The sequence below is a fragment of the Zeus faber genome (assembly GCF_960531495.2).
Source record: "Zeus faber genome assembly, chromosome: 2".
Taxonomy (NCBI): domain Eukaryota; kingdom Metazoa; phylum Chordata; class Actinopteri; order Zeiformes; family Zeidae; genus Zeus; species Zeus faber.
In genome coordinates, this window is record NC_137189.1 from 20,129,609 (window position 1) to 20,409,914 (window position 280,306).

General features: G+C 43.5%; 8 protein-coding genes and 1 long non-coding RNA gene across 10 annotated transcripts; 3 read left to right on the plus strand and 6 right to left on the minus strand.

Annotated features, from left to right (window-relative positions):
• Positions 1-12,865: 12,865 nt before the first annotated feature.
• On the minus strand, positions 12,866-49,117 carry sipa1l1 (signal-induced proliferation-associated 1 like 1; the record flags this gene model as incomplete). Its single annotated transcript, XM_080023469.1, has 23 exons — positions 12,866-13,009; positions 14,814-14,892; positions 15,064-15,175; positions 15,795-15,944; positions 17,736-17,964; positions 18,656-18,827; positions 19,259-19,456; positions 21,048-21,270; positions 21,313-21,661; positions 22,086-22,183; positions 25,927-26,057; positions 28,101-28,250; positions 29,270-29,557; positions 30,125-30,300; positions 30,909-31,007; positions 33,754-34,333; positions 42,556-42,713; positions 43,118-43,221; positions 44,582-44,756; positions 45,614-45,805; positions 47,067-47,197; positions 47,362-47,581; positions 47,726-49,117. 23 exons carry the CDS (start codon positions 49,115-49,117, stop codon positions 12,866-12,868), a joined length of 5,550 nt encoding a protein of 1,849 aa, XP_079879595.1.
• Positions 49,118-49,435: 318 nt separating this feature from the next.
• On the minus strand, positions 49,436-101,300 carry LOC307227406. Its single transcript, XR_013844054.1, has 3 exons — positions 101,189-101,300; positions 71,241-71,285; positions 49,436-49,576 (listed from the first exon to the last, which is right to left on the minus strand). It is a non-coding gene; the product is annotated as an uncharacterized lncRNA (long non-coding RNA).
• Positions 101,301-109,606: 8,306 nt separating this feature from the next.
• On the minus strand, positions 109,607-120,611 carry rab15 (RAB15, member RAS oncogene family; the record flags this gene model as incomplete). Its single annotated transcript, XM_080022332.1, has 7 exons — positions 109,607-109,879; positions 110,061-110,126; positions 110,799-110,888; positions 112,690-112,767; positions 113,903-113,963; positions 114,100-114,160; positions 120,488-120,611. The coding sequence occupies 7 exons, from the start codon at positions 120,609-120,611 to the stop codon at positions 109,715-109,717; spliced, it is 645 nt and encodes a 214-aa protein (XP_079878458.1). The 3' UTR covers positions 109,607-109,714.
• Positions 120,612-121,657: 1,046 nt separating this feature from the next.
• fntb (farnesyltransferase, CAAX box, subunit beta) lies at positions 121,658-145,769 on the plus strand. The gene is made up of 12 exons (XM_080020499.1): positions 121,658-121,847; positions 123,030-123,094; positions 124,652-124,724; positions 125,186-125,277; positions 135,136-135,282; positions 136,121-136,204; positions 136,730-136,816; positions 137,522-137,651; positions 140,349-140,481; positions 142,705-142,816; positions 144,703-144,817; positions 145,462-145,769. Exons 1-12 carry the CDS (start codon positions 121,749-121,751, stop codon positions 145,618-145,620), a joined length of 1,296 nt encoding a protein of 431 aa, XP_079876625.1. The 5' UTR covers positions 121,658-121,748; the 3' UTR covers positions 145,621-145,769.
• A 661-nt stretch (positions 145,770-146,430) lies between these two features.
• Positions 146,431-161,095, minus strand: max (myc associated factor X). 2 transcript variants are annotated; one of them, XM_080019357.1, is made up of 5 exons: positions 160,964-161,078; positions 160,687-160,713; positions 149,073-149,180; positions 147,967-148,105; positions 146,431-147,865 (listed from the first exon to the last, which is right to left on the minus strand). In XM_080019357.1, the coding sequence occupies exons 1-5, from the start codon at positions 160,997-160,999 to the stop codon at positions 147,678-147,680; spliced, it is 498 nt and encodes a 165-aa protein (XP_079875483.1). In that variant the 5' UTR covers positions 161,000-161,078; the 3' UTR covers positions 146,431-147,677. The 2 variants fall into 2 exon arrangements, with proteins under 2 accessions (XP_079875483.1, XP_079875484.1); XM_080019358.1 differs by lacking the exon at positions 160,687-160,713 and having other exon boundaries at positions 160,964-161,095.
• Positions 161,096-170,713: 9,618 nt separating this feature from the next.
• slc10a1 (solute carrier family 10 member 1) lies at positions 170,714-185,630 on the plus strand (the record flags this gene model as incomplete). The annotated part of the gene is made up of 7 exons (XM_080023481.1): positions 170,714-170,755; positions 170,867-170,953; positions 179,361-179,473; positions 181,735-181,939; positions 182,510-182,688; positions 182,806-183,005; positions 185,560-185,630. The coding sequence occupies 7 exons, from the start codon at positions 170,714-170,716 to the stop codon at positions 185,628-185,630; spliced, it is 897 nt and encodes a 298-aa protein (XP_079879607.1).
• A 2,371-nt stretch (positions 185,631-188,001) lies between these two features.
• On the minus strand, positions 188,002-202,982 carry srsf5b (serine and arginine rich splicing factor 5b). The gene is made up of 8 exons (XM_080024395.1): positions 202,903-202,982; positions 202,568-202,694; positions 202,397-202,467; positions 200,098-200,250; positions 191,698-191,770; positions 190,045-190,118; positions 189,601-189,708; positions 188,002-189,403 (listed from the first exon to the last, which is right to left on the minus strand). Exons 2-8 carry the CDS (start codon positions 202,691-202,693, stop codon positions 188,887-188,889), a joined length of 1,122 nt encoding a protein of 373 aa, XP_079880521.1. The 5' UTR covers position 202,694; positions 202,903-202,982; the 3' UTR covers positions 188,002-188,886.
• A 1,199-nt stretch (positions 202,983-204,181) lies between these two features.
• susd6 (sushi domain containing 6) lies at positions 204,182-243,258 on the minus strand. Its single transcript, XM_080022238.1, has 7 exons — positions 242,993-243,258; positions 232,965-233,112; positions 210,918-211,112; positions 210,148-210,342; positions 208,943-209,081; positions 207,780-208,360; positions 204,182-206,559 (listed from the first exon to the last, which is right to left on the minus strand). Exons 2-7 carry the CDS (start codon positions 233,065-233,067, stop codon positions 206,534-206,536), a joined length of 1,239 nt encoding a protein of 412 aa, XP_079878364.1. The 5' UTR covers positions 233,068-233,112; positions 242,993-243,258; the 3' UTR covers positions 204,182-206,533.
• Positions 243,259-255,920: 12,662 nt separating this feature from the next.
• On the plus strand, positions 255,921-272,578 carry gpr176 (G protein-coupled receptor 176; the record flags this gene model as incomplete). Its single annotated transcript, XM_080023492.1, has 3 exons — positions 255,921-256,110; positions 260,661-260,913; positions 271,339-272,578. 3 exons carry the CDS (start codon positions 255,921-255,923, stop codon positions 272,576-272,578), a joined length of 1,683 nt encoding a protein of 560 aa, XP_079879618.1.
• Between the last annotated feature and the right edge of the window lie 7,728 nt (positions 272,579-280,306).

The following is a 280,306-nucleotide window of genomic DNA, read 5'->3' on the forward strand; positions in this document are numbered from 1 at the left end:
CGATGGAGACTGCTCCAAACTTTTCTTTCCTCTGGAGGCGCTTTCGATGTCATGAACTAGCCGGGTCACTTGATCTGTTGTTGATCGACCTTTATGGAAACCAGCTCTAGTGTGGGGAAGATTCTCTTCAATGATGTTGTTTATTCTTGATAGAATGACCCTCTCAAGTAGTTTGTAAAGATGTGACAGGAGGGATATTGGGCGGTAGTTCTTTGGTTCATCTGGTGTTTTATTTGGCTTGAGTATGGCCAGCACCTTAGCCTGCTTCCATTTGGATGGTATGGTCAGGTTTTCTAGGCAGTTGGAGAAGAAAAGCTGGACCCAGGTCAGTGACTCATGGCTCATGTTCTTCAGGAGCTCAGTATGGATGTTATCGTTTCCAGGAGCCTTATTTTCCTTGAGGGATTTCAGAGCTGCAAGGATTTATTCCGACGAAATAGGCTGGGAAAGGGGGCTAGATTGAGGAACTGTCCTGATGAGTTTCCTGATGTCCGCGACTACTTCTCTGGTGAAGGCTTTTGCCTCAGATGAGCGGTCTTTCCATCTGCCGCTATGGGGCATGGTCTAGCTGGGCAACTTCGCCCAGTTAGCCGGTTGATCGTATTCCAGGCCCGACTAGAATGTGTGAAGTTGATGTTGTTTACTTCCTCCTCCCATCTGACCTTTCTCTTCTGCCCGAGAAGGTCCAGCAGTTGGTCACCACGGAGAGAGCGTTGGTCAGTGTCGGTGGCATTCAGGTACTCCTTGTACAGTTTCTCACAGTCTTTATCCCAGCAAGGTACATGTGGGTCCCTGCGGCCTCTTGGGATGGAGAGCTTAGCAGCCTTGTTGAGCAGGATGCAGAAGGCGTTATAAGCTCCATTCACATTGGATGATGGGTCAGGTAGGCTTGCTGTTAATTTCCTGGTGAGTTCTGAAAACTTTTGCCAGTTAGCCTTCCTGAAATTCCATCTTCTTCTGTTGAGGCTAGAGATGGCTAGCTTGATGTCACTGGAGATGATGATGGGTGAGTGACCAGATCTAGGGAACTTCTGTAGAACCATTCTGTTGCAGCATCTGCTGATGTTGTTGGAGACAGATGAGATGAAAGGACAGATCAGGGCATGTCCAGGTGCCGTGTCTGCCAGGGTAAAAGGTTCTGGGGTCCTTGTTATCGAAGAGCAGATGAAGGTTGTTACTTTCTGCCCAGTCGCTAGCAACAGAGCCATTTCTGTCAGTGTTTGAGTACCCCCATTTGATGTTCCTACAGTTAAAATCACCGCAGACAAAAGCTGATGAGGTCGAAACCAATCAATGAGTAGCTTGTCTTCAGTGACACAGTGGGTCTCTTGTAGCAGCAGTATGTTCGCCTGATGTTGGTTGGCAATGTGCTGGATGAGATCACGCTTCGACCGTGTCAGGCCCTCTGCGTTCAGTTGCAGTAGACGCACTTCGGTGTTAGCCATAAGGCTCGTCTTGACAGACGCGTAGTGGGTACTGTACTGTTGAAGACGGAGGGCTGCTGATGTAGAATCTGTGTAGTACTAATATGACTGGTTTTGTCGGATTCTTCAATATCTTCAGATCGGGATCGTCAGGGTTGTCGGAATCCGTAGCAGGGCCACCACATACAGGTACCAGTCTTGACCCATCTTTGAGCGATAGATAAACAATTATGGTTGGACCGAGGGGCCACTCAAAATTCTACTGGTCTGTGGAGAAATCATGAAGGACTGATGGTAGCACCCCCGACCTACTAGTTCTGATGATTCAGGAAGCACATGGGTTAGCCCCTGTGGCAAGGGGGGAAGTAAGGAGAAAAATCATGAAAGAGTATGGTTTTTGGGCACCATACTTGCTTGAGCAAATTGATTATGTCATAGGCAGATGTACAATCTGTCTTAAAAACAATGTTCAGAGGGGTGTGAAGGGTCCACCCGGTCACATTCCAACTCCGACAGGTCCTATGCGTGAGTTGGTTGTGGATTTTGTTGACATGATAAGACCAGTAGGAGGTACAAGATACATGTTAGTTGTCGTGGATAGATTTTCACGGTGGCCTGAGGCATGTCCAACCAAGCGTAAAGATGCTCAGTCAGTTGCCAAGTTTTTGTGTCGTGAGGTCATAAGCAGGTGGGGACTTCCAGATCGCATATCCTCAGATAATGGGAAAGAGTTCGTGGATAGAACAGTAAAATTAATCATGCAAAAATTGTGAATTAAACAACCTCTAGGAGCTGTTTATCATCCGCAAAGCCAAGGTGTTTGTGAAAAAATGAATGGGGTGCTGAAAAATCACATTGTTAAAATCTGTCAGCACACAGGTCTTAATTGGGTAGAGGTGCTTCTGTTGGCATTAATGGTGTGTCGTTCAAGTGGGCTCCGTGATTTGCGCATGACACCCCATGAGTTGGCTACGGGTAGACGGATGCCAACACCTTGTTTGCGCACAAGTGGAAAGGGTCCAAGCTTAGCCCTTTTAGAAGATGAAATGCAAGTGTATGTTAACTATATGGCTGCACTGCATAAGAGAATACACACACATGTCTCTGACAGGAAAAAACAAGAGGAGAAGCTAGCACTAGTAGAGAAATTCTGAATCTGATTCAGTCATAGACTCAATATTTGTTTTGACTGGGAAAATGTATGGACAAAGGGGGGAAATGGAAAATGTTAATCATATATTCAAGATTCAAGATTCAAGAGGTTTATTCATCACATACATATACATATATATATATATACATAAACATACATATATATTGGAATAATGTTAAAGTATAATGCAAAAGTGAAATTATTATACTGTATTTGATGTTTGTGCAAGATACTGGCTGGTGACTTTTTTCTTTCAGGACCAGTCACAGGGTGGCTGTGTCCAGAGAGCCTAACAGCCTAATGGACTTGAACACTCAAACATGGACATTCAAAAATAGGATGAAAATGGATGGCGGACCCTGAATGAGGACATCGTGATCAGGGGTGTCGAGTGAAATATCATTAAAAGCTGATGGTGTTAAAAAGCAACAGTTCAATACATCCATATGTGCCATGTGTGTTTTTATAATATTGGAGTTTGTTTATTACAATGTAACCTGTATTACTGATGAATTCTCTGTACTCTACACTAGATATTTTTAGCATGACATATTACTTTAATCTAGTATTGTTTTCTTTGGAGGTTTCTGTAACAGGGTGAAGTGAATACATTTTTTTTTGCGGTCTTGAGGGACATTGGTGTTAGGTAGGGAAAGGTCCACTGGAAGGTCCGATGGGTCGACCAGCCCGACTTTGGACACATTTTTTGATTTATTTCTGAGGTTCTAAATGTATGCATTTATATGTACCATCCTATACAGTTTTCTAAATTCTTCTTCATTTTCTGTTAATTGTAAACCTTGGCCATTTTTTCTTTCAACATCTGGTTTGCCCTTCCCACTAGGCCTTGTGACTGGGGGTGATAGACTGAACCATATCTATGGGAGATACCTAATGCCTGTTCTACCTGCCTGAGTTTGTCGCTGGTAAAATGAGATCCATTGTCTGAGCAGATGACTGTGGGGTAACCCCACGAGGAATGAGTTTTTTCCTAAGCCATTTAATCACTGATTCTGCGTCCTCTCTTTTGCAAGGGACTGCCTCTACCCATTTGGAGAATCGATCTACGATCACGAGTAGGTATCTGTACCCTTGCACTTTGTTATCCCGGCCCATGTCTGTGTAATCTATGCATATTTCTCTGAAGGGGTAGAGGGGCACTGGGAATGTTCCCAAAGGTCTTTGGTAGACTATCTTCTTATTTACCCCGTGACGGACTATGCATTCTGCAATATGGTTGGCCACCATTTCCTCCAGGTAGGGATGCCACCAGTCCTGTTTGAGCCTGTTGGTGGTTCTTTTGGGGCCTTCATGAGTCTGTCGATGTGCGTCCATGAGGTAGACCAGGAGTGCGGCTGGTGCTACTGGGCGCCCATCGTGGCTTCTCCCTAGGCCGCTGGTGCATGTGGCTCCTTTCTTCTGCCACTGCGAATGTTCATACCATTTCAGATGTTCCTCTGACAAAGTGAGGGCATTGTCTTCAGTTAATAAAATCATCATTGCTGCGCTTTCTTTGAGGTACCCTCCTGCTTCTTTTGCTGCTGTGTCGGCTGCGTTGTTGCCAGCGGTGACGTTTGAATTTCCTTTGGAGTGTCCTTTGCATTTGATGATCTAGATTTTTCGGGGGAGATGTATGGCTTCCAGGAGGGCGAGTGTGAGGTCTTTGTGTTTTACCGGGGCTCCTGCTGACGTTTGGAGTCCTCTCTTCATCCATATGGCTGCATCCACGTGGGCTGCAGCGTGTGCGTATCCTGAGTCGGTGAATATGTTTGCGTTTTTGTTTTTTTGCGATTTTTAATGCTTCCACCAGGGCGTGGAGTTCTGCTTTTTGTGCTGATGCTGGTTGTTCTATCATCAGACTTCTTAGGGTGACGTGGTGTCCATTCATTTGTTGAACGACTGTGTATGATGCTCTATTTCCCTCTTCTCCTTTGAAACAACAATCATCTATAAACAGGACAATTTCTGCATCAGGGTCAGGTGTTCCATCCAAGTCTAGGCGGCACTTTGCGTTACAGTTTCATGAGTTGTACGCAGTCATAGGTGCCATCTGCATACTGTAGTCCGTCGGCCATGTTGATTCCGTCGGCTGTGTACGAGACATTGTCTTTTTCCAGGGTGTCATGCAAGCGCATCTCGCGTTTTGGTGTGGTTAAGGGGAAATCCGTTAGATCGAGGTAGGATTTGACTCCATGAGTGGTATGCATGATGGTGGGGTGGTGGAAAGTAATGTGGTCGGTTTTCCGTAGGGCGTGTGCAATGGCAGACATGTGTCGTCCACATCCGGAGTCCATCTTCCACTGTGTCGAGTTTGCAACTGTGGTGAGCCAGGAGGGGGCGGGTTCGGTGTGTATCTTCATTGGCCAGCAGGGAGGGGTAGAGGGACGGGGTGCTGTGTGGTTGGAGTGGGGTGTGACCTTGGTGGATGGGTACGGGGAGAGGCGGTAACTTGTCTTCTTGTGGGGACTAGGGTTCTTTCTGGGCTTCTACCACTGCCATGATTGCGGCATTTCTGATTTTATTGTGACGTTTGACAATCATTTCCGGTCGACTCCATGCCGTCATTATGAGCTGAACCAGCGCCCATCGTGCACGCTGCTTGTTGAACTTCCGCTTTCCAGCCCACATTAATCCAGGGTTGTTTTTTGCACTTGCAGGAGAACAAAAACATGGGAAGAAGGGGGGAGGGGGAAAACCTCAGATGTTCGGATCTGGTTGTATAGGTTATCACAGGTCAACTTTTTTTTTTTTATAATTTATTTTTATTTTTTTATAATCCTCCCCTTTTATCTAAAGCAATTTGTGGAGGTTTTCATACACATACACAATCTCTATCACACACGCACAGACTCTCTCAAACACACACACTCTCTCTGAAACACACACACGCTGCGGTCTCACATACACACACGCACGGTACCTCTCTTCACATACACAGATTTTATGCTTAGTCACCTGAATTGGGCCTTTTACCCTTTAATATTTGGTTTCTCTAAGAACCGGGCCTCCCACACTTAAATGCTTGGTTCTCTTTACTAAAAAAAATAAATCCGGGCCTCTTACCCTTAAATGCTTGGTTTTGTTTACTAAAAAAGGAATACGGGCCTCTCACCCTTAAATACTTGGTTTTCTTTACAAAAAAAAAAATCCGGGCCTCTCACCCTTAAATGAAATTACTGACTATTGACTACCCTTCTGAAGCCTGAGTTTAACATTCATTGCCAGACATCGCTCAGTTTAGGTTCACTGGAGGTCTTTCAACAAACGGGCCTAAACGGGATTCAGCATTACTTCACGAGTTAAACACTGTTCACAAAACGTCGCTTAGTTTGGGCATACTGGATGTATTCTCAACAAAACGGTACGTGGAATGACTACTCAAGTTAACACACAGATGTTTCGAAGGGGGGGTTCCTGACCCGTTCTCTTAACTTCCTTTACTACCGTTCTCATCCAACAATCCAATTTCTCGTCTCCACAATATTGAACAATTATTATTCATGCATCATTCAACAATAGATCCCCCAAAACCACAAAGTTGTTCATCCAGCCTTAAACAGTACAACACTTCCACCTAAAATATTCCTATCTAATCTATGCAGACTTCATGAAATGGCTCTACTCACCTTTGAGCGGGTACCCATAGAAGGCTTTGGGAACTCCTCTGCAGTCTTGTAATGGGATCACGTCGGAGTCACCAATTTGTCGTGTTCAAAATTTCCAAATCCGGAATGATGCGATGAAACTGGAACTTTGAGCTATGGAGAGTTTATTGGACGGTTTGAGAATCTACCAAAAAAAAAACAAAAAAAAACTTTATACGTCGACGTAGTGAGTCCTATTCTGCGTGTCTCGTCTAGCAGACATTTCATTCAGGAGTCTGCTAAAACTTTCCCCTGCTCATCCCTTTGTCACAAACGACACACCCCGCTTTGCGAGGCAGTCCACATTTGCTATTTCCCATCCCCCGAGCATCTAGTCTCAGACTCCCCACTGTGTGTGCTCCAGATTAACCGTTTCAGTGCCGGTTTCTAACTGGTTGCGTAGTTACACCCAGTGTCTTTATACATGTTTTAATTTTGGCTCTGACTGATCAATGAAACTGTATTTCATAATCACCCACAATATGAATGATAGTAATGTATATAAATACATTCATGTAGTGTATACTATGGTATACACACAGTTTTGCTATCGAGGATTAGTTCAATCTGTAATGTTATAGTGATATAGTTATATGTAGTATGTAATAGTTATAATATATATACAGTATATACATATATATATATATATATATATATATATATATATATATATATAGATATATATATATATATATATATATATATATATATTTTTTTTTTAATCATTATTATTTTTTTCTTTCCCTCACAGTCAACATACAGTATCTGTTAAGTAGCTTGGAGTCAGACCCAGACTTGCTTTAAAAGTGATCAGTAAATTCTTAAAATCGATTCTGAACCCAACAGGGAGCCAATGGAGAGAAGCCAGGATTGGGGTGATGTGATGTCGTCTTTTGGAACTGGTAAAAAGCCAAGCTGCTGCGTGTAGAACTAGTTGGTAGTGAGAGAGTTACTTTTGGTTGATTCCCAAAAGGAGGAAGTTACAGCAGTCTAGTTGTGAGGAAAATTAGGGCATGGATTACTTTTTCCAGGTGGCTGTGTGATAGTATTGGTTTGATTCTTGAAATGGTTCTCAGTTGAAGGAAGTAGGAGTGGACAATTCTTTTCATTCGTTGTTCAAAGTTTAGGTCAGAGTCAAACAATACTTCCAAGTTTCTGGCAACAGACTTAATATTTGTGGAGTGCCAAGGCCACTCTCAATATGACTGGTAGAATTTGGTGGAGTGAACAGTATGATTTCTGATTTTGAATTATTGAGTTTAGTTGAGATCATTGAGACAATCTACAACAGCAGCTAGGCTGTTTGGGTCACCAGGTCTCAGAGGAAGGTATATCTGTGTGGCGCCTGCGAAGCAATGAAAAGAGACATTATGTAGTTGTCGTGTGTTCATATAATTGGGCCAAGAGGCAGCACATAGATTGAAAATAAAATTGGACCTAAAATGGAACCTCGCAGTACACCACAGGTAGTTTGAGCTGTAAAGGATGAGTCATTACCTATGGAGACTGCGAAGGTTCTTTCTAAAAGGTAGGAATTAAAATAGGCAAGTGCAGTGTCCTTGATGCCAACCCAGGTGTGACGATCCATTAAAACGGCGTTATCTACAGTGTCAAAGGCTGCACTTAGATCTGAAATATTTCAAATTGCACTATCGCCCCTATCGGCTGCTAAAAGGATATTGTGACTAAATATATATAACTATAACTATATATATATAGTATAGTATATAACTATACTACTATAACTATAACATTACAGATTGAACTAATCCTCGATAGGAAAACTATGTGTGTGTGTGTATACTACAGTATACATTACATGAATGTATTTATATACATTCTATCATTCATATTGTGGGTAATTATGAAATATAGCTTCACTGATCAGTCAGAGCCAAAATTAAAACATGTATAAAGACACTGGGTGTAACTAGGCAACCAGTTAGAAACCAGCACTGAAACAATTAATTTGATACGACCTTCTCTAAAACCTTTGAAAGAAATGGAAGTTTGGAAATGGGCCTAAAATTGTTAAGAACAGATGGATCAATGTTTGGTTTCTTTAAAAGAGGATGGACCACAGCATGTTTAAAAGCAGAAGGAAATATGCCTTTTCCAGCTAGCTATTTATAATAGATAAACTGGATCCGATTGCGTCAATCACCTCTTTAAGAAATGTGGTGGGGATAATATCAAGGCTGCATGTGGTTGATTTCATGTGGGATAGAGTGTCACGTAAAAATGTTGACACAGATTCAAAATTGCTGACCCTACTAGCATGTATAGCTTGGTCAGGGGGTGTCATTTGCTGTCTTATATTCTCAGCTTTTTTCGCAAAAAAGTTGAAAAAATCCTCACACATATTTGGTGAGGCCTGAGTAAGATGGCAGGGGGAGTGGAGGATGACAGTCTATTATCCTAAATAAAATCCTGAGGTTGGAATGGTTTGCAACAATCAGGTAAGATAAGACAGCTGCTCTTGCTTCTTTGACTGCCCTTCGATTATTGTGCATAGCGTCTTTCCAGATCTCATAAAATACATTTAAACCACTTTTTCCATTTCTGTTATCCTGCAGTCTCTCTTTAGATCCTGGGTGGATTCATTTAGCCAGGGCTGAAAAGTTTTTTTTTGACTTTTTGTCTTTTCCACAATCCTACAGAATACAACTTTGAGAATCAAAATCAGATGGTAAGTTGTAAAGCGTGGTTTAAGTCTAAAACAGGAGAGCTACCGAGTTTCCTGATTATTTTCAGGAAACGCGCACACACACACACTCACACACGATCAAAGGTCAGCTCCGCCCCGCAGCTCTCCTCTCCTCTGACAGAATAATACACGATTGTCAATACAGCATTTATTTTTATGTCATAAACTTTTAACACTGCTATCACTGCAAATGTCACCTTTTTTTTCTCGTTTGTTAACTTTACACTTAAAAAAATGACATGAATCGCAATGTAAATTATATATTTTTTTTTTCTTCTGTTGAAACCAATTGTCCGGCTTTATGTCCTTTAACATGTTGTGTGCCACCACGCCTCCCACTCAACTCTTTTCTTCTAAATTTTCTGTAAATTACCAACACACACACACACACACACACACACACACACACACACACACACACACACACACACAGTCTGGTCCGACTGGCGAGGGGGCATTCGCCCCATCTAGCGGTTTCGGACAAAATCCCTTTTTTAGTATTCCACAACAATCAACACTGGCAGGGAGGAAAAGGAAAATAGAGTGGATAAGAAAATGAAATAATGCATGTAGTCATGTAGTCTACAGTTTAGACAACAGGAACAGGAATGGATCAGTTCATCCTTCTCATCCACAGCCTGTTGGGAGGCAATCAAAAAAAAAATTAAAACTGTGCAGATTCTTTAATAAAAAACAACAACAAAGAAACAAAGAAAAAAATATATTGTTTAAGATACAATCTGGCAAAATCTGAACATTTTGAACACCTGAACATTCACATTTTACCCAAATCCTGTCCGTCTGAGAAGTGTACGTGAGCAAGGTGACGCAAATCGGAAAAAGCGAAGGAATCGAACGAGTCAATGGGATATGAGAACATTTGCAACGATAGCTTTATTCACAATAAAAGCAAAATGTCATTTTGGCCAGACTTCCTTTGAGAGAAAATAACTTGAGAACTTTTCCGTCTACTGGAAAATCAGCATCATTCATCGCCCACATAGTGGCCTATCGTACGTACTGGGACAAGTCAATCAAGGAAGTGTTTTTTATGTGGGCAGTTGACTTTGAAGAAGTTATCGGGGTTGAAAAAGGGACCATTATTGCCTAAGAGTCCTAATTCCCGCAAAATATTAATTCTGGTGTGAATTACATTTACTGTCATCCATCCGTGGAATGGGTGTTTTTCTTCCATCCATCCAGTCGGACAATCTGACGCGCTGAGATTCCTAGAACAGAACCAACTTCATTTTTGCTGTTTTATATTTTGCGTTGCCTTCTTCTCTCATTTATATAAACACTTAACTTTAAATAATCTTTTATCTTCCATTCTAGACGCATCCCTTTCTCTCCTCTCCCCCAAAATGGGTGGCTGGGCTTTACTATGGTTTTACCTCCTTCAAAGTAAGAGCGTGGGTTTATTTTCGCATCGTATCTCAAGAGAATCTGTGAAGTTTTCACACACACACACACACACACACACACACACACACACACACACACACACACACACACACACACACACACACACACACACACACACACACACACACCAGTGACGTTAGGCACCTTGATGAGCGATGGCTATATTTCATGGCTTTGCTTTGACACCTGGTGAGAAGCATTTTGATTAAGAGCGTTTTATTCTCCCAGCGATACTTGACATGGAGCCATGTGCATTCACACACACACACACACACACACACACACACACACACGCACACACACCTTGTATGTGGGCTTTACCTGGACACTGGCAAATGGCTTTTTAAGTCACACAGACGTGCAAGAGTGCGTCAGCGTGTGCAGCTGTGTGACCGTGGCACCAGCGAATCATGTATGATGTTTAATGCGCTTAATGTGTCATAGCAGGTGCTTCTTTGACTTCCGAGAAGAAGAGCTCGCCCCCCCCCCTCCCCCCTTTCATCCGCTCCACAGGTGCGGTTTTCAAAGGCACGACCGAGCCTGACCCACTGCTAACTGACCAACCCGCGCGCACACCCACCCACCCACCCACCCACCCACCCACCCACCCACCCACCCACACACACACACACACACACACACACACACACACACACACACACACACACACACACACACACACACACACACAAGGCACAAAAGGAACTTGCAAGACACACAATCGCACACATGTATTTTTCCCTTACAGGAGACTCCAAATATGCTTATTTGATAAAAAGTATATGTTTTGAATATATTTATATCTATATATTCATGACTGACATTAAAGAAGTTGTATCATGAAGGGCTTAAGTGCTTTAAGAGGTCAACCCCCTTGACTGAAACCCAGTGAACAGGGCCGGGATGTAGTGGTTTGATATGTACAGAATCAAAACGCACACGCACACCTGTGATACATCCACTTTTTCAAAGAAAAACAAAAACACTCATTCAGGTTATCTCATTAAGCTGCACTCTGATCTCCTTCCTTTTGAGGGTTCATGGTGGATGTTTTGGTTGAGACATTGCATCGAAGGAAAGAATGACAGTTCCACGTGTCACCACTAGAGGGCACTGAAAGCAACACGACAGCAGGCTTGGGCACGACAAGAACACGAGATAATATGGAAGAAAAACCAGAGGCAGGCAGGATCCCGAACGAGGAAAAGGAAAGGAAAAAACTAAGTTAAGCTATTTAAATAATAATAATATAGCTAGTGACCATATATGCATATATATATACATATATATATACATACACATATATATATATACATATATACATACACACACACACACACACACACACACACACACACACACATACATATACATATATATGTGTGTGTGTGTGTGTATATATATAAATATATAAACACTGATGTAAGTTGTACTGTACGAATAAGAACAAGTTATTTATTGGAGTTATAATACAAGGAAATAAATAAATCTGAAAAAAATAAAAAATTCCCCCTCCCAAAAAAAAGTCTCTGCGGTTGCTAATCGGGAGTATTTCCCAGTTGGTAGAAAGATGCGTGTGCACTTCTATCCCGTCCTTTTCTGTTGGCACATCTGCCAGAAAGTCCAGGTCAAGGTCATGGGTCTTTTCTGTGGCGAAAGGACTCCGTTCCTCAGAGTTTTCAGCCCGGCTAGACGCATTCTTTTCCCGAGAAATCTTCCCTATTGCTTTTGTTTTCTGAAGGATGAACCCAAAGTGCTCCCAATCTCAGTTCGGTTCAAGTGGCACCGCTGACGATGACATTTTCAATACACTGAAGTTTCGACAACGCTCCTCAAGCATCCTCCCGCAGCCTGGTGGTGAGACAAGTGGCGGTCGAAGATTGGAAATATGAGGGCGGACCGCCAAACGACACCCCAGACTGTGAGCCTGGGAGGCATCTGGCTCCGATTGGCAGAGAGGAGAGAGAGAGAGGCAAATCAGACAAGGTCCTGCACTTGTTCTCTGGCGAGTTGCCTTGGATGAAAAACGTAAATGCTGAGGCTCCACCAAGCTTTCAAAAGTAAGCAAGCTTTCAAAAACTCCTTGTTTGATGCCGCACAGGGGGTCTAAACCTCTGAATCTCAAACAGATGAGCTTCTGGGGACAACCACAAAGGCCAAACCTGTAGGGTTGTCGTAATAAAAAGTAGGTGAAGGAGTGAGTGAGGGACTGAGGGAGGGAGGAAGGAAGAGAGAACGATCTCGAACAATCGGGAAACAGGTTGACGTCAAAAAAGAGAAAGGCGTCCATCGGCAATTTGGAGAGAAAGTCCAAAGTGGAAGTTGGTCCGTCAATAACTGATCAATGGAATTGTGAAAAAGAAAATCTCAACTAGACTGACATCCTGAGTAGTTTGATCGGGAATTGTGAGGACTGTGCGGATAGTGGGGACTGGGGTAGGATAAAAATCGGAATGCATCCTTTTCTGTGAAGATAGGTGGAGGATTGGTATTGTTCTTGTTATCATGGCGATCAGTTCATGTCGATGGTGTTGAAGACCCACTCAGTGAACTTCTTGAGCTTGGTGGCTGAGGTCTGCGACTCCTCCTGCAGCCGCTGGTTGTCCTCCCAGAGCCGCTTGATCTGGGACTGAAGACGCTGCTTCTCCTCCCGCTCCTGGGGGGGGCAGGGACAGGGGGAAGTCGGAAAACAGCAGAGACATTGGCTACTTTAGGTTGACGATAAATAAGACATTACAACAGCTACATTGGTTCTATTAAAAGCTGCAAAATTTGTAACCATGGAAATCTGTCATCATTTCAGAGAAAAAAGAGGTCTAAAAAATTCAACTAGTGCCCGACAGACCCGGTGCCGGGTTCACGGCGCGGTATTAACGAAACTAGACCTCCAGATGAACCTGTAGCTGTAAACGTGTCATGCTAGCTCGAAGCGGATGTAACATAGCTCCTAATTCGGCAATCTTTTTTGACAAAAATATATATGATATATGTTATTTTCGCCTTTTATTCTTTTCCCTATTTTTGCATACTTTGGTACCTCAACAGTCATGGAATTGTAGAAATGGGGATGGCTACAAAGCTGAGACTCTCGTGGATCCAAAGACCCCAATTGCATCCATGTGTGATAAAATATGGCCTCACAGTAACTATTTCTATATGATAATATTTTTTTTTTAAACTTGACCTTACTGTATGAAATGACTGATCGTGACCTCTATAATCACCTCATGAAACTCTAGACCCGGAATCCTGACACCCAGAACATTCAGAAAATGTATGGGATGTCCAGGTACTTTGAAGATAAGCGGGTTTTTCCGAGCCATTTTCAGAAAATTGTACTGGTCATTCAATTATCAAAGTCGTCAAAATAGCACGAATATCCAATTTTCAAAAGTTATTGATACTGCATCATAGCATTAAGTTTTCTTAAGTGTTTTTCAGGGTCATGAGGTCTTTTGCAGGGACACCTATCGGTGTCAACCCACAACTTGGTGCAGTAAAAACTAACACACAATTGAGCATTGGAATGGCCATCACTGGGCATGAGTATAACTGTTCAAAACCCCTTTACACTCAAAATATTAATCATTTTATCAGGCACAATTAAAAATACAATGTTTATTATCTTTTAATTGATAGAAAACATTGACATAGTGTCAAGCTGCATCTCAAATGATTCCTTAGGGTGTCAGCATTCTGATGGTGTAAGACACTTGTATGTGGCACCAACTGTTGACCCACCCCCCAGCAGATGAACAACATGTTATGACAAGGGCTCCTCTCCTGTGTGGGTGTGGGGATGAGGTTTTCACCTGTTGCTCATTGATTGATCGTCTAACGAGCAACAGGCGTACAGCCACCCTGATCAAACTACACCACCCCCACAATGTTGTAACACAATGATAAACAAGTAATGATTGATCATGTTCATAAAAAAGAATACCCTTTAAGGGGAATACCACCCATTTTTAGCACAAAAACGGCTGAAATGATACCTCCAAACAAACTATACTCAGAATAAGGACACATACAGTATGTCACAGCCAGGGAAGGTGGAACTCCAAATAAGGACATTTACGTCACAGCCAGGGTGAAGCTCTGCCCGACTTTATTAGCGGATGTGAAAAAGTACCAAGTGGAAAGTACTGTAAAGTATTAACTTTTTCAAGTTAATCTTGTTAAAGTTGTGCTGTTTCAAATGGAATTGAGATTCACCATTCATCCCAATGAGGAATGAATGGAGCACTCTTTCTCAGGTTGCCTGATTGCCATGTTCTCAGATACAGAGGAGTGAAGGAACTATGGTACTATGGACCACATTACAACTGAGGGGTATAGATTTGGCCATTTTTAATTCTGAAAATAGTAGTAGGGTCGTAGTCCTAAAACACAGACAGATAAGGAGACAACTATATGTGTGGATGGGAGAGATACATTTTCTTGCGTGTGTGTGCTCGTACCTTTTTCAGGTCCTCCTGCAGCATCTTGACCATGGCTTCCAGTTTGGTGACCTTCCTCTCCAGACCAATGTGGCCTTCACTGTGGGAAGAGAATGGTGTGAGTCATGACGAGGACGTTCGGATTGAGCGACTCTTTAAGATTGAAGATACCTAAAATGCATTCCAACATTGTATTTCATAGCTGTCTGTGTGTGTGTCTGTCTGTCTGTCTGTCTGTCTGTCTGTCTGTCTGTGTGTGTGTGTATGTCACCTGGAGGAGGGCCGGGACAGTGGGACGGGCTGCAGCTCGATGTGGGGCTGTTGGGGGCTGGAGGCACCGCTGCCCCGGTGGTTTGAGTCCGAGAACACAAAACCTCTCTGGACTGGAGAAAGGAGGAGACGAGAGAACGGGAGGAACGTCAGTAAAAAGTAAAAATGTCCAAATAAAATGTTCTTCTAGAGAGGTTTACCAATCTACGTCAGCAATCTCAAACCAGTAGATAGTGCTGTTGAGCCACCCTTACTTATCTGCAACGGCAATTTGATCACATTTGTAAAAATAACGAATATTACAAATAGATTGTTGTGTTTGATTAGAAAACAGTAACATATTTCTGTTTACAGCTTAAAAAAAAATAATAAAAAAACATTTGAGAGGACATTTTCACACCAGGAAATAGTCCTAGGTTTGGTTTGCATCAAAGGTCACAGTGGACAGGAATTAAGCCACTTTGAATGTATAAAATATAAAATTGTGATCATTTTTTTACCTCTTCAGTGAACATGCTTCTTTCTCCTCTTGTTTCCAAAGTGTTTGTGTAACCACTCTGTGTCCACAGTGTAAAAGACACTGTGTACCCTCAAAACAATGGTGGCAGGTTGCGCTGGTAATGGCGGTATGTAGGTAAGTAAAAAAAAGCACAGCAATGCGAACCCACAGCTCAAAGAGCGTAATGGGGCGGAAAGGGTGCAGATAAAGAAGGGAGTGTGTACTTTTCTCACTCTCAAAGGTGTTGGCAACGTCCACCAGGTGTGTCCAGTCCAGGGGGCTCTCCCTGTCCGACGGGGGTAGGGGCATCAGCTCCCGGGGGAGGGGCCCGCGGTGACGCTCCACCAGTTCCACCAACGACGTGTCGGACGCGGAGAGGTCGCCTACCAACAGGGTTAGTCACTTTCAAGGGTTCCACCACGTCTTGTGTACCTTTCTTACATTTATGTTAAGAAGCCCCTTGTGAAAATACCAGCCCCCTTATTTCCCATTTTGCATTAATAATATTTCAAAATTATATATTTTTTGCATCAATTCAATTCCAACAATGCTGGATTCACAGGCCCAGCTGTGTCAGATCCGGCGTTGGCAGAGGTGGCATTGGCTCTGGGTGGCTGTCAGCAAGAGCATCACCAGCCCACGTACGGCAGCTAAATGACGGGTTCTGGACAAAGATTGGAGTGTGCGAAATAGACGCTTTTAAGGATGAGGTGAGCCTTGTGCAGCCTTCCCAGATGTATAATTTATGATGATGTTTCAAGAAACACTTGGGACAAAGCCCTTTGTAAATCGTAGGCAGGCAATTTTCTGCAAATCTCAAGTTGTTAAAAAATTATAACTTGGACACATTATTGAGATGCAAAAATGAAAAATTATTTATTATTATTAATTTTATAAATTGGAGTTAGTTTACATTATTATTACTACATAATGTAAAAATATATAATAAGAATAATTATTATTATATAATGATAATTATGATGATGATAATAAGAATATTTATTATTGATATGATGATGATAATAATAATAATTATGATTATTATGATTATTATAATAATAATCATAATAATAATAACAACAAATATTGCGCTGGTGCCGTTTTAAAACGTAGATTGTTTTGTACATTTTTGGTAGTGCAAGAGTTCACGAGTGTGTGCGTGCGCACGTGTGTGTGTGAAACTGGGTCATTATCATCTGCCTAGCGCCAAAATGCCATTGAGAGAATGGGGCCTCTTGAGGGTAATTGCCACAAATTCAAAGCGTTACACAACTGAACTCATTGTCTCTCAACTCAAAATCTGACTTGGTTATTTTTTCCCATTACAAGGGAGCATCTGCTTTAAATGCCGATCCATATTGATTTGGGGCGGTTTAATAACTATGTAAAGAAAATGACCAAAGTTAACAAAGTGGGACAAGAAGCTTGGTCAAGTGGATATTTTTGGAACTATGCAACCTTCTAGAATGGAATCTTTTTACAGTTTTATCAATGAGGCCACAAACCTTTAGATACTTATGTATATAAATATTTGCTGTACCTAGAGCAGTGGTTCCCAACTGGTGGATCCCAGTCTAAATCTGAGTCGCGGGTCCATTTCTCGTGGACCGCGGGTGTATATGTCCACCTCTTCAAAAATCGACCGTATATTGTAGATTGTAAGGTCCTCTGATCAGGGTTTGCTGATTGTTCCACGACCAAGACTTAAAACTAAGAGAGACCGTGCTTTAAGATTAGATTAGATTCAACTAATTGTCATTGCACAGAGTACTGAGGCAACGAAAGAGGTTGTGGCTCCTAAACTTTGTAACTCTCTCTCTTTAGAATTTAGATCTGTGGACACTGTGAACACTTTTAAAAAGGCGTTAAGACCCATTTGTTTAAACTTGCCTTTGTGTAATTTTCTATTTCTATTTTATTTCCGTTGCGATTGTTTTAGTATGTATATATGTTTATCTACCTCTGAGAAGTACTTTGTGACGTCCCTGCTCTTGAAAGGTGCTATACAAACAAAGTTACTTGCTTACCATATAAACACCGTATATTTATTTATTTATTTGTAACAAATTTCCAATGCAAAGCCATTATTTTGAAACCTGTAACACCGTTCCCCAACTGCGGCGTTTAGCTGTCATGATAACCTCACACACATGGTAAGCCCCCATGACGCCTACCATGGAGTTTGACGCCCAGCTTGTAGGAGGGCCGGCGGAGAGGCACGCCCCGGGTGGTGGGCGAGCGCGGCACCGTGGAGCAGCTGAAGAGCACGTCGGTGCCGAGCGCCTGCTCCATCACCACCGAGTCTCTGACGGAGGGCAGCCGCTGGCCGCGGTAGATGCTCTCATCCGACAGTGTCCGGTGCAGCGAGCGCCGGTGGCTGGGGGGCTGAGCGGAGGGTGAGGGCTGGGGGTAATATGGGCAAAAGCATTGTTTTTGTAAACACTTACAAATCATAGAAGGTACGTGTGTGGTGAGGTTAAAGGACCAATGCTGACGATGACAATGCATTCGACTTTCAGACCAAAAGGTCTAAAAGTATGGAAAAAGTGTCCCGTCTAGTAAAAACTAGATGGGACACTTTTTCCATTACCCTTGATAAGCTTTCATTTTTAGATTGTCTCCATTTACCTTTTTTTTTTTTTTTTTTTTTTTTTTAAATCTGAACAATATGATGGCAAACCTACCTAAAAATGATCTCCTGGTCTCACTGACAAGGTGTATTTGTTCATTCCATGTGAACAAGCAGAAGCACCATTGCTTTAAATTTACATGAACACAAACACTTGATTTGACCTTTATCCTTTGAGTTTAGCTGCTGATTCTTAACGTCTGGACATAGGAGACTTCATGAATGGAGATATTAGTTTGGTGCTTTTGTGAATTTTGCAGTCCAATTTGACAATTTCTTTAAATTCTTGACTGTAAAAAGGGGAACGATTTTTTTATTGCAATGGTGCAAAATCTGCTATAGATTATGGATTTGTGGAATTAACTTGTGATGATCATGATACTTTGATTATGAACCGTATCTTCCATCGGATCCTTATTTCTATCTTCTAACTTTCAAGACTCACCAAACAGTAAAGAGACGTACCTTGTCCTTGTGTCGGCGCGGTGGGGATGGCGGACTGTCAGGGGTGCTGTGCCTCTTCAGGTCCTCCTCTATGGTGGACTTGGCGTGGGGCTGCGGGGAGTGCATGTCCCTCAGGGAGGGCCTGGCCGCCGGGATGGGCAAAACCTCCACTCCGCCCTCGCCTGGGGACTTCCTAGTGTGCGCGCACACACACACACACACACACACACACACACACACACACACACACACACACACACACACACACACACACACACACACACACACACACACACACACACACACACACACACACACACACACACACAGACAGAGAGAACAGGGTCATTCAGTTGCATGGAAAAGTTTCACCGTCGGTGCAGCTGTGTATCTACATAGTGTAGTACTTCAGACAGCCACTGGATGGCTACAAAGTATTATGATTATTATGCTCACCAAAAACAAATACACTGGAGATGGTGGCAGTTTTTAAGACATGGAACTATGTGCCCACTAACCTAACCCCCCTGCATTAAATACACACTTGCCAGGCGATCTGTCTTTTAAAGCCGCCTTCCCATTATCCACCCCAACTCTCTCTCATTTATCTCCCTCCATCCTTACTTGCGTGCATCTCCGAAGTCCACAGAGTTTATGGTGGAGCCAGGCTTCCGCCAGCCTATCAGGTACTTGGACTGTGCCCCCTGCCGCGGGTAGAAGCTCTTGGGCCCCGGGGACACGGAGGACTGGGAGGAAGGCGAGGTGGCAGAGGACGAGGAGGAGCTCTCGTCCCGGGGGGAGCTGTGGCCTGAGTGGCGCGAACTGCGAGGAGAGACGGGAGATGCTACATTTTGTGAATTTAGTGTCTATAATCTTTACTTCATGTTCCCCACTGAGCTGCTGCAATACCGAATCCCCCCCCACAGGATTTATCTTATCGCATCTTAACTTATCCATAATTCCCCAGACACTTGCAGCGGGGAAGGCAAAATTACCTTAAAAAAAAAAAAAACGGTAAAGTTCATTAAGTACAAATACCCACACACAAAATGACCCCTGAAAGTTAAAGTAATACACTGATCTTTCAACTGAAGTAAAAGTATGTCAGTAGTTGATCTCAAATGTACTGAAAGTACTAAAAGTAAAAGTTCCTTGATATAACAGAGACAGTATAAAGGATCAGGATCATGCATATTTTGATTACAAGTTACAAGAAATGCTTACTTACATAAACATTACGTTTTTATAGTAACTTATGTACTTACTAAATAAAAATAACAAAATTGATTTATTGTATACATAAATTGCTGATTAAAAGGAACTGTTAGAAATGCAGTAGAATAAAAAGGTATACATATACATATAAAATGGCCACATAATTGAACTCTGTCCAGCTGATATTAATTACTGTATTTTACACTCATTCTTTGGTGCAGCGCATTGTGCCAAAAGGAACCAACAGCTACAAGGTTCCCAGGATGCAACAGAAGACGTACACGTTCTATGATTTATGATCAAAAGGAAAGTTTACATATGTGCTTAATTCTCTCTCTCTCCCTCTCTCTCTCCCTCTACCTCCCCACGTGTTTCAGATTTCCTGTGTAACGTGGAAAGATAAGCCTGTGGGGTGGGAGGAGATAAGTTCTGTTGTGTGTGTTATCTACGTTGCTGGGGAGGTGGTCTTGGCCTCGGAGGAGAAAGGGTTGAGTAATGAGATAAGGAAACTTCTCAATGGGCGGCGAAAACACACTACGTGCACGAGGTCAGATAAAAAAAACAAAAAAAACACAAGACAGCGGGGATTCGATTTGGAGGGATTCGCTATCGCAATGATCAGAGGGAAATTTGGGTTATGGGGTTATAAATTTAGAATCACAATGTTTCTCAAACATGATTCAAATATTGCAGACCTCATGATAAGAGACATTGGGGCGGTTTCTCATACATGGTTTAATCTAAATCAGTACTAAACTAATCCTATTTAAATTAATCCAGAATTGGAAAATGCCTTCCTGAGACGTTGCTTAATTGAATTAGTTTGAGACTGGGAAGTCCTAGACTAAGGTCATTTAAGTCCCTGTAAAGTGAATTCAGTGAGGGTAATTGCTGAAAACATGTGAATAAGACTGAAAACAATGAAGTACTGAATTGTGGAGTTTAGACCGTTAAACTGTTTCTCACCATTTTTGTGGTCTGGATTTCTTGGGCTCGCCCTCAACACTACATAAACACCAGGTCAGACCGTCGGAAACAAAGCATTTGTGGTGAAATAAGCTAAGCTAACAGTCTGGGGTCTGAGATAAAACGCTGTTTTGGGAATAAAAACGATGAGTAAAAGGCGTCTTCAGGGAGACCGTTAACTCATGCCAAGTCTTTCTGCCCCGCACCCGCACCCGCACCCACACACACACACCTGGGGTGTGAGCCCAGGTCGCTCAGGCTGTAGGTGCTGCTGTCCCGGACCAGGAGGTGAGTTGGGGGGCTCGGCCGTGTCCGGTCCATGCTGCCCTCCCCTGGGGGTCCGGGGGCCTCCGCAGCAGCAGGGGACCTCTCCAGCATCCTGCGGGCCCCCTCGGTTGGGCTGTGCCAGGGGGAGGGCGTCCGCTCGCGGCACTCCCTCCCGCCACTGCCCCCTCCTCCACCCCCACCACCACCACCGCCGCCTCCTCCTCCGCTGCTGCTGCTGCCGCCGGGGGCCAGAAGGGAGCTGGAGCTGCCATGGTGGGAGTGCGAGTGGGAGTGGGAGTGGGGGTGGTGTTGGGGCGCCCCGCCACCGCTACCAACGCCGTAGGAGCTGGTGTCGATGCCGCTGTCTGCCGACGCCCCCTGGAGGTAACTGCCACCACCCAGGCCGTTGGGCTCCATGTCAGCTGAGTCGCCGCCACCACCACCACTGCCGCCGCCGCCGCCGCCGCCACCACCACCGCCCCCCAGCTCGTACCACTTGTCGCTGTCACTGTGGCCTCCACTGGACGCCGTGCTGGACAGGGTGTTGCTGCTGGACTGGCCGGAGTAGGGGCCGTCTGACTGCAGAGGGAGAAGACAAAACCGTTATGAAGAGACAATGACTGAATTTGTTGAAATGGAAGATGATCTCCAGGTTTATCTGAAGCCTAAGGGTGCTATGGTGCTTTTTGAGATTGTTTAAATGTAGTCCTGCTCCATCACGGAACACACTGCATGTCTGACCAACTCCGCAGAATCAGATCAAGCAGATCAACTCCGGAGAATGAAAGCAAACAACAAGCTGATCAAAACTAATATTTCATAAATTTACCAAAACATAAATATTCCTTGAAGTTACTAAACTGAGGTCGACCAGAACGCAATGGTAATGGTTTAGGAAATATTAATAAATAAATATAATATCTGCTATGATCATTGAGAAACAGGGGGTTAAGAAAATAAGACAAGTGTAGGATTGATTGGAAGAAAAAAATGAATGACTGACCTGGATGCTCTTCTTGGGGGACAAGTGGATGACTTGCTCCTGCCTCTGGATACGGGGGGCTCCGGAGTAGCCCGAGCTGGATTTGGAGACTGGGACTTCTGACACACACACACACACACACACACACACACACACACACACACACACACACACACACACACACACACACACACACACACACACACACACACACACACACACACACACACACACACACACACACACAATGGGGAAATGAGCTTGGCTGTTATCACTAATAGATATAATTCTGCTGTTAAAACATATTTATTTAAAGCATGTGTTGGAAATGTTGGTTCCAACATAGCACAAACGCGCTGAAAGCTTTACTATTGAGAAACATAGCACTCTGCTGCAGCTTCTCTCTATTGTTAAACTTAAAAGACTTTTACACTTTCATAAGGCCCTTTTTTATCCAATATTTTAAATCTTCTCAATAAAAATAATATCACATTTCATTTTAGTTAGTTTACTGCTGATTTGTGGAAGTGCAAAAAGGCCGGAATGGGGAAAAAAAGCCTATCCTTTAAGGTGGCTTTCACATATGCAGTATTTGAATGGAACCCTGGTGCGTTTAACCCCTTGAGGCGCAGATATCGCACTGGGGCACAGACCAAAACAACCGGTCCGAGACCGCATGCGAGAGGCGTCTCGGGCCGCTTCCAAGCGAACCCCAGTGCAGTTAGATTGCGGTGGGAACACAATTTCACCCTGATTCAACCCAATTGTGGGAAGTGAACCAAACATGCTTTGTTTAACAGGCTGTGGGCATTTGTTTACATTACCAGCCCTGCTCTGTCGCACACGGCCCTCAGAAAAAAAAAACTTTTTTCCTCGTCTCTTTGTGCAGTTGTTACCAGAGACGCCTGTAGCTCGGAACCGTAGTTGGGAGCAGCTGCTAAATGTCACCTGCCGTCCGCTGATTTGCAGCGGTGACTCCCAACAGTTTGATTTCCTTCTACAGAGACAATGTGCGGCAGGACGCTTTCGATCCCAGGTAGTAGACGGGCACGTTGTGACTTTTAGAATAAAATAATGGGGAGGAGTACACACTAACATGCAACATGCGTGTGTGTACTCCTCCCCACTCCTCCTCTATCTAAGATAATAACGTAGAGCCATGTGCGAACAGGACTCCCGCATTCCCCACAACACAACCTGTTTAAATCGGACCAAAATAGAAAACAAACCAATAGTATCAATTTCACTCTGATTTGGACCAGGCCAACGGACTATTAGGTGAGAAAGCGACCTAAGAAGCCATGATGGCTTTTAGGTTCCTACCAAATCCTCAAAAAAACAGCACGTAATCTTAAATGTATCCCTATCCGTGCTGCTCGGCTTCTTTACTCCCACCCGCCCACCAGTTCGATTGATTAGAAAAACATTCCTCAAAACAGAAGTGGTTCATATGGCGCTATTAAAAGATAGGAAGGGCGCCGGCGGCCCCAGTGGTGGCAAGCGTTTTGTGTCGCTGCTTATGCTTAAAACAAAGCACGTGGGAACGAAGCACTGGAGAGATAGAGAGGAATAAGGTGGTGTTGAGAGGAACATGTATGGCGGAGTTAATCGAGAAAGAATTCTGAGAGATACACAAAAGAGGGAGAGAGAGATGACAAAGCCAGTGGCCTTGTCACTTGTGACTCAACGCCATTGGGATAAATGCGTCAATAGTGATCGTGCTCTACACATTTTGACACATGTTTGCCATATATACGATTTATTTTTCCCCCATTTTTACCGCATCCCTTCCTGCGCTAATGCTGCGGGATCCTATCTCCTGAGTCAGAGATTTTTCAGTAAACTGATTATTGTGCGTAGAAGAGAGACACCCGGTCTGTCAAAAAAAGAGAGAGATGGATAGAGAGAGGGAGTAGAAAGAGAGGGATTTGTTTTTACACACAGACACACACACACACACACACACACACACACACACACACACACACACACACACACACACACACACACACACACACACACACACACACACACACACATCCATACATATACATATATAGAATACATGCATATATATATAGTATACATATGTACACATATAGTATAAATGTATAGTATACATATGTACATATATAGTATACTTATATAGTGTACACACACACACACACACACACTTTTTTGAATTCATTAATAAATATTTATTTTAAACATTTTGCTTGATGCTCATGCCATGTTTTATGTTATTATGCTTGCACGCTTTGTATTTTACCAGATTTTTCATTTTTATTTCATTTTTAGCTCTCTGTGAAGCACTTTGAGTTGCATCTCCTGTATGAATTGTGCTCTACAAATAAAGTATATTATTATTAGGGGTCCAGCTCGAACTGATATTGTTCCAGGAAAATTCTCTGAATTGTCAAATTCCTCAGAATTTTGAAATCTAAAACTATTCAAAAAGAACGGGAGAAGCGTAAGTTATAAAAATGACAAGATTTGGTTTAAAATAAAAAATGAAAAAAAAAATAATGTTTTTTTTTTAAGAAACGTCTTGTATAAACACTTTCCTACAGCTAAAGTAGCAGATTTAAATAAAAAGACAGAAAGTGTTCAGTACTGACAAGTTCTTCCATAATAATTTCCATACTAAATGAATGTTCAAGTTTCAAAAATGTTGTCAGCATTACAATACAGACAAGTCATCTATTCAACTAATTTTTCCAATTGTAGATTAACAGAAAAAATACAATGAAGTAGTAATTACAACTAACACGTTTTTATTATATTTATAGAATAACATGTATTTATTATTATTGTTATGCAAAGTAATTAGAAACTTTGTTTTTGTTATTGTTCACGATGCCAAAAAATAGCTGAAAATATAAGACAATAAAGATCCATTGTCCAAAAATCAAATCCTCAAGGTCAGTCACAATATTCTAAAACACATAAATTCTTAAAACATAGTTTTTCGAGAATATTTAAACTGAACGGCAGAAACATAGACGTAACTCCACGATGTTTGTAAATTTAGTAAATTGTGATGCATTTCACAGAAACCAAAAAACTGTAACACGTACCAAAAAAAATAAACTGGACCCTTTGTATTGCTGCCTGCAGCTATATTCATTATATATATATATTTTTTTTTTTCTACTATAGTATCATAACTTCATTATTATTTCATGTCAATAAAGCCTCACCAAATTTAATTGTGAGTGTGTGTGTGTGTGGCAATTCTGAGCGAGAGAGAGAGGTAAAAAAAAGAGAGCGAGAGTGAGAGAGGGGGCCAACTGTCCTCTGTGCGACTCCTGATATTTCTGGACGGAGGAAGGCCACATCACCACTGCAGAGGAAGACCACGGGGTCAAAGGGGGAGTCAAAAAAAAACTAAATGAGGGTAAAGAGAAAGGAGAGAGAGGAGGGGAGAAAGAAAGAGAGAGAGAGAGAGAGAGCGAGAGAGAGAGAGAGACCGCACGGACCTGCACCCTGCTGAGGGGAAGCGGGTTCGGCTGAGGTCGGATGTCGGTCTCTTCCCCCCGACGACAGACGAGTTGGGACAGAACCACAAAATGAGAGGGCAGGGGAGCATTCCCTAGTTTCCGACTCTCCCTCGGGACATTCGATATATTTTTAAATTTGAAAAAAAAGAAAGGAAGAACGAAAGAAAGACCCTGCAGCCTTGGAAAAAGACACCACGCTTAGTGCTTTTTAAGGAACTGAATGAAAGTGTCTGAATGAGATGAGAGAAAGAGACACGTGGGGTGTGGGCGGATGTACTCCCCCGACCTTGAGGTGAATCTGAATCAGAAAAAAAGTATTAAAAACAAAAAGAAAAAAAAAAAAAAAAAAAAAAGGTGTTTACCTCCAGACCCTCGTTCAACTCCGCCCCCTTCCTCCATTCTGGACCAGTTGGGAGTGGACTTGCCGCTTGAGCCGCCTTCTCCCACCACCTGCCGCTCTGAGGACATGGGCGAGTGACGGCTGCCTGCAAATCTGGAACACACACACACACACACACACACACACACACACACACACACACACACACACACACACACACACACACACACACACACACACACACACACACACACACACACACACACACACACACACACACACACATAGACAGACAGACAGACACATTGCATCATATGTATGCTCTTTATTAAAGTGTGGAGAGACACACAGAGTGTGTTTTTATTTTAAATTTAGATTCATTTCAAAGTTTTGCACTTAAATGAAACGTGAAACATGAACATCTGCTCTGTAAACATCCACTCCATCATACGAGGAGGGCAGAACCCCGTCTATCCGGAGAGAGAGCATCTCTAGCGTCTATAATAAAATTTCTATGCGTCTCTCCGCGAGAGATGCTCTGTCCTCGGATATATATAATATCTTACAAAATTCCCCATGATGTCCATTCAACCAGCATAAGACATAAGACATTTTATTTGTCATTGCAGGCATACAACAAAAATATGCTGGGTAACTCTCAAGAGACCAGCAGCAATAGAAATCAAGATAAAAACAAGATAAATATGATGAGGCAGCATCCCTTATCTATATATTATAAATAAAGGCACTTGGATGAGGCAGGTAAGCAGTGACAGTGCGAACAGTGCAGTATACAAAATGTATTGCACAACAAATTAGGTAGTTAAAAACAATACAGTCCTCAGTCCTCAACAGCTATGGGAGGGTGGGTGGTGATGGAGGCTACAACTCTGGGGAAGAAGCTGTTATTCAGTCTGTTAGTTCGGGCTTTGATGGCTGTACATCTCTTCCCCGATGGAAAGGGGATAAACAGACTGTGAGCTGGGTGGGTTGGGCTCTTACTGATTGATAGCTGATGGTCTTCTTGTGTAGACAGCGAGCATACACCGTGTCCAGGTTTGGGAGCACAGTTCCCACAATGATCTGGGCCGTTTTCAGCACCCGGACCAAGTCCTTCCAGCTCGGCAGTGCAGCTGGCATACCACACCGTGGCACAGGGGCAGAGGAAACTCTCTATGGTGCTTCTGTAAAAGTTTACGAGGAGCTGAGAGGGAAGTTTGGCCTATTTGAGTTTTCTAAAGGAAGAAAAGGCTCTGTTGAGCTTTCTTCGCCGGGTGGGAGGTGTTATGACAGATCTTTTTTTGTTATATGGATTCCCAGGAATTTGATATCACTGACACTCTCCACCTCCTCATCATTTATGTGGAGAGGGGGATGTGTGGTCCTTCGTGGATCTCCTAAAGTCCACAATGATCTCCTTGGTTTTTGTGGTGTTGAGGAGCAGATTATTGCCTGAACACTACTTGACCAGATGTTGGACATCCTCTCTGTAGTGTGTCTCCTCATTTTCGGATATAAGTCCCACTATAGTGGAGCTGTCAGCAAATTCACTATGGTGTTAGAGGGGTGCAGTCATGGGTGAGGAGAGTGAAGAGGGCTGGACTTAGCACACAGCTCTGCAGTCCACCTGTGCTCAGGATGAGGGTCGAAGATGTGTGGTTGCTCATTCTGACATTATGGGGTCTCTTATTGAGGATGTCCATAATCCATAAGCAGAGTGAAGTGGCATATACCAGGTTGCTGAGTTTGTCTACTTGTTAATGGGGGATTATAGTATTTAAAGCGGCGCCAAAGTCAACAAATAGCATCCTGACACTTGTGCTTGGATGCTCCAGCTGGGACAGGGCTGTATGAAGTGAGACTGCATCCTCCGTAGATCTGTTTCCTCGATAAGCGAAGAGGTGGCTGTCCAGATCACTGGGGGTGATGGTCTTGATGTGAGGTAGTACAAACCTCTCGAAGCACTTCATAACAACTGGTGTTTGGGCAACTGGGAGATAGTCATTAAGGCTTTTAACTGATGTGGTTTTGGGCACTGGGACGATGGTGGTGGATTTAAGACAGGTGGGGACTGCAGCCTGTTGTAGGGAGAGGTTAAAGATGCTGGTGAACATTCCTGCATCTAGTGAAACACGTACATACATGTACACACATACACACCCCCCCCCACACACACACACACACAGTGTTGCTTACTGCTCAGGCATGGACTTCTGTCTCCAGTGGGCGGAGCCTGCAGAGGTGTCGCTGGAGCAGGAGAGGTTGCTGGGAGAGCTGCGGTTGTGTGGGGAGCGACCCAGCGCCAGGGAGGAGGCCAGGCTGTAGCTCTCGCTGCCGGGGGACACCCTGTCGAGCACATGAAAAAGGATGAAGGAAGCGGGAAAAACAAGTGAGAACTTGGGGAGAGGGACTTAACCCAGATGAGGTTAAACATAAACAAAACAAACTGAAGCGCCGCAGTAAAACAAAAAAAGATGCTTTTGTTGATCCTGCAGAGGAAATTCCACTGATCCCTCCGCTGTGCCTCCCAATTCACACGGAATACAGATGAAAAAGGAACATCATAGACCAACGCCTACTTGAAGGTTTGAGCTCCAAGTTGCTTTCTGCTAAACAGAACAATACAAAACAAAACACAAAAGAGCCATGTAGGTTTGAAATGACGGCCTTGTTGCTGTTAAACTGAACGAAGTGTAACGGCGACTTTGTGTTTTCTGCTGTAGTGTACTGGAAGTACGGTAGGTACTGGGATAACCAAGGGTCTAAAAAGTCTCAAATAAATGACTCGCCAAAGTGGTAGAGATGACGACCCCAGAAAGTATCATTGGTGCTTGAAGGGCGATTTGGACGTATCCTCTGGTAAACCCCTTTGAGACGATAACTTGGATTATGAGCAAAAGACACTAACTTAATTTAAAACTCTTTGTTTTTACAAAATGCATTCAAGTGTGACTGCACATAAATATTTTGACTGTTCTCTAACAAAATACATCAATTCAGGGCACAATGTTAATGTTTCTTTACAAATTTGATCAAATCAGCATTGCAGATAGTAAGTGTGACTCACCACCGTCAGTTGGTTGGAATCTGCACAAAGCGTGCAGGGGTGATGCTGATGTCGATTAGTATTTCCAAATATATGTATTGCTTCAGTGCCGGCAAGACAAAAAAAACTGTTTGTTCAATAAGGAGTGGATGTGACACGTACAATCCATTGGCAGAAAGGGACTTTTTAAGGAGTTAAGCACCGATTTTATAGTGTTACACTGCCTTTAAAGGTCTGGGTATTTGGCACCGGTACTGTAAGGTCAGGTGGTATTGAATAGTTAAAAAAAAAAAAGAAAGTCCGTGGGAGGACCCGTTACCTCTTGGGATCCAGGGGCCGCCCGTCACTGCTGACGCTGCGCGGGATGACGGCGCCCCGCTCCAGCCGCTCAGCCGATAGCGTCTTGCCCACTGAGCTGCCCAGGCTGACGGCCCGGTTGGGCGTGTGTGGCTGCGGGGAGGCGGTCAGCGACTGCTGGGGACTGCTGGACGTCCGCTGCCACTTGTTGTTGTTGCTGCGGAAGGGGAACTTGTACTCGAAGGAGCCGCCGTCGCTGCCACTGCCCTTGTACTCCACCACGGGCATGCGGTAGAGCTCCGAACAGCCCCTGTGGCCAGACGGGGCAGCACAAGTCGCATCAGACATTCGTCCTTCGCTACAGAAGTTCTCTGACATATCTCCTATAACAACAACTTAACAGCAGAGCTGCTGACTTGTTACTTAACAATGCAGATGATAATTGCCTTACTGTTATTTTACTGCACGCTTTTAAGACATTTTCCTGTTGAATTCCCTGCATCGATCATTCCTTTCTTTAACGACTGACAATCATGTTCCCCATAAAAAACAGTCATATTCATCCCACTGTAATTACGTCGCTCCCATGTGGATAATTAGATTAAGTGCAGGAGTCAAGCAACGATACAAATGTCGGTGAACAAAGGCAAAATTGGTATTAATACAATTTAAAAAGGGTTTTGTATTATTCAGGATTGGAATAAAAAATTGCATCACAATGATGTTTCTCGTATGGCTTGACGAGAAAAAGACAGATGGAAATAGGTCTTCACCTACTAATACGCATAATGTCCATTCTAATTTGACCAAGACCAAAAAACTTTTACAAACCCGTCCGGTTTTTCTCACTAATTCCCGCAGAACTCCCACCACCCACCTGCGCGGCGTGGCGTCGTCGTGCGGCGGGATGATGACCACACGCACTGTCACCGAGGTCCTCAGCAGGTCGATCATCTGCTCGTGAGTGAGCGTCGCCACAGCCACCTTGCAGATCTCCACCAGCCGGCTGCCCTGCCGCAGCCCAGCCTGCCAGGCGTAGCCGTAGGGCTCCACCTGTTGGTGCACACGTGTCATTGCATGGTAGAAACCTCGTGGATTTTGATGTTATCGGGACTTCTTCACCAAACTATGGTCGTCTATCCATGACGAGATGTTGCGGTTTGGCTTGCCATGATGGTGATGAACGAAACCTTAGTTGCCTTGACGAATGCCAAAATACACTTTCAATGGTGAATTCAACACCCTGTCCACTAACTTGTAATACTGTATTGTACTTTAATAGTTAGGTACTTGTGTGTGCTGTTGCATTCCCTCTTAATGGATGGAATGCAACATGGTGGTGGTAATCAGCAAGATTATGATTCTCTATTTGACACTTCTTTTTAGCTGGCATTCAATGTGTTTGCGTTTTGCATGTATTTCACAATATGCCGTTTCCAATGTTGGTGGAGGGATCTGCCTTTGCCGGCAATTTCTTTGTCAATGACAAAGAATTTTTATTTTTTTATTTTTTAAATCAATTACCCAGAAGAAAGTCTCCACTTAAAATTAAGTAAAACAATTTGTTATGCAAAAGCTTTTCATTCTGGTTTATTTCTGTTTAGAGAAGTTCCCTAACCCTAACACCATACAATAAATGATAGAATAAACTAGCCAGTCACCTCGGCCACGATGCCCTCGTAGTTGACGTGGAAGCCCAGCTGACCGAGGCCGTTACGCCGCAGAGTCATCTCCGAAGTCTCACAACCCTTTGTCAGGAACTGGGGGGAAGAGGGGTGGTGGGATGGAGGGGGGGAGGCAGGAAGAGAGATAAGGGGAGAAAGGAGGAAGATTTGGGGGGGAACCGTAAAGGAGGGACGTAAGAAAGGAGAGAAGTTTCCGAACATCTCAAGCCAAACAGTCCCCAGAAATGTAAACAAACAAGACAAGAGGCCGCTTGAAGGGGGAAGTTAAGGTCTGATGCTCTCCCGTGGCTGGTTTCAGAACAATTCTTAAAACACTCAATTCCCATGTTAATTTTAGTGTGCAAATCCAGTGTCACTTACCTCCTTGGATGTTTACCCCAAGGATTGTGTATAGCATGTAGGTTATTTGATGACATCTAAAAGCGTGTTGGGGTGAATTGGGTGAGAAGCAGTACACTGTCTCTCATTTCTACCGTGTAGCAACCAGAGGTGGAGTTGAACAAAATATCATATATTAATATTTCTCTACATTTTAGAATCAGAATGAGTTCATTCCGCCAGGGACATTTACATACACTAGGAATTTGTCATGGTAACGCTTGTTTTGTTTCATGACAGACGATCAGCATGAAAAAAAAAGCTCAACAGTCTGAAAAAAATAGAGAATAAAAAATATTTTTTAATAGAATAAAGAAGAAGAAAGAATAAAAAATAAAAATAATAATAACAATAACAGCCAATTAAATACAAATAGTCGGAAAACACAAAAAATACAAAACAAAAATCGTCAGATCTATAAATATATACAGATATATCCAAATATACATTTGCTTATTTAACACTTTATGTATTATTATTTATCTAATTTAATTTTATATATCAGTGACATCATAATATCATTACAAAAACAGTAAATATTTTTTAATTTTCTATATTGCTATTTGCATAGTTTATATATATACACACAGTACACAAACACACACACACACACACACACACACACACACACACACACACACACACACACACACACACACACACACACACACACACAATTTTTTTCCGCTCTTCGTTAAATATTACATTACAAAAGCAAACCAATACTAAAATTTTATGTCAGTCGGTATCGTAAAATTTAGCATGTGTGAATCTTGTAAAGCGCGCGCGTGTGTGTGTGTACACTGGGCACATACTGATTTCTTTTTGAAGGAGACAGGAGAAAACATCCCTTAAGCAAAAATGATCCCTGAGAGACCCAGAACTATAAATAAAGCCAAATAAGGGCCCTCAGCTTAAGTGCTATACCCCTCACTGGAATAGCAACACACACACACACACACACACACACACACACACACACACACACACACACACACCAAAAGGGGGAAAACTCCTCTAGTGGTGCCACTTTAGCTGAACCTCTATTGAAGCTAATTCTCACAAGGGAGCCTAAATAAGTCATGGCGGGGTGTAGGAACACCACCTGGGGTAGGAAAAAAAGCCTTTTGCGAAACACAGTACAAAGTGTGCGGAGACATTCGTGGTGCTTTTCAGATGCGTGTCTGTGCGTTTTTATTTTTAATTTTATTCCTACATGTGGGTGAGACAGTGGGGAGGAATAACGCAATCAGAAGAAAAGGGGAGTTAGAGAGAGAGAGAGAGAGAGAGAGAGAGCGCAAGGGAGCGTGAGAGAGAAAGAGAGAGAAAGAAAGAAAGAGAGAGCGCGCGCACGTCTTGAGTTCTGAAAGAGCGAGCTCCCCTCTCCTCCTCTCCCTGGCACAGAGGTAGTCCTGAGGCCGCCAAAATGATTGAAGATTAATGCCAGATGCATAAAATGAAACATGAAAGTAATGTCTTCCTGAGCTCTTCAAATAACAGCCTGTGTGTGCGTGCGTGCGTGCACGTGTGTGTGTGTGTGTGTGTGTGTGTGTGTGTGTGTGTGTGTGTGTGTGTGTGTGTGTGTCTGCAAAATCAAAGCAGGTGGTGGATTTAGCCATGTTTAATTTCTGCCAGATTAAATGTATATGGGATAGGAAACACGCACGCACGCACGCACAGAGTTTGGAGGTGGAGAGCCACTTGGCAAAGTGATGCATTCAAAAGCACTGATGATTACATAAGGAAACGGCTCGGCTGGCTCGGCTGGGCTCGCGCCCCCCCCCCCCTTTAGCCAGTTCCCATGGAAACAGGTGAGGAAGAGCTTGGAACAATTACAGTGTGTGTGTGTGTGTGAGTCAAAGCGTAGGTGTGTGTGTATGCGTGCAATTAGAAGAAGGCTGACCGAAGGTGTCTTTTGTGGAGCGTTCAGAAGCTATAACACACACACACGCACGCACACACGCACACACGCACGCAAGCACACACCTGTTTGAGTGTGTACACCAGCCTCCCTCCGTAAATGAAGGTTCAATATATAATCTTTGTTCAAAACGTTGGGGAATGAGTCACTTTGTCTTGTCGACCAAAAAACATAAAATTTCTTCATATCATTTGTTTAGGTCAGAGTTAGGTTGCTAAATTTGTGGTTCTGAGCAGAGAGACAGGACAAGATACCCATAGTGTACACTCAGCTCAAGGTCCGGTACGATGCACGGTACAGGGTTCATGGTTTGATACAGTCAGGATATTTTTAACAAAGTTCAAATGGAAATGCTGATTGTGAGATTTGTAACATGGTTACCTCAAAATCTGTCACAACAGGTCTAAATATACAACCCCATTAGGATACTCCTTTCATTTTTTTAATTCATAAGCAGACATCATGATACATGAAATTGCAAAATTCTGGATGATTATTGCGTGAGTGTGTTTATCCTCTCACCTCCAGGCGCTTCACCACCTCCTTGAAGTCCTCGGTGTTGTTGCCGACGCTCCGGAGCGACACACTCTCTCCGCGCTCGTAGAAGATGCGCATGGAGGCCGGGCTGCCCAACGTCCAGCCTATCACATCCTTGGTGGCGCAGTTGTGCACCACGGCCTTGGCCTCCTGGTCTAGCAGGATCAGGAAGTCGTTGGAGACGGCCAGCAGGGCCTCCAGCTCGCCGCCGGAGCTGTGGTCCTCAGCGTGCACCGCCCAGACCACGGCTCCCAGGCTCCGCAGCTCAGCGCCGCCGTACGGCCGACTGCGCTCCTTCTTCTTATGTGCCAGCGAGATGAAGGGGAACTTGCCCGATGGGTCGATGGGCGTGCTGGTGGTGTGGCGCTCGGCCAGGTCACGGAGGTACTCCTGACGGGTGCGGGTGGCCATGGCGCGGAACTTGTGGGACTTGTGCGCGGCGTTCTCGGCGTTGATGACCTTGGCCAGCAGGAAATCCCGGAACACCGAGGACTTGGGGAAGGTCACGCCATCGGGGATTGAGGGCCCGAAGGATGGCATGTCTTTGGAGCGGGTGACGGCCACACTAAAGGGGGAGAGGAGGGTAATTGAGGGAGGTTAGAAGGGGGGAATCTATGATCAATAGCAGAAGTCGAAGAATGACTTTATTCATCTCTGTGGGGAAAATGGTGCTCTGTATTTAACCCATCCTTGGAGCCAGCTAGGTATTGGACAGCCATAGGACAATGCCCGGGAACCAGGAATGCATCCGTCAAAGGCATCCTTGACCAAGGCATTGGCAGCAAACAATGGCAGCCAACTGGACCAGCAATGCTTTGATCAAAGGGTCACCGCAAGGATTGTCTAACCCCAACATGCATGTCTTTAGGGCAGGAGGAAACTGGAACATGTGGAGGAAACCCACGTGGAAAAATGGAGAGAACATGCAAATATCACACAGAAAAGCCCCATTTGGGTTGGCACCAAGAACCTTCTCGCTGTAAAGAAACAGTGTTGATGACTGAGCCAACATGCCAATGAATCTAGTGAGCTGGTATTATACAAGGTAGATGGCTTTGAGAAGCATTTGTCTCCCTTTCTGTGGTGCATGACTTAATTTGAAGACTGAACTTTGGCTAGCTCTTGAAGTACAAAGAAAATAAAGAAAATCTGGTTTGATGCCAGACAGTCATTTCCTCTGCCTTGGTTGTATCAAATGTCTTAAAACTGAGAAAAAGGTTTTTTTGTTTGTTTTTTTACTGTACTGGCACATCAGAGTTACATGAAACCTCAGCTTTGTCCCTTCTCTGGTTCACATCGCCAGCATTCCTACTACTATGGTCAGGGTAACACCGACAAAGGAACTTGCTCAAAGGTCTAATGAAGTGCTAAAATGTTGAATCTATAAACGTGTGTGTGCATCACAGACACACGTAGACATTGTAGAGCACGGTGGCACTTGTTTGGCCAACGGCTCCTCCTCTCCCTCCGTCCCTCCATCACTCATTACTCCTCCTTTCTCATTTTCTTTCCCTTTCATTAAGAGTCCCTGGAAAGGCAATCGGAGGCTGTCTGCTCCTCTTGGTATGTGAGGAACTCAGCAGGGCGGCCAGCGAGAGAGAGAGAGAGAGAGAGAGAGAGAGAGAGAGAGAGAGAGAGAGAGAGAGAGAGAGAGAGAGAGAGAGAGAGAGAGAGAGAGAGAGAGAGAGAGAGAGAGAGCGAAGAAAAGAAATGGGGAGAAAGGGGACGAGGATCCCATTTCTATTCTGCAGACCTCAGAAAAACAGCAGAGAAGGAGAGGAAATGACAAGAGAGGGAGAGAGCGAAGAGAAGAGAACAAAATATGGCAAAGAAAACAGTGTGTGGGAGACTATAAGGGAAGGTAGAGAGACATGGGAGGACAGCATTGAAATGGGAGTTCTGGGAGGAATCCAGTAGAAAGAATAGGTGTAGTGTTTCTCTCTCGCTGTGTGTGTGTGTGCGCGTGTGTGTGTGTGTGTGCACACACACAAAGGAGAAGAAGGGTGTTAATTTCTATATTTTGGAGCTCGGAGAGTACTGAGATATAACCCCTGTCACAAAAATACAGCAGTCCACATCAAAATAACCCCAAAACTTCAAAACTCTGAAGTAGAAATCCACGTGTTTGCCTGTGTTGGGTGCATTACACACCAGTCCCAGAATTCCATTGGAAATGGCGACGTTTTTTCAACATCCAACACATTCTTCTGATCGATTGATTTGGGGGGATTTTCAGAGCAATTTTTATCTTCTTTATCCTCTTTTATTCACCACCCAACAACCGGAACCAGCATACAGAGGAGCACATGAATATTGCAAATACACGAAAATTGCAAATACATACAAACATGGATTACCGCTTTAAAAAAAAACAACAACAAAGCAACAGGAAAAAATAGCTCAAAATGTGATATTCAGCCACAATTCTGTAGGGGGGGGGGGGTAAATTCATGAAGCAGCTGAATGGGTGATTAAAACCCTTCTTTCATAATCAACGCCATGGTGCGCCATCAGAAGCTCTTCAATGCATGTGTGTTTTTTGCCGAAAAGGCCAAGTCACAGAGACATCGCCTGTGTAATTCACGGAGGGAGGCCAGCGAAGGTCAATTGGGGTGTGGGGCAGGAAAGCAGACACAGAGAGGGAATGACAATGTATTATGTGATAGAGGGAGAGGGAGAGAGGGAGAGAGAGAGGGCCGCGGGAGGGAAGGAGCTCGCTTCCCCGCGGTTCTAGTGATTTGCGCTCTTTTATAAAATATCCAGTGCGTGGGCAGCGGCAGCGGCTCCGCTAGTGTGCACGACCCTCTGCCCACCGGGCCAGGCAGAGAAAGGGAACATTTCAATACCTATGGAGTAGGCGGCTGGACGAGTAGGTGTGTGTGTGTGTGTGTGTGTGTGTGTGTGTGTGTGTGTGTGTGTGTGTGTGTGAGAGAGAGAGACAGAAGGAGAGTGTGAGGGGTATCTACAAGACTGAACACAATCGGTGACACCCAGAGGTCCTCACACATTATGATTAACGTTTTGACAGCTTCTACAGCTCATGCTTGGTTGCTCATGCTACAGCTCAAGGTTGGTTCTCCAAAAGGCTCGGAGTACACACACACACACACACACACACACACACACACACACACCACCTTCGACAACTAAAGTACAATCAAATACAACTTCCCCAACACAAATGACCTGTAAACGCAGTCACATTTGAAATAAAGAGCATCTATCTGTGTGGATATCAAGGAATAGTGCCTGCTCGGGACCTGGGTACAGTCAGACATTTGCCTTCGGATGAGATGAGGAGGCTCTGCTCAAGAAGTCTCGAAATAACACATTGACATGACATTGCTTTCAGAAATAGAAAATGGCACCTTACTGCTTTAGAGAAGAAACAATTACTTTAGACCGTACACCCATTACAATTTGTATTTGAAAGTTGCACACAAATATCCGCTCATACCGTGTCCACTTTTTTTTTTTTTTTTCCCTTCTTCACCGGGGGGGGGGGGGGGGGGCGAGCAGTGCTAAGACGTACTGTTGTCATGACAACAGTTATTTAGGAGGCAGCTATTGGGCGTTTATTTGAAGTCAGATTTGCATAACAAGGAATTCATGAACATGATTACTGAACGGCAGCCGTTTAAAAACCCAGAGCGAATCTTTAGGCTAGCGCACGTGGACACACACACACACACACACACACACACACACACACACACACACACACACACACACACACACACACACACACACACACACACACACACACACACACACACACACACACACACACACACACCTCCACCTGTTCACGCACATGAATTTTCATATTTATCGATTGACATCAAAAAAACAAATTCCTATGGAATAAAAATACAAAAAAATATATTAAACTTCCACTGTCTATAATAGCTTATTCCCTGGGGAAAAAAAAAAAAAAAAAAACACATTTAGAATTTATTTTATAAAAAAATACATTTGGAAAACACAGCGCTGCTTACACAGATAAACAATTTATTTCGCATCGAGCGTAACTCATGCGTGGTGTACAAAAGCCAGAGAGATAAGTATGATTTCCCTCCTCATGGCCGCAATCACTTTGTTTGTTTTGTGGGGAAAAAGAACAATCAAAAAGAGACTCATTCTTCGGCTAAATTGGTAACATTTATACAGTGTTTGAGTAAGCCATCTATGCTATCGTGATGGGACAAACTAAAATTTAGCACTGAAACTAGTAGCTACGCCAGATGCTTCCAGTTAATAAGACCCTCCCTGACCACGATTCAAAGGGGGCTAACGGCTAAACCGGCCGGCATGAGAGGTCAAGATTTCATAGCATGAAGATTTTAAAGCTTGTTACAACACCGAGCAGCTGGTGTTGACTGTATCGCGGAGGTTAGGGTTTGGAACGGAAGAGTCCACTCATTAGCAGAAGTAAGAGATGAGAAGAACCACTCTCTGACTTGGCAAAGACTTGGGTTTGTGTCTGAATAACTGTTTGTTTGGTGTGTGTGTGTGTGTGTGTGTGTGTGTGTGTGTGTGTGTGTGTGTGTGTGATTTGTGCTTTTACTCTGCAACAATTGGCCCCACAGGAGACAATTAAGACCTTGCACACAATGCACTCGTACAGCAATTAAAACAGCCATTAGAATGGAGAGAGAGAGAGAGAGAGAGAGAGAGAGAGAGAGAGAGAGAGAGAGAGAGAGAGAGAGAGAGAGAGAGAGAGAGAGGAGAGAGAGAGAGAGAGAGAGGAGAGAGAGAGAGAGAGAGAGAGAGAGAGAGAGAGAGAGAGAGAGAGAGAGAGAGAGAGAGTGTGTGTGTGTGTGTGTGTGTGTGTGTGTGTGTGTGTGTGTGTGTGTGTGTGTGTGTGTGTGTGTGTACGAGATGAAAGGAGCCACAGATAAAGATGGAAAGCAGCCCGGGAGACATGAGCAGAGAGTGAAAAGTCCTTGAGCGATAACAACCGCATTCTTTGAAAATGGTAAATCGCACAACGACCACACAGAGAAGAGGTGAACATATCGGCGAGTCCCATGCGAGAGGCGAGCGGACACCAAGTGCAGCCGCCGTCGGAAGGGGGGAACGCCATGTGCAGCCCTGGACAGAGAAGAGTTTAGAATGAGGTCGAAGAGGAAGAAGAGCGCTGCGAAGCGATGAAGCTAAATGACACAACGTTCTACAGGGGGGAACGCCTAAAACTCATTAGTTGGTGTGTGTGTGTGTGTGTGTGTGTGTGTGTGTGTGTGTGTGTGTGTGTGTGTGTGTGTGTGTGTGTGTGTGTGTGTGTCAGAAAGTGAAATGTTTCCTTTTTGAGACAAATTGTTATGAAATTCCTATTCAGTGAAGTATTGCAGGTAAGTGCTGTATATTTAGTACAAGGCAGAGGGAAGAGTTAGGTAGAAACAGGGTTATGAACAGTTTTCTTTAGGTCAGATCAGAAGGTAAGTGATCAGGAACTGGAATAACTGTTACTACTTGCCCCCACACAAATTAGGCATGTACAAGGATTGTTTTTGGATTTACAGGTAAGTGTACATTAGGTTCAGCTTAGAGTTTAAGATTAGAGTTTGGAGTTGATGTCTGTCCCAAGTTTTTCTTTAGATCCTTTTATTTGAAATTCTTTACTATCGTCCGATAAGTATGAAGAGTCATTGAAAACCTGACTCAAATTCCTTGTATGTGTAAGTGTACTTGGCCAATAAAGCCTAATTCCGATTTTGATAACATCAGGTTGACTATAATGCAGAAGAACACATTTTCGACAAATTTTAACAAAAATAAATTAAATGGATGATTAATATCTGTCAAAATCAATGTTAAGGTTGAAATTAAGATCTCATGAATTCTAATTTACGGACTATTTAATGACATTTAAGGCCTAATATTTGTTAAACCGATACAAGACATTTTGAAGACGTTCTAAGGACCTGCGGACACCCTGGCTAGGCAAAGTGTCAGGGTCCAAGAAGAAGAAAAAACTTGGGTATAGCACTCTTAAAAACTGTAATTGTAGCGAATTCATTATTTAAATGAACTCTTTAACCTTTTAAGGGTGCGGGTGTAAAGGGGCTTTGAACATTATACTCTTGCCATGCTCACGGCCATTCTCATGCTTAATTACTGTATGTGTGATTAGTTGTGGTAAGTAGTGGGTTTATACCATTATTGACATAGGTTTGGTACACTTTCTAGCCATTTTTGACCACTCGAGAATGGGGAAAAAGGGTCAAAATTCCCTCCAAAAGACCACCTGAACACCTCATGACCTTGAAAAACACTTTAGCAAATGTAATTCTGTGATGCAGGGTCAATAACTTTTGAAAATTGGAGATTCGTGCGCTTCTGACGATTGGATTACAAGGACCATTTTCTGTACAATTCAGAAAAACCCACTCATCTTTGATGTACCTGGACATCCCATATATTTTCAGAATGCTCTCGGTGTCTAGATTCCGTGTCTCGAGTTACACAAGGCTGTGATTACCCTAGAGGTCACAATAGGTGATTTTATACAGTAAGGTCAAATTTTTAAAAAAATGCTATCACATTGAAATTTCCATATTTGTGGCCCTGAGAGCTCAACAGGCTGCAACTTAAGAAAACAGACGCAAAGAGACTAAATACAAATGCAAAAGCGCCAACATAACCGCAAATTAAGAAAACACATGCAAAGAGACAAAACACAAGAAAATTACAAAAACATCTTCACGACATGCCTCGCATTAAGAAAACGCGCCGCAAATCCAGACGTGTCAAACGAACTGCATACTTGGCATCATAACAAATCAGGATAGTTATAGACTAGTCATGATAACTAATTTTGTTATATTGTCACAGAAATAATTGCAATTCAGAAGTATTGCCGCTGTGGCAACCCCTAACGTGAGCAGCCGAAAAAAGAAGATGATTATTATAAGACCATTTTTTGCCACTGATATAATGATAATATAATAGCATAATAATGCAAGTACACCCTTTCAAATAGCAATGAACTTTCAATTCTTGGGAATATTCAGACATTTTAATGTGAAAAAAAAAAAATGTAAATATCCAAAATAAATAAAACTGAAAACTCTCGGGCTCGAGTAACACGTTATCTTCACCTGGAAACTCCAACACAGAGAGCAAACGAGAGAACAGAGGCAGCGCGACCAGAAATGACAGCAAATCATGTCTCAGCAGCTTTTTTCTGTTCATTTGGTTCAATTACATTCATGTGTAAAATGGTTTACACAACGCAAGTGACATTATTTGTGGATTTACAAATACATTTATACATTCTCCGATTTTTTTTTTAAACCTTAATACAGATTTGTTGGTTCTAGTAATTTTGATGTTTTCCTATTTGTATTTATTGCATTATATGTATTTGTGAATTGTGACACAATTCCTCCATAACAAGACATTCCCACGTGACTTGAACGCAGCATCTGTACAGTGGCAGAGTCCATTGTGGATTCTAGTGGAGATAAAACTCAGCCTGTGACTGTAGTCACTGTGAAAACTCCAAAAGAGTAGGAGATCGCGATTTCGGAGGATTCTTCTTTCACCGATGTACTGTTTAGGTTTTCTCGCGATGTTACTTGGAATAGTGGCGTCGCTCCCCGGCGGTGTGAAAAAATATTTCCCCCCCCCCCCCCCCGGCGCTGTGTAAACAAACACGCATGTAAACAAACACGTATGTAAACACAACAGCCAATTATCGAGATCAGGAAAATGATCAAGGTCATGTCCGTCATACGATAAGTTGATATGGTAATTATTGTGACAGGCCTACTGCATAGCACAATGCTTTGCAAAGTCGAAAAATAAAACTGCATTAACAGAAAAAACAAATGCAAAAGCCACGACATAACCGAAGTGAGCAACAACATAATCAAAGTGAGCAACCACGGATGCACGATTTATCTGCAATTAATTATATTGGGCTAAATTATTTTGTCAGTAATTATATATAAGAATATATACAAGTAATAATCTCGAGCCGCAATGATCACAGACCAATCGGCCACGTGAGACCATCATGTCCAAATCCTCCATCTGCTTCCTCCATGCAATTAATAAATAGAAAAAATAACTTTTATATCAATACACTTTTTTTACTTAAGCCATTTAAGTGCGATGTTCCAGAGAAAACGGCATCTACAGGCTCCATGATTGTGTTGTGTCGTTCGCGAACGATTCAGATCTGGTTGCGACTCTTTGGATTCACAAAAGTCTCAGCTTTGTAGCCATAAAGCCATAAAAATAACATTTTTACTGCTTTCAGAAAATGGTGTGATTAGCACCATGAAGCTAACGTAGCTGATATGTGTCAGGCATGCCTCTAAACGTGAGACTTACTCAAATTTTGATTTGACAGATCAAGAGACCCGTTCGAAAATGGTCATGCCCATTTCCTTTTCTCAAAAAAGTTTGCTGACTTTGGAGCTATGTAACGCCTGCTTCTCAGCGAGCTAGCATGACATGGTTTACAGCTATGGATTTGTCTGAAAGTCTAGTTTTCGTTAATACCGGAGGCTTAAACAGCTTAAAAACAGATCTGGCGAGAGCTCGTCAAACACAGACTGCTCCATGGGCCAAATCTGCGCCACAGGATAAATCGCACAAATATTAGCACAATATGGATGGAATGGAATGGAAATTGATTTGGTCATATGATAAGGAAAAGAGTGTTTGTATTTAATAGAGACTAGAATTAGGACCTAGACGCGGACTTTACTTGAGGGAAAAAAAGCCCAAAGAATTCAGACGCCATGGCTACCACACATGTGCAGCATCGTGTCTCACCTGTAGCAGGCGTGGTCGGTGCAGGGGTTGTGGACTCGCACCACCACGAAGACGTGCTGGAAGTGCGAGCGGATGTTCTTGGGCGTGAAGGGCAGTGCCCCGGGCTCCTGGAACACGATGGTGACAATGTCGTTCCCTATGTGGCGTTTCCGTAGCAGCTGGAAGGGAACACGGGGGAAGATGAAGATTAGGCTACGGCCAAACCGGGACTGTTTTGGTTGATTAGAAGTTATGTGACCCCAGAAGAAGGCTGTGCAAGAGGTCTTTGGTGCCATCACCATGTTGGCCATTTTAGCCATGGCAATGAATCATGAAACTTATGAACTCTCCTTGCGTTAATATAATTTCTTTAGGAAATCCCAGTCAAAATTACCTTACCTCCTGCAAACTGTATAATAGGATACCTGTATTCTATGTTTCTTGGCCGTCAGGCATTTAGGAAACCCTAAAACCGTCCATCACCCCTGTGTGCAGGACGGATGTGACGTGAGCTCCCACTCGCCATAAGTAGTGCAGCTAACACTAACACAGGTAACACTAACTTTTTCGGCGGCCGGCGTACCTGCTGCTTGTTGTTGGGGGTGTAGGGCAGCATGGTGGACACGTGGAACATGACCTCGTAGTCCTTGTAAGTGGTGTAGAGGGAGTGTGTGCCCGTCGAATCGGCTGCGGAGGGGGCGACGGCAGGGGTTAGGACGTGAGCTCTCACCATTTAATAGGCGCAGGGAATTCCCACAGAGAACAAGGCCTTGTTTTACAGCAGAGGCCCCGACAAGCATCAAGCGGAAGGAATATAACCAGATAATAACAAGGAGACACAGAGACTGAGAGACAAGAATAGCAATCATTATGACGTCGCTTGTGTCAGAACAAATGTAAACACGTAAAACTACAGTACAACTTTGGCACCCGAATGAGACGTCTCGCAATAGTGCCCCCTTCAGGGTTGTGGATTTGAATTCTCTTGAGGGTTCAGCAAGGTCCTTTGGAGGTTACATGGTAATGAAGAAAAGAGCTTCTGTATGTAGTACTTATTACATGGACAGTGAGACTCTCCCATCAATACCACCTTCACGCCAGTACTGGAGCCGTGTCTATCCAGCACCTAGAACCTCAGCTGATCAGTCTCTCATTCCCTCCCCCTCAATCCATCCCACGCATTTCTCTCTCTCTCTCTCCCTCTCCCTCTCCCTCTCCCTCTCTCTCTCTCTCTCTCTCTCTCTCTCTCTCTCTCTCTCTCTCTCTCTCTCTCTCTCTCTCCTTCCCTTTCACTCATTGCCATCTCCCCGCCCCACCGCCACCTTTCCTCAGTTGCCATGTCCTAATCAGACCTCCTCATTGTTCCGTCAGCTCCCACGGCTGCCAGCTTCCTACAGAAAGCCACAGTGTACGCCGCATGCTACCAGACACGGCAGTCCGACGACGTGCTCCACTGAGGGACCAGCCAGGGAGGGAGGGAACATTTTCATAACCTAGATTAGTTGAATTACATTCATTCAACACCCTCTTACCCTCTGTTCCCTAAGGTGATATTTTTTTTTCCCCTCTCAGATCGAGTTTCTTCTGCTAATATCTTCCCACCTTCTAACCCTGCTACCTGTTGCATTATATATAGAAACAAAAATAACTCACTATAATTCACACATTCATAATTCGCACAACTTTTAACAGTAGAGATACGAATACTGCATTTTTTCTTGGATTTTTTACAAAAACATTGATTTTCTTCTTGAAAAGGTCTTCTTTCTTTCTCTTTCTGTCGCCAATTTCTACCATTTCACATTCCCTAATCAGCACCCAGGTGACTGAGCTGGACTGAGTTCCCACTGGATAAAAAACAAAATGGGATTTCAAAAGAACAAAGCCAGTTATGTTGGTATCTGGTTAAGGTATTGGGGAAATTTCAGGACCATATCTGTCCTTATACAGAGAAGTCGGAGCTCTTTCAAAGGTAACCCCCTATCCACACACAAAATCTAAAGTGCATGTGCTGTGTGTGTATGTGTTTGCAGTGCATTGTACTCACTCTTGGTGTCCAGCTGGGCACGGTACTTGCTGAAGCCCTTGAGTCGCACCCGCTCACCGATCAGCTGCAAGAACTCCTCCAGGGCGGGGCCCGCCGCCTCATTGTTGTACATCTCCTCCTCACTGCTCTGGCCCGCCATACAGTACATCACCCCCACCTTTAGCTGGAAGCTTAGCTACACAGAGAGAAATATGGTTTATGCTTTTTTTTTCAAAGGAATAATCAACTTTCTGTTTAGACTGATGGCCTTGCCATTTTGTCAGTGAAACCGAGTTGACTTTAGAGGACTGGGTGATTGCATCACTGATTGCTAGTGTTTCAAAGGCTCTTGTGAAGCATTTTGCGCACATAGTAGGAGAGCATGCAGCACTCATTTCAAAATGAGTCAGAAACAGAATTTCAAAGTAGTTGCTGAGTTAGGCTGTGTATCAACAGATTGAAGTTTGGCATAAATGTGAGATATTTCGGTGTATGACTAACAGTCAAGCCTACATCAGGTAATATCACCTTGTATGTGTTTTGCTTGGAGCAACTTTGCATTTCTGGAACTGCCGAAGAAGAATAAAAAAAGTCCCCTGCATAGCACAATCAAGGAAAACTCTTTATCGCCACCAAATCTTTATTAATCATTAACATTTGAGTCTTCCCTCACTCTGCCTTGGTGCGTCTGCCACTCTGTCCGTCCCTCCATCTGCCTTCCTTTGTGCTCCCTTGACTCAGGCCCCATTAACATGCACGTCAAAGCAGTTTTTGGACTGCAAGAACTTGAAAAAGTTGAGGCACGTCTCAGTGAGTTGGCAGTTTGTTTTGAAATGTTTCTGAATGGCAAGCAGCTCTGCTTGTATCATACTTAGTACCTGGAACTTGTTTTTAGTCTTGTTTTTGAGGACAAAATATGGTTCCAAGGACTATATCGAAACATTGTTTTTTGTAATGGAAGCGTCTTTGGAACCTGCATCCAGGCCTTTATCCAAGGTTACAGCTCAATAACATTTTGCAGGAGAACGGCTTGGGGCTCTTTCCAATTCCTACCCCCTGCTCGTCCAGCTTCATCAACTGCTCAGTGACCTTGGGCGTGTTGAGTGCCAGGCGCAGACAGTGCACGTTGAGCTCGGGCACCAGGTACTCCAGCACCTCTTTGAGGGGCAGGCCACGGGCCAGGCGGCCATGCTTGGAGGTGGAGGGCACAGCATCCTCCAGGATGGACCCCCGGAGCGTGGTCAGCTGAAGGAAGTGGCAGACAGAGAGAGAGAGAGAGAGAGAGAGAGAGAGAGATTGGGAGGGGAAGAGGGATAAAGAAGAAGAACAAAATGGTAAGGTGAGAACTAAGTTCAGTCAAGTGGGTTGTTTGTGCAGACACTGTTCTTGCCAAGTTAAGAATTGTTTAAGTTTAGGTGCACATCAACAGACACAGAGGGAACGAGATCAAATGATGATCTGTTCACACGGTAAGGCTGTCTAAGGCTAACTGCAAAACGGAGGAAAAATAAAACACGACAAAGGACCAGGGCTCTGTATGATATCCACAAAGCATCTGCTGGAAGCAACGGCATTTCTGCAGGGCCGTCACAGATCACAAAATCTCTGTGGGGGACCGGGGTAAATCGAGCTATTGCACAGAGCCGACAACCAGCCCTGCACAGGTTGTCGGCTCTCCCCATAGCAGGATTTACTGAAAGTAACACAGATAGAGAGAGAGAGAGAGAGAGAGAGAGAGAGAGAGAGAGAGAGAGAGAGAGAGAGAGAGAGAGAGGACAATGGCTCTGATTGTTCTCGTCAACACTTGTTACCTCCCACTCACTCTAACCCACACAGTAATGAGTGCGCACACATACCTGCCTTGCATCCTGCCCTGAAAATTGCAATTAGATAGGATAGAGCGAGGTGAGAAAAGCAAGTAAAACAGGGGAGAGTGAATAAAAACACCTGATAGCGGCGGGCCATGCGTCATTTCAAGAGACTGGAACAGTTATTACTCATGGGGCGCCTCAATACGAGAACAGAAAAATGTATTTATTGCTCTTCACTCAAAAACCTCAGGCATTATTTTGGTCTTAGAGCTGGAAAATGACACAGCCTGGTCCTTGAGAGAGGAGGGCTGACAGAGAGTGGGTGGGCGTTGGGCTCTGAGGATGAGGACATGCTTATCAAGAGATTAGCAGAGCATCTATAGGTACAGATGACAGTGAGCAGTAAGAAATTCATGAGCAGCAAGCAGAGAAAATGTTTAGGCATAGAGAGTAATGGAAGGATTAAGGTCCTACAACAAACAGTCTAAAAAGGAAAATGGCGGCATTGAAGTAGACCAGTGTCAGATCATGAGCACCTGTGGCCATCAGAACTCATTTCGGTATCTCTATATAGTTACAATTCTTATCTCCCCAAACTGAATAGATTTGTCTGCGCGGCCATAGCTGTCATAGCTTCTCTGAGCAATGAATTTAACACTTTTCTGCTTAAGGTAGGCGAATCAAGATGTTTGTACCTCGCTGGTTCTGAAGATGACTCTGTAGTTGTACTGCTGACCATGCTCTTTGTGCTCCTCCAGTTTCTCCCTCCTCAGACTCACGGCCACTGGACCCAGCGTCTCATCCACCCCCAGGTAGTTCCAGTGCTCTGGAGGATAGAAAGAAGAGGAGAAAAGAGGGGAAAAGAGAATCAATAAGTTTGTCAGTATCTATTTTATAATGAAAAAATACCTTCCCCTTTTCTGAGCCCCAGGCTTCAGATTAACCACATATCTAGCATACCGAAGATACAAGCTTGTCCAGGATACTCACCTCTGAGATAGAAATACTTGCGGTAGTAGTAGACACCCAGGTCCACATGCTCCACAATGTAGCGCTTGGCCCTGTCTGTGTGCTGGCCCTGGCCGTCCTTGGGGGCCTCCAGCACTGCCACGCCGGCATTGGTGAAATGAGTGGTGAGAGTGGCCTCCAGGGGCCCTTCCTCTGTGCTGCCTGAGGAGCTGCTGGAGCTTCCCCCACTTCCTATGCTGCCCTGCTGAAGGAGTGAATACAAGGAAGCGTTAAGAGGTAGACAGACAAAAACAATTGACATTGTTTGGCTGTAGACTCCCCAGTGTGTGTGTTTATTCATCAACATATTTAGCATTCTGCCAGATTAAAAATGCAAACATCCTACCTGTTTGCAGGGGCATATACTTCTCTCCCCTTCTCCTCCAATCTCATTCCTAAAGCAGGGACAGCTGAGCACCAGGTCGTTGCTCTTGTCATCTCCGGGGTCCAGGGCCGGGTTGGTGCCATGCCCTCCCCCTGTACCCTCCTTAGAGCTCAGCTCCTCCTGTGATCCACAGGGAGAGCCATAAGTTCCACTCTGATTGGAGGAGAGTGAGGAAGTGGCTGAGGCAGAGGCAGCGGCAGCAGCAGAGGCGCCTGTAGTGGTGTTTTTGCGCTTGCCCCCAGACTGCTTGCTATGGACAGCTTCGTTGAGGTCAAAAAGCAGAGACTGGACATCGAAGTGGGCAAAGCCTTTCTGGCAGACCCATGGTTTGGGAAGGGGTCCGCCATCATCCCCTTTTCCACAGTCCTCTGCATCTGAGCCGGCCCGGGACGAATCGCCATCTACCTTGACACTGCGTAGCTTGCGGAATATTGATTCCCCACCTGTCTCTGATTTGGATCTCCTTTTAAGGTGCTTCTCACGCTCCTTGAGACGGCTTGCGGGGCTGCCTCTCACTGGGCCCAGCGGTCCATCAGGCAGGTCCAAGGCAACCTGTTTGATGGGGGCAACTGTGAGAAGCTCGCCCAGCCTCTCAGGGGCCGGGCTGCGTTGGTCGGGGGCCTCTGAGGACTGGTAGCCTTTCAGCATGTCAAAGAAGCTCTCCCCTGACACCCCGTGTTTGTCTATGGAGGAAGTGCTACCATATTCACGGTGCATTGGCGTCCACCCGGAGAAGGACCAGCCCTCGCTACCGTCCCCGTCCAGCTCACTGATGGTGATGTCACTGTTGCTGCGCTGGCGGATGCGCCTCATGCCCTTACGAGGAGAGCCCAGGTAGCCGTCCGGGGACAGGAAGCGGTTGTCCCTGCCCTTGCTCTGCATCTTGCTCTTCAGAGTATTGTGAATGTTGCGCAGCATGGACGAGTCCTGGGGGCTGATCAGGTGACCAAGCTTAGCGGACAGGTTGCTGTGGGCCGTGACGGCTGACACTCCCCTCTCTCTTTCCCCTCCCCCTCCGCCCCCTCCAACTCTCTCCCTTTCTCTTTCTCCACCCCCTGAACCAGAAGAGCTGGTGGTGGTGGAGCTTGGGGAGTCAGTTTCAACGGTGATGTGCCAAATGCCTCCCCCTCCATCCTTCCTTGGGGGCCAGTCGGCCACTCGGGCACGCACGCCCATCTTGGGCACACCGGGGTTGGTGCCAGTGCTGGAGGAGGAGGAGATGTGGGCGCTCTCACTGCGGGGCGGTGGAGCACCGCCGTTGGGCTTTCGCAGGCGGCGCGTATAGAACTCGTCGGTGGCAGGCACTGAGCCCCCGACCGAGCGCTCAGTCTGGGAACGCTTCAGACTGGTCATGGCAGAGCTTAGGAAGAGGGTAACAGGGTGACGGGGGATGGGGGAAAGGGTTGGTGAGGGGGGTTGTTGAGGAGCTCAGATGAAGGTCAGCATTATGCCCAATTAGGGTGGGGGGTGTGGGGGTGAGAGGAAACGTCACAGTGACTTAATGTCCTATTGGAAGAAAGAAGAAGGGGACAATTGGCTTAAACGGCTCATAGCCGCACATGGTCATTGACCTGTAGTGTGAGCAAAGAGACTTTTCAACCAAATAATCTGGATTTCATCAAGTCAAATGAATCATAGTGGAGAAGTTGCCATTCACCGTACCGTTCCGGAGATGGATGTGAGTTGTACAGGGAAGGGACAGGATGGTGGAGATTTCTCCACTGCAGCTGACGTTCTCTAAATCGCAGTCTGCATTATGAACCACTGCAGAACTGGACAGCTGAAATCAGTCTGCAATGGACCAGCTCAGGGCTGATAGAGACAAGGAGACCAAGAGGAAACAGGAAGCAGAAGGGGACAAAGGAAAGAGAGAAAAGGAAGAAGAGCAGGAAGATGTTGGTTACATTCCACAGTATCAAAACTTGACATGCAGTCTGCAAATTTCAGATCAATTATTTTCAACTACAGTTGTCTGTACTTGTAAGTACAGCTGGTTTTTTATCCAGTCAGTTTGGTTATTGAATTCACTTGGCATCCCAGGGCCTGAATCAATCCCTATTCATTGTTTATTTGGATACCCATTAGTTGTTACCTTGCCAACAACAACTTCCTGGGTTCCTCATAAACAACAATACTTAGGTGTTGGGAGAACCAGAGATGAAAACCAGTCATTCACATAATCAAGGACTGCATAAAAGACCAAGAACGCCCATAACATCAACAAACTGAACTTGAACAGCCTGTATGTCATTACACCGCAGCACTACTGTCCTGGTCAGCTTTCATCAATAGCCAGCCATCCTACTATGCATCACCACGAAAAAAGGTCAGCAGTAGAAGTGATATAAGAGCTGCTTAATGATTCACAAGGCACACTGGGACTTCTCTGTCCAGCTTTGCTTCGATCACCTCATTAAGTGAGTGTTTTTAGGTTGTTTTGTTTTGATGCGTTTCTGGGACTCACTTATCAAGGGTCCCTAGTTCTACGCAAATGTTGGGCTTCCTAAAAAACATGGACCATCCAATGGACTGATATGGTTTCATATAATTGTTAAAAAATATATTTTCTATACCCTCTCAGTAAATCCAATTGTAGAAAGTTGTGCACTAGCACACCCAAACTTTTGAACTATAAAAGGAGAAGAATACAGCCAAAACTAAAAAATCATAAACAGATCAAATCATAGACAAACATCCATGAACACAATTTCAATACAAAAGCCTTGTTGTATTTGTACAGTTTTAGGGCTCCCATCCCTCCCTAAGCTTATCTTTGTTGCTCCGTCTGCGCCCAGCAACAGTAGAACAGGCACAGAATTAAGAAAATGTGAATAATACAACTGACCATTAATGTTAAATATATAGTGCTGCTAAAAACATTCATTCCTTTACATTGTTGATTCTTTATTTGCCCAGAGGAGAGTGCAGAGTTGCGTGTCCACAGTTGGGTCAGCTCATCTTCACGTCACACCATTTTCTATGTGTAGACAATTTTGGGTGACAAGAGGTTTGCTCCTGCAGGCCAAATTCTAAGTGTTTATTTTATAAAGGGGGTATAATTTGGACCTTTTGGTTGTTAACATATTCACAGTTCTATGAATGAGCCCTCAGGGCCATGGAAATAGCATGTGTAGATTCTGCTTGCCAGACTCGACATAAATGTATAGGAATTGCATTTATTTTCAGTGTTTATCTGTCAGTGTATATCTATATTAATTGTCTCGTTCTCACGATGCAGGCATGGCGACAAGTTCATCAAATTAGTCACATAAATTATGTGACAGCAGGCAATAGGCCATTGTAACACAAAAACTTCCAACACTTTAACAATGGTGATAGACTTCTCTCACCGCGCTGGCACTCTTTACAAACGCTGCTGTGTGTTGCCATGGTGATAAAGGACAGGCATATAGTGTGTCATGTGTGTGTGGGGGGGGGGGGGGGGGGGAAAGAGAGAGAGAGAGAGAGAGAGAGAGAGAATTATGTGCCTGTGCGGAAAAATAATGATTCCCATTGGGGTCTTCCTCATTTTATCCACTTTAAACTTTTACACTTTGATTTGGAGACGTGTCAGTTTTGTAGCTTTAACAGACTTTTTGATATTCCTCTTAGATATAGTAGGCTGTGGATTCTCCTCCCTATTCAGCGGGATCACTTTGAGAGAGAGAGAGACAGAGTTTACCACTTAGAGAGAGAGAGAGAGAGAGAGAGAGAGAGAGAGAGAGAGAGAGAGAGAGAGAGAGAGAGAGAGAGAGAGAGAGAGAGAGAGAGAGAGAGAGAGAGAGAGAGAGAGAGAGAGAGAGAGAGAGAGCGAATCGAATAATTTATTGTTATGATAACAAAATTAACTTTTCCCCAAAATAAGGCTGTTCAGGCATTCAAAACCCCAAAGTTTCAGACTGTCAATGAAGTTAATCATGTTCATTAAAGTATTATGGTAACTAAAACTGTTCCAAATAAAACTCATACTGGGAGAACTTTTAGGTCATTTTAGTTAACAATCCAACACACACAACAGTCAGAACCGAGGGACTATCATTTTTGTTGCAATATATATTTGTTTTACCATTAATGCAGTTCTCCAAATCTACTGGATCCCGTCACAGAATGACAAGCACGCCTCTGCAGTTTGGCTGCAAGATTGGCCCAAAAAAAGGAAGAAAATAATCAAGGCCCTTTTTTTTCCACCATCTAGTTTTCAAAGAGCAATCCAGGGAGCTGGTGTAATTGGCCCCTTACTTCCGTCTCCGTCCAGGTGAGGAGATGGGAACCCAGGCTTGGGTGAACAACACCTGGACCTCTAACTTCGATATGAAAGAACCATTTTGGAAGGATAAGAGCCAGAAAATCTATACACAAAAATCAAGAAAGACTGGCATCTCCTCGCTTTACGACCAAGGGTTGGTGTGTCCGCCTGTTTGAAGACTTAAATGCAAAATAACATGTACAGTGTTGAGTGGAGGGGCCTTTTTAATTTGGTACAGAGCTCTCTTTGCACTCTGTCAAGGATGATAACATTGTTCCTAAAATAGGAGAAAGTTACCTTCAAATCGTCTTTCTGCAAGTTTACCAGCAGTCATGTAAATCAACCCAGCTTGTGAAAAGACCCATTAGAAACACAAATAAGGGAAATTATCTTGGGTAGATAATTCAATAATTATGATACATTTATCCCTCACACAGAGAGAGAGAGAGAGAGAGAGAGAGAGAGAGAGAGAGAGAGAGAGAGAGAGAGAGAGAGAATTGTGTCTGTCCGGAAAAATAATATGATTCCCATTGGGGTGTTCCTCATTTTATCCACTTTAAACTTTTACACTTTGATTTGGAGATGTGTCAATTTTGTAGCTTTAACAGACTTTTTGATATTCCTCTCAGATATAGTAGGCTGTGGATTCTCCTCCCTATTCACTTTGAGCCAAAAATTGGCTGACCAAACGTGAGGCCAAAAGCCTTGTACAGAAATGAATTACCCCGCAAAAAATTTGTGCAATTTCTTCGAAGAATATTTGTCCCACTGTTGCTGCCCTTTACAAAAGAAAATTCTGAAAATGCCCCACTGGGAAACAGCATGGAGAACAAAACAGAATAGTTGTTCAAGTCACTTGGTTAATTTCATTGCAAATACATTTGAGAAGCTGGTTTTCATCAAAAACATGGAACATTTAAAGCCTGTGTTTCTAAACAAATTCAAATTTGTCCCCAAGACATGTTGGCAGCCCTGTGCGGTTCACTAGTGTTGTGGTGACCTGTTGCTGGGCTAGAACATTGGGTTGGAACAGACTACCTTGGGGCAGTGACGCCGCGTCGGGTTACTTGATATGCGTACAGGATCTCAGGACATTTCTCAGACCAATATATTGATATTTGATTGATATATTTTCAAATGCAGTTTATAATAGTTGAATAGGTTTGAAAAATATCATAATTTCTATATAATCCATATGGAGCTCCCTCTATTCTTCATTATACAATAGAATTAGCCACTGTGATACAAAAATTCACATGAACCTAATGTGGGAATGTGGAACATCCAAACTTTAACCAGTAAAACCCTTCAAAAATACTGTAAGATAGATCCATTAGCCCCTTTCCCACTTGCACCGAAAGCTGTAAGTCTACTGGCAATGTTCCGTATAGGCGTCATGTGGGAATGGGAGCCGGTGTTGATGTTCCATAAAAGTTTATCCATAAATCTCTCCCCACGCTCTTTCCAGGAAAATGCCGGTACCAGTATGGCTGTGGCAATGGAAGCAGTAACATTGCTGTAAAGTAAGGGTGGCGCCAAATCCAAATAAAGCACAAATAGTGGGTTTTTATGAATATTTAATTCATACAAACAGGGAACAGAGACCGTCCAGAAGGGGCGGGGAGACGAGGAGGGCAGCGCTGGTCGTGCCCATTCTGTTACCTGATCTCGCGTGATATTTAGGTCTGTCATGATAGCTACTTTTGTTGGACAATATATTGTCCTAGAAATAATTGTGAAAAACTATATAGTTGTCAAAACCTTTTTTCCCCCCACTGATATAATCTTAATATAATAGCCTAACAATGCAAGTACACCCTTTCAAATATCAATGAACTTGTAATTATTAAAAATATTCATTGTAATGTGGAAAAAATATATAAATATCCAAAGTAAATGAAACGTAAATAAAATAAAGCACATAAACAAAACAATAAATAAAATGGACTCACTAGATAACACGTTATCTTTACCTGGTTCCTTTGTGGGGGTGTGTGTGTGTGGGGGTGTGTGTGTGTGTGTATGTGTGTGTGTGTGTGTATGTGTGTGTGTGTGTGTGTGTGTGTATGTGGAGGAGCTGCCTAAACCCCACCCATGGTGAAACTCTGACACAGAGAGCAGACGAGAGGACAGAAGCCGCGTGATCAGAAATGACTCTCAGCAGTATTTTTTCGCTTTTTGTTCATTTTTGTAAAATGGTTTACACAATGCAAGTTATAAATTATTTATTTAGAAATACATTTGTGTTTCAGATTTTTTTTAAACCTTGATACTGATTTGTAGATTGCAGTATTCATCTTTTCCCATTTGTATTTATTGCATATGTATTTGTGAATTGTGACACAAAATTCCTTCAATAACGTGTTTATATTAACTTTGAAACGTACAACGTTTACATAAATTAGCTGGCACTTTTGCAAGAAATTTCCAAATAATTTTTTTCATTTCCTTTCACAACACGGTAAAACTGCATTTACAAAAATAAATAAATAAATAACACCTGTCATCAATGTCTATAGCGATCAAATGGAGTCGATAGCCGATAGATGATTTAACCGTAAACCGGCCCAAGCCTAGTCAAAACAGAACAGTTCTTTTTTGACCTGGTTCTAAACACAAACTGTCCTCATGGAAGACACTTGTGATTGTGATTACTTTGTTTTGTTTGGTTTACTTAAGGGAACCCCTAATGAAATGCGCCCCAAAAGTAGGAGTGCTTATAGAAGCACTTTAGTGGAGCATCACTGCCAGTCAATTCAAACACCTCTGAAATATGCTTACCAGCAACCGCCTTCAGAGTGTCTTTCTCTTCCTCCGCAAAGGATTTGGTCTATAGGACTACATTGGTCTATTTTAATGAGATGTGGGAGGACGGGAGAAGGGAGGAGATGAAAGATGTGCGATAGAGAGATGGGGAGAGCGAAGGGAAAGGTGGTCGAACAGAGAGTGAGAGGTATGGCCGTGGCATGGCATTACCCACCACAGCCAAGCCAATTAGCCTGACAGATACTCTGTGACCTTCTACGAAGCCGCGTTTGATGAGACATGTTCCCGAGGTAAACGCACATCATCAATGCTTAATACCGCCAAGTACTGTCGAGGGTGCTTGTATGCCCGCTCAACTGGGAAACCAATGCCAACGGCAGAGCCTCACTTGTGGCCGAGTGGTGAGGTGGTCTGTATTTTGTATTGTGGACACAAAGGGTGACTACTGAGCTAGAAACAGTGATGTCAAACGGGGCATCATTATAGTGATATAATAGTAAAAGTATAGAGTGGTGAGGCATGAATGAATGAACTTCACACAGAGGAATGTCGTCAACTATATCATCAGCGCTGCTCAATGTTATCATGATCTCATGGTACAAAGCATAACGTCATACCAGATGCTCCAGACTAAAACCTTACTGAGGTCATCGAGAGAAGTGTAAGTCTTTCCGCTGACCCACAATCACGATTCCAAATTTACAAAAAAAAAAAAAAGTAATCATTTCATTGAGGGTAACCAAGGTGTATCAATAATGCACAGGAACCAGTGTGAAGACATTTGAGTTTACACATTTGGACATTCAGCTCGGGGGAAGTTCTCCCACAAACGGTGAACAACTTGTGTAGTTGTCATCAGCCTGATGACCTGAGAGAAATTTCAGCAAACCGCAGCACGAGATCACTGTCATCAGAGGAAATAGATGGCAGTTGTTGTCAAAAGCCGGGTAAAGGCAGCCATGAGTACCATAAGGTCTTGGCTAATGTGCTGGAATAAAGAGAAGAGCAAGGCCTTTATGGTCAGCGAGTCGTGTGTGCGAATCTGCTTTACCATGAGTCACTCACAGCTGAAAATTACAGAGCAGATCGGCCGGCCGACTGACAGGTGCTGGTGTGAGCACGAAGAGGCTGAACATTTCCAGAGAATTTCCTAAAAAAAAGCCAAGCACGCAGGCAAGTTTGACGAAGTCTTAAATGCAAGCAAACACACCTGTGTACGTATGTGTGTGTTAATTACAGGTACAACATCCAAACCTCAGATGAATTTTCCAAGATGTCAGTCTCTGGAATTTGGAGAGAATTATCTTGGGAGTTAATTTTCCAAGATTGCAGAATAAATTAGTTTCCTGTCACATATTAGCCAGTGTGTTGTCCTCATATCGGCAGAGAAAATGGTTGGCTCCAGTGAAAGTACACGGCTGGACACCACTTTCTAACAATTACAGCCAGTTGGACACCTTAATAAAAAGCCCTGGCAGTGGCCAAAGTCACCATTCTACCAATTTTATATGGATTTAAGCCTTACAATAAAATGTGATTACAAAACTTCAAGGTAAGGAAAAATGTTTTCACTGAACAGTCTCCTTTGTGCACAAAAGAATCTGCCTATATCATCATTGAGCAAAGACCTATTGCATACCAAATAGTACAGATGGCTGCTCCCTGCATTCTGCTGGTGAGGCAGCAGCAACAGTACTAGCAGCTATTTCACTCCCTAAAGCAAGACAACAGTGCTCAGGTTGGTTAACAATTTTATATAAATCCTATACAGTAAGATGCAAACTGGTAAGGATTTCATTAACATGACACTTACTGTGATGTTATGCGTTTCACAAATAAAACTTTAAATGCCAGAATCACAAAGTGAGAGAGGAAAGAAAGAAATGGCAGATAAAATGAGTCAAACATAAAAATATAGATACTTATGCGTGTTTATGATGATGGCTAATTGCTATATGCCGTTGGATTGTCAAAGAGACGTTTTCTGGATACAAATGCTTTGACCATGATACACCTGTCACTTCAAACAGACTCTCTCTCACACACACTGACACACACACTCAGACAGACGTCATTACCACAGGAGCTGGGACAGCATTACTTCTCACACACCTGCTATCGAGGTGCCGATGGGCGTCGGCCCAGATAGTAAGGTAGAATGTGTGTGTGTGCGTCTGTCAATTGAGCAGGCAGTATAGACAGAGAGCCTGAGGCTGAACAATACCAACAGTACAACTCAAAACATGACTCATAACTGCAGTGTGTCCTTACGAGGACACGCACGCACGCGCACACACACGCACACGCACACACACACACACACACACACACACACACACACACACACACACACACACACACACACACACACAATTTTATTTTCCGATTCTCAGTTCTTTCCCAGGCTCCCTGGCACGTGCGATTGTCACCCATCATCTGACTGGATTTGTCAGCGGAGACATGGGACGTGTCGTAACTTGATAAACACAATTATGGTGCCTTTCAAATGATTTGAATGCTCGTTGCATCATTTAAGAAAACAAAACAAGATATGACAGAAAAAACTTCACCAGTCCAACGTTCCTAGACGGCAGTTTATGGGTGTGAACAAACTCTTGTAGGCACTAGCTGACTTACATCAGGAGAAAACCTGTATGTTGATTATTTTTATTTTATTTTGAATAATATCAACCATGATTCTCTTTAAAAGGAGCTGGGTTGCAGCTGCAGTGTCTTGTTGGGGTTTTTCTGTCTGAGAGGTTTTCAAAGTAAAATTTTAATTGTGTGGAGAGAAACGCACTTTGCTCTTTCTCCTCATCCACTGCAAAACAGCGGTGTACTGTGGTGTGGGCTGAAGTTGGAAGTTTGCATTCTGAACTCTGCAGCTGTTGTTTTTTCCTCTGGAGTGTGAAGTTGCAAAGGGCGTTCCACCTTGCGAACAAACACACAAGGGAGGTGTGGAAGTGGCCCTAAATCCTAATTCAATTCATAATTTTTAATGACTTGGAGCATTAGCATGTTGTCAACAGAACACAGTGGTATATATTCCATTTGATCAACACATCTAACATCCTTTTATGTGTCAAAAGGCCAAATATCAAATATCAGTTTGATTTAGCTCTGGTTATCTTCATTCTTAAATAATTCCTTCTTAAATAATTCTGGTGATGACAGAATGATTACTTCCTAATTTGCTTATGTTTTCCCCTGATGTGGCAGACTTGGAAGTAGTTCTTTAGCATCGCATTCGGACTAGTGGGGGTAAAGAGAGAACTCAACTCTCAATGCCAACTTTCTAAAGGACACGTCTTGAATCTATCTATCCCTCTCAAGGGTACCCATTATTCTCTCTTGTTCTTGCTCTCCCTTCTGTCAAGAGCTTTGTGGCTCATCACCCACCTCCCCAAGTGTTTGTGTAGTGCAGGGGTTTCCCAACCATCGGTCACGGATCGGTGCCGGGCCGCAGGGCTTCTGCCACCAGGCCGTGAGAATGCGGGCGGGGGTGCTCTGTTTAGCCAGGTTTTTTTTTGGCAAAGCCCGATCAGAGCGATCTAAAACAACAAACAGTGTGTTTTTTATTGTAGATGTATTTATCATTTAACTATCTATTATTCATTTTCTCTCCCTACGCTGTATACGCTGCTTTACAGTGGGGCCGTGCGGGTGGGTGCGGCCACGGTGCGTCTTGCTCTGCTCGTCGGTCCCAAAGTCGGAGGCAGAATTCAGAGTTTATTCTCAAAACACAGGGGTACTTTATTTTTGCATTTAATGTATTTATTTTTATTTATGTATTTATAATTGTATTTTTCCTCCATGCGTAATGGGGAGGCAGTCACTCCCCCCCAATCCATGAGCATTTTGTTCGCTGCCATCTGGTCCGTGATAATAAAAATGGTTGGCAACCCCTGGTGTAGTGTACTAGTGTACCGACCAAGTTATTGCGGGTGGTGTGGTGGGTTTTCCTCTGTCTCCCCATCCCTTCATGCTACAACAGGGGGTTATGGAGTAACAGAGGGACGAACAGAGAGATAAAGACGGAGAGAGAACCTGCTAGGGACGGCGAGAGGGGATAAAGTGCCACTTAGTGGATCAGGGTAGTGGACGGCAAACACACAGTGTGTGTTTGTGTGTGTGTGCACATTGTACGCTGCTCACCGGTAAATAGGCCTGAAAGGCTTGGTAAACACAGCCACATGTAAAAAAGATTAGATTGAAAAAGCATAGGACTTCTTGTGCAGGTCAGGTGTTCAAAGAAACTAATACAGTTCTGGGTGTTAGTTTCATGATGTGGCCGTTGGTAATGATATAATATGTGGGGAGAAACAGATGGCTCAACTTCACACATGAAGTATGCGCTTTTATTCTTGTATGAGATTCTTGTATGAGTTAATTATAAAAGAATACACCTGTATGTATTTATTAACCTACTTCTGTCTTCATGCCTTGATGTGTACAAATGTCTGTATGCCAGCTTTATTAGTAATGCTGCAATACTGTAAGTTGTACTTACTGTAGACAAACTCCAATTTGCCCATATTGGGCTCAGTAATTGGCATAGTGCCACATCACGTTAACTTTGTGTCAATAGTGTGCATATGTGTTATTTCTCATCTCTTTCCTTTCTCTCTCTTTCTTGACCGCATGGTTTTGTGCTGCTGTAACGCCTGAATTTACATCCGGGGTTTAATAAAGTGTTATCTTATCTTAGTTTATGTCACGATGCGCATCAATGTACAATGAGTTGCACTGATTATTTCATTTGGGGTGTTCCAGTTTGGTCTCAGCCAAAACTTCTGGATCTCGCAACAGAAGCTAAAATCATTTAGCATCACACTTTACAACGCTTACTGACTGGCTCTAAGCCATGGCTTTATACAATATCATGTCATACAGAAGCATCGCGAGCTTCAGCACGATCACATTCTGGTCATTGCTTTACCCCGCCTGACTCAATGTCTTAAGTCAAGTCCCCACAACATCGATATACACCTTCTCTCAGACAGTTTGATGTCAGGGGCAGTGAAATGGCCTTTTCTTTTACCTTTAACTGTATGCTTAGTCTTTATAGACTTCTTACATCATAACAAGTGTCATTTATAATTAAAACCATTGCAACATCTGGACATTGTGTCAGATCCTGCAGGGCTTTGAGCTTATGGAATAACTCTCTGCTCCCCAGCATGTCCTCGGCTCTCTGGGTATGTGGGGTCCAGTATGCCGTGGTGATTCCAGTCTGTGCGTCTGATTTCACCTCCCCGATCTATTATTAATGGTCATCGGGCGGAGTGGGTCTAAAGGGGTATAGATAAGGTGGAGTGGTTTAGCCCCTTGCCCACCTTCTGAGCTATTAATAGTGATGTAACAACCCATTATCTCGCAGGCCGAGGTGACTCGCCAACAACAAGACCCCAGATAGAAACAACTCTGGCCGGCCAGGAGGAATGCCAAGGGTCCTTTTTTACAGAGCTGCAGATAGGATCGTATTCACTGCAAGTGGGAAACGAGCAGGTATTCTGTTGCGATAGCACTAATGTCATTGCATTAATGTGATTCAGTAATGGTATTCAGCTCTACATGCAAGAAGTGGAGACGGAGCTAGAGCAGTAATGTCTGAAGGTAATGGTATTCTGGAGACTCGTTCGGGAATGGCAACCTGTTTCTGGTGGTGCAGCTTACATGGCTACAAAAAGGGAAATTCAATATTACATCTTTATCTTTACAGTATCTTGTGTCATTTCCTAACCTGCCTGCTAGAACACCGCACCCAACAATTGCCATAAGTATCTTAATAAGAGCCATTCCTAAAACAACACTCCTACTGGAAGTTATCCTGAGATCAATCCGGAAGCCAAGTAGATAAACAAGCTTTGGTTAACCCAGAAATCTTCACTACCCCTAGAGGACATCCTGCAGCATTTGGGATATCATTTGGCAGGAGATATTTTAATCCCCAATTGGATAACCACAACCAAGCGATTTGTTTGAGCTGACACGGCTGGGCACAACCTTAACACACTTGGGTGGTTCTATAGCAGGGGTGACTAATACGTTGATCGTGATCAACCGGTAGATCACAAAGGTAGTGAGGGTAGATCACGCGCCATTCAAAAACATATATTTATTTTTTCAACCGATTTGACTGAACCGAACATGTTGAATGAGCTTAATTTAGAGCTGCAAGGAAAAGACAAAACCGTGGTCATGATTAGCTCAGTTAATGCTTTCAAACGAAAAATGCAACTTCTGTCCTCAAAGCTGCAGTGCCAGGATTTGGGAAACTTTCAAAACCTCGCATCAGAGCTGACCCAAGGGAATTTGACAGTGCGCGCTACACAGAGCAGATTGAAAATTGTCTGTCAGACTTTGACAAACGGTTAAGACTTTGCTTTACTCGAGCCAATCACTACATTTATGTGCTACTCATTTAGGGAAGATATTGAGGCTGATTCACTCGCATCAAAAATTGCAGCACTGTTTCACCTGAACTGGTCTGCAGTGCAGGATGAGATGTTGACACTACAGGCTAACATTGAGCTGAAGTCCAGGGCTCATGGACAGTTTTGGAACTTCCTCACAGAGGAAAAGTACCCAAACATGAGGAAATGTGCTACCTCCATGACTCCATTATTCGGCTCTACTTATTTATGCGAGTCAGCCTTTTCTCACATGAAGTCCAAATAGCGTTCCACCATGACTGACGATCATTTGGAAGCTGCTTGAGGCTGGCTACCAGCAGCTACTGTCCAGACTATGCAACCCTGGCCGACTTCATTCAGTGCAAGTCATCAGAGTAAGGTAGTGACCATAAATGTATATATTGTGCTGTAAAGGTTCATGCAGTGATGCAAGGTACGCCAACATATATTGTATATATAAAGTATACTCAGTATATCATCTTCTTCTTTCAGCTGCTCCTGTTAGGGGTCGCCACAGCTGATCGTCTGCCTCCAATACATTCTGTTCTGCGCATCTTCCTCCATTACACCAACTGCCTGCATGTCCTCCCTCACCACATCCATAAACCTTTTCCTCTTTGTATAAATAAACATATTTTGCATTTTGCATTTTGCATTCTGCATTTTCTTAATGCAGGTAGATCATTTTGACCTGGTCATTTTAAAAGTAGCTTGCAAGCCGAAAAAGTGTGGGCACCCCTGTTCTATAGGACCATAAATAAGTAAACAGAGGACACACTCCCTCTCTTGCACTTGCACACGCACACACACACACACACACACACACACATACACACACACACACACACACGTTTCCGTTTAGCAGCATCTCGAAGCATCGAAAAATAAGCAGCTGGGCTAAGAAGAAGCAGAGACAGCGAGTTTTAAGGGTATTGATTTGCAGGGGGTGGATGTTTTGAGCTCTGCTCTGGCTCACCAGCTTTACAGGATTTTGGTAGTCCAGGCGCAGTGCATTATTGTGTACACACAGTGTTTCCTGTATCATAATTGTGAATAGTAGCCTGTGAATCCCTCCTGTCACTCACACTCACACACACACACACACACACACACACACGTTTAAACTTAGCCTTCTTTTAGATAGAAAAAGCATTACCTTGAGTCACTATAAATAGCAGCTCTCGCAACAAGCACCTTGTGTCCATAGAAACAGATGACAGCTCAGCTGATGATACGTTAATATTTCATGTGATTTGTCGGCTGATAAAAAAAAAAAAAAAAAAAAAAAAGCAGTTGACGTCATGTGAGCTTTTTCGAAAGGTTCAGTGCTTTAGAAGTTTTGGAAGCACTTCCCTCTGCCAAACAACCAACCAGGGGCAGTGCAGAGCAACTTCCCAATTAGATTTTATGTAAAATAGGCAGTGGACAGCTGTCACCCAGTGTGTGGAATTTTATCTTTCATCGAAACCACAGTGGACAGCTTTTAAGAAAGTAACTATGACATTTGATGTTTCAAATTCAGTATTGTTTTAACCAAAGATTGCTTAACTTAACAGTTGAAACTTCCTTATGAAACGAGAAATTTAACTCACCATTGGGTGAGACTACTCACATTTCTCGTAACCCTTTTATGGAACCTTATTGAAAATGAAATTGACTACTGCAAGGAGTTGGAAGTCTAAGGACAGCCCCAGTGTTCATGAGACTGGGATTTTGGTTCACAATATCCTGATATAGTTAAATGTTGGCTGCATTACAGTAATGCAATTTATTGAACTTCATTGAATGTTCCAGTTAAGTAAATTCCTACTGCTGACATCACAGTTATCCAACAGTAGCGTCATTTAACAAGCTAATGTCATTTTCTTCGACTTCATGGAGCAAAACAACAGCTGCTTACCATGAAAGGAAGGTCCTGCCTCAAAGAACAGTGGGTGTGTAGTGAGTAGGTGTATTACAAAAGGTTAGGCTCAATCGATAAAAGGAAAAAAGGGCGCCTTTCCTCACATCTTCACTGCCGTCCTCTGTGTTCTTTCTTCCGTTCTCTACGGAGAGAATGTCCTGACCTGCCCCGCTAAGACCTTATTAGAACTTACAGTCATGCAACTGAACCTTCGGAGGAGTATAACGACCAACTTTCCAGCCTTGAATGTTAAACCAACATCATCACATCTCTTAGTGTAAAGATGGGTTTTGTTGGTACTGAAGGGACAGTAAAAAGCTGGGTTAAGTGGTCGATACCCTATTAGACCAACAACAAATTCAGAAGGCGCATGGTGCAAGGGTCACACATATGGAGGAGGGCTTTGAAGGCAACCATGCATGTACTCCATTTGACCTACATTATCCCCTGTTTAAGTTCATATCCACAGATTTTTCTCAAAATGAAATCTATGATATCTAAACATCAAGGTAACACTTGTCAGCCTTTTTTAATGTCAAGATGAGGGATTAACAGGTTTTTGGTTTTTTTTTAAGTTGCCTTGTGCGACATCCTCTCAACCAATGGCATGGCAATACAGGTCTTAGTCATAGATTCTTTGCACAGTTTCAATGCTATTTTATATAAAGAATTGTAGTTAATTCATTAAGCAATATATCAGTAGCCGACACTTAAACCCATCATGTTTCGGCTCATTCATTCAAATTACTTGTTTGGGAGACTTTGCAGTGAGAAACTGAGGTGACACTGTCACAAATTATTTCATTGTGTAAAACTCTTTCCCACCAAAGAAATACGTAACGGCAAAATCATGGTAGCAAATCCCTGCCTCAAAAAGCCGCCCCCGCACCGGAGCCGAGAACCCTCTAATCTGTGCCAATCAGATGATGCTAAACGGCCATTTGTAGTGGAAGTGGGCTCCGATGCACACTCTCCCCCCGTCCCTCTTGATCACACATCCGCCATGGGCCCTAGCAACAGTGCAGGGGGGGTGGGGCTATTACACTGCACCATCAGGCACCCAGGGGCCTCTGACAGAAATAGCGGAGTAGTGAATAATAGAGTGTAATTAACACAGAGGCTGGTGTACTGTAGAGACAGAAAAATAGATCCACAGGGGGAAGTTGAAACAAGAGGAAGTTGAAGAGTGAATGGTTGACAGAAGAGAAATGGAACAAGGGAATGAAAGGGCAGGAGAGATGGATGGAGGGATGGAAGATGGAGGATATAGCCCGTGGGAGATGGCAGTAACCCCTCCCCCTCCAAAAATAAATACTGTCACCAAAACTATCTCTTGGATGCAAGTATAACTTTGATTGGAATATCTACAGATGAAGGTGAAATGGCGTTGTACTTCAAAAAGCCTGGCAGTAGGCCTAAACAATAATGATGGAGGTAACCTCCCTCTCCCCGGGCTCACCAAGTCCCGCCTCTGCTGCCAGCATGATCCAGCGAATTGTGTGGCGGTGATGACAGCGTGAGCACATGCCCTCCCACTTCCCGGTTTACCTAATTGGTGAAATGCCTGAGTCACACAAGATCTTTAAAAGCCACCATACTGCTGGGATTTTGACATGAAGTTCACCTGACATGTGCATCGCAATCTTTGTTAGTGTAGCTTCAAGTAAATCAGGTCAACAAACTTATGAATCCAGAGAATTCAGGACCTGAGAGTGGCCAGTGACTTCAGCCTTTGGGGAAAAGAAAAGGCTGCAGACCTCCGAAATGGCCGCGTCTCTGCGTGGGCGATGGTGTACTGGAACGGGTGCAACAGTATGGAGGAGTGAGCGAACGAGCCAGTGGAAATGGAGAAACATGAGCAGCTCGCTTTCTGATGCGACTGTGCATGTGCGGTTTTGTCTGCGCATCCAGAGGACCTGTCAAAGCAAAGGGAAGGCTTTCTGCGCAATGATGGACTCGAGGTGCAACAAAGACTAACAGGGAGAAAAAGCAAAACGAATGGAAAGCCACGATGGGGAGTGCACACTTTGCCAAATGAAGTCCTCAAGCCTAGCAACAAATCCAGCTGTGTGGAAGAATACACAAACAAGGCACTGTGAGAGTAAGTATTGAGAATATCACTTGAAAAACCTGTTGTCACAGGCCAAAGAAATCAGTCTCTGTCAGACTAGAGGTATAGTCTAAATTCAAGCTCCTCCTCGTGCTGCACCAGTGAACCCCTGGCTCGGTTGAATGGAACCAAGACTAAATACACCATAATACACAATGTATTAATCATAGCACTGTAGTATGAGAATAGAAGCACAAGCTAAAAGTTTGGCTTCTGTTCACCCCGTAAACTGTAGAACGCAGCTTTCCCCCAGGGCTTCGGTTACTGCAACATCCACAAAGGTCTGAGAAGGAGGTATGAAAAAATACAAATAGATAAACAGAGCCAATATTTTTTACCTACAAGACTTTACCGTCTCAGTATACCCGCCTGCCCCCTTTCAGATTGTTAGTTGTACAGACGGATTTCCTGGTTTTGACCCTGGCCTGTTTTATTGCAATAAACCTTTAATCCTTTGGACTTGTGATTCAGCCTTTACTTGTGATTTTGAAAATTATTGTTCCATTAACAAGATATTAAGTCTTAAAGAGAGGTGTATTTGAGGTGGCAGAACTCTTGATTTACAGGTGTCTCTGTCATGTTTGAGCAAGGTGGGAAGGTTCTTCCTTCCACCAATTCTCTCCCCACCAGAATACACCAAGACTCCACCCCGCTGAACAAATCTATAAAGCTCCGGCTCCATCCTGGCAACATGGCAGCGAGTTTTAACCCAAACTCAGGGCTTCAAATTACCTCTTCGGAAAGCAACAGGTGACGTCACAAACACTACAACCATTTTTTTTTTCTACATCTATGAGTCTGCTGTATTGTGATCAAACTGAGTTTACTGTAGGGACTCCATTGAAATGAAATGTAGAAATAAATGGTATTTTTCAATAGCAGATAAGACAGAAGGCAGCGATAGACAAATGACAACTGAGAATAGATAATAACAACCACTTCTGTATGCAATACTTTATGTGTGTCTGTGTGTGTGGGTGTCCTTCATCCAATCCAAAGCATAATTTTCTCTGCATCAACAGATATTGAGTGAGACCTTTTTTAACAGGTGGAAGTTCACAATTTAGTGGAGTATTCACACCCGTCACGCCTGTCCTCTACGGCCAAACACTGGCGTTGTATAAGCTCTCTTTACTGAGGATTGATTCATCATCCCCTAACATTTGTTGTCATTACACAACCCCAATAAGACAAAACATGATGTCAGTGTATAGGGGCAATGGCGGAAAATGTTGCAAATGGCATCAAGGGCTAGAAAGCTTATCAAATGCGTCAATGTTACTGAACATGTAACATATTGAACATGTAAACTGACTGAACTTTTTGTGCGACTATCTTGGGAGACAAATTAAACAACAAATAAGGGAGGCTATTGCAACCACAGGAGATTGTTGTCCTTTAAATATTCAAATGGAAAAAGAATACCTCAAGACCCAGCCAGGCCATCTCCTCATTACGCTGGCCAATTTGATTTATTTTTGCAGTGTAGGACAGGAAAGCATCAACTTTCTTGAGGAAGCGGGAGCTTTAATTTCAGATGGCTAGCAACGGCGGCGGCAGGGTGCAGGAATTGTGCAGTAGGAAGGAGATCTCATTCCTTCCTGGTTTACTTTCCTGTCCGAGGCGCTGCCAACCTGCACACAAGTCGGGGGAGCAGTCGTCGACACCAACAGGAAACACAGTTGAGCCACTCCCTGTGTTCCCCGACCACCTCCAAAGAGGAAGCAGCCAGGTCAGAGAGGGACGGGGTTGGGCGGGTCACGTCAAAAACTCTCATGTGTGAATGAAGCCGACTTGAAAGAAAAAGAAAACAATCTTTATACTGGTTCCACAATAGCAGCGGGGCTATCGGAAAACGCCTTCGCCGCTGCATGGGATTTGAACATTTTAGGATTTCTCTGAGGCCATTGTCAAGTCGAGGCGTGTTCTTGGGATACCACATATCATCGTGATAAAAAAAAATAAACACTGTTACCGCCATCATTGTAGGCCTGTTCCTCTTTGCTCAAGTCCAAGAACACGACAAAATTATGTATTCTAAATGGACTTTGTCGGCAGGGGGGTAAAACAGGCCTACAGCCACAACTACTGCAGTTCTATTGCAAACATTAAGTATTTCTTCTTCTTCCATAGAGTGAGAATTTGAGAATCAGATTGCATTCTTTAAAATCAAGCTATGCCCCCAAATTCGGAAAGACTGCAGCATTTACTTTCTTTTTTGTTTGCTGGAGTCTCTGGTGTGTAACGATGAGATTGCATCATCTGCACTGATGCTCTAAGCTGACAGGTAGGTAGAGGATTGGGCCCAATTAGAGGAAGTGTGAGACAGAACAGAGCAGCTGCTTAATGATGACATGGCGTGGCTGCAGCAGATACACACATGGTGCAGTTGCGCTTACAGCCAGACTACTTCATCGGTACAGGACGGACAGAATCGAGTGGCGGGGATGCCGCCAGAGAGCTCGAGAGAGAGAGAGATAATGAAAGCAAGAAGGGTTGATTCTTCACTCAGTGTGAGAGTGTGTGGGAGGAGAGATGCCGAGAGTGAAAGTGGGAAAAAGAGAGAGAGAGAGAGAGAGAGAGAGAGAGAGAGAGAGATAAATGAGGGGAAAGAGATGAGTACATTGAGCTAGTGATTCAGCCAGTCAAGTCATCTAACACCTCTTTATCCATCCACCCATCCATCCATCCATCTCTCTCACTCCTTTCCTTCTTCCCTCCCCTGGGGTGCAAATTGAGCCGACAGTGGCTTTGGCTAGTAATCCATGACCTGCGATGTCTGCTCACGGGTGACGAATCTCACATTGGATTCACAACCAAAGTACAACATACAGCCGGTGTATCGTCACCGTCAATGGAATTACGGCAAAAACAAAACTGGGGGGAAGGCACGGGCCAATTGAGCCTCCACTCACTTCTGTTCAAACAACCAAGGGACTCAATTTCCCACATTTCCCATTCAATGAATAGTACAGATGCACGTGTCCATTGAACTTCTCTAAATACAGGTTCTGCTTTTAGCAGCTTTTAGAGGAACTTTTTCCGCTGTGTTTTTGAAGACGACAAATGTTCAAAGAATCGGACAGTGTTAATAGAGGAGAGACGTGTCCATCAATTGTACAATGGATCAGGCATGTGACAAAATGGAAAACAGCCAAAAGTTTTTTATTTTTTGCAGAACATTAGCAAGAAGCAGAATTCTATGCATTCCCCCCCAGAGAGAGAAATGGTACTATTATTTCCCTTCAGCCACTGTGGATGTCATCTCACCTGACAGTCAGTAATGGCCTCTTCATTGCAAGGGGGTAATTGGTAGATTTTCTTACAGCACAGTAATGCATCTGTGTTACTTTCTGTGACAGCTGTAAGGCCGGCATTCAATGTGTATAACACTCCCTGCCTTAACAACTTATTTTATCCCCTGTGGTGCTCCTGTAAGAAGAATTTCTTCTTGGCTGGATGTTGCCAGCATATTAAAACATTTCAGCCTCCTACATCCATCATTTGGGGCCAAATGGCATTGCAAGAAAAATGTGAACCTAAATATGTCCGACAAAATCTTTCTGGGGGAAAAAAAAAAAAATCCATCTATAATTTTGGATATAAATGATAAAGACTTCTTGTTACCAGTATGTTCACAAGTGGGAGGTTTTCCATTACCATGGCCTTGTAGACCAACAGTACTTAATTATTATGCTTTATTATGTGGTTAGTCACTGTGTGTGCTTTTTGATTGTCTTGACAGTTGCTTTTGTTTTCATATCCAGGATATTATTTTGATCCTCTATCTACTCAAGTCAGTCATGGCTATATTCATATCCGCTGTAAAATATTGAGTCGAGAGCGCTGGTCTGTTCTTTGCGTTTATTCTTGCAGTATATTGTTGTTGTACTTTTTTCTTCCAGACTTTGATCACACCCATTCTTTGACTCATTGTTTGGTGTCAATTTCTGGATTAGCAAATCCACTGTAGGTGTTAACAAACAGACATGGGATTAACTGGATGTTTTACAGGTTTTTAGATATAATTATCCGCAGGAGTTACAACAATTCCACCATACGTGAGTGTGCTCAGGTCTCTTATTATAACAACAAATGTAGGGTTTAAGCACACACACACACACACACACACACACACACACACACACACACACACACACACACACACACACACACACACACACACACACACACACACACACACACACACACACACACACACACACACACACACACTCTCTTTAAGCATCGTTGAAGAAAAGTACAAACACCGACCTCACCCCCTATTCTCTAATGATGCTGGTTTTATACACAAACTCTTTGACCAACATTGAAGGATCCTCAACCGTTTTCTGTTTCATACCCTGATGTCTGCTATCTCTTTTCCTTGGTCTGTTTCCCTGGTTCTTGTGTGTATGTGTAAGTGTACGTGTGTGGGAGGAGAAGCTGGCGGGAGGAGGTAAGAGTGGGAGAGATAGAGAGAAATAGAGTGAAGCGTTTACTGGAACACAACATACTGTTTGACCGTCCCAGATAAGGGGCCGCCTACACACCACTTCTCATCTTTACCAAAAAAACAAAAAAAAACAAAAAAAAGGGGGGGGGGGGGGGGTTTACCCCGCCCCGTTTCAGAGAGCATATGGAACGATCAATCAATGTTTAGGAGTGACAGTGTGAGAGTGGCACTCAACCCCAGCAGCGGGGTTAAGTGCTTATTGCTTATTCCTGTCCAAAAAAAGAGGCCAGTTTCAGCCTAATTTGAGTTAGGGCTGAACAATTAATCGAATTCAAACCGATAGCAATGAAATAGATCGCAATTTTCCAAATCGCAAAGGCTGTGATTAAAGGTTGTTTTTTTATGTGACACAATCTTACCCAGTGATAACCAACCTTTGGCTTGTGAGTCGCATGCGGCTCTTTTATGACTAGTTGCAGCTCTTTAAAGTGTTATTTAAAATAAATAAAAAATTCTAAAAGAGTATTTCAATACATTTTGTCTGAGACATTGTCTGCAGTATTCAAAACTGAATTTCCCATTAGACACAACAACGTATGACGGCTTCAAGAGAGTGCATCTATAGGGATCTGTTTCCTGGTAGTGATCAATGATCCAATAACTGAGTGATCAATGGCTGATCATCTGGTTTCCACTGGCAATTTTAGTATAACTTATCACCGGACTCCCACCTGCATCACATAAGCCCATCCTGTCCAAAACCTCCGTCGGCTTCCACGCTACAAGCACCACAACAGCCTCCATGCAATTAATAAATAGAAAAACAACTTTTATATCAATCCACGGTTTTTATTTAAGCCATTTAACTTAATTTCAGTGCGATATTCCAGAGAACACGGCGCAGCAGACATGCGCAGTAGAGTCGGCTTGTCGCTTTCTCTACAGCTGCTTTCACACATGCACTCTAGACAATGTCCAGACTGTCCAGAGTTACCCTTTCACACATGTAGCACACAACCGGAGATTGTCCGTGTCAGACTCGTTTACACCTACTGGAAATAACCCATTTGGTTTGACGAGGGGCGGAGCCTGGGTAGAGCGTGCAGGAGGCAGGACGTGACGTAATGATGCTACAGAGTTTTACAACACATCCAAGATGGAGAGGCTACAGACTTATCTTTTTTTAGTGTTGAATCTCCATGTTTTTGGACGTAATATAAACGAAAGACTGGAAAGGAATATAAAGGAAAGCAGAAAAGAGTACAAAGCAGATGACAGAGCATAAAGGCATGTGATTTCCCGTACCAAAAACAGCCTGAGAGAGACATACTGTGACAGCCTGGAAACAAATGAAAAGAAACCTGTGGCCTCTTTAAACATACAAACTCGTAGACCTTTACACGAAGGGTGACTGACCCAAACAAGCCTCTCTCTCAGCTCGGAGACACAAGGTTATTCGCTGAGAAGGCGAAGGGAAGAAGTCCACAACAGGACAACGGTAACCCAGGCAACAGACATTCTGTGCCGGCGCAGCGCGGCGAATATTTCTAGTGTTACACTCTCATAGAGATGTACTCACTCTGTACCAGTCCTTCGCTCTGGACAACCTCTCCAGCTTGGGGATCTGAAAGAGACAAAGAGGATTTTTACATAAATGAAGACAAAAGACAATAAAGTTGAAATTACATTCAAAGTAGGGCTGGTAGTAACAATTTTCTAACCAGTTAAACCAGCAATTATTTCATCGAAAATGTAAATGAATAAAAAATAACCTTATGCTGAATATGAACATGAACACTCATACTGCATGTGAATCAACTTTTTCAAAATTCACACAACTCAATGTTTGTAACAGTCGGAAAGGTTTCCACACCAGTCAATACAGCACAACCGTTCTAAAAGCACCCGGGTGAGATGGCTGCCATGAAATACCAGTGGAAGGTCGCATAGGGAACAAACACTGAACTGTATCACATTGCACACAGTATCAGCGCTACGAATCATTACACGTGCCAAGGCTTTGATTTTAGTTAGGCTCGGGCGATGCTGCAAAATATAAATTGTCCAATCACGCCCTCCAGCGATCGCCAATAAACGATTCTATCAGGGTCCAAGTGCATAGAATGTGATGCTAAGTCGTTGTCACATTCAATTTCTGTGGTCATAGTTGATTCAGACAATACACTTCACAATGAGGGTTAGAAGAACACATAAAGTTACATAAACTACAGCTGATGTGTCTCGATTTTCAAATAAGATGAAAATCATAATAACATACAAAAAAACATGAATTATTTATCCTGTACTTGTCTGTTTGAACATTGTAATTGCTATTTACAACGGGGGAAAAAAAACAGATGTTATTTTTGTCTGAGGTAAATGATGGCGGTAAAAGGCAAATTAAGTTGTACTGATGCTACATATTTCTTCTATTGTACATGTAGTAAAATGCGACTCAGCTTGCCGTCAACTCTCACATTATGTTGTCGAAGCAGCAGACAGGCAATGTTGTAATTATTCATGATCCATCCAATGACTAATTTTAATTTCCCGAAGAAGCGCCACATTCCTTCCTGCATCTATCTCTGTTTACACTCGCTCCATGCTTGCTCCCACATGCAGATACCGTAAAGCACCGTGACGCAAAATATTGCTGTAAAGCAGTTCTGCCGCTGATTTGCGACATTTTGGACTGTATGTGCAGCTGTCCTATCACGTGAGCATGATCAGATCACGCAATTAAATTGTCATTGACGGACAGCATTGATGAGACCATGATTTCTTTGTTGTTTACAATTGCTCCCACGTGCAGATAACGTAAAATATTGCAGTCAATATTGCCGTAAAGCAGTTCTGCCACTGATTTGCGATATAGCAAAATTGAATACACCTCTTTGTTAATCATAGAGTATGATCGAACACGTAAACTGTACACGAAAACGGAAACTTCCCTTACGTCACTTTATTGCTCGACAGGATTTTTCCAGGCGGTTAAAAAAATTATATAATTGTCTGTCATTAATGTCCTTTGGCTATCGATGAGGTTGTTTGTCGATTTCAACGTCAATCTGCCCAAGCCTATGCTAAGTACAATATAACAACATAGAGTCATGTATTGACATGTTGACCATGAATAAATCGACCACGTGAAGATAAACTGCGACTTTCGTAATTCACAGCAGCCGGGCAGGGAAGACAGGGATCAGGAGTGACCTGAAATGAACCCATCAGCATAACGTTATTATTATGGCGATCTCAGCCGTCATTATCATCACATTAAATCACTGCATCACCATCTCAGTTTGCAACAAAGTCCCCTCTGTTACTCCTTTGTAAAAATCCACCTTTGCAGAGAGCACATCCATACATCATAATCACCATCATTGTAAGCATTCACCAGGACTGAAGGAAGCGCCTTCGATGCATCGTTCGGCGACAGTTGGTGGTCAGTTTCGGAGATCACCAGGCTTGGCTGACGGAGAGGGTGGTGAGGGCGAGTAAGATGTCACTATAGAGATTCCCCTAAAAATCATTGCGAACAACCTAAAACAGTCAAAGACTCAACATCCACTGCAGGATGTATGCAGGTGATACATATTAGGCCGACCCTTGTCAGTCTTCCACCTACACAGTAGCTTTACATCCGGATATCTACTTTAATAGTTTTTCTTTTAATCTGTCTTGAAACCCGATGCCTTCAACAATAGATTAAAAAGAGAGGAGCCACTCTCTCATTCTAACCTTTATCTCCCTGTTTGTTCTCACTCATAGTGTTTTGGGAGAAAGACGCTTAATTGAAATACAGGGTGATGACGTCTTATCCCTGCGTTCAGAGCAGATAATTATTTTGCGCTGATTGTTTAATTTTTCTTACTTTTGTAAGTTTCTCAAATGATCTCAAATGGAAGAAAGAGATAACTTTGCTGGATGTTGGAGTTGATAGAATACTAGTGGCACCTATTTGGTCATCAGACATGTGCATTGTACATGACTGCTATCACTCGATGGCTTTCCTATCATGGAATATAGTTAATAAAATAGAGGGCACTATAGAACACTAAGAACAACCCTGTTTTGCGTGGTTGATTTTACCTTAAGTGTAGCAGCACGGAGAAAGAAATACTCCACGCTGTTCCCACTGTTAATTTAATATGTGGGTAAAACACAATTTGTGGAATGTAGCTCTTTATGGGAATGATTGCATTAGTGCCACGGATGCTTAAACATTCCACCTCGCAAACATGACATGGAAGCACTTAAAGGCCTTTACAGTCAGATCTGCTGACCACAGTGCCAAAATGACGCTAACCCCGGCAGGTGAGAGGAGGTTATAAAAGGGGTGAGGGATATGAAGGAATCAGAAAGCATGAAGTAGAAAGAGGAAGTGGAAGGAAGCGATGGATGGGGCAAAGTGAAGAGTGTTTGAGGAGAAGAACAAAACTTAGAATAAAGGTTAAAAAAAAAAAAATTTTAAATAAAAAAAATAATAAAATGCTTCCCCCTTTGCCACAATGAATTCCCCTGAGAGTATCTTGCTGATCTGTCCAGAGCTGTCTGGAGCTTAAGCCAAATGTATTTGAGTTTTATTGTTTTTGGGTTCAGCCCGACCAAACAAGCACTGTTTAGAGACTTGACTTGCTTGGTTCCACCGAAAACGAGACAGGAGCCGAACAATACATGGGTGTGTGGCCAGGCAGGTCGATAAGTAGCCGATGGTGTTCATGCTTTAATGAGCGGTAATTTGTTGGGGGCCACTCTCCATCAGCCGCGTGAACACCTCTCAGACCGGCTAAAGTGTTGCCATTACCTTCTGTGTTTCTATGGAGATTTCATCAGCGGGCTCCAGAATCCTTATCAGCCAATGCATAGCAATGGTCCAACAAGGACAAAACCAAAGGAACATTTTACGCCGTTTAAGATATTAAAAATATATATTAAAAAAAAGGCATAGTACAACGGATTGACAGCCAAGAGTCAAGAGATCAAATGGAGATCACACACTAAAACTAAAAGGAGGAGACGTCAGTTAAGGCTGTTATGTGATCAAGATACTAAATTTGGGAGTTGCTGGCATCAAAATTTGTTTTATTTCAATGATGGCGACTGCAAAGCGGTACAAACAAGAAAACCTTTCCTGTATTTCTGTCAAAGGGATGGCCGTGCGGTCGTGTGTGCGGATGCAGGAACCATCTCTAAATTACAGTCCGAAATAATTGGTTCTTGTTTCAACTGGCAGAGAGTTGTGTCCATAAATATAGAAGGAGCCGTCGAGCAACCAAGGAATAAAGGAAGGCTGATCTCAAAATGTTTGTTTTCCTTGTAAGGTCATTATGCTTCCTTTTTGAAGTTTGGTTTAATACCCTTATTTAAATAACAATAAAATATTGTTTTTTTTCCTGAGCTGTTAACATGGTTGTACCACTCTTATATTAAGTAATAAATTGGTGCTAGGCATGGACCGATACTGGTATCAGATATTAACCAGATATCAGTATAAAACAGGTTATTGGTATTGGGGAAATATCTGCAATATGAAAATGCAATAGCAGAAAAAAAGCCATAAAGGGATTTTTTTAACATTTGTCATGTCAAATATTATAGAAAAGCAACTCGCTTTGGGGTTTCTTTCAAACAACACAGCGTGTTGTTTGAAAGAAACACGCAATGGGAAAAAATGGATCATATGCCAAACAACTTAGACTTAAATAACAGAGAACAAAAAAAATCGGAGACAAAGCAAAAACTAGATGATAATGGCTTCAGTTGACGTCCCTTCACCTGTTGAAAAGTACAAAATATTACCGAAAGAGGAAAGAAAGAGTATTGTTCGGCTTTTTGACTGATAAAGACCTTATGATTAAGGTGATATTATATATAAATCCAACGATAGTTTAAGGTTAATGCCTTTGTTAAGAAACAATTCTCACGCCTCACATTGCTCACTACAAACACAGCTTCAGCTCAGACCAGCACAAGGACTCTCTTTACAACCAAGAATAATTACAGAGAGTGATCAAACACAAGGCTACAGCCAACATGGTCAAATTAATTCTAATGCTAAGGAGTTACTAAAGAGATCGTTTCCAACTGCCCTATCCATCTTGGGAGAACCGGCCATCACTTTGACCTCTGCGATGCCTCCATTTAAGACGGACGCTTCTACCTCAAGAACTTAAGAGTCTTGCCAAGGTAAAAGTAAAAGCCTTTGTCCCGATGTTGTGACAGCGCAAACAGGCACTTATATAGGCAGCTATTTCTAACAGTCAAATTGATTCAGTAATTTCCTCTCCATCAAAGACCCTGTTTCACGCTTCCTCCTTCGCAGATGAGAATACCTAGGGACAAGGTTATGAACAGATGGGCTGCAGGGGATGGACAGCCTAAAGTCAATGGAGCACAGTTTTCAGGCCATATTTCCACTTTTTAACGCTTACATATTTGGAACCCATTTTGTATACTGCAAGGCAGAAATGGTGGACTTTTGTGTCCACAAATATAGAAGGAGCCATGGAGGAACCAAGGAATAAAGGAAGATAAAGACTACAAAGGAAGACCCGTGTTGACAAACAAATGTCGTAATTTTAATCCCCAATTTGACAATTCCGTTCAAAAGTTCAAAATTGAAAAGTGCCTCAAACTGCCTTTCTTGACGATCAGTGAAACTTACCGCCAGTGCCATCCGTGATTTCGTGTCTAACCATTCCATGTGGTTTGGCGCGCACACGTGTGTGTGTGTGTGTGTGTGTGTGTGTGTGTGTGTGTGTGTCTGTATGTGTATAATCATCTATGGCTGATGTTGGGTTTTCCCCACATTGGAGACAACCATGCCTCCATTTGTCATTTCTGCCCGCAGCCGCAGCACAGTCAATCAACTGGGATGTATAGTTCAAAAGAATATACACTTTTTACAGCCTTGGCCTCGTGTTTGAGGGCTGTATCCAGCTGCGACTGGGAGAGAAAGAGAGAGCGAGAGAGAGAGAGAGAGAGAGAGAGAGAGGAAAACACTAGCTCTTATTTTGGATAATAGAATGCAACAGAAACAGGAAACACCCAGCATGTTAAACGTTATAGCCAAAGTGCATTGCGTGAATCACCTGGAATGAAACAGTGAATTGCACTTACTCTATTCAAATGCACTTTACTGCACATATCTGTGTATACAAATGTATGTGACAAATAAACCTCTTGAATCTTGTTGTTTTCCTCTCGGGCTTAGTGAAGGAGATCGCCAGTATTTGAGAAGGTTTTTATATACCTGTACACCGTTATCATTTAGAATTTAGTCGAATAGTAGTTGACTTGGTTTGAAGTCAACTCTCCAGGTATGAGTATGGCAGACGGGGGGGGGTGGGGGTGCGTGGTTACGGCGCGGACTTCTTCCCGCACTGGAGCAGCTGCTCCGACTCGGCTGGGAGAGTTTTCTTATGTGTTGTTTGTCCTGTAGTGGGGATCGCCTAGAGCCAAGAGCCTGCGGCCCAGACCGCAGAACGGACCCTGATGCGCACTAATCGGTCTGATTTTTTTATTTTTTTTATGTTTGGCCAGGAAGGCTTTTTGTTGTTTGATTATAATATAAACCCCGCCATTTAGGCACCCTCGCCGTGTAGGCACCGCCTCCCCCCTGAACCCATGTGCAAGAGCGGTCTCATCATACCGTTTCAACACTGTTGGCGCTCCATTTTAAAATGGTCTCCACTTCCCAATATCTAAAGTCTTATCCCTCCAATTCTCATCCAAAAACGCTGCAATCGTTTCACTTAAGTCTCAAAACCCAAACTAAACGCCGAAAATCAGGAGCCTTTGAGATCTCAAATGTAATTATATTTACAGACTGCGGTGCTAGACCTTGGACCTGTTGTGGACTTTTCCCTACTCCGGGGCTGCGTTTTAAGCATCCAGCCTAATGAGGCTTGCTAATGGTCAACCCACGGAAACCCAGAGGGAGAAAATGAAAGAAGAAAAAAAGTAAAAACAGGCAAACACACACAAAGCAAAAAGTAAACACACCAACGTGCAGTCCCTGTGTACAGATAAACATTAGCTAACCATTAACCAAAGCTTTGTTTCTGCCTACCTCTTTTTTGCCATCTTTTGCTGCTGGACAAATAGGTGTCAGCAATTTTTTCAAGAGGATTAAATAAGTAATGCTAACTAAGAAGCTAACTTAAGCCAACCACCACCACCACAGTAATTAGAGAAGATAATATTTGACCAATGTTCATATTAAAAGCAGGAATCTGGTCGGGAACAACCAGTTGGCCAACCTCTTCAAAAAAAAATCACAAATTGTATCTCCAAACCAACAGAGCTTTGAACCTTAGGGCGCCCCCACTGCTCCAGTTAGCCGAGGTTACTCATCTCGCAACGTGTGGTTTGAGCACCTTTACGGATGTAGGTCAAACTCACTGCGCTCCATCAACTACGGTCAATTACCAAGATTTTACAGTTCGACAAGTAAGATGTGTGATGGATGTAGCTCATTTGAAAAGTACAGCCAGCAGGCGTTTTCTCATGGTGGCTGCTGTTCGGAGGATAAGGAAGGGACCGCGCTCTCGCCAGAGCCCCAATCCATTAGCCATGCGCTGTTGAGGCTATCAGGGTTACAGGTTAATGATTTTAAGACCTTGTTTCAGCATATCCAAAAGGGCCAGGGAGCCAATTGGGCAGTAAATATTGAAAAAAAAATTAGGGCTGGGCGATATGGCCAAATCACAATATATTGTTTAAATTGATCATTGTTGATAATTTTTTACAATATTTATTGAATAACAATAAAGCTCAATTTACACTTTTAAGTGTGTTCTCATGGCTTTACATTAAACACTGAAAAGCGCAAATTCTCCCTTTAATCGCTTTCCAATTGCGTGGGCCGCACCAGGCTCAGGTTTGGAGGAGGGCGAATTTGAGTTCGAGGGGGGTCCGCTCCGGGGGGGGTCATCTCCGGGGGGCGTCATCCCGCACATCTGCTGTGCGATTGGCTGTTCTTGTCACATGGTTGTTTCTCTGCTGTACAATTGGCTGTTTGTGTGCATCTCTGTAGGTAGAGGAAAACTCTTTATTCGAACTGTATAGAAAATAAATCTCATACATTGATCGAAGTTTTTATCGTGAAAATTATCGAGATCATTTTATCGCCCAGCCCTAGGAAAAATAGTAGAAGTATGGCACGGTTACGCCCGACAGAAGGCCACATGTCTACTTACAGAGTGCTACACGGGTCATGCACCCTGCAGGCAGCATGTTGTTGCCATTGAAATTTGAATCCAAAAAATAAAGAAACCAAGTATATCTGTCGAAATGGCCTATGACAAACTTCCTTGGCTCGCATCCAGTGGGCAAATCGTTGTTTCAGGAGGCAAAACCGTTTGCCACTGCGCTGCGTTCAGCCATGCTACTTGGTTGACCTGCATCTGTCTATAGGAAAACGCCCTGGTAACACACTAGGTTTAGACACCTAGAAGAGATTTGGGGCTTTAAAAAAGCAAAGATGTTGTCTGAAGTCTTAAAGAGGACACCATACTGGCTCTATCCAGTGAGCGAGATAACAGTTGCCTATTAAATTTAACTTCAGCATTAGGTCATAAAATGAATGGAACTGCTGGTCTTCCCGGCCAAACAAGGTATTTATCACAACATTGATATTAAAATTGACTCTCTATCTCTTGTTCCTACCAAGGCTGCAAGGAATCTAGGATCATTATCGATGACCAACTGACATTTTCGGCCCATGTTGCCACCGTCTCCCGGTCCTGCCGCTTCGCACTATTCAACATCCGAAAAGTCAGGCCGTACCTGACCCAATATGCCACTCAACTGCTGGAACAAACCTTGGTGATGTCCCGTCTCGACTACTGCAACGCTCTCTTAACAGGCTTGCCGGCCTGTGTGGTGAAGCCACTGCAGATGGTACAGAATGCGGCGGCGCGACTGGTGTTCAACCGGCCAAAGAGGGCACACGTCACTCCGCTGTTCATCGAGCTCGACTGGTTACCTGTAGCCGCTCGCATCAAGTTCAAGTCTCTTATGCTTGCCTACAGAGTGATTGTTGGGAATGCTCCCACCTACTTAAATGCTCTTGTAAAAGCACACGTTACCCCCCGGATGCTGCCCTCATCAAATGAGCGTCGCCTGGCTCTGCCGGCCGTACAACCACGGCAATCCAGGTTATTCTCATTTGTGGTTCCACGTTGGTGGAACGAGCTGCCAAAAACGACCAGAGCAGGGACCTCCCTCTCTATCTTTAAGAAGCACTTGAAAACCTAGCTCTTCAGAGAGTACCTCCTCTCCTAACTTACAATTACTTAGCACTACTTAGCAGTATTTATTGTTAGACTAATGTCTCTGTCGCAATGTAGCTTGAATGTTATTCTCCCTTGTAAGTCGCTTTGGATAAAAGCGTCTGCTAAATGACTAAATGTAAAGTAAAATGCACTTCCTCTCCTAAGCAGCACTTGTTTGCTTCCCTTTCCATCCATCCAGTTTGTCCACAGAAGGCCAGGACAAAGCAAGGCTGCAGACAAACATTCGGACAGAATGACAAAATACATGAGAGCCAAATAATCTGCATTTCCCTGAGCCCCCGTCTGCTTGACCAGCGAGTGCACCAAGGGCCATGTGGACAGGAGATCCAAAGGGAGAAGGGGAAAGAGCAGACAGGGGGGAAAGGGTCAGAGAAAAGAAGATAGGGGTTTATTTTCGACAGATCAACCCTGGTGAAGTTAAAGTGCTGCAAATGTAGAACATACTGTACCTGTGGAGTACAAGCCTGGCCAGCGTTAAATGTGACTGTCAGACATACATCAGTGTCTTCCATACATTGATTTATTTGTGGCGGCCCACCACAGTATCAACATTGACCACCACATATAGATTTTCTATTTTATTTTACTATTTAAATTTTTTTTCAAATAATAAAAAAAATCTTATTTGAAGAAGCTGTATGCAGTGCATGACCCCTGCGCCACATGTACAGGAAAATACTGTTGGCTCCCGTCCTGCCTCTCAGTCATGTGTTTAGGCCTCATCGCTCCCCTCACCTCCAGCTCATGCTGTGCATCGATAACCTCGCCCACAGACATCTCCCCCGCCCTCGCCACACTCAACCCCGCTCTCTGGGCAAAGGGAAAGTATGACGTTGGCCTCATTAAGAACTGCCCCCCTGTACACATCAAACCCAAGTCACATCACCGCCCATGCCAGAAACAATACCTACTACGCCAAGAGGTGATTGATTGTATTACACCCGTCCCTGTCAAGAAGATTCGGCCACAAGGCCAGCCAACTGAATGCCGCTTTGTACAGGATTTGCAAGCCATTTACGCTGCCATTGACCCTCCAGCTCCCAATGTTCCTAATCCCTACACCATTATGAGTCAAATTCCCTCTGACTCCATGTGGTTTTCTGTCATTGATCTCTCCAACGCTTTTTTCTCTGTCCCAGTTCTTCCGGACTCGCAGTTCTGGTTCGCGTTCACCTTCGGTGGAAAACGCTACACCTGGACATGGCTGTGCCAGGGCCTGACATGCAGTCCCACCCTCTTGTGTGAAGCCCGAGGTCGAATCTCAGCTCCCTGAAACTCACTGAGGGCATCGCTCTCCTCCAGTACGTCGACGACCTTCTGGTTGCTTCCCCTACCCAGGATCAGTGCGAAGCCGACATTCTCGCCCTCCTTTCCCATCTGTGTAAAGATGGCCACAAAGTCTCTTTGTCAAAACTCCAGTACGTCACCAAAAAGGTCATGTTCCTCGATCACATCATCACCCCGGAAGGGAAATCTCTCGCGCCGACCGAAATAGCGGCCATTGCAGAAGTTCCCAAACCCATGACAAAGAAACAAATGCTCTCTTTTCTCGGCATGTGTTCCTACTGCCGACACTTTATTCCCAACTTCTCCGAAATGGACAGACCATTATGGGAACTAACTACTACCAAATCTCTTACCGCTACCTCACCTCTCACATGGACGGCAACTGCCCTCAAAAAGGCTCTCCAGTCAGCTCCCACTTTGGGCATACCTGACCCCTCTCGCCCGTTCATCCAATACGTGGACGAGCGACGGGGCAGTATGACTTCACTTCTCTTACAAACCCACGGTGACACCTTACGTCCCATCGGGTTCTCCTCCTCTCTTTTGGACCCGGTCGCCAGAGGCCTTCCAGCCTGTCTGCGCGCTGTCGCTGCATGCGAAAAAGCTATACTCGCAACCCGCAACTTTGTGGGCTTCGCCCCGCTAACCCTGTTTGTTCCCCACTCTGTCTCTAGCATCTTACAGGAACAGAAGTCCTCCCACCTATCCGCAGCGCGATGGCTCTGCTATCGCACCGTCCTGCTGGGACTCCCGCACGTCACAGTGCGGCGCTGCACGACTCTCAACCCAGCCACACTCCTGCCTCTCCTGGACGAAGGACAGCCACACTCCTACCACGCAGAGCTCGACCTGATCTGCACGCCCCGTCCTGCTCTCAGGGACGTCCCCCTGCCCAACTCTGATTGTTTTCTACGTAGATGGATCCGCGTTCCGCCACCCAGACACCGGCCGCTCACACGCCGGGTTCGCCGTGGTGAACGACCACTCAGTCGTTCTCTCTTCCCCCATCCCTTCTCATTTCTCCACACAGGCAGCAGAGCTCGTCGCCCTGACAGAAGCCTGCAAAATTGCCGCAGGTCGATTCCTCACGGTTCACACCGATTCCCGATACGCGTTTGGCGTCATGCTTGATTTTGGCACCCTTTGGAAGCACAGGCAGTGCTTAAAATCCGACGGTAAACCAATCCTACATCATCACAGGGTTGCGGCTCTTTTGGAGGCCATCCTCCTCCCATCGGCCATTGCGGTATGTAAATGTGCCGCACACACATCCAACACCGATCCAGTCTCACAGGGAAACGCCCGCGCCGACACGGCTGAAAAAGCCGCGGCCAGTCTACCCTATTCCCCTTCCTCTTTCTCCTACCTCTCCCTCCCCATACCTTCCCCTCCTCTCCTTACAGACCTGCACACCCTCTCCACCCCGGCCAAGCGGCGCCTGTGGGCACAATGCGGCGCATCCCTACGCGACGGCAAACCCTGCCTCCCCCGCCGCCTGTTCCCGTGCTTCGCCCAGTTGACGCATGGGTTGGACCACGCGTCAAAAAGGAGGGATGTGTACAGCAGTTCAAACACACTGGTTCACAAGAGGTTTCACCACATCCGCAGCAGACTACTGCAGCAAGTGCGTCATATGCGCACAACACAACCCTGGTAGACCCAAGGGACTGACACAACCCGCCGCACACCCAACACCAACACGACCATTCCAACATGTCATGAACTAACACTGTGCGCGAACAAGAAATATTGCCTGGTCATGGTAGACATGTTTTCCAAATGGGTGGAGGCTTTCCCCACCAAACATGCCACAGCGTCCACCGTCGCGAAAGCGCTGCTGACTGAAATCATTCTGCGCTGGGGGATCTCAGAAAAATCATCATCCGATAACAGCAGCCACTTCATAAACGGAGCACTAACAGAACTGTTAGACTTGGTTCAACCTCAAAACCCACTGCAGCTACCACCCTCAATCGGGAGGGGCAGTGGAACGCGAAAATGGCTCTTTGAAAAACAAACTAGCCAAATGTTGCGAAAACACAAAACTGTCATGGGGGAGAAGCTCTGCCTATCTAAGCTCTGCCGCGTAATGACCTTTTCCTGTTCGAGACTCTCTGCGCAGTTCCACCGAACGTCGGAAATGGGACCACCCAGACCACCCCTGGACACCACGGTCTGCGAGACCGATCTGGTAACTTAATGTATTGCATGAACTAAATCTCTCTCTACAATCAGAACACAGGTAGGATCAGCCCTAGCCCAAGCGGTGACAGGACCTCTCCACAGCATCAGACCCGGAGACTTCGTCCTCATCAACAACCATCGACTGAAGTCGTGGGGACACCAGCGCTGGCTCGGCCCATACCAAGTCCTACTGACGACCCACACGGCAGTGAAGGTCGCAGAACGGGCAACGTGGGTACACACCAGCCACTGCAAGGAGGATACCTTCCCTGACCTATACCCACTCCCCACCTTCTTGAGCGACTCTGTTGAAGAGATCCCTCTCTAGTTTCACCTCTTACCCCAATGAATGAAGGGATTTCTCCAAAGTCCTCTCTAGGAACAGATAAATCCCGGATAGTGTTTTTGATGCGAGTATGACTGTTGTTTAAAAAATAAACAAAAGGGAGGAATAGTACAGGAAAATACTGTTGTAGGCTTATTAACCACATTGAAGCTGTATAGCAAAGCCATAATTGCACATTGCTAAATAAGATATCGCACACAATGCATTTTCAGTTCTCAGGATTTGAACACGTCTAGAACATAAGGTTCTTAGAACACGACCTCGAGGCCTGCAAAGCACTCGAACAGGAGATCGCTGCACGCTTGCTTGAGAAGCACCACAGCGCTGATAGTATAAGCCAGGCTGAAACATCCCAACAAGGTCGTGGTGCTTGATTGTACCACAGTATAAAGACTGCACCTTTTTATTGTCCAGGAGGAGACCCCGAGACCGCATGAGATGAGGCTGCGCCCTCATGACTCGTGTTCAGCGCACTCCTCTCCTTGCAAGGATCTGCTGTCGATGATCTTTGAATAAATCACGCTTAACCATTTTGACACGCGTGTGTTTATTGACAACGAGAATTTCCAGCACACACACCAGAAGCGACACGTCAGCAACACAAAAGGCATCGCGTCATTTGACAATTCGTCAATTCCAACTGGATCGGACTTCATTCATACTACGACGCATTCACATAGCGGCATTCTCAAGACTTTAAACTTCTAATTGTGAAATTTCTCAGCTTTCACTGCATTCATGAATTAAGTGAATCCTTGCCTTTGTTTTCAACCCTTTACTTTTCATTTTATTCACATTTGGAGTCTGTTTATTATTAACTCAGTTGGATTAGTTTGAGTTTATCGTTTATTGTATATATTTCACACAGCAACTTCTGGCTTGAATACAACGCGTTTTATCGCTCAAATGAGTAATAATCTGTAAAAAATACATTGCACTAATTAACAGGAGGAATGTGGTGCTGGTTCTTCTCTGTGGATCTGAGGGAGAAGCCAGGGACGGCAGCAGTTGGTTTGTCGCATTAACCAGAGGAGGATGCAGGAGGTTTCCAAAATCTATGTGTGTATTTATTCCCCTGTTTCTATAATAAAGTGTTTTCTGATTATTATTTGGTATCAGTTATTTGTGGTTTGATTATTAAATGAAGTAAACATGCAATGGATATATTTTTGTTCATTTTATAAAAATAAAAAAAAAACATAACTTAATAATACCATACAAATAAATTGACAGATTTCTCTTCTACACAATTCTACTGCTTGTCAGTTTGACTGGAGCCCACACATACATGACTACAAGCAGCAAGGACTGGTACGGTATACCAGACCAATAAAGTATATAAAACTATTTCCCAAGTATCAAGTAAAATATAAAGTCTATTCCTGGGCATGATATTTGTTTTCCTGCTGGAACGATCGTATTTTCTTTACATAAGTGAGGTTTACTTTGTTGTGGGGGAAAATGTACCTCACTCAGTAACCCACGTTTGGACCGCACATCAGCTTTTTTATATACAGCATGTGGTTGATGCATACCAGGCTTGGTAATTAAGGATTTTCACTAAATACATCTTTTGAATGGACCTCTAATGGCAATCTACGCTCCAGTTTACACTTTGCGCTCGGAAAAATAGAGCAGAGGTGTAAAAAAAAAAAAAAAACGCGAGGGGTTTAGGAGCCTTCACCCCCTCCCGACCACATCCCCACCTCCCGGTCAGCTACCACCACAAATAGAATCTAATTCGGTGGGAAACACTGCATACATGCCCCCCTCCTGTCGTTTGGCTTGAAGCATCAGTTCAATACGAGAGATTATTGGACCTCTCTACTTCATACTTGCGTACATACAGTGTCAAGTGCAATCAGAGAAACATCCCATACATGTAAACTCTGCCACATCAATGAGAAATTAAACCATTCTTATGTTCCACTCGGAGAAACAGCCCACCCATCGGGGCTAAATTAGCCTTGGCTATAAAGCAAAACCTCTTCCACCAAACTAAATGAACAGCTATCCAAAATGCCACAGATGACCAAGATTAAGAACAGCATGTATTCTGCCAAGGTAGTTGTTTTTTTTGGGTTTTTTTTTTCCCATTTTATTTAGGGAACCTTTGTTGAAAGTCCTACACAAATCATACAGTGGTCTATTGAATCCAGACAGAGCATTAGCTCCAGTTGCGGGGTCGTAAAAACAGATAACCACCAGATGTTTGGTGGGGGGCCAGGAGAACTCAGGCTTCTGGACAGGTTCTTTTTTTCTTAAAGAAGCTTCTGGCCACCCCGCCAACTTCTGAGGCCACATGAGCTCCTTGGAGTTCAATTCTTACACACGTACGCACAAACAATTCCTTATTGGGACCAATGTACGGGGACCCAAAGCTCATCTGGATGAGGTTCTGCAATACAGATCTGACCCGAAATGTCGTCTCCATCTAGTTTTCTTCTTATACACTTCAAAACAGTATTCGCTGATGTTTACTTCCAACATAGCTAATTTAAATGAACAGATTTATTTTTAGATGGTTATGCATATTAGCCTAATTAAGAACCCTGTGAGCTGAATATGGTTGATTTTGAAAAGTGGCAGTAGCAGCTTCAGAAAAGGCTGATGGAACGACAAAGAGAGTGAGTGACGTCCAGATTTTCACAGGTATAAATAGATGTCGAAGCCTCATGCTGGGGCAGGGGTTAAGGTGATTCAAGAACTCATATGTTGGCAAATTCTTCATACCATTATGTAGTTGTCTAATGAAATTCAGTATCACACGAAGATTGTATCTTAATGGCTCAAAGATCTTAAAGCTCAGAGGATGGTGTCGGGTGGTTGAGACTAGGGGACGCGGCTGATTTCAATGTGATGTGTGGGCTTGTGAAGCCCTTTGAGACTGTAGTTTTATTATGGGCTATATAAATAAATTTCACTTTGCGGGGGGTGACCTGGGCCCACTGCTTGCCAAGAATTAATCGTGGCAGTTTCTTCCTGAGGCTGCAAGCAGGGGCTGGAGAAGAACAAAACATGGATGAGAACAGATGAACTCGTCATTTTTTCCTTGTTCTGATCTAATCATACTGTCACACACAAAAAGCCAGTGACTTCAGCCATGTAGACAGGGGGGGGAATGGGGCAACTTTTTTTCTTCATTATTCTTCTGTTGAAGTGTACACAAAGCACATTCAGTAATGTAAATTGCTCCGACGTGTCCTCCCCTAAAATTGTTGCCACACGATGCTTCTCTACATGCAAAACCAGCGCACGCTACTAGTTCCCAACTGCCATATCTTGCTGAGAAGAAAGCCCTTAAAACTGAGGGAAGTAATGAACACCTTTTTAAGCACTGCTTATGCAACCCTGTTGGCCTAAGCTCACGCTGTAATCCTCAGCTGGCACGGCTTTTTATTGATGCCAAACCAAGACTGGGAGGGGAAGTGTTTTTTTTTCTTTTTCTGTTTAGGTTTTAAATCCAAAGCATATTGGGGGGGGGGGGTAAATCTCAAATCTCATGCTAAGACAATTCAGTTCTGCATTGTGGGGGATTCATCAAATTGAAACTATATGACGATTTAAAAGCACGATATTAGACTAAAACGTTGGTCTTTCCAACAAATATTCCATCAAATAGACCAGACCCCATATTTTGACAAATGTCATCTCACATCTTTGCATCAGAAACAAATTGCGTACCTCAATATGGCAGTATTCTTGATTGAATGACCAAAATACCTCAAATACGACCATAAATCACCGAAGTCTAGAAGCCTGAAAGAAAGCCATAAGGTGTGTGGGACTGGGAAGCGGCACGAGGAATGACGCGGCGCGCTCCAAATCGACAGAGGATTCTGTTTCAAAACCTGACATAAGCAGCTTTGTCTCCCTGCCACCTATCCCCGAGCTTTCTCTCCACTTCGGCCTCAACTAAACCCCCTTGGATTTCTAAACCTGTCCTCTGTGTCTCAACCACAGCCGGAGCACTCTGTCCAAAGTCTAAGCTGAGTTTTCTTTGTTTGTTACAGTATTCTCCATTCCAGAGTCAAAGGGAGGAGGTTTGGGGAGAGACATGAGCCTCTGACATAATACCCAAGGTTCTACCATCCTGCTGTACTGCATCTACATGTTTGAAACCTTCTCTTAAAGACAAGACTGGATTAAACTGCAGCTATTGAGCAAGCTCCAATTTAAGAAAAACGGGCTGATGTGCTTTAGCGGGCCAAGCTTTTCATTAGGCACTGGAGGAGTTCACCTAACGGCCATGGACATCTCCAACCTACTGTCACTGCGATGCCGTGATAGTCATCAGTAGTGTGTCTGTGTGCGTAAGTGTGTGCGTAGATGGAAAACTTTTTTGGGCGCAAGGCTGCAGCCTGGACCGCGTTGGTGAGAGCTGTCAAAGTATTAAGATATAATTCCGTGGTCATGTGTTGTTTTGGGTTTTTTTCTCCCTTGTGTCAGGTATCCAGGTATCACTACCATCTGGGATAGAGAGATGTGGGAACACGGCTGTTGGGAGCAATAAGAAAAAGGAAGACCCAGACAAAAATGTGTGTGTCAAGGCTGTGTGTAAGCCTGGGAATCATCTGCACAGTGGAGTGGAAATAGGGAAAAATGTGGCAAGGGGGTAAAGAGCATGACCGGAATACTGTCGGATAAATCACCTCATTCCTCCTCTGACAGAACGCAACTTCCCAGCCAAAGATAAAGAGACAGACATGCAAACCGAGAGAGAGGAATAGAAGGAGAAATAGAGGGAAGTGAAGTGAGAGAGGTTTTTTTTTATGTTTGTGTGTGTGAGATGAGTGTAAGGCTGGGCAACATGGATGTGTTTATCATCATGATCATTTTTAATTCACACAATATTGATATATCCCTACATTTTCTTGTGAATTCAGAAGCCCATGTTGAAAAAAAAAATCTTTCAACTGACCAATCCAATATCAAAGACGATCTTTCTCATCTAATACGCGTCCAATAAAACACTGATGACTTGATGCCAACTACCAGACACCACTTGTGGCAGAGAAATACTTGTGTAGGGTTTTGTTTGGAACAAGCTCTGAACATGATCAAATGAAAATACTTCAAACTATAAAACAAATGAGAGTCAGCGACAAAGCATCATGATGTATTATGCTCCCAATCGAATTAAGCATGTGAAGAATAAAAGTAAAACCAATTTTAAAAAAAGGAATACATCAAGTTTTTTCAGGTTGCACTGAAGCAGAGGGGGATTCCCTGAATAGAAAATTAAATTTAGCACAATTTTTAAACAAAGCTTCTCAATCCGAGTAATTTTTAACATTCTCGAATATGAACTGATCTAAATTATTAGACCAGCATAGCTGGTAGATGTATATAGATGCTCGTCCCTCTTCAACTTGCCAAAATAGGGCATCGTATCCAAGGATATCTCCACAACAAAACCCCCAAAAATACCAAAAGCCTTGTCAAACATACCAGATATGGGGGAGAAAACAAAAACAAGATTGGACTGGGAGCAGCATGGATCACATGGGTAGCAGAAAATGGCGAGTAATGGAAAGTGTATGATGATGAGGAGTAAAAAATATTCAGAATATTTTGACCAACGCATAAAAAGGTTTTTGTTGCTCCCCTGTGCCAGTGATTGATGATGTCAGCAACCCACCTTGTTGATAATGTACTCCTCTTCTGTGTAAAACGAGTTATGGCCATTATCAACTGTGAACTTGTCAGCAACATGAAAACAATTCACTATAAAGCACATGGGAAAGGAATTTTGTATTTCAGGATAGCTACTCCAACATTAAGGGAATATAACATGTGTCATTCAAAAAGCAATTTCATTTATGTAATGATATAAAAGCCAATTTGGCAAAAGCAAGGAAAAAAAATACCAGTGCATTCATATTCAACACTTCTAGTCTCTGGCCCTGTGTATCCTGAAATGTAGCTTCAAAAATCCTTCTCTGGTATTTTACGTCCACGTCTACTGGAAGCACCAGTAAACTTCAGGCCTGTCCAGTTGAAGTGTTTGTGTTGCCTATGGCAGACCTGGGTAATGAAAACTCTAAATCAGGACCACCACCACGGTCCCAGTCCGTCACCACCCCTTCATCGTTCTTGACTCAATTCCTTCTACCCTTCACATTCTCTTGCGTTGCCACGGAGGATCCAAAACCCTGCAAAGACTTTCAACTCCCCCTTACACTTAAGAACTGACTCAGGATCTTCTTACAATCAGATCTTAAAATTGACAAATTTTTATCCTCCCACTCTGGGACAAACCACAGTCTTTCTCCTGGTGAAAATACAACCAAATGCGTGGGAAAAAGTAAACGCGGGTTCCCAATCTTCCCCAAGCAGGTAAAAGAGATTCCCAACACCAGACAAGAGGCACCGCAGACTAATTAGAGCAAGCTCACTGGAACAACAGCGGAGCTGCTCAAAACAAAAGAGCGAAGGAGTGTAGGCTAAAACGCCTTAATCCGGACATCTGAAGCCCGAAGCCCCACTAATTCGCTCATGGGTCGAGGGAGTTTAGAGCGCGCCAGACTTCAGAGCCAGAAGAAGGTCCCTTGTTGATTCGTTAAACATGGCCGACGGGACCTGTGGGCAGGCGGTTAACCGATCTCGTGACCCCAGGAGAGAAGCATCAAGACAAATAAAGACCTTAAGCAATCTTGTTCACTAAGGAGAACTGAGCCACTTTCCTCTTCAGCCTTTTCTTTTTGCTAAAGGTGTACGGCAAATGATTGCAATCCTTTGTGGGGGTGGTAAAATTGGGATAAAGTGGAATAAAAAGGTACAACCTAGAGACTAAAATTCATGACTGATGATCACAATTGCACAAACAATCGATTGAGGCTGGTCCCTGAGCCCTCTCATCACTCAACAGTGGACAGATTGACAAGCTCCTGTTTTAACGGCCGTGAGAAACAACGTGCCTGGTACTCCCTGCTGTACGGGCAGGAGGGATCTCAGCAAACATAGTGACACGTTGACAGATGTGACGCCTTGCGCATCCCGAAGGGGGACAGAGAGGGAAAGCCAGAAGAAGGACTCTTTAAATGAAAAGGGGTGGGGTGGGGTTTTCTTGTCTAAAAGAAGGGTCATGCAATTATAGGCGATTGGGGTTGCTGCTACTTTCTACAAGTTTTTCTTTGAAGCCCCCCTGAACCACTTGCCCTCTAACACCCCTCTTCACTCGTCTTAAAGGGGCAGTATACTCATGGCGAAACAGAACCTTTCAAGCAAACATGTATTTTGAACCAAAAACACGGGGTATTTTGCATGTGGAGCCTGAAGGACAAACCATTCATAAGTATGTTCTGATTGACCAGCTCAAAACTCAAATTTCTGTTCCTTCCAGTGACTGTGTTTTCGTGAAGACACTTCCCAAAATTACTACTGACAATGGCTTTCGGGAATGTGGTTGGTGTTTATTTCTCGTCAAGTTCTTTCTTCATTTAAAGTATACCGTCTACTTTACTCTCACTCCAGACTATTCACTTGCCAGTGTAGCAGGGTGGACAATCAGTCTCCCTTAGAAGCTACCAAAGCTGCAAAATGTATAGAACTTCATTCATATATAACATATTGCTTTGTCATTTCTTCGGAGATCAGCAGTCAGGAATTAAAAGTCCCTTAGTGAGCCCAGCAAGTTCCATTCTGTCCAAACTACGTGATACTGTATCACATAAATGTGAGAGATACTGTGTATTAGGAACGAGTCAACTGTACGAGATGAAAGGCAGTTTTTTTCTTGCTTGAACTAAAATAATAAAGAAAAGGAAGAGGTTGGGGGGGCTGCCAGAGGACAGAGAATCTTGCGTTGTGAAAATAAATGGAAGAAAAAGGAGCAGCTCCTAATTACTGTCTTTAAAAGGCTTGCGTTATCATTACACAGCCAAGGCTTTCGACAATACAACAACCGTGCTGCCATGGCAACGTAGCGACGGCCCGCAGAGATGCGGCCGTTTCATAACATTCCCTTCCGTTTTTAAACAGGCCGTCTAAAGCAGCTGTTTTCCTTCTTTTTTGGAAAAAATACATTTGGCACACAGCACTCCAGAGCTGCAGCCATGAGGGGTCAGGCTGTTCCAGGTATGTAGGAAGAGCCGTGAGGCTGAACCTCCGGGGATGAATGGACAACCAGACAACCATGCAGTAATTAACGAGGAAATAATAAAAAAGCAAACATATGCTAAACCTTCCGGATAGCTGTTATGAAACTCATAATTCACGTCCTTTTTTTTGTTTTTAATCTTTGCTTTCCCTTTTTAATAAGAGGAGGTGATGGTGAGAGGCTTTGGAAGCAGCCGGTCTAACCAGTGTCATTCCGGTGGCTTCCCCCGGGGGCCAGACCCTGAGCCCACCATGCCCAGCGCAGGTGGACATAGCTGTCAGTTTGCCGCTCAGCTGGGTTGGGTTGGTGCTGCTATTATGCAACGCACTGCCGGCCCCCGCAGGCCCTCTCCACGGCCCCCCTCTCCTCCCACTCCTGCTCCTACACCCGCGGTTTGCTGGACGAGGTGCACAGCGAATACTACCACTAAAGTGCTCCAGCACGGAGATGATCTGGAGTAATCCACAAAGGAGCAGCTTAGTCGGAAGCTGGCTATGGATGGGGTGAAAAATTTGGCTAATTCCTCACAACAAAGAGATAAGGCTTCAGGTAGTAGGGATCAGGTTTGGACTATCTAGGCTTCCAATCAAAGTATCGGAAGGTCATTGTAGAACGCTTATAAAGACTACAAGAATGCCAGGATTCACACATCTCAAATAGAAGAACCTTGAACTCCTATGCATAGAAAAAGCCTGACTTGGTTCAAAAGCTCTGCATATTGCTTAAAATACATAAAAAGGTATCCGATTAGACTAAAAGGTTGTATATATATCATTGAAACGTGGTTATTTAGCTTATAACAGAATCTGCGTTTGTTGTCAGCCAGCATTTGGTTTTCAACTGAGATCAATGGGAACCAATTGGAAACCTCTCGAGCACAATGAATGGTCAATATGGGCTTGTTCACAGGGCTGGTCAGTAAATATGGCCTGATGGGCCCGGGGCCAGTACAGCAGTGGTGCAGGCCAGATGATTGATTGCTGAAGGGCCCAATTGGGCCAGCACAACAAATTAGCAGTATGAAAAAAAAAAAACATTTGTCCCCTTTCCTCCATCACTGTATTCGGAGTGATCCCATGGCATTCTGCATGCTAAATGTATGTTGTTAGATGGTGATGCATCAAAGCGTTGAAAGAAAAACTGTGAGGGAAAGTGTCCAGCACTGTGCATCCACAGTGCTGGACACTAGAAAGCACAGTAGAATGCACCAGCACCTACAGGAATCTGATTTTCTGATTTGCCAGTGGGGAGAGAATACCAAGCAGGGAGGGGAGCAAAGGAATGAATCTCAAGTCAATGCCCCCGAGTGAATTTTGACTTTTTCTCAGCCATTCCCGATTCCCAGAAGATAAGTGAGTGCTTTATGAGCTGATTCAGGGCAGCAGTAACTTCATTAAAAACAACTCCGCCGGCCCTCATCAAAGACACTCAAGTCAAAAGCTGGCTACTGCCATTAGCGAGTTGGTGTTACGGGCTGGTCGCCTCTACTTTGTCGCCCCTGTTGACTCTTAATGACAAACGGCAGCTAAGTCAAACTCATACATCTCACGTGCATAAACCACAGGGGAAAATCTTCTTCCGGATGCTGTTGGAAAGGCAGAGCGAGAGATAGAGAGCCCATGGAGCTGTTCATGGGAGTTTTTCTGTTACCAGATTGGAGTGGATTCACCAGGCGGCTAAGTGACACTTGTAGACCACCTTAATAACTCCAAACCCCCTCTTAACAATCAGATTTAGAGATTCAGTCATGGTCTTTGTAAACCTTAAGGACAGGGTTTAGGATGGTGGTTTGTTTTTTGTAATTATGCCCAAACATAGCGGAAAGTTTCTGGTTGTTTAATCATAGAAAGGACATTGGATTTTTTACTAGAAAATACACACAAGCAGGCAATTTTCATATAATGGTCTATCAAAATGCTCCCCATAAAGGAGGTCTGTAGAGCAACATATGACAAAAACCCTTCTCACTACTTTATATTGGAAACTAAACCAGGAATAACAATTCCCATTGTAGAGCATTCTAGCTGCGGGTCAAGGTTCACTGTCCCAGCCGCAGAAGGTCAGCTGGTTCAGGGCGGCATACCCTTCCTGAGACATGGATCCCAAGACCCAACCAGGTTAGAGGCTCTGTGACGACATGCATTGCCTTGAATCTCCCAACACTTTGAATCATGCAGGACCAAATAATCATTAACCTGTTCAGCCCTGTGTTAATATTTATCAGTAGATTAGTCTTTGTGAACTGGAGGATGAAACAAACACACAGAGTGAATAGGGAAAGGGAAGAATGGGTTAGTGGGGCAGGCAGATTCATTGTTGTCCAGAGCGCCAAGCTTAGCTGAAGTCGAAAACGATGAGGTCATCCTCATTGTGTGCACGCAGCCCTGTCAAACATTCTTCTGCATGCCGGTGTACCCCGCTCGCCGAACTCCACAATGGGACAGCCAATTCAATCTGTGCAAAACCGATTTTTGCCTGGGCAAACTAGACGCCCAAAAGGGTATGAAATCTGGGGGAATAGAAACCCCTTTCCGTGTCACGGGGGCTACCACGTTATACCCCAAAACAATCTCACTCTTGGACGAGCAAAATGAGCACCAAAGATTGCAAGGAAGTGCTACAGATCATGACAGGCCACTTTTCTGTTTTGGTTCTGTGGCTTCCACCACCTGCAAGCCAGATGTTCCGGGCCCAGGCACAGTGGCCTCATTTCTCCAGCGAGGGAGCAAACTTGTCGTCAGGTTCAATTGTGTTAAGCCAATTGGATTGTTTAAGCTTGGATGGGGTCAGTCTGTCTGTCTCTGAATGAGCCGCAGGAATCAAACCACTACCAAATGCGCTTCACGTCCAGGCCCGTAGCCTACTAGTGTCAGCAGGGGAGAATTTGCCGCTATCAGTGTTATTTATCGCTGGCAATGGGGCAGAACGTGGATTTGAAGAAGAACGTGGCAACAAAAATTGCCGGGGAGGTCAGCCAAAATCTCTTGCTGCTGCTGCTGCTGCTGCTGCTGCTGCTGCTGCTGCTATCTGTAAATCAACGTGGATCCAACTGTCTACTTGTTAATCATCCCTGGCACAGAGCTAGGATCTCCTTGGAACCCACAGAGCCATGCAAGATGTATTCGATTACAACAATTTAACCAAGTTCTTTTTTTCCTCTCCCCACATGTATGGCAAAATATTGATTGAAATGAGCCTACTCCTCCCATTGAGAAGACATTTGTGACCTACTGAACCTCTCACTCAGGTTTATTTTTTGATAGACCATGCTGACTTGTTATTACTAAAGGGGCAATCTGCTAAAGAGTCTACATGCCTGCTAATTATCAACATAAGCCGTTCACACCGCGGTGGAATTGTCACAGATTAGTCCACTACCCTAATAAGAACATGTCCAAAAAAAGTCCATCCCATTTCAAGCAGTCTTCTTCAATCTGGCGTTGTCCCTCAGCAGTGCACCTTTTAATAATGAACGGTCTTTAAAGTCTTTTTAGTGTAACTCGGGCGCAAATCAGTTATATGTGTTTTCTGTGTCTGGGAGAATGACTTCAAAGCGGCAGCACATCGAGAGCCATCGACACAGCCATATAAGTTTTTGACCCGTCAAGTCTCAGCGAGGTGTGACCGCTCTAGAGAAAAAAAATCAAATCGCCCAGCTGGGGGGCGCTAGGACGGTCAATTACAGCACTATTAACACAGCAATTTACAGGCCACAAAAACAACTCTGGAAGCTTGCCGATTGAATGGTGTTAAACAGGGAAGACATCCTTCATGTTCCTATGTGGTCATCTTTTGCAGACCGCTTCCCACGATGTTCCATGATTCCATCAATTGTGAGAATATACACACATGCGTAGCTTTCCATAACATCAGAGAAGTGGCTAGTTATTGAATAGCATCATCTTTCTGTCACCCCAAGCCTCCTCCTTTCCTCTGCCTGAGCGAATGTCCTCATTAGAAGGTTCTCCACAGAACACTCCATCCAGAGTAGCAGTGGGAGGTCTCCAAAACAGAAAAGTGTCAGATGTTTGACTCCTTTGTGTTTCCAGAGGCCATGATATTTTCCAGTTCCGGCATTGCAATAATAACAATTTTAAATAAAAAAAAAACAGCTTGGCCAATGCAGCTTGACACCCTGCTCCGTCCATCGGTTAAATTGGCTGATCTTCACAAGGTCTTCAGACTTAGTGTATTTGCAAAAAAATATTTTTGTTATTAACACAGTTAATTAGGAATGTAAAAGTTTGAATTATGTTAATTTGTTTTGTTTGTACATTTCAATATTATTAGTCGAATTAATTCAGCATAAACCACAACATTTTAAACTATTGTTAAAAAGCAATCTCAGCTATTTAATTGGACTTCTGCTCCAGGCAATTAAATACCATTGGAAAACAGATACTGAGCTCCAAAACATTCTACTTAAGGGTCCCATTAATTACAGCATATACCCAACCCATCCACACATGAGGTATTCCAATACATTACATCCAAAATTTCCAATTGAAATATTTGAATATTGAAATAACGATATAATAACGCCACTTTTCCAAGTCCTATTCTATTCATAAACTGTTCTATTCCTGAACTATCAGCTGATACCGGGTACAGTAACAATACAAAAACATAGCGTGGACTGGTGTGGTTCCTGTTATACTGGAAGAATATAACATGGTAAGTTAGGGTATGTTTCATTTAGAATGATTTCAATGTATATTTAATACAACACAGACAATTAATACTGTTATAATTATAGAACCCAGAATCGCAATTGTGGCACCCTCCCTTGCAGTCGCCTGCACGAGCGCCTCCGTGTCGATTACATACATTTTAGCGTTTTTAGAGCTTATTGTGCATAATCTCTGGGTGCATTGCAATGACATTTCACTGCATGTATGAACGTATGTACTGTATATGTATGTGACAAATAATCTTGAATAAAATACAATATGACATGCTATACCTGGTAAATCAATTACTCAAGAAAATAAAAAGTACAAAAGTGACCTGACTATTATTTTGACCAAAAATGTCTTCATAATGTATTCATAAGAACTCATCTAAGCCACTAATATAAGCTATTATGAAACATGGCCTCCTAGTACTTACGCCTGGTTAAATACTACAATGGCTTGGGAGAAATCAAAAGATCAAATCGCCACATGAGTTTTCCGTTTAATTTCCCAGCTAATGGCTTGCGTACATTTTGGGTTTGCAGCACTTTTTCAAAAGAATTAGAGAGGGACAGCGGCAATTAACAAGTCATTGAAAGCATGTCCATCACTAATTCCAGCCCCCCGGGGAGCCAAGGCGAGTTGACAACAATCCCTTCTGCGAGCCGGCAGAAGAGAGGAACTCTCCTCTTTGCGCCACGAGCCTCGTCTGCCGACAAAAACAGATGGCGAGGCAGTTGGTGGGACATGGGAAAGGCTTTCCTACATGTTCGTAGAGGAGGGTTTACACAAGTCGCCGTCATTTTCATTCAAAGGATTTTGAAGGGGGGGGGGGGGGGGGGGGGGGAGAAAGACAGCAAGTGTATAAAAGCAAAAATTACGCAAAACAAAATCATTCAAATGACCACAAGCCCGACCCCCGGCTCGTTGAACAAAAGCAAGAAGCGCCGACGACCAAAGGTGTAGCTTTTCCACTTGAAATCACTATTTTTTCCTATCCTGACCAAAAACAAAACAGAAAATCTGCTTCCACACATCTTGGTCCGAGACGATTACTTTTGGGGCGGTTTCGGGTGTCACTGCTGCACATCCGCCATCTTTGTCTAGAAAGTTGAAGCATGGCAGGAAGACAACAGAAGACTCTTTCTCTCTCAGGGTTCTCCATCTGTACAGAGTGTTCTCTCCGTTTACCGGTGCATGGATCAGCCCGCTTAGTCATTGTTTGCTGGCGTTTTTATAGATTTCTTGCTCATCTGTCACAATGAAAAAGTTGCTTTTTTTTGCCCCTGTATAATCAATCTGCACCTGCTTTCATGTGACGTAATCACCTCTTCCAAATTGAAATGTTATTTTGAGGAAGGGATGGAGAGAAAGGCGTTAAAAAGTCCCTTGTCTCAAGTGTGTTCTTTGACTAATGGACACACACACACACACACACACACACTATACTGTATGACTTTCAAATCAGTATCTTCAAATTTGTCTTTAAAGAAGAACAATGCTTAGCAGTCTAAAAGGAAAAAAAGGAAATACAAATACAATAGCTGTAGTTTATGGATATACTCTATCATTGCACTTACATGGAGGTAGTATGTTGTGAGCAAAAAATGTTGTACCCTAGTACCACGCCAGCGGCAGTTCTATCATAGGTAAATATGGTGACATAAGTGCCAACGCTGACATTACTGTCTCGCGTCAGCTGACGAAACACACGTGCAATGACAAAACAGACGGTCCCGGCCCCCGGCAAGGTTTATTTAATCAGTCCTAAAATCCGGGGGGCGATGTACTCTCCTTTAAGTGGGGCCTCGCACATCTCAATAGACAGACCACCCCTGGAAACCTAAGCATCTGCTCAGGGAGCTCACATTCCAATCTACTGTCTGCAGAGAGAGAGAGAGAGAGAGAGAGAGAGAGAGAGAGAGGTTAGATAGACTGCAATGATGAGAATGTCATTGCTTTCCGCTACAGGAAGGGAGCAAAAAGGAGAGAGAGAGAGAGCGAGAGAGAGACTCAAGAGAGATGGAGACTTCCAGTGACAGGGAGGAAGGAATTGTTTGTGTGTTGCCGTGGGGAGGCACAAAAAGGAAGAAGCAGAGGTGCAACGTGTGTGTTGAGAGAGAGAGAGAGAGAGAGAGAGAGAGAGAGAGAGAGAGGAGGTAGGGGGTTGCATGCAGATAAAGAGTCAGTCAACAACAACCCCCCCCCCCCCCCCCCCCACACACACACACACACACACACACACACACACACACACACAAACACCCTAGTTTAGGGCCCGTCAATGCTGAAGAGACGTGTACGCAGGCAGGGGAGCCGCGACACCGAACTGTGCTACTTTTCCTGACTATGCGTTTGCCAATTTTCTCAGCAAAGGGAAGAGATATATAAATCTAAATGAACCTTTCCTGTCCCAGTTAAGCCGGTGCCACACATTACAGAGATCACATCGCTGTAATCACAACAACAGCAGCAGCAAACTTTGGATTCAAGACACGGGAGGAAACAGAATTGACACGTGATTGGAATGCGACGGGAAGAGAGGGGTCGAAGCGTCCCGTTCACCCCGCCAAGCTCCTGCTGTTTAATCCGGGAAAACACCTATGGTGGAGATTTTTTTTTTTAGAGCTGCTCTACATCCCAAAAGCCCCCCACCGCACCCCGCCCTCGATAATCTTCCAGCTGCCACTCACACTCTCCGTCGCCCACTTTCTCACCACCACTTCATCTGCGGCTCCATGTGCCACGGAACATGTGCGCATCCACCTACACACTGCCATCTAACAGCCTTACTTAATGTCGTTCCAGGCGAGAGAGAGAGAGAGAGAGAGAGAGAGAGAGAGACACACACACACACACACACACACACACACACACACACACACACACACACACACACACACACACACACACACACACACACACACACACACACACACACCTCAGCCTTGGCGTTTCGCAGGCAGTGATGTTGGGGGACTGTATTTGATGTTCACATGGTAGTACAACAGCAGGCACAGAGGACAAAAAAAAGAAGAAAAATGCTGCCTGTGGTTGGGGGGGGGGGGGCAATCCATCATAGTTTTCTCCATTGCTTCATTGTTGCATTACAAAATAAAATTCAAGAACATTCAAATACTTTCTTAAGCACAGTTTTTCATTTTCAAGGACTTCATGGTAAACAAATATAATCAAATCTTGATGTGATCTTTATTAAGATATAATATAATCTTAGTGTCATTGTCTGCTAATTATATTAGTGTGTGTGTATATATATATATATATATATATATATATATATAAATAATGTATCTCATTGTTGTCTACTATTAGAATTGTCTATTTTGAACCATGCTGGATTAAATTTGCATTTCCCTGGCATAATCTGTCATAAAAGCAATTCTGGAACTTTTTTTTATTATGTTTCAATTTGAATAACAACATCAGGGGGAATAGTACAGGTCTTTATTCACAGGTATTTTATTCTAGGACTGTTCAAGCACTTAAGCACAAAATTGGCTATTGTGAAGGTATTCCAGTACATACATTACTGATGTCGAAATTCAAGCACTTCAAGGACCTGGTAAGGACCCCATTGTAAAGTGGGAATCTGACCCATCCACACCAGTCACTAGGCGTTGTGCTGATGACTCCACTCAAGGACCCCCAGAGCTTTTTCGTGTGTGTGTGTGTGTGTGTGTAAGCCCCATAGCTACAAGGTCGGGGACATTTTATTGTGGGGGAGGGGGGGGTAAATGAGGGCAGAATAACAACAAAAACCAACCAAAACATAAAGTCAACTGATTAGCAATGCACTGCTGCAGGACTAATTACACAAGACACATGAGTAATCAGACCGAGCAATGATGTGCATGCTTTTAATCATCTTTCACTGGGGTTGAGCCTAATTCTCAGAATCCCTGCAAAGCAAAATGAGATCCTGGGAATCCCTGTGCTGAAACCAAAAACAGCCACAATCAACACTACCAGAAGTCGTGCAACCTGCAGAGACATGCTGAGTGACCACCTAGACCCCGCCGGCTTTCTGGAGGGAACACAGGACGACGACGACAACAACAACAACAACAACAACAACAATGCGTGATGACAGCAAACTGCAGCAACAAAAGCAAACGCGTTAGAGAGGTGATGCGTGGTTTTGAGACAGGCTTGCAGGAGAAAATAAATACAATAAAAATAAAAAAAGATCTTCTGTGAAAACATGCCACTAGAACGGGAACATCTGAACCTGTTGGTTTTGCGGGAGCAGCGCGGGGCGTCAGGGAGACGAGCACCCCCGAGTTATACACCGGGCTGGCACGTGAATATATACGAGACTAAACCTGCGTCACACCCGGTGCATGGATGGATCGATGGAGAGGAAAACTAACGCGATGCAATATCAACGAAGGCATCCGGGCCGGCGCGAGTGGAGCGGCGTTGTGGACAAGACAAACACCGCGGATCTCCGGTGATGACACCTACATGCAACTACTCTCAAACTATCAGAACTACGACAGGGGGAACGGGACGTAAAAGGTGCCGATGCCGCCCGTCCTGCCACGCCGCTACGTCGACGCGTTCGCCGGCTCGAACCGCCGGCGGCGAACCGGACAACATCCGCAACAGACTCACCTGTATCCGTCCACCTTGTCGGCGCGAATCACAAAGTTGGAGCGTGACACCCGCGGTGGCGCTTTTCTTCGGTTTTGTTTGTTGGAAAGGGGACTACTCCTAAGCAGACCAGCCCCTCCACACACTACACCGCTCCGACTCCGCTCCTCCGGCGTCCGCCCTCTTTGCGGTGGTTCCGCTCCGAAGTTCGCCCAAAAAAAAGTTGCGGCAGCTCGCTCCGCCTCGCCAGTCGCAGCTGGTGGTGGTGGTGGTGGTGGTGGTGGTGGTGAGGTCAACCCTCCGCCGTCTCCTGCTCTCGCGAGAGCGGCGGAGCGTCGCGAGTCAATTCGGGCGTCAAAAATTTGAACTCTCGCGAGCGCGGTGGTTGGGGCTTGAGACGAGCAGATTGCACGTGAAAGGATGGAGGGAGGGGGGGGGGGGCGTTGCTGTGGCAACAGCCTCGGATGGAGGAGTCTTTTTTAGCGAGGAAAAGCTGGAAGCAACTGGTGTTTGTGTCAGATCCGGGTGTTGATAATTCAAGACTGAAGATACTTTATTCATACATACATACACCCATACACACATACATGCATACATACCCATATGCATACACACATGTATGTATGTGTGTGTATGTGTATGTGTGTGTGTGTGTGTGTGTATATATATACATATACATACATATATATATATATATATATATATATATATATATGTATATGTGTGTATGCATATATGTATATGTGTGTATGCATATATGTATATGTGTGTATGCATATATGTATATATGTGTATGTATGCATATGTATGCATATATATGTATGCATGCATAGATACTGTATAAACATATATACATACATACAGACATTTAAAATAGTTTACAAATATTTGATGACAATGAGATGAATTATATATGTGTATATACACACACACACACAAACATACATACATACATACATACATACATACATACATACATACATACATACATACATGTATGTATCTGACTACGTGTGCGATGAGCAGCGCGCGGCTAATTCAACCCCGGAAGCTCGTTGTTTTGTGCATGTGCAAGGGTTTTGGCGCAACAAGTGTGTGGGAGTGCAAAGTGTGACAAAGCTTCAAGTACATTTTTACTGAAAACTTTTATCAAAAGTATTTACACCAGGTCCAATATACCAATCTATCAACAACAAGTATTGTTTATTTTTATTCTTATATCGTTTATTTGTCTATTATGTGGCCTTTCGTCAAATAAGAGCCCACAGGGACGGTGCCAGCGGTTGAGTACGGGAGTTAAAATGAATGCGCTATTCTCGCCTGTGTCCACCTTGTTCCTTGTTCTTCATTTGTCTAACTCTCTCGCTCTCTCTCTTTCTTGCTACTCTTGCTCCGTCCATCCATCCTTTCCTCCCCCACTCCCTCTCACCTATCTCGAAACCAAATGCTGTTTCCAAAGCGGTCCCACGCACTGCCAAGCCTTTATCCCCTCTCCGCTCCATTATCTGAAAATGTCACCCCGCATTACATAACAATCCAATAAAGACAAAGGAGGGAGATTACTCTCATTAAAGCCACTCCATTCTAAAAGCCTTATACGCGACTCGCCACCCACTCCATTCTGTCACGGGGCGGAAATGTGTGTGGGTGTTATTTTTATTGTTCCTTGGTTGAAAAACATCCTTTATAGGATTAACTGTGGCAGCCTAATTGGCCGAGTCTCAGGGAGAGAAATCAGTATATATTACAGCGTGTGAAAATAAATCAACTGGGACGGCCGGTGAGATTGCCGCCGTCCTGTCAGATGTGTCAATAAAACTCGAAACTCGCGATGGCGACAACGCGACCGCACACTTAATCATCCTGGTGCAGGATTACGAGACTTCACCACCAGTGGGCTACGCAATTTCTCTCTCAACCGCTTCAATTTAGCCAAACAATGCACTTATCTCTTCTCCGCACAGCGCTCGACTATAATGTCTCCATCAGCGACATGAAATATGAATTACGCAGGCATGCCACACGTCTAAATATAGATCCATTGAGATAAAAGGCCGCTGCCACCGAGGGCTGAGGTATGAGGGAGGCAGAGAGCCGGTGCGGGTAATAGAAAATGAAATGCACATACATACATACAACATGAGTATGTTGTTCTTCTGCTCTGGGTTAGGAAGTTAGAGAGCGAGATCTTGGTGATGGAATTTCCGACGGAGGTCGCCCTGGATGCGGCTGGAATGGGAAGAATGGGCCCCATTCATGAGTTTTCACTCAAGCGTGGGCCCCGACATTAATAGAGATTGACATGAGAAGGAGTTGACAACCTAGTTTTGCACTCACATTGAGCCTTTGTCCCGCCGGCTAATGGCCATAACGCAGATAGTGAAGCTGGACAAATAGCCTGGATTGGGTTTTCATTATCACTTAACACAGTCGTTGTCATGTTGTGCAATTAGTCCCCATGTTGCGTTTTGTCATCGTTAGAACTAACTGGCTGAGTCATCATGCCATTGTCTGACTGGAGTATTCATTTTTTGCATATCCCAAATCCTAAGTACATTGGAAATGGTTAGGAGGAAAGACACGTATTTCAGCTATTTCTCTGATGCCCCCTATGACAATTTCAGTCAGTGTCAGTGTCAGTGTTATTTCACTGCAGATAGGCTGAAGCTGTACGCCTAACTGTTTTTTTTTCCCTTTTAATTTCCTTCGGCGGCAATAGACTGCTACAGCTGTAAAGCTGGTAGCCTAGAGGAAGAACATGCAAGGAGAAAACAATGCTATTTGTTTTGATACAGCACTAGGACACCAATTAAAACACAACATTTTGTCTAAAAACCATAACGCAATTATGGTTTGAATTACAGGGTGTATTGGGTATTGACCAACCTAATCAAGACTTTGACCCCCCCAAAAGAAGTAAAAACAACAGGTTGTGGGGGGCAGGTGGAAACATTTATCTGTCCTTCTTACCTGTAATTGTAATCAATATATTTCAAATATTCATGCCAGGAAAAATCTTGTAATACGATTTCAGACAGCCCCAAAGCGGACCATACCATTACGCTGAACATCGCGCTCCGCAGTGGAGGGCGCGATCCGCAGCTCAGATCAGAGCGAACTTTTTTCTAAACAAAACAAATAAAAACAGTGTTTTTATTGTAGATGTATTTCTTTTCATTTTCTAATTGAATGAAACAAATGAAGCCCCTTGTGCAACCATAATTTCTCAGTCACTGCCCCCCACCCTCCCCGATTGTCATTGTATAATTCACACTCCGCAATCAACCTTGACCCTTCACCAAAATTGAAAAGCACACCACTGCAACAATGGTAAATCTATTTTTGGAGCCTTGTGACGAACAAATGAACGTTAATGACTACTTTTTCACTCATAAATACATAATAAACATTTGACAGTACTTTTCCGGCAAAGCCGGCCCGTAGCATAAGCAGTCTATGTAGTTGTTTTGGGCCACAACTGCTAGGGGGGGCCGCACGATCAGTGTATGGGCCACGCGATAAGTGGTTTCCTAATTGACAGAAAAAAAAGGCCACCAAGCCCTGTACAATCTTTATTTGAACACGCCTTAAACCCTTGTCCATCGAGTTGAACGGCCATTTGCAAAACAAACAATAAAAAAGACAGAGGCAAAAATGAATCTACAAAATAAAAATTAGAACCATCAATCCATTACCTCCCAAATCTTTTCCCCCTTTTGCACCAACCGTGAGCCATTCTCTCTTTCTGATAACCAAAACCATAACCCACAAAATGGGTCCACAGCCCAAAATCATACTTTCAGGGATCATTTCTATCGTCTTTGACTTGAGAAATGTCGTGTGAAAGCGATCACCTACTACGTCATTTTACTACGTATATGTATGCGCATATGTATATGTATGTTACAAATAAACATCTTGAATCTAAAGTTCCAAGTCAATATGAACCATTTTGTGGATTACTCTTTGCTTTTTACTTAATGAGTAAACCACAGGCCATGTAGCAATGTTCATCCTGGCAGAGTGGGCGCAACCAGGTGGGATCTTGGAGACTCACAATTAGTCAAACCATCAAAGGTACAATATGCTAAGTTCTTCACTGACAACACGTCCTTCAAATTAAAAATAAACTGTTACCAATCCCTCGCAGCACCTTCCTCCCACCTCACACACCTCTCGCCTGTTTGAAAATATCTGGAAGCCATGACGGATGGGGATTTCGGAAGAGGCGGCTTTTGTTGGCAACAGCTCCGAATAGAAACTGACTGAGGAGGCTGACACTCGGGGTGGAGGAGAGAGCATCTCACAGTTCCCCCTACAGACCCCTGAATGGTGTTACGGCATTTAACTTCCCAAAAAAACGCAGTTGGTTCAGCTTTAAGATTCGTTCCAAAGCTGGGGTTAGCTGCGTGTCATCCAAGCTGCCAGTCAGAAGTGGCGTGCTCTGATCCTTAGCATCCCCACCTTCCTTTTATGAAGCACAGAGACATGACAGGGAAGTCTTTAAAGAGTCGATGGGGGGAAAAAAAACACCAAGGACACATAGGATTCGGCTCAAACCATCTCAGGATTCGGCTCAAACCGTCTCCTGCTATCCTCCTGTTGAGCATTGTTCGCACGCGCGCTTCACACCCACACACCCACACAGCCGGCGAACGCACACACTCACACACACAAGCATGCATGTGCACACACACAAGAAGCCAAGACATGCTCATGGTAACACACACCTCCCTACGAGTCGAGCCGGAGCAGTGTGACTCACCAGCGTGAAAGCACAGTAGAGTGGTGGGAGGATGACATCACAACAGCATTAAGAGTCTCACACACACACACGCACACACACACACACACACACACACACACACACACACACAGGTAGATTAAAAACAAGTATACTGTATGACTTTCGAATCAGTATCTTCAAATTTGTCTTCGAAGAAGAGTAATGCTGAGCAGTCTAAACACCCTTCATCTCACACAGACACACACACACACACTCTTCATCTCTCAGTCACGCTGGCCGCCCACGCTGCATGCACAACACACTCACTGAACTCTCCCTTACCCGAAATAACACTGGCTGTCCCAAGAAGACGTTCAAGTCTCTTTTTGTTTTCGATTTGGTCACCGGGGAGGAAGGGCTTAATGGCAGCCCAATGGTCGCTTGGATTCGGCTATGCTTCGACAGGATTTGGGGGCAGAGGTCGGAAGACTAAATATTAGGAGGGAGGGCATACCATCCAACTGGGAGGTGGTGTTAAGCGCCAGTGAGTTGTATGGTGTGTGTGTGTGCGTGTGTGTGTCTGCACGCAAGTTTGTGTGCGTAAATGTGTTCACCCCCTACCGCTCTGCTGGGCTCCAGGCCCTGTGATGATAGCAGAGGGAAAAAGGAAGTGGGATTGTCAGCCTCAGTACACACACACACAAACACCCACACGTATGACATTACATTGACATTGACATTGACATTACACGTGTCGCAAAGAGATCCACATCCAACCTAAGTTCAAGTTTTGAGTTTGCGGGCATTCCCTCATTTTCTTCACTCTGACTTCCTCTAACACCAACCAGTCAAACCAAACGTGACCCATGACCTTTCAGTCAAAACAAACGTCTGCCGAAACGCCCCGTCCATGGCTGCACACCACTCCCTGCTGCTGAAAATCATCACTCCATCATTCACTCAGGATGCGTTGCTTTTTCCGTTCAATTTGTTACCTGAGCTTTTTCACCAGACAATTTCCTAGTCGGTAGCTACAAATTTGCTCTTTGGATCATACAACCTTTAAATTTGACAATTCTCAGAGCTGCAGCCTCCGTGGTTTCCTCGTGCATCATAGCATTGAATGACTTCAAGATGGGGATTTTGGTGTGTGTGTGTGTCAGGTGGGTTACTTCTGCAGGGTGTTAAAATGTCCACGTTTCATCAAACGCAGGTAGTTTTTCAAGTGCACCTACTCCGCTTGCTGCCGAATGTTGGTATCAATTCCCAGCTCTAAATGCTTGGCTTTACTGTGAGCATGGGCCGGGAAGCATCGAAGAGGAAGCTGACATGTGTGTACGGCGTGCGGGTGGGATGGCTGTGTTCTGGGCAGAAAGATATTCTGGGGAGGTATTCTGGTGTTTCCATCTAAATGTGTGACTGAGTGAAAAGCATTTAGACACAGAATCAATGCACAGAAAACATGTCCAGATAATCCCATAGGTTGTTTGCCTTAATACTTACAATTTCTCAAGGTTGCATTTATCTTCCTCTTGTGCCTTTCTTGGCTCTCTCACTTTGGAGCCTTGACACAAAACTGTTTTTCATCCCATCCCCAACAACTTCACCCACCCTGTACTGTGATGTGTGCGTGATGTGTGTGTACGCGATGCGCGAACTCATAATGGCTCATAATGTTGTGTCACTGCATTCAGCGACTGAAATTGAGATGACATTCATCTCTTAACCAGATATCGGGGGCGACAGCGCCACGTCAGCGCCATGTGTTAATTTGGGAACTTTTCTTAAAGTGCTGTTTGACTCGCATGCATGCATTGGCGTGAGTGGACACGTCACTCATATGTAGAGACTCAACCTGAGGGAACTTCTTTTTGACCCGCATTGTTTTTTTTCTCAGCTGTAACCACATCAATACGCAAGATCATGCACAAAGCATCTTAGAACAATAGTAACACATTATGTTCAACAGCTACCATATGTGATGCCACCGCGCTCAAACAGATAAGAAATGAACGAACAAAATAAGGCGAAGACTGTGACTTTGATGGTGAAACTGTCAGGAGCTCAAGGAGACCAGAAACCTCATTTGCACAAATGATTCACATATCTGCAAGTATTTACTCATCGACATTTGACATCTCTTTTCAAAGAATGACACATTGCACATAATATAGTTTCACAAATACAATTCAAGTTTTGCTAAAATAAATGGAAAAAAAAAAAAGAGTTCATAAAACAACAGATACGTGGTGTATCCAGAGAGTAGTCCAGACATATCATTAAGTGGAACTTCCACTTCCACCTGCGCATATTTGATTTTGGTCACATTTAGTCCTACGTTGTTGAGTCAGTACAAGTCTGTAGCGCTCGGCTTCAATGCTTAACTTCTATTACACTCTTTTGATTAACTTCACTGAAGTTGCAATTAAAAAAAAAAAAAAAAAAAAAAAAAGACTTGGGATTGCATGCAAATCTCTCGCTGGGCCCTTGTTTAGTTTGAAAACGGGTAGAAAGAAAGAAAGAAAGAAAAGGAATCGAATGCTCAAAAGACATGGTAGTCACAAAAGTAATATTAAGACCATCTATAATCACTGTTCACACTCATTTTACAGCCTTTTCATGGGTACACACTACCTTTTCATGTCCTCTGCTTACCAATCTGTGATCCTCTGTCTGTACAATGTAATGGGAAGTTGTGGAAAGTAACCATTAGTAGGCCTATTTTCTGCCTTAACCATGACAGAGTATGAATTGAATATGAAATACATATTTCACTTTTCTATATGCTTGGAGAATCATTCTCATGTAAATATTCATGATTAATATTGAGAAGGAATATTTAGAATTAAGTATTAGAATATATATGTAGTCCTAGATGGATGAGTAGTTGCATATCAACCTGCATTGCCAACCACTGTGATACCTGCATATGTTTAAGTTAGTTAAATCTTTCAATTTAACGGCAGTCTACTCCAAACACCAAAACAATGCATCTATTTTCAGATGTTCCGTATATGTATCTTCCATTCATATGTTCGATGATCCCCATCACCCCACTGTAGTGCTGGCATATAGTCTTTTTCCAATACTACAGTACCCTCTTGTGGCGAAATGTAAAAATCCACCTATTGCATACGCCAGAACCTGCTATTAAAGTATTAATGTCGAAAACAGGTCATCAAAGGGGAGAGAAAGCAAAATGACTATGACCAAAATATTAATATTTGAGACGTCGCTGAGAAACAATTTAAGTACAACATTAAGAAAAATGTCCAAATCGAGCCCCATCTGTAACATCAAGACCACTGCGCAAAACGCCCACATTATAAAAGTATCTTGTGTTTTTTGAGGCTGTGAGGAGTCTTTGAGCATTACTTGGCTTTAACCTTGTATTCCATATTTGTGGTGCATGTCCACTACCAATTTCTAGAGGGTGGGATCGAGAAAAAAAACAAGATCAGGAAGAATGAGTGCCATTGAGAGGAACACCATGGAGGGATTCAGGAATCACCTTGATTTTTCTCCCGATGAGACACGAGGCGCAGCGTGTAAAATGCTACTCACTGTGCCTTTTAAATACCCTTTAAATGGCTTGTTTTCTATGTTTGCATTGCGGCCATTGACTTCAAGTGAAAAGGCGGGCTGCAAACCTGTAGCCTGCTGCGCCGCGTGACGTCAATGAGAGCCAACTTAAAAATGTCCACAAGCCACGTGTCAAGCGTGCGGTTGAAGTAAAGACGAAAGTAAAGAAGTAAAGAAGAAAAAGACGAAAAGTAAAGAAGAAAATATTTGACCCAGAATCAATTGTTGAGGGATCCCCTTCAGCACCAGCAGCCCTTGTTTTGCGTGTCGGCCGCGGCGCCATCACAGATGCCCTCCTCTTCCTCCAGGGCGGCGAGGTCAAACTCGTCGGTGATGGACATCCGGAGGAGATCCAAGTCCTTTTTATTGGCCGCCAGCACCTGCTCCGCCAATCTGGTGAAGGACTGGGGGAGAGGAGTCCAGGAGTTCAGAGAGAGAAAGACATCATGTGGCGTATAATTACTGTCGCAATTTCAAAGGCTATTCATTACTTAGATGAATTATTGCCATTGACTTCATTTGGTAACTAAGTATCATGAGCGCCCTCCACAGCCCCTGCATTGCACCGGAACGCTCAGCCCTCACCTCTGTGATGTTGTGATTGGTGAAGGCACTTGTCTCAAAGAAGTCCATTCCATAGGCCTTTGCCAGCTGGACGGAGGACAGGTGAAGACGACAACAGCGACACATTAGTTAATTAAACAGCAAGAAATGATGAAACTTCCCAAAGGGGTTTTCATTTTGGGTAAGCAGTGAACCCAAAACAACCTACACCAGGACAGTCACTGTAAACATGAATGCTTTTCACTTTTTACCCCTTTCAGGGGGACGTCGACTTTTGTCGGATGATCGAGATAAGAACATTCTAAAACGAGTTCCATCACACTTCACTTAAGGACAATGTAGTATGTTTGAAGGAGAATCAAATAAACCAAAACATAATCAAAGATAATATACAAATGATATGGTCGATCATTCACACAGGTTTCAAACCCCTGTTTAGAAAAATACCCTATTCTTTAAAGATCAGTATCCAGAGTCAGCAAATCAAAAAATTGCCGTGATTAAAACAAAAAAAATGCAGCATTTACTTCGTGGAATGATATTTGCATCTTGGAGTCCACCCAAACTCTGGCTGAGAAATGGTGACAGACTCCATAACAACTAACTGCTTGCCCAGAGGAGCAGCAGCACGTCCAGCTTAGTGACCACGTCCAGCTTAGTGACCACGTCCAGCTTAGTGACCACTAGGCAATTAACTGCTAATTTACACTTGAGCAAAAAAACCCTCTAAAATGACAGTTTTTTTTCCTTTTTGCCCACCTTGTTGCCCTGCTCGGTTGCGACCTGCCTCTTGTCCACCTCGTCTGACTTGTTCCCCACCAGGATCTTCTGCACCTTGTCTGGAGCGTACTGCACAAGGTCCACGATAAAGCAGGAGAAATCAGATATGGAGAAAAACAAACCCATGAAAACTTTTCATGTTGTCAGGCAGTCTCATTGAGATCCAGAGCTCATTTTCAAGACAGACATGACAACAAATGATGCCTTCCCCCTCAAAACTTTTAAATCAAAGCGAGGTCAAGTAATAAGGTGCGTGATCGTCCCCCAGTTTGGTGTTTGCATGGAGGACTTTTGAAACGAACAAATTCTAGTTTTGATCATGAATATGAAAAGAGTAATATGCAGATCCACATTCTAGACGTCAATGATGACTGCCAAATTTTTCCACATAACACACAATAGTTGTTATAAGTAATCCAATAGCACGATAGTAAACAGCAACCAGTGGCTGCAGGAGGGCGGTGGAGGTACAGTGGTACCTCGACTTATGACTGCATCTACTTACGACGAATCCAAGATACGAGTAGCGATAGTCACGAAAATTTGTATCGACTTGCGACCGACTGCTCCAAGACACGACTGTGGAAATTTTCAGTTGGTGCGTCGGCGGCCAGTGAGCAGTCAGTCAGCGGGCGACCTACATCGTGTGTGCACGTAGTTGGTGGCTTATCGATATTTTTTTAATATTTACTGTGTTTGTGCTGTGTATTTTGTTTATTTTCACCTTTCATGATTTCATAATTTATATGGGAAAAATTGCTTCGACATACGACTGTTTTAACATACGACCGTTCTTATCAAACTAATTACAGTCGTTAGTCGAGGTACCACTGTAGAGGCACTCAGGATATCTGTTAATCAACCACAGACATTACAGTTTGCGATGTCAAGTGATCAATTTCTATTATTCAGGCCGACACATGCTTTATTCCAGTACAGATCACAAGTTTTGAAGGCAACGCTGCGATCCAACCAAGTATTTATGAGTATTAAATTTGATCACTGGTAAAAGCAAGAATAAGGAAGGGGACAGGGAGAAGTCAGGCAGTGTGAGTTCTTGTGAAGTGCATGTATTTACTTTACTTAATAATTTTGAGATCTCAGATGGAAGCATGTGCGAAAGAAGTGTGTGTGTGAGGAGGGGAGGGGTATTTTAATGTTTAGAAGAACGGGAGAAAGAAAATAATAAATTATCGTCTTCAGGAAATGAGACTGGGGGGGGGGGGCAGATGATAGATAGGGAAGACAATCATCTTGGAAAATGGTAGGAAGCCGGGCTGACAGAGAGTGGGTCACGAAAAAATACAGGCAAGAAAAAAAAAAAAGAAAAAAAAAAAAAGGCATTTTGACACCGAAGACAGGGCATGACAGGCATTTTGTCATGATAGCAAGTCAGAATATTTGATTAGAATATTTGTTCAAAAGTCAAAATTGATTTCCGTTTTTTAGTGAGGGTCCAGGTATTTTTTTACTTCACTAGTCCGTTCCAGTTGGATCTTGGGACATATTTGAAGACCTCTTTTCCAGAGTGACATGTCACTTCAGTTCATTTGGCACTTGGCAGGTATCAATTTCTGAATCATCGATTATTCGCCCATACCACCCACTGATTATTCAACCATGAAAAATAGGAGTTTTTCCACATCCGCTCATAGCAAGGAGAAAACAGCCTGAGATATGTAAATCTTTTGATGGGCATCTGCTACGTGTCAACCTTGCACCAAGTAACCAATAACAGAATAACGCCATTCAGACAACTGTGGCCTTTTCACAACAAAGACAACCCCCCCTCAAAAAAAGGAAAAACAGGAAAAGGAAAAAGAGTCTCAAAGCCCCGGCCCCAGTATCTGGGTAAGACTCTGCAACGCACCTCATCCACATCGCTGGCCCACTTCATGATGTGCTGGAAGGATCGCTCGCTGGTGATGTCATACACCAGGAAGATTCCCTGCGGGTGGTGAGAGATGGATCAATCTCACTCAGAAGAAATTATGGAAATTCATCAACTGATGGTACAGTATCTGCCGCGTGATTCCATTACCCAGCAGTGGATTCGTAAAACTATTTACAAGGAGGGTGATGGGTTGTGGGGCTGGCTCTGGGGGATGATGGTCAGAATCATCAGAATCAAAACTAGTACCCTCAATCCCAATGAAACAGAAAGGAATGGCAGTTTTAAACAACTAGGGGAGGGTTTTAAACCTTTTTTTTTTTTGTTTTCTTGCATCACCCCTCAAATCGGCCCTTACCAATACCCCATAACGGGGTTTGATGTTTTTAAATTAATATCAATTTCATCTATCTTTAAAATGATTATGGCTGGGAGACATTTCCTCTTATTTTCAACTCCTGTGTGATCAAAGTGACCCAAATCGCTGTTGAGCCATTTTAATGTCGTCCGAGGCACTGTTAGCCAGGGAAGTCTGTGACGGCTGCCAACCAAAAGACAGCACTTCCCTCAGTCCAGGAGGAGGGACGCAGCTGAGGGGAATATGAACTCACCGCTGGGAGATTGTGAAGGGCAGAGAGGGGGAGAGAAGCAAGGAGTTGTTTGTCAGGGAGAGTTTTGATTTAATAATGTGTTAATTCCTTAACTCCTTTTCTGTTTTGTGAATGCCCAGTCTGGAAGAACCTATGTTGAATTGTGAAAGTAAATGTAATCTTTTTCCCCACCCCAGTTTGCGCCCTTTACTTTATGGTCACACACACTAATGTGGGTGAACAAAATGTTCTTGTCGGTCATTCCAATGCCAGTAAGCACAAACAACAAAACCAATAAAAAGGTCCAGTGTGTTATATTGCATTTCACCACTATAGCTGCAATAACATCATTACTGAACTCCAGAATAGCGCGTTTCCCAGAACTACTGGAGATAGACATCTCGAGAACTACATCCGTGGGGCCACTGCTGGCCTGAGATCAGCCCTGCAATGGCCCTCTGGGCCATTGCATAGGGAAAACATTTATATAAGTTAAAACAAAAACAACAAAAGAAAAATCGTTCTAGTTGGACTGCCCTGTTCCCCTTCGAAAAGCAAAAACATGAATCAAAGAAGAAAGAAAAGAGCAAAAGCTGGGATACCTGTGCCCGTCTGTAGTACTGTTTAGTGATGGTCTGGTACCGCTCCTGGCCAGCGGTGTCCCTAAGGCAAAAAAAACACACACACACACACGAGCCTGTCTGTCTCAATACATTACATTGTCTTTTTTTCCCCTCTGGACCATCAGACAAAACAGTTGAAGATGTGGGATAAAGAACAGTTTATGTTGCCACCTTACCATATCTGTATCCGTACTTTAACGCCATCTATTTCTAAGGTCTTCATTTTGAAATCCACTCCTTGCAAGAGACAAAAAAAAAAAAAAAAAAAAAAGGATTAGCACCATTTTCTTCACATTTCTTCAAACCTTCCAATTAGTCGACACTCCTGATGGTTCCTAACCACTTCACACCGGGCCCCTCAGCCCGGCCGGTGGAGGTAGACGAAGGGGTGAGCTTACTCCTAAGGTCCTTGTTTCAATTTAGCATTTTGAGATCGGCATCGACCGATGCAAGGCCGATAGGCAAAAAATGTCTGCAGACTAGTGCTCTCAAAAACATCCTGTGGTGTGGGGATGGTGTAGTTTGAGCCGCCACACCTGTCTTGGGTCTAGGTGATTGGGCCCAGGATCAGTGTGGCTGTGTGCCTGTTGCTCATTAGAGCAGCAGGTAAAATCCCCATCCCCACACACACTCAGGGGAGGAGCCCTTGTCATGACATGTTTTTTATCTGCTCCGGGTCTTGTTCCACCTAGCCCATCCTATACAATAAACTGGTGTGTTTCTACTCCATTGTCTGTCTATGTGCCGGGGAGCCTGAAAACGCCACTCGTGTGGCAGGTGGAACTGCCACAGGTCTATTTTTCTATAAATATCAATTCTGAATATTTTTAAGGGTTTCAACACTCATTTTCTCACTATCAATGTACTGGTAGTAGCTGCGCTTCCTCGCTCTCTCTCAGACAGCGAGTTGACACACACACACCGCTGCAGTGCCCACATAGCCCAGCCTCCTTTCACTCACTCACAGTGCTGTCTTCTTCTCATCACTCGTCTCATTCCCTCCGGTTTGTTATGGTGTTAGCTCATCAAGGATGGCAAGTGCAGCGCCGCAGCAACCGGTTTAAGTTGACAAAGAAAACAGCAGGAGTGCTGTTTGGAAATACTTTGCCTTTGAGGCAAAATGTAAACCAAACTCAGAGAATTTGAGTGGAGTTTTTTTTTCCTCCTCCATACAGAATTCATTTTACTGTGTTTCCTTGTATGAACATAACTTTTTAAACACAACTGAGTTAAGGGACAGTTCCGTCCAGTTACAAAAACCCTGTGTGTCCAGAGCCGCGTCACATGTTGATGTGGGACTTTAATAAAAACTGGATATTTTTGTGCAAATACTTTACGAGTAAATAATAAATCCTGCACTTCTGTAACAGGGAGACTTTCTCAGTTTCCGGACCAGACTTTAATATGACAGCGTTTATTATTTATTTTTCATTCAGGAGTTGGTGTTTTATTTTTACAAAGTTACATTTTCCGATTACCTAAAGGACATTTATTTCGTTGATTCATATAATTTGAATAAGTGCACTGCAGAAACAATGCAGACAACAACATTTGTGTTAAAAATGTTCATTTAGTTCAGCAATGTTGAGTCTCATTTTTTATTAATATTAAATTGTATCACACACACACACACACACACACACACACACACACACACACACACACACACACACACACACACACACACACACACACACACACACACACACACACACACACACACACACACACACACAATATCAGCGTTATATATTGGCCGTCGGCCACCGCGCTCTCTAAATATCGGCTTGAGCCACTGAAAAATCACTATCGGTCGACCACTAAAAACTAAGTTACAGTGGCCTGGCCTCCGATCCATTTCGGCTTCTTTTTGCCGGATCTTCATCGGTCACATTTAAACATTCTCTGTCTGATTTCGCATTGATTATCTTCCCCCAGAAGGGTCATGCAGTGAAGTGGATAAAAAGCAAACACACATTCTAATCCCCATCAGATCAATATGAGAGTTCAAGCCAATTAACCTAACCTTACCCTCAACATCCATTAGGCACGGCCACCTTTGCGCCGGGCTTACAGGGGTTACTTTTGTCATATTGATTCACAGACCTTCAGTGGGTAATAAAATAATGGAAGAACTGCTTTTTCTTTGTTTATAGGGGCGGGGGGGGTGTTAATAATCACTGGCTTTCTGCCTAGTCAGTATTCCTAGAGATTTGAAAGAAAAAAAAAACCAACTGGCTGGACGTCAGGATTGGCAGATCGGGTCGGAGTTTGCATTCTGCGACGGGGGAGAGAGGCCTCATTTACCCGGTGAAAGAGCAGCCGTCTTGAGAGCATCCTGACCAGCACTGACAGAAAAGCGAGCATTAAGATCCAGCGGCTTCCCTTGCCCGGGGCTTGGCGAAAGGAGGATAACGCATTCCTTCCTCTCTGCCAGCTCTTTGCGCGCCTCCCTGTCAAACACGAGCAGTCATTGCAAATTGTATAGAAAGACTCCGAAGTCAACCATGGATGCAGTTCAAATCCAAATCAGAGTAGGGTGTAGTGGATTTCTCTTCTAGCATGTTTAATACAGGATGTACATAGAGTGTGTTTATGAGCATACATTTGGGATTGTTTCCTCCCCTTAGTTGAGGACATCTGGGCTTCTTTGCCAATTGAAAATCAAAGCTGAATTATGCGTAATTCTGCCTCTACCAGTAGCAAAGGAGCATTGCGATATGGCCGTCGAAAAGTTCAAAATAAAACACCCACCTTCCCTGAAACACTTCCCTGTGCCTCTACCTCCCTTGTCCATCAAATATCACAGTTCCGTTGCAGAGAGTCCAAGGTGCTTAAAAAGATTAAGGCAAAGCTAACCTTGTCCAACGGGGTTTAAAATGGAGGCAAAATCAACAAACTGACCTGAAAGGCTGTAACTGACAGTTCCTTTTGCAGTGTATGAAGGTTTTCATGTGGGCTTGGCGTCTCCCCGTTCCAGAAGTGCAAGATTTATTATTTACAAGTTAAGTATTTACACAAATTAATCCCATAGCAACGGAAAGCAATGGTGGCCTGTCACAGGTTTTTGGAAGGGGATGAAACGGGACAGTCCCTTAATTCAGTTGTATTTAAAAATGTTGTTTCATACATGTAGGAAACAAACAAATTATCTGAGATAGGTTTACATTTGTCACTTCCCATACAAGTAAGAAACAAAGGAAACAAAATAAATCTTTGTCTATGAGATAATATTATATATTGCGATATTATAATCACAACATTTACACATTGAGTGGCAGGCACGTGGTGTGGTGTGGGGGGGTGGGCATCCTATGTGCGTGAATGGGCATCAAGGCAGCTGTCTAGGCAAGATATATTTGTGGGGAACGTATCCTCGGCGCATCTGCGATGTGCGCACAGCGGAGCGCAGATCACGGGCGTCCCGATGCGCAACATCGGTGCCTGTGATGTGCGCTCTGCTGTGCGGTGCGGTTCCGTTTGCCCAGAGTGGCAAAATGCCTAGAACCGAAGCTGGGGCTCTGCCCCCTCTCTCCCTCTTCCCCTCCATCTCTCCCTCTTCCCCTCCATCTCTCCCTCTTCCCCTTTCTCCAGTTTCAGAACACAGTAAACTGCACTTACAACATTTCAATGCTCAGATTTTTCCTGGCAGATCTTTTTTTTTTTTTTTTTTTTAATTGTCCATCATCAATGTCAATCGCGATCGCTGATAGACGATTGAATCTTAAATCTGCCTATTAAATAAAGCCTATTTTCATGCTGCTTTACGTTTGCCATCACAGCTATGCATAGTTATGTGAGGATGCTTTTAATCTCAGAAACCAACTGGACTTTGTCCCACTAAGACTTCCTCCCACCGACAGTGAGCGGGTGAGGGCTCATTGTCACTTGATGAGCACAGTGTCATGGCACGATAGCAGCTAATTAGACATGGCAGCGTTTTACAATCAGTGCGGTGCAAAACACTATGGAGGGACTAATGGGTACACACCCAAAAATGACTTGTCTTATTACCGTGACAACCATGAGGTTTTGACTGTGCTGCGGAAGATTAGGTACTGGCATGTGTCGGGGGTGAGCTGTCGGTTACGATGACGGGGCACTCTAATGGATGGCTGGATGCTCACTGGGGAACTGGCCTGTCATCCGTGGCTATCAGCGCCACTAACATGTAATGTAACCTCCGTCAAAAGCTCTTGTCTTGAGGGAAGGTGGTAACCAAGAACAAGGGTTTTGCCAGCAGAAGTAGTCGTTAAGTCTATATTTCAAACTAATCTGTGACCTGGACAATGCCGCTTCCTTTAAAAGGCTTATCTCAAAATGGACCAATGCCTGTTTCGTGAATATCCTGACTTGAAAGCGTCTGACTGTGGTTTGACATTAACTCTGACATAAAGCCTGTGGGTGAATAGTGGCACACCCCTAACTGGCAGCTGAACTCACTGACAACATTCGACATCTTCGGGTGGCTGAATAACTGCTTTAATAAAGTATCTGTGACCGTGGCTTCCATGGCCCGTCCCTGGAGACACCTCCCCAAGTTAATGAGCTCCTCTCGACAGCCGTGTCCCTGAGGTCCATCCCTCACCAAACAGAGTTCAAGACACTTATTGAGCAATGATCTGGGGCAAAGGTTCCGTCTTTCATCGCGAGTGCAACAGCCGCAAGTTCAGAGGTGTCCCATTAAGAGACCTGCACAGGTCGGAGGGAGGTGATTAAATCTGGCGAAATGACCGAGGGCCGCTACTAAATCATCCCCACGGTCGCTGCATACCTCCAAGGAGAGATGAAGTTATCGTCCAAACCGAGTGACATGTGAAAATATAGTCGGATATCTCTAGGAGGTAAGGGTAATTTCATGCTTGTTTCCCAAATGGGGACAAATATGGAATTTACCTCGCTTCTATGATTTGAAAAGTTATTCTAACAGTCATCACACTGTGAAATTCACAGATGTCAGTGCTCTCCATATTGTCGAATATGGTAAAACTGGATATTACTTGGTCTTTTGAAAGATAAAAATGATTGATGTACAATACAGGAACTTGTCGATCTATTCTTTGGTTTGACAGCGACACTCACAAAAACCTTTACCCTGTGAATTCCTTGGGTTGTTCTAAAGGATGTAGAGGGAGGCAGTCCTTGTCTGCTGAATAAGACAAGCTGAGGGTTCATTTCCCCGAAACTGTTTATGGTTTGACAAGGAGATGGTTTCGCTGAAACAGCAGTTTTTTCAGAAACTTGAACACCGGCTGATAAGTTATGGGAGAGGTTTTTTGTCCCTCTGTCCCACTGAAGATTGGCAAATTATTTATTGATTCTCCATGGGGGGACACCCGGAGTCCACAATGGTTGACATTGTAGTAGAGCTCCACTTTATATGGAGCATGGCACCATAGGTACACGACATTAAATAGCACTGCTGTGTCAGTTAGCATGTGCAAGTAAATCATCCTTCACTGGAATGGAAAACAGTCCTGTGTTTGTGATATGGAAGAACAAGACGGATGTTTACGCCCGATAGGAGCAACTTCCGAGTGATTTTAATTCATCCGAGGGCCACAGACACCATTGTTTTTCCTTTCCCTTCATTAGGCCAATTACTGATACACTTAATTCCGCAGAAACAGGAGATTCTTTGAATGTCTCTGATGAGTAAGACATGAAAGTCACACTAAACGGCAGACACCACCCAATGTATTAGGCCTAAATACTCCTAAAACCCATATTTTATTATAAAACTAAACAAGTTTTTTTCCATATTCCTAATGTGGAGGCAAAGATACTGTCCACTAAGGAACTACAATTCTTGAGTTCCATATATATATATATATATATATATATATATATATATATATGTGAAAAGTATACATTATTTCGACCGATTGATTTTTTTCGGCTGGCTAACAGTTCTTGTGGGGTACCATTCTTGCCGAAAAAGGCGGACCCACCCACCAACACTGTAAACATCATATAGAGGAGCACGTCCACAACGCAAATACATTGAATGACTGTTTCTTATAAAGTGCCAACTGAATACGTATGGGATGATAATCAAATATGGGATTTTCTTTAATTATAATAATCCCACGGATTACCACTTTAAAGTAAGAAGGGACTACAGTAAGACATTAATACAAATAATCAGTCACAATTTCCCCAACTTGCCTGCGGATAATGCTATGTAATTTGCATACTGTACTAGTGCATTTCATTATTGACATACGCAGGACAACATTACCAATAGATGCCTGGGGGCCACATTGTGCATCAGCAGTATGTGCCAGTGCCCTAAAGTGACAGTTGTGGTTGAACTTGACTGTTTGATTTGTCAAATGCTTGTATTGGCCTGAAGGATTCCATCACGACTTTAAATATGTTGAGCATGTTTTGTTGAGTTTGTTTTGCTTGCACGAATCCAACAGAAAGAATAAGCAATACAGCACGGCCTTGCTAATTCAACTGGAATAGTTCATACACGGAATCCCATCCAACGGGGGGGGGCGTTGACGGAGCAAGTGTTGGTGAATGATCGGCAGGAAAAAAATAAATGGTCGCTCTTACCGATGGTGGAGATGTGAGACGGGTGGAACTCGTTGTCGGTGAATCTGCACAACAGACATGTTTTCCCGACCCCGGAGTCTCCGAGGAGCAGCAGTCGGAAGAGCACATCGTACTGTTTGGCCATGGTGCGTCGAGAAGAACCAAGCACAGCCAGCTACCCGATCGGCGAATCAACCACCCCCCCCGCTAACGTATCCCATGTCTGCCCGGGTAGAAAATAAAAAAAATAAAAATAAGCCTGGTCGGGGGAAGGTGTGTCGGTGGAAGGAGCCTCAGCCTCCCAGCCAGTCAGCCTCCTCCCGATCAGCGCCGCCAGTGGGTGCGGTGGTCGCGGCGGGGATGGAGCGCGGAGCGTCGGCTGTCCTCATTGAACGCGAGCACGAAGGGGCGGAGAGCGAGTGCGATCGATAACGCTGGTATTTTGCATAGGCGCACAACAACTGAACGTGACCTTTTTGAAAATCAGGGGAGAAGAAATATTGTTCATTTTGTTGTTGGTCATTATCTGTCGTCATACGGTTTAATGTGTTTTATCTTATCAAACTGTATGTCTAATATATGTATCTTTTTTTTTTTTTTTTTTTACAAATCAACACATTTGTTTTTGACCATTGTATTTATAATAATGATTTAACTCATATTTTATCTATATTTATTTTAGTTGTAATGGTTGTTTGTATGTATGTTGTTTATAGTTTATTTCGTTAAAATCATGATGTCCTTCGCATTGTCGTCGGTGGACTACAAGTAAGAAAACTACGGGTACCCTCGGCACATTTGTCCCGTCGGACCTGCCGTACCGTGTGCGTCACCTTGACGAGCAGTGCGACCCCCTTTTTTTGAGGATTCGTCTCTTCGCGAGTAACGCGGTAAAAACAGATCCATCCAACCGTCAAACTCGTCGTTAGTTCGAGCCAGTCGGCGTAGCTTGCGCGCGCGAGGCTCCCAACTCGCGGCTCTCGTTCGCGGCCCGGCCCCAGGCGTCGCCGCCGCCGGCTGAGGCGAGGTTCGAGTCCCGGCTCAGCGGGCCTCTCCGTGCGAGGTTCGAGTCCCGGCTCAGCGGGCGAGGCGGCCGAGTCACCCGGGAGATCGAATCGCCCGCGAGCCTTGGCGTCGCTACGTGCGGCGTTGGGAAAAAAAAAAAAAAAAAAAAGTCTCCGCCCACTTCAACGCCACCAGGAAGTGAGTTCCAACCTGGGAGCAGCTGTCCAAGTACACGACGCGGCGGCGGCGCTTGCAGAGCTCCATCTCCACCAGTAGCATGGAGCCGGTGTCCGTGACTCTGCGCTGCTTTGGCGAACGCCATTCCTCGGAGTTGCTGTCGGACGACGGAGTGGAAACGGTCACCTCGTCCGAGCAGGTGATCGCGGACGCGGACGCGGACACGCTGACGTTAGCTAGCGCGTGGCCGCGTGGATGGTGTGGATTTGACGGCTTTCGGCGCGACGCGCACCCCCCCCCCCCCCCCCAGGGGGTCCCCGCGTCGGATCCCCCCCGCGATCAGCTGCCCCGCGGTTCAACAGACCGGCCGTACGCGCAGTGTGGGACTGGGGCTGGCTCTGAAAGGAGTTTGCCTCCCTAATAATCCCCAGTATGAGTTGTGTTCGTAACATTAACGGGATTACTTTGATTCAGTGTGACAGGCTCTAGGCGGACAGTAGACGGGGGATCGTTCCAGGAGCGGGTGCACGTTGTGTAGGTGACCGGAGCTTAGTGGGAAAGGTGTGAAGGAATAAACTTAAGGCAGTGATTTTCCGCCTAACGGATTTTCCGCTTAAAATTTCCAAAAATCGATACGATTTTGTCTCTTGGACCCCGATCTGAGAAGATGAAGGTTTTAAGGCAGAGTTCCACCTGTCTATACTATAGTTACAGACATATCAGAATCCGTTTATTGGGCCAAGTACATTTTGATACACGAGAAACTTGTTCACAGACGTAAAGCATAAAAAATGCAGAAAAAAACAAATTCAAAAATGTTGGGGGGAAAATAAATATGTATATGATGTAAAAAAAATCTGTGTGCCTTATGCGGCACATACATATCAATTACATAAAAGGCTATAAAAGGGGCTAAGTAGCAGTCAAGATGAAAGTGTTGACTGGGTATAAATATAGTTGAACAGTATATTTCTGTACATGATGACTTATATCATTCATTGTATAGGCACTGATGGATTGGTTACTCGATATTACAGTGTTATTACATTATAATTCAATTTATTGCAGTTATTGCATGCACATCTTCTAGTGTGGTTGCGTGTGTGACAGTGAAACTATGATCAAAACAGTCGTTATTATACATTTCCTAATGGTGCAAACATCCTGTAAGTGAAATAACAAAGAACTTTAAATTTAATCATTTTGCCAAGGACCCCCTGGAACCTCTTGAAGGACTCCTGGGGGGGGGGGGATTTGACTTGCGTTCAGCAGATGTGAAATGTTGAACAAGTGAAAATGCCTGCCTTGCCGGTGACCCTTGTTGAGATTTGTCGAAAATATCACTCAATCTGTCTTCTGTTTTCCTGTCAACCCTGACCAGAAAAAAGTTGAACACAACGTCGAAGAAGTCATCAGTGTTTACAAGCAGATACACAGCCTACCGCAGTAAGTAACCATTCCTCTAAATCGATCAAATTAACAGCCTCTCAGATCCTATTTCTGACAACAAGCAAGTCATAACACCAATCTAATATTAACACGTTAAGGATTGTGTTTTTTCTTTTCATATAGCTGGGATGGGATGTCAAGATGGTAGAAATTTTACACCAATACCAGTGCAATTCCATGATTTTTTTTTCCAATTGGATAGAGCTTCTACAGACATTACACATAATACAATGTAGTAATGCATGTTGCCTGGAAGTATTTATCAGTAAAGTGCAACGCTATGTTTTTAAGAGATACTTGACTGAATGGCAGGGAAGCTACCCTGCTACCTTCTATTATAAGCTCAAACAAGAAGCCAAGGTAATGTGACACTTGAAGTGGAACCTGGAACTGGTGCTTTCCTTTTCGAAGAGTCTTATATTTGGAGGAGCTGTCGTTGCATGCAGCTGTGGTGTGCTAGCTGAACAGCAGTTTGCCATCTTCGAGTGTTTTGCTTCTACTACTGAGGCTTTAAAAAAGCCTTGACTGAACCTCTCGGTATAGATTGATCGCTTCTCTTGAAATCGCTCCTCCATGGTGTTACTCCATCTCAGACATTTAATGTGAGTCTTGCCATCCGTCCCTTAAAATAAAGAATTGTTCTTGTTGGAGAAACATAAAATGATGTGTTTCTTAGTTTATCAATAGTTTTAGGGATGTTTTTCATTATAAAAAAAACAAAACAAAACAGCCTAATCATGAACAATACGCAGTGGTCGAGGCATCAATTTTCCAAGGACCAGCGTCTTTGAGAGCGTATCCTCCCTCCTATTGGCTGTCGCCCGTCGCTGCTCATTTGCATAGAGTTAAAACCTGCTCAACTTTTCTCGTCGCCGGTCATCGCTCTGTCCCCTGCAGCCCGATGAAGCCGAGCCCAGTTTGAAATGCATTGCAGCCTGTCGCTTTGCTGTGCCCCGTCGCCCCGTTGTGTGACCCTTGGATCAGGAGTTACCCAAAGACTCTCCTGAGAGGGTTGACTCATCTGTTGGCATGACAACAGCTTTGAGCTATGTGTTAGCGGGAATGTGCAGGGGAAAAATACATTTATAGATAGATGGATATACAAATGTCGCCCATCAAAGTAAATATAAAACCAAAATTTCAGCTTGGGCCTGCTCACAGATCCCAATTTCTGTGAATCGCCATGGAGAAATGCAAAAATTGCAGCACTACCGGTAGCTCAAATATAAACTGAACAGTCCTTTCCATCAATTTTCCCATGATGCCTGATTCCTGGCTGCCGTGTCAAACAGTGTCAGCTGTCTGTGACTCACACCCACACAAACAGTGTGTCAGGAGTTGACAGATGCAGGTGTAAAGTAGTAAGGTGCCTTGCTGTCTGGTGTGCATGCAAAAACGTGCGTACACCTACACACGAAAACAAGAAGAGAATGACATGAAGAGACATTCGAATAAATGGCAAAAAAAGATCTTGTCACCTGACGGCCTGGATTGCCTGTAAATAAATCACACACACACACACACACACACCAATCTTGTGATTTGTCTCCGCAGGCCAACACTGTTACGGGAGCAGCACTACCAGTATCTCAAGAAGGGCTTACGTCAGCTCTCGGATGCTTACGAGGTACACTAGCGCAAGTGTTGATGAGATATCGCACATACAGCGTGGTCGTCAGTGAAAGAAAACCTTGAGTTGCATTACCCACATTTCCCAGGGGTTGCAGCTGTACTTTCCCTTTCCAGATGCTTCCACTTAACCGACAAATGGTTAAAGGAAACGGACGGCTGCTGTGTTAATAACGCTTGGGGTGGGGGGATGGGTTTCATCTGTAATGTAATAACAAAAACGGAAATATATGATCAACTGATGTACGATAAAACAAACCAATGTGATATTTGCTCTGGAAGAACTGAACTGCATCAAATCCTACTCGGTAATGAGAACTGATCAGGAGAATAGCGGGAAGCAAATGGTGCAGTGAGTGACTCAGACATGTCCACTTTATCCTCTGGCCTCTTCTCTCTCTGTGTGTGTGTGTGTGTGTGTGTGTGTGTGTGTGTGTGTGTGTGTGTGTGTGTGTATAGTGTTTGGATGCTAGCAGACCATGGCTTTGCTACTGGATTCTACACAGTCTGGAGTTGCTAGAGGAACCGATTCCTGCTGCTGTGGCTTCAGAGTGAGTCTCACACACACACACCTTCGTATTAAGGTGAGGTCTGAGCGGATACACCTGGTAAGTGAGGGTCCATATTTCTGGAGCACTGCTAAACAAAAAAAAATTTAAATTCGGAGACCAGTCCTCAAGTATCGTAACACACACACACCTAGCGTGCTGATGATGGGTCATGAGGTATGAATGTCTGTGCACCACTGACTAGCTTACAACGTTACAAGCAGAGCAGCGGGGCACATTAACACTAGAACAGCAGCGTTCCTGATTAATTTCAGTGATCAGTGGTGCTGCCCTACGTCTCACATTCTGTAGTTCAGACTGAAGGGTCATCAGCCTCCATCACCAGACACGCAGAGTGAAAGTGAAATATTTATTATTTGGAAGTAAAGAGTATTTACACCAAAAATATCAATTTTTAACTAAATTAAGTCCCATAGCAATGGGAATACGTGTGTGACGTGGCATGGGCTGCACATTTGTTGTTTATGTTTGAAATAAGAAGTAGTTCAACTCGAGAGAGGGAACATAAGGGGAGATAAAGTGGAAGGTAAGATGAGGCCAGTCTTCAAGTGATTCTCAACCTTTTTCATATCAAGGACCTTGAATTGGAAATGCATTATGGATCCCATTTGATAAGCCCCAATCTGAGAAGATTTTGATTGTTAAATATGATTTAGTCCGAACATCCATCCCTGTCTATGCTGTAGTCAGGGAGATAACAATGTTTAGTAGTGACTGTTTTGATCATAATTTTACGAACGGTGGTAATGTCTTTTTCATTAAATACGGTGACGTTGAACTATTAATCATTTTTCTGGGGACCCTCTCGACCCTCTTGAAAGGGCCCCTGGGAGACGTAGTAGTGAAGTAGTTTTGTTCGGAGACTTGGGAACCGTGGATACACGGTCACTGACGTGGCTCTCCAAGACGGAGCTTGGCAGTCTCTTTTAGTTATGTATTACATTTTGCATTTTCATTTCAAGTAGGAAACTAATGAAAATATATAGAGGTACTCCTCACTTAACGACCTACCTGCTTAACGACCGTTCCGACCAGCTCTCTGACAAGTGGGTATTGTACACTGTGTACAATACCGCGGCGTGCTCGCTGCGTGGGCGGTGTCTCAGTGTCAAGCATCACATTGCGCATCAGCCTTTATATGCTATACATTATATACACTATATACACTATTTATACACTCTATATATATATATATATATATATATATATATATATATATATATATACACACACACACACACACACACACACACACACACACACACACACACACACACACACACACACACACACACACACGCCGCGTTCCAAATTATTATGCAAATTGGATTGAAGTGTCATCAACATTTACGTTTTTGTTTTTCAGTTAAACTCATGGATGGTATTGTGTCTCAGGGCTCTTTGGATCACTGAAATCAATCTCAGACACCTGTGATAATTAGTTTGCCAGGTGAGCCCAATTAAAGGAAAACTACTTAAGAAGGACGTTCCACATTATTAAGAGGCCACAGGTTTCAAGCAATATGGGAAAGAAAAAGGATCTCTCTGCTGCCGAAAAGCTTAAGCTCAAATAGTCAATGCCTTGGACAAGGTATGAAAACATTCGATATTTCACGAAAGCTTAAGTGTGATCCCCGTACTGTGAAGAGATTTGTGGCTGATTCAGAGCACAGACGAGTTAGTGCAGATAAAGGCATAATGAGGAAGGTTTCTGCCAGACAAATTCATCGGATTAAGAGAGCAACTGCTAAAGTGCCATTACAAAGCAACAAACAGGTATTTGAAGCTGCTGGTGCCTCTGGAATCCCACGAACCTCAAGGTGTAGGATCCTCCAGAGGCTTGCAATTGTGCATAAACCTTCTATTGGGCCACCCCTAACCAATGCTCACAGGCAGAAACGGTTGCAGAGGGCCCAGAAATACATGAAGACTCATTTTCAAACAGTCTTGTTTACTGATGAGTGCCGTGCAACCCTGGATGGTCCAGATGGATGGAGTAGTGGATGGTTGGTGGATGGCCACCATGTCCCAACAAGGCTGCGACATCAACAAGGAGGTGGCAGAGTCATGTTTTGAGCTGGAATCATGGGGAGAGAGCTAGTAGGCCCCTTTAGGGTCCCTGAAGGTGTGGAAAATGACCTCGGCAAAGTATATGGAGTTTCTGACTCACCACTTTCTTCCATGGTACAAAAAGAAGAACCGTGCCTTCCGTAGCAAAATCATCTTCATGCATGACAATGCACCATTACATTACATTTAGCAGACGCTTTTATCCAAAGCGACTTACAATTATTCAAACACCGACGGACGCAGCCATCAGGAGCTAAGTGTCTTGCTCAAGGACACTACAGCATGCTAGCAGCAACCTTTAGATTACTAGACGACCAGCTCTACCTTCTGAGCTACCATCCCCATCTCATGCTGCAAAGAAGAAGAGAAGAAGAACAATCTTTATTTGTCACACAGCACACCACACTATAACGCATGCACGCACACACACACACACAAACATGCACATGCTTTGGATGGTGGCCGGTGAAATGAGGCCTCTGCATTTAACCCATCCTGGCTTGTCCTTCCTCCGGGGGCACAGCCAGGAGCAGTGGGCAGCATTCGTGGACGCGTCCGGGGACCTGGTGATGAGTGTCCATCGCTGGTCAGACGATGATGTGTGCATGTTTTTGGTGGGGGTCCTTACTGAATACCTCTGTGTCATTGGCTGCTATGGGCATAAAAGGAGAGAAACTCATGGTGTGGCCCCATCCTCCCCTGACCTCAACCCTATTGAGAACCTTTGGAGCATCCTCACGCAAAAGATCTATGAGGGTGGGAGGCAGTTTGCATCAAAACAGCAGCTCTGGGAGGCTATTCTGACATCCTGCAAAGAAATTCAAGCAGAAACTCTTCAAAAACTCACAAGTTCAATGGATGCAAGATTTGTGAAGGTGATATCAAAGAAGGGGTCCTATGTTAACATGTAACTTGGCCTGTTAAGATGTTTTTGATTGAAATAGCTTTTGATTTCAGTAAATATGACCTCCTAACGCTGCAAATTCAACAAATGACCATTGTCAGTTCTTTACAACCTATAAAATGTTTTGAAACTCTGTTGAGCATAATAATTTGGAACAGTGCATTTTGAGTTTTTTATTTTTGAAAAAAATACTGTTATCATTGGGAGGTTAGTTCAATAACATTCAAATTACAGTATACTCTAACGGTTGATGACGTAAATTATACTGACTGTCATTTGCATCGACTATTCAGGAAAATCAGAGAAATATAATTTGGAGTGTGTGTGTGTGTGTGTGTGTGTGTGTGTGTGTGTGTGTGTGTGTGTGTGTGTGTGTGTGTGTGTGTGTGTGTGTGTGTGTGTGTGTGTGTGTGTGTGTGTGTGTGTGTGTGTGTGTGTGTGCGCGCGCACACTATATATACTATATACACTATACATCTGATCTTATCACGGTTCTCAGTCTCGTTCCCGCAGTCTGTCAGTTTTCACTATACTAGCGTTTACAATGGCCACACCCCCTTACCGTGAAATAACACGGGTCCTTGCTTATCGACCAATTCGCTTAAAGACCTGGTTGTAGGCACGGAACTCAGTCGTTAAGTGAGGAGTACCTGTAAATATAAAATAAAAACACAGAGGAGAAGCAACATGGCGCGACACCTACCACGCAATCTGTCGGAAACAAAAACTCCCTCCAATTCTTAGTTATATTTGCCTTATTCAAGTTCCATACAAATAGAAAAACAAGGAAACTAAATAAATCAAAATCTCTGTTCAGCCTGAAACCGGCACTTCATCTCAACATGCCATTCAAAACTTCAACTGATTATCAGATTATATTATAGAGCTAGATGACCAGCAATACATCTTTCAGAGGCTTTTAGCCCTTTCTGCAGGTAGTTTGACTAAAAACATCAGCAAATGTCAATTATCAATTTTTGAATGTGCTGTTCAAATTCTAACAACACGGGCATTTGCAGGGCGCATATGCATGAAAAGTCATAGCAGGATTAAAACAGGGCTCAATTAGTCATTAAAACATTACAATTCCAAAAGTAAAGATACACGAGCAGAAGCTGTGGAAGTGTTGATTACCAACAAAGACATACCGGTACCTACAAACAGCCTAACGATCTAATGCAAATGTGACAGCAAAAAGCATAAACTTTGACATTTTATGGATAGGCTCGCTTTTTTTCAACACACGCCTGATCAACACAAGACAGCATCATTCCACGGGGAAAGTTTTGGATATTTCCTAACCAGAAATCGTGGGTCGATAAATCTGTCCGCCGTGCTCTAAATGCTCGCACGGCCGTTTATGACGACGGCCTTGTATCCGGTAATATGGACAATTACAAAGCGGTGTTGTACAATCTGCTGAGGGCCGTGAAGGACACGAAACGGACGTACAGGGACAGAGTGGAGCGACAGATGGAGCAACGGAACACCAAACGCTTGTGGCAGGGGTTGCAGACTATTACGAACTACAACAGCAGCTCCTCCCCAGCCACGAGTGTGGACACCGCCCTAGCCAACGGACTGAACTCCTTTTTTGCGCGGCTAGCTCGCCAGCTAATTGGAGTTACACCGCTGGGGATGAGTGCGTACTCTGTGTCTGAGAATGACGTCAGGAGGGCTCTGATGCGGCTGAACACCAGGAAAAATGCGGGCCCAGATGGCAAATCTGGGCGAGTACTGAAGACCTGTGCTAACCAGCTAACTAGGATATTCAACGTCTCCCTGGCCGAGTCGGTGGTCCCGTCCTGCTTCATGAGGTCCACCGGAATTCCTGTCCCGAAGATCGCCTCTCCTGCCTGCCTGAATGACTGTCCAGTGGCCCTCACCTCGGTGGTTATGAAATGCTTCGAGAGGCTGATTAAGGATTACATCTGCTCCACCCTCCCCACACCTTGGACCCGCTGCGGTTCGCATACCGGCCAAACAGATCCACAGACGACACGGTCTCCCAGGTACTGCACACCACGCTCATGCACCTTGATGGCCAGAAGGGGGCCTATGTGAGATTGCTGTTTATCGACTATAGTTCAGATTTCAATACTATAGTCCCCACCAGACTGGCTGTCAAGCTGTGGGAGCTAAGACTGAGCACACTCCGTGTGCCTGGATCCTGGACTTCCTCTCGGCCCCAGGTGGTTAGGGTGGGGAAGCACATGTCCAGCTCCCTCACCCTGAACACAGGATCCCCCCCAGGGCTGCGTCCTCAGCCCCCTACTGTACTCCCTGTACACACATGACTGTGTGGCCAGGTCCAGCTCCAACACCATCATCAAGTTTGCTGACGATACCGATGTGGTCGGTCTGTTGAATGATGACAATGAGAAGGCCTACCGCAAGGAGGTGGTTGACCTGTCACTCTGGTGCCAGGACAACAGCCTCCTCCTGAACGTCAGCAAAACTAAGGAGCTGATTGTGGACGCGCAGTTGGTGACCAATGGGACTTCTGTCGACAGGGTGAGCAGCTTCAAGTACCTGGAAGTCCACATCATGGTGGATTGAACATGGACTACACACACACCAACTCAGGCAGCCGAAGAAATTCAGGTCCTTGTGAGGATCCTCAAGTCCTTCTACTGTGGAGCAGTGGAGAGCATCCTGACAGGCAACACTGCCTGGTTTGGGAACTGTACTGCTCAGGACAGGCGGACCCTGCAGAGGGTGTCCTCAGGGGTCCTCACTGAGTCACTCACATAGGCCCCTCTGCCATACTCTCCTGTATGTAGCATGCTATACTACATACTGTATCACTGTTCTGGGTTACTGCATACTGCACTGTATTGCTGTTCTGTTCCAAGTTACTGTATTGCTGTGTTATACTGTTTTATACTGTACTGTATATCTTTATACTCACTTTATTCACATGCACTTCACTGCACATGTCTGTATATAGAAATAGCCTATCCCATATACATAACTCTATTTCCTTTACTTCTATTTCGTACCCCCACTCTGTATTACCTTTTTGAGTCTTATTTTATTGTTATTTTAAATTTTTATTTATATTATTCTATTGACTAACTGCATTACGTTTTAGGAATCAGTTAGTTTCAGTTAGTTAGCTCGGTAGGAATTAGGTTAGCTATTATGTTCGGTTTAGAACCTATTGTTCATAATCTCCGGTTGCGTTGCAAAGACATTTCACTGCATATGCGCTACTCACAAAAAGTTAGGGATATTCGGCTTTCGGGTGAAATTTCAGGATGAAGCTAAAATGCACTATAACCTTTACAGGTGAACTTAATTTGACCTTCTCTAAACTTCTGAATGCACATGTCCAACTGTTCAATGTTTCAGTACTTTTTGCACAACTTGCTGTTCTCTAACAAGGAGCTGAACGGCAAAATTCACAACAGGTGTTTGATCCATAATCGACCAATACATTTTCTCGTTCAATTAGAATTGGTATTTAAACAGTCCTCTTCATCATGCTGTTCACATTTTGACATCATGAGACCAAGACGACACCTAACAATTGATCAACAGTACCTCGCCATTGCGAGGCTTCAAACAGGATGTTCTCAGGGGGAAGTGGCCACTGAGTTTAGAGTGTCACAGAGTGTCATCAGCAGGTTGCAACAGAGATACAGAGAGACTGGAAGAGTCACAGAAAGGCATAGAAGTGGACGTCCTTTGGCCACATCCCACACTGATGAGCGCTTCATTGTGAACAGTGCCCTGCGGAACCAGATGATGAATGCCACTCAACTCCAGGCACATTTAAGGGAGGTGAGAGGTCAGGTACCCTTGGAGGTCGTCTAGCACGCAGACCATGCTGACGTTAATGGTTTCGAATGGTCTGACGTGACACTTACCCAAGTGTCACGTCAGACCATTCGAAACCATTAACATCAGCGTGGTCTGCGTGCTAGACGACCTGCAAGGGTACCTGACCACACCACCAGGCACAGGCATCATCGTCTTGCATGGGCCAGGGAGCATTTACGCTGGACGAGGGACCACTGGGCCTCAGTGCTGTTCTCTGATGAAAGTCGATTCACGTTGAGCAGAAATGATGTCCGCCAACGATGTTGGAGACGTCAAGGAGGGCGCTATGCATCAGCCACTGTTGTCACCAGACGAGCCTTTGGTGGTGGTGGTGTTACAGTGTGGGCAGGTGTGTCTAGTCAATACAGAACTGCCCTACACTTTGTGAATGGTACAGTGACAAGCCCATACTACCTGAATAACATCATTAATCCAGTCATTGTGCCCCTGCATGAACAACACAGGCCTCATTTCATCTTCATGGACGACAATGCTCCAGCTCATCGAGGTAACATCATTAGGGAACGGCTGCTGGAGACTGGGGAACCTCAAATGGAGTGGCCTGCACTTTCTCCAGACCTGAATCCCATAGAAAACCTATGGGATCAGCTGAGTCGCCGTGTAGAGGCTCGTAACTCTGTGCCCCAGAACCTCAATGACCTGAGGGCCGCTCTTCAAGAAGAGTGGGGGGGCCAGGCCTCAGCAGATAATAAGTCGACTTGTGAACAGCATGAGACGTCGTTGTCAAGCTGTAATTGATGCTCAAGGGCACATGACGTTATTGAGACATTGACATTTTTTGTTGTGGTATACTCCACCACTGTTGTTGGCTTTTGTTTCGGTAAATTGTTTGAGATGAGGAAATCAACTTTCATGATATAATATCACTGTAGCGTCAACTTTTTACATTTTCCATAAATTTCACCCGAAAGCCAAATATCCCTCACTTTTTGTGAGTAGTGTATGTATGAACGTATGTATATGTATGTGACAAATAAACCTCTTGAATCCTTGATTACAACATGACTTGCCTTCATTTCTATCTTCATTCATATCTACTGTATGTTAAATGGAAAAAAATGTAATGGGTCCTTTATTTTGATCTAGCCACAGCAACCAGCACGAAAGTAACCAAAGAACATTTTACAGTTAAACATGAACCTCTAAATATGCACAATAGACAGTTTTATCAACCAAGGTAATATTAAACCCTGCCAAGTTGCTGCCAGCGAAATCTGTCACCTGATTAAATATCTGCTGCTCGAAAGTAATGAACCCAGAGCCCCAGAGCGTGTCCAGGCAGCGTCGCTCGACGTGCTGGGTTACCGACGAACTGGCAACCTCTCCTGGCTCCTCCGAACCATAATTCCCCAAGGTGCGCCAAGCCGCCGGCTGGCATGGACCGGTGCCAGCCTAACAACACAAACACACACACACACACACACACACACACACACTAAATTCATTTTAATAAAAATAAATTAACAAGTTCCCTGAAATGGTTTCCGTTGATTGATTGGAACTGTTAGAGACAAAAGTCTGTTTTTTAGTCGTCGTCCGCCCCCCTTGTGACGCAGGGCTCACCGCGGACACTGGCAAGTGTTGCACACCGGCAGAAGGGCGTTCTTAACACACAAAATCTCACACACACACACACACACACAAAGCTGTGGTTCAGATGGCGCTGGCTCTCCCACCTGGTGCCACGTCAGACATGGAGAACCGGCTCTCAGCGAGCTTCTGGCTCCACGGTCGCACACATGGAAAAGTACACGTGATCTGGATAGGAAATGAAGGGATGCGCTTACGTACGCCTGCCTCACATCTCAGGAAGCAAGTCCACGAGAGGGACTACTTGAGCGGATAGCTATCATTTTGCAAAATGATAGGGACGTTTTTGCTATGACTAGAATGTGAATTTACAGCGTTTCCATCAGTTGAGAAAAATTACCCGTCTATCTGAATGTATATATTCCAACATTCAATTCAAAGGCTTAATTGACATGACCATGAAATAAGTCATATTTCCAAGTATTTAATGCCAATAAATGGCTCTTCTTAATCAGGTGTATGTGTATCATTACACTATTATAGACTTGTACTATAATAGGCATTAAATTAGCAAGAAAGACAATTTAATCCTTCATTGTAATTATTTGTAAACTAATACTTCTTGATCCTAACAGAATCGAAAGTTTCAAAAATAACATACTTGCCTCTTACTGTAATCTCTTACTCTCACAGCTGTCTAGCACAGCATTCACTTATAGCGTTCTACAGTTGACCACTTTATATTATTATAATAATAATAAAAGCTTTATTTATGCAGCACCTTTAAAAACACAGTTGACAAAGTGCTTTGACAGATGAAATAAAAACAGTGCTCAGATCATGTATTTAAAAGGCAAAGGAACATTAATAAACAGTAATTAAATTAATTCATTAAATTGATAGAGACAAAACTAAATACAATATGATATGGAATAGAAATGAAAATAAATAAGTAAATAAAATAGATAAAGAAAGGGGGCCACATCACATAAAAGCAGATATATAAAAATGGGTTTTGAGAAGTGATTAAAAAGAAGTCACTGACTCTGCAGCCATATCTCCTCGGGCAGGTCGTTCCAAAGCCGTGGGGCCCTGACAGAAAAGGCACGAAACCTTTAGTTTTAAGTCTAGACTTTGGAACAGCCAGAAGGGCCCCACCTGAGGATCTAAGGCTGCGTACTGACTTCAATGGGGTCAAGATATCTGTTATGAAGCTTGGAGTCAGACCCAGACGTGCCTTAAAAGTGATCAGTAAAATCTTAAAATCGACTCTCAACCGAACAATGGAGAGAAGCCAGGAATGGGGTGATGTGATGTTGTTTTTTGGAACCGGTAAGAGGCCGGGGTATATGATAATTGAGGTTTGAACAGACTCACAATTCTTCTCTTTTTCCTTAAGGATCCCACCAAACAATTTCATCATGTCCGTCGTCCGTCCATCCGTGCTCGTCTCTAATTCAAGTTCTTCTCGTCCCGTCTCCTTCCCCCAGCGTGTGCCAGTTCCTGGCCCGTTGCCAGAGTCCTTCGGGGGGGTTTGCGGGCGGTCCGGGCCAGCATGCCCACCTAGCACCCACCTATGCCGCCGTCAACGCCCTCTGTATCATCGGCACGGAGGAAGCCTACAACATCATACACAGGTATGACCTTTCCATTCCCCTCCATTACCAGTCCACAGTGGAATTTGGTGCAGTTTACACCGTGATTATGCTTCTTTATAGTCTCTCTAATCAAATAGTGATTATTAGTAGTAAGTATTTTGAGAACGGCTTATTGTGAGATTTTAATATTTTTTTAATTGACGATCCGTTAGGTAAATAAAATAGCGCCTTTTTTAATATTGCAAATCTACTTAATTTACGCAGCCACACATGGTACATTGACATGAAGACAAACTAAAAACCACTGTGAGGGTGTCGTAGAAATGTCTCATGATAATACAATATTTTACCATAATATATTGTTATTTCTTGTGGCCTCAGCAGCAATACACATGCATTTTAGTGCTATTTTAATTCCATTATGTTTGGTAAAACCCAGACGTTGCTAAAGCTGTCGTCTTGGCATTTGCGTCTTTGTGTTACCTAGAAGTGTCAACATGAGGTTCTGGGACCCCCGGGGGTCCTTCAAGAGGTTCCAAAGGGTTATTTCACATCAGACTGTTTTGATCATAATTCTACTGTTATCTCCCTGACTATAGCATAGACAGATATGGACATTTGGACTAAATCATATTTAACAATAAAAATCTTCCCAGATTGGGGTCCCACAGACAAAATCTTATCAACTGGAGTCTGTGGCCTAATGGGTTTTTAATACAGGGCTGTTGATATGGAAAAAGTTGGCCTCATCTTACCGTCTCATTTATCTTACCTCTCTCGACTTAAACATCTTCTGTTCCACCTCCACACCTTTTACCCTTCCTCCCATCTCTCCTAATCCTGTGCACCACTTTATCCATCCTTCCTCCCTCCCCAGGGAGAAGCTCTTAGACTTCCTGCGGTCGGTGAAGCAGCCCGACGGCTCCTTCGTGATGCACGTGGGCGGGGAGGTGGACGTCAGGTGACAATTCGACTCGCGGTTCTCCACTTCCTCATCCTGCTTTAGATGCAGAGCGATGACAAAAAGATAAGGAGCGTTCTTTATCTTTTTGTTGTTGTATCTTGCTTTTCACTTTGAGCCCTTTTCCCTCATACTCTTTTTTTTTTTTCCTTTTGTCTTTTCTGTTGTTTGTACTTGGTGTTAAACGCTATCACCAGCATCAGTGGCTTTGAATAGGAATCACATTGTTGGAATCCCCACATCTTTATGGGAACCTGTGTTAGGGTGCACTACATTCCTCCATTTATCACATTTTTTTTAAACATTATTTGAGGCGTTCAGCTTTCACAACGTACTAGTCCTTTCTCAGATACCAGGAGGTGTGGCATAGTGGGAGCAGAAATGAGGTCAAGATGTACTGCGAGTACCTACAGCTAACTGGGTGTTCCTTTAAGATTTTTTTTTTGTCAACCGGAAACATAAAAAATGTAAAAGCAAAATTTGAAAAGCAAATGTTTCACGATTCTTCTTCTTCTTCTTCTTCAGGAGTGCGTATTGCGCGGCGTCTGTAGCATCGCTCACAAATATCCTGACGTCCAAGCTGTTCGAGGACACCCCGAGCTGGATCCTCAGGTGCGGCCCGCCAGACTCAGCTGCCGCGGTTCACCATCTGGTCCTAGTCCCTCGCTCCTCGTTTCTCAGCCAACAGCAACCTCGGCCCAAACCTCCCTCCGCCTCCCTTGTTCTTAATTATTATTTTTTTTTTTATATATAAACCACGATCAGAGCGTGTATTTATCAAAAGGAGTTTGATAAATACAGTAAATACGAGTAGTTTCCTAGTTTTTCTTAAACTAGGAAACTACTTGTTGTCCTAACCTGTTAGGAGTTCCCAGCAGATGGCGTTCAGGCACAGAGAATCACATACCTTCCCAGAGGATTGATTTCATTTATTAAACTGTTCCATCCATTAGGCTAGGGATTGAATCATTTCTGTGACCGATCTTGTACAGGAAGTGATTAAACCATTAAACCACCACCAACAGTTCTTGTAACTTTACTCTTTTGGCTAATATGCAACTTTGCAATAGCTACTTTGATTCACTCAACATGAAGAAATGCTCAAAAAAGAGGAACGCATTTATGCAAATCATAGATGGCATACATATAAGGATCATGATCCCATCAGTGACAAGGGTGCATATGCTAAAAAAAAAAAAAAAGTGTCCTTAATACTTCCCGCTCCTAGGCAGTAACTAATTTACTTCCGGTGCAATTCCCAGGAAGGATTCTAAGGTGTTTACTAAATGTTTGCTTTTGTTTTCAATGTGCCTGCAGGTGTCAGAACTGGGAGGGTGGTCTCGGGGGCGTGCCAGGCCTGGAGGCGCACGGCGGCTACACCTTCTGCGGCACGGCAGCCCTGGTCATCCTGGGCAAGGAGAATACGCTGGATCTCAAAGCCTTGCTGGTGAGCCCGCCCTCCGCTTCAAATGAACACACGATATTTGGGTCACTCCAGCAAACAGCCACGAAACACTGCACTGGTCCCGAATACAGAGCGTGTTTCTGCTCTGCTCGGCTTTAAACATCCTAAAGATGTGCCATCAATATCAGCTATCAGAAAAGAAACCTGTCCCTCTCCTAGGTGGCTCCCTGCTGCACTGGGGCCAAGCAATAACCTTCCCCCGGCACTGATCAAAATCACAATGCAACACTACAGTGGACGGTAGACTTTCCTCAAAGGGAAGGACTGCTGGTGCCAGATAAACGGCAATTTTTGGTGGACGTGTTGAACAAGCACACGCTTGCGAGAGTCGGCGTGTGGACGTTTGATTTCTTCGCTTCCCCCTCCCACCCCCAGGCATATACGTTCTTTTTCACATCTCATTCTATTAAACCACTTCCAGGGTCAAACTAATCAGGGATGGTGTTTAAAGAAATATCTAGCTGACTTCCCCCCCAACCCACTCAACACAGAGCTAATGAGACAGGTCAAACCAGCCGGACCTCTTGAAGGCGTCTCCCGTGGACACATGGATCTCTCATCTCTTCCCCGTTCGGTTCCCCAAGTGTCATGGAGTTGAATTTGGAGCCTACTTGGAATTTAATTGAAACAGGTTAAAAGCAGGAGTGTCACAAAGCCTTTCATTCAATCATATTATTAGGACTTTTTAGAGTTTTTTTCAGTCATAACAACAATGAATATTTCAGTTATTCCCGTTTAACGACGTTCATGTGTAACGTCGATGAGGCAGCTAGGAAAACCACTGGAGGGCAGAAGGTACAAATAAAAGTTATAAAAAAAACTAAAAAAACAACCCAAGCGCACGTTCTAGATCGGCAGTTTCCTGCAAAATTGCTTGTTTCAGCGCGCTCCCCCAGAGGTTGCTCGGTGTCGTAAAATGAGCGTTGGGTCGGGTTTTACCCGACTTTGACTCAGCTCCGTGACTCACCATGAGCAGATCGGAACATTTTCAGGCATCTTAATTGTACTATTTGGTGATCGGCCACTGCGACCTTCAGGATGAGTGTCTCTCTCCCACAATTCACCAGACGTCCTCTCGCAATGGAGGGCGTCCTATTTTTTGCTAGAATCTCTCATATTAGGATCATTGGGCAGTCTTTTGAAAGTAATCTCCATAACAATACATTATCCTGTGCTTAGTATTGCATTTTGTATATTTTTATATATCCGGCTATTTTCTGTTTTCTTTTTTACATTTTGGCTATTTGTATACGTTTCAAATTTTATTTTTATTATCCCTTTCATTCAGACTAAGCTTTTTTTATTGCTCATATTTTTGTAAGGAAATGCATCAACCCTCACCAGAACAAATTCCTAGTACATGTAAATATACCTGGCAAATAAAACTATTCAAGATTTCAGATTCAAGAGGTTTATTTGTCACATACATGTACATATGTTCATACATATATGCAGTGAAATGTCTACAACTCACCCAGAGATTATGCACAATAGTTACTAAACCAAACATAATAGCTAACCTAATTTCTACCTAGCTAACTAACTGAAACAAACTGATTCCTAAAACGTAATGCAGTTAGTCAATAGAATAATATAAATACAATGAAAATAAAATCAGTCAAAAGGGTAATACAGAGTGGGGGTACAAAATAGAAGTAAAGGGTATAGAGTTATGTATATGGGATAGGCTATTTGTATATACAGACATGTGCAGTAAAGTGCATGTGAATAAAGTGTGTATGGAAATATACAGTACAGTATACAACAGTACGACACAGCAATACAGTAACACCGAACAGAACAGTAATACAGTGCAGTATGCAGTAACCCAGAACAGTACTACAGTATGTAGTATAGCATGCGACCTCCAGTACAGTAAGGCAGTGGGGCCTGTGTGAGTGACTCAGTGCTTTTTGTTAGGACCCCTGGTGAGGTCAGCATTGACAGTTCTTATGGCTCGCGGGAAGAAACTCCGTCTCAGTCTCTCTGTTCTCGCTGTGTGACTGCGGAGGCGCTTGCCTGACCGCAGCAGCTGGAACAGTCCGTTGTTGGGCTGATGAGGATCCTTCATGATCCTGCGTGCTCTGCTACTACACCTCCTGGTGTATAAGTCCTGCAGGGAGGGGAGTGTAGTTCCAGTGGTACGTTCAGCTGAACGCACCACCCTCTGCAGGGTCCGCCTGTCTTGAGCAGTACAGTTCCCAAACCAGGCAGTGATGTTGACTGTCAGGATGCTCTCCACTGCTCCACAGGAGAAGGACTTGAGGATCCTCACCGAGAAGCTGAATCTGCATTCTACATAAATCTAAAAATCTCAATGATATCTTTAGGTTTATGTAGAATAGCTCTGTACCTCCAGATATTTGAAACGTCACACACACACACACACACACACATACACACACACACACAAATCAGACAGACAGGATTCCAACTGTTGTTAAAACCCAATTTCATAACTAACCAGTCAATGCTGCCACAGCTGGACAGGATCTATTCAGCACATGGCGACCGAATCGCAAGTTCCTCTCCTCGTTTTTTTGTGTTATACATGTGTTATACCTGAGCCCTGCCTCTGGTTCAGTTTGACCTGTTTCCAGTGCTTCCTGTCCTGCTCGCCGTGACATTTCAGCCTCGGTGTGGAGTTCTGCTCACGCTTTGTCCCGCCTCCCCCCGCAGCGCTGGGTGGTCAGCAGGCAGATGCGCTTTGAGGGCGGCTTCCAGGGCCGCTGCAACAAGCTGGTGGACGGCTGCTACTCCTTCTGGCAGGCGGGGCTCCTCCCACTCCTCCACCGCGCCTTTTTCAAAGAAGGTACGAGTCCACGTTCCCCACAGGGTCGTACATTTTAAGCTCGTTAAGTCGCTCTTTTCTATCAATAGCACAAGGACTGACTACGCTGTTAAATATCAGAAACAACAGTTTGATTTTTCTTATTTATTATTCCCTATTTAAGGAGGAACTATGTGACATATAGAAGCGGTTTCACGGACACAGATTAGTCCTAATCTTAAACTAAATCACACTTTTAATCCAGACTAACTGAAATGGCCTTTCTCAGTCATGGTTTAAAATAGTCTGAGACTTGCCCAGGTTTAAAACATCCGATTTCCAGAAGGAAGATTAGAGCTAATCTATGTCTAAGTGAAGGCTTCAATTAAACCCGGCCAGAGGCAGGTTCATTTTTGGATTAATGGGCGTGGTCTCCAGGTCGACCAGAAAGCCACGTCTCAGAAAGGACTTTTTAAATTCTGTATAAATTGAAGTATGATTGTTTTAGTCCTGATTTAGATTAAACCCTGTCGGCAAAGTTTGTGCACCATCCCATGATGTTAACCTTTCATTGAGTTACAGCCTTAAATATGGAGTCAGTTTTTCCCACATGATTTCAGCGTAGTATTCTGAAAACTGTGTATTGCGGTACTCACCGCTCCTAATTAGAACTGTAAATGGGCTAAATAATAACAAAACGTCTCAACCACATATGGGGCCAATGCCCCCACCTGTGTCTAATTAGAGGGCTGCTATTTAGCTAACATCACATCAGCTGTTTTTTAAGCCTCTTCTGCTGCATAATGCATACACAGCCACAGATCAGCCACAACATTAAAACCACCACTAATAACCGCTAATGTTATGTAGCTCCCCCCATGCCGCCAAAACTACCCTACCTAACAAGACCTGTGAGGGTGTCCTGTGGTATGTGCCACCAAGACGTTAGCAGCAGATCCTTTAAGTCCATGAAGTTGCCAGGTGGGGCCTCCATGGATGGGGCCTGTTGTTCCAGCACCTCCCACAGATGTGCTGGAACAACAGAAGAAGAAGAAAACGTGATTCATCAGACCAGGCCACCTTCTTCCATTGCTCCATGGTCCAGTTCTGATGCTCACATGCTCATTGTAGGCGCTTTCAGCGGTGGACAGGGGTCAGCATGGACACTCTGACCGGTGTACAGCTACACAGACCCATACGCAGCAAGCTGCGATGCACTGTGTGTACTGACACCTTTCTATCATAGCAGCATTAACTCTTTCAACAATTTGTTCTACAGTAGCTCTTCTGTGGGATCGGACCAGACGGGCTAGACTTCACTCCCCACACGCATCAGTGAGCCATTGGGCGCTCATGACCATGTCGCCTGTTCGGTTGTCCTTCCTTGGACCACTTTTGGTAGGTACTAACCTCTGCATACCAGGAACACCCCACAAGACCTGCAGTTTTGGAGATGCTCTGACCCAGTCGTCTAGCCATCACAATTTGGTCCTTGTCAAAGTGGCTCAGATCCTTACGCTTTCCCATTTTTCCTGCTTCCAACACATCAACTTCAAGAACTGACTGTTCACTTGCTGCCTGATACTATATCCCCCTTGACAGGTGGCATTGGAACAAGATGAGCAATGTTATTCATTTCACCTGTCAGTGGTTTTAATGTTGTGGCTGATCAGTGAATTCTCAAGAGCAAAGTGTGAAGATAGTTATAACAAGATACGTGAGGTGCTAGTTATCATTTAGAAAATTGTCCAGATCATTTTAAATTTCATTTGGCATCAATGAAGGAGTCCTTCCAAAGTGAATGGCCGACATGGAGCAGCCAAAAGCAATATTTGGTAAAAAAAAAAAAACAAAAAAAAAACATAAAATTGTACCAGTATCCAGTGAGCTCCTACTCTACATTCCCAAAATGTAGGAAAAGCCGCCTCCCCACAGCACTGAACCTGGAAACGAGAGCAGCATAATGACACAAAGCACAGCACCAAATGGATGAAGTATATGAATAATACACGCGATTCACCTCTGGGCCTTCTCAGGAACCTCTCGCAGATCAACATTAACAGTCAGCACACTATTTTGACCGTCAACCGAGGCGTCCGAAAACAGTCAAGAGCTACTTTTGGAACAGCATATTGTGGAATAGCGTACTGGAACGACTCTTCATTTATATTCCCGGGCTGTTAATGAAGAGGTGAATATTTCAAAAGTCGGGAGGATTTATAGGAACCGCACGGCGTCATGAGCGTGTATGTATCCGTGTTTCAGGGGCGTCCGAGCTGAGCCTGCAGAGGTGGATGTTTGAGCAGCAGGCCCTGCAGGAGTACATCCTCCTCTGCTGCCAGAACCCCGCCGGAGGCCTCCTGGACAAACCCGGAAAGTCTGTACCGCGCCATCTGGACCACACAGAATAATAATAATAATAATAATCAATAACACCACATACTGTACCTTTTTTTTTAATAACACAACGATCCAAACTAGACATTCGCACAGTAGTCCTTGGATTGCTGGTCTAATAATGTGTGTTAGTCTTTGTGAGTCGATTGTTTAACAACAAATGGATGAATGATTTGTCATTTTTATGTCTGTGTGATACCGTTTAGTTCACCCGCCCGAATAACTGTCCTTTTTTTCCTGAAAGTGATTTCAGTGCATACGGCCATTAGTTACTGTGTAAAATAATATTGCAGGGGATAAAGTACGTCCAATAAAGTCAAATGCTACCCATTAAAAACATTTATTTAGGAACTGTAGGGTTATTGACGCTTCGAACGGCACTTTTTGAAATGGTCAAATTCGAACATCGACACATTTCGTTTTTATGAATTTACCCTTTCATTTCGGAGCGGCGACAACAAGTTTATAAATTATGGACTCGAATCTTGTTTTTGTTTTAAAATATGAAACTGTCGCTTTTTGTTGTCTTAGTCCCACCAAAGAAAAAATTAAACCAATTAAATGTATTATTTCTACAGACTAGATATATTGTGTACGATTTTAATTCCCCACAAGTCTGCAACTAGCTTTAAAAGAAAAGGTAAGGACTGTTTTGCAGTGCATCCTGCAAGAGAATTAAAGTTCCAGGTATATTTTGCTAATTGCGAATATCCTTGTTGCCTTTTATGGAACGCCATTTGAGTCAATATTAAATAAATAAATATGCCGATAAAATAAATCTTGAAATAAATAAATGAGGCAATAAGTAAACAAACAAATGTAAATATATAAATGAGTAAATATAGTTCAATAAATAATAAGTAGTCCCAAACCTGGGTCCCCGGGTGTCCGTTCCCCAGCGGCGAGAATCGAGGGCTCGCTTCTGCCTCTCTGGTGTTACTCTCTACACTCCTGCAGCGCTAACGTTTGAACACAAACTCCGTACCTCAGTCGACTTGGTGTTCGGGCCGCCGCCGGAGCCGTGGGGGGAAGCCCGGCCTGGGCTACCTCCACAACCTCCGTGAAAGGCTGCGGGAGGTGCGCGGGTTGACCGTGCAAACCTTAATGGACACCGGGTCCCGACAGAAGCTGGCCTACAACGCCTGCTGCTGGGGAACAGACTTTGCACCCGGGACCCAGGTGGGGGTCTGCTGGGCCCTCCACCGTGACCGGCTCTCTCCCTACCGGCCCCCGGCTCCAACCAAGGAGGTATCGGGAGCCGAGGACCGGCCCTGAATCTGTGAGATAACTATGCCCCATCCATTTGCATATAAGGAATGGAAATGTGGCATTATGAAATAAGTGCCCTAAAAAAAGAAATGTGGACTTGTGAAATAAAAGTTCCCTGAATTGAATAGAAGTACTATTTTGAAAATTATCCTTTTTAAAATAAAAAATATTTATTATTATTGAACTATATTTACTCATTGGCTCATATATTTATTTCGGGATTTTTTTCATAGGCACAATTATTTATTAATTAATTTAATATGGACTCAAATGGCGTTCCATAGCCGTTATGGACTAGTGAGAATCATGAATAGGGTATTTTAATTTTTCGTCTTTTGAGCTTTCGTTTTTTTTGTGTGCCCTCTTCATTTGTAGCATGCGTACGTGAATGTTTGTCTTTCCAGTCCAGAGGTCCAAACGTCCTTGTGGGCCACCGTACTTTCACCCCCAGCACAACCAAAAAGATTTTCTGCCGGAAATTGATGTTCGCTGCATTCAAAAGTGGATGTGGAAAACACTTATTCACTTCGTCGACCTCGACCCGCCTGTGTTTTCACCGGTTCTCACCAAAGCCTGTGTCTCTCTCCCGGCCTGCAGGTCCAGAGATTTCTACCACACCTGCTACTGCCTGAGCGGCCTCTCCGTAGCGCAGCACTTCGGCAACGTGGACCTGCACCACGAGCTCATCCTTGGCAAGGATGAGAACAGACTGGTGAGGAAATAGAACTCCTATTCTTAGTACAGAAACTGAGCAGGTCTCCCTGCTTTTGCTTCCCAGTTGTGGGAGCGAGGCAGGTTTAGCTTCTCTGATTTCCCTCCATGTCTCTGAGGCGTCGATAATACCGGTGTTTGGTCAGAGGCAGGTTTCAAAGTGTGCCTGCAGGATGAGCCACATCTATCAGGTGTATTCAAGCGTTTCATTGACATGAATAATGAGCTTGTTGGAGTTTGACCCAGTCGTAGTGGGCAAAGAAATCCAGTATCACTTGCCTATTCTCACACAGTAGAGATGCGTTGAAAGTTCTGGATCCTTTAAATAAAAGGATGCAAGAAAACAAAAGGAATGTAGTGACGTAAGCCTTGATACTAGATACTAAGTAACCCAATTGTTTTACAGAATATTTTCTTGAGCTTCATTTTGTGGTTTATGATAACGATATGATCTACAACTTCTGAAATATTTAAGGGGGAATTATTTAACACTGTTCTGGTCTGATATAGTTTTGTGTGAAATCTGAATTCAGAAGCATACTGCTTGCTGAACTGTGTGTTTGAAATCTCTCTAGGATTGTTATATTGAAGTTCCTCCATGTGCAATGCCTTGCTTACATTAGATCTGTCCTGCGCACGTTTCAGGCCCCCACCCATCCTGTTTACAACATTTGTCCAGAGAAGGTGGCCCAAGCCCTGCAGCACTTCCACAAGCTGCCTGTCCCGGCCAACAGCCAGAGCCAAGCCTCCTCTTCCACCGACGAACCATCGGCCACTGCAGCCTCCACCGACAACCAGTCGTAGGTTGTTCTTCGGTGCTGTCGGCGTGTGTCATGGGCCTCAGAAGAAGTGGACAACTGTTCTGGACAGATTTTGCACTCTCAAACACAAGAAGGTGGGGTTGTGTCAGTGTGTGGGGAGGGCGGGACGAATAAAGGTGAGGGGTTTTGTGAGTTGTTGAGGTCATTGTCTGAAGCAAAAGTGAATCGATGTCACTCTTTCTGGAACAAAACGCTTTTGAAAATGGGTGATAGATTCACCCAGCTGAATTAGAAAAACAAAGACTTAATTTGAAGTAAAAAGTATCAGTCAGTGTTAAGCCAGAGGGTGTTCAAGGTTCAGCTTCGGTCTCCAGCCGGACCAGCACCTCCACCACGAGGTCAACTGGCATGGAGGATGTGAGACTTTGCCTCGGGGCAGTCTTGCGTGCCTTGTGAGCAGCGTGAACACGGAATGGAAATGTGCTAGTCTACATGCTGCAGGCTGTTAATAAATTGAGTCTCACTTTCAGTTTGAGATGTTTGGTGAACTGAAAACAAATAAACCTGGTGCAGCTAGTTGCAAAAAGTTCAACCAAAAGTGTGTACTATATAACACAGACAAACCCTCCAAACTGCAGTTACTGGTTTGTCTATAAAAAGAAATGCATTTTGCTAGATTAGAAATGCACAGCAGCATAACGTATTACCATATTATCCCTGTTCATTTCAGAGACCCGACTAAATAAATCCACAACTGGACAAACGTGAGGTGGCTTGATCTAAAGGCTCAGACAAATTTGAAATGGGTATGACGGTTAAATAAACGACAGGAAACTTTTTTTAAAGGATAAAATAGTTTATTTTATAGTCTCATAGTAAAGGTAGGCCTCGACTTGCAAGACAATTGTTGGCAGTATGTACAACATACTTGTAACTTCCACAGAGTGGAATTGGACAAAGACCTATTATACTAATCATATCCTAAGTGGAACTTAAATGGAAACCATATACAAACACACATTTCCTAGACACGCAAAAAATGCATTGTTATTTTCCTTTTGGGGGGGGGGGTCAGCAACATTGAAATTCGTATCTGTGTGAAGCACAACACATTTAATATATTTTCTTCCTCATAGTGGAAGGACGGGGGCTACCAGTTTGACATTCAATCTATTTAATACGCTCCATCAAAACTACCCTTAAGTGACCAAAGAAAATTGACATTTTCCCCATTGACACAAAATGCATAACATAACATACTTCAGAGAACTTTAAAACATCCAATCAATGCTTGGTCATATATAGATAAAACAGATGCCTAAATGAATCCAGCCACCTAAAAACCATCCACTAGTTCAAGCTAAAAAGGACAAAAATACGATACAAGTTTGGGAAATATTCAACGGGGTTTTTCTTTTCTTCCTCAAAAACATCAATTTCGACAAAGGGAGTAGTACTCCCCCCCCACCTATTAACAACTGTGTCAAAATGGGGAAACATCAGCAATGCAGTGGGGCCTGAGGTGGGTGTCACTTAACATTTTGCTTCAAAGCAATCTTCACATTCTTGAGTGGAAAAGTCGGCTACAAATAGTTGTTTTCGTACATTTTTTTTAGAAAGGTAAACTTCTGCGGAACATCTAGGCGTGTGTGTAAATTCTAAAACAGATTCATATCAAGAATACTCAACAAATGAAAATGATATTAGAGCAGTGCTTGGAGGAGAGCGCCTGGCCCACTCCTCAACCCAGGGAGAAGGGACCAGAGAAAGGGTGGAGAAGAAAAAGCATTGAGTCCATAAGAAGCCAAATGGCCTCGGTTTGGGTGATTTTTTTTTTTTGATGACGCTAGAAGGGGAAGAGGGGGTTAAGATGCTGGGAGGGAGACTAACCTGAGAGGACACATTTGAGAGGAACCAAACTAACCTCTCAACACAGATTTTAGCAGTTGTCTTCACCCAGTGTCCCCACCATGGCCACTTTGGGCGAACAAGGCTTGAAGGTTCCAGAGTCTCCGGTGCAGGCCCAGTTAAAGGTCTGGAGGGTGGAGTCTGATGGGGTGGAGGGGGGGTGGAGGTGTGGACAGGACGGGTGGCGTCTCTCTAGCTGTCCTCCCCACGGTGCTTCTTTCGGCTGGAATGCTCCTCGGCCTCCGATTCGGAGCTGGAGTCTGAGCCGCCATCGAAGGCCGACACGGCGCTGCCCTTGGGGTTGGTGTAGAGGCTGCTGTCTGACGACGAGTAGCTGGCCTGGAGCTGCGTGGAGCCCTTCACCTTCTCCAGCGCACGCACTGGGGGAGGAGAGAAAAAACATTTTTTTTTTTTTTTTTTAAAACAAGGACGGAAGAATTTTAAACGTGATGCTCGATCAGAGAGCGGCTCTGGCACTCACCTTGCTGCTCCAGCAGTGCGTTCTGCCTCTTCAGGTCGTCGATGTCCTGCTGGTGCGTGTGGTTTTTCCGCCGCATGTACTGGATGTATTCTGTGGCTTTGTCTAGGATCTGAGCTCGGGACGCCTGCTTGATGGATTGCTATCAGCAACAAATGAAAAAACCAAAACATGATGCAAGGTTGCAGAATCCTAATCACATTTTAAAACACAACACCCCTGCACATGTTCCTGCCACGGAGCTACTAAATAAACAGTCAATCAGACCCCTCCCTCCACCTCTTCTCACAGCAAACACAAAGTGTTTCATCTGCTTTGGAGGGGGAGCAGCAGTGCTGTGAATAAGTGGTCATTTTCAAAGTCTCAGGTCTGATTAGACAGCTATTAGGATGCTAATGACACCAACCAAACTAGGCTGCTGAGCACACAATCCTAACTTGTTATACTCCATTTGCCACTTGTCCTCCACATTAACTCGATATCAAACCGCATCCCACCTAAAAGTCAGCACACACATTTTACCTTAAAATGAAACCTTAAAATATTTCATGGTCCTGCTGGGAAGTATGGTAGCACTTCATTTTATTGTATTCGTCAATTCCAGGAAGCACCACTGCTTTCACAAATAGCAGCAAAATGAAGTAGCTTATGCTACGGTAGATCTCTCAAAATTCTCAATGTCCTAGAAGTACATTCTATAACCTCAATGTTTATAAATGCTCTTATTTCTGTACACTGCGTTTCTCACACCTAAACGTCTTCCAGTATTTTTTCAAGGGGTTGGAATAAAAAAATAAAAATTTAAAACCCTGCAAACGCTCTCAGCGTGTTCTAAACAGGAAAAGAGCAACATTTCCTTATAACTTCCCGGCACTGGTCCCGCCGTTTATTTCTCGCTGCCAATCTGTACTGACTGATGTACAAAGCTCATCATTTTTTAACATGTTCATGTTGACATTGTAGGAGTTCACATGTTGCACACATAATACATGCACCATACATTACATTTAATTACACAGATTTCACCAATTACTCAAACAGTTATGATTATATTAAGATTGAGCCTGCTGGGGGAGGGCTACAGGACCCCCGGGCCGGGCATTACCAACCTTTTCCCCTTGCAGGGCCGGCACCGAGTCCCGCAGGCTGTGAAAGCTGTCTTTGATGTGGTCCCTACGCTTGCGCTCCAGCGCATTGTGGTGTGCCCGTTTGTCTGCCTGCAACGAGAGAGACCGTGACGTTAACGTTCAACTCGGTTTTCAAGTAACGTTTTTTTGGTTTGTTGTGTTTTATACCTTTTTTTAAGAACAATTTGTATGAATGTTATTTGACTTAGTTATCCATTCATTTTCATTTAGTCATTTTAGTCATTTAGCAGACGCTTTTATCCAAAGCGACTTACAATTGTTCAAACACCGACGGACGCAGCCATCAGGAGCAATTAGGGGTTAAGTGTCTTGCTCAAGGACACTACAGCATGCTAGCAGGAGGAGCCTGGGATCCAACCAGCAACCTTTAGATCACTAGACCACCAGCTCTACCTCCTGAGCTACCATCCCCATCCATCCATCACCACCACAACCCTAACCACCACCTATGCCAGCCAACAAACCAAAGGAAGCTACTTTTTCTAAGGAGGCGGAGTCCATTCAGTGGTCAGAAGAATCAATACCAGAGCATGTGAATGTAGAGACCACTCCATCTAAAGTTTTGAGGTAGGAGATTTCTCAATACAAACCACACAGTAGACTGTCTTAATATTATGCTTTCCTTCTTTTGCTTGACACTGAGACACAGCAGTATTATACGCAGCGTACAATACAAACTGGTCAGAGAGCTGAACGGTCATTAAACAGGTTGGTCGTTAAATGAGGAGTACCTGTATAGATGTCTCCAGTAAACAAAGTTAAATAAGAATTCTAACTGAACCATTCAAATGCTCTGTTAGAAGACAATGGAACAAGAAAAATATTTTGAATACAACATTTAATTTAAAACAATAGGATAGGATTTGTTTTTCTTCATTAAATGCCTTGCTTTTTATTAGAATTGTGTAATTTGTTTTGGAGGATGTTAAGTACGTCCAGTCACAATTAATCACTATAAATTGTATAATTTTTGTAGTGATAAACAAAATATTTAATTATTTCTAGTTGAAATAAATGCTTGGGAGCCATAAGAGCCGTCTCTTTTCAACACTACTGTCTGCAACACTACTGTGTCCGCTCTGTACGTTCTTCTCTAATCTGACTTTTTCCTAATTCTATGCATATCACATCATGTTTAAGGTCCGTTTACCATTATCTTATCTTTTACATCAAAATCAAAATCATAATGTTAACTACTTTTAGGGAGCGTGCACCGGTAACGTACCGGCACCTCTCACGTGAACATATTGTAAAATATATAGACCACACTTGTTCTTAAATTATTAGAATGCTGCAAATTTGTTCAGAACGAGCAACGAAACCTGGAAGCCATTCTCAAGCACCATTGGCTCACAGAACACGGAACTTGTGCTCAAACCCCATTGGCTCACAGAACTCGTAGCCTCAGGAGGATGGCTCTTCCTATTTAAACAAAGCGCCAGGAACATTTTGGATTTAGAGGCATGTAAGAATGGCTCTAATATATAATCTAGTATTGTAGAAGTATTTCCAGCAAAAAAAACAACAACTTAAAAAACATGCTTGGGGACCTCAGAGACCTATATTAACTTGTGTAGGTCTACTTTGAAAATGCTGTAGATGCCCGGTCGCTAAGAGGCAGAACGAGCGTACGGCACCTTGCATGGGAGAGCAGTTTTTTTAATGATGCCACTATTTTCAGGCCTTAACAAGACTTGGAAATATGGAACTTGTTTAATGTCCACCACTTGATGTATTCTGAGTGCCATGCATGCAAACTCTGTCCGAGTGCATTGCTCTTTCAGAGTCATTTCGACTGGAGTACAAGTCAGTGGTGGATCCTGGTTGTGGAAGAGCTTGTTTGTAGAATATCATTAGAAGGAAAGTCCCCACAGATCATTCCTTCAAATGATTCTGACAAAGGCTTGACAAAGTCTTTAAGGAGAGTTTATCAGCAGGCGACTGTGGCCCTGTTTACACCTTGCATTAACATGCATCTTGGGTGATCCGATCACAAGTGGACAGCTCTAAGTAGGTCTGTTCACACCTGCCATTAGAATGTGCCTCCATATGCATCTCAGGTAACCACATTGATTCTGAATATTTGAAATGGTTTCTTACTCATTTTCTGCAGTATCGATACCAGCTTGGCTTTCTCGTTCGCTCTTCTCTCCGACAGCGAGTGCCCACAAAGCCCCGCCTCCTCTAGCTCACTCACAGTGCTGTCTTCTTCTCGTCACTCATTACATTACACAGACGTGTTTATCCAAACACCGACGGACGCAGCCATCAGGCGCAATTAGGGGTTAAGTGTCTTGCTCAAGGACACTACAGCATGCTAGCAGGAGGAGCCTGGGATCGAACCAGCAACCTTTCGATTACTAGACGACCAGCTCTACCTCCTGAGGAGTGCTGTTTGGAAAGGCAAAAGACACAAGCAAGCCCATATGCAAGCCAGGCTACAGAGCAGTGCTAACTAAAGCTGCTAACACAACCAACAAAGCAAAGCACGTGAAGGAACGATACGCCAAACTATATAAAGAATTTCGAGAGGTTGGTTACGGCTCCCCATTGAACATCACTGAGCATTAAACAAGATGGCTCAGTAAACAGTTGTTGATAAGTGTGTTGTCCAGAGCTCCCTGACTAACGGCGTCCCGGAGACGAAAGAAAATGTGTTTGGGACGAATAGAGATCTCCCGCGGGATGCGGGATTTATTATTTATTATTTATTTTATTATTATATCACTTACAAATGACAAATTAGATCAACTGTGCATCAATAGTGATAGTATTTTTTTCCACTACAGGGGCTGACTACAACTGAGCGTCTGTTCTCTTGCTGTTAGAGGTTGCATTGAGTTACATGATATGTTCAAGCTCTATTCAGTAAAAATGAGAATTGGGCAAAGGTGCATTATACAAGGTGTGTTCAAATGTAATCTTGTAAAATGTAGTTTTTGGCGAGAAACTTGAATAAATACAGTTGTTTGAAGGAGAAATGTTGATGTTTTCACTGCACATTAAATAGATATCAGAGAGGGAATTATACCCTGTTTAACCTCCAACACTAGTTCTAAGCATCTTATAATACATAAATAAAATGACTAATGCCAAGATTTTTTTTTTTATCAAGGCAAATATTTAAATAAAAATACAGAAATGTATTTCCTAATCATTTGAAGTGCATGTTTTATAAAAATAACCACTATAGATGGCAATAACAAAGTAAAAGGATAATATTTACAACAATATTTTGATTGTGGGACAGTTTACATTCACTTCAGGGCGGTTAAAATAGTTTTTCGGGACAGTCGGAAAATGTAATGGGTGTCACTCTCATTCACCTCTGTAGAGAAAGTCTGCATATATATAAGAATAGTAATTACTTCCATTAGATTTTTTTTACTCATTTGTTACTTGAAAATGCATAAGATTGCTCTGCTTTTCTTTTTACTTGCCCTTTAGTATGTGTGACAATCTCAGAGGCTTTTGAACAAGTGAACTAGCTCAAGAATATTGTTTTCGTCAAAAAGTTGTAATTATTGTTAATGTTTACTACAGTCATCCTGCTGTTCTCAGCTACTAGCCAAGAAAAGGAAAGGCGTTCCTTGTTGTCATGTTATAGCCTTGCTATATTTGTCTTTTAATAAAAATCTAAAATTTTGTGCCCCCAATGTTCAATTTTTCCCTGTGGTATCGAAAATGGTGTTGTCGGAGAGGAAGCACAGCGCACCTGCCCTGCAGCGCAGTGTGCGCTACAGAGGTTTTGCGCTCCCACTTTGCGTGCTTGAAAATGGCAACTTCGCATTAGATTCGGAGGGTCTCACGAAACACCGCGCTGCGATGAAAGTGATAAAAGATCCCATGAATCGGAATGAAGATCCCACCTCGACTGCGCCTCCGCTCAGTCTGTCAGCATATATTTATTAATTAATATATTTCTATTTACAGTTATTTATATATTTCTTTGTTTATCTATTTCAGGATTTATTTCATCTGTGTATTTATTTGTACTTGTGGTGATGACGGAAATGAGCTCAATGCCACGGTGACCTCACATTATCCCACTGTATGACCGTCGTATCCCTAACCAGTCACTTTAGAAGGTGCAGTTTGCAGAATTTAGGAAACGGACTTGGCAGAAATGGAATGTAATAATTCACAAGAATGTTTTAATTAGTGTATAATGCGTCAACTCACACAACTCATGATTGCTTTTGACAGCATCCTAAGGAAATGTATCCTTAAATTTAAGAATTTACTAAATAAAGACAACTCTTCACTTTTGGTAACTGAAAACAGACCTGAGGAACAGCCTGCATGAAGCTTTCATTAAATGGGCCTCCTGTGGCAAAATTTCCATATCCTGATGCCATGGTGAAAATTTTCCTCCAAACCAAGGAAAATAAAGTGCAGCAATAAATGCAGCTTATCAAGTCATCCTCTCCTTGTGATCACTTTGTTTCTGAAGTCTTGAATATACAAAGCAAACAAAAATTAACGCAAATATAAATTGCAGACCACCTGCTGCGCCATCTGACCGAGGCCAACAGCGCCAATATGCCATCCCGGCGCCTCATGTGTTCAGGGCTTTTTCAATGCGTACCACAAGGACTAAACAAAAAAAATTCTAGGGGGAACATCGCATAATGGAAATCCGACAGCGTGTTTCCTGAGAATCCATTTTGCCTGTTGTGGCTTCTTCTTGTTGTTTCACATTTTTAATATGATGCCGTTGACACACGACTGAGTACATACTTCCGCAGAGGAGGTCAGTTGAGTAGGCGGTCGTTCAATCTGGCCCAGGACACATTTGTATCACACTGCTAAAAGGATGTGGCCATATCACCCTCAGAGCACCCCCGAATGTGGTCGGAGTGATCAGATCTCAATGCGTCCTCAATGCGTCTCGGTGCATTCACACCTGTATTTAGAGCTATCCACTTGTGATCGGATTAACCAAGGTGCATTTTAATGCATGGTGTAAACAGGGTATGTGGTTGTGTCAGGTCCGCCTCCTCTGATACACACTGTCCTCTTCACTGTACAGCTGTAATTGCGTAATCTGCCCACACCCGGCAAAGTTCATGGTTTATTTCAGGCGGCTGCACTGAATAAAACTACACAATTTTTCTAGGGTTTAAGTTTGCAGAGTTGTGTAACTTGCTGACCGCAATAACCCATTTGCAAGTTTTAAACACCCTGAATACGTGCAAAAAGTCAAGCCGCTGCATTTGCATTCCAATTAGATTATAAAGAGGCACATGACAGAGGTGTCACAGAGCGGTTACCAACCACATATCACCCTGGCTTGACTGCTAAAAATTTGTGGTGTAACGGAACGTAGTTGATCCGTACGGGTCGCCCCCCCAAGGGTCAGCAAGCATGTGAATCACGGAGAAAAACAGTTTACCTGCCGCTGTTACTTTTTAAAGTAATAATTCCATAAATCTAAATCAGAGTTGCAGTGAAAAGAAGATAGACAAGACAGACGCATGATGTGTTTTACTCTGAAGCGCAATGATTGGTTCATAGGGTTAGGGTTGGGGATTCGGATTCCAAATCGAACAAAATGAGCGCTCGATTTCGAACTTTGAAATCACATTCAAGTTTGTGATTCTCCCGGGAGGGAGGGGCCATAGCTCCAGTCAAAGGAGCTGGAGTTCGCAGCGTGTGCGTACTTATAATATGAAGAAAAAGTGATTCAATGAAATATATTTTACATTTGTCCACTTGAGAGCGCAGAACAGAGACCGGCAGCTTGTGAGAAGTGCCGGTACGGCCTCCATAAGAGTAGTTAATGTTACGGATATGATTTGGATTGTGATATCAAAGATAAGATCATGATATGATGATTAGAATTATGGGAAAAAAGTCCAATTAGAGAAGAATGTACAGAGCGGACACAGAGGTGGTGGGCAGAGAAGAGAAGCACTTATTGTAGTATTGAAAGCTTTGTCTCTTCCGGCTCCGAAGCAATTCTTTAATCTATGAAATTGTATTAAATATTTTGTTGATATTTATTCCACAACAGAAAAATAACATTATTTATAATGATTTAATGTGACTGGACTGGAGTGGAAAGTTACTTTTTCAGAAACAAGTGTTTTCTTTACAAATCAAGACTCAATAAACACTAGGGTTAGTGCTGAAAAAAATACAAATGTTTAATCTAATCGTGTATTGTGAGATACAGATTTCTCTACAACAACGGCTGTACTTCACTTAATTCTGAACCAATTTCCATGAAATTGTTTGTTATTAACATGAGATACTGAACATGATACTGGTTACTGTTACTGGAATTAAATGTAGTTACTCGGGCGGGTCTAATCATATTTTTCCACTCACTATCATGTTTAAAGGAAGAAGGTAACATGTGTGCCTAATTTTGGACTTTAATTTAACAACTGAGTATTGAATATTTTAAGATTTTATTTAAACATAGGACATCTTGAATGTTGTATTCATTTAAGCCTATGGGCCAAAGTTCCTTGCTTTCAGTGTTTACCAGAATCAATGGAAAGCAAAGTTATATTTCTCTCTATTTTTTTTTGCTGATCCGAAAAATCTGCCCAATTGGAGCAGAGCTAATTGCCATGCGGTGTAAAAGTCAACGTAGGAGTTATATTGTTCTGACTCATTGATTCGTTCTCTGCCTTACAAAAAATAAAAACAAACACCTGTGGTACAGCATACAGGTCAAAACCCGTGTTAGGGGGAAAAACAGGGTGGAAGATATGCGATCCTTTCGTGAGACATAATTACCAAGACCTTTGTTCCGATAGAAGAAAACACTGACGTAAGTCGAAACAAGGCCGAAGATCACCATCTTAAAACACAAGATTAATGGTTGTGGAAGTAATTCACAAATTCCATTCCCAGGGGGTAAACAACATACTGGGGGTTTAAAAATCTGATTGGGCGAGAGCCTCATGCAGAGCAGACTAGTGCATATCCTCAACCAAACTATTTTGTTTTTTTGTGTTGTGTTTAGAGGCTACAGGTTTCAGGGATATGCCTCCGCGTTTCTTACGGCAAACTATCAAAAATATACTGTAAAACCCATTTATCCGCGTGGTATATGTCATCGCAGACAAAGGACGACTTCAGAGTTTCCGTTATCCAGTAATCTGTTGAAGTCCAACATAAATAAATCTCCCAGGTCATAATGTCTGGTGAAAATAATTCCCTCTAAGCACACTTTGAGTGCTAGACAATAAAACAATAATTGTCACCATATTTTTTTTTCCTCAACATAGAAATAAAATAGGCTTGAACATTCAGATTAAGTCTTCCGCAGATTTGTCCATTTTGTTTCCGAACTAGCCAATTAAGTTTGTCGATGTAACAAGAAGCCCCGCCCCCTCTCTCATGGGTAGCTTGTGTTTGTAAACACACCGGCAGCGGCGACAGAGCGACAGCGTCCAAACTGAGCAACTCGGAGAAGGAGGAAGATGGTGTATTATTGACAACAGGGCCACATCGCTAGTTTGGTGTTTGTTGATATCTTAAGTTCCGACCCAAAGCAGATAAATATTCGCTGCATAAATAGACATGCCAACTAAGACAGGCAACACCACAAAGTTTAATATTTATTTTGGATTATATCTAAATTGTATTTAAGTTAAATGTTAATTAAGCAGCTGCAACTGTTACTTCTTGTTCCTTTCTTACTTACATTACAACCTGGAGCCTACGTGTAATTTGTTTATCTTCAAAGAGTTTATTGTATTTTATCTGAGAAAAGACATGTCAAATAGAAATTATTTGATTTCAAGTCGGCAGCAGAATGCCGTAATAAAAATGTTATTAGCCATATAGGCTAACTTGTCTTTTTTTTGGTTTAGAAATTGTTCTTATTTTGTTTTATTTTATCTGACAATATGTAGGCCTAAAGCTGAAGGAAATTATAGGTGTTTGCACCAGCGAACGTAGGCTAGCGTAACATTTATTTATTTTTAAAATAGCGTGCACCTGAGTATTTTGACCGGACTTATTTTATTTTGAATATAATGTATTAGCAAATATAACTTACTTTTAATTTAAAAAAATATATATTCATCTACATGCCTGGATGTTATTCTTTATAGAGGCTGCCTGTCAATTGTTTTTAAGCTCAATAAAGACAGAAAATGTCTGACCGGGATTTCTCTCATTTGTCTGTAAAGATTTTAAATCTACAAGGAGATGTGGACCGGCACCAATTTATCTAACAGAAACCCTGCACGGCTTATAAGCTTATGAGTCGAACAAAACTAAAAATCTAGCACTAATTTCTCAAGATGAATGATCTTGTTTACTCTTATGCCGAACACAAGGTCTGTGCGCCCACATCATTTCAGCAACCACCGTGAATCAAATTAAATTATTCTGCTGGGGAATTACCTTCTCCAGGGGACTATTCAGCCGATTCCTGCCCATGCACATAGAAGGGACTGTAATGTAGCAAATTCGGCGTCCCCGGTACGGAAGTGCAGGGCTTATTATTTACAAGTGAAGTATTGACACAAAACATCCAGTTTTTACAAATTAAGTTCCATAGCAACAGGAAGCAACGGAAAGATGTGCATCTCCACCGACACGACAGTGGGGATGCATAGGTTTTTTTGAACAGGAATGTCCCTTAACTCAGTTGAGTTTAAAACATGTCATTTCATACACGTAGGAAACAAACGAAAACAAATAGATCCAAAATAATAACACAGGCACGGGAGTTGGAAACTGGCACGGTGCACCACTTTCTGGAGGAAGAAAAATAAAATAAAACAACTCAGCTCCAATTCTCCAAGCTAGGTTTACGTTTTTCATTTTCCATACAAGTAAGAAACTAAGGAAATAAAATAGATCTAAATTTTCTCAATGAGATTTATATATTGCTAAATTATAATCAAAAGATTTGCATAGGTGGTTACTCGACAGCTCTGAGTGGAGAGAACAAGAGCCTCCGCCCCCTCTCTCCCTTGTCGCTCCACTTTCAGAACACAGTAAACTGCACTCACACCGTTTCAATGCTCGGATTTTTCGTGGACGATAAAAGAAAATTTAAAATTTTAATTTTAATATTAAAACTGCCCAAGCTTATCCTGGAGCAAACACCATTTGTAGTCCACATCCTACTAAATACATATAAAAATAATTGTTTTTCAAAAAAAAAAAAAAAATTTTGAATTGCGGTACATAGACTCTCGGCTTCGGCAAACAATCCATTGTGCATTTCTCTACCAATAGTGTGTTTGTTATAGTGGATGTATTTGTTTAAATATTTTATTTGTTTTATTTTACGTTTATTTAACGTTCACAGAACTCGGGACCTATAGACGGTGGCTCCTCCCACAAAAAAACAGGATGGTATAAAGGTATGTTGGAATGGCTAAAACGCATAATCTGAGTTGTTTTTTCATCAAAAAACTTCGAATTTATGTTTTGGGCACCTCAGAGACCTATATTAGCTTGTGTAAAAAGGAGAATAATAGGTCCCATTTAGGGACTGTTTTATATATAGATAGATATATATATATATATATATATATATATATATATATTAGAGTGGAGGGGTGACTGTCACACGCCCTCCCGAGCGTGACCTCCGTGTTAAATAGGACCTATTATTCTCCTTTTTACACACACACACACACACACACACACACACACACACACACACACACACACACACACACACACACACACACACATACACACACACACACACACACACACACACACACACACACACACACACACACACACACACCATGCAGGTCTGTAGTGAGTTTTTGGGGTGGGGTCGGATTAGACCTGAACTTGAGAGTTGGAAGTGATTTGCAGCACTCCCCATCAGATTACTTGGTGATTTTGGGTGCAATTGGGTAACAACCACAATTGTGATTATTTTGGTGCTTAGAAAACCGACTGAAATGTCTCATCACACGCCCATTGATTGGACTGTTGAGGTTGTTTTGGTAAATTTCCCAAAGGCCGACCTGTATATGAATTAAACGCATAAGAGAAGACCAACATCCTAGAGGGCCTGCTGGCCTTAGCCTTTGATTATTATTATTATTATTATTATTATTATTATGAATTCTCCCCCCAGAGCCAAGGGGCTTTGCACTGGCTGTATTGCAGGAGGCAAATGTTATCTGGGTCATCAAAGACATTACAACACCTTGAAAAACAGGCGTTCATCCTCCAGAGCGTTACTACTGCCACGTCATGGTGGAGGCCGCACTGAGTGGGCTCCTCTCTCCATTCTAGTCATACCTGAATGAGTCGTGTTACATAACTCCTCCAGGTGCTGAGTAAAAGGGGTGGTTAAGGCTTCGTGGCAAATTCCGGGCTCCACACAGTGCTGCATAATGCCCACAGTGTCTAATTTGACAAAATAAAGCTCCCGCATTGCATGTGATCTGGGAGTACTATTAGGAATGACAAGGAATCAGGAGTCTTTCACAAATGACTGATTGCAGAGGAAAAGCTGCCATTTCTCTAACTTATTCACTCCCAACACGGCAAAGGATGGTTTCATTTGTTTATCCCTGGGTTAAATATAAACAACGCCTATCCCATTTTGGATACTAAATTATACACATTTAGTACGCCGCATTAATGGTTTGATGCCAGATGATTGTTGCTCCTAATTGCAAGTGTCTACATCGTCCACATCCATCCCATTGCTCAAGGCACTGGGTGGTCTGCACAACAACAACAACAAAAGCTGGAACTCGATTCACACATTGAGGAAAAACGTCACATACACTATTCAAGTCAACAATGCATTTGCGTGTCATAAATGTTGCAGTTGGCCATGCTGTATAACAAATCAACAATCCTAATCAATTATCTGGACGTATAATCAGTTCTCGACCGTTGTATTAAAAAACGCGTTTCGCGTTTGCATTTGGGCTGTTGCTGAGACACCGTGTGCCCCTGTGCGTGTGGGACTACGTGGTGGTGTTTTCCTCCGCCGCTGTGCGATGCGGCGACGTCATGCATTTGTGAGGGCTGCCAGGACCCCGTGGTCTGTCCAGGGAAGATGCTCTAATCACCGAGTGCAACACTTAGAGATGCAAGGGCGACGTCGGCGATGTGGAAATTAGACCGAAGAGCCCCGCAATGCAAATACAGTCAAGTTCCTATAAACGTCATCGGCCACTCATTTGATGGATGACCTAGATCCCAGATGCGAGTGGTGATCTTGAACGAAATCCGGGTTTATTTGCATTTTTTGCACGTTACTAAAGCAGCAAGAGCCTTTGTGGTAGGATCAGGCTTTCGGTCTAAATATAGACGTGGTGTCACCAGCTCCCTGTGCACGGAGGCTGGGGGACTCCCTGCATTGCAACAACACGAACGCCGCGGAACGGTCCGACACTAATCTAATACCAAGATATATCTGAGGACTAAATAAATACACCACACATACATCGCCATGCAAACATCTTCACAGTATTATCCACCAAATAAAGTCTCGACAGTATGTTGATAGCATAATCTCAATTTCAAAGCCATAATCCCAAACTCTGGTCTAGTGATCATATAGGGGAAAATGTGGGTGATGTGATCTCCACAGAGCTACAACATCGTTACGCACCACAGTGTGACACCCCGACGATTCTTCCTGTTAGGAAACAAACAAAAAAAAAGTGCAATTGTCCACACAAAACCGTACTATTCAGCTCAAGTCGACACAATTAAGACACATGTAATAAATTACAGAGTTAACCTCATAACCCTCGCCAACAGAGGCAGCTGAAACACTTATTGAGAGAACGCAAGTTAGCCAGTGGGGGCTAACCCGCTATGCTAGCCAGCTAATGTTAGAAAATACATGTTTTGAGGCGGAAAAAACTAAATGTGGATGCACTCACGTCGCTGTCGACTTCGATGTCATCGTTATCGCTCATTCTTTGACGGGATAGACCGTTTAAAAAAAACCACCATGGATCAGTGGGACTCTAGGGGAGCTGCAGCGCAGTTCACTCCGCCGCCCTCGGTGGATTCACCCGACTGGCGTACACGTGACTTCGCTCCGACCAGGCGGCTTCCAGTCTGCAACGCGCCTGCGCGACAAACCCCCGAGGACTGTGGGATATGTAGCTCGGAACACGTTTTGTGCGTGTTGTACATCGTTTATGCCCAAATGGTGGCCTTTTAGCATAACGTTTATCATTATCGTGTATATTATCTATTATAGGTAAAGAACAACACTATACATTCACATTCATTTCGTAAGACATGCATGTATACTATCATTTCCGTAGGTTAGTGATGGCGCGGTCGTCAGCAGAGCCTTGGTTTCCTCCAAATGCATCATGGGAGCTGTAGTTGAATTTATAGTTGTCAGCCGCTGTCAGTTGCCTACACTTATATATCTGTATATATATTTTTAACAGCAATTTATCTATTAATAATTAAGGTTATCGTATGTGTTCATTATAATTTAAAATATAGAACAAACTAGATGAGCAAAGATAGCATAATGTGCTATCTTTGCTTATCACATACATCTGTATATATTTGTTTGTTTGTTTATTTATTTATTTTAAGCCGTGTGTGTGTGTGTGTGTGTGTGTGTGTGTGCGTGTGTGTGTGTGTGTGTGTGTGTACACACCGGTCAGCCACAACATTAAAACCACTGACAGGTGAAGTGAACAACATTGCTCATCTCATTCCAATGGCACCTGTCAAGGGGGATATAGTATAAGGCAGCAAGTGAACAGTCAGTTCTTGAAGTTGATGTGTTGGAAGCAGGAAAAATGGGCAAGGGTAAGGATCTGAGCAACTTTGACAAGGGCCAAATTGTTGATAGGAACAGAAACAGCTACCTGGATTTGTAGAATGCAACCCTCAGCGAGCATGTAGAGCCAGCTGCACAGACACACACACACACACACAAATAAAGCAACCAATAATTTTTTTTCTTTTACTGTATCTTCAAATGATCTTATTTCTTATAATTATCCTATTATTTATATTCTATCTTGGACTTGGGTTGTATTTTCATGTTCAATTGTGTTGCAGACCTGGCCACATGCAGTATTTCTGTGCATTCTGGTGGACGTCATTTCCATTATTAACCAGAAATCAGGGGAAGCATCAATGATTCAGGCTGTGAAGGCTGTAAAAAATGTGTCATGGAGGGGGGGGTGGTAATCTGGAGTCCCCTTTTCCACCAACTGGGCTGCAAATAAGGAGCTTACAATGTGGATTATATGTGGAGTAATAGTGGATCAGAAAAAGTGTTAAAAAAAAACAAAAAACAAGCTAAGTGCAGCATCCTCCAATCTCTCAGCAGGTCAGGAGGCCGGGGCAGCTGCTGCAGACACCCGGCCATCGTACGGCTCCTCCAGTCCGTACAAGAACACCCCCACACACACACATACAACACACTCCCCGCTTAGCCCTCGTGCGCTCGCCTGTCCAGATCAGTAACTCTGTCTTTTCTTCTTGGCTAACCTCCCACCCTCCTACACGGTATATCGTCATATGTCCTGCAGCGCTGGACTCAAACGGGGTCATAGAGAAATGTGGTCGGTTACAATACAGCCCTTTCAAGGGTGATGAGAATGTAATAAGGCCGCATTCGTTTTAATAATACATCTGCTGCTCTGAGGAAAACATACAGAAACCTTATGCACGTATGATAATGATGCTGAACTCTGTGAGATTGTTTTTTTTCGTAGTCAGGCAGTTGGAGCCCTCGCCTAGTCACATCATGACCTATGATACATTTTATCAGGCAGTCTGAGTCGGAGCTACCATTGATCAGCTCTGGTCAAGCCCGGCGGGGGCTGCAGAAAGGAGGTAGTTAAAAAAAAGCACAGGCATGTGAATTGTCAAGCGCTAGCCCCCACAATTCAAAGAGGTGCAGATCAGTCCAGGCCCTGCCTGGCCTTTCCCCTCCCCTCCCCCCGTATTATGGGCCGGCAGACCGACAAAATGACCCCCACCCGCCAGCCTATATTTGCACCTCCCAGTGTTTTGCAGCCCCCCCCTTCTCTTGCTCTCATGGGGATGTGTTTTTTTTTGTTCTTGCCATTGTTGTCTAGGCATGACTTAAGAATGGGGGAAGGAGAGGTAGGGCTATTGCACTGTATGTGTGTGTGTGTGTGGGGGGGGGTGTTAAAGTATCTCTGCCCTTTACAGGGACCGGGTTAAAAGGGCATGTCCTCAGATCTGTTTTGCTGCCCGCTCTGTTTACCTGGGAATCTGTAAACACAAAAATTGGTCCAAAGAAGTCTTGTTAAAAGGTTCGAAAGCCTTTGTTTTAAAAGAGGGTGATGATGGCGGCCCTCCAACGTATCCAAAGACCACCTCTTCAGGCTGAACTGAAGCCAAACTAGAGTCTTTTCTCTGTCACCGATTTGATTTCTGGGTTCTGCATTTGCAAGGGTTGGGAACATTCAGAATGAATAGTTTGTGGTCAAATCGATCCCAGTATTTGAAGATTATTTTTCTCTGCCAACTGTGTTTGCAGTTCTGTAAATAAAACATTGTGCCGTCCATCCCTCCCATTCCCAACCAATGCATGCACTGGTTTTCCCAGGGCATATGCAAAACAACTGAAAAATGTTTGCTGATTCGCTGTTTGAAAGATGTTTCCATAAAAAAAATATTTTATTTCAACACACAATGTGCACATCTGGCAGGGCCAGGGCTTTCCACGCCATGTACATAGAAACACACATAAGTGGCACAAAAATTATCTCTGCTTTCTTCATTGTCACATTATTTTGTGTCAAAGTGTTTGACCCCAGGGGAATAGATCTTTGGGAAATATGTAATAAATGTGTTCTATGTTATTTTTTTATTCTCTATTTATATTCTATATATTATTGGTCTCAGCCTTCAGAGGCACTTCACAACTCCCCCCATCATACCTACAATACTCAATAATCAATCCATGAACATCATGAATAATTGGAGAAGTACCGGAAACTACCACCAGATGGCGCCACAAACATGGGAATTGTAGTTCCTACTCTTCCAGGAAAAATTTGGATAAATTAGATTTTTTTTTTAAGTGATTCTCCTTTATCTCATTAAGGCTCATTATACAAAATTATATCACAAATCATGCAATCGTTGAATTACATTTTTTAACATTTTTTTATGCTTTTTTAATTATACATTCCTTATTCATACCTGCCTTATTATCTGAGCAAAACGAACAATTACATTAAAAATAACATTAGAGGCGGCCTCTCTTCGATAATTAAAATAGTTTTCAGGAAAGTAATGTAAGCGTCAGAGGTGTAACGTTCAGGGAATAAATTCTGTTCAAATTCATAAATTAGTTCAATATGTTTCTTAGCATTACATTTCCAAATAAAACAAAATCGTTACGCCCTTATAGTTTAGGTTTATAGTTTTCCCTGACTTGCAAGTAGTTTTCGGTTTCGTTTGAGTTAGTGTCTTTTAGACCATCGCCACCCTTAGTTTGTTCACTTTTCCCAACGATAAGAATTCTTCGTTGTTTTTGTACAGCATCTTTTGTTTGTTCCTGCAAAAGTCAAGTAAGTCAAGACTGAATTATTATTTAAGCCTGGTCTCCGCCTGCTATTCTTCTGAGAGCTCACTGCATTATACTCAATTATATTTTGAATTGTCGCCCTGTGCCTGAATTTTGTGTTATCCTTTACATAGATAAAGACATTTCTACCATAAGCTGATACAGAAAAGGCACCGATTTGGAGCAAAAAAATTAACCAGAATGCAGGAAATGCATTCTGGCAAAAAAAAAAACCCTGGGGGAGGACCCCCAGACCCCAAAACCTATGCCACCACACACACACACACACACACACACACACACACACGTGTGCATGCGTGTTTGAACGAGTGCAGCCTGTTCCCACACATGTTATGTGCACACAGGTGCACTAAATGAATTACTCACCCAACGCTGTTTGCTCTTTCTCAAGTCAGTGCACATATTAACACTAAAAAAACAACATTCTCTCTATCTGATGAGAGATCCACAAACCAGGTAGAGGGGCGAAGGGGACTGCTATATGTAGGCTAGATTCAAGATTCAAGAGGTTTTTTTTGTCACATACTGTACATATACAGTACATACGTCCATACATATATGCAGTGAAATGTCTTTACAACGTACCCGGAGATGCACAATAGTTTCTAAACCCAACATAATAGCTAACCTAATTTCTACCTCGCTAACTAACTGAAACTAACTGATTCCTATAACGTAATGCAGTTAGTCAATAAAATAATATAAATAAAATAAAATAAAAAATAAAACGACTCGAAAAGGTAATACAGAGTGGGGGTACAAAATAGAAGTAAAGGGAATAGAGTTATGTATATGGGATAGGCTATTTGTATATACAGACATGTGCAGTAAAGTGCATGTGAATAAAGTGAGTATGGAATATACAGTACAGTATACAACAGTACGACACAGCAATACAGTAACACCGAACAGAACAGTAATACAGTGCAGTATGCAGTAACCCAGAACAGTACTACAGTATGTAGTATAGCATGCGACCTCCAGTACAGTAAGGCAATGGGGCCTGTGTGAGTGACTCAGTGCTTTTTGTTAGGACCCCTGGTGAGGTCAGCATTGACAGTTCTTATGGCTCGCGGGAAGAAACTCCGTCTCAGTCTCTCTGTTCTCGCTGTGTGACTGCATCTTTCTCCAAAACGCTATTTTGACATTTCCTGCTATATTTATTTTACAAAACCTTTCTTTCCTACCACCACCGCAAAGTATGTTGCTTCAACGTTGAAAAAAAAAAGCTTGGAATTCAGCGACAAATTACAAAAAAAAAAGAAGTAAAAACAAATCCAACCCTGCCAGGGCAGTGGGCTGCCACGTTTGCATTCCTCAACCAACAATATATATATATATATATATTTTTTTTTTTACTTTGTCGTAGAACCAACCAAACACATTTTTGGAAAGGTCTCATCTTGTAGGTTAACATATGCAAGTTTGAGAGATTTCAGTGGACCCTAAACTGAGACATTGACCTTTGAACCCCGACCAGAGATCACTTTGAAGCCCTATATCTCAGTAATTAACAGAGCTACCAAAATAAGGTCAAATGTTTTGGACAGCTCCGGACATGTACATTTAGAGGGTGGTAGTGTCAATATAATAACATATAATTCAGGGTGTTGCAAATTACATATGTAAATTCTGACAACACAACAGGTATATTCTCACCAAATTAACCCCTAGTAACACAAGCATGTAATAATATAACTACTTTAGCCATAAGGCAACTGCATCAAGATGCATAACAAATTGGCGCAGAATTGGAGTTTTTGTAGTTTATAGGGTTAGTTGATTGGTTGTGTTGTCCAAATTGGCATCAAATAGTTGTGAATCGGATGGAGGACACTGGGTGTGATTACTCTTAAGACCGGTGTACCAAAAGATTACTGTAGGCAGTCCAGCATTTTGAATGCATTGCCAGTTTCGAGTTGGACAAGCTTGTTGAATCTAGAAAACCCGTGCAAACTGGGCATGAGAAACTGCAGCTACAGTTTGTTCACAGGATCACAGTACATATAGCAGAGCATTTCTGCACCATAACTTAATTTTGCATCTTTGCGCAGCTGGAAATGCAACTTCAGCTCGTCACCACTGTGCTAGTACACGCACATAGCAGTCATGAATGGAGAACCATTCGGCGCATTTTCACCGGGTTTTATAAACTGGTAGATTTGGGCATACTCTCTATGCCTCAGTGCACTATAAGGACACCAGTTGTGTGAGTGGGAAATTAAAAAACTTGAGATTGAGAAGCAATGTTTCACCAGCTTTGCTGGCACACAGGTGAATGGAATGACTCACAGTTACACTCACTGACTCAGAATGGATGTGAACCTAGAAGCACAACACAAAAAACAATCAGGTAGGAAGTCAAAGTCCACAAGGTTTACTCCAAATAACAGGCAGGAGATCAGTCAGAGAAGGCAAACTTATCTGGCAGGGAACAGGCAGAGAATCAGGGTCCAGGGAAACAGGCAGAGAATCCAGGCAAGAGTCCAGGTCCTTGAATCAGGACTTTGATGGTTTCGACAGCTTGGCCAATCCCAGCTAAGCAGAAAGCAGAGGACGAGAGGATCTCTCAGAGTGGATTGCACAGCTCACCAGCACCTTCTGGTTTACTGATGAGACCCTCCTTTTACCGGACAGTTGGCATGTAATGGCCCCCCTGGCCACAGTACGGACAGCAGCTCTCCCTCCGGCCACGCTGTCGTTCCACTGACAACAGTCTGGTCCTGCCGAGCTGCATGGGCTCCACTGAGTCACTAGGTAAAACAGATAAAACAGTGTTGTTTTAATTGTAGATGTAGCTGTTTGAATTGAATGAAACAAATTACGCCCTGTGCTTAATAGGGAGACTTTCTCAGTAACTCCCCTTCTCCAAATGTACATACCCTCTTTAGGAAAAGAAACATTTTTGTTGTTGCTCGCCCAAATATTGCAAATGCTTACACAAAGATGACATCCTGGTAACTACACCTGCTCCCAAAAGTTTTCTTCTGGTACAGACAAGACCACCCTCTGACTAATGTTTGACAAGTGTTTATTGTCTTCCTCCAACAGGCAAACACTGTGAAAAACTGAAATAAAGAAATATTACATTTATAAACACAAGCATATTATAAGTGCAAAATTAGTCTCTGTTGAAACTTGTATTTACATGAACTTGTGAAACAATAAGTGAATTGCACAGAGGTAGAACAACCACATACCGCGTGCTCCTTCTGACCAGAAATGTATGAGTCATTACAATGTTAATGTCGCACTGATATACTTCCCAGTCACAAACATTTTACTCCATGTTCGCTCCTGATGCTTTGGCAAATTTATGCATCGACGTCAACGATCGCATGGTCACAGAATCTCGTCTATTCAATGTAATTCACTGGTTTAAACAGTCGGAATCGTTAGTAACCAAGATGTTAACAAACCAAAGGTTATATTTGAAAAATATTATTTACAATGCACCTATTGTACCTATTTTAATAAACAAGATATTTCCCTGGAATGGTATTGTGAATATTATCTTATATTATATTTTCCTGCGACAGCTACAGCAACAGCGCCACTGTTTGACATTATGATGTTAAATGGCTCGGTATTCCTTTTGTGTTTGTCTGTGTTAGCATGTTGCAGGAGGTCTGCATGCTGAGCTTTTCACATGCGAAAGAACTTTACTTGCACACACAATGTGCACCTATCACTGGGCCAGGGCTTTAAATATTATGTACTGTACATAAAACCACACGCCAGTGGCACAAAAACCAAGTATACATTCAAACAACCATTCTTAGGTTTTCCACTCTGCTGTTGTCTTTATTACCTTTCTCTGCTGTAAAAGTGTTTTGACTCAAGGGGAATAGATAAATGAATACTCAAAGATACACATTGCACGGTGTACAGAGTGTTGTGAAATGTTTCAAAAGTGTGGAAACTAGTGCGTAATCCCTAATCCAATGTCCATAAGTGTGCTCCAGTCATATGTACACAGTACAGATAAAATTGGTATCGAACAAATAACAAAAAATAACAGAAATACGAAAAACAAAAGCGCAATCTCACCGGGGCCACCAGGTAGGCATCAGGACACCAGCGCAATCTTGAGAATAATATACAATATAGAGACTTTGGATCGTTTAAAAGTTTTTTATAACTTCATACTATCCTTATATCTGCCTTACTCCTGAGCAAAATGAATAAGCGGCTTCTCTCGATAATTGAAATAGCATTCAGTCAAGAAAAAAAGGTGTCAGGTGTAACATTAAATCACCTTCATAAATTAGTTAAATATGTTTCTTAGCATTCATTACATTTCAAAATAAAAGCTGCGGTAATTTTGAAAGGCCAGCAAATTGGGGGATTCATTTAATCCATTTGCACTTATGCAGTTACCAAGGGAAATTACTGTTTTCCGACACGTTCAGGGAAACTGTAATTGATTTCAATGCCAAAAAAGGTCATTGTTTCTGGAACAGATATTTTATCATTTCTGGTTAGGAGTTCTCTGGAATTTTGAGAGGCGTTCTAAGAACATCTGAAAGTCAGCGTTGTCTGAGCTGAAACTCGACTTGATCTCGACTGGGGGAGTTCTTGGCAGTTTGATATAACAAGTCGAGGGAACTTTAAACGATAGGATTCTGGAAGATCAGAAGCCACTTCCCTGTTGGAGGTCTCTGGGGGGCCCATGGAGCTCCTTGTGTTGCCCAGGGAGCTCCTTGTGGTGGCCAGGGAGCTCCTTGGTGGCAAGACACTCAAGTTTGATGAGGTCTGTTTGGACTGTTGAAAGCCGAATTATGGCTTCTAATCTATTTTATTTTTAATTAAAAAAAAACCTTTGTGTCTTTATTTATTTATTTATTTGTTTGTTTGTTTGTTTGTTTGTTTATTTGTTTATTTTATTCGCTTATTTATTTTCTTTAGATATTTGTATTCATTGTTTGAATACGCATTTATTGTTTTTCATTCATTTTGAGATTTTCTTTCTTTATTTGGAAATAAAAACGATTCCCGTCTTCCTGTCCTAACCTCACACCAAAGACACCACTGGTGGTCTTTGTGCAAAATTCAATACGAGACCCGATAAGAGGACCAGGTGAGTGGGACATTGAACCAATTGCCTGATACCTGCTGATATACAGTAAGGGATAATAATTAACAGAGGAGTGATATAACCTATAAGGGTAGTGACACAAGTTCAAGTGATTATTTGAAACAGAAAGAAACAGTCTTTATTTGTCACACAACACACCACACTACAACACATGCTTGCACACACACACGCTTTGGATGGTGGCCGGTGAAATGGTTCCTCTGCATTTAACCTATCCTGGCTTGTCCTTCCTCTGGGGGCACAGCCAGGAGCAGTGGGCAGCATATGTGGACGCACCCGGGGACCAGGTGATAAGTGTCCATCGCTGGTCAGACGATGATGTGTGCATGTTTTTGGTGGGGGTCCTTAATGACGTGAGGTGGAGGAAACCCCATGTGAGCACGGGGAGAACATGCAAACGCCACACAGAAAGGCTCCTATTTGGGAGATAACCCACAGGAGCACGGTGCCAAGAGCGAATCGAACCCAGGACCTTCTTGCTGTGAGGCAGCAGTGCAATGCACTGCGCCACCGTGACACCCGGTGACACACACAGACTATGATTTGTCTCCAGGAGAGAAAAGGTTTCAGCCCAAGGGTAATACAAAATATGATTTAGAATAACTCAGTAATGTAATGTAATAGTGTAATGTAAACTCAACTGTTACCAGAATACATCAACCCTCCCCTTTTTCCTTAACGGAATGACTAATACACAGTTCCCTGGAAATTCAAGTACAGCATAAGTAATGGCAGTGATCATTATGGAGATGGAATGTTTTGTGTGTGTATATATGTTCTTCCTCAGAGTTTCCCAACATTCTGTTCACCGAAATTTCAATGGACTACACCACGGACACACTGCTCCCCAGTGCAGATGTGTGGCCGAATGGCAGCTTCTACTACACTGCCAGCAACACCTCGTTCAATGGCACCGCTTTGGATGCAAGTCGGCCCGTTTTGGAAAAAATAATAAACTTGTCGACTGCAGTCATTGCCGTCATCATCATGATATCGCTGGGATGCACTATGGAGTTGTCCAAGATTAAGGTGACATTGATTATACACTATATGTCTATGTGGTGATGAGAAACTTGTTTTGAAAATTGTTTTGTCAACAAAGGACTGAGAATAACTTGACATTTTTCTTCTTATTTCTAGGCCAATGTAATGAAACCCAAAGGATTGGCCATAGCAGCAGTGGCCCAATTTGGAGTGATGCCCCTCACAGCCTTTTTATTAGCTAAGGTTTGAATCCGCTTACCTTACAATAGACCGAGGAAGATGAGCCTCTCTTTAATGTACTGTTTTGCAAAGACAAACTGGGAGAAATCATTCAAGTAAAGGATAATGTGTGGCAACAGGTCATTATTGCAAAATAACCTCCTTCAGAGGGAAGCCTCACGTCGGGTCCTGATCACCCTGTCGGGGGTTATTTTGCGACACTGAATGAAAGAATGCATTGAGGTGGAATATTAATTTAAAATATTTTTTATTTATAAACCTAGTTGAAGAATAGTCCATAACAATGTAACAAATATTGCAACTATTTGCTCTACCAAAACCCTTTGCCCTACATATGACTAACCTATTTTCTGTTGTAAATGTCAAATTGGACACATCCACATTCATTCAAGTCTTCCATTGTACTTCCTATGCAGCGTCGACAAGACGTCGCCTCAAGCTACTGTTAGCATGAGGATGTAGGCTGCAGGAAACAAGGGACATGAATACAGGCAAAGAGTAGTGGTTGTCTGTGACAACGGTTATTATGAACAGACAGCGGGCATTATTCAGAAATAACTGAGTGCTGATTGCAGCTATTGACCAATCAGAATCAATTTCACATAGCCGTGTAATAAGTCAAACTGGTGGCGATGTTAGTGGTGGGCATCCAGGGCTTCAGCCCTGAAGGTTTTATGAATAGCCCCCGATCTAAAGTAGCCCTGCAGGGCTGGCTCTGCAGGGCCCCAATAACTCCCTCTCTGACGGTACCAACTGTGCCCATGGCGTGTCAGCAATGGGGCACCTGTGATGGGTGCGCCAAAACAGGGTGTCGACAGTTTGCCTCGAGCGATAAAAAGGCTTGAGCCTGCTTGGGCTATCATCTGACGCCCAACGCCCCTGAATCAAACTAATGTGCTGGTCAAAAGGGAGACAGTAATAGAGTGCTGCAGGAATGAGTCCTACATGTAAAACCCAGAAATTAGTTTGGCTTGAGATTCCAGTTCGCTCGTCTGAAAGTCAATGGGTGAATGAGTTTTTGGTTAGATGCCTGCAAAAAGGTCTGTGGTTAAGAGATGCTGAAGAGATTTTCACGTTTTGTTCGACAACATAAAATACGTCCTAATACCCCACTCGTGAATTTAGCAGTTTTTACGTGTCTTTAAGTGGACCTATTATGCTCCTTTTTTCCTTTTTTTCCTAAATATAATGGTCTCTGAGGTTCCCAAAACTTGTTTTGGAATATTTTCACTGCAAATACCACTCAGATTAAGCATTCGAGCCATTGCAACATGCCTCAAAACCATAATGTTTCAAAATGTTTTTTGTGGGTGGATCGACCTTGGAACATGAATGGCCACGAGGCCCCTAGTTTTGTGAGCTAATTGGGTTTGAGCACAAGTTCCAGATTCTGTGAGCCAATGGAGTTTAAGCTTTACTCTGGATTACGTTGTATTTCCTGGTAAACCTGGTTATTGATGTCACCTAATCAGTACACTAAAATCTGTTTTGAACAAATGTGAGGCGAAAAATAAGCAATCCAGTTGTTGAATCTTCACTCGTATTAGATCTACAAGGGCTCATTTAACCGCGGTGTCTGGAGCAGCACGCAACTTGGACATGGCAGCATACAGCAGCCCCAAGCCGGGCTATTTTTGTTTCATTCAATAGAAGAAGGTGACCTGGTCTGAGGAATCACATTTTCTTCTACATCATGTGGATGGCCGGGGTTAGGGTCTGATCTGATCGAGCATCTGTGGGATGTGCTGGACCAACAAGCCCGATCCATGGGGGCCCCAGCTCACAACTTACAGGTCTTAAAGGATCTGCTGCTAACGTCTTGGTTCCAGACACCACAGGACACCTTCAGAGGTCTTGTGGAGTCGGTTTGGCAGCACAGGGGGGAGCTACATAATATTAGTGGTTATTAGTGATGGTTTAAATGTTGTGGCTGATCGGTGTGTATATATATATTAAGTGTAGGGTGTGTACCAAGTGTAGGATGACCACATTTTTAAACCCCAAAACCGGGACCCTTAAGTATACTGCACATTAATGCACGTGCACAGGATCCCTATTTATTTATGGGATTTCTTTTATTTTTAATCTTGGCGTTTTTCAGACTTAAAGTATCTGGAACACAACGATCGCAGTATGCACAGATATGGTTGAGGTCTCACTGGGGATTTTTAAGGCGTGTTGTTGTTTGAGTTTGATCAATATCGATGTACATTTGGAGAAGAAATAACTAAAAAAACTGTTGTAATTTTACCGGAAGTAGAAGAACGTTGAGGCAATACGTTTCAGAAGTGCGCCGCTTTGTGACATCATGAACCAATTTTATATAAGTTCGGTTTCCATCTCTCGGTGCTCATTCGCCTTTAGAAGGTTGCGCTGTGTAGACCGCATAGTGGTTGCTCCGTGAGACGAGCAACCAGGAGATGACAGACGGGGGAACCAATGCAACGTTCAATATAAACTTGTGCTGCCTTTCAGAGAACCCGGAAAACTGTAATAGGTACCTAACACGACTAAACTGGACCGTGTGTATTTCTGCCTGCAGCTATATTTATTATTATTATTATTCTCATTGGCATTTTTCAAGCTAAAAGTGTCTGGAACATGACAATCGCTGAACCCACGTGCATAGTTGAGGTCTCGTTAGAACTAGAACCTCTCTGACATCTTGTGGTTCAAGTTTGATCCATATTGATCTTGCAGAATGTTGGCATACCTTGATTAGTTTATGGGGCAGGCGCTTTGTGACATCTTCATACAATTTTTTATATATGTCCAGGTTGTGGCTCTGGGTGCTCATTTGCACTCGGCGAGGTCCATGGTGTAGGGCTGCACGATCTATTGTATTTTCATTGTCACCGCGATATGAACATGCGCAGTTAACATATTGCAAAAATTCTTTAACCGTCTGAGAGAGCCACAGCATCAGCGATTGATTAACTAGTGGACCCGTTCTCTGTAGAAGACACGTATATGGAGCAGACATACAGCTCTCCGGTTTAAAGCGCTCCCTAACAGGAAGTGATGGTGTGTGCTCAGAAAACTCGTAAATAATGGCGCATTCAATGGAACTCGGATAACCTTAATTCGAGTTGTTTTCAACCAGATATATATAAATATATAAATATATATCTTTATATATATATATATATATATATATATATATATATATATTTTTTTTTTTTTTTTTTTTTAATAAGAGATGTTTTTTTATTAAGCTTAGAAGTAATTGTGTTATTAATTATGTTACGAAATAATAGTATTGTTTGTGTATTTTCATATTCCAGTTACCAAAGAGAAGCCAAAAGTCTTTGACAAAGAAGCAGTGGACCGAACGTCCACTCTGCGTTCCATGTGAACTCGGAAATTTAAATTGGTGTCAGGAGGACATGATGCTGCGTTTCATGGGAGCTCTGAAAACTGTCATATTTGCAATCACACGACTAACCTGGACCCCGTGTATTGCTGCCTGCAGCTATATTTAATTGGGTCCCTATTGTTATTGTTCCAGGAAAATTCTCTGAATTTTGAAATCTAAAACTATCTGGATTGGCGTCGGTTTACATCTTGTTTGAACCTGTATGTCAAAAACACCTCATGGTGGAAGTTTCATCCAAATTGATCCACATACAGAGCAGAAATTAGTGAAAAAAACAACCAAATTTGATCAATATCACAGATGTAGTCTGATGCGTTTCACGCCAAAATATGTCCAGCCTGGCTAAAAGTATCAGGAACTCAATAATGACAGAATCTACCAAAACTACATTAAGGTGTCTTTTAAACCGGTATGTCACAAGGATCTCGTGGGTCACATTCCATCCAAATCAATCCACATATGGAGCAGATATTAGTGAAAACCCGAACAACTTTGATCCCAAATATTCAGCTGGTCGTGCTTAACTGACAAGTCACTATTCGTAAACAAAATTAACGAGATGAGAGTCCACAAAAACTTGTGACCACGTCAAGTCGAATCCACTGAAATGTGTGACTGAGTAATGCGTTCAAGATCCAGCAAGGCGTTGGAAAAAAAGAACCCGTGAAATTGTAATTACTCACAGAAATACCACAGCATTTTTCGTATTTCATGGAAACGTACTTTATTGAAAATGTAATCCAAGGGAAAAAGTCAACAATTAAATTACATAAATTTGACTGCTATCTTAAATCTCTGTTAATACGTTAATCTACGTGAATACGTCATAATTGATGTACATGAGACACGTCACCAAACATCACTGAGACTCCAGATGTACATTTACATTTACATTTACATTTAGCAGACGCTTTTATCCAAAGCGACTTACAAGGGAGAATAAAGTTCAAGCTACATTGCGACAGAGACATTAGTGTAACAATGAATACTGCTAAGTAGTGCTAAGTAATTGTAAGTTAGGAGAGGAGGTACTCTCTGAAGAGCTGGGTCTTCAAGTGCTTCTTAAAGATAGAGAGGGAGGTCCCTGCTCTGGTCGTTTTTGGCAGCTCGTTCCACCAACGTGGAACTACAAATGAGAATAGCCTGGATTGCCGTGGCTGTATGACCGGGAGAGCCAGGCGAGGCTCATTTGATGAGCGCAGCATCCGGGGGGCAACATGTGCTCTTACAAGAGCATTTAAGTAGGTGGGAGCATTCCCAACAATCACTCTGTAGGCCAGCATAAGAGACTTGAACTTGATGCGAGCGGCTACAGGTAACCAGTCGAGCTCGATGAACAGCGGAGTGACGTGTGCCCTCTTTGGCTGGTTGAACACCAGTCGCACCGCCGCATTCTGTATCATCTGCAGTGGCTTCACCGCACAGGCCGGCAAGCCTGTTAAGAGAGCGTTGCAGTAGTCGAGACGGGACATCACCAAGGTTTGTACCAGCAGTTGAGAGCCATATTGGGTCAGGTACGGCCTGACTTTTCGGATGTTGAATAGTGCGAAGCGGCAGGACCGGGAGACGGCGGCGACATGGTCCGAGAATGTCAGTTGGTCATCGATAATGACACCTAGATTCCTTGCAGCCTTGGTAGGAACAAGAGATAGAGAGTCGATTTTAATATCAATGTTGTGATAAATACCTTGTTTGGCCAGGTAGACCAGCAGTTCCGTTTTCGCCAGGTTTAGTTGAAGATGATAATCCTTCATCCATGTGGATATGTCAGCGAGACAATCCGATATCCGCGTCGGGACAGTAGGGTCGTCGGGCGGGAAGGACAGATAGAGTTGAGTATCATCCGCATAGCAGTGATATGAAAAGCCATGCGAGCGGATGATCGGGCCCAGTGAGGTGGTGAATATGGCAAAGAGTAGGGGTCCCAGCACCGAGCCTTGGGGCACCCCTGTGGTGAGGTCACACTGAACGAGCGCCCCAGTAAGGTAAGATTCGAACCAGGAAAGTACACTGTCAGATATTCCCATAGTTGAGAGTATGGACAGGAGTATGCTGTGATTGACAGTGTCAAAAGCAGCTGATAAGTCTAGCAGAATGAGAACCGAGGATTTGGCAGCAGCTCTAGCAGTTTTTAAGGCCTCTGTCACAGACAACAGGGCTTTTTCGGTGGAGTGACTACTTTTGAAGCCAGATTGAAGTGTATCGAGAAGGTTATTTCTTGACAGGTATTCCGTTACCTGTCTAGAGACCGCCCTCTCTATGGTTTTGGAAAGGAATGGGAGGAGTGAGACCGGCCGATAGTTTTCTACTTGAGTGGGATCGAGTGAGGGTTTTTTGAGCAGTGGTGCGACCCTAGCCACTTGGAAGCAGAGGGGAAAGTGCCAGAAGTTAGGGAAGAATTAATCATATGTGTGATTGCCGGGGTGACAGTCGTGATATGGCTTGAAGGAGGTTAGATGGGATCGGATCTAGCAGACAGGTAGTAGGACGGCTACATGTTTGTAGTTTAGATACCTCACTTTCAGCGAGGGGGCTAAAACCAGGGAACGATGAGCCTAGGGCTGGAGAAGACAGGTTGTGAGTAAGTTGTTTAGTGAATTGGCTGCTGATGGCTGCCACTTTGTTAGTAAAAAAGGAGGCAAGGCAGTCAGCAGTGAGGTTAGAAGCTGGGGGAGGTGGTGGAGGGTAAAGCAGAGACTTGAAGGTGGAGAATAACTTACGTGTGTCCTTGGCACCATTGATCCTATCGTTGAAGAAGGCCTTCTTTGCAGTAGTGATACTGGAAGAGAAGGAGGAGGACAGCAGTGTCTGGTAGCTTGCAAGATCTTCAGTTGTTTTGAATTTGTGCCATTTCCTCTCGGCTGCTCTGAGGTCTGTGCGCGTTGTCCGGAGGGTGTCAGTCAGCCAAGGGTGCGACTGGGTTGATCGAGCAGGTCTGGTGGATAGTGGACACAGGCTATCCAGACATGAGCTCAAGGTGGAGCAGAGAGAATCAGTGGCATCATTAACCTGCAGAGAGGAGAAGGTGCCGTGAGGCGGAAGAGAAGAGGAGAGCACAGAGGAGAAGTGGGTGGGAGACAGTTTGCGGATGGTAACCATGGGTGGGGAGGTAGGGGGTTGTTTTGGTATCTCGACATTGAAGTGGATGAAGAAGTGGTCTGAGAGATGAAGAGGGGTGACCCTTAGGTTGTCCGTGGTGCAGCTCCGAGCAAGAATGAGATCAAGCTCTCTGCCAGCCTTGTGAGTTGGTGGAGTCGGGACCTGTCTTAGGTCGAATGAGCGAACCAAAGACAGGAAGTCAGCCGAGCTCGCACTGTCCAAGTGGATATTCATGTCTCCGAGGACGAGCATGGGACACTCATGCTCAGGAATTGATGACAGCAGGGTGTCAAGCTCATGTAGGAAGTCATCTAGTTGTCCTGGTGGACGGGAGATGACGACCACATAGGCTATCACCGGAGCAGTCACCAAGACGGCGTGATATTCAAAGGAGACAAAGTTGTTTAAAGGCATCAGTGGATTAAATTTCCATGTGTTGGATATTAGCAGGCCAGTCCCACCACCATGGCCAGATGGTCTGGATGTGTGGGAGAATGTGTAGTTTGTGGAGTTTCCGGTTTAATCCACGTCTCAGTGAGAGCAAGGAGTTCCAAGGAGAGGTGGTTGGCATGACCAGAAATAAAGTCTGCCTTGTTAACTGCAGATCGACAATTCCACAAGCCAACAGATAAGGAGGTCTTTGCAGTAGATGTTTGCTGAAGAGACCTGAGGTTACCCAGATTGCATCGGCGTATGGTATAACGAGGCTTTCTGGGTGAACTTGAAGTTGTAGAGATGTGGTAGTAGCACATTTAGTATGGAGTGAGAAAAGTTCGGTGTCCTTGCTTCGGCGGACGTGCAGAGGTAGACGTGCGTCTTTACACAGAGCGACTACAAATGGGCCAACGCTTGAAGCTAATGCTTCAAGTACAAGACCATAAATAGGTGATAGAATACACTCATGTGATTAGGACTTGCACCTTGCTAAAAGCATGCCCACATAAGAGAGGACTAACCTGAATAGGGGGTGTGTCTGGAAACACAACCTTGTTGGCAGATCAGCAAATAACAGTGAAATGTGCAGAGTCAAACCAGTAGTCCTAAGTTGCAATACTACAATACTAGATAACATAAACAGAGCAGTAATACACTACACAGCAACCTCAGCACTAGAGCTTGTCTGTACTTAGAGACAACAAGGTAAGGTCTAACAATGAAAATATTTATAGTAAAATATAAAAATTTTTTTAAAATGACCGTCATGTAAAAACATTTTCCTACACCTAAACATAACAAACTTTAATGAAAAGGCAGAAAGTGTTTGTAGTATTGATAAATTGTTCTATAATAATTCTAATGACAAATTAATGTTAAAGTTTCATTAATGTTGTCAGCATTACAACATAGACAAGCAATCTATTCAATTGAATTTCCCCAATAGTAGATTATTATTATTATTATTATTACATTTTAATGTTTTACAGGTATTTGTTGGGATTGAAGTCATGTGACCGTGGTGTAGTTTGTTTATAGCCTAACAATAGCTTTTTACTTCTGGCGATTGCATTTATGCATTAAAAAAAAAATCATAAAAGTAGTGTTCATGTGTTCAGGCGTGAAGATTATCTTACTGAACAAAACGTGTTTCAAACAAAAGTATGAAACTTTTGTTTACCACAGAGCTTATTTTCTGCAATAATCAAAAATCCATTGGAAACATCCTATTGGCTTTTCGTCAATGGAACCAGGGCGATGCTCTACAAAAATATGTCATCCCTGCTGCACTTTTTATGTCTCTGCTGACAGTATTCAACATTAATGACAAAGGAATGAACTAAAACTATAATCATGAAAACATCAAGCAATACAGTAATGTCTAATGACGTAATGTAATGTTAATGTAATATCTAATGTAATGTCATTTTAATGTAGTGTCTAATGTAATGCAATGTTCATGTAATGCAATGTCTTATGTGATGTCACCACGTACACCAGGCGTTCCAGCTGAACCCGGTGGAGGCTGTGGCGGTGCTGGTCTGTGGCTGCTGTCCAGGGGGGCTATTGTCTAACATCCTGACTCTGCTCCTGCAGGGCGACATGAACCTCAGGTACATGTCAGTGCATCAATGCCCTCTTGCCGGGAAAGGCATGGTGGACCCCGCCACTAACAATAAAAACCGCATACTGTATAGAGGTGCACATGCATGACACAAAGACATGGAATGGCTGTTTCTTTAAGAGTTTCGCCTAAATACAGTATAAAATATGGGATAAATATGGGATACATTAACAAAATAATCGCACAGATTACCACTTAAAAAATAAACAGTGACTTCATTATTAAAACATTTCCTTAGGTCATTATCCACAATCTGCGTATGTGTTGTTGAATCATCTTCTCAAACTCATAAACTATATCACTGAGTTTGACATCTCACTATATTTTTGAGGGAGAAATTCATTTGGTAATGATATCAATATGCTCTATGGCTGATAACTACAATAATATCTCACACCCACGCAATCTTCATGTTGCAACTTTACAGTCGCAACGATTATGCCATAACCTTGGTCTTTGTGATATTATTTATTTATCTATCTATCTATCTATCTATCTATCTATCTATCTATCTATCTATCTATCTATCTATCTATCTATCTATCTATCTGTCTATTTATTTGTTTGTTTGTTTGTTTGTTTATTTGTTTATTTGTTTATTTGTTTATTTGTTTGTTTGTTTATATATTTTTTTAATCTTTGTGATATTAGAGGTGAAGGATCTGCAGGGTGTTGAAATATGAAATATGACCATAACAAAGCTCCCTTCCGAGTGTACAGTACATTATGGACCAATATATTAAGCTGTCAACTGCACGGTCGTTCACCTTATTAGAGTTGTTGTTAACCTCACATTCCTGAAGTGGTCCACCAGCTTTATGGCAGAATGTCAGACATTTTTTTTATCTGATCCAGTTCATCAACATGTCGTAATAGCGCAGACAGACCTGAAGTCGGACATTTAAACAATGGTACACACACATTTTCATTTTTTTATGTATCCCGTATTTAACCAGGGGAGAAACTAATTGAAATTAAAAATCAATTTTTCGATAGTGCCCAGGCCAAGGCAGGCAGAGACGGAGTTTCAGACAGACAACAATCAACATTCTACTTTGTCAAATACTGTAAAACAGGGACTTTATTGAATACATTAAACATTTCAAACACTTTAAAGCAGATTTAAAAACTTTCAGTGACACTAAAATAACCATTAGACAGCTGACCCTGGCATATGAAGTTCAGCAATGCGTTCCACCCATTTTTGACTGCCAGCGAGGTGAGCAAACGATAAAGAATTATTAAAAGGATTTTTTTTCAGTGAGCCTGTCTTGACCTGGTGCGAGCGACAGAGAAATGTGCAGTGATGTTGTTGATCCCTGGGATTTGTTTGCAGTATCTCTATTTGGCGGTGGCGTCCAGTTCCCAAAGATGTTTTATTGGTTGATCATTAGGACACATTTGCAAGTTATTTTGCCTCTAATTGGCTCGCTCATCAGTATCCAAAGTGTTCAAATCCATTTTAGGCTGCATACATTTATACAGTGCATAATACCAAGATCTGACCGTGTTTTAAAATCTAGTGTTTGAATACAATTCATGGTAGGGCCAGGGTTAGGTTGCACATGTCCTGAAATTAACAACAATAGAACCACTTCACATATTAGTTACTTAATGTTCCAAGATGAGTCCTTAGAGGTCTTGCCATAAGCAAATGAATAAGGGAGTTCTCTGAGAATACAAAACAGTCAATAAAAACCATGAGGCTTACTGATTAGGTGGTGAAAGTTTAGGGAGCTCATGTCTTCAGACACGCACAACGACACTTGTTTCGTTAGATGGAGGGAAGTATACCTTATATGCATTACATTGCGTGTATTAGTGTGGTGACATTTTTGTCCAAAGCAGCTTATAATAAGTACATTGTCACGGTATCAAACCACTGTATATCACAGCCAGCTAAACATTCTCTAGAAATAAGTAGCCCTAGTAAGGTTAGAGAGAGGTTAGTTGTTTTTTTTTAATGGAAAGTACGTTAGACGGTTAAGGGAAAAGTGATGCTCATGGGGTAGACAGATCATTGCAAGTAGGGTTCAGTAGAAAGTGCAATAGCCAGACTAAAATAAGATATTGTCTCTATTGGATGAAAGACAATTTAATTTAATCTAGAAGGGATTTCATTCAATGCCAAAGTAGGTTACAAGTCATCAATACAGTACTACAGAAGTATTCTCAGAGAACTCCCTTATTCATTTGCTTATTCTTCTGTAGTACTTATTCATTTATGGTTGTAATGTACCGTCCCGCTAGCATCGTAATGACGTCCTGCTCAACGATGCTGGCGCTGGGCATGATGCCCCTACTGCTCTACCTGTACTGCCAGGGCTTCCCCAATCTGGTACACGCTGTGCCCTACCTCCACATCATCCTGGCACTGGCCATGACCATCATACCCTGCACCATCGGCATCGCCGTCAACCACTACAAGCCGCAGTACTCCAAGATCATCTCCCGGGTCAGAATCCACTATCCAATCCACTATCTATCCAATTACACATTTTTAACACAGGTTTTAAAGACCCACTATCAAATTGAATGACTAGTGCTCCAGTTTAGGCAGGTTAAAGATGTACCTTGCCACCAACAATGGAAACATCCCACAGAGGAGCACATACATAACTCAAATATATTGAATGGCTGTTTCTTATTTAATGCCAGCTAAATAAATATGGGATGACTATCAAATCAAAAAAAAAGTTAAAAGCCACCAAATGTACCTAAAGTCTGTGGTGGGTCACATATAGGATTTTTTAACAAAATAATCTCATGGATTACAATTTCTGTAGAAGTTGTATGACAGTTTCCCATGAAGGAGGTCTTGTGTTGGCTAGCTAAAACAGAATAACCTATAAAGCCAACATCCTAACGCCCAATATCTTCAAATGTAGACGCTTTGATACATCGAAGTCCAACACTTTTACATACTGTTACTATAGTATAATATAGTATAATACTCAAATACCCAAACTTGGATTCTTATAGTTCGTAAAATAACCTGTGGCTTTTGCTGCCTCCTTGACCGCAGCTGTGCCTGCCTATTACCATAGTAGTCACGTTGGTGATCATCGTTTTGGCGAGCTTTACCATTGGGAAGCAGATCTTCACAATGCTGACACCTTCCATCATAACCATCGCCTGCCTCATGCCCTTCATTGGTTTTGTCTTCGGATACGGCATCTCCTCCATCTTCAGACTCAGTCTACCGTAAGTTGCCAACTCGACATATTCAAGGAACCATGCCAACAGTAGAAAAGGTCCTGAAACTTCAAAGCTTGAAGTTCCTGTAGTTCCTCCTTAACCCATGGTGCTCCTCCTCCTCAGGTGTCGGAGGACCATTGCCATGGAAACGGGTTGCCAGAACAATAATTTGGCTGCTAGCATCTTAAGGTTAGCATTTCCCCAGGAATTGATTGGTCCTCTGTTCCTGTTCCCGGGGGTCTACATCCTGTTCCAACTGGCGGAGTCCCTAGTGATCGTCCTGTTCTTCAGGTGTCACCAGAGGTTCTTCATGAAACAGAAAGGTGGGTGGAACAGCATCTGCCCTCATCTTTTGACACCCCCTGGCTGAACCTCGACCTAGCACTAGGTCTTTAAGCCAATTGGCCGATAAGCCAAGACCCTTGTAATTTCACGGTAAGGGGGTGTGGCGATTACCGACGCTACCGACGCGATTCCTAACCTATGGGCCGCAGCCCACCAGCAGGCGAGGGTATTGCAAGTGGGCTGCAAAATCATGGGCAAAACACATAGATTTTATTGAAAAAATATTTAAAAAAATTATTAATTACAATTTTTTTTATTTTTATTTCATGGTATGTTTTTCTTTTAAACCTTCAAAAATGCGTCATCACTGATAGATAGTAACTTATCTTAGAGCGTACTACGTCGGACCACGATCGACCTACATTTTTGAACTTGGGGTGATAATCAAAATGGATGGTTGGCTAGCATCAGGCACACTGAAAAGGAAAGAAGCCATTTGTTCATTATCCACAATCATAGTCCGCAGTACAGTCCCGCCTGTCAAACAAAAAAGAAAGGTTTGGAGAAAGTATAGCGCTGAATATTTATCATTGGGATTTTTTTGGACAGGCACAAAAGACGAACTGTTAGTGCTGTGCGTGGTGTGTTTCGAGATTTTATCCAAGGAAGCTCTGAAGCCATATAAACTGCACCGTCACCTCGAGATAAAATACCAACAGGACAAGTCCAAGCCGCTTGAATTTTTCGATAATAAACTCAAGGAGTATCAGGGCAAGAAGAAAGTCATTGAAACGTCATGTATGGGCACCGAGAACACAAAGGCAGTGGAAGCATCTTATAGGGTGGCCTGACTCATAGCCAAGGCTGGTAAGCTGCATACAATCTTTGGAGAATTTAATTCTTCCTGCCACAAAAGAGATGGTGGGGGGGATGTTGGGAGAGAAGGCGTGCAAGCCAATCAACTTTATCAGTCTGATGACTCAGTCAGACGCAGGATTGACGAGATGGCAGAGAATGTGTCAGAACAGCTGATAACGAGTGTACGAGACAATCGTTGTGGGCACGCCGTGCGCACAATACCGACTGCATCTTGCATCTTGGCATCCCGACCTCTAGACGGTGCGAGATGTTCATCAGGGTCTTATTGACCGCTCCAGCAGGCTGTCGGACTAGGTGTGGTACATGCTGGTCAGAATTAAGCAGACGCCCAACAACCCGTTAAGTCCCCGAAGTGTACATGACACAAAGGAAGTGCCCCAATCGTTCAGGATTTCCTTTGGAATCCGCACTCAGGGGATGACCTGAAACAGTGCCTGCACCACACTTTTGGCCGTAATACAGCACAATGGCACCGCCTCGGGTAACTGGTTGCACAGCCCACTTTGACCAACACAAAACAATACCTGCAGGCACTGCGGTTTACGGCATGATGAGGTCCATACCCAGTCTTTCGAACGGCACCTCGACTAGGAGGAGGGACTTCAATGGAGCGGTTGGTGTAGCTGGAGGGCTGACTAATTGGCACTCGGGACACACTCCCCCCGCCCCCTCATCCCCCCGCCCTCGCCCCTTTCCGAGCCCGCTGCAATGCTGCCCTGGGAGTAAACAGGGGACAGAGAGGGGACAGCACAGGAAAAGGAAAAGGCATCCCATGGTGCCACAGGACCCGGCTGGTAGGCGTCCCTCCTCCCCCGGGCCGGTAAGAGGGGAACCGAGCGGGAGGGTGTCCTGGGGTACCCCCGCAAACCGGTTGGTGGGTCGCCCTGTGAGCCCTGGGCACCAGGGAGAGTCAAGGTCCCACTGGCTCCCCAGTTGGTCCTGGGGACAGACCTCACGCCGGCTCCCGGTGGTAGGCTGCTGTGTGGCCGTAAACCTCAACATGGTCCTCCGCCAGCTTGATCGCTGCCTCCAGGCTAGTTGGACGGTGGCGGCAGACACACTGAGCGGTCCTAGACGGAAGGTCAGGGAGGAACTGCTCCAGCACCACCATGTCAATGATCTGGTCCTGGGACGGGTCCTCAGGTCGCAGCCACCACCGGGGCCGCGTCACACAGGTGTTGAGTGTCCCTGGGTGGCGTAGTCCAGTCCCGGGAACCACAGGTGGTGCCCCTCCGGTTTCTTCCCCATGCAATCCAGGACAGCCCTCCTAACAGCGTGGTAGACCCGTCAGCCCGGCAAGCCGTGTGCTGCTTGCTGCACTTTCTCCGTCAGCAAGGGGAGCATGGCCAGTGCTCTCTCCTCGGGGTGCTCAGAAGGGGCTGGCCGGCCGTTCGGTCGCCTGGTCCCTCGCCATCTCCTCGAACTGGTGAGCCTGCGCTGCCTGAAGGGAGACTCTGTTTTATTCTTCATTTTAAAGATTTTTCTGACCAAAACAAGCATAACCTTTGATTCTCTGCCGGGGGGCAACCGCTGCCTGATCAAGCTTACCAACTGGAATGTAAGGGGCCTTAACCACCCTGTCAACTGTCAAAACATGTTTTTTCAAAAACCAAAAACCGAAATAAAAATACCTTGTGTAAAAAGACAATTTCAGCAAAATTGTTTCCCATTTCAATCCAGTAATATGAAATGCACGATATCTCTCACTTCCAGAGAAGGACAAGAGCCAGAAGATAGTCGCCTACGCCGAGGTGGTGATGGATCCCTCCAGTGCGACTGCTTGAGGGTTGGAGCCTTTTTATAGAATTATTATAGAATATTATAAAGTAAGTTGTTATCAGGCATAATATTATTGCTATTATTGGAATCAGGTATTATGTTGTTATAATGTATTATTATATGGTTTGTTACAATAATGATGTTGTTATCGGGTATGTTATTGTAATCAGGTATTCCTGGCTTCTCTCCATTGGCTCCCTGTTCGGTTCAGAATTGATTTTAAGATTTTACTGATCACTTTTAAAGCACGTCTGGGTCTGACTCCAAGCCACCTCAGGTCCTCAGGTGGGGCCCTTCGGGCTGTTCCAAAGTCTGGACTTAAAAGTAAAGGTTTCGTGCGACGCTTTGGGACGACCTGCCTGAGGAGATTCGGCGAGCAGAATCAGTGACTTCTTTTAAATCACTTCACAACACCCCTTTCTTTATCTATTTTATTTTTTACTTATTTTTTATTTATTTGTATATTTTCCTTTTATTTCTATTTATTATTATCATATTGTATCTATTTATTTATTTTTGTCTCTTTATCTGCATTTTACAATTTAATGAATTAATTAAATTCCAGTTTATTAATGTTCCTTTTCCTTATACATTCATGATCTGAACACTGTTTTAAAAGGTGTTATATAAATAAAGCTATTATTATTATTATTATGTTCTAATGTTATTCTTATAAGGTGTAATGTTATTATAATGTTATTGCGATCAGGTAAAATGTTATGTTATTGCCATGTTATGTTTTTGTTATAGGATTTATGATATTGTAATCAGGTAGAGTTATTATTATTATCAGGTGTAATTCTACTGTTATCAGGTATACTATTATAATAAAGTTATTATTATTAGGTATAATGATATTGTTATCAGATATAATACAGTATTATAATAAAGTTATTGTTATCGGGTATGTTATAATAAAGTTATTATTATCAGGTATATTGCCATGTTGTCAGGTATATTATAATACAGTTCTTGTAATCAGATAAAATGTTATGTGGAGCCGTTGTCTCTGGACAATGTCCAGAGTATCAGGTCTAGACAAGGAGCTGCGCTTTCACACATGTAGCACACAACAGAAGATTGTCCGTGTCAGACGCGTTCACACTTACTGGAAATACTGAGTTTGGTTAAGGCGGTTGCACCTAGGTAGAAAGAGCAGGAGACAGGATGTGACGCAAAAAGTATGCTGCGGAAATCGCAGTGTTTGGTGACAGCACATTGAAGATAGCATTTTGGATCAGCGTCCAGCAGCAGCCTGAGAAGGCCATGCGAGAGACCAAATGGGGAAATATTCTGGGCAGATGGTTTGTGAAACTTTGATGATGTGTAGTGGAGACACCATTTTTGCATTTCTTGGTATACATTTGTTAAAAAAAAAGCTCCTTCTTATTTTTAAATAAAGTTCCTTCAAGGTACACTATCTGCTGTTGTTGACAAGCAAGCGGGCAAGTTGATGACGTTTCTATCATGCACCAGTGTAGGGTGCTGGCTGATTAAAGTCTGTTTAATATCCGGTCCAACCGATTCAGACATTTCAGCTCCTCCAGGTCATTTCTAGATAAGTTCAGGGTTGCAGTGCATGTGTGAAAGCAGCTTCATTGTCATCAGGGAACTGTATTACTAGTGCTGTGCCCATTCAAAACATGCCTGTTCTCCATCCAAGCGACTTCACACTGACTTGAACTGCTGCTCGTATGGGTTGCACTTGTGAAAGTCGTGGCCACTCGTGGTGAGAAACACTAGGGAAATACACGCTCACGGGACTACATATGGAGTTTATTACCTGATTCAAGTCATACACCAGGGAAAAAAACAAAACACAAAAAAAACGACACCTGACTACCTATTGGGGCTGTACTGTGGATGTAAGTGACTCAGTCACAGCCCTGAAGCCCCTCCCCGCTGCTTCACAGGGCTGCACTATTCGCTTGTTTATTCGAGTTCATTAATATTACACGTTGTGTCCAAATTGCACCAAATTCTACACTGCACGTCCTTAGGTCCACAGCAATACACCCGTCAAGTGTGTAGTAGATGGGATGAACGGTTGAGATAATAGGACATACATAGAGATTGCTTCCTTTATTTGTTAGATCTTATATGTATGTATAAGAGTGTATGTATGTATGAGTATGTATGTAATAAGTATGCATGTATGCATATATTATCAGGTATATTATTAGGTAGTAGGTTATAAAAATGTTAGGGTTATTGTAATTGTGGATGTCTGGTATAATGCTAATCAAGCATAATGTTATCAGTAATAGTAGCAGCAGTATATTTTTCAACTTGATAGTGGGGAAGGTCTCTTTTGTTTTGATGTATTACTAACAATTCAAAACACCACATTCTTTGTTAAAATCATTTTTATTGTTTTTTGTGTCTGCGCTTTTTTTTTTTCCCCCTCCTTATACCCTACAAACATCCTCATCATCTCAATTACTGAAAAACAAAATGATACATTACAGAGTACAAAAGGGTTTTTAATTTTCCAAACTCATCTCGACTTGAACCGCAATCTTCTCGGAATAACACTAACACACCGTAAAAAAATAAAAAATAAAAATAAAAAAAGGAAAGACATTGCTTTGCACGAAACCCCTTTAAAAAACGTGAGATTAACAACTAATACGATGCATAAAAAGAGCAACACTGTGACATGTTTGTAGTAGCTTTGTAACATGGCAGAGGTGACTGGGACAGCGTTACATACTCCTCCCCTAAAAAAAACCCCCCAAACATTAAAATGAAGTGACAGCAGCAAGAAAACTCAAATTTGATCGGCCGTCCGAGTTTCGGCTTTTGACCAAATCTTTGGACGTTCACAAAGTATGTAAATGACCGCTCTATGACTGTGTTTGTAAAAATCTTGAGTTAAAATAGCCGCCGAAACCCACACCCCTCACACACCTGGGTAGAAGCTTGGGAGAATAGGGCAGAAAAATGACAAATGAACCAAGAAAAAAACAAAAAACAAATTTTTACTAACGAGCTCACATTTTCTATGATTTATGCAAGTATAGGACTCAAAACACCTCTTTCGCCAAACATAAGAAAAAATGTAAAAATAAAATAAAAAGGGGAGTTGTGTTGGCAGCCAGCCTCCTTGAGCGTTAATTCCCTGGAGGCGGAACTATTGATTTCAGTGTGTGACGAGTGTGTGCGATTTCTAAGTGTGGTGGTCATTATGTTTATATGTTTGTATGTATGTATGTACGTGCGTGCGTCCGTGCGTGCGTGCGTGCGTGCGTGTTGGCCGTCTCAGTGGCGGCCATCGGCAGTTGGAGAGTGAGATCGGGACCTGGATCGGGACCGGGACCGGGACCTGGATCGGGACCTGGATCGGGACCGGGACCGGGACCTGGACCTGGACCTGGAGGCGGAGTCTCGCTCCCTCTCCCTCTCTCTATCTCTCTCTCGTTGGGCGGGCGGAGGGGGGGGTGGGGTGGTGGCAACGGCAGCAGAGGAGGTGGTGCTGACAGCGGCTGACTCCGCCCCCTTGACAAAGCGCTTGGCGGGCTCCTTGGCTTTTGGCGAGGAGGCAGCACCGGTGGGCGGGGTCACCGGGCGGGGGGTGCGGGAGCGAGAGCGGGAGCGGGAGCGAGAGCGGGAGCGGTTGTAGGCCTTGGGGCTGCGGGAGCGAGAACGGGAGCGAGACCGAGAGCGGGAGCGGGAGCGGCGGGGCGAGCGACGGGGCGAGCGACGGGGCGAGCGAGAGGGTGAGCGGCCACGGGAGCGAGATCGCGACGAGCTCTCGGAGCGGGAACGGCTCCTGGACCTGGGGGAGAGATGTTTCGGGACCAGGGTTTAATACCAATACCAATATTTTGGGATTTAACACGATAGTCACACCTATTTTGCTCTTCCATAAATAAAACATCAATAAAGTCAGATGAACGTAAAGCAGTGAGAACGATTGGCCTCTTAGAAGCTTGACTATTTCTTGATGGAGTCAATGACAGATGAGAAACGCACCTCTTTTTGGCTGCCTCAATGAGCTTGATTTTTCTGCCATTGATTTCCTTTCCAGACAGTTTCTCAAGGGCATTTTTCAGGTCGCTGTAAGAGGCAAACTCAACCACCCTGTACGGGGGGGGGGGGGACGGACAAAATCAAAACACACAATAATAGGTGAAATGTGTTGGGCAGCACCTTAATTAGTAGTCACTGCAAACTGGGGTAAAGGGTATTGAGCAATTTAAAATTGTCTGCAGCACATTCATGTCAATATTTGGTCTTGGCAGCTGAAATTAGATATAAGCTGGATTCGACTACATGGAGGACATTTAGCTCAGAAGTGGGGACTCCCGAATCGGAACGGAATGCTACCGATTCATAATGACCGACTCCCAACGGAAGGCTAAAGACTGGGTGTGACCGACTCCGGAGGCTGGATTAGAATCAGATGTCCATTCTTACCCTTCGTTGAGTTTTGGGCGATGGGCGTCGGCAAATGTCACCTCCCCAGCTTGTCTCATGAAGTCCTTCAGGTCCTACACACATACACGTGAACACCGGGGGGGGGAAGGGAGCAAGTTAGGGAGGAGCTCGGGACAGTGGGGCACAGGCTCAAAGTCAATAGAAAAAAAAACGTAAAAATAATACAAATTACAAAAAGACTGATTGACCCAAAAAGAAAGGAGGTTAGATACATACAAAGAGCTAGACAGGCTACTACTACTGCGGCTACAGATTGGGAAGTAGTAGAGTCCAAGAATCTCCATCAGCACTTACAACCAAATCATGTGGGTGGGGCCAAGTCCGTCAACATACAACAATCCAATTTCTTTGTCTTTTTGTCTCTTGTTTTGTTGCCAATTGGACGACGCTGACCAATTTGCGGGGCAAAAACTGCCACATGCTGAGTACGGGACACAGCAAGGCGCAGAGATTCTTGGAGCAGCTGTTTTGTTTTTACAATTACTACAGAGGTGGAGAGCATCTGCACAGGATGCAGAGGCTTGGCCCGGGCGGCGTGCGGCGCTGGGAGCCCCATTTCCCCTTACTGGGAGGGCACACAGGGCTCAGCGCCTGGGCCGCCCCCGTATCGGCACCTGGCCTCATTTTTTATTTATCTTAATTCATGTATTTTTGTTAAAAAAACAAAAAACAAAACAAAAAAAGAGAGTGAACAGGGTGGAAGAGAGGAAACTACTACCTTAGAGCGACACCCTTTGTGAGGGGAGGGGGTGGGCCGCAGGCTCTCCTAGCCCACCAATACCTCGGGCCGATTTTTATCCTCGGTCACCAGGGGGAGAGCTCGCTCTCTGTGCGTTTCTCTCTCTCTTTTCTTTCTCTCTCTCTCTCTCTCTGTCGGGCTCGCTCTCTCGTGTCGTTCGCGATGTGTGCGGGACCACCAGTGATGGGAAGGGGCGGGGTGGATGGATGAATAGATGGAAGGAAGAATGGGTCTGGGGGAGGGGGAGGGGGTGGAGTAGAGATAGATTGACCGGTCGATTGACCAGTCGACACATCGGAGCCTCTCGGGGATTCGAAACGAACCATCAGTCGACTGGCCGCCGCCACCACCTTCGCCTCCAGTGACTCTCATTCGCTCTTTCCTCTCCTCTCTACGACACTGTACGTTTGCGCCCTCCCTCTCGCTCGCCCCCTCGCACCACACATCAGGGCGAGCGAGCGCTCAACATTGGCCAGCGGGCGTCAACTAGGAGTGGGACACACCGGCTGACAGCACGGGCTCAACCCAGAGGGAAGGACCTCGACAGAGGGTCAACTCCACCATAAGCGAGCTCTTCCGCACGACTCAACGGTCAGGCTGGCAAATAAAGGGGTGAAGAATTGGTTAAAAACCTTTGGACAACAATGGAAAAAAATCAAATAAAAATAAACGTATGTTTGCATGTATGTGTTTTTGCTTTAGTTTTCTTTACTCTCAAGTCATGGATTATTAGCAGCAGTGCGATAGGAGCACTTAAGTCTTTAGGAGAAAACAAATGGAAAACTGATTGAAATGGCTAAAAGCAGAGATCTAGCCTTATTTACTGTGTGTGTGTTACAGGGAAATGTTAGGGGGGTTGGGGGGCTGGGGGCGGGGGGGTGCCAAACTCTCACCTGCCAGCTGACGCGAGAGGACAAGTTTTCCACGATCAGGCGATTCTCGGTGCGCGTCGGGGGCGGGTTCCGACTGCAATGCAGGAGGCGGGAGAACAGACGGATTAGACATCATATCCATAAACACAGATGGTTAAAAGACCCCCCTCCACCCAAAATACTGTTTTGTGTTATCGCTACCTCACTCTTGAAAACATGACTTTGACGCCACCATACCAGTGTTCTTCAACCAGTGTGCCGTGGGAGTTTGCCAGGTGTGAAAATGTTTCAAAATACACTGAAGATGAATAATGGAAACTCTTTGTTGCAAGATCAAAAATGCAAGGCTGTACAAAGTCAGTATAGCAGTATAGGAGCTCAGCTCATATTTCTCACTGAAAGTGTGAACTATAAGTAGATGAAAGGTACGACTCTTTATTGAGATTTGGTTCTTGAAGAGTGGTTCAATTCCCAGACTCTTTGTTCATTTGATTCAGTTGGTGTAGAGCAGGGGTCTCAAACTCGCGGCCCGCGGGACGATATTTTGTGGCCCCCTCCTTGACATCAAAGTTTAGTGTTAGTGCAGCCCACGCGTTTTTCTCACACGCACCTTTTTGCCGAGTCGTTGTGCGAGTCGTTGCCCTGGGCGTTTTATTCGTTTTTTTAATCACTTATGGGCTACCATAGCTCAGGCTCGTGACAGCTTCCGGTGGTGTTTGTTGACAAGTTAGCCAACGCGTTAGTCACTTGGTTGAAACGTGATTCCGGAGTGACACTAAGTGGAAGGAAAATATATCCTGTCACCCAGTGCAAGGTACAGAGGACTTAGGAAGTGGGCGGACTCAACAAGAGTAACCAGTGACCTAATAAAGACAGCAGAGTGTTGAAATAGGAAAGGGAAAGAAGTTGTACTTTTGAAACCCTTTCTTTGTGGAATACTTGATGCTGCCCAGCCTCACCCAGACTCTACCTCCAGCGGCCCCCAGGTAAGTTGAGTTTGAGACCCCTGGTGTAGAGCATGGGGAGTGAGGGAGGAGTTGCTGAACGACGAACAAGAGTCCGAAGAGTCGGTCTGAATTGTGAACGGAATTCTCCTAAGAAATATTAAATTCTGCCAAAATGATTTATTTTGGTGGAATGCAAAAGTATAGATCCCTCAGATTCAATATGAATGTATATGCCATGGCCTTGTTTTGCCTTGGCCTTTAATTTCGTCCTCAGTGATTATTTTGAATTTGTGGAGTCGAAGATTCGTCAGCTCTCCCAACTCTTTTGTAGGAGTGACTCCCGAGTCCTGCCCCATTTAAAAGTTTGCTATGAACAAAGTGTTTGTGACTCTTGCGCCACTAACTATCGGTCGGCCAGAACAATATGTACAGTTCCACACGTTTGCGCCGTTTTAGTGGGCAACAGGATAGTGGGGTTTGGTGGGATTATTTCATTGTAAAAAGTGCGCTGCTGCTGGCAGAAAAAAGGTTGGGAAACACTATACAAGTTGTTTTATGTGCAAAATTTGCTCACTAGCAGTTTTTTTGTTCCTCTACCGAAGAGACCAAGCTATGATGAACAAAAAAAAAAAAAAAAAAACGGACAAAAACACTGGGCCGTAAGAATATGGGCGGGATTTTTTCCCAGCAGTGATCTGCTCCACAGCAGAGCAGCAGGAGGAAAATTAGTAACTTAAATACAACTAGAGCTTTTATTTGCTTTGTTTGGAGAAAAGGTTGCTCTGATCAGAGCTCCAGGTAGTATTTTGCCTTTTACTACCAGCGTTTCCCTCTGGCAAAAATAGTAGGCGTTTCTGCTATATTGGTGAGTAACTTATTGTTTATTATTCTAAGGTCTGGTTTAGCTTAAGCTCTTAACTGTTTAGGTGTGTTGTTTAACTATTCACATATATATTTTTTTAATTATTAATTTGTTATTGTAAATAAAAGTTACTTATAAGTGTTTTGCTTTACAAATCAAGACTCTATAGTCTAACAATGGCATAGACGTCAGTGCTGGGGAAAAAAAAAAAAAAAAAAAAAAGTTTAAATAGTAAATCAAATTGTGACCTTAAATCTAAAGCCTAATCGCATTGTGGATTTGGAGAATTGTGACAGCCCTACTAAAGGCATTCCATAAAACCTGGCAATCCTTTTTAGAACATACTGTATTAACACTAGAGATGCAAAGGTAAAGTGGGCTCACGGTTCGGTATTTATCACGGTTTTGGGGCCACAGTCACTGTACGGTTTAGGTATCTTTATATTTAAGAAAATAATTTTTTTTTTTAAAGTTAAAAAGGTTTTATAAAAATTGTTTTATAGTAGTTGCAACAAATAACTAATCTAAGGCTCTGTGTGTATGACTGGAGGGGGGGGGGGTTAAGTTCATTGGTGGGTTGTTATATATTGCATAAGTTCATCTGATTGCAGGGGAATTGTCCAGGCTAGCGGACAATTCTAATATTAATTTCAGTTAATTATTTTATTTACTTCGTTATATAATATTTTAAAAACATTTCACAATAACAACTAAATAAAACCCACTACTTTAGTTAATTATTTTTGTGCAGAACAGGTATAAACAGTATTTGTTTTTTACACATAAATAAAAATAGTAAAATAACTACAATAAAACCTCACATTCAGACTAGAGTGTGTGTGTGTGTGTGTGTGTGTGTGTGTGTGTGTGTGTGTGTGTGTGTGTGTGTCTTCGCTTTATGAACCTGATGTGACAGTGGTTGCGCTCCCTTACAGCTAGGCACCTCCCGGGGAGGGAGGAGCATAGGCATATCTCCTACCCGGAGGGGGAAACATTTGCCGGTGGCAGGAGACGGTAACGTAAACAAACACAACATAAAAGTGTAAAACTGTAAAAAGAAGGGCTCACAACCCAGTGAGACTCAGTTCCTTTGCTCCTACAAAAGAGCCGTTCAAAAGAATGGTTCAAGAGAAGTTTAAAATAAAGAGGGACATGGCCATCCCAGGGGGTTATTTTCCGACTGGACACGGTGATTCATTGCACCCTTCACTAAAATATTACTATGTGATTTTATCTTGTTTTTCTATTGAAAAAGGCTCATATAGCTGAGCACAATTCGGGGGGAAAAAATAAAGCTCTCGCACGAAAATAGAGAAATGCCGCGCTGCCCCACACGATTGACATTGCTGGTGGAGCTCCAACAGTGGTTTCAATAGGAAGCAGCACTTACTGCACGCCGCGCCGCACCTGTACACTTTGCCAACAGGTCCGGTGCATTTCTACCCTGATGCCATAATACTGCGGTTCAAGTGTGCGTACCGAATAGTTTGATAACATACCGTGTACCATTGCATCCCTAATTGACACCCTGGCTATTAATGAAGAAATCAACAAATAAATAACTGAGCTGAACACAACCCCCCCTCTATTTATTCTATTTTCCTTATTTATATATTTAAAATAAAACGTTTTCCTTTTCTCCTCCGTCCAGGCATGAATGTGTGTGAATGACACTCCTGGGTAGGTGGATGGGGTAGCGGGACTGACCACCAAGAGGGGAAGGGACCGAGAAATGGTGCGAGTAGTGGTGGGTTTTACAAGAACAGGTGGGAGTGGGCTGCAGTGGGGTTTGCAATAGATAACCACAGAAGAGTGTTTACACTACTGCCAACTGTGTATGTTGTTAATTTCTGTGCAAAAAACAATAGATTTGAAAAACATTAAAAAAAATAAAACTTTCAATAAAAACAATTACCTCTCAAATATCTTCTCTGCTCTCACCTCTTCTCCCTATAAGGTCTGATCTATCTGTCCATCATAGATTTATCTGCTTCTAGACAACTTGACTGCACACACGTTACATCTATCTGCCTGGAACGCTCACATGTGCCGCCTGGTGGTTATTGGTGCGCACTGCAGCTAGTGCGCATAGCTGCAGTATGAATGCCAAATCACCCCCTCCCTAATACCGCCCTGGGCCGGATTGACCACCGCAGCAAACATGTCATTTGGAAGGAGTAACATCTGTACCTGCGGTAATTGCAGAATGATCAGCAAACAGACTCACTGTTCCAGTCTGCAACGGAAATGCCCTACCAGAGAATAATGATGTTGACATGAACCGGGAGTTATCCAACATGTCTGGAGGGCTATATAAATGGTGTCTTACCTGAATAAACTATATTTGGAACTCCGAACGCTCGAAGCAGATGTAAAGACGTAGTTGAACTCGATGTTTACTCATTGAGGCCCTTTGTCTCACACACACACACACACACACACACACACACACACACACACACACACACACACACACACACACGGGTAATACAATACCTGGATGTTAAAAACAGGGCCCGACCAATTTATCGATAGACTGATAATATCGGCCAATATATGGCTTCCGAAGAACTATCGGTATCGGTTGAAATTCTATCGATAAAGTGCCGATAAAGCTTGTATCCTACCAATGGTTAGACCCTGCATGAACAGATCCAGAAGCCATGAGTAGAAGAAGTAAAGTTCAAAATGTTCGTATAACTTTCCACTGCTTAACTTAATCTTGAATGAAGATTATAATCATCTGTGGACATTTAATTTTAGAGAAGATTAAATGTAATCTTGGAGAAAGTTGAAAAATCATTAAAGGATTGTCAGTGTCGATAGTAAGCTAGTGGAGACTGCAGGGATAGGCCTACTACAACATTATAATCATCGCTGCCGGGGTTTTAACCTGACATGTGACCAGGCCTGTACAAGTACTGTAAGTCTCAAGTCATTTGGTCCGAGTCTCAATTAAGACCCAAGTCATTTTTCCTTGGACAGGTCAAGTCACTTTTGTATTCCCCAAGATACTGCAGTTTTACCTGCAGTATCCGGTCTTTATAAAGAGAAAAAGGTATTACCTGTCTAATAATGATATTACTGGCCAATCTAACCTGTTCAAAAAACATGACAAATTGAATTTTTATAATTACTGATATTCAGTGAAATAAATGTAATAAAAAAAACGTAAAAAATATTTTTTTTGATTGAGAAGAAATTAAGAAATAAATAAGCTTTTATTAAGTTATTTAATTTTATAAAAGCTGATTAATTTCTTCTTCTAAAAAAATAAATAAAGTCGAAGTCTAAGTTGAGTCTCAAGTCATTTATTTTCTGTCAAGTCGCAACTAGGGCTCAGCGATTAATCAAATTTTACTCTCAATTACGATTACGACTTTCAACGATTATGAAAACAAGATAATCAAGATAAACCGATTATTGTGAAGCATTACGTTTCGTGATGATGCTTCTGTTTGGTGTTGTTATAAATCCAGCACACCCCTTTCCTTTACAGCACTGCGATTTTGCCCTTCGCCAAACTCACTTAGGCAGGCTGTTGTAGAGCATGTGCACCGGAGGTGTGACCGTACCATGTGGCGTGTTAGGTTCAGCTTAGGGATCGGCCCAACACTGTGCTCATGGACTGATCTGCATGGAGGAATGGGCCAAAATACCAGCAATAGTGTGTGAAAACTTACAGAAAACGTTTGACCTCTGTCATTGCAAACAAAGGGTATATAACAAAGTATTGAGATGAACTTTTGTTATTGACCAAATACTTATTTTCCACCATAATTTGCAAATAAATTCTTTAAAAATCAGACAATGTGATTTTCTGGATTTTTTTTTCTCATTTTGTCTCTCATAGTTGAGGTATACCTATGATGAAAATAACAGGCCTGTCTCATCTTTTTAAGTGGGAGAACTTGCACAATTGGTGGCTGAGTAAATACTTTTTTGCCCCACTGTATATTTGCACTTAAAAGTGAAAGAGACTCATTTGAAGTTTGAACTGGATATTTCCATGTTAGTTCGATTTTTGGTCCTACTAAAACTCAGTGAGAGGTACAGGTAGCATTAAACTGAAAATTGGTGACCATCCCATTTTATTGGAACACAGGGACAGTTTCATGTATTATTGTTCCACAGTGAATAAAGAACAATAATAAACAGTGTCAAAATCATTTTTTTTTTTTTAAGTTCAATAAATGCAGGATGTTTCCAAAGCCAGTGAGTAATTGTGTTTAATAATCGTGATGTCAATATCGATCAAAATAATCGTGATATCAAAATGATCAAAATAATCGTGGTTTTGATTTGCCATAATTGAGCAGCCCTAGTTGCAAGTCATCAAAATAGTGAGCGTTGTGTCCTCAAACATGCAGTTTGTTGCAGCTGCAAAGCAACAGGTCTGAATTGTGTCCATTTTATATTACTCGCAAAAGATTATAAAGTTGATGAAATGTCTCTGAGGGCTTTCACATGCAGTGTTTAGTCTGTTCGAATGGAACCTTGTTGTTGGGAACTTCCAACGATGAGTAATTTCCTTCCACAGAGACACCGTGAGGCACTTCTCTTTGGACTTGCATTTATTTGAGGACAAGTAGTAGAGAGCAATGTTCTAACTTTAAGGACACAATAATGAAGAACCGTAACAAATTAAGATGAGGGATTTAAAAAATAAATATATATATATTTTATATTATATATTTTCAGATTTGTTAAATAAAGGTGTGCACACTATGCCGTAAAGGACACTGGACAGAGTGCTAGCGTTTTTTATGATAAAATAATTTGGTAGTTAGTTAATTATTTCAATGGTTCAAACTGATTTTATTTGAGAAAGTTATTATTGAACATATGTATTTTGTGATCACACATAAAATGTGATTATCATGAAAATTAAATTTTTTTTGCAGATATCAGTTATCAGAATTATTTGTGACTTAAAATCGGTAAGAAAATCCATATCAGTCGGCCACATGCCACTTTCAGGAAATTTGGAAAGTTTTCTGTAGCGAAGGGTCTCTCGAGGGTTCCATATGTGACCCACCGCACAAAACCCGCCATCTCACGCATTTCTAAAATCGCCAGGAGCAGCCAAATAAGTTGAAAAAACAGAAGGAAGGAAAATGATATTTTTCCAGATTCGTGTTCTTGTTTTTTTTATCTCTCAACGTACTTTTCAAACCGAGTTTTATTTCTAAATAGTAGACAAATGTTAAACCGTGGAGTTAAATATTCCCGATAGATTACATGGGGAAACACAGTTGACTCAACGAGACACTGAACAACGCCGACTGATCGTTTCCTTTAAATCGACTGTCCGGGTGGAGATCATTCCTCCATATTCCATGTGATGTGAAGTCACAATGTAAAACCATTTTGAGAGAGTTCAACCTTGAAATAGTGCTACTTTTACACACACACGGAGACATCATTGTGGAGGGGGCGTGTACCAACGTCTACCACCGAAGTCACGCTGACGTCACTTCCGTAAACAAGCCGAGGATCCGGTTTCACTTGTCTGTGAAAACTTTCGTCTCCATGTTGTTATAGATTAGGAGAAGCGGGTGGCGGGTCTAAATCATATTGCGGACCTTAACCTGACCAGTGCGATAGATCAAAGTCAGTGTAAGCTGCGCATATTGGACTTCATTTTCCGCGATGATAGTCAGTTCTCCGACAGCGACCCAGAGAACGACAGAGATGCTGAAACCGATACAGAACTTGGGAGAAGATTTCCAACAGCGGATTTCAAACTGAATGTGACGATGAAACAGAATATTTTCAAGAACCACCGGAGGAGACCAATGACACACCCGTTGTTGTTACAACCGAAGAAGTTGATGACGTGAAGTGGGTTGAGGTTGGTGATGCAGATTATGAACAAGTAGCAATGCACAAGATTCTCAAATTTACCTGCAAATGCAGTGGGGAAAAAAAAAGAGGCCCCAAACAGGCTCTGAGTGTAACTGGGATAGGGTTAACCAACATAATGACTCCAACAACTTTGAAGATATTTGACATACGCACATTAATACATTAATCGATGCTCCAAGGCTGATATACAAAGACTCCTATTATTGATTCTCTACGTTTTGTTGTGTTTTTACATTTTCAAACTCCTAAATAATTCCTCTTTCATAAAACATGTACTGTATATTCTTACTGTAAAAAAAATAAAAAATAAAAAAAATAAAAAAAGCCTTTTTAAAAAAAAAGGTTGTGTGTCGATGACGCTGTTCAACATTCCCTCAAATTACAAGAACAATGCAGAGATTGCCCCACTCAGCAGGGTGTCAAGACTCATTCAACAGGGTGTCAAGTGGCCATGTGGCTGTGTTGGTCCTCCAACCATTTGCTTTCTGGGAGCTGGCTGAATAAAGCCAAGTGTGGGGGAAAACTTTGAAGGTGATTATCTCAGAATCAGTTTGCCACACCCTTGTCATTAACAAGTCATGGCTTTAAAAATATTTGCTTGATTTACACAAGTGACACCTTGTTGTGAAGCGGATTCTTCACTTCCAAATGATGCCGAAAAAAAGTCAAAAACCACCAAATGAACCTTAAGTCTGCAATGGGTCACATACGTCGTGGGACCAGTTTTGGGGAAGTGGCTCCTACCTGCGACCGTCCTGGGAACCGCGGCCGTAGCGATCTGGGAAGCGGCCTCCTCCTCCACCTCCACCACCGCCTCCTCCTCCGCCTCCCCCACCTCCTCCGCTTCCCCGGCCTCGGCCCCCGCGGAGCCGCACGCGGGCATGCTCGATGGTCACCCTAAGGAAAATACAGGAAGAAAATAATGTATCATCTTCATTTTGTTAACAGCATCTACTATGGATGCACTGACACCCTATAACGTTATTTGATATTGCCCTGCTTGAATCGGGCTGAAATAGAATCGCATTACAGAGTCTACCTTTAAGGTATTGCTTTTTGTACTGTCCACATGGCACAACTTGCGAGGCACAAATCCAGCCATTTAACCAGTCCCAACCAATCACTGGGGCACAAAATATAACACCTTTTGGCCCACGGTGGTCACTATAATAAGCACTTTCAGTCTAATGCCGAGCTCAGACACTCGCCGACAGGTTTTTGGAGATCGCCGAGCAAAGCTTTAGATCGTAAAATCATAGCGCACTCCCGTGAGTGACGAGCGTGGGGTGTGAACTGCTCACAACGCGATCCATCTGCCCGCCTAGCACTCGCAGACGCCGGTGAGAAATTAAGCAGGTTTAGACAGGCAGACGCGGAGTGACGGGGGGAGTCGAGAAGGAGAGACGGGAGTGCATGGAGCAGCACCCAGGAACACACAAGGTACCTATTTTCCTTTTCTTCTCTAGGTTTTTAATATATATTTATTTGTTATTTAAAATTCTGCTTTTATTGTTTTTTGTTGTTATCAGTGATCAAGAATCGTATAAAAAAATAATAATCCTGTCACGGTAACACATCGTTTCCAGTGTCACTTTTTGCATGTGTTTTTGTGACAAAATGTAGTTTGGAGACCTGACAGCCTCATCTGGGATTCCTCCCGGTGAGAGGTCTTGTAATGTGTGACCCCCCTGTAGCCGATCAGTCATGTAGTGTGAAACCATGACAAACGACTTCAAGTTTCCGGATCACAAGACAGAGAGTTGTGTGGTGTGAACAGTACTGCGATCTGCCTGTTGCAAGTCGTGTATCTTGACCATGGCACAAGGCTCATTGCTTCCATCCAGGTCGATCTAGAGAAGTGCAAGGTGTTAAAATAGCTGAACATACTGTGCACAATGTCACTTCTTTTGTTCATTCTTTCTCATTTAGCAGAACCCAATCCATTTCTGCCATGGAGCTATATTCATTATTACAGATCCTATTCTCACTGAAGATGGCTGGCGCTCAGAAAACGTGAAACCCCCAGACATCAAAGTTGAAAGATAAGTTTGACATGTTCCAAAACTAGGAAACGCATAAAAAATAAAATAAAAATAAAAAGATCAATCTGCCAGATGGTGGCGCTATAACAAACACTTTTAGGTTCTGTCTAATCATTTCTGAACCGCTGGTCATTGAAACTAAATTCTTGCATCAGTATTCCCCTTAGTTTTCTGTATATTCAATAAATACATTATATATAAAAAAGGAAAAACACATGGTAAACCAATACCACACATGGTAAGCAAACACTTTACGACAATATTTTGCATCACAGTGCTTTGCGTTACTTGGCTGTGCATGGGAACAAGTGTAAACAAGGATGGCGCAACGGGGCGCTTTGGGACGTCACTCATGGGATGGATTATTACAACATTTGGCCGTCTGCTACCGCGCAGTGGCAACACAAGGTAAGGGTGAATTAAAGTTCACATCTTCAATTTTGAGGCATAAATGTATACCGTGAGCCCGGTGTTCCAGGGAAAGGCCTACGGCACAGAATGTGGCATATGTTGATACCGCGGTATAACGTTACGTCCGTCTACCCATGGATTCCTTGGGTCATGCCGAGTCTATTACGCTTAGCGACCCCAATTTGCTTCACAGTTTTCCCACCATTTTCAACCTCCTACCAATTTGGGCAAAATAAACAAAATGGCCGCCATCAGCCAATTAAATTGAATTTAATTTGAAGGTCATGTGCGTCTTCTATTAATCTGTCTAATGTGGGAGGAATCATCTATTGGGGGGCGCTATAGTGCAATCTTCGTTGCCTTTTGGCTGTGACTTCTACACTACTTTATGTAGAAAAATAAAATCATTCCCTGGATTCCTTAAAAAATATTATCCTAAAGTTCTCTTCATTTGCTCTTTAGTTGATCCCTTGCTACCATTGGTGCAATTGCTGCGACTTGAGCTGGAGCCCGTGCATTGCCGCCTGCAGCTTTATTTACTACGATATTTCCCAAATAATTCGACCGTGTTGAGCGGTGGAGCGGCCTACCTCTCGTTGCAGAGCTCTTTGCCGTCCAGCTCATACACTGCATCCTCTGCATCCCTGGGGTCGTCAAACTCCTGCAAAACACACCATCGCAGCGCTAAGGAGTAGGAAACACGAAGCCCTCCATGTTGGATCCCCGTCCCCGGGAATGAATGGAGCGCTGAGCGGACTCACCACAAAGCCGAAGCCCCTCTTTAGGTCGATGTCTCGGATCCGGCCGTAGCCCTTGAAGAACCTCTCCACGTCCTTCTCCCTGGCCGAGGGGTTCAGGCGGCCGATGAAGATCCGACAGCCGCTCATTCTACAACAAATACAAGCTCCCATTTATCCAGAAAACAAAACGCATTGTGCCGTCTCCGCCGTCTTCCTCGACACGCGGACGCGGCCTTGCGGTGCTATTTCTCCCGCACTACGGACGACCAAAGGTCCATTGTCCACGTATTAAGCCGCATCGTGCATTTTAGTTGTGGTTGGTATCTGATAGAGCGGTTTCCTTGCAGTAATCTTACCTTTAGGCTTTCCAGAAAACCGTAGCTGTACCTAAACCGTGACTTGTGAGCGGAGCAAAATGGAGTCAGTTTACTTTTCGTTCTAAAAGGCGTCAGAAAAGCAGCGTCTTGTGCTGACGCGATACGGCCGCTAGGTGTCGCCCCGCCACAAGGTTATGACAGTGAGGCTTATATGTTTTTTTTGATTTTTTTATTTGATTTTATTTATTTATTTTAATTTAAAAAAAATACATGCAATGATTTCATCCTTATCTGGTTTTATTATATATTTACATTATTTAATTACAATATAAATATATTTATATATATGGGATGGAGAAATATGATACTAGTTCTTGTACAACAGCGGATGGCCTAGTGGAAGGAAATTTGTATTTCTGCATTTCCCAATCTATTTATTATGTCTATTTTATTCATATATATTTATATAGTAAAAGTATATTTTCTTATTTATATTTTTATATGCGAGTGTAATTTTCCTTGATCTATATGCACTGCATTTCTTGTGTCTGCGTGTATAAATCTATCCATCTCTCTATATATATATATATATATATATATATATATATATATATATATATATATATATATACACACACACACACACACACACACGCGCACACGCACACGCACACACACACGCACTTTTTTTATAGAGATCTTTTTTTAGCCGTATCTTTGCCTGGTTATATTTGTGCAAGTGCAATGTTTACAAATTGCTGTCCGTATTTTCGTTTATCTACAATTATTGTACTCATATTGTTTTTACTTATATTAATTATATTCTTATTTTTGTTTTCCAATTGCTTTGGCAATGTAAACATGTTTCCCATGCCAAAAAAACCCTTTGAACTGAAAATATAAATGAATTTCTTTTGCGAGAGGGTGACATCTAGTGGCCGAATAAAGACACTATTACGACCGAGCTGCACGGTAATGTGTCGCTACTGTATATTGCAACAAAAATAAGTCTCTTTTATTGTTTAAAAGCGGAATTGGGCTCCTGGTGGATGTTTGTGGAAGTTATAATATGGTGATGATATGGGTTGTGTTCATTTTTGTAGTGGCTGTGACCCATTTCCTAGAAGTCGCATTGGACTGGAAGTCGGCCAAAATGTTATAAGAACAATGTCCAAAACTATTTTCTCAAGAATCATGACAAGCCAGGATACGCCCCAACAGCACATCCAAAAAGTCGGTGGAAGTGTGACGGATGTTTTATTTCCAGAAACCATTTTCAGTTATACCCGGCATTGAATAAACAAACTCTGATCGGCCACACATTAAAAGAAAGCTTTAATAAGAAAGTTATATACACACTGTAAAATTAAATTAAACTTTATACAAATATTAAATTACTATATCGACACCCACTGCATGTACAGAGGAAGAAACCAAAGCAAAAATTTAAAAAAAGCAGTGAAACAGAATGAAACGTAACTTTTTTTTCTATTATTATTATTATTATTATTATTATTATTATTATTATTTGTCGGGGGGAAGCAACACCGTACAACGGTGGTTCTGGCCACAGAGATTCGAGCGTTTTTTTTGTCTTAATCCCGAAACCTTTTCAAACGCCTTGTAGCAAAAGTAAAAACAAAGGGACAGATGCTGGAGAGGGGACGGGACTTTTTTTTTTTGCCCTGTTCTGAACAAATCCAACTGTAAAAAATTGACTCAACAAAAACAAAATCCACTCGCTGATACACAAACAAGACCAGTTTATGCATAGAAAAAGAAATAAGTAAGGCCATTGGGAACACAGAAGACGCCGCGTCATTTCACCGCAAAACAAAATATAAAACAAAATAAAATACTTGGCTTGAGCCCATTTCACACCTAACAAAGGACAAACGACAACAACAAACCGAAAGCCCATTCATTCCTATGGAGAGTTGGACGCTGCACGCGAAAGGCTACGATGCGCTGCGGTGCGGAGCTTCTGCGTGCGGCCGAGGCTCCGGGACGCGTTCACATTTTTCAATTCATGCGACAAGTTTCGGTCTGACAGTACGACCGGAAATTGACGTCAGGCAAATTTTCCCTGACATGATTTTGCGACGTGAAACCCAGACACATTTCATCCGACAGCCACTCGGGGGAGGATCCCACTTTCGCATTTGGTGTGAACCACACTTAACGATTCAAAGCCTGAGGCTTGTTGCCTCAAAGTCTAAGGCAACATCCCCTGCATTAATGTAGCCACGACGAGGACAAACATAAATTAAAACTTTAATAACCTGTGGTTTTTGTTGTTTTCTTTTCTTCCGCCGAGTTTAAATAGAATTCCATGCATCTGGCCAAAGTCAAGCTGTTTTCAGGGTGACCAGTTCCAATGAGGGGTCATTTTAAAAAAATGTAAAGAGAGTGACTGAATGACACAACATGAATGGTTCTCTTGGTATCAGAAGGGAAAGGGGGGCGGGAAGGGGGTTCTTTACTGCAACCAGCTGCGGTAGTGTCAACGACAAAAAAACAAAATGTGGATTCCCAAGTTCCCGCCCGACGCAGAAATGTTCTGATATTTTGTCGGTGGATGAATAATACACACACGGTGTACCAGACCTCATAGATTCCTTGTAGGATGACTTAGTCAGAGGCGGGAGAGAGGTTTTTTTTCCATCCACAAAACGTGGCCCGACAGGTCGTCCGTCGTAAATTCAGTTCCTGGATCGGGGAAACAAAAAGCTTCTGCACCGGCATGCTCATCCTCATTCTTCCTCTCTTTCTCTCTCTGCTTTTCTCTCGACCAAGTGGCGCACATAGATAAAGATGGACATATGGGGACACACACACACACACACACGTATCAAAAAAGCAGACCAAGCGGAGCTGCATGCCAAACAATAAATAAAGAGCAAACGCATTCAAAAAGTCAACCCCACTCACACACGGTAATTGACATGTTCTAAGACCCCCACAAACCTTAAGACCCCCAAAACACATCCCGTTTTGTTGTGTAATGAAGAATCCAAACTCTGATCTAGGTTGTTCTTTGGTCGTCGGAAGTGAAGAACGGGGAAGCGGTGTCTATTTTTAAACATGGCTGTCCTGTTTTCTGCTCTTTTCTTTTTTTTGTGACGTGACGTGTCGGGAAACTGGATTCCAGATTCAGGGATTCGCTGAGGCCTCGTCATGTTTCCATCCATGCATCCAGCCATCACCAGAGCGAGGGCCAGGGAGGTGACGGAGAAACGACATGCAGCATTCACAGGATGGGAAAGATCCAAAATCAACCCAAAATAAACAGAAGAGAAAGAAAAAATGTTGAAAGAAAAGAAAGAAAAAAAACCAAAACACGTTTTCATGTCTGCGGTGATATAGGATTAACCTGTAGCCTTGTTTTGGGGGACGACGACGTGATGCATAGCCAAAAAAGCACACGACTTGTACACGTTGCTTCGCGCGCGCGCACACACACACACACACACACACACACAGACAGACAGACAGACAGACAGGACAGAAGGGGGTGGAGGTGTGTGTGTGTGATTAGCAGTCTTTGCTGTGCACGGGTGTAGAGACGGCAGGGGGGCAGGGTCTGTGGTCAGGGGGGTGTAGACAGCTGCAGCCGGGCCTCCCTAAGAGAGGTCGGGAGATGGGAACGCCGCCGCTGCAACGCAGGGCTTCATGCTTCCTTCAAGAGGGGAATATCTGCAATGGCAAAATGGAGACACGGCAGATTAGAATCTGAATCAGTTTCTTTACATATAGGTTCTCCTCACGTAACCACCGAGTTCCATTTCTCCAAACAGGTCATTGAGCGAATTGGTCTTTAAGCGAGTGTGTTATTTCACGGTAAGGGGGCGTGGCCATTGCGAACGCTAGTGTAGTGAATGCTGACAGACTGCGGGAACGACACTGAGACTGAGAACGGTGATGAGATCAGATGTATGCAGTATATATAGTATATATTGTGTATATAGTATATATAGTGTATATAGTTTATATAGTATATATAGTGTATATAGTATATATAGTGTATATAGTGTATACAATGTATAAAGTGTATGTAGTGTACATAGTGTATATATAGTGTATATATAGTATATATAGTGTATATAGTGTATACAATGTATAAAGTGTATGTAGTGTACATAGTGTATATATAGTGTATATATAGTATATATAGTGTATATAGTGTATACAATGTATATAGTGTATAAAGTTTATATAGTATATATAGTGTATAAAGTATATAAAGGGTGATGTGCAATGAGAGGCTTGACGCTGAGACGCTGCGCAGGCAGCGTACAATACAGACTGGTTAGAGAGCTGGTCCTAAGTCCGAACGGTCATTAAACAGGTAGGTCGTTAAGTGAGGACTACCTGAACCAGGTATTTGTTCTGGTGAGGTCATCTATTTAGAATAAAAAAATAAAAACATTAAAAAATACATTTATAAGACAAAAACATTAATTAAAGAAAACAAAATAAAAAGTGAAGTAAAAAATAAAACAAGAATACATACAAATAGCAAAAAAAAAAAGAGTTTTGAAACTCAACATTTTTCAAAATGTTCTTTTTTCTTTTGTATTGTAATTCTGTGATTTAAGTCAAGATAGGATAAGATCACTTTACATGAACACTTTATTTATGGCCCGGGCTTGGGAAATTCTGGAACTATGCATTAATTCCATATATCCGCCCAAACCCAAGGAGGTTGAAGGGCTTTAAAAGCAAACACAAAAACATAAGCAGTGAAGAGAGTTCAACCAACAGATACGGATATATTTAATGGGAGAATTCTCAGAAATTTCACACAATACGGATTGATATTCTGAACTCAGATCCCACGTAAAAGATTCTAACTGCGATCCGTAATTCCTAAGTTCATGCTAAATGATGTTGAGGGTGAGACATTTGGACCTTACCGTCGGAGAAGTCGTCTCCGGAGGCGACGGAGAGCAGGCTGTGCTGGTCGCTGCTGTCAGAGTCTCTGCGGAGAGGGAGGGGCAAGGGGGCCGCGCAGGCGCCCCGGGTTTCCCGTCGGGCCCATGATGACGACGACGAGGTGGAGGACGGAGGCGCTGGGTGGACCAGCACCATCTCGGCGTGGCGACGGGCCGAGGCGGAGGAGGAAGAGGAGTAAGAGGAAGATGAGGAGGTGGACGGGAGGCAGAAGTCTAAGTCTCTGTGCTGCTGCTGCTGCTGCTGGTGGTGGTGGCTGTGTTGGTGGTGGTGGTGTCGGGTTCGGCTGGGGCCGCCACCGCCGTGGGCCCCCTGCGGCGGGCCCTCGGATAACACAATGGGGATTCTGGAACCACGGGGCACCCTGGACGCCTCTGACGGGGGCGGGGGAGGCGGAGGAGGGGGAGGGGAGGGACAGGCAGCGCCTCCCTCAAGGCCGTCGCCGCCTCCGCTGCCGTAGACGGCCTCCTCGTAGGAGGGCAGCGCCACCTGGACGCCCTCCACCATGATGGAGCATGACTGGCCCGACACGCCCTGCTCCCTCCTGGAGAAAGAGGAGAGAGCGAGAGCGAGAGCGAGTTTTAATGGTGTGCCACCTGGTAGAGGGAGGTGATTAGAGTCGTTTGTGTAATCTCCTTGATGGCCAGGCTCCCGCTGGGCCCTGCTGCGCATTCCAACCCAAGGTTGATCAGCGTCTGATCTTATCGTTACTGGCCTTTGATCAAGATGGCCGCCTCTCCACCCCAATCTTAAGCGAATAGGCGCCGGTTTAACCACTTGGAACGGCATTCTTTCGTTTGCGTTTTTCGTCGGGTTTCGCTCACTATGCCTGAGCGGGAAGACGACTCTACCTGCCTGCACGCACACCACTGATTTGCATACAGCGGCTGAACAGTGTGAAGCCAAGATTCCTGAGTGTGAGTGAGTGAGTGTGGTGGGTGTGGTGTGTGTGTGTGTGTGTGTGTGTGTGTGTGTGTGTGTGTGTGTGTGTGTGTGTACATCTCAAATTTACATTTCTGGTCGGGATTAAAATCCGGGTTCAGTAAATGCTACGGAGAGATGGACAATAGCAGCTACAATCTAAATACAATTTAAAATTAAGTCTGTGTGTGTGTTTGTGTCTCACCTGCTGTGATGGAAGGACTTGAGCTTGGGCTGCAGCAGGACGAACAGCACCACCAGCAGCAGGATGAGCACTACGGAGCTCGCTGTGGATGCCACAATGGACAACGCCGGCATGCCCAGCGGAGAGCTAGGCTCCTTGTCTGGAGACAGAGAGAGAGAGAGAGAGAGCGAGAGAGAGAGAAAGTAGGGATAGGTCAGGACAAAGATTAACGAACATCCATGTCTTGTTTCAACAAGTTGAGGAAGACTTGTGGTGAAGACCGTGGTGAAGAACCTTTTCAAACTCACTCAGTAGGCAGTTATATTGTATTAACGCTGCTCAAACAAATCTATTTTCTTCCTCCCAACCACAAGTGGGGAAAAAAATTATGCCAGCAGGGTGACAGGCAATTTACAAAACAACTAGCCTCCTTGATACCGCTGAAGTGAGATGAACTCTGCCTTCTGTAATGCAGTCAAGAAAAAGCACCAAAAGCGATTGGTACTCCTAGCGTAACAAGTGAATATTTCTCGCCTGGTTTTTAGGTTTGCTTAATGTCTCAGTCCCTCCAGGAAATCCAGATTCTGCAAACCCAATAATGATAATACATAACCTCTGTGATATTTGCAAGACTGTGCGATTTGGCTAAATTGCAGAGACCCATTAAACGGTCAAATCAATGGACCGCTTAAAATCGCACCACAACCCGCCCTCCCCTTCCCCTGAGGTGACAGCGCTTTGAATTTAAGGTTTATTTTGTAGAGTTATGACTTGAACTCAAACTTGAGTAGAAAAAATAAAAGATGAGTACTAAGCTATTTCCAGTTGTTTATTGAATTGCAGAATGTTTATAATTTTAGACTACATTGGTTTAGTCTAAAATAGTTAAAAAAAAGAAAAATATATATTTTATTATTCCTGCAATTTTCCAGCAAAGAAGCCCATGAAACTTTGCAAATTGCATCGCATGTTTTGAGAAGAGCCACTGAAGCTCTCTTGGTCGCAACAATCACAAAAACATTCCACACATACAGTACATATTAGACCACAAGCCAAAATGACTTCTTATGATGGAACATTCTTAAAAATGTGCATTCAGGGAAAATACTCACACACACACACACACACACACACACACACACACACACACACACACACACACACACACACACACACACACACACACACACACACACACACACACACACACACACACACACACACACCTTGGCTGAGGCGGCAGCTGATTTGCATGGGAGCGTCCCACTCCCCGTTCTGGCAAGTGAGGAACTTGTAGTCGCCCTTGAGCGCGTAGCCCTCGTCGCAGAAGTACTCGATGACTGTCTTCTGGGTGAGCCGGTGGCAGGGCGACGGGTGGCAGCGGTAGCCCCCGTTCTCGGGCTCCGTTGGGGGCAGACACACTGCGGGAGGAGGGGGCTTTAGAATCCTTTTTCATTGGCTTGTGTAGGTGTGTGTACAGGGGTGATGTTATTCTGGGCTGGCATTAAAAAATGAAATTCAAGGACTTTCAAGTACTTTTAACTTAGTACTCAAAAAACCCAGGTAAACCAAGTAATTTTTGTGTAAAAACTGTATTATATTAATATATCATATAATAAATTATCAAGGCGATCTAGCTCAGCTAGGAGATGTGTACGAGCGACTGTGCTTTGTGCTCACTGAACGAGTCTCTCGCTGCAGCGGCTCTCAGGATGTCAGGTTTCAGCGCCTTCAGCGGACACGCCCCCAGCGTGAGCAGAGGGGACTGCGTTTTTTTTCCACGATTTTGAAACCTAATTTTATATACTTGCTGATTTTTTTTAAAAATTCAAATTTAGCTGGGTGGTTAATAACACATTTTTCTGTGGTGTGACAAACTCAGAACACACATTTCTTTTTGCTTTACAGAGACTTTAAAAGCCTGAGGATGAAACTTAAACACTTAGCACCTCAACGACCTGGTAAGAACCCTGTGTGTAGGTGTGTGCGCGCTCACCATTGCTACGGAGGCAGCGTGGCGGCTGGTGGGACCAGGCACCCGAGGCGGTGCAGGTGACGGTGGTGGGCCCGTCTACAGTGTAGCCCGCATCGCAGCCGTAGGTCAGCAGGGTGCCGGGCGGAAAGGAGCCCCGGTTGGCCTCTGTCTGGTTTACTAGGTCGCCGTGCGGAACGCCATCCGGCCGCGGACATCCTGGGGGCAAGGAATCGGGGTTGAAAACTAATGTTGCGTTTCTGTAAAATTAGTCGTTTATTAGGCTGGTGTTGGGAAGGATGTGACCAGTCAATTTGGATACAAAAAGGAACACAATTTGTCTCAATATGGTTGTGATCCGAGTTCTATGAGATAGCTATGATTGTATATCGCTCATATTGACATACTATACATTGTGAGAATTACCAACTTTTCACTGTACCAAAATGTTTTAATTTGATTCATCTGTGACTATGATGGTATTTAAAGAAGAAAATGGTTGAATAACTTCCAAACAAATAAAATAAGATAAGATAAGATAGTACTTTGATCCCCTGAAGAGGAAATTCAGGCATTGCAGCAGCTCAATGGAGAAGCATGAAGTGCAGAGTATGAGGAGGAGAATGTACCCTAAATCCACAATGTAGTGGCGATAGTGGCGCCGCCCCTTGTGGTCGCCTGCGCCAGCGCCGACTTTTGCACATTTTAGTGTTTTTTACGTTTTTTATCATAATGTCCGCCAAAAAAGCATCGTCAGTTATATCTTATGGCCGCCATGCACTCGTGGATATAAAAGCTTCCCTAAACGAAGAACTTTGGGACTTTCTATCTGTGGAAGTAGAGTGGCCTACTGAAATTCTACGCGCGAACACGCTCAACAACAACAACAAAAATGGAGCCGCTGTTCCACAAGCCGGCCCACGGAGGAAGCACCGTGGTAAATGAGGCGGCATTCGGGTCAGAATGAGGACACAACCTTACTGTCTACCTCTGCCAATCATCCTTCTTGCCAACGTTCAGTCTCCGGAGAACAAGATGGATGAACTTCGAGCGAGGATTAAATTCCAACGAGACACAAGGAACTGTTGCGTCCTCTGCCTGACGGAGACATGGTTGAACCCACTGGTGCCGGATGAAGCCATCCGTCCAGCCGAGTCCTTCTCCGTGTTCCGCGGCGACAGATCTACCAACACATCACGTGTGCCACCAGGGGAGATAGAACTTTGGACCATTGTTACACACCTTACAAGAACAGATACAAGACCGTCTCGCTCCCTGCTTTCGGGAAATCTGACCACGCCACAATCTCGCTGGTTCCCGTTGACGTAGCCCTCTGATCGTGCGAGAACTGGTGGTGACGAGGGAAGTGAAGCGGTGGACGGACTAATCAGAGGCTGCGCCTCAGGACGCACTTGCTGACGTAGACTGGGACATGATCCAATCAAGTTCAAGTGACGTCAGCGAGTTAACGGCAGAGCGGTGAGCTTTGTGGCTACGTTAGCGGACAGCATCGCTCCCACCTGAACGTCAGCAAAACTAAGGAGCTGATTGTGGACTTTAGGCGAGGATTACAATCGAGGACGCACACACCCTTGGTGATTAATGGGACTTCTGTTGACAGGGTGAGCAGCTTCAAGTACCTGGGAGTCCACATCACAGAGGATTTAAGATGGACTTTACAAACAGACACTCTGGTGAGAAAGGCGAGGCAGCGTCTTTACCACCTCAGGCTGAGGAAATTCCGGGTCTCGGTGAGGATCCTCAAGTCCTTCTCCTGTGGAGCAGTGGAGAGCCTCCTGACAGTCAACATCACTGCCCGGTTTGGGAACTGTACTGCACAGGACAGGTGGGCCCTGCAGACGGTGGTGAGTTCAGCTGAACGTACCACTGGAACTACCCTCCCCTCCTTGCAGGACTTATACATCAGGAGGTGTAGTAGCAGAGCCTGCAGGATCATGAAGGATCCTCATCACCCCAACATCACCCTGTTTCAGCTGCTGCGGTCAGGCAAGCGCCTCCGCAGTCACACAACGAGAACAGAGAGACTGAGACTGAGTTTTTTTCCCGCAAGCCATAAGAACTGTCAATGCTGACCTCACCAGGGGTCCTCACTGAGCCACACACATAGGCTCCACTACCTTACTGTACTGTATGTAGCATACTGTACCGCATACTGTGTCACTGCTCTCGGTTGTTCGGTGTTACTGTATTGCTGCGCCGTACTGTTGTATACTGTGCTGTATTATCCCACAAACACTACCTCACTTTATTTACATGCCACTTTAATGCACATATCTGTATTTACATAATTGCCTATTCCATATACATAAATCTATCCCATATACGTAAGCCGATTCCCTTTATCTATATATTCTATTCTATAAGTATTCACCTTACTGTATACATTTTAGGAATCAGTTAGTTGGTCTAGTAGAAAGAAATTCTCTTAGGTAGCTACTGTGTTCTGTCTAGGACATATTGTGTGTAATCACCGGGTGCGTTGCATTACATTTCACTGCATATATGTATGAAAGTATGTATATGTATGTGACGAATAAACCTCTTGAATCTTGAATGTATACATACTAATAAGCAGTCTAACAGTTAAAAATAATATAAGTAATACAGTAATAATGCTAATAGTAAACAACTCAAGAATATATAGCATAATTATTTCAATGAAATGCAAGAGAAAAGTTGTTATTATTATTATTATTATTACTATTTTTTTTCTTTTTCTATTTCTATTTTTTTTCTGCAAAGTATTAGCATGGAAATATCTAACAGCAATTCCAGCAGCAAATAATTGATTCAGAAATTGAATTGATCTTCTTTTTTCACTGAGAACCAACTATCCTTGATGAGCGTTTTAAAACGAAGGTGTTAAAACTGCAGACTGTCGGAACCTATATTTTATTATTATTATTATTGTTATTATTATTATTATTATAACTAATAATAATAAAAATAATTAAAGCTGCAAGCAGCGATGGCCGGGTCCTCGATATGCAAGTGTTGGAGCATGTATATGACCAAAAAGTGACAAAAAAGTCACGTAATCAGTGCCTTTTTACGAACATCAAATTGAACGTTTTGCCACGCCCACACCATGTGACAAAAACTCGATCTTTTAACAACTCTGAATCGTGAAGGTGTCTTGTGGACACGCAAAGTTTGAAGTCGATCAGATAAATCGCCTCGGAGGAGTTCACGAAAGTACAAAGCATAAAAATGACCAAAATCTGGCCAAAATGTTACCTTTAATTAAATATGGCCGACTTCCTATTGGCTTAAAGGTCATGGCGCCAATATAATCTGTTTTAAGGCTAGCGATGTAACATATGTATACCGAATTTTGTGAGTTTTCGTGGAAGAAAGTTAACAGGTTTGATGTTTAATTTTTTTTTAGGGGGCGCTAGAGAGCCATTTTGCCACACCCATGCACGGGACCGATAGAATATCAAATGCCACACCGGTGCAGATGAGTGTGCAAAGTTTTGTGAGTTTTCGAGTATCTTAAGGGCCCCAAAAAGCCGACTCAAAAAGGCTGAAGAAGAACAAAAGGAATAAACGGAGCAATAACAATAAGTTCTTGGCCCACATGCTGTGGGTTCAGACCCCAATAATACAGACTAGCGTTAGTGGGTGGCTCCAGACATCCTAATTCTGTATTCACAAGGGCCTTTCTCAGTGTTTACCTGCCCTAAGGAAAAGTCCTTGAGCGATTTGCATAAAAAAAACTAACAAAACTAACACACAAATCTCCAATGAATCCCAATTAAATTTCAACTTTGGACACTGGATTCTGTATTTTTCCACTGATCTTCGCCGTGTCTTTTCGATAGTAGCTACTGGCCAAATAAAAAACAAAACAGACAAAAAACAACAAGGGTGTCAAAGTGTCATGGGGGACAGATGGGGCTTACGCGTACAGGCTCTGAGGTATCGCCGAGTAGAGTGGGCGCGTGGAATGGAGGAAGCGAGTGTCACGTACCACGTGCCTTCTCGCCCTGCGTCAGGGTGATAAGGTTCGTGGTGGTAGTGGGGTTGGAAAAAAAAAAAAACGCTTGTGTTTTGGATGGCAGATGAAGATGCCAAAGTGAGCGTCATAGTCCCTCTCCCATTATCTCCCGCTCCCATCGGCGTGATGGGCGATGGCGGGATCTCTCGCCGCCATCTTTGGCCGCGTTTGTTTACAATCTCCCGACGACAGACCGCAGCTCAAGGCGGCGGTCCCCCAAACTTCATGACACTTTGATTACACTTTCCACGCGCTGCGTCTATGACATTGCAATGTCATGACATGCAGTGTTTCTCTGGCTGTGTGTGTGTGTGTGAGAGCACCGTACGGGAGCAGATTAAGATTGAACTTGTGCCAGGGAACTCCCACAGTGCGCCCTCTCCCTTCCCCCGCTCCAAGCCCATGCGTCGCTTTGCGCTCTCTCTCCTCACACACACACGCACACACACACACACGCGCACACACACGCACACACACACACACACACACACACACACACACACACACACACACACACACACACACACACACACACACCTCGGTCAAGAGCAGCCTGTCCTAAACCCATGCAGCTCTGACATAATATTGCACCACCTGTGCAAACAGAGAGGCGGACCCTCTCTGCTCTGTATTATCAATCTCACAGTCGTTCAGCGTTCGGTTTTTGCTCCGAGATGCCCGTAGTCTGTATTCGACGCCAAAATATGGATTCAAATACTTCCTCTGAATTAGGCTCGCACTGGCCAAGTACTAGCGTCACGTTTTATTCTTGTTTGTATCTTTTTTGGGTTGGCTGTATGGATGGAGAAGTACTTCTAAGGGTCAAACCAGGACCGGATGAAGAAAATTAGAACGAAGACCTTCAACATTGATGAAGTTTTGGTTGTCAAATAAGACATAAGGTATAAGGAAGGGCACTGTATTTTTCCCGTGCACAAACAGGAACACTGATGTATAGACACACGCACACGCTTGAAACTGGGTTCTTGCTTAAATGAGTCAATAGTAGGGCTTGGCTTTGTTAAAAAAAAGAAAAATACAATATCAGAACCCTTAAAGTGATACCAATACTAATACAGTACTTCATTCGATGCTTTTTTTTCTACTATACCCATCATGTGAATGGAGGCATTCAGTTGTGTAAAGTGCCACCACTCCTCCCCATCCAATGGTTTTTACACAAATACACTTTGAAAGTATTCAAATTATTGAATTATTGATTAAATAACTGTACAGAACTGTACAATGAAGTATTTGGTCATTTTAAAGAAATATCCAGTACAGAAACCTATTTCACTGTTCATAGGGACACACCTGTCTGTTTTTTGAAGAAAGACTTGAAAAAACCTATCCTTTAATAGACAGTTGTAGCTGTTGCTGAGGAAGTGCGCCAATCACACGTCGCATTAAATTGAAGAATGCTTGTGGTGACTGGCTGCGAGCAAAACCATACAAGTAGTCTTTTTGTGCATTGCACTGCTGCCTCACAGCAAGAAGGTCCTGGGTTCGATTCTCGCCTGGGGCGCTGTTGCCACTGTGCTCCGGGCAGGTTATCTCCCAAATGGGAGCCTTTCTGTTTGGAGTTTGCATGTTCTCCCCGTGCTCACATGGGGTTTCCTCCACCTAACGTCAGTAAGGACCCCCACCAAAAACATGCGCACGTCATCGTCTGACCAGCGGTGAACATTTGTCACCAGGTCCCCGGGCGTGTCCACGAATGCTGCCCACTGCTCCTGGCTGCGCCCCCGGAGGAAGGACAAGCCAAGGATGGGTTAAATGCAGAGGCCTCATTTCACCGGCCACCATCCAAAAGCATGTGCGTGTGTGTGTGTGCGTGCATGTGTTGTAGTGTGGTGTGCTGTGTGACAATTAAAGATTCTTCTTCTTCTCAATCTATGTATAGAATCCTTTCTCAAGCTCATATCTCAATTAATTTGTGAGATGCTGCCGAATACCCAGCCCCATGAATGGATAGAAATGGACTCCATTACACATAAGCACGGTCATGCACGCTTTCCTTCTCCACACACACGGCGATTGCTGCACATGGAAGGCAGACTCCGGCGGTACAGATGACATTTGACACTGTGACCTGAGCGGAGCGCTTCCCTTGAAGCTCCCCGGGAGGAGCGGGTGCTAATGGGGTGGTGCGGGTGATGAATAGCTGTGAGACAGCGAGGGGGGGCAAATGTGCCTCGGGGGGCTCTTGACAGGCGGCGCTGCTACAAGAGTCTCCGCCGGCCACTTTAATGAGCTTTTGTGGTTTGGACCTCAGGGGCCAATAGGAAAACTAAAGATGACAGATGAAAGTTAATGGAATCCATCAGCACCTTTTTTGGTACCGAGGGGCCTCGTCATGGGACTGCGCACGCACGCACGCGCACGCACACACACACACACACACACACACACACACACACACACACACACACACACACACACACACACACACACACACACACACACACACACACACACACACACACACACACACACACACACACACACACACACACACACACACCTGGTAGATTGATCATGGCCCGATGAGGTTTTAACTGATCTGTAAATGCCTACACAAGATTTCTTCCATGGCAACGATGACCGCTAAGCCGTCACAGCCTGAATCCACCTCAGTTCCAAGACACCGCAGACGAGAACAAAAAATAAAAAAATAAAAACAACACCGAGAATAATTCAGACTCTCAGTCCTGCTTTTTGACAGGATTGTGCAGGATTGAGGCCGGAGAGACTGCAGCTCAACACGGCGGCTGCGAGGAAGCTTTGCCCTTTAAGTCTGCTTCTACAAAATTCTGTAAGGCGCCGAGGAGGAAGGAAGGAAGAGAGAGGGAGAACAAAAGAGGCGGAGAGATGACAGAAATGAAAAGTGGAGATAGAATCAAGAGAAGAGAGAATGAGAGAGAAAGTTGGTAACAGAGCAGCGAGTGGTTGGGGATCATGACATTTTCGGGGGCCAATTATCATCAACTGATGTTTGCCGTTTGCTGAAATTTAACTCTAAATGTGAGGAGTAGTTGATGGGGATTGTGTGTTTGTGTGTGTGTGTGTGTTTGGAGGGGTCCTCCATGTAAGGGAGAAGCTCTGTGCCAATAACAACACAGCAGTCGGCACCTGCGCTACATACCAGGCCTGTGTGTGTGAGTCTGTGTGTGTGTTTGGGCAAGCTGGGAGAAAGACATGGCGAGAGAGAGAGACGGCGAGAGAAACAGAGAGTGAAAGAGAAAGAGAGAGATCATTCTGGGGAAGATAAGCATAAACACGGTGCCTTCAGGTTATGACCCCCGGCGTCCGGAGCGCTTCAAAGATAAAAATAAACAGAGTGGAGCAGTCTTGAATGCCCTTTTCTTCAAAACCCTCAATAACAAATATATCCATCTCCTCTGATAAAGTAGGTTATAAGCGATGTAGGGTGTGAGGTTTGTTGTTTGTATGGATTCTGTCGCTCTGCTCGATAACAGGCGGGGGAATGAGTCACTGTCGCAAGCTGTTCTCCTACCATGCCGGCAATGACGTGCTCAAAGAAAAACATGTGAAAAGTGGTAATAAACGGCGTGATGCCTGGGGAAACCAGGTGGAAGGTGAGGGGAAATATGGAGTTAAGTGGGATGTTTGGAAGACAAAAAAAATAATAAAAATAAAAATAAAAACATGTTACACGTACAATGCAACATACCCCTGTCCATCCGTTTTCGGGAGCACAGGGAGTGACGGACGGAGCAGAAGAGTGCACTCATTCACGTGTGCACACAAAGATGTTGTATGCGGACGTATGCACTAGGCCAGTTGCGATAACTTATTTTGTTGTACGATATATTGTCCCAGAAATAATTGAGATAAGCAATATTGTCATTTTAAGACCATTTTTTGTCACTGATATAACGAAATAATAGCATAATTATGCACACCCTTTCAAATAGAAATGCACTTTTAATGATTAAGAATATTCAGACATTGTAATGAATTTAGAAATACATTTACGTCAGATTTTTTCAAACCTTAATACAGATTTGTAGATTGTAGTATTCTTTTGTTCAAAGCCATTTCCAAATATATATTTCTATAAGTTTCCATAAGGTTATAGATATAAAAAACAGATTGATGTGACGAGCAGCCGAAAGCAGCAAGTCGTTTTCATCGTAAATTCCCACGTGACTTGAACGCAGCATACAGTGGCAGAGAGTCCATCGTTGATTCTAGCGTAGATAAAACACAGCCAAAACTCCAAAAGATAAGAAGGAGATTTTGGAGTTTTGGAGGATTCTTCTGTCGCTGATGTACTGTTTAGCTTTTGTTGCGTTGTTACTTGGAGTTGCGGTGTCACTACCCGGCACTGTAAAAAAAAGCGTTTTTTTTCCCGGCGCTGTGTAAACAAACACGCATGTAAACACAATGGACAATAATCAAGGTCAGAAAAATTATGTTATTATTATGTCATGTATGTCATGTAAATATCATACGATAAGTCGAGATAGTAATTATCACGACAGGCCTAGTATGCACGCAACAGTGAGGAAGCAGGTGGAGGATTGGAGGATTTGGATGTGGTGGCGCGAGTCTTATTTCTCATGCCAAGAATCCCAAAATAAGTACAATTGCCTTTTTATTTATATTCTACTTATATATTTCCTCACTCGCGCTTGCTTGGTGCCCATCACTGTTCCTTGGTGAGAGGGAGATGCTTTTCACACGCATGTTACATGAACGCCCACGGGCAACTTAGTTGGAGTGGCATAAAGCATGCGTTCTCCGTGATCCCGCATAAAGGTTCATCATTTCTCCAAAGAAAACAAATACAGAGTGTTTTTATTGTCCATGTTTTCTTGTAACTGAATGAAACCAAAAAAGCACCATGTGCAACCGTGCGTAAAGGGAACACTTCCCGTGATGCACTCTCTTACCCCCAACAACCCCCCCCCCAACAATGGCGATAATATTGTGTATCTCGATATATGGGCGGGACTGCATCGCAATATAAAATTTTGCCCAAGCCTAATGGGGTCTCCAGCAAAATGATTCACGGTCAAAGTCATCATTATTATTTCATTTCCAGGACCATGAGAGAATGTACACTAATGATTATTTGGATCATGGTTTCACTGTTATCTCCCTAACTATAGTATAGACAGATATGGAAGTTTGGATTAAATCATATCCAACAATAGGATAAAAATCTTATCAAATGGAGGGACCTCAATCTGGAAAAAGGTTAAAAATCATTGTACGTACACTCCTGGTTTAAAGTCACCCACCAATACTGTAATTGTGGAGCATGTTTGATCTGAAGGGTCAGCATAGCAGCATGGTGGTTCCCTCTGGTGGAAGTGGGGGGACGGGACAGTGCAGGGGCACGAATATTCCCCCCGCGGTAGGCAGAATGCTGGTTTTGACATCCGCCGCCTCGGGGCTACTCTGCCTCGGGGCTTAGGGTCACAGCGGGGGAGGCCGGGGTGTTAAAATCCTCTGAAATGCCTGGCTGTGAAGATCTCCCCCTGCCCATCTGTCAGCAGCGGCGCTTGATGACTACGGAGTGAAGGGTGAGGATGAGGAGCCGGGGGGAGGATGGGTGTGAGGAAAGGCGAGGCGAGCGCCTTGGCGCAAAATAGAACTTTAATTAGCCGCCATGAAAAGTCTAAAAAGTGCAGATCACGTTGTTTCACTGATAGCTGCCGCAGGACAATGACCGTGAGAGGTGATGGGTGTTTACCGGCAGAGGGAAAGGGGGTGGAATTGTATGTGCCTGTGACATGGCTTATGTTTGTGTACTTGGGGGCTTGTTTGTGTGTGTGTGTTTGTGTGTGTGTGTTGGGCGGATTAAGCTATAAAGATTGAAGGGGATGGTGTTTCCCCCCGGCCTGGTAAATATGTTTTCGGTTCTTTGTTGCCCTGCTCCTAAATCCATGTTGTTTTGGTTATTAAATTTAGGACGCAGTGACGGAGGGTGTTTTCGTGCTGTTTTTTTGGCATTTCCTCCTCGGCTATTCCTGGGGATTTTTAAGCCAAGCTGTCATTATTAGAGTGCAGTACTCGTACAGAATGGTGAAGCTTAGTGCAGGGCACCGAAGGAAGGATGAGAGGACGGCCACCACTGGAGAGTGGTTTAGTTAAAAAGGCCTTCATTTGCATGTCCATGAATTTATGCTTGTATGTTATGCATTAATGTGTGTGTTGAGTGACAAGTTATTTTCCAAGATACACACACTCCAGTAGTGTGCTGGCTCAGGGCTTCCCTTAGAGCAAGAAACTCTTCTTGACAGGAAGAGGTATTCCCACAGGCTGCCATTTTAAATTCAAAATAACATCCTGAAAACTCACCCCCCACCCCGATACACTGAACCATACTTCAACTGCGTGGGTCCAAAACAATTACAGCACGACATCCGTATTACATAATCGCCTCATCGTGATCTACTCAAATAATCACGATTAGGCAATTATGTAATACATCCATCAATCATGTGTTTCCATCAAAATGTTATGGGCATTTTGTGCTAATGTGAGGAATGTAGAATTTTTCTTTGTGAGGTGGTTATGCTATTACACTATTCTAGTGACAAAAAAAAACCAAACAGAAAACTATTTGATTGTTAATCGGTATTTGTCAATTAATCGCCAACCAGTCCTAAATGGCAGTGCACGGTAGGGGCGTCCATGACCCGAAACCTATGACATGTTACACTGTATAAAGTGACATGACTTGATATTCTGTCCTGGGAATGTGCAAAACGCAACCACCTTTCACAAGCCGCTTGATTCTTCAGAAAGTCCTACTGGCCTACTACGCAGTGCACATGTGTGTGTGTGTGTTATGTCCACATAGATAATTGGTGGTTTAAGACACCATTGAATAGGGGTGGGCAGAATTGACAAAATCACATACCATGTTTTCACAATAAACAAAATCCCAGACATTATCTAGTCTCATATCATGATATCAATCTAATAAAGATATACAGTATCTCCCAAATAAATAACAGCAGATTGACACACTGTGGTGCTAATATCAGAGAGAAGATCCGATGCCATGCGTTCAGGTTCGTGCTCGTCTTGAACGTTCCTCATCTCGCCCCTTCTGCGGAGCGCTCAGCGTCGTGTGCATACAGGCACAGTGAGAGATATGTGAGATATTTTTGATGTGGTTTGACATGCAGTTACACGTTTAAAACAGCAAATGTCAACGCAATTACAGTGTGAAGGTGCAGACCACATCCCGTCTGAGAAAAAGACAGCCGTCCTGTTTCGCTTGTTGGCGAAACTTGCTGAAAGAGTCAGAACGAGGAGACGTATCTTGGTGAGACACGTAGAGGAAGGAAAACCAAAACATCAAGTTGATTTTGTCAGCGTACTATGGACATACTGTTCCATCTGTGGGGGCCTCTGAGTAGTTTTGGAGGAGGGTCCTGACTGTGGTGTGTGTATGTGTGTGTGTTTGTGTGTGGGTGGGGGGGGGGGTGTAGAAAAGCACAGGGAGACAGTCTAGTCAGCATACCAGTGTGTATCTGTGAGTGTGTGTATGTCCCCACAGCGAAACAAACAAAATGAGACACACTATCTATGTTTTGTATGTGTGGCTCCGCAACACCCACATACATACACACACACCCCAAGAGAAAGCGAGAGCACCATTCTACCTTGCACAGTCCTTCCGGCAGCTGCACTCTCCAACATTATGCATACACCCTGGGTGTAAGAGGAACCCCCCCTCCCCCGCTGAAATGTATTTAACACAAGGCCACGTGTGCTGTCATTACACCCTATTGTTCCTTCCCTCTAAGGGGGGGGGGGGTGCACAGTGGCAGCGTACCTCAGAAATAGAACAACAGACAACTTTGCATAAGAAGGGTTAAATATGTATGAGGGTCCAGAGGGGGTAAGGGGTGGAGGGGCAGTGTGTGTTGCTATTGTGTGACCCCCGCCACCCCCGACACAAACTGTCCATTGGGAACAGATGGGTGGACGTTAGGCAAAGGAGAACAGTGAACCCACCCCCCTGATCACGGGCTCTCTTTCTCATCCTCCCCAGGACAGCTGGAAGGCAGACATTCCTTCTTCTCAGCTTTCAGAGGAAAACAAAGACAGTGTGTGGGACTCCTCCTACACACACGTGTATGTGCTCGGGAGATATACAACACACACACACAGACACACACAGACACACAGACACACACACACACACACACACACACACACACACACACACACACACACACACACACACACACACACACACACACACACACACACACACACACACACACACACACACACACACACACACACACACACACACACACAGCATCTGTCAATGCAACTGTGCTGATCATATTCCAGCAAACTAAATCCTGCCTGCCAACAGAGGTGTGAGAGTTGCGTTTTAGACATTTGTTCCCCGGCTGAAGGTGAAAGTTGGGATGGGGGGGGGGGTTACGTGTTTTACAGCGCTGTAGTCTAACTCGGTCGACAACTAGTAAATTCAACCCTGAGCCTATGTTGTGCCTGGCTGCCGTGTAGAAAACCTCAGGGGAAAGTAAGCTGCTTTGTCCTTCCGCTGTTTGTCTGTTGTGGCCCGACAAATACAGTACGCACTGCTGGGAAACACATTCTTGAGGCTTTGCTTGAAGTACACATCAAGGGAAGGCACAACACCAAATAGAATACACTTTGGACAGGGAGTTGATATCAAATGATGCTGCTCATCCTGATGCTGATCTTGGACTAGAAGCTCATACGCTACACAGCTAATCAGAAAAATAAAAATAAAAGTAAAACTGTAACAAGGAGAAAGAAATGACTGCTCTGTAGCTAGCAGGTCAACACCCTAGAGTATGTGGCTTTTAATGGTGTGGTGATTGTTACAGCCTGGTTCTCGGGGTGTCAAGAGCCCGAGTGGACTTTGACGTGGCAAGCCACTGATGAGGCAATGGGGAACCCCCTTCTAAACAGGCAGTGGAAAGATTTGCGAGTCAGCCATGTTCCCAGAGTGGGTTTGGTTTACTTTGCTGAACATAACACATGGAAGCCTCTACACAAAAAAAGAGGGTCAAAACTGCTCTCAATCTGCTTATCGCCAAACGGTAAGCCTACTTAACGCTGTTGTGGTCACAGACAATAATTGTGTACTTATTTAGAACTAGACTTGGCTGTCGTGGTCCAGATAGTTTAATTTTCGACAACATAACAAACCCATCTCTAGATGGCGGTATAAAATCGAAAAATAAATATTACTGCGAACACCCATACGGAAGAGGATCTGTTTGTGCTTGATCGATAGAGCAACGGAGAAAGGCGTGTAAAATGAAGGGGCATTGAAAAAGTACAGGAAAAAATGAATAAAAGATTTCTAAAAACAGTAAACCTGCAATATATTCCCATTATAAATCATTCATAAACCTAGCTGTGTCTGGCAGCGCTGGATGAGGGAACTTCCACCAAGCACAGTGAAAATGTAGAATATCCACATTTACACACAAAAAAGCTCTTAACACTCAGTACATTTACGTGCACACACTTACCAGAATAAGGTTTATAATCACACAAGGATGACATTTCATCATCCAGGTCTTTCAATCGGAATAAGATCCAGGGTTTATTTAGATCCAATGTCACAAACAGGGCGTTTACATGACATTCAAAATATAGTTACGAGAAATAAAACAGGAAATCTTTAGTCTGCATGTAAAGGTACTGATTGACGCCTCTAACACCACTGACAAAACTTGTCCATACGCGATAGCTATACTGACAAGCAGCACCACAGTACCAACACACTGCCTCTCACACTTGCCTCATGCATGTAACCATACTGACGGACGAATGCACATGATTGTCTCGTTTAAAAAAAAAATGACTTTCCGGCGCAGCCTGCTGGGAGGTCCTGGCCATTTCGCTTCCATCTGCTGGACAGAGCTCTGTGTCATTGTTATATAATCTGCAGAGGGCATTAGAGTAGAGCTTTGCCAACTAACCATCCCATAAACATCTTAACATTGTATCTAATGGACTGGCCACACTATTGGGGATGACAGTGGAGGAGAAACCCAATTAAAACACTGGAAATAACGACAACTAGATTGATGTGCCGCTTGCTAAATTGCACGGCTGTGTTAGGCTTAGGGCACAGACTAATTACTAACATTCGGAGTTGAAACTGGGTTGGCTATTGCTGGCCAGCACAGGCTGGTGCAGTGAGGACAAATAGAACTCTGATAACTCCTAAGGGAAGCTCTGTCGTGGACCCTGTGCTCAATGTATCCAAAACCATAGCATATTGTCCCCCTAACCTCCCCATCACACAACATTTAACGTTCCCTTCGAACTTCTAGATCCCATAAAAATGACACCGGTAATGTATTTGTTCCAATGTCTGTGATTGTGGGCGATAAACAGTCTCTAAAATGCTGTTGCAAAATCCTCCCCCTCCTTGGACAACAAGCAACACATGGCAGGCAGGATAGCACATGCATACCCCTGCCAGACAACCCTCCTACCCAGCACCCCCAGCCAGTCTGTCAGGTCAGGCATTACATCCTGTGTATGGCTGCCTGTGCGCTTTAGATGTTAGCACTTTGGTTAACTTCATTTCCAGGCAGTAGATGCCTTCATTGACTTAGCTTAGCGCTCTCAGCGAGATCTAAGTCAATAAGATAATGGCCTCTGTGTGTGCATCTGTGTGTGTGTGTGTGTGTGTGTGTGTGTGTGTGTGTGTGTGTGTGTGTGTGTGTGTGTGTGTGTGTGTGTGTGTGTGTGTACACACTGTGTGGCCTGATATGTGTAAGTTGACAATCTTGTTCTGGCTGGATGTGCCTATTGAATGGTGTGATGAAAATTCAGCCCACACAAGTTTTTCTGTGTCTTGACGAGCGCACCAGCAAAAGGGAAGAACAAAGTGTCCGAAAGAGAAGCGAAAAAGACAAGTTGACAGTGAGAGTAGGAGGAAGCCTGAGATAAAAAAAAAAAAAGCCCAAAACATGAGGAGTGAAAGAAGTGGAGAATGAAAAAAATGAAACTGCGGAAGGCTGCAAATACAAGTTGAGAGAAAACGAAAGACAGATAGTGAGACAGAGAGGAGACAGTAGCGACTGGGGGATATATTTAGCAGCTCATTAGTCAGGCTCGTCCTGTACTCAGTAGGACGGTCCCTCAAACAAGGTTCTTCTGAAATCATTAGGACCGCCCGCTGCTTTCACACAACCATTCACTTCACTGAAGAACTATTCACAAACTGCCGCAAAAGTTCTCCTCCGACCCGCTCTTTCAATCACACCCAATCCAACATAATAGTATACCCAATACCCAATCTACCCCAACACATTGCTTCTTTTTTGCTGCGCAAAAGGTTTCAATACAAACTAGACTACGCCTGCTTCTCACCCTGGAGCATGAGTGCTACGGGTGCTACTAAAGCCACTGCTCACTGCTCTGACATTCATTAACCTTTACCGCACAGCACCTGTCATCAGTGGAAAGGCCCCCGCTAATACTGCTAGAAACATTAGAGGGAAGCCAGTCTGACTCAATTACACGCGCAAACACACATTACAAACACACATTACCCAGTTTATCCAAATTAAATAAATACAAAAAGAAAGAAATAAAATAAAGTTAATAATCAAATGATTTAGAGGAGAGTGACAGCTGGTCTGTAAGAAGCAGCTGCTGTTGGCTGGCCCATAGAGAACGGGGGCTGTGCGGAAGGCCGTGAGGCGTAGTTTGCGACGAAGACTGCCGGTCTTTGGGCGAGGAGTTTTGGAGCTCTCCTCTGGGAAGCAATGGGCTGGAGTGGCCCCTCTCTCAAGCAATAAACACACAGGTAATGGAGAGAGAGAAAGAGAGAGAGAGAACGCCGTCCAATTCTAAATGCTTCTGAGAGAGTCTAGATGGCAAACGGATTGAAAAAAAAAGATGGAGAAAAAAAGTATGAAGGGCACATCAAAAAAAAAAAAAAGAAGGGCATTGTGCTTGGTGGACACACACATGCTGACACACAGGGGCGAGGAGTGGTGGGGGGGTGGGTGTGGAGGTCTTAATTGCTGTTGGTGATCGAGTGGAGCTGCAGCTTGCTGTGGTTTGGCCTGTGGCATCCAGCAGCCCCCTGAAAGCCCTCTTTGTTCTCATATTTCAAAAAGAGGCCAGCGGCAAGCGTATTGCCTTACTTCTTGTGCCGGCGTGCAAGCCGTCTTCTCTAACAGGTCTTTGGGGGACTGGCTGGAACAGTAAATTGCACAGGAACCATCGTTTCCCTGACTCAGGCTGTGCTGCACTGCGCCCGGCTATCTAGAGAAACTTTCTGTGAGGGCTGGGGACCATCTGCGAACGGGCAGAACCACACAGCAACAGCTTTCGCAGACTGTAGCCATTTGAAGATGCCAGAAGTAGTTTGGACCACCACCCCTCACCCCCCACACCTCCTGTGGTCACAGCAATGACACAATGCTAGCCGCGAGAACCCAGTCTGTTATTACAGAGAAGGGACGTTATTGAGGCGTATTCTTCCGCCGACTAAACTTCTTGGGAAAATTGTCCCCACACCCTCTGGTTAGTCATCCACATCATGAGGGTTGCGAAACAAAGGCAGCAGTTGGTGCAGCAGCAATCTGATTCATTTTGAGCCCGAAGACTGCATTAAAACAGAGCCAAGAATGGCCGACAATTGATCCTGAAATCAAAAAGTAAGCTGAGGAAAACAGGAAGGCAGCGCTGTGTTTAAACCTCCTTCTGCTGTTTCTCCAACAACCCCCTTTCCCCCTCTCTGAGCCTGAGGGAAGCCATTTCCCATTCTCCTACAAAAACATACAGAAACGTCACTCCCAAACGGGTCACACCACAAGCTCGAGCGTGAGACTTCTGAACCCGCGCCGGCATTTTCCTGTACAGCTTTTCCTCACTTTCAGAGAGCATGGGCTCCAGTGAGCAGTTCTTCATCACTAAGACTCCACCTCAGTGACTCACCGCCAGGGTTTGCGTGCCTGGCTTTGTCTTATTATTATGGTAGTTAAGAAGGTGCAACTTTACGTGGGATGATATCGTGAATAAGTGCTTTGTGTCACAAGTTAAGGTGAGTTTTGACATTTTTCACCATTAGGCTTCTTACACTGGAACACCAGAAATAAAAGCCTCAATGGTGATTTTATCAGTCGTAAGTAGCCCTTTAATGTTTTCAACTGAGCCTTTCTGGGATTTTACCAAACAGACCCCCAACAATGCTTATATTGAATGAAAAGTAAATGTTTGGGGAAAGGTGTGCTGATAAAGGCTCAGGTAACTGTTTACAATGAACTCTGCTCAAGATATATAAAAATTTGGTTTCGCTTTAATTTTCAATTTAAAAGCAGCAGAGCACACAGACAACACCTTAAGAGAAACGGCAGGGCTTATTTCTGGGACAGAAACAAAAAATGATGTGACCTTTCCACATAGGACATGAATCAACCAATCAGAGCGGTCCAAGCCACTTAGACCGCACAGCAGTGGGTATGAGCTTTAACCTTTGGCGTCTGAAAAACCCTTTCTTCCAATTTCCTGCGGTAAAAGTAAATGCTAAAATAAAATGAAATTTAAAAAACTGAAAAAAATACCAGCCCCTCTGTCGCTCCTCTGTATCTGGTGTGCAATGCCTTTGTCCTCGTATGCAAATAACATAATTTGCTTGCACGCGTGGGTCTGGAATAAGCCTGTCAGCGGTGATGAAATTTCATATTCATGGAAATTTCCGAGAACAATCTCAATTTCCAGCACATGTCCAGGGATCGCCAACTTGAATTATGTATGGGGGTGGCCATGACACACAAGAGCAAGAGCGGAGACTAGCGAGAGTCAAAGAGAAGTGGGGGGGAATAAGAACGAGGGCTTTTGGCCACTGGACAGAAAAATCAATAGTGTCCCGGGAAGATTATGACTGCAGGGGAAAAAATGGGGCGTTGTAAAATAAGCAGCAGATCCCTCATCCCAACGGCAATCTGTCACCTTGAAGCTGTGTTCAAGTAGGCTATACAGTGAAAACAGGGAAAAGTCAGATACCAGAAATGGGAGGTGGAGGAGGGTACATGACAAGAAACTTCCCTATCAGGAAGTATCATGTTGAGCTGATGCTGTAAGCCTCTTATTGCTTGCTTTTGGTTTTTAGTGGTAGTTTGAACAATTTGGGCTTTGAAAACGTAGGCCCGTTGAAATTCTAGGATGATTTTATGGATCATATGAGTCAAGGGCTCAAAACGTAAATATGCAGAAATTTGGAAAATCCTATCTGTACGGGAAGGATGACACCAATGCCAGCATGGTTCACCGTGCTGGGGTTAGACAAACCCTTCCATTAATGGGTTGTCTGTGTTTCTACTGGGAAAAGGAGAGGTCAAAGATGGACAACTGGACGATGTCCGGTTGAAATCACTCCTAAATGCAGTGTGTCCACTCACCTACCTAAACATAGACGCTACGCTTGCACTAAGGCGAGTAAGAGGAGTGTGTGTCCTGAAATGGGTGGCCATGTGCTATGTGTGTGTGTATGTGAGACAAAGGGAACGTGAGCATGAAAGGAGTCCCTGGCGGCTTTACGGGTGTCATATGAGTTATGTAAAACTGCTAGAGATTGTCGTTGCATATTTCCATCCGATCTCTCACCCATCCATCCATTATTTTTTTCGTTCTCTGCCTCTCCATTTGATGCTTTTTCACACCCTAACATCACATACAGGCAAAGGATATTATTTGCTTAAGAATAGACTGATGTTATGTAAAAAAAAAGGGTAATAAATTAAAGCTCTAAGGTAATGCTTGGTCTCACTCGCACACACACACACACACACACACACACACACACACACACACACACACACACACACACACACACACACACACACACACACACACATAAACCCACACACACACACACACACACACACACCTGGCAGTATTCGCAAGCTGGCTGTGTGAGGATTGAATGATTGTATACAGTATGTGTGTGTTGGAGGGGTCATTCAGAAAGTACACGCCAACCGGGTCGTCCCCCTTTTGTCCCCACCTGCTGGATCTGAGGCTGCCAAGGACTTGAGCTGACTACTAGCTAAGTTAAGAGCTCTTCAGAAAAGGCGGCAAATGTCACGGTACATTTAAAACAAAAGTCATGACGGCAACATGACCACAGACGCCACACAGTAGGGCTGAACGATTTTGAAACGATTTTAGGTTCCTTAACTTCTGTATTACTCACGAAACACAAGCAATAAATCATACTATAGTATGACTAACACTACATTGGATGCAGTCAACATATAAACTGCTCTTTCCTGTTGGCCAGGCCAGACGTGTTATGATGAAATTAGATGAATTGATATGAATAATATATCTTTATAACTACTGAATTGGAAAAAGAAAAACCTTGAATTGCAGTAGAATACTGACTGACTGATTTAACTTCAAGCCTTGTAATTGTTCAAATCTGAAAATTAACATTTGAAAAATAAGCAGTGTTTCAGCAGAAATGTACAATTTCTTTATAAAAATGCGTCGCGCATAGGTCCACATACATCCTCTTTGTATTGCAAGTGAAAGAGCTTTGTCCGAGTGCAGCACCATGCGCTCAGGGACAGCTTTATGCTCATTAAATTTTAAAAAAGATAAAAAAAAAAAAAGATTATGTACGGTTTCATTCCATACACACTTGTTTTGTTCCACTAGGGGATGTAAAATAAAAACACTGCTGCTCCGAATTGGATCGCGGGCACCCCATCGCTGCTAGCACATCGTCAGTACTGTCGGAGAGGGACACGCAAACTGGGCCCCGATTTGGCGTGTAAATAGACAGGAATATCCGTGTATCATTTGATCATTTCATATCCGATTTAGAATCCAAAATCAAAATCAGAAGTTATAGACTTTTTACCCGCATGCGAGACTGTGAAATGTTGTCGGTGGGGACCGCAGCGGAGTACCCCCACACTCCCCGTGTGGCCCCGAACCGCTCAAGCGCCGTGCGCACGGGCGCTGCCAGTGCTGACATGGATACTCCATGCTGCTTCTACTGTTTTTTCCCCCAATCGCACTGGAACCATGACACACCCCTTTTCCAGTGTGTTCATGACATTGAACGTGAACCAGAAAAATAAAAGAGAAAGGTATACTCGTTCACTGGCAATGGGAACAGCATCAGTTGCCTATTTTAAGCGGGTCTTCCCGCTAAGGTTGGGCAATATGTCAAAGTTTTACTACCGGTGACCAAAGTTTCCGTGAGAAAAAATTGGTGTCAGTCAACGTGTCCTGGAAGATTTCAACTTCCCGGACAAACGGGAAAGATTCCGGTCAAATATTATCTGTGTTTAGTGAGCTTAAAAACAATTGATAAGCGGGCTATATAGAGAATGACATCATCAAGGCATGTAGATGATAATATTTTTTATTGAATTGAAGATTCAAAATAAAGTTAGTTCTATATCGACAAACGTGATTGGTCAGAGGTGAACGGTCAGCTTTAGATCGTCCAAACTGATTGGCTTTCCATTGCATTTCCAACTTGCCGAGCAATGAAATGAACGGATCCACTGAATTTTTTGGTGAAATGATCCATCCAGCACTAATTCAAATTGTGCTTGGAGGGAATTATTTTCACTGGACATTATGACCAGAGATTTAAAATTTTCCTGGTCAAAAATGGTAATTACTGGACAACGGAAACGCTGCTGGCGACCAACAACCGGCGATTGTCGCTATATTAGCTGGAGGGGAGGGCATGGCGCGGCCTCTCCATGTATCCCTGTCTCCCTCTTCCTCTGCAATCCAATATAGGATTATTTAGGTTTTAAACCAGACGCAACCAGCACGTCAAAGGATGTAAAAGGAGTCATTTGCCGTCTTTGCAAATGCGGCCTGGGACGGAGCACCAGGTCTCACCAGACGCTGTGCGGAAATTCGGTTAAAACAATTGTTCTATTAGGCATTTTAAATGGATAGCAAATTAAAAAAATAAAATAAAAGGATCAAATTGTGTGATTATAATTATAGTAATTATTATTATAATTATGTAATTAGTGCGGGTCGGGGCGTGCTCTGCACCGTTGTTCCTCCAATATCTGAACTGAACTGAACTGAACCAAAAAAAGAGAGGAAGCCCGTATCAGAATGACCTGGAAACAGGGTTTACGGTGATTTATTTCTTCTTTTGGTGGAATTCTCCAGGCAGGGAGAAAAGCACTGGCCCCGGGCACCGTTAAAGTGGTGACGTGGAATACCAGTTCCTATTCACGCATGATTTGAATTGCGCTTTAGAGGTCATTAAATTGGCAAAATAAAAGGACAAAAGTCGCCCCCCCCAAAAAAGTCGCTTTTAAAAAACAACCGACGATGGCCAATCGCCGGTTGCCAATATAATCGTCCAATCGCCCAAGCCTATTACCCTTGTTTAAAAACACATGCTATACACGTTAATTTTGGTGTAAATATTATGGCTGCCCCCTGAAAGTCGACTGAGATTCTTCACGTCGAGCAGTGTTTTTATTTGTCAGTCAATGTGCATTACAATAACAGGATAAAACAGATAGAAGTAAATATTATCATATCATCATGAATATATTTTTATATGTGTGAATCGAACACGGCTTTCCGTGCACCCCAATCACTGTGCCCCATTCCTTCAAATAAAACAAGTAAAAACAATGTGGGGACGGGGCATGGAGGAACGGGGCACGACTCGTAGACTCGTTAAGATTCTTTTCTGCGCAAAATGCATGGAGAGGGGGTGATCGGGGAGAATGTCACAGAGAAGCACGGTTTCGTTCCATACGCAATTGTTTCGATCCATAAGCGGACGTAAAATAAAATAACCTACATCTGGTGAGTCTGGTAAAGCACTTGTAAAAACATTAACAGAGACAAAGCCAATTTCATCTGACTGACCCGACGAGATGGTGGGTGGGGGATCCATCAATTGGATCGGTTAGTCAATCTGTGCAGCGTGTGTGTGTGTGTGTGTGTGTGTGTGTGTGTGTGTGTGTGTGTGTGTGTGTGTGTGTGTGTGTGTGTGTGTGTGTGTGTGTGTATCCTACCTGATGCGTGACTGTGGGGCAGCAGGGTAAGGAGGAAGAGGAGGAGCGAGGAGAAGGAGGAGGACAGGGCTCTCGTCTCAAATGCTGCCATTCCATCGCACATCTTTTCCTTCCGGCGAGCCAGCGAGAGTCCTCTACGGGTTTTAACCTGGAGCAGGCACGCAGAGAGAGAGAGAGAGAGAGAGAGAGGGGTGGGGATTATTATCAACATTGAACGAGGATTACATAACCTACAGCCACTGAGAGATACACACAGGGAGGTCGCACAGTGAGAGAGAGAACAATTAACGAAAGAAAAACTGCATCAGAGCGAGGGCCGGAGATGATAAGATGCAGCATTTAAAGCTACAAGCGATTACTAGTTTGGGGGTAAAATATATTAGAATTGAACCGAAATGAACGCATCAAAACAACATGAAGTGTTTGCAGTTGATATCACACTCGCAGGAAAAACGCTGCTGAACAGGCAGTGGTGCAGCTTTACATGTTGTACGAGTCGAAGAATTACAACGGCAGCAGATACACTGGGTTCTGCTGCTGCAGCGATTACAGAATGAATTAAAAAGGTTGGCTGAAAGCCTGAAAGTCAAAAGGGAATATAACAAGTGCTTTTCCAAGACATGGACAGCCATCGGTGCCGCATATGAAACAGTGTTGAGAGCATTGATGCAGGGCTGGGCTATATTGACAAAATCATTTGATTATCTAGCGATATTATGCTAACAAAAATACCACACCACATCTAGTCTCATAAAACACTATTGATATTATACCAATATATTGCCCTGCCCTATGTTAAAAGGTATGGTTACATACACCAAGTGCCAATGCTGGTAGAACTCAGACAATTTATGTTGGAATTGTAGTTAAACTACAAAAACAGTTGCATCTTGAGCGTCCGAGTGACCACCGACCAAGTTCATCCTTAAACCACTCGTACACCTAGAGTGACGATGACACTCTTTCTTCCTCCCACACAAAGGCACCACTTTCTCATTCTCAGATTTTCTTGTGCTCTCTCCTTCCATCACACACATACACACACACACACACACACACACACACACACACACACACACACACACACACACACTGCAACAGCAGTGATGTCGCAGCTGGATTTCCCCTCAAAACACTCCACTCTGTCACAACATGCCACAAAATAAAGCAGCCCCATCACGCTCTGCTGTGGATGATGTAACAGGCCAACAGATCAACTCTGCACGAGGTGGAGGGAGATTTAAACAGATTAAAAAAATACTCTAGGTTTCCCTTCTTTTTCTACTAAACCGTGGCGGGTAATTACACCAACCAGGAGTAGATTTAGACAGATCTGAACATGTTTCATTAGGTATGAATGGTTTGTCCACCGTTCCTTTGTTGCCCGCGATTGTCCGCCCGCGATTGTCCGCCCGCGTTTGCTCACGGAGCAAAAGCATACAAACAGCCACTCCGACGCAGGCGTCCCACCTAAATAACACCGAGACACAAGCTGTTTCTTCCCCTCGACCTTCATATTACCAAACTGCTTGTAAAGTTGCTGTTACTAAAGCTACTGTTTCTTTTGAAGTAACTGGATACAGGGTTTCCCCCAGTGTATTACAAGCCTGGCAGCCCACCGGGCTTAAGTTGACCCCTGCCGGGCCGAAGCGCCGGCGTTTTTTTTAAATGTATTTTTAAGATATTTTTTAAAACTACAGTTACAGTGGGGCTGCTCGGTTGGAAACATAGATATAATCGTTACAGATGCCACTGTGAGGAATTTTTCCCACCGGCTCATAAACTCGTGTTACTGGTAACACTGGACATTTTACAAGATAAGATATTGGTTGATGATGCTCAATATCTGTAGACTCTGCACGTGTCTGCTGCGCAAAACTCCAGGTGACGCACCCAGTAGAAAAGCTCACTGGAGATTTGAAAATATGACTACGCAATGTATTTATTAAAAAAAAACAAAAAAAACTTGTCTTACAAAGATTCTGACAATGTATATTCTTGCAATGCTCTGTTTTCAACAACAAAATAAATGAAATTAAAATTAACAGTATCAAAGTTTTTGAACTCTACAAAAAACTTGAAAAAAAAGTCCTGATTGGTTACTGATTCGAAAGGTGGAGGTACACTTGAGAAGACGTTAGAATCACCGGAGAACATGTCCCAGAACACCGTCAACAGGATACTCAATAAGAACTCAGTAATAACTCTGCAGTGAACGAAGCATGAACTCGATAGTGAGAGGAGGTGGGAGTGGCTTTGCTTTACATAAAGATGAAAAAAAGAAAAAGAAAAAATATTGAAACTCAATGTAATTTATTGATAGTACCCATATTTCCTCAAATAGTGAGCGAGGCTTTTATTTACCTCCACTGCCGTCTGGGCGCCGTGCTCCTTAAAATATACATCTAAAATAAACTTTCATTATTTCTTTGTTCGGAGAAACGGGAGGCACATTGGATCAGATATGACTCACTCTCCAATCCACTGTCCTGATCGAAGGCCGAAAGTCCCTTGGTTTAAAATGTTAGTATCATACAAGTAGAAAATAACAAAAACAAATAGATCTCAAATAAAACACAGTAAAACCGGAACACAGCAACCGCATGGGATGCATGTTGTGCTCGGCGCAGCGCTGGAGGAAAAAAAACACACACACATACACACACACACACACTGATTTGGATTCAGCCTTGTTTACCGGTTTTTATTTGAGTACACATATACATATAAAACATGCTGCGAATGTTGCAGCTCCGGAAAAAAAACAAGCTTGTTGAACCGGGAAAAGGAAGATGAGCGACCCAGAGAGGGAGGTTAAAGTCCGTCCCCTGCCATGACACAACGGGATTTGGACCAATCACGACCCGGGGAGCTCTCAGAACAAGAAAAAGACAAAAGACAAAGTTTGCCAAGGGGGCTTGTGCTGGGAACGCTGCAAGAAACCAGATCACCTCGTCATTCTGTCCTTTTTAACCACATCTTTTTGATCAAAAATGTCTACTCCATTTTAAGTGTACCTCCACCTTTACAGCCTTGGAATGCTGGGCACATTTCAACAACAACAAAATGAATTAAAATAAATAATATCAACATTTTCACTCTACAAAATAACTTCAAAACGTCTAAAGATACTTGCCACTGGGCCTAACAACTTTTCTGTTGTAAACCTTGGGATATGATACAGCTAGAACAGAACTGGGAGCAGGGGAGCAGAGGAATCGATGGCTGACACCTGTACACCTTTTGGAGAGACAAAAAAAGAGAGAGAGATGGGAGGGAGATGAGTGAAAAAAACTACAGACAAAAAAAATCCAATGGCGTGCCATGTGCAAACACTCCTTAAAACCCCTCTATTTCTAAATGCTCTTTAATAACGACAAGCAAACTCACTTCTGGAGAAACACATCACCAGTAGACTTTGTCGCAGGGTGGCGAAAAAATCATTACATAAAGAGATCGAGGTGCATGTGGACTGGAATTTTCAAGCGAGAGAGAGAGAGAGAGATCCAGATGCATTAGTTGCAGTAGCGGAGGCTCGGTGGGAGACAGGCATGCAGGTAGGCAGCGTATCCTCAGGGGAGGTCAGAGGAGCCATTACAGTTGCACGAGGTTGCTGAGCTAGTGGCTACGGTAATGGCACGGCTGAGGTTTTAAGGGGCCACGAATATCATCGCAGGTCTGTTAGTATAAGCGTCGCCACTGCTACAAAGCACCCAGGTGTGCCAGGGTACAACACAACGCACACACGGCTGCATCCCATTCTGGTGCCCTGCCATCTATCTGTTGTCCCCAGCAGGGATGGCAGAGAGAGATACCTGCATGCGGCGTGAGGGCTGGCGGTGGTCCGTGATGCAGGGCGTTTTGGCAGGACAGTCTGGCCACTGCCATGTGCCGAAGGGCAGATAGTCAAAAACCCACAACCCCACAACCGATAGCAGTGCAACGCACAAGTGCCTTCTCAATGTCTGCACTGGCATGGTCACAGCCTTGCGAGTATACGCCCTCCATTAGCTCAGATGAGTTCCAGTCAGAGGAAGAACTTCTTAACAAGATAACAAAAAAGGTCAAAGACAGAACAGAGGAATGCATTGTGTCTTGGCTTGTGGGACAAAGGGGGACGTAAGCAATCGCTTGAAATCGTGTTATAATGCACGACTGACCTCCTGGGAGAGCAGAGGGCAGACTATTGAAAGCCTGCAACATTTGCATAGTTGAAACATAAGCAGAACTTGCTTTCACCCACAAGGGCAAAGGGGAGCCATTGGTGTTAAGGAGGAGGTACACTTAAAAAGAAGTAGACTTTTTTGACCAAAAAGAGGGCCTCAGAACAACATAAGAACAAATTGACGCAGTGATGTGGGTTCTTAGGGGGGATGGTAGCTCAGGCGGTAGAGCTGGTGGTCTAGTGATCTAAAGGTGGCTGGTTCGATCCCAGGCTCCTCCTGCTAGCATGCTGTAGTGTCCTTGAGCAAGACACTTAACCCCTACTTGCTCCTGATGGCTGCGTCCGTCGGTGATTGAACAATTGCAAGTCGCTTTGGATAAAAGCGTCTGCTAAATGACTAAATGTAAATGTAATGTAAATGTTATGTGTTCTCTGCGCCAGCCCCCATGGCAAACTTTTCATCTTTTTCTCGTTCTGAGAGCTCCCCTTTGCACGATTGGTCCAAATGCCATTGTGTCATGGCCGGGGACCGACTTCAACCTCCCTTTCTGGGTCATTCAATCTCCTCCTTTTCCCGGGTCAACAAGCTTGTTTTTCCCAGAGCCTCGACATTTGGAAAATGTGTTATATATACCGTATCTCCTCAAATAAAAACCGGTAAACGAGGCTGAATCTGAGTCGGTGTGTGTATTTTTTTTTTCCTCCTCCAGCGCTGCGCACCATGCATCCTGTGCTATTGTTCCGGTTGTACTGTGTTCTAATTTTGGGTCTATTGTTTTTGTTCGTTTCTACTTGTATGATACGAACATTTTGATTAAAGGGACTTTCTGCCTTAGATCAGGACAGTGGATTGCATAATTGAGAGATCTCTAGTCCACTGTGCGTCCCGTGACTTCGAACAAAGAAATAATGCAAGTTTATTTCAGATGTATTTCTTTTGAGGAGCACTGCATCTAGACGGCAGTTGAGGTAATTAAAAGTTCTGGTCACTATTTGAGGAAATATGGGTTCTGTCAATAAATGACATTGAGTTTTATTTCACTTTTTTTTTTCTTTTTCGTTTGGTCATCTTTATGTAAAGCAAAGCCACTCCCACCTCCTCTCACGATGTTTGTGCTTCTTTCACCACATAGCTGTTATTGAGTATCCTGCTGACGGTGTTCTGGGACATGTTCTCTGGTGGTTCTAACATCTTTTGTTCTCATGTCTTTTTAAGTGTACCTTCCGCTTTGAATCAGTAGCCAATCAGGACTTTTTTTCAAGTTTGTTTGTTGTGTGCAAAAACTTTGATATTATTTATTTTAATTTAATTTAATTTAATTTAATCTATTTTGTTGTTGAAAACAGCGCATTCCAAAGCTGCCTTCACACATGCACTCTGGATAATGTCTGAACCTGATTATCCGGACATTGTCCTGAGATGCCCTTTCACACATGTAGCAAAAAACTGGAGATTGTCCGTGTCAAATGCGTTTACACTACCTGGAAATAATCTGTTTGGTTTGGATGAGGGGCTGAGCCTGGATAGAGCGTGCAGGAGGAAGGATGTGACGCAAAGACGCTGCAGAGTTTTACAACACACCCAAGATGGCAGACGAGGCTACAGTCTTATCCGTAGGTGGGCTTTTATTTATGTTGATACATATCCACAATATAGATGAGTGGAAGGGAATATAAAGGAAAGCAGAGAGGAGTACGAAGCAGCTACGCTCCGTGCACAACCATCCGCAGGAAGGTACGGCACTTGATTGAGACGTCGTCAACACGCGACACACCCACTCACTCGCAGTGAATGATCCTGACAATCGCATGCTCTGTTCACACATACTGCTCAATCGGGCATTACGGAGAATTTGTACTAGGGTGCTAGCTGGGTAAAACCTGGGGAAATATCCAGATCAAATAATTTGGACATTTGCATTCACACATACAGCTCCTCCGAATAATGTCTGGATAATTTCAGGTTTACAGTGTATGTGTGGAAGCAGCTCAAGACCATACATACTCAGATTCTTTGTAAGACTCAGCTGGAGTAGTTGATTTATTAAAAATAATTACTTATTTATAACACATTACATAGTTGTATTTTCAAATCTCCAGTCAGCTTTTCTCACGGGTGCCGCACCCAGAGTTTTGTGCAGCAGACCTGCGCAGTAGAGTTCCATCTGAGTTCTTATTCAGTTCTTATTGAGATCTTATTGAGTATTCTGCTGACGGTGTTCTGGGAAATGTTTTCCGGTGGTTCTTATGTCTTTTGTTCTTGTGTCTTTTCAAGTGTCCCTCCACCATTAAAGTGCAAACTAAAACAGCCCAGTTCATCTGAATGATGTTTATTTTACTTCTCTGCTTGCTTATTTGCCAAGAACTCAACAAGATACATAATTATGCAAAATTTACCATCTCTATTCATTGTGTTGGAGGTGAATGGTAAAAGCAAGGAAATAATGTGTTTCCCCATTCAAATATGAAAAACAGTTACACTGACCTGCCAGGAGCCATTTTTAGCTTGTAATGAATCTGTTCTGCTTCCTGGAACGACATGACTTACAAATATTAGCCAGATCTTATGGGCCTGGGAATGTGATTGTGGTCTGGCAGCATTACTTTGGAAAACTTTTATCATGAAGCTTTGGTACGCCTTAATTCTTTCCATTTAGATCACTCTAGTCAGTGGTAAGCCATGTGTACAGTGGAGCATCACAATTCAAGCTTTGTTCAAAAACTCAAAATAATATGTGTTATTCCTCTTATTTTATACAAACTAAATAAAGCTCTCCGCAGTGAGGACAAAAGATAAGTGTGATGAAAGCGTATTTTGTTGCAGTGTTAAATTTGGCACCATAATGAATGCCATGTTGGGTATTGTGACCATTTACCAAACAAGGCAGTGACATTCTTTGTCACCAGGGCAGGAAGAAGCAAGACCAGCCATCCTACGGAACTTGATGTGCCAGTTGCAATCAATCAAGACATGCCTTCTAATAAAGCTGGCGATGTCCCCCTTCAGCACAGATACAACAGACCCTGCCAATCTATGTGGAAAACAACTCCTTGATAGAGGAACATTCTCAAACACCAGAAGATTACTGCTCTGAATTGGGCAAGTGTTTCACCCAGCACATCCCTCAATGAGATGTGCTGAAATTACACCCGGCTTTGTACTCAATTACATGTCAATTACAAACATTTCCTAGTGTATCCCCAGACACAAAAAAAACATTGCTATGCCATTGGTCAGGCCTTCTCTAGGCATTTTTTTGTTTATTCACCTCAGTTTTCCAGGGAGCAGGAGCGAGACAGTTAATGCTTTTCACATCAGTAATGTTTTTGCCGAAACATGTAGGCCGCGTAACGGCTGGATTCAATGGAAAGATAAGACGGTAGGAAGATATGATTTCTGAATCCTTTCGTTTTGGAAAAAAAGCTCCTCCACTTCAGACGCAGTTCAGCTAACCGGCTTGCTACTGCGGTTTCTCAGCTGCCCGGGGATCCTGAAATGCAAAGTGAGCCAAGGAGAGCAACGTCTGCCCAAGAAGGTCTCGGGAACAGACAGCACTCAGTGTGCCGGGGAAACGGCTGCGGACGGGGTTCGCCTCAAGTGGCGGAACCTGGCCGAGCGTGTGAAGGGCGGCCCTTAAGGAGGGGAGCTCGGCATGGCAGCGCAGAAAGGGCCCCTTTGTTGTTACCGAGTATTATGCTGTGCTAAACCCTGCAGGGCCTGGGCATCCCTGTGTAGTGCCATGCCTCAAAGAGACAGAGAGAGACAGAGAAGGACACAGAGGGAGAAGACAGAGCCAGTGACAGGACTTGAGGCAACACAAGTACTTTGTTCACTGTAGACAAAAAAATACTTTGGTTTCTGGGCAGGAATTGAAAAGAAGAAGCATCACAGAAGTTGTTCATTTCTCAAATGGGAAAACTGGACACTGTATAGTATATGGCAATGGCTCTCATGGCGGGGTCCTGGGACCCCCATGGATCCTTCTTAGAGTTTCCCAGTCAAATGATTAATAGTTAATCTTCAACTTTTATTCAATTTACATGGCGTCAACAGCATTAGAGAATGTACTATTTTGATCATAGTTTTGATCAAGTTTACTTTTATCTAGCTAACTGTTAAAAGCTATACAATTTTAGACTAAATCAAATTTAACAATCTAATAATGTTCTCAAATCCCAGACACTAATATATTATCAAATGTCATCGGTGGTCTAATGCGTATATTACATTGAGCGTCCTTGATATGAAAAAAAGGTTGAGATTCACTGTTATAAGGTATACATGATTTATTTGTTTATTAATGTGTGAACACATGAGAATACATTTAGAAAAAAAAGGAGGATAAGCATTCCAGTACAACACGTGACTGTAGCACTGCTCTACAAAGTCATTAAAAGAAAATGAATGTCAGGCTTGAATCCAGTTGTGTGGGAGGGAGCGGGGGTAATAAGGTAGAACAAAGTTCCTGGGAAGGTGTGACTGTCGCCTGATATGTTGCGGAACAGAAAATTACTTCTGGGTGTTTAAAGGTTGAAAAAAAAATCGAAACATAATCTTTAGGCGGAAAATGTTGTTTTAAACATGACAGATTATCCGAACATATTCCAGCGCTGTTAGTCTATGACAATACCTAGTTGTCCTTTGTATCCCGGGTGACTTTTGACTGAACAGTTCCTCATGGAACTTGAATAAAAACGCTGTCCAGTGCGTCATCCATCATATGCGGAAGAGCACAACAATATCAGCATATCAGAAAACAACATGTAGGGATAGGGGGGGAAAAATACACACCCAATAGACCTGCTCCAAACTTAAGTGCCTTACAGCAGCAGAGTCACACGCGTGGACACGTGCAAGTGTGCTGAGCTGCTTAGACAAAGCGTGCTATGGGCTCCCACACTGTACACAGTACACACGAGTCTGACAAAAACACACAAAACAAGGCAATCCAATGCTGTCGGCTCACTGCTGACGTGTGCAATAAACGTATATTATATTGTACTTACATTGTAAAAACACTGTAATAAGTTAAACTTAACCCGTCCGTTTGTATCTGTGTTCGTACTGTTGTATTATTCATCGTGTATGGAAATAGCCGATATATTCATATTTATACCGAGTCACTGCATTTTTTGTCTTTATGTGGTGTCACAGGAAATATTTCGTATAGTACGTATTGTCATTGGGATTACGCACACACACACACACACACACACACACACACACACACACACATATATAAATATAAATATATATATATATATATATATATATATATGTATTTATGTATTTATGTGTGTGCGTGTGTGTATGTTAATCACAATGACAATACGTACTATACAAAAGACGCGCTCTGACAACAGACACGTCAATTAACATACCGCAATTAACATAACCGTGATAATCATCGCCTTGGAAGTTCACCATCAAGAACGATTTGTTAAAAAAAAAAAAAAAAACCCGTGGTGAGCATTAAACGGAGCTCTGCGCAAAAAATAAAAACCGACGCCTTTATTGAGATTATTCCCAATTGAAAAATCTAAAAGTGTATGACACGCTGGCGTACACGGTGAGCATCGCCAGGGGGACAAAAAAGAAAGGCAATAAATGGTATTTGATGAATAAGAACGTCGATCGATAGCGCTAAACCGGCGTCAATTCCCGTTTTGAGTGGCTGCTGGATGGACACGCAGGAGATATCGTTTATATCGTGTATATTATGTGTGTATTATACACCGAGGAAGCCGGAGTGAGGAACAGGGAGAAGAAAGACAAGAGAAACTGACGGTTATAGTAGTGGCCTTGCGGAACACACACACACACACACACACACACACACACAAAAAGAAAGACCGGACTCACCAACGTAAAGGTTACCAGCGAGCCCTCCTCTTTCGCTCTCACGTTCGAGACATTAATATCCCCCTCTCTCGCGGCGGAGATATGTCACCGAATCTCGCGTTTGTTTGTTTGTTTGTTTGTTTGTTTTTTCTTGTTGTTTGTCTTCCGCTGCGGCCCTCCTCCGTCCGCTCCGGCTCCGCCGTCGTCCCTCTCGCTGCCGGAGAGCCAGGGCTTTATTTGGGAGAGAAGCGGAAACCCTCCGCCAGCTGCCTCGCTCTCGCGCACGGTCTCCCTGGTTACCATGTTCTAGGGGCGGGGCCGATAAAACAAACAAAAAAAAAACAAAAAAAAAAAACCCCCACCGAAAACAGGCGCAGTGCCAGCGCGGTGCACGGCGGGAGGTGTAGTCGCAGGGATAGCGAGAGGCAGCGGGAGCGACGACAGCAGAAGCCGAAACGAAGACAAGGAGACGGGTGTGACTGAATCCGATGGAAAGGGACAAACCGTGCTCGCACGGGTGTCAGCCTCAGCTAAGTCGCCAAGCGCCTGGCAATAATTTGTGATTCACACACTTCATCACCGAAAACAATAACTTACCCTGCGCCTAGAATCGGATTTGTATATTCTGTGTATAAGTTGGCAATGTTCAGAGATTTAATGTGAGAAATGACTTAATGCGATAAAAAACAAACGTGTAGCTATGTAAATTCAGTATAAAATATTATGAGAGAATAATATCCAAACATATGGTGGTCACATGTTTTTTGGTGTTGTGTTTTTTTTACCACATTATTATTATTATTATTATTATTATTATTATTATTATTATTATTATTATTATTCATAATAATAGTTATACTGACTCGATTATTCTTATAGAAAAGGCTATGGAGAAAAAAAAATGTGGAAAAATGTCATAATAAAAAAAAGGACAATAAAAAGAAATAAATAAAAACATTAATAAACAAACAATTTAATAAATACATAATAATAATAATAATAATAATAATAATAATAATAATAATACATTTTTATTACTGTTCTAAAATAGGCCATAGCTTCACCTATGGGCCGGAGGTTTGTACTGCACTGTGTCAGGTGTTCAACTTTACTGCATATTATAGCCCATACTTTGAGCTTATTGTTATATTAATTCAAACAGCAAATCTTGAGATGTCAGTTGTTATGTACAGCGTTAAAGTGGTTTGTATAAGTTGGGGTTTTATAGATGTTACTCTATCTTTTAAATATATCAACCGATAATTGTTTTGTACATTGGAGGCTATTAATATCATTCATGGCCGATTATTTGCCTTTATACCCAGAACTGGACACAAGCATACAGAACATATATCGAAAGGCATTAAGGTGCCCGTGTGCACCATAACTATTCAGTGAATTGATTTGTAGTGAATATATATCTTGCTACATTATAAGTTTCTGTATAGAATTTTTTTTATTGTTAATGTAAAAGTTATTCTAAAATTGCAAAAATTGTCAGAAAGATATTTGCATTGACAAACACATAGTGCATGCCTCTAAAAAATAAACACAAAAAAAAATCTAAAAATAATGCTATTGTTGGATGGATGAATGAATTCTTAAATAAGGGATGTCATCTCTATATCCACAGTTGCGTATTGCAGTTGATGGTGCTTGAAAAGAAGCATATTGGAAAAAAAGGGGAAGAAGCTCAATAAGAATATGTGTTAATACTGTGTGTAAATAGTTCAGCGTTAAGTGTTCACTGCCTTGCAAAGGTTGCTGTCTTATTAGTGAAACAAATTGCAAATTGCTTATGAATATGCAAACCATAACAGTAACCTGTCATACAGCCCACAGTTCAAACAGTAGTTATGGAAATTTCTTGATGTTACTTTTGTTTGAATAAAGAAAAAAAAAAAAAAAGCCTAATAAAACATGCTCTTAACCATTGTAACCACATTGTAAACACTGATAACTGCTTTTTGGAAATGGAATCTGTAATGAAATGGATTCCATTTCTTTCAACTATCTAAAGTTTCAGTGTTAGGCCCACGGCCTCCCAGCCCCACTAGAGGCCGCTCTTGACCCATCCCCTCCTCCCTTAGGCCAATTTCACACACCTGGGATCAATTACCTTCATCACCCACACAGTATTTATTCTCCATCTCCCCAGTCACTCATTGCCAGACCGTCAACTAGCTTACCCAAGTTGTACTGCTCCTGGCTCCAGGCTCCTGACTCCTGGCTCCTGGCTCCAGGCTCCTAGCTCCTAGCACCATCTTCCCCTAACCTGCTTGTCTCCTCTTATCGACCAAGTCTGTCCGTCCCTCTCCATCCAGCCCAGTTCCCCGTCTCTCCACCCGGATCCTGGACCCCTCCTTCTCGGTCCTCATCATCCCTGCCCTGCCCTGCTCCATCCCTACCTGACCCGGTCCCCCCGGCCATCTCCACCGTGTAGTCTAATAAACATCCTTCGTCTGCCTCCCGTCTCTCTGTGTCGTGCGTTTGGGTCCCTCCTAGCTCCGGTTGTAACAGTACCGTCTGGGCAGAAAAACATGGACCCAGCCGACACAGAGGGGCTCCGCCGCGCACTCCAGAACCAAGTAGTGTTGCTTGGTCAACATGACCAGGCGCTCTGGGACATCGCAGACCACCTCCGGACCATCTTGGCGGCCATCAGCAGCCTGCAGATTCCTCCAGCTCCCGTGGCCTCCCCTGGTCCTCTGGCCCTCCCTCCTCCCTCCACCATGGCTCCCAGTGCCCCCCTTGTCCCCCGTGAGCCCCACGTTCCAGCTCCAGCGCCCTACGACGGCAGCTGTCATGCCTTCCTAGTGCAGTGCACGGTGGTTTTCCAGCAGCAGCCATCGTCGTACGGCTCCGATGGCGCCCGCATCACATTCCTCATCTCCTGCCTCTGCGGCTCTCGGCTGGGGTTCCGCGGTTTAGGATCACGGGTGCCCCACAAGTCTCTCCTATGAACTGTTCACCCACGAAATTCAACGCGAGATGAGGAGAATCTTCGATTACCCAGCCGCAGAAAGCGGCTGGAACGACGGAGCCCTGCAGGACGTGTTTCAGCGCTCCCTGAACGACGAGTTGCGGGATGAGTTGACACGGTAGGACAAGCCGACGGACCTAGACCAACTGGTAGATACTGTAATCCGCCTAGACAACCGGCTACAGGAGCACCAGCGAGAGAGGGGGGGGGCAAGCGCCAACTACTCTCGGGCGCCCCTGAAGTCCCCTGACTCACTCCGATGCCGAGCCCATGCAACTCGGTCACTCCCAGATCTCCCGGCGCCTGTCTATATTGCCACCGTGCGGGACACCTCTGAGCCACCTGCCCGGTCCGGCCGGGAGAGGACGAATCCTCGGTAGGGTTACATTCCGGCCGCTCCAGCTCCAAACCTCTCTCCCGTCCTCTGCTCCCGGCTACCCTCTCGTGGGGGGGTATAACACTCTCTTCCTCCGGTCTCAAAGATTCCGGGGCGGATGAGAGTTTTCTTGACCTGGGACTAGCACGCCAGTTAGGGCTGACACTCGTACCTCTCCCCACACCGCTCGAGGTCAAGGGGCTTACCCACCAGATGCCCCCCCCTCGTGCTGCTACTTTCCGGCAACCACGGTGAGTCTATGGGGTTCTTCTTCATCCATTTCCCCCAGAACACCCTGGTTCTGGGGTACCCCTGGCTCCGGACCCACAACCCCCAGATGGACTGGCGCTCGGGTAGCGTGAGCGCGTGGAGCAGGCACTGCCATGCCCACTGCCTCCGCTCGACCTCTACCCAGCCGCCGGACTCACAATCTTCATTCCCAACCGGGGTGCCACCCACTTCACCAAACTTGACCTCCGCAATGCCTACCACCTGGTACACATCAGCGACAGGGACGAAAGGAAGACTGCCTTCAACACCCTGCTCGGACACTTGGAATATCTGGTAATGCCTTTCGGTCTGTAAAATACCCCAGCGGTTTTCCAGGCCCTGATTAACGATGTCCTCCGGGACATGCTCAATTAGTTTGTCTTTGTGTACCTGATCTTTTCCTAATCCCTCTCCGACCGCGTAAGACACGTACGCCTGGTGCTGCAGCGGCTCCCGGAGAACCGTCTGTTCATCAAGGCCGAGAAGTGTGTTCCGTCCGTTTCCTTCCTAGGATTCATCATTGGCTGGGGATGGACCCGAAAAAGGTGGCCGCCGTGACAGAGTGGCCAACCCCAAACAATAGGAAGCAACTTCAACGCTTCATCGGTTTTGCAAACTTCTTCTGCCGCTTCATCCGAAACTTCAGCCGTATCGCCGCTCCCCCCTCAGCCCTTACCTCCACCGCAGTAGGTTTCAAATGGACCCCCTAGGCTGCGTTCCTCGACCTCAAAAGCCGCTTTTCGTTGGCCCCGGTCATGCCCAGCCTGACACCAACCTCCAGTTTGTGGTAGAGGTGGACGTTTCGTACACGGGGGTAGGAGCGGTACTGTCTCAGCGCTCTCCAACCGACAGTAAGCTCCACCCCTGTGCCTTTCTCTCCCGCAGGCTCACCCCACCCAAACACAACTATGACGTGGGCAACTGGGAACTCTTGGCCATCAAACTAGCCCTGGAGGAGTGGCGCCACTGGCTTGAGTGAGCAGACCACCCCTTAGGTCATCTGGACAGAACATAAGAACCTAGCCTATATCCGGACAGCGAAGCAGCTCAACTCCCGGCAGGCGTTGTTCTTCGGCCGGTTTAACTTCTCTCTATCCTACCGCCCAGGCACCAAGAACACCAAGCCTGACGCCATGTTCCGCGTGTTCATGGCAGAGGAGAATGCTGGGGATCCAGAACCGATCCTTCCACCCCCTTGCCTTGCCGCCACGCTCACCTGGGAAATCGAGTCTCTTGTCACCCGAGCGCAGGAACACCAGCCCGACCCAGGTACTGGACCCCCTAACCGCTGTTTGTCCATGACACCGCACGCTCCCAGGTTCTGCAGTGGGCCCATGCCTCCCGCATCAGCTGCCGTCCTGGGATCACCCACACCCTGGCCGTCTGACAGCGCTTCTGGTGGCCGACCCTGCTCCCTGACACCCGGTCCTTCGTCTCTGCCTGTCCCACCTGCGTCCAAGGCCTCCACCTCCTCTGCCCCCTACCCATCCCGACTCGTCCTTGGTCCCACGTCGCCCTGGACTTTGTCACCGGTCTCCAACCGTCTAGGGCAACACTACCATCCTCACAGTGGTGGACCACGTTTCTAAAGCGGCTCACTTCCTCGCCCTGCCCAAACTACCATCGGCAAGGGAGACCACAGACCTGCTCGTGGCTGAGGTGTTCCGCGCCACGGCATCCCAGCAGACGTGCTGTCGGACAGAGGTCCCCAGTTCACCTTCCAGGTCTGGCGAGCTCTCTGCTCGGCCCTGGGGGCACAGGTCAGTCTCTCCTCCGGTTTACACCCCCAGACCAACCAGGAGGTGGAGGCCATGCTCCGCTGCCTAACAACCACCAACCCCTCCTCTTGGAGCGACCAGCTGCCGTGGGCCAAATACGCCCACAACACCCTGGTCAACTCCTCCTCCGGCCTGTCACCCTTCCACTGCTCTCTGGGCTACCAACCCCCACTGTTCCCTGCCCAGGAGGCTGAGATCGCCGTACCCTCCGTCCAGGCCCACATCCGTCGCTGCCGGAGGACGTGGAAGAGGGCCCGTTCTGCCCTACTCCAGGCATCTGCCAGGTCCCAGCGGCAGGCGAACGGCACCGTGCGCCCACACCCACGTATGTCCCCGGACAGATGGTATGGCTCTCCACCGAGGACTTGCCCCTCAAGGTGGACTCCCGAAAACTCGCTCCCCGGTATGTTGGTCTCTTCCCCATTGTATCTATCATCAACCTAATGTAATGTAATCCCGCAACACCTGTGCCGCACGTCTCCGCCTCCCTCCCTCCCTCCCTCCCTCCATGTCCACCCAACCTTTCATGTGTCCCTGCTTAAGCCGGTGGTCTCCAGCCCCTCTCCCTACCCGCCAAGGCCCCACCACCCCCCTGCACCTTTGACGATCACCCGGCCTACACAATGCGGCGCCTGCTGGACGTGCAGCGCCGGGGGAGGGGCTTTCAGTACCTCGTGGACTGGGAGGGGTACGGTCCAGAGGAACGCTCCTGGGTACCCCGGAAACACATCGTGGATGCCTCCCTAATCCGGGATTTCAACCGCACTCGCCCTTCCGGTTCCAGATGTCCCCCAAGGGGCGTCCGTAGAGGGGGGGGTACTGTTAGGCCCACGGCCTCCCAGCACCACTAGAGGCCGCTCTTGACCCATCCGTGGCTCCTCCCTTAGGCCAATTTCACACACCTGGGATCAATTACATTCATCACCCACACAGTATTTATTCTCCAGCTCCCCAGTCACTCATTGCCAGACCGTCAACTAGCTTACCCAAGTTGTACTGCTACTGGCCTAGTTCTAGCTCTTAGCCCCAGCGCTTGTTCCAAGTTCCTAGTTTATGTCTCCCTGTTTCGTCTTCCCCTAACCTGCTTGTCGACCAAGTCTGTCCGTCCCTCTCCATCCAGCCCGGTTCCCCGTCTCTCCACCTGGATCCTGGACTCCTCCTTCCCAGTCATCATCATCCCTGCCCTGCCCTGCCCTGCCCCATCCCTACCTGACCGGGTCCCCCCGGCCATCTCTACCGTGTGGTCTAATAAACATCCTTTGTCTGCCTCCCGTCTCACTGTGTCGTGCGTTTGGGTCCCTCCTACCTCCGGTCGTAACATTCAGACTTGACTGAGATGGGATGTTTCTGCCGTCACTAAGCCCAGAAATGTGTACGTGCACACTGTGTTGATGTGGTGGTTAGTATTTTTGCATTTCTGTCTAAAAGGCTGTTTACTCAGTTTCATAAGAGGCACTGGGCTGTTTGATCAGTGGGAGGAAAATAAAGGCTCATGTGGTGGAATTTCTAGCCACTCAGTTCGTTGTGTGATGGGAGATTAGCTTAAACAGAAAAAACAACTGTCACTTAGTCCTAAATTCATTGCATAGAAGATCAGTCAGCAGGGAACACTTAACAAGTCACATAGAAAGTGAGAGAGTGGATAGTGGACGAGCAAGTTGGGATCAAAGTGGACAGTCTGAGCCCTCACCAGAGAGCGGAGCTGAGGTCCAAACTGGTGGAAGACGCGCAGCCAGTACTTGGGGCTCTGGCAATCTACGCCGCCGCCGAATACGGGCAGGTGGATGTGCACCGGTGTCCCTCTCAGGGAAGCAGCTACGCCAGCCTGGAACCCATGGGCCTCTTCTGGTCCATGGCACCAGAGAGGCCACTGGAAATTTTGCAAACAAAACATGTTGAAACCAACACTGGTGGAGATACAAGTGCTGAGCAGTGAGATCGGCGAGGTGTTGGCCTCAGTGACTGGTGAGAGAGTGTGCATTACAGAGGGGATAAGAAGGATCCCTCTGGAAGCGGAGAAGATAAGGGGAGTCCATTGTTGACCGGCAGGTCGGTTTATAGAGACTTATCAAACTTCTTATATCAAGGCCAATTATTTAGTCTAAACTGTAGTATTACAGTTAGACAGGTAAGGAACCTGTCTATACTACAGTTAAAGAGATAATAGTGGAACTATGATCAACACACTCATGATTGGACATTCTGTAATAGTACAGTCTTGTGTTTATAATGTTGAATTTGAACTTTTAGTCATTTTGCTGGGGACCCACTGAAACCTTTTGAGGGACCCCTTGGAGGTCCCCGGGCTGCTGGTTGAGAACCCGTCCTAGATGACGCATGATAGCGTTCCATTTCGTTTCATCCTCCCTACAGGAAAGGGTACCTTTGCAGGTATTTTGGACCCGTGTGCCTTCTAAGAAGGTGTCTGGGTTTACCAAAAAGTCAGACACGGTACTTTTATCTGGAGTACTTTGAAGACGCCATAAAGCTCCAGGTTAGGAGTTTGCTCTTAAACAACTACAAGCCATTAGCCTGTGGATTTTCATTATCCTTAAAATGATCCAATAAACTGATAAAGATAAATTTAGTCTCATTTCAGCCAAAAGGCAAAATTTAAGGTTGGCTACCTAGGAGAAACTTGATAGTATGGTTAAAGATGAGAGCTAAAATGGCGAAAAAGGCCCAAGGACTGTTGTAGTGAGCATGCAGGCACTGTACGCAGGGATTTGCAAGAAACCTCTCCCTAGTTTTTGATGCTTCTGACAGCATGAAAAAAGGGTTGTGTACTGCAAGCCACGGAGCTGGTTCTGGTCCATGGCACCACGGAGTCCACAAATGTGCTGACCTCAGCGGTGGTGGACATCGACACCGTTGAGGGGGAACACTAGTGTTAGTGGCCTCTGTGACCAATGAGGGAGTGTACGTGACAGGGGAATGAGAAGGATCCCCTCTGCAAAAATGTCTCTATGCCTTAATTTCTTTCAGTCAATGTTGCCATCTAGTGCCTGCCTTGCGTCATTTCAGACAGTTTTATGCTTTTTTTGCGTATAGGTTGAACGTCACAGTTCTATTTAATTCCCAAGACCATTTATAAAATATTTTTTATTTTATAAATATATAAATAACAATTTACATTCAACGCTACATGTATGTATGTGCATCAATGTATATATAATATATATATGTTCAAAAGGGTGGTTGATTACAGAGGAGCATATGGGAATACCACAGTTCTTTATATTCCGTTCTCTGCTAAAAAAAAAAATTTCATCTTGACTAAAAAAAGCACAAACACAATCTCTCTCTCTCTTCAGCTCCAAGGCCATAAGCATTTTTTCAACTACATCAACCACTTTTATTTTGTATTATTTATATACAATAAAATTCATTGTACCTCATCCAGATCTTCTTCTGAAAATGTATGGGCTTGGATGTAGATTACGGCCTAAATATTCACTGTCAAGATGTAATTCTGTTGTGATCGGCATCAATCAAATTCAGTATTTACATTTTTTTTTTAATCATTTTGGCATGTGGTATCACACAGAATTTAAAGACAAAAAAACAACTATGAAATCAAATTTTCTCTGCCCTCAAAATGAGAATTAATAAGAAAATAAAAGATCCGTTATGGTATATGACCCTCACTGGCGTGCTTTCATCTGTGAGGCTTTTCAAAATGAGGACGCAACGTAGATCCTGTAGATCTGCCATACAGAGAAATACATCTTGTCTGAAAGAAAAATTTATGTTTTTGTTTGAGACCTTAATTATACACAAGCAAAGCATTTGTTCTATCTTTTGGACAGGTGGGGGTCTTTTGGGGGATCCATTGTGAGCACAGGCCGGCTTACATTTGGAAAATGTAATTGGCAAACATTTTTCATGAGTATGTTTAGGACTAGAACTGACTTTGTTTTTCTAAATTGCTTTTTCAATTCCATCCGTCATTAAACTGAAGCGTAGTTTTGGAAGTCTGCGATAACTCACTACACCAGCTCAACCCTGCTTTTGGAAAAGTTTCAAGTAGCAGGTTTGCAGAGCCAAAGTCAATAATAAATGATCCGTGCTGGCTCAATACATATCTACAACAGAGGCAAATTTGTCAAATATTTGGAAAAGAGCAACATATTTATAAATCGAAGGCACCTGGTGGTACCGGTACCAACCTATCAGTATCAGTAACAGCGTAACATCATAAAAAATGACGTGTCTAGGTATCTAGGGTATAAATGATGAATGACTACTATGTTACTATATTATTACTAAGTTTAAACAGTCTATGGAGTTATAACAGTGTTAATACAGTTAATGCTTACATGATTTTTTTTTAAATAGTTTTAATTTCACTTTGCAGAAATAAAAAAAATATATATATATGTATGTGAAGTGGTCAATAGGATCCTCAGGTTTGAGTCCAAATGTGAAGAGGTTAATATGATGAGCCCTTGCTAAACTGCTGGATAATGTGAAGTGTGAGCTGGATGACTTGATTGAAATAAAAACAAAAAAATGTTTTATAATGGCTCTCCTTACGGTAGAAGTAGTAGTGTAGTGGTTATTACTCGCCTTCCCTAAAACAGATTTTAAATAACTGCCATTTCTTAATGCCACAGTGCAACTGAGTGGCAAAAACAAGTGATCTTTTTTTTAACATACTGTAGGCAACTCATTAAAGGGGAGCTATTATACTTTTCCTTATTTTCTGTCATATATATAATGTTACATTGTCAGATGTTCATTTTACACGTGGCCATACTGTCAAATAATGAGGTAAACTAATGACAACGTAATGCTGTGAGCAAAAGTCTTCCGACCATTCTCAACGTTCAGTTTTCAAAGGTTTTCTCTACTCTGCACGAGGTGATGTCAGCTCGTTACAGATTTCTTTATATGGTCATCTGCTCCATCCGATCCACTGTGCGTTGCTCCAAACAAAACCAATAGTGTATTTTTATTGATGAATTTATTTATTTTTTAAATTTACGTTCATTTACATGAAACAAAAAGAATCACTGAACTTTTAAATGAGGCCTTGTAGATCGAATGAGTGAAGACTCAGCAACTGGATTGCTTATGTCTCATCTCAAATTTGCTAGGAAACAGATTTTGGTGGATAAGGTGAAATCAGTGAAAGTTACGGAGTAAATACAACAAAACCCGGAAACCATGCTCAAATGCCATTGGCTCACAGAACTTGGGGCCTCAGGAGGGCGGCTCCTCCCGCTTAAACAGACCGTTTTGGAACAGGGGGTTATAGAGGAAAGTTAGAATGGCTCGAATGCATAATCTCAAGATTCAAGATTCAAGAGGTATATTTGTCACATACATATACATATGTTCATACATATATGCAGTGAAATGTCTTTGCAACACACCCGGAAATTATGCACAATAGTTAATCTGAGTGGTATTTTCAGCAAAAAACTTTAAATACATGTTTTGGGGACCTCAGAGACCTATATTAACTTGTTGAAAAGTGGCATGATAGTTCCACTTTAAGGTGTAGCATGTACGGTACCAGACATCTTCCAAATTGTTTTTTAACAAACCCTTCTATAGGCTATAAGTGGAAAAAATGGTTAAACACCGTGCATTTTAACAAGTCTTTCAAGGTTTTAATGAGGAAAATACAAGAAACAGACACACACACACACACAATACACAAAGGTACTGGGACTAGAATGTGACTTTCCCATTTTCAACAAGGAGATTCAGATTCATTGTTTTGTTTTTTGTTTTTAATGGGACCTTAGATTTCTGCTTCACCAAATTGCACTAGCAGAGAGAAAGGTGGGGTATTCAAGCCAATATCATGCCAATGCAGATTTCCATAACATTCCCATTCCCTGTGCACTCCCAGGATTGTTGGGTTCCTTTTTACCAGCACGGTGCATCCAAACAAGAATCGCAATGAGAATTTGGCTTGGCTCGAGAAGGAGAAGGTGCACGCCACGATCTGTGCAAAAAAAAATAAAAATGTTGTCTCCCTGCGGAAATTCTACTTGCCAAAGAGGAATGTCTCATGTCCGTGCCAGGGTTGCAAGCCGCAAGAGCGACAATGCAGGGGACAGGGAGGCGGGCAGGGCTGCAGACAGCTGACACTTCTCTTTCTCTCCGATTCAACTGTGTAGCGGGAACCGTGGGCGTTGACGTTACGTCGAGGTATTTATTGCATTTTTATTTCAACTTTTATTAGTTTTTCTTATTTTAAATTAAATACAAAAATGTTCTTAATTATTTTGTATATAATTACTATTCTATGCGCTGCTACGACAACGACATATATATATATATATATATATATATATATATATATATATATACCGTGCAAGAAGGTCCTGGGTTCGATTCTCGCCTGGGGCGCTGTTGGCACCGTGCTCCTGTGGGTTATCTCCCAAATAGGAGCCTTTCTGTGTGGAGTTTGCATGTTCTCCCCGTGCTCACATGGGGTTTCCTCCACCTCACGTCAGTAAGGACCCCCACCAAAAACATGCGCCCGTCATCGTCTGACCAGCGATGGACAATTGGTACCAGGTCCCCGGGCGCGTCCACGAATGCTGCCCACTGCGCCTGGCTGCCCCCGGAGAGGAAGGACAAGCCAAGGATGGGTTAAATGCAGAGGCCTCATTTCACTGGCCACCACCCAAAAAGCGTGTGTGTGTGTGTGTGTGTGTGTGTGTATATATATATATATATATATATATATATATATATATGCATGTGTTGTAGTGTGGTGTGTCATGTGACAAATAAAGATTCTAAAAATAAGTAAATAAATAAACAAATAAACAAACAAAGAAATAAATAAATAAAAATTATATATATATATATATATAAATAAAAGTAATAGATAAATAATGAATACACAAATAAATGAACAAATAAATAAATAAAGCAAAAAAAAAAATCCGTTGAATGATTTCACCGCAGAAGACCCTGAAGACTTTCCAGCTCGATTCTGCCAGGAGGAGGAGGAGGAGGAGGAGGAGGAGCTCGGTCGGATCTCCTGTCTTGACTGGTACATGCACTTTCAGTCTCAGCTCTCCATAACACTCCATAACCCTCCGCCGGGCAGCGCAGATGGATTGTCGGCGCCTGTGGCCGCGATATTGTTCCCATCAGACCTGCAGACGAAGCCGTGTTCTCCGCGCCGCGAACCTCCACACCGCCCGCCGTGATTGCTCGGGATGCGTTAAAAGCCCGGCGTTGCGCTCGGATTTTACAGCTCTGCGATGATTTAGATATTCGCACCAACGCTACTACCGTGGTAATTTAATTAATTAATTTATTGACTAATTCATTCATTCATCCATCCATCCATTCATTCATTCATTCTTTCATTCATTCATCCATTCACTAGTGTCGTCTCAATTCTTTTGACATCTCTATCTGTCAAGATCACGATCTATGTGTTGTTAAAAAAATATATATATATATATCAGGGCTCCAGGCTGAGAAGACGATGGGCGCCGCGGCGTCAGGTTTCCACAACATGCCATCCAAAACATCTCGGTGCGTCGTGAGCTGAGCCGACCGACGATGGATGTTGGGACGAATTTCACGCCCGCCAGCCTCCTCCTGCTCCACAACGGCTCCAGCCCGACGAGCCGCTGGGAGAACCGTCCATCCGAGGAGGTGTGGAGGGTGGAGAAGCAGCAGCTCACCTTCCAGGTCTACCAGGACTTCACCACCACCGTCCAGGTGTTCATCCTCATAGGCGCACTTGTTGGTAAGCCTGGTGCCACAAGCCGGAATTGTCGTGGTTATTTAAATGGGTAATACGTAAGATTATTTTGTTTAGAAACCACCTGTTTACACCAAGTACTTTATAAGGAACACCCATTCACTGTATTTGCGTTATGCACGTGCTACTTGATGTGCTGTTTCCAATGGTTGGTGGCGGGGTCCGCCTTTCCCGTGGTGAATTTTGATCGCTCGTTGTAGTTCGTAAACTGTCAATGTGCATGAACGTTCCCAAAAAAGAATAGAAAAATCAATGGATCAGAAGAAGGCATTCTTTCGGGAAGAGATTTTGACCAAAGAGGTTAACTTTTACTGCAGTCCACCTAACACAGACGATCTCGTGGATATGCACTTTAAATTATTGGCCTATAGTCCAATATACAGATTTATTCATAGCGGTGTCCATCTCATGTCCCATCATAGAAAACATTCTGGCTGAAGCGAATGAACCAAAAAAACGGAACCTTGCAATGAAAAATAAAAACTTCACTTGATATACTTCGCGGTGGAAACTACGGATCACTGTTTAATATGGCAGCTCTGTAGGATTGGTGGTTACCGACTATAGAAGTAGGGACTGGGAGCAATTTTCATAATTGGTTCCAACCAGTGGTGTGGTGCAAGGTATACACTGGTATATGGCGTATACCTACTTCTTTTTCAGTCGGCATTGCGTAAACCCACTTCTAAATCTCCTGTGATGCGCATCATTCAGTAGTGTCCTCTCTTTAGTGGGTGTTTTTAAGGGAATGTTATGTTCCCTTAAAAACACCCACTAAAGAGATAATCTTCACATAAACAGTGGCTTCTTATGTAGTGGTATTACCCTATGGTTTGTGGGTCAGTATGGATTTATTGCTCTTCTGTGGCTAATGTTGATTCTATAATGATCCTTACTCCCCGAGGTCAAGCAGCAGAAGTTAAGTGACGGTTTTCAAACACTACTGGCCCATTTTTGGGTGCACTAAATATGCCATAGTAATCTTACATGTCACTGTTTTTAACACAGGGCGTATCCTTGCTGGACGGGCCGGTTAAAAAAAAACGTTTTGGGCAAAAATAGCATACCCACTTCTCCAGGCACCACTACACCACTGGTTCCAACTGCATGCTGACTCTCGTTTAACAAACCAATCAGGAGTTAAAACAACCCACCCAAGATTTAGAGAAGTGTGAAGGTAATTCGCATAAAATAATGTTGTGGCACCAGCCTCCACTGTATTGCCAAATTTTCTAATCGGATTCCTTCTCTTGGGGGTTAGGGTTAGGGTTAGGGACCTACAGTGCTCTTCAGAACCACAGTCTTGCGCATGGATATGGTAATTGAATAGTAGTGTATGTGGTGCTAAAATTAGACACGGAAAATCACCCTGTGCTGTGTTTGGTGCAGGTGATACAAGGTATTTACACCGGTGGTGCCATCCCATCTGTGCCAGGTTTTAGAAATTGCACCTTGATATGTCTTTTGCTTTAACTCCGACTGTATGTCTCCCAACCTTTTTTCTTCATCGGCACACACAATTGCAATAAAAATAATCCCACGGCGCTCATTATTATGGCCTTAATTCAAGAAGTCCTCTCTCGCTCGCCGTCCATTACGCCAACGGCATCCAATGAACAAAGAGTCCGAAAATCAAACGACACCGTCAGAAAATCAAACGACAAGTGACTCGCCAATTACTGACTCTGAATCTCTGAATAGTCCCCACTCTCTGCTGGATTCGCTATTCTGTTTTGGAACTGATGAATTTCAATAAATTAGGACAGCCTTGCAATTTTGAGCTTGCAGTGCAAGAGCTTATTTCCATTATTGATTTTTTTGAGTGGAATTTTAAACATGTCCCACAGCACAGTGGTTGAAAAACACTGGCATATAGCAAGAATTTGAGTGCTTTTCAGCAAAGTAATTGAATGTTGCTGTCCATATCTGGACTGTCTTTTGTATCTCACGAAAGACAATTTTGGATGCTGTTTGTGCATTAGCCATTTTTAACATGGTTGTCTCCCAATCGCTAGGTGCAGCACTTCTGGGATAATGGACACAGACAAGTATTTTACAATGTCGGCACTGATTGGAGCAGAGATTCCTTCTGGGTTTGTTCGTCTTCATTACAGTAACCTGGCCAGTGGCTCCGACTGACGTTATCCCACATTGTTCACATCCGTCAAAATAAAAAGGAAAAAAAAACCGATCTAATTCCATGTAAATCTGATTAAATACGGAATTATTTGGATTAGTCCTTTTGCTTCATAGTTTGTTGATCCATCCAATCTGGAATAGACCGTCGTTAAGTAACTTATCTGTAAACTGTGACGTGGTACTTATATAATTATGCAAATAGTTGTATAGTAGTTGCATAAAAGCCTGTAAATATGTGTGTCTGAGTGTGACACTTTGCTTGTGTTTGTGCTTAACTAACATTCATTATGGGTTTTTACTTGTGTTCTGTCGACTGGAATACAGCATATTTCACTGAATCTGTGTTGTGCTGTGTATCGAAGCTACAGTAACACTCCAATACAATGGTGCTGATTTACAGAACATCTCTTAGAAAATCGCAGTATTAATCTCCGTAGAATTGTAACCCGATTAGCGATGAGAATTCCTGGCCGAGGCCAAAACCGAATGATCTAATATCCAACTCCGAATACTGAATGGAAAGGTTTTTTTTCATTTATTTGCCATCTGGAGAGAAGGGGTATAGCGATTAGGAGAAGGCCTGCTCCGCTCATGCTTCTGTGCAAGACAAAGTCACGGGGATTTGCAGGGTGAGGCAGCATGACACTAGTAGCAACAGCTATTCAACATCCCGAAAAAATAAATAACAGAAATGCATGAAGCAGATGGTTTGTATTCTTGGTTTTGTTTGCGTTGGAAGTTGATGTTCGGATCAAGGCAAGAATCTTAACACGATAACATGCATGTTTGTTAATACCACATTTTCCAGTGTCAAACAAGCTGACCGTCTAAATCTATTTGTTTTGTAGCCCGTCAGCTGTTGTTAAATGTTGAATAGCGCTTTCACTTCGTGGTTAAACAGAGATGTCCTGTCTAGCTGTACTCTACGATGGTGTATTTCCACCACTGTGCTGCAAGATCTCGCGGGTGTGCCGTGAACATGTTCCATTTAAAAAAACTAAAGAGTGGAAATTAGCTCTTGCGTTGCAAGATCAAAATTGCAACACTGTCCAAATTCATGTTATTCATCAGTTCCAGACCGAATAGCTGATCTAGCAGAACAAGTTTCCACTGTGCAAGTGGGTACTATTCGTAGTGATGAAAGGTTTGACTCTTTTTTTCAGCGACTTGACGAGTCGCTCAGTAAAAAGAGTATTTCGATTTACAGACAGAGTCAGGTCTGAGTTGTGATTGGAATTCTAACAAGAATCATTTATACTGTCCAAATTATTTATTTTGGTGGAAAGCAGAGACCCACTCTTTTCTCCAGACTCCTAAGTCATTTAAATGAATTGTTACGCCACGAACGAATCATTTGTGAGTTTATCATTGATATATGAAAGGATAGTAGTGTCCCGTGGGATTATTTAATTGTAAAAAGTGTGTTGAGGAAGAAAAAAGGTAAGGAAACAGTGGGCCTATAAGGTGTACAAATGTGAACTGGTTCCATACTGCTTGTTTGTGACTTTTAAAAATAGCAGTCGTTCATTTTCTCGGAAAGCGAGTACGGGGTAAACAGCTTCCATTAACAGGGAGAAAAGAGTGTGACATAGTCAATCAAAATATCGTTCAGCACTCAGCATTTTCATTCATTCACCCAAATGAGCATCCCAGGGCAAATCAGAATGATTTAATTAGAAGCACTTAATGTTATGTAAAATGTGCGAGGCTATGTTTTGCAAAAACATCAGTCATTGTGCCATGGGCAAGCAGCTTTATTCCAGCCATTTCAAGCCCTAATTAGTAATCATTATATTTCATCATTTTGTTGTAGCTCTGCCTTACAGATAGTAATCCTTATGAAAGAAGCTACAATGCTTTCAACTTCTTTGCATAAAAGCAATCAAATATGGTGCATATGGGGCTGGCTGCGCAGCCCCAAATGCAGCAAGCTACGATGCGCTGTGTGTTCTGACTCCTTTCTATCTGTTTCCGCTGCATCGGACCAGACGGGCTAGACGGGGTCATGGGCGTCCATAACCCTGTCACCGGCTCACCGGTTGTCCTTCCTTGGGCCACTCTTGGTAGGTACTAACCACTGCATACCGGGAACACCCCACAAGACCTGCAGTTTTGGAGATGCTCTGACCCAGTCGTCTAGACATCACAATTTGGCCCTCATCGATCAGATCCTTACGCTTGCCCATTTTTCCTGCTTCCAACACATCAACTTCAAGAACTGTTCACTTGCTGCCTAATGTATCCCACCCCTTGACAGGTGTCATCGGAACGAGATGATCAATGTTATTTTCTTCAACTGTCAGTGGTTTTAATGTTGCGGCATAGTAGTGTATACATCCTCAGTATCTTAAAATAATTCCTGACCCCCCCCCCCCCCCCCCACCGCATTCACCCAGGAAACGCAGCCATGTTGTGGTGCACCTGCCGGACGAGTGTCTTCAAATCAGTGACCGGCCGCTTCATCCAGAATCTGGCGTGCTCCAGCATCTGCGCCACACTGGTGTGCATCCCCTATGACGTGGCACTGGGCGCCAGCCCGCTCTGCTGCTGGTGGCTCCATGTCGCGGGGATATGCAAGGCCGTCAAATTCCTCCACAAGCTCTTCTGCTCAGCCACCGTGCTCAGTTTCGCCGCCATCGCACTGGACAGGTCGGTGGAATTATTTTGTTATTGTAATGAGTCAACAGAAAAATATCCAACATAATCACCATTGAAGTGCATCAGAAGAAAACAACACAACACCTTAGAGACAATTAAGATAAATGTTTTTTTATATACGTGGTCAATAATTTCAGCTAGGTCCGATTTTTACTGAATCCGAAAATGCATGACAGTCAGATCCTACCCTCCTAGTGGCCGTCGGGTGAACTGCATCCAGGTTTTACACTAGGTTTTTTCTTGCAACATTATTTTTTTTCAAAACGTTCCTTGTAACATTTTGATTATGAAAGGGCACTTAAGAATGCCCTTTGTATTTGCAAAATGAATGCATAAAAAAGCAGATTTATTGATTTTGAATATGACAACATCCATAAATGTATGTATTATATTATATTCTTTATTAGATGTATTTATATATATATATATATATATATATACACATATATACACAGTATATATATATATATATATATATATATATATATATATATATATATATATACTGTGTATATATGTGTATATATATATATATATAAATACATCTAATAAAGATATATATATATATATATATATATATATATATATATATATATATATATATATATATATATATATATGTATATTTGTATATATATATATATATATACAAATATATATATATATATATACAAATACATATATATATATACATATATATATACAAATATATATATATATATATATATATATATATATATATACATATATATATACAAATATATATATATATATATATATATACATATATATATATACATACAAATATATATGTATATATATACAAAGCACATTTTACAACGGCGCTTAGCAGTTGGCTTGTAGTGTCGGACCAAAACTTGATCCAAGATTTCATACCATTTTGATGCATCTCAGAGTCACGCTCGGATGCGGAGATCCAGCACTGCAGAGCGTCGCAGCTTTTTGTGTGTCCACCAAACGAGTCCCAGTTTGTTGTTGTCGTTAATCGGATTCAGTATTAAGCCATCTTCACAGCCCCAAAACAACCATGCGCTCCCAGGGGTAATAGAATATTAGTCTTAACCACAAACGCTTCCCTTACCCTCCTCGGGAAAGAAAATCCACCCGGTAACAAAGAAAGATTGTACTTGTGGTGTGGTCAAGGGCGCAATGAGTGCCGTGCTAGAAATTACCATAGCTGTCCATGCAAGGAACAATAGCATTATGCATCATGCATAATGAAGTGAGAGTGAGAGCAGTTTGGTATCACTCTACATTATCATGGTGTACACAGTTCTATACGCCGTCTCCATCACTGTCATGACAGCAGCAACAGCCACAACAGCTGTGGTAAGTGGAGACACCCATTTGTGCGGATGAACAAATAGAAGGTGACAATGGGTCAGAGAGGAATACCGCAGGGACGCAGATGCAAACACCTCCGACACCGCCCTTTTCAAAGGAGCCGCAGGGGGGCTGCCGGGCGAAGGACGGGGGAAATCATGTGGAACTGCTCCAAACATGACGGACTGCAGCCCAATCACAATATACAGGAAGGACGTTAGTTACGGGGTTAAATACAGAGAAGTGCGTACAATTTATGAGGAAATAAGGCAGGGAGTGTATAACTATCGGAAATTACTTTTACAGCCCAAATTAGGGGAATCATTTACACAAGTCCATTCCTGGAGAAGCTGTCAAAGTGTGCTGGTCCTGTGTGGCCATACATGTGTGAATATACAGTAAGTGCTAGGATCTGAGCTTTGTCGATACTGGATTTCTTTGCTGCACTTTTTTTGAAACCTTGGGCAAAATTAAATGTTTAACTGCTCCAAAGATATAGCTTCTATTGACTAGATGTTGGCAATGTGGGCGAGGGGACAGAATTGCCACGTTTTGATACAGTGAGGGTAGTATAGGATAATATGTTATGTGTGTGTTCTTGCAAAACTATGTTGCGACTTATGTGTCAAAATGGCAAAATCTCTCAGCCGTGCTCTATTTTTCCAGAGGAATCCTCCTGGGGAATTGTTTTGTCACAAAAAATGTAATGTCTCGTCAACCTTCCACAAAGTAATAGCACATCAAGCCGGTCATTTTGATGTATTCCGTGTGCTTGTGGCTTGAAAATTGTGGGAGGTAAAATTTTGACTATAATAACAATAATAATAATAATAGTAATAGTAATAGTAATAATAATAATAATAATAATAATAATAAAAAAAAAAAAATAATAAATAATAATAATAATAATAAAAATAATTATAAATATAGCTGCAGGCAGCAATACACAGGGTCCAGTGTATTTGTTTTAGGTTAGTATTACAGTTTTCTTGATAATTTTGTGCGATGCATCACAATTTACTTAACGTATAAGGGAGGGGATGGAACGTATGAACATCAAAGATCATGGAGTTAGGTTGTGTAGTTACATACATGGAATATTGTTTTAGAATTCTGTAACTGACCTTCAGACTGACCTGAACATGCAAACATAACCTAGTTACGTCCATGTAATTATATGAATCTCACACTTATGGCATTACATATGTAACAGTTCCAGTTCAACGAGACGTCAGACATTGCTGTTCATTTATGATTTTGACATAGATGTATAAGAATGGTCAGTTATAAATAATTGTTCCCAATTACTGAGTTTTTAGTTTTTGTATTGTTTTTAAATGAAAAAAATATGAATTAGTTAATTAGTACAACAAATGAAAAAAAACAGTCAGATAATTGTTTTGTTAAACAGTTGTCCAAAACAGCTGGACAAAATAAGTAAACAAATATCACAATATTTATAAAAATCACATGTAAAATAACAAATAAATGTTATTAAAATGGCAATCCTAAGAAAATAAAATAAATGAGAAATAGACAAATTGTATAAAATTGTCAAAGTAAACAGTGTTTATCAACATTGTGCTATATGTAGTTTTTTAACTAAAGACAGCTTGATATTTTTCAGGTTTGCGTCCATATGCAAACATTCAGAATTTTTTTTTCCAGAATTGCTGTTAAACTCAGAGCTACACACTGTTTATTTCTGGAGTCTCATCATCCTAGTGAAATGAGCTGAAAGTGTTTTTCATTAATGTTTTTTTCATCAGAATTTTCTTCAGTATTTTTTTTTATATTGTGATTGACCTTTATTTTGAACAATGGCTTCTTTATTTATATTTTATTTTATATTTTTCGGCTTCTGTAGGAATAACAAAAAAAACTTTGTAATTACTTTTCATAACAATAACAATATATACATTTAATAAAAAATAAAAAATAATCATTACTTATTTTTGTACATTTTATGTTAGTTATGTACAATTGTAAAATTCAGGCTAATAGATTATTTGTGTGTTGTAATGCAGATAACTCTAATGTAAATTTAACATTAGTTAACAATTAGAATTATTATGTAATAATTACTCAAGATCATAAACACTTTCTGGCTTTTCGTGACAGTTTGTTAGGTGTAGTTATAGGAAAATGTTTATACATGACATTTATTACCAAAAAAAAGGATTACATTTTTTATTTCAAACTATATGTTGTCATTGTTACCTTACCTTGTTGCATTGAAGTCTGGAGTTTCTATGATGATAGATGATGTGTGTCGTATACATCAATTATGAAGTATTTACGTTGATTTACAATAGCAGTTCAGTTAACATATTTGTTTTGTAAAGTTGAGTTCAGATTTTTAGTTCGATTACATTTTCAGGTTAGTTCTGTTTCCATGAAATACGACAAACGTTGGGATATTTCTGTGGGTGATTACCATTGCATGCCTTCTATTTTTGCGATGCCACGTTGAATTTTGAACGCATCACTGAGCACATTTCAGTGTTTGAGGTACGCGCTGACGACATTTCAAGATTATTTTCAATTTTTTTTTTTCATTTATCTGGCCAATTAATGTGGTCCATGAATTTAAAATATCAATCGAACAGATCTACTGACTGTCTACCAGGTAAGAATCTATATAAATATACATGTAAATTGATAGTTTGGTAACTTTTAAAGACGACAGAGGGATCAATCCCACGCTAGACATTTTCAATCGGAATCTGTACATTTATAGTTAATTATATGATGACATCATAAAGCATCTTACTGTAAATCTCATCTCATTCATTTTAGAATGAGACGTGTGACGTCTCGTTCGAAGACCAACTGAATATTTCTGGTCAAAGTTCTTCAATTTTTCATGAATAGCTGCTCCGTATGTGGATCAATTGTGATGAAATTTAAACCACGAGATCCTTGTTACATAGCGGTTCAAACGACACCTAAACCATGTTTCTAGCTTATACCAAAGTACTGTATGTCTTCCAGATAGTTTTAGCCGGGTCGGACACATTTCGGCGTCAGACGTACTGGTTAGTTGAAATTTGGTCGGTTTTTCGCTAATATCTGCTCTGTATGTGTGTCAATTTTGGATAAAACTTCAAACAAGGTCTTTGTGACCGTGCAGTTCAAACAAGACATAAATGGCCTCAGGGACCCCTGGAGAAGAAGGCAAGGCGAGACCCCGAGAAGGGGGACTGCTGGGGATCCCCGGGGCCTGGAACAGGACAGGCGAGTACCAGGCCATCTGGCTCTAGACTGGGGGCTAGGCCAAGGGTAGGCTCCAGGCTCACAAACCCGCATCTAGTTGACGGGAGTGCAGGCAGGGGGCGAGCAGCCCAGGGTGCCTGAAGGGAATGTCCAGGCTGGGAAGCATGCTGGCGACTAGCAGGCCTACTGCTAGCAGGCTGGTGACTAGCACGCTGGTGGCTAGCAGGCCGGTGGCAAGTAGGTGAATCTCCTGGTTGGTCACTGATGGGACGTGAATTCTATACGCACACAGACACAATGATCTGACTGAGACAGAGTGAATGGGAAACAGGTTAAATACGATACAATATTATAAAAATATAATACAATTGCTGACTGGGGACAGGTGTGCAGTGGCAGGGACGTGGAACCAGAGACAGACAGAGGGAGCTAAGAGGGGCATAGGGACCTAGAGACAGACAGAGGGAGCCAGAGAGAGAGAGGGAGAGAGAGGGAGACATAACAAGCACAGGGCAGGATCCTGACAGTTTTGGAGTTAAATGCCTTCACGAAACCCCCATTCAAACCCCTCCATGAAGTGGGATTAAAGTTTTTGTCGTTGAAGTCAGAACTGTTTCTGGCACTTGTCTTGGCAAAACGTGTGGGAAACATGGCCGCACTGGCTGTCCACCAGTCCTGCTTGGTGTTCTCCACGGATAATCGGAGGGTAAACCCAAGAACATAAAGGCGGGATTCAAATCGACCACGATTGATTTCTCTTTGTTTTCTCCTCCTCCCTTTGGGTCAGAGGACGATGAGAGGCTGCATACTCTGTGCCCTGTCTTGGCGCTCTTGGTCTATGTGGAGTGCAGTGGAGATCTCATTAGCCTACTCCTAAGTGGGGCAGGAACCTCCAGAGGGTCTTAAAGCGCTTTGGACTAGGGGTGTGGCATTGTTATGAGGAGTTTTGGTCGAGGCGATGTGCGGTGCTGCTTCTTGGGCTACCCCACACACGTTCTCCAGATTCTAGTCTTGACATCACGCTGTCAGCACTGGCGCAGGCTGTTTTGACAGCAGCCAGATGTTAGCCTATATGCAGAGTTACGCTATTTGGTTGAGAGTGGTTACAGTCAGGTGATACAAGCTCAGCTGCATGCGGAATCCCCACCCACGAGCATGGCGGTGGGGTTGGGGGGGGGGGTAATCTAATTTACCTCCACACCTTATGAATGGGTTCTTTTATGTTGAAATTGGGGTATGAGGTCACATCTGCCAGTGGGTCCTTGGACAACCTGGACGCAGGGGGCTATGGCTCTGCCTTTGGGGACTTGCATAGGACACATCAGTTCTGTGTGAGGGTGATGGGTATACAATATGGCATCGTAAGAACTCGATTCTCAAACTCAATTTGTTCGAAATCAAGTAAAACGTTTGGGTTGTGCCACAACTCTGGTTTTACGAATGAAGAACAAGAGTTCTTACCAGTGGCCTCACTGACCAGCTAGATCGAGAGCTGAATAATATTTTCAGGGACCTATGACAGCCATATACTGAGGGGCAGGCCATATGATGGGTGCTGAGTGGCCCAATAACAACCTGTCAGGGCCAAGTTGAGGCTTGGTTGGTAAAAAAGGGCTTTAAGCTTTATTCGGTGGAGCTGTCTGGAGACAGATTAAGGCATAGCAAGAACTTGATTTGTAAGATTTGTAAGATTTTGAAGATTTGTAAAACCATGTTGTGGCACAACCCATACGTTTTCTGGCAATTCTGTTATGGAAATATAATCTCTTCCTAGAACATGATCTTTTATTCCACCAGACATTTTCATGTCCTGATAAAGGGTAGATCCTTTTGTCAAGGTTTCAGAGAGCACTTTTTAATGGTCAATAATTGAATACACTTTTATGTTATAAGGGCAACATATCTGGCTTTGACTGTAAAGTATATTATTTATATTACAGTACCATTCATGTGGAATTTGGCTTAATATCTAAGTACTAATACAAATGTTGCTGGGATATGCAGCTAAATAAAGACGTATAGGCATAGTTCTCACTCTGTTCTCTATTTAAACTCAAAACTAGGGCTGTACCCAACTCAGAATTTGGCCAGTCGAATCAGTTTTGGCTCTTCAATGCGAATAATCAACTATTCGGCGGAGCGGGGGCCACTGAGGATGGGGGCGTTGGGTTTGGCCTGTTAAATACCATGTCTTGGTACCCGGTATTTAACAGGCCCGGGGATAAATTATTAAAGACTGTACTATCAATAAGCTCCAATGTTACCGGTACTGTTTACAGTATTAGAGGAATTGAGAAAATAGATTTTCTATTTATTTAAGCTATGTAGAGTGTTCTCTAAACTGCTTGTATTTCGGGATGTCCTTTTTTTTTTAAACTCAGAGAATGATAACTACAGCTGCGTGCTGCTATCTTGAGCAATGACACACTTGTTTCTGACCAATCAGAGGTTTGCAGTGCTATCACGTGACCACTGCGGGGATGAGAAATGCAGTTTTTTACGAACTTCTTCTACTAAAATAGACGGATTTGGATCAAACTCGGAGGACAGAATGTCAGAACTGCTTCAAATCCAAATTCTATTGGATCATGTCCGTGGGTACGTTGATTACATAACATCCATAGACTACTGACATAAATTTCTCATGAACAAAAACAAAAGGGGTCTCCGCCCCCTTCGTGGCAGAGTAAGTGTAATAATAGTAATAATAATAGTAAGTAATTACAATAGTAAGTGTGCGCTGCAAGCACACTTTATAGGGGGACAGAGGCAATACCAACAAAACAATAAATGACGACAGAAAAAATAATGAAATATTAAATATATATCTTTCAAGTGGATGTTGTCTGCTGATTCTTTGTAATCAATAAGTTGCCAGCTCCTTTATTTCCCTCCAGGCTTACAGGATGAATAGTGACAAAAATAGACCTTATTTACATCATACTGCTTTCTGACCAACTTAAGCACGGACACTTGGCCCAGAGATAGCAGCCACTCCCTGGGTTTTCACCCACCTGGCTGTCAGAGAGGGAGGAAAACAGACGAACAACACAGAACCAGTTTCCTACAGCTACCTCTGCTGCCGGCGGCTCACTGCTTGCTCCCACCTGCAGCCCCGGGCAAAATAAACCACACCTACAGCATAGACCAGTATGTACCAATTCTGAGGCTAAGTTAAGATTGGTGCTTTTGGAATTGCACCTTTGGCTGTGCTGGAAAAAGGAAATTCTCTGTGTATATACATACATTAGAGATTTAGATTGAATTCTGAGATGTTTCGGATATATTTTATTTGGACAAACAAGCCTCAAATTGTGTATTTGTAGCTCATCCAAATGACTACATGTTAGGTCTGTATGCTTTTAAAAGAAGGAACTTTATAAGCCAACCACCATTTTAATTGCGTTGGTATGTATATTAATTTGAGCGTCATTATCACAAAAAGGAACTGTATCCCAATCCCCGTAATTTGTGGAGCTAGTTCTGTCGGACAACTCGACGGCGCCACACGCTTCCATGGCCTTATGGGGCGGCCTATTTAAGCAGCCAATCCCTCTTGCACTACCTGCTTTGCTGCCTGCTTGCTTGCTGTGTTGCAGGGCTCCTTCTACCTCTCCTGCATCCACCCGTTGGGTTCTACTCTTTTATCCAATGGGGGGATTCAAGCTCATCACTACTATAGTTCAAGCTCACTAAGTATGCCCATGTTTCCTGTAAACCTCACTTGGAGTGATACGCAGTAGAGCTCAGATGCCAACGTCAAACTTTATTAATAAATATAGGTAATTTTAAAGTCAATATAAGAGTTGTCTGTCAGAAATGCAAAGAGCATTTCTGTGAAAATGTCCACAAGATCATAGATGCAGAACCAGCGGGTTTTTATTGTGTTAATAATAAAACAACGATGAGGAAATAAATGCAAATCAGCCCTGTAAGAAACATTTGTGGTAGCATTGCTCAATTTAACTAGCCAAGAGAGAGCCAAGAATCTTATAATAGGTTTATAACAAACAGAAATGCGACGTTTGCCAGCTCACATTTTTTTCCTGGCACATTCTGAACACCTCTAGGGGGAAAAGTGGACAGGCGAAAATCAATAGGGGAATCGATAACTCCGTTAAACATCAAAGAACCGAGGGATTTCAGTAAACTGTTTTTGTGGCAGAAGGGTCGAGATTGTTTTTGAGGGTTTTTTTTGCTATCTCCATCTGTCCCCAACTGAGAGACCTGGGAGGAAATCAATGAAGCATGTATAAGCCATGCTGAGCATCGGCAGCACGGGCCTTCCTGTGGCGCTCAGACCCACTGCTAAAGCCAAAAGTAATGGAGAATTGTTGTTGTTTTTGGCAAGCAAAGCTTTCAAATAAATGAATACTTTTAAAATGTAAACTGTTGTTTTTACTCTTTTTCTTTCTTTGTTTTTGCGCTTGTCCATGTGGTAATCCGCAATATTATTTCGTTAAAATAATTCCATATTGGATACTTTTTTTTGCTGGCACTTTATAAGAAACACCCCATTCCATGTAATTGCGTTATCCATGTGCTCCTCTGTATGCTGTTTCATTGTTGGTGGCGGGGTCTGCCCCAAGCGCAAGAAGGGAAAGGTAGCCGTGGTGAATTTGATTATAGTTTGATGAATTTCAAAAAGAAGCATAGCTAGTTGTGGTCAGTAAACGATATGTCGATATGGATAAACATTTACAAAAAGTAAACGAAATTTGAGGAAACATGGAGAAACCTGGAACCCGGTAAACCTGGATGTTGAAAAAAAACATTTGAAAAAGAAATGTAATTCTTGGACTTGTAGTGTAGTCCACCCAAAACAGACACTTTAAAGAGTAGCATTGAGATTATCATATTTATCATTGGCTACACTATAATGTCTTTGTGTATGACTTGATCAGATGACTGTCAGCGAGGTTCGGGGAAGCATATTACCAGTTTGATCTAGCACCGCTGTTCCCCTCGCCTCCACTCCTGAAGCTCGCTGCGAGAATGGAATAAACCCACTGAATTATTTATTTTCTATGATTGAGAGACCGGCTTCACAGGCTGAGAAACCATGGCACCTAGAGGCTGATGTATTCTCAAAACACACACATTTTCAACAACACACGCACGGCGACATATGTCTCAAACAAGTCTCTTCACATGTTTTGTTGTGCTTCTCTCAGATCTCTCACGCTCTCCTGGCTGTAGCTTTGCTCATTGACAAGTTGATGCAGTCAGAGATGGGCCTTTGTTCTCTCCGCCTGTCTCCATCAGTCCTGATCTCATTATTGCTCCGTGCCCTTTGTTTTCAAGCTAATTCTATTGAGACTTAAATGGGGAATCTATTATAAAATATACAAATTCAAGATTACATTTTGCCATGCATATGCAAACTTAAAAGTGAATACCCAAGATTGTATTAATAAGTAAGTAATATACTGTACCATACAATAAGCATATTGAAATATATAGCTTTAGTAAGATATTGAGATTGCTCATATATATGTATTCTGACAGACAACTCTTGAGTTTACTTTTAAATGATCTTTATTTATTATGCATCGTATGAGTTTGTCATCTGGGCTCTACTGCTCATCACTCCCAGCGATGTGTACAGCAAACATAGGCATACTTAGGACCCGTTGGATCGTTTTGCCTCCCTTCATTAGTACTGACCTAGAATGGCACTGAAACCAAAGACTAAGTTGAAGTGTTTGATTTCATCTACCATCTCCTCACAATTTTATTGGAAGACATTCTGGACTTGCTTCAACTTGCTTCTATTTAATGGCGTCTTTACAGTTTTGGGTGTTCTGGCAGTCTCATAAATTAATGCATTCCTGTTGTCTCACCTTATACATCCAGATACTACTCTGTGCTGTATCCATTGGAGAGGAAGATCTCCGATGCCAGATCCCGTGACCTGGTTATCTACATTTGGGTCCATGCAGCGGTTGCCAGCATCCCGGTATTCGCCGTGGCCAACATGACTGATGTGTATGCCACCTCGTCCTGCTCGGAGGCCCGTGGCCATGCTCGCTCCCTGGGTGGCGTGGCATACCTGTTGGTCTACAACATCACCACGTTGATCCTCCCACTGGCTGTGGTCTTTCTCTTCATGATGCTTATCCGCCGGGCGCTCAGTGCCAGCCAGAAGAAGAAGGTGATCATCGCTGCCTTGCGGACGCCGCAGAACAGCATCTCCATCCCGTACGTGTCCCAGCGGGAGGCCGAGCTGCACGCCGCCCTGTTGGCTGTGGTTCTGGCCTTCTCTGCGTGCAGTGCCCCCTATGGGGCCCTGGTGGTCTACCGTGCTGTCTTGCCGGAGAGCACAGTGCCGCCCTTGCCACTTTATCTCACCGCCGTCTGGCTGCCCAAGGTGTCTCTGCTCACCAACCCCCTCCTCTTCCTCACCGTCAACCGCTCGGCCCGCCGCAGCCTGCTGGACCTGCTTGCCCGGGTCCATAGGCGCTACAGCCGGCGCAATGTGGTAGGCTCAGGGGGTCTGGCGTCACTGAGCGGGGAGGCTGGCGCCGGGTGCCCAGGGGCCCTAGAGGCGACAGGCCGCTCGGGAAGCCAGCTGCTGGAGATGTTCAACATCGGCCAGCAGCAGATCTTCCGGCCCTCTGAGGAGGAGGAGGAGGAAGAGGAAGAGGAGAAAGTGGGAGAGGAACAAGAGGAGGCCGAGGTGATGAAGGAGATCCCTTCCCTGGAATCGGGGCCCAGGATGGGAAGCCTCAGACGGGATGCTAACCCAAAAAAAGAACCACACGGGGCGGGAGACAAGGAAGGACCACCCCCTCCACTGATAGCCACCTCAGCCGCGCCTCGCGTCTCCCCGGTACATGCGTGCGCCTATGCCTCGTCATCGCAGGTTGCGCCAGCGACACCCACGGAGCCCATCGACTCCGCCCAGTTCGGGTTTGGCCCCTTCGAGCTGCCCCCACAGTGGCTGCCTGAGACCAGGAACAGCAAGAAGAGACTGCTGCCCCCGCTGGGCAATACCCCTGAAGAGCTGATCCAGACCAAGCAGCCCAGGCCACGGCCAGAACGGCGCATAAGCAGGAACAATAAAGTCAGCACTATACCCGCTGTGGACCCCTGAACTGTGAGCCGGAGCCGAATGCTCCATAAAGGACAGTGGGTTGAGGTCAAAGATCAACATTGAAGGAATTGTTAGCTTTTTCCTTTGGCTAATCAGTGGTCAGCCCGATGTACCATGCTGCCTGGTGAGACACTACATGATTCTTCTGGTGATTCTAAAGCATTTTCTCAAGTATTGAGGGTCTTTTTTTGCTGGTACAGATGTAGCCATCATACAAGCAAATGCAAATTTCACCATAAATTCCTCTTTTGGGGGACACAAATCATCCATAATTTTTTTCTACAGCCAAAAATACATGTTTTGCCCACCAGTTTAAAAAAGTCTTGTAAACTGTCTTGCTCTTGTTTGTCACTGTAGTGTTGAAAAGGACATCTACTATGGCTACTACTATAGTATTTTTTTATAGAGCTCCCTGAACAATTATTGTAAATGCAATAGACAAATCAATCAAATAATGCTGAAAAAATGCACTGAAGCTCACAATATTTTTTGAGAATGAAGTCATTTTTTTGCCACGATTGAACCGTTTCTAAACTTAGCACAAATATATATCGAGCCTTTCTCTTACCCGTCATGTTTTCTGTAACCATGTTTTACATTATTCGTAAATATCCACTCTGACCTTGACCCCACGATGGTGTTATTACGTTTGTATGTTTACGGTATTTTTAACGGTATATGCTATACGTTCCTTTTGGCGTGATAGATGTTGTCATTTCTACTCCCATTAAGTGCATTTGATAAATTGGAATACCATATTTCCTCAAATATAAATCGGTAGTCAAATATTAACCAGGCCTCTAATAAACACTACGCGGTTTAAACAAACAAATAAAAGCCGGCCTCAAATAAAGACTGGGGAAAAACTGATAGGAGCTCCGCAGTTCCATCAAGGCAATCTTTTCTTCATACAAAGCAAATAAAAACATTGTGTTTTTATTGTAGATGTATTTAATTTACTCTGTTTCCTACTACTGCAGAGCAGATCACAGATCTCTTCTTGGGGCAAACGCCCTGTTCTGAGCACTCTCACTCTCCAGCGCTCCAAGCAAGAAGTGGTGCATTCAAGGGGAATTCGGAAAATAATTCCCTCGACGGCTACCACGATAAGTGCGACTTTTAGGGTGGCTACTAGCGCTCTCTTTTTTCACCATACATGTGTTTGCGTGGCATGGCAACCAGATGGAAGTTTGATTTAAAATTCATACTAAAATATGATCAAATATACTTAATCAACAAAGGGAGTTGGATATAAAGCCTGCTTCTAATATAAGCCTGCTTCCAATAAAGGCCTGGTACCCTCTGCAGTTGAGGTAAATAAAGGCCCCGGTCACTATTTGAGGAAATACGGTATGTGCCGAATACAAACACTGTATTTTCCCTGTGTCGTTAGCTTGGCCTTGTTCCGTTACAAAATCTGTGGTATAAATATACAAAAACCCAGAGTGACATTGTTTGTTCCTATGAAGCACTGATGGGCAGTCTTTTACCAAGTCGATTTTTGATTGGCTCTGTTGACTCTCCCGGCTTCTATCTGGAAAAATCAATAGCTCTTTTATGCTCAAAACGGAGCAAATGCAACGTATGCAGAGATGCAAGTTTGAATTTGAATCTGATGGGTTTTTTTCTTATTTCAAAAAAACAAACATACTGAAGTATAAACACAGTGCACGGGAAATCAAAGGAAAGCTGTCCACAGCAATCTGCTCCCCTCAGTTCCAACGTAAAGGAAAAACGGCAGCAGCCAGCCACAACCTGACGCATTGACTCATCTGCACTTCAAATATTTGTCAACCCCCACCACCACCACCACCCCATCACACACACAATGTTCCTCCCACAATCCCTCGCTGTGTCCACAAAGACCAGAATCCAGAATCGATACTACATCATAGCCCAAACGTTCCGTCGTGGCCGAATGGAAACAATCTATCACCTATTGCTCAAAGCTCCTGCTGGTGGGTTGGGTTTCCCTGTTTCAAATGACTAATTTGGGCGGTAGTAGTTGACAAAAAAAACCAGCTTTCAAAACAGCCTCAAAGAGTGGCATGTGACAGGATGGGATTGTTATCATATATCGTGTGTGTGTCTGTGTGTGTGTGTGTGTGTGTGTGTGTGTGTGTTTCATTTTTACAGTTGACTAGATACTACAGACGTTCCTCAAAAGAAAATAGCGCAAAGTAGCCTCTGAAGAATTACCAACAACCGGTAATACACCATAGCGGAAAAAAGGTCAAAGTCGAATCTGCTGCTGTTGGTTATGATTATTTCTGCTGAATGATTGTTGTTGATAATTACTTATTTAACTTACTTAGACGATTCTGCTTGAATTCCTTTTTAAACACCTTTATTAACCAATTTGAAGAAGATTTCCATTTAATTCCAAGATGCTATCCTTCATTTTCACTGGATCTTCCACGTGTGCCACGTTTGCTGTTATTATCAACAGTTGACATTATATATTAAGTGTTCTCACAGCACACAACATTTTAAACTCACGTACTATTTGTTTTGTTTTCTTACTAAATTGTTAAAACAATAACAACCTCAACCTGACGTCAAAAAAGTTGCCATGAAATGCACACCCGACTGTAAAAGTATGATTTAATCTGCTTTGCAGTCTGAGTAAGACTCCCAAGGTAGGCGTTAGAAGGAGCACATGAGGAGCTTTTTCCCCTCCACGCCGTCTGGGGAACAAAGTCTCTGTTTGTTATTCGCTTGGGGTTTACGCTGCTATTGTTGTCAGCTGACTTTTCCTATGCGCTCATTGTGACCGTCGACGTCATCACCGATTTGAAAAAAAATTGGAATCTGTTTTTATTTTCTTTTATGGGTGGGTAAATGAACACAGGACACGAAGCTCAAATGAAGAGGGACGAAGGGGCTGGAAGAATGACGACGTAACCCTTTTCCCTGTAGCTTCTAAATTAACGTAAAGGCTTATTTTGACCATTTAGGAAATCTTAAAAACAGTCAGCCAAAGTCAGTTTTGAATTCATTAACTGAGTCTGCTGATTGGATTTATGAATGGCCACCGGGTGAAGTCACAATCTGCACAAATGGGTTTTTAACAGCTTGATTATTTCAGCATCGACTAGTAATAGCTGATAAACGAAGGCAGAGGCTTTTTAATTAGCGCAGTTGCTCAGCAACAAGGTAACCTCGATGATTTAAACCCATTTTGCATATTGGCCCTCACCACTCACATGCACACTCACTCAGCAAAGCTTTGAGCTCAGAGCTTGCACAGCACTCGGGGGACGAAACGTAACAGTTCCACTGTTAGCAGGACTCGAGTCAGTCCACAGATGCAGTCTTTTAAAGCAGTGTTTCCCAACCTTTTATCTTCCACGGCATTACAATTAAATATTCCCACATCACTATCCGAACTACTAAAAATGTCACAAACCCCTAGAACTGTGCTTGTTATTATTAAATTAAATTAAATGAATCTTTAATTTAAGCATGAACTCAGAAGGTTTGAAGTCACTCTGGGAGAAGAGAGGTCAAGCAAGTGAATAATTACTTAGGACTGAATTAAAGAAAAAGGTCAAGGCATTTGGCGTAATTTGAAATGAATGTGACTGATTCATACTTTGCATCCCACCAAAATTAATAATTTCGACAGAATTGATTGATTCTTGGGGTAATTCAATTCACAACTCCGAAATGACAGACTCTTCTGACTCTCGTTCATCGTTCAGGAAGTCCTCCCTCGCTCACCGTGCTTTACACCAACTGAAAGAAGTGTCTACGTTTAACAACTCTTGTACTTTTACCGAGTAACCCCTCCATCACCGCATCTCAAAAAAGAGCCAAACAGCGTATAACTTGTAGTTCTCACTGTCAGTGTGAAAACTGTTGGTATTCTGTCTTGAACTGATGAATTTGGTAAATAGTACAGCCTTGCAATCTTGATCCTGCAACAAGTTTCCATTATTCATTTTAGTTGGAATTTGAAAATTTGTCTTCAACAAACTTGGAAGAAGACAGGGGCAGATCAGTTCCGTCCTGTCTGACAGGTGTTTGACAGCTGCTTGGTCCAGCGTTCCCCCTCACTTTAGATCGGGCCGATCTGACACTTTCGAAAAAGAAGCTGTGGTGAGTCAGTCAGGTTTGTCCGCTGTGAATCCTACGTGATCACAAAGCGATTTTCTGAAAGTACCCAAAGTCATATAATCATCGTATACGTTGTTCCAGTTGAATTCAGGAAAGGATCTTGGTGTCATTAGCCACTGACTCATAACCTATGGATGAGACCATCCATAGGTATGAAGGCGAGGGCCTTTATATTCGACCAAGGGGTACATTTCCAGTCATTTCTTAATCCATGGATGTTAAGGATTTTGCTCCTTTATTTTCTTAGTTGGGACACACATAATGCAAGGTGAGATCTTGGCCTTTGGAAAACAAATCAAAATGACAAATGACCAATAAAAGCCAAAGAATCAAAAGGGCTACTACTACTTCATGAAGATCACCAGTAGAACTAAAGTAATTTTATTGTCTTGGACTGTATTGTACCCTATTATCTGTTCTATCTGAATCCTTTCCACCACATACCTTCCAACAATTTTCCAATCTCTCATCCCTTGCTCACAGATGTCTTTGCAAATCTATTTACAACACCCAGATGCGCGACGATTGCAACTGACCTCCGCCAGGTCCTCATCTCCTCCTCTCCTCTCCTCCTAGAGGCTAATTAGGAGGAATGAATTGAATGTGTTTGTGCATACCGTGCGCAACAGAAGAATAATCTCAAATCTCAATCTCAAATCTCAAAATTCTGTTTGTCAGGAATGCCAAGGTTCATTGCCACAAGGTTTATAAACAAACAGGTCGCTCTTGCCTTTTTAGTACAGTGGGAGCAAAATAGGTGTGTGAGCTGAGGGCAGTCAGGTAGGAATTGTAAGAAGGATTTTTTGACCCTTTAAAATATGGCACAATCAGCACGCCGCTCAACCCACTTTTGAACAATATTTTCTCCCCAGATCTTGCATCAGTTTACCCCATTGTCAAGTTTTCTGCCCCTTTTTTTGATGGGGACAATGAAGAACCTCTCATATGCTTCGAGACATAATTTTCGTCAAGATTGCGGAAAAGATGGGGAGTGCTCAGATGTTCCAAAATGTGACAAAGGGGATCTTCAGTAAGGAATAAAACGTATCAGAAATCCAACTTTGTCTCTCCGTCTTCCTAGCAGGCCTGTTATAGGCACCTTACTCTTTTCGGCCCAGACAGATACTGCAGAGGAAGGCGTTGGTGAGATCAAACAGTGGTGTATAACACATGCAGGATACCGAGAGCAATGGCTCACCATCTGTAAATAACCCAAGAGTAAATTACTGAGAAAGCAAGAGAGGAGGAGTGGGCGTGAGATAATATGCATCATAGAAGATCCTCGAGACCAGAGAGCGGGAGGGAAGAGAGGAGCGGAGAGCTGGAAATGCGAGAGGTGAGACTAGACCAGAGGGAATCTCTTGCTCACGTCGATTGAGCACAGGGGCTGAGCTGGCATTTTGGAAATCACCATTTTGGCCTCCTTTTCTGTTTTTGAAAGGGCCATTATAAACACCTCTGTTTCAAATGAGGAATGGATTGGGAAAGATGTTGAACCATGATGCAACAGTTGTAAAAATGATCTATAGGTAGGTACATGTAAAGGAATACTACAAAGGGACTTTCCTCCATTGCTGGTTCACAGCCCATTCACATCGATGGGAAAGGTAGGGTCTCAGACCCTATCTGATCAACATCTCGCAAAATGTCTCTTTATCGACAAAATAATTAAATCAATTAACCTTCAAAATCTCGTCCTGATGCTAAATTCTCACACTTGAACTTCAATAACACATCACTGTTCAAGTGCAAGGCATATCTCTTTGAGAGCTGAGATGCTGGAGGGTTGGTGGCTCTCAAACAACTCAGACGAACCTTTCCTCGGTTTTGTTGTTCCACCTGACAGCAGCAACAGCCGCACCCCTCTTTCTCTACACCTGGTTTACATACAGGTATGTGCAGCAGAGAGCACTCTGTCATCCTGTCATTCCGCGTCAAGGAACATGTCGTAGGAGTCGTCAGTCTAAGGCAGGAAATTATAAAAAAAGACGACTTCTCGTTGGGGAGCCATGACAGATGCCTCATGTCTGTTCAGCGATTATATCGCACTACACGGGGTAAAGACGCCTGTTCCTCGCTCCCGACGTTCTTATTCAGGCCCGAGTCTGGAAATCTGTCGGCCACGACAAAATTAGGTCAAAATCGGGCTGACCCCGAGCATAAGGGGACTTCAGGGGACTTGCGTGATGCAGTGGCAGCCAGTAGCCTTACGTGGTCCTGAAGCAGAGGATGAGGACGGCAGTGAAGAACAGCTCACTGCTGCTACAGAGAAGCCCTCCGACCGGGTCTCTGGGCTCATTACAAGACATTCAGGACCTCAGTGGCCGAGACCTCCAAAGTAGCAGTGAAATCCAGCCGGCGAGTCTATATGCATTATGGTTATTTTACTATTCGGATGCTCTGGATAATCAATGAGTAATTCTTCAAATTGGGAGATTTAAATTAGTGTTAGTTCCTCTTTTTCTGGTGTGCTGTGAAATGCAAGGTTCTGCTGCACCTTTTTCTTGCATTTGGGCAGATCCAATGATCTCTATGTTTAGTATCATCGCCATTATTCTTTGTCCGAGTTGCCTTAGACGTTAACTACCATCTGAAGCCTCGTTTTCTGACCTGACAAAAAAAATAAAAAATCCTGACTATCTTTTTTTTCTGTCTAAATGGTGACTTTCTAATACATATTTGGAGGGAACATATCTGGCACTTTGCGAATTTGCATCGCCCAAATGATCAAATACATGATGTCATCTCAGTTTGTCAAAATTAAAATAAAATTCAACAGTCTCACGTTAATCTAATGCCAAGTCTCTCAGGTGGCAATAAACTGTTAAATTAAAGGATTTAAGTGGTTTATCAGCCTCACATGAAACATAGTTCTGGCACAGGGAATAAAATTCCATCTACAACCTTGCTTTGTGTGCCCAACCTTGATCTTTTCCAGAATCTCTAGACTTTCCAAATATTTGGGAACAGTCGGGGCATCGCTTTCATCTCCAAATCTTCTTCAGAGAAGCCGCTGACGAAGCCTGACAGAGAGAGGGATGGCCCATTTTAATTAATGTTGAAGTCTCTCAGTGTGAGAGTCTCGTCCAGTTGGTGACAGTATCTGAAGATCCTGAAGGGGCTTTATGATTTGATGAAATGCCCAAACATAAAACTGAGGTATAATTTCCAACAGACACCCCCATCCTTTCAGGATGGTTTTGCCCCTCGATATGTTCTACTTGAGCCTGAAACAAACAAGCATTGGACTTCAGATAACTTCCCCTGACTGTTCATTACTCGTCCCCGCCCAACACCTGTCCGTCAATGGAGAACTGCTCAAAGGCACAAGATGGAAGACTGCATGAATGATGTATCCAATGTATTAAACAAATCCATGTTAATATGATGTACGGGACTTGACATTTTTACCCTGTTATTGTTTTGCAAGCCCAGAGAAGAGCTGACATTTGGTCCAAGACGTGAGCGCACTTCCTGATTAAGCCAAGGAGCGGTCTGCAAAATACTCTGAGCACAGATGTTAGTGACCTTTTGTGACATTCCGGTCAGCGTGAAGCTGCTAATGATAACAATGATGCACGCTCATTGGGTTTGGATTATTATGAGGTC

Excerpts from the sequence above, each read along its gene's own strand:
- srsf5b (XM_080024395.1), bottom strand. The coding sequence starts at position 202,693 with ATGAGCGGCTGTCGGATCTTCATCGGCCGCCTGAACCCCTCGGCCAGG. Across the intron at positions 189,709-190,044 it reads CGCCCAAAACTCAACGAAGG|GGTGGTTGAGTTTGCCTCTT; the intron begins GTAAGAATGGAC and ends CCCCCCGTACAG. Across the intron at positions 189,404-189,600 it reads ATTGAGGCAGCCAAAAAGAG|GTCCAGGAGCCGTTCCCGCT; the intron begins GTGCGTTTCTCA and ends TCTCTCCCCCAG.
- susd6 (XM_080022238.1), bottom strand. The coding sequence starts at position 233,067 with ATGTGCGATGGAATGGCAGCATTTGAGACGAGAGCCCTGTCCTCCTCC. Across the intron at positions 210,343-210,917 it reads ACGCTGCCTCCGTAGCAATG|TGTGTCTGCCCCCAACGGAG; the intron begins GTGAGCGCGCAC and ends CTCCTCCCGCAG. Across the intron at positions 208,361-208,942 it reads AAGTCCTTCCATCACAGCAG|GAGGGAGCAGGGCGTGTCGG; the intron begins GTGAGACACAAA and ends CTCTTTCTCCAG.
- max (XM_080019357.1), bottom strand. The coding sequence starts at position 160,999 with ATGAGCGATAACGATGACATCGAAGTCGACAGCGAC. Across the intron at positions 149,181-160,686 it reads CGTCGGGGTGTCACACTGTG|GCAGACAAACGGGCACACCA; the intron begins GTGCGTAACGAT and ends CTCTCGTTGCAG. Across the intron at positions 148,106-149,072 it reads CGGCCCTGCAAGGGGAAAAG|CAATCCATCAAGCAGGCGTC; the intron begins GTTGGTAATGCC and ends TGTTGCTGATAG.
- fntb (XM_080020499.1), top strand. The coding sequence starts at position 121,749 with ATGGAGCCGGTGTCCGTGACTCTGCGCTGCTTTGGCGAACGCCATTCC. Across the intron at positions 135,283-136,120 it reads GCCTACAACATCATACACAG|GGAGAAGCTCTTAGACTTCC; the intron begins GTATGACCTTTC and ends CTCCCTCCCCAG. Across the intron at positions 142,817-144,702 it reads CTCCTGGACAAACCCGGAAA|GTCCAGAGATTTCTACCACA; the intron begins GTCTGTACCGCG and ends CCCGGCCTGCAG.